Source organism: Atractosteus spatula, chromosome 8 (genome assembly GCF_055471065.1).
Source record: "Atractosteus spatula isolate fAtrSpa1 chromosome 8, fAtrSpa1.hap1, whole genome shotgun sequence".
Taxonomy (NCBI): domain Eukaryota; kingdom Metazoa; phylum Chordata; class Actinopteri; order Semionotiformes; family Lepisosteidae; genus Atractosteus; species Atractosteus spatula.
In genome coordinates this window covers 5,787,038-6,062,520 of record NC_142713.1, presented here as the reverse complement: position 1 = coordinate 6,062,520, position 275,483 = coordinate 5,787,038, and the positions used below count along the sequence as shown (strand labels likewise).

The 275,483-nt window shown below is 40.1% G+C and overlaps 4 protein-coding genes and 2 long non-coding RNA genes across 8 annotated transcripts; 3 read left to right on the top strand and 3 right to left on the bottom strand.

Moving 5' to 3' along the window:
* Positions 1 to 45,029: 45,029 nt before the first annotated feature.
* On the bottom strand, positions 45,030 to 48,804 carry LOC148829107 (uncharacterized). The gene is made up of 3 exons (XR_016091463.1): positions 48,714 to 48,804; positions 47,464 to 47,507; positions 45,030 to 45,155 (listed from the first exon to the last, which is right to left on the bottom strand). It is a non-coding gene; the product is annotated as an uncharacterized LOC148829107 (long non-coding RNA).
* A 605-nt stretch (positions 48,805 to 49,409) lies between these two features.
* LOC148829106 (uncharacterized) lies at positions 49,410 to 92,430 on the top strand. Its single transcript, XR_016091483.1, has 5 exons — positions 49,410 to 49,751; positions 60,750 to 60,806; positions 81,959 to 82,090; positions 89,789 to 89,866; positions 91,103 to 92,430. It is a non-coding gene; the product is annotated as an uncharacterized LOC148829106 (long non-coding RNA).
* A 17,725-nt stretch (positions 92,431 to 110,155) lies between these two features.
* Positions 110,156 to 177,192, top strand: LOC148829105 (peroxisome proliferator-activated receptor alpha-like). Of its 2 annotated transcripts, none has more exons than XM_088923416.1 (7): positions 110,156 to 110,368; positions 147,869 to 148,114; positions 151,355 to 151,512; positions 154,434 to 154,572; positions 161,663 to 161,862; positions 166,859 to 167,309; positions 169,411 to 177,192. In XM_088923416.1, the coding sequence occupies exons 2-7, from the start codon at positions 147,907 to 147,909 to the stop codon at positions 169,653 to 169,655; spliced, it is 1,401 nt and encodes a 466-aa protein (XP_088779542.1). In that variant the 5' UTR covers positions 110,156 to 110,368; positions 147,869 to 147,906; the 3' UTR covers positions 169,656 to 177,192. The 2 variants fall into 2 exon arrangements, with proteins under 2 accessions (XP_088779542.1, XP_088779543.1); XM_088923417.1 differs by lacking the exon at positions 110,156 to 110,368 and adding an exon at positions 133,110 to 133,136.
* A 1,877-nt stretch (positions 177,193 to 179,069) lies between these two features.
* Positions 179,070 to 185,533, bottom strand: klhl42 (kelch-like family, member 42). The gene is made up of 3 exons (XM_088923757.1): positions 184,411 to 185,533; positions 183,568 to 183,761; positions 179,070 to 180,978 (listed from the first exon to the last, which is right to left on the bottom strand). The coding sequence occupies exons 1-3, from the start codon at positions 185,199 to 185,201 to the stop codon at positions 180,530 to 180,532; spliced, it is 1,434 nt and encodes a 477-aa protein (XP_088779883.1). The 5' UTR covers positions 185,202 to 185,533; the 3' UTR covers positions 179,070 to 180,529.
* Positions 185,534 to 187,906: 2,373 nt separating this feature from the next.
* cwf19l1 (CWF19 like cell cycle control factor 1) lies at positions 187,907 to 213,343 on the top strand. Its single transcript, XM_088923457.1, has 14 exons — positions 187,907 to 188,049; positions 189,577 to 189,661; positions 192,158 to 192,242; positions 193,615 to 193,716; positions 194,757 to 194,971; positions 196,081 to 196,196; positions 196,875 to 196,959; positions 197,805 to 197,954; positions 200,233 to 200,353; positions 200,842 to 200,921; positions 205,318 to 205,527; positions 207,126 to 207,245; positions 209,974 to 210,071; positions 211,738 to 213,343. Exons 1-14 carry the CDS (start codon positions 188,027 to 188,029, stop codon positions 211,880 to 211,882), a joined length of 1,635 nt encoding a protein of 544 aa, XP_088779583.1. The 5' UTR covers positions 187,907 to 188,026; the 3' UTR covers positions 211,883 to 213,343.
* An 18,589-nt stretch (positions 213,344 to 231,932) lies between these two features.
* On the bottom strand, positions 231,933 to 273,129 carry cd9b (CD9 molecule b). 2 transcript variants are annotated; one of them, XM_088922646.1, is made up of 8 exons: positions 272,863 to 273,129; positions 245,952 to 246,054; positions 239,803 to 239,900; positions 237,992 to 238,066; positions 237,122 to 237,223; positions 234,662 to 234,751; positions 233,888 to 233,971; positions 231,933 to 232,304 (listed from the first exon to the last, which is right to left on the bottom strand). In XM_088922646.1, exons 1-8 carry the CDS (start codon positions 272,926 to 272,928, stop codon positions 232,239 to 232,241), a joined length of 684 nt encoding a protein of 227 aa, XP_088778772.1. In that variant the 5' UTR covers positions 272,929 to 273,129; the 3' UTR covers positions 231,933 to 232,238. The 2 variants fall into 2 exon arrangements, with proteins under 2 accessions (XP_088778772.1, XP_088778773.1); XM_088922647.1 differs by lacking the exon at positions 272,863 to 273,129 and adding an exon at positions 255,129 to 255,335.
* Positions 273,130 to 275,483: the final 2,354 nt, after the last annotated feature.

Below are 275,483 nucleotides of genomic sequence, written 5' to 3'. Positions count from 1 at the left end.
TATCATAAAGACAAAATGCACACTTTCTCTCAATATACAGTACAAATGTTCCAATGTTCCAGCAGTCTGTGCTTTGATTTAGATAACAAAGAGAAGACTCTGTCATTTGGTAGGTTATGGCACTATTAATAATAGGATCTATCCATCCATGCATACATTTTTTACTGCTTTGTCCAATACAGGGAGTCAGTCCCAGCAAGCAATGACCACATAGGCAGGGTACACCTTGGGTGGGACACCAGTCCATCACAGGACACACACAGACACAAACACACAAACACTCACACCAGGGTTCATTTTCCAGTTAACTTACCAGCCTGTCTTTGGATTGTGGGAGGAAAATGGAGCACCTGGAAGAAAACCCTTACAAACACAAAGAGAACATGCAAATCCACACAGACGGCACCCCGAGGAATTCAATCAAGGCAGCAACGCTAACCGCTGTGCCTTGTTGGCACCAGTTATAGTATCCTCCTGTACAGTATAATGTTTCCACCTCATTCAGGTTACGCAACTTGCGCTTGTGAACTGCTGTCTTCGGTTCATACTAGAAATCTTCTTTCGGATTGAAGTTTAGCGACTGATGCTCGAGAACTTTGTTTTCACGCACCCTTAACCATTTGGCGGAAGATTTGGTGGTGGTCTGTTATGTGACCAAACATGAGCCATGGAACCAGGTTTTTGGAAGAAAAATGGTTATATGCTTTGGAGTCCATCCTTTCATCAGTTACTTGTGTTCATTACAAGGGGCATCAGGACGGGAAGATCCTTTTTTTCCCCTGACGAGACATTTGTGTAAAACATTTGTGTGCTTCCTTCCTGCTAGGGCGACAGCCACCTCATTAGTCTTGAAATTCTGGTTGATAGACATCTCAGTCAAATCTTGGATGCTTTATGGATTATTACAGCTTTGGCTAAAATGGTTGATCAATTCTAACTTTATCTGTTGACTTTCCTCTCAATGCCAGAAGGGTTCCGAGTCTAAGATTTTGAGCCCTTGTGAAACTGACCAATGTCTAAAAAATATTAGATTTGGATTGGATTTTCAGCACTTTTCTTTTGACATGTTTACGGGGTGTGAATAAATATAAGTGTTTAGTTTCAAAACGTGTACATTAGTTTTTAATCAGACATTTTTTCGATAGTTGTGACGAGCACTGATCATCTTAACCTTTCAATGTTTTTTATAACAAATGCTAAGTGCACACTGTGTTTTCTTTTTGCTAAAACCATTTACATCGTCTGAAGGGTCTGAACCATTAAGGAGCCACTAATTCAGGTTTACTAATTCAGATTTAAAAAGGTTGGGGGAAAAATTGCAGTGCGATTCTCAAATATGTGGAGATAGCTGAATGAAGCCTTTTCTATTCTTTCAGAAAGTGGCACAGACTTTCATAATATAAATTACTGCTTTCACAGTGTTATCAGTCACGCACATACTGTATGATGTGATAAACTAAAATGTATTCAGAGAGTGGAATATTTATATAATTAATGTCTCAAAAGTTTACACAATTTAGGAAAACAATATTATGCAGCAATGTTCCACAATGTATTCATGTAAGGAAATTTCATATGTGAGATCTTATTTAGTGCTGTGTACCATATCCTAGAAGACTATCATGAAGATACGCTTTATTTCTAATACAGTATCAAATTTCTGTTATAATATTAAGATATTATGATATAATATATTTTATATAATACAATATTATAATATTTCCACTCCACATATATTATTGTCTACCTGATTTTTAGGAGAGTACAGTGCTCTAAAAGCATCTAAAGTTTTGAATATTTTTAATATTACACCAGTTAATATTTACTTTGGTATATTTTTCAATGCCGATGTGCTTTAATATCCACGCAAGAAAAATGTGGCAACATTCTTGAAGAATGTGCTGTCGTTTATTGTGCTATAAAGACTAAATTGGAGGAGTACTTATTCCTTTCTTTTAACTTCTGACCAGATCATCTCATTTATATCTGAAACTGTTCTAGCAACGGGAAGGAGAAACTTTAGAAAAAGCTGAACGGAGGTTCTGTCTGGTCTTAGTTTTGTTAAAAATTTAAGTTTCTAGGCTCGAAGTTTGAAGACATCTGTGCATAGCTCTTGCTGATCCAGATGTCTTGTTTGTGTATCTCTTTAGTGTTTTTTTAGTTTAGTTTTAGGAAATAAAATAAAATTATTTTTCATGCTTTTTGTGAAAGTGGGCATTAAATAATAGTATAATATATGGAATGCAGTTATACTGTATATATATATTTTTAAAATAAATTATCCTTACAAGGAGGGATTATTGTGAAGGGAGACAAATTTATAAATTTAATAATTAGTTAAGTGTCACAACATAATCATTCAATATTCTTGACAAAAAACTTGTATTATTATAATACACACATTTCCTTATTTTACAGAAATGTAGCAAATTTCCATTTTGAAAAAATGAGAACTTTCCTAAATGTACCTACACCTACTCCAGAAAACTCCAATGCATGTTGTTCTGTGTAAAGAACAGCAAGATGTCAAACATCAGATATCATACTGTACGTATGCAGTAAATAATTATTGGATCACTTCAAATGTATTGATATTTCATTATTTAGCAGCCATCCAATAACATTTCCATGAAATAATCACAATTTGTATGATTTCACAAAAAAAGGGAGCAGTTACATAATATTATATCATATATTGTGCTATGTTATCCGTCCATTGAATAGTATTTTCGTTAAATGTTCTGTAATATAATACAGGACAATGTCTTCTCATTTTATATTAATTCACAACTAGAAATTCCTATATCTCAGATTGTTTAATTCAAATATTTAGAATGCTCACGATCTTTTGTAGAATTGTATCTGGACACATTCTCACATACTGTATCTGGTTTACATTGGATTTTTTTTTTAGGTTTTAATCTGACACATTATGGAGTATGTAAAAGGTCCAGCGCATTTTATGAAATGGCCAGGTGTGCTTGCCTTCATACAGTTTTAAATGGGTGGCATGCGAATTGTATTATGGATATTTTCAGTTTTATTTACTTGCGCCAAAAATACACTTGTGAACTGTTCATTTATATATCCAAGTAGCTGTTGCTAACCAAATTAGCAATATAGAACTTAAATATATAAATTACACAATGGTGTTATAGTGTATGTGACCTCTTCGGAAAATAATACTGCAGGGTGAAACAGCATAGTTGGTGTAGAACTGGCAGGAAAAGAGCAAACCCGTATTTGTTTGAAACTGTAGTTATCGTCTGAAATTCTGTTATTACCTTAGGGAAGCTGACGAAGCTTTCCTGATGTCACACAAAGCACTAACAGAACTGAAAGTGAGAAAAGCAGACGTATTATAAGTTATTATTATCATTTGTACTTTCCTGAAGCACGATCAGAAAAAAAATCAGTTCGCTAATCATCCAATGTTTTCTCTCTGCCCTTTGTGTACGTCTTTAAATTGAATAAAATCCGCGGTTCCGGGAGCATTAATTATGAGCCCGATTTAGAAAACAAAAAGAATATATATTACGTTTAAGCTTTCTGAAAAATTAATGATAGCCATAAACCATCAGGTGGCACCAGAAGCAGTATCATTTATTCCGAGTGGTCAAGTAAGCAATCTTCTTTGCAAGCGCTTGATTAAAAGAGGCTCGCAGTGGCATTTCTCGAAAACAAGCACATACAAATTTACTCACATTTATCTGCTGTTCTGCAATTTGGGTGTTTTTCTAGTTTATTTATACCGCTTCTAAAACATTTTTTACTTTAATTTGTGTTTTGCTTTTTAATATTTTACAAAAATATGTTTTCATATTGCATGTTTAATGATTCATATACATTTAAAATAGTTAATATAAAATGTAACTTGATCTTGCCTCTCTATATTATATTACAGTATATTCCCATTTAGGATGTATCCTACTTTGTGCCTGTTGCTTGCTAGGATAGGCTCCGGCTCTCCCAGGACCCTGAATTGGACAAAAGCACTTGGAAAATTGATGGACATATTAATCTGTGCTTTTTGTATTGGGTTCCCTGAAAATTTTGGTAGCCAGGGCATCTTTCAGTATGTTGCTGACTTTCACTAGGAAAATAGCAACTTGGTGAATATGGATTAAGGCTTTTCTGACATATCACTGACAAATGAGCTACTACGCAAAGTAACTAAACCTACCCTGGCTGCTGCATTTGATTTATTCAAAACATTTTTTCTCCTCTTTTTTTTTGTTTTTTTGTTAGCAACACATTTCTATCTTATTTAAGTCTTTAATCATAGTTTGAAAGCTGCTTTTCAATTGTTTCCGTTCATGATGCTTTTTGCAATTGCAGGCACGGTAGTGGGTATAACTGTGCCATATGCGCAGTGCAATTAATTGGTTTTCATGTACTGTAAGTCTGGATTGTTCCTGACCAAAGATCTGCTAGTTTTGCTTTTCACATCAAGTCGGTGGTATTTGGTCTGATCTAACATCAGGATTCTTTGATCCCCGATTAGGGTGAAGAACTCTGAGTTCAAGGATCGAGCGGTGGTAATTCATGTCATGTTATTTATACTAACAATGTGAAACTTCAAGGGGACACAGAGTTAGAACCTGTGATCACAGATCTGTGGTCCAGTTATTTTAAAGGGGACTCGGTTTCACTTACGGTATTTCTTCTGTTTTGGAATTGAATGTAAGAAATGCAGTAATAGATGAGGGGATGTCAATGTCTTCTATAATGTTAAAGGAGGAAACATTAGCACCTCATTTAAATGAAAAGAATGGTGGAAATCATTATGTCTGTCTTTAACAATGTTAATCTCCTCTTTCTTTTTAATGGCTTTTGGCTCTCCCAGTTCCCAAAAAGAACTATGTTTTACTGATTTAATTCTACACTCCCAAAATAACAATGTCCATTTCAAGTTGTTATACAGTATACTGCATATGTCACTTTAAGCATTTCATTTTGGTACATTTTGATTGATTAGATAACTTCATTTAAAAAAAAATAAAATTACCTGTGTTGTCAGGCATGTACGTTGTTTCTAACTGAATGTTTGAATGTTTCGAGAGACTGTTAAAAGCAGTGAATTTTGTGACACATAGCGACATTGCATGTTAACCAAAAAATCACACTAAAATCTCTTTCCATTTAAAATGTTTCCTTTGAAATTTTGCTCTGTTTTTTTTTCTAAACCTGGGATCGACAGCTTAGCTAGGAGATAGCATTTTATACTAAGACTGTGTTTTATTTTTAGAAAAGAGGGCTCATCTGAATTGATTTGGGTGAAGTTATTTTATCCGGAGGAGTAATTCTATTCGCATTTTTGCATCTCTGATGAAGTGTCTCATTTAGTATTCTACTCCTTATTTTGTACCAGCCGTTACAACTGTAATGGTATACAATGGCTGTAGTGAAGACTCACAAACTTTGATTTAGATTTTGCTGTTATGAGACAGATCATTTCCTACCCACATGAAACAACGCAGTGCAGTCCATTTTAAACGAAGTTTTCGACTGTCTCCACACTGGTGTTGCCAGTTATTTCAGGTTAAAAATAGAGCTTTGAGAGTTGTTGCTCAGAGAAAATAAGTCTAAAACCACAGGGACACTTTTTTCAAGTAGCTGCAAATAAGAAATAGATCTCTTTATTTTCCTGTGGAAGAAAAAAAAAGAAATTGTGTAATTTCGGTATTAAAAAAGAAAGTGAGGTGTGTTTTTGGATTTCTCCAGTTTTTCGTGGATATGGACGTTGCTAAGCGCGATGGAAATCGAGGCCCTGCGTTTGTTCCGGAACAATCTGCAATAATATTTCGTTCTTCCTTAATTGCCTTGAGTGTGCAGGAAGATGTGCAAGGGTGTTAAATGTCCTTTTAATGAGTTGAAATACAGAAAATCATCCATTTTTTATTAGACAAATTGCTGGGCAATGAATCTATCTTTCAGGCGGCACAGATGAAGTTCATATGTCTCGTTGATGAGCAAATTGTTAGCTAGATGTGAAGAAAGAGCTCTGACTCATTAACTGCTCTGATAAATCTTACGCGCCAACTATAGAAAAATACTGTCCTAGCCAAGTCGGCCATGTTTTTATTTTGTTGCTTTTATACTTGTTTTTAACACTTTACCATGTAGCGTAGATGCATAGGTTCAAATCACCCTAAACCCTTTTTTTGGGTGCCGGTTGTCATTTATACAAACCTGGCAGAGCTTGTTAGCTTGTTTTTCAATTGCAGTTCTTTTGAAATATTTTTTATTTAAAATACAGTTTCGGGCTGTGGCTGTGCTGTCGAAACTCTTCAACAAAACGTGTGTATATTCTGTTTTTATAAAAATGAAATGTGTGATATACAGATTTTACATAACCTAACCGGGGACCCCTGGTCTTGTTAAATAATTTACTTATATCAAAGTATAAGTCATTTTCTCTTAAGGTACTCAAGTATACCTCAAAGTTATACAGGTGTTTAGTTCACGAGTATACTGAGAGTTACCAGAGGATATAAATAATTATGTTGCAATGTGTCTTTTGGTAGCTACCACAGCAGTATTAAAGAAATTAATGATTCCTGTGTAAGAGTAAAAATTTGGGTCTGTCATGTTACCTCAAGGCTGCTGGAGGTACAGCAGCAGTCATTTGATTTTTTTTGTATCTGTTGCACTCAAATCATTTTTCTGTTTCACTCATCTGTATTTCATCATTTAGAAATAATATATAAAAAAATAAAGACTGAGATGTGCAGAGAAATACCCATCTTAAAGAATTAATTATGGGAATATACAAACATACAAATACATACCTGGTTTTGTGCTGTTTTTCCAAGTCAAGTCTGATGCCAGGTCTCTTTTCTCTTATGTGCAACAGCTGTCATAAAATCATCATCCACTCAGTAGTTTATATTGCATATATGCTATTGCCTTCTTTACAGTGAATAGTCCTTGGGCACTTTACTAAAATGTGTTAAATATTCTTCATTTTCTGATTTTTGTGCTATTATCTTGTGTTAGGTTGTTAAAACCCGAATTTAGTTTGTGTTAATTTGTGTTAACTGTGCAATGTTCTGTTACTTTTGCGGCCTACTTATCCTGATTTAAATGCAAGCAAAAACATAATATACGATCACTGTTTTACTTTTTTTTTAATTTGTCTTAATTTGAAAGCTCATAGTATTTTTTTTTTTACATTTTAATAACAGTTTTATTTATATGTCCTTTTGTTTTTTTATTACATTCAAACGTTACACGCTACAAAGCTGATTGGTACTGTTGGGGTTTTTTTAAGTAGTAAACGTCACAGGAAGGAAAATAGTAAATGCAGCTTTTGGAAAATAGATGGGTTATGGAGATGGGTCTTTTGATACTGGGCCACTGTGATACTTTGATACAGTGTTATAACTCCTGTAGACATGCTGCTAAATGAGTCTCCTTTGACTGCATGCTTTAGATTAGATTCTGTTTCTGCAGAAGCAGATGCCTATACCCTCATCGGTATTTGTAGGTTGGTTTGGATAAAAGCATCTTATAAATAAAAAATGACTATTTTATAAATAATAAAGACTGTTTAATTTCAAGTGCTTACTTCTAGATTTTTTGCACTACTTTTCCTGAGAAAAGGTCAGTATTTTCTGTTTGACATTTTAGCTCTCGGAGGGGAAAGGTCACTTTTCAAGTTCGGTTACCAGATGGTTACTATCAAAAAATGCAGAGGTCTGAAATTTCCGATTTTGTAGGGTGGGTGAATATGACCGAAGCCCTTTAGAAAGGAGTTTTAAAAAGGGGTGCTTTTTCAGATTGGAAGCCCAAGAAAATGTCAACACTTGAGCTCTCGTCTTATTTTGGAGGATGCATTCATAGTCTTCATCAGCTATGCTAGAATGTTTCAGTGAGCTTCGGTGACTAAGCACTGGCAGAACTGGGAAATAATACAAATGTAAAAGAAAAATCTAATGATTCTCAGTATCCTGTGAGAAGCTAGAGTCTAACTGACAAGCAACGGGCAAAAGACAGGATACACCCTGGGCAGGCCACTACTCCATCACAGCGCCCACAGACAGACACAGAGAAACATGCTCACACCAGGACCAATTAACCTATCAGAATGGCAAACGTTGGGAGAACGTGCAAACTCCACACAGAAAGCACCCCAGTTTCAAAGTCATTCTGGAATTGAACCCAGGGCCTCAGTGTTGTGAGGCAGCAGTGCTAACTACTGCTCGACTGTGCCAGCCTAATCTCCAAAGCAGTCATTCATTTTGGCTTCAGGACACACCGTACAGTACAGTATGTGAGGAGCAATTATGTAAAACTGAGAACCTGTTACAGCGCCCTTAGTCAAAGATCTTTGACATCTATGATACAGCATGTGCAACAGCACTCCAGTTCTGGTTTAGTAGATATCAGTGGAAATGAGTTCCTCATGTGACTAAGCAGGTGTTCTCCAGATGTTGCAGTGTGGACCACGTGACACTTTTCAGATTTCGTCTTCCATTCAGAGTAATGAGAAACCAAGTCAAAGACCTCTGGGCATTCCTGGTTAGGGTTTCGGAAGCAAGGATTGCAGAAATCTGAACAAAATGGATTAACTGGAATCTGGATAAAGAAAAAGCCTTTTGCAACTTGGGTCTGTACTCTGTCCTCATGTTAAGTCTTGGTGTAATATGTGTTTTCCCTCTCCTCTCATTCTCGAAAGAAAGTGCTTCTTTCCAAAAATGTGGGATGCTGTATAGACTCATGAAAAATGTACCAATTACACACAACGTGTAAAAAAAATGCATCTGAATAACCTGACTGCAACAGCCCTTTTTTCAGTATTGAAGACAGAATCATAGCAACCAGACACACAGGTTGACAGGATATTATAAGTTATCTACAGTATAACCAGCATTCAAAAAGTTAATGTTATAGCCTATAACACTGGAGCAGTAATCTTCTCTTGGTGAAATCTACACTTGAATGTGCTTGAAGATTCTTAACCATCACTTAAGTTGTTTCAGTATGTCCAAATACTGTTTCAGTATGAAGGGATGACAGCCATTTTGCAGTATAAATGTGATAGATATACAGTGAGTCACCCATACATAGAATATGAGAGGTATGTTTATGACATTGAGTTTGAATATCATTGTCTTTCGCCAGCTAGGTAAATAATATTCATGTGGCAAAGGAAAATTCTTTACAGCATTATGGAGTTCAGGTGACTCCATTATTAACATGTTTTTACATGTGTGTATTGATTGGCAAGCCTCCAGTGTTCCCATCCCACATTTAAGCAGTTGTTTTTATTAAAGGAAGTCACAATACATTGTATAGTTCTAGTAATATACTCCAATGGAATTAGGCCTAGAGGAAGGAAGGACATTTTTCAGAGAAGGAAGTTTTGATATTGTATGCCATGTCATAGATGATATCTTGATGCTCCTGGAGAAGAAATTTGAAGGGAGCATGAAGACAGGCCTACAGCTGAACAGACACGTAAATTTGGCGCGTTAAGAAAACAGGGTAACCTGGATAACAGAATGCGTGTTTCCAGGATTGTATTTCACTGGGTAGTCACACTGAAATTTGGTCACGCTAATCTCTTTTGCAGGTGCGCGACACAGCCCAGAAAGGCAATAGCTACTTACGCGGTCCAAAATGCTCTTTAAAAACAGCATTTACTGTACGTTTCACCTCAGCCTGTATTTAAACCATTATATATATTTACATATGCTGGTGGTAGGGGATTTACTATTTCCTTTAACAGCTGAACATAAACACTGCAGAAGTAATTACATATCTTTTCAGGAGTCAAAAACGTTTAAATAGGTTTAGTGTTTGGATACAAAAGACAGTGATTGCCACCCTATTCTAATTTAGGATATCATTTTGTCAGAGTAATAGCCTATGAAGATCACACAGGTCGCCACATGGTTGCAGTCTTTAAGAATCGCAGAGGCAGAAGATGGAGCCAAAGAACACCCCTGCAGCAGACTTGTATATTTTTTACAAATAAATTAAATTGTTGCACTTTCATTCACAAAAGTCTTAAAAACCTAGAATTTGGCTGTCTCTAATCTTATCTAATTGCATCTCCGACATAAAAACACGCATGACTCAAAAATTCCTTCAACTAAACTGTGACAACACTGAGGTCATGCTCTTTGGCACCCCCATGAAGTTTGTAAAGCCAGTGCTGTAACTCTATCTGTGGATGGCACTGTGCTTGAACTTCAGTCTGAATTGAAAAACGTGGGGGTGATATTTGATTCAGGCTTGACATTCGACCCACACGTGCAACATATTGTCAAAACATCTTTCGTTCACTTCAGAAACATCGCTAGATTACATCCTATGTTATCGCTAATTGTGCCTAGAAAGCTGATCAACACATTTTTTCTTCTCCCGCATTGACTACTGTAACGATCTGCTTGCTGAGGTTTCTAAATCCACATTGAACAAACTCCAGTATGCCCAAAATTTGGCCGCCAGAATTCTGACCAGGTCTAGCGCAAGTTATCGCATTACTCCTAGCCTGGAGTCCTTGCACTGGCTTCCTGTCAAGTTTCGTGTCAACTTCAAAATCCTCTTGCTCACTTATAAGGCTCGGCATGGCTTGACGCCTCAATACCCGTCTGAGCTACTATCATCCTACTTCCCACCTCGCAACCTTTGCTCTTCTAATTCTGGTCTCCTGTCTGTCCCCCAAGCCCGTCTACACTCTATGGGTGACAGGGCCTTCTCCTGTTATGCCCCAAAGCTCTGAAAGTCTATCCCTAAGGAAATCAAAGAGTCACCTTCTCTAAACTCTTTCAAATCCAGACTCAAACCCTTCTTCTTTAGAAGAGCCTTTACTTAACTGGTTCTGTTCTTTACCCCTCTGCTCCTACTGTACTTAGTACCCCTATCTACTGTCTCCTCTCATTGTGCATATCTTGTATATTTTTTTACTGTTGTTGTCGTTCTGTAAAGCGCTTTGAGAAGCCAGTGCTATATAAAAAAAAGTAAGATGATGAGAAGGTTTTTTCCATTGAGCAGTAATATCCATGCTTTTCAGCAATGCTTTATTAATCAACCTGGATTCTGTGTTTGTGTTCTACACCAGTGATTTTCTACCTGATGATCCTCCAGTGTATGTCATAAGAATTGATACCCATTCTAGCTTAGATTTACTGGATGGTCCTAAGCTAAAAATAATCTTGCCAAAGAGCTCAAAGGGACTTGATAGTGATGGGACTGGGCTTGGTTTTCACTGCAGAGCTTGCTGAACTAAAGAAACTCACTTGTTATTGACAAACGGCAGTGAAAACAAAGTAGTTTCACCTCGATATGTTGATGGAAATGGATCAGGCACAGGCACTGCCTCCTGTACTAACACTGGGTTCCCAGAGTATGGAGATAATCCAAGTTGTTTTCTTTAAATTGAGTTTCTTTACAGTTCCAAACAATGCAGTAATCATCCATCCATTCATTTTCTAACTGTTTCATCTAGTTCAGGGTCACGGGGGAGCTGGAGCCTATCCCAGCAAGCAATAGGTGTACACTCTTAACAGGACACCAGTCCATCACAGGGCACACACAGACACAGGAGACACTCTCACAACAGGGCCGGTTTTCCCAGAAGTCAATTCACCCCCCAGCATGTTTGTGGATTGTGGCAGGAAACTGGAGCACCTGGAGGAAACCCACACAAACACAGGGAGACATACAAACTCCACACAGACGGCACTCCAGATCCTGGAGTGGACCCAGGGCCCTGCACTACAAGACAGCAGTGCTAATCACTGTGCCCTGTACAGGTATAATACAGTATAATTTATGAGGCTAGTAAAACACTGAGATTAAAATATATTCAAATATTTTGTCTAGGCGTTAAAGCACAAAGTAAGCTGTGGGCAGTAGCTTTGTTGCACTTTGATGGATGTAGTACAGGAGGTCCAGTGTGGATCCAAAAAAAAGATGTTCACTTTGCTGCACTGTATTTATTCTTAAAGTGAACTCCCATTTCTTTTTCTCCCATTCGTCCATCTACTCCCATTTATTCTTTTATTTTTCAAAGTGCTCCCCTTTCTGTTTTTCCAGTTAAGAGAAGTATGGAGATATCGCTGTTGCGCCCTTAAAATAACATATCAGACATGCTGCTCATTCCCCCCCCAGCCCGAACATTTGAGACCTCTTCCTCCAGACCACCAAATGATGTAATCCAACTGCCCCTGTACTAGGATTCCACTAGGGGGCACCCCCCTCCCCTAGTTTTTTTTGTTTTATTTTTTTATTGCAGATTGTACACTGATTGTCTACAACATTCCATCCAAGCCCACACCCGGGCTCTAGAAATGCAGATTCTTTTTGATTGTTTTAAAGGAGATTGATTGTCTTTTTGTGTTCCCCAGAAGGGGACACCAACAATTTTTAACCTGAGCTCTGATGCCTCTGTGAGAGGTGTGAGGCCCGTGCTCGTGGGTCTTCTTTGAAAGGGTCACGCGTGGGAGCCATCCTTCATGTCGTGCTATGAGCTTCACAGTGCCCAAAGGGAAAGTTAGCATTGGCTGAAGCAGTGGCACAGTGCTCACAGGTACAGTACAGAGAGAGTGCCGGAAAGGGACAGCAAGGCAAAGGACTAATTTTGTAGTTTTGTACTACCAATATGTGGTTTTTCCATAAACTTTAGTTTACAGATAATTGTTTTAAGAAAGCATATCATCAGTAATGGGCACGAGGCAGGGTACACCCTGGACAGGACACCAGTCCATCACAGGACACACACAGACACACTCACAGCAGGATTACTTTTCCCAGAAGCCAATTGCCCTACCAGCATGTCTTTGGACTAGTGGAGGAAAAGGGAGCAGCCATAGGAAACTAGAAAGAACGTGCAAACTTCATACAAATAGCACCCCAGGAATTGAACCCAAGGTCCTGTTGCTGAGAGGCAGCAGAGCTAACCACTGCTCCACTGTGCTGCATATTAATAAATGGTTAGAAAAATATATGGACTCAAAATATACAAGGCTGTGAAATAGAGTATAATATAACTAGTACACTATTAAATATTAAGTTATTTAAAATAAAGTGTTACACCAGTGTTTGCAAACAGTAACTAAAATAATTTGAGCAAGGCATTTTGTATTTTTGACTTGAAACCTTAACTATGTATATTGATATCCTGAAATCCCCAAATAAGAGTATATATTTAGACATTCATATCTCTTCTTCCTGGTCACCTTGTGGGTTACTTGTTCCCAAATAGGAAGGCAGTGATGACACATCGTTATTTATAATGCTTCCAATTTCTGTTTTTGATGTAATAGTGCTGATTCTCATTAAACAGTCACGGAAGATGGTTATGTGTCCAGAATAAGGAAGACATTTGTTGCACAGGCTGTGGACTATTTTTGGGGTTTCGCATAAACTATCAAATATCAAAAGGAAAAATAATAATAATGTGAATGTTCAGCTCCCACAATGCTATAATTGTTAACTTACCTGATTAAAGGGAGATGATAAGTTCATTGGCTTGACGAGCTATAGAGTCAGAGGATTCACGAGAATAGCGGAAGAACTGAATTCAGAATTTCCATTTGCAGGGGAAAACATATTAATGAACAAGGCATGGCTGTCAGTAGTAATCAAAATAAAGATTTCTGAATAATTTATTGACAAATCTATATATATGTTACTCTGGTGTTAGCTGACTTAAGCATACCCGACCAGAGAGGCATACGTTGAGCTGTGCCAAGACTTGACCCAGTGACAGGGCGCAACATGTTTTCCAAACAAGTTCCTTAGGTGAGTCACTCAGGAAGCCTGACTTTTTCAGTGTTTTATGCATTATGTAGAAAACGGCATCGCTTTTTAAATAAAGATAAAAAGCCTGGGCAGTTGATACTGTCCCTTGACAGGAAATGATAAACAGTCACACAGATCTCTCTAAACCCCCCACCTGTCGTGTTTTGGTCTCAGATAAAGATTCAAGGACACATCGTGATCATCAATGCTCACTCTCTTACCCCTGTGATGTACAGTAAACTTTTTTTTATTCACAAAGTACAGAAAAACTCTTTGGACTTCAACAAATGAGCAGAGTGCTGATGTTCATGTTGTTCAAGTTCAAGTCATGCTGTACAAATGGTTACAGCACTGAAATGTGACGGGTGCTGTCGTTCCATTAGCTACTAGATTTCCTTGAATGTGAAACATTTGCAAAAACAGCCAAATAGCTAGATATGGGTCTGTATTTAAGGTAGTGACAATAGTTCGTTACACGTTCGTTGGTTTTAATTACAAAATGTTATGGAGACTCACAGATGCACCAAAAAACGCTGTCTACTTGTTTTGTATCTTAAATTCCCAGACACATTTGTTACATTTATCAAGTCTGTGGGGTTTGTCCTGAGCTATCGTGTGTACACTTAAAGGAGTAACAGTCTGATGGTCTTCTTAAATGTAGGGCTGTCAGGCAGTCCTTCAGTAGAGTTTATTTCTGTGTTTGACTCTGGGGCTGTGTTGGAATTAATTGGGTCTCCAGCTGGTTGTGAGAATGACGAAGAGTTCCATCTTGTGTCGAGTGGGCATCGTAACAGTTAACACAGGGAGCAAAACCAGGCCTTTGCTGAGGATGCTGGGTAGTTTGGCTGCCAGACAAATTGCCTGCTAACTTACAGAGAGGATCTGAGAAACTCGGGACCGTTGAAAATAAAATCCGAAAATGGAAAAGAGAAACTCGAGGAGGGAGTGAGGAAAGGGCCGAAAAAAAAGACATCAAAGCCAAATAAAACACAAATGAAGTTTAGCTGTCTAAAAAAATGATAAAATTAAATCAAGTGAACAATCTATCCTAGAAATAAAAGCTCACAATCAACAAATGCTGTTGTATTTGGAGTGAAAAAAGCACATTAGTTTAAGTAATTTAATGTAGATTTGCTATTGATTGGTTTGTATAATTATGATAGAAGTTAATAACACTACAGAACAATGGCAAAAATTATTATAAACAACTTAATTTTTGTTTCTGTCTGAAATAGCTCTCCAATGCCATAACAAGTTTATACATCTGCAAATACCTAACTTTTTATTTGCTCATTATTATTAAATGTTGACAACCAGAGTTAGAAGTTTTTGGTCCCTTTTATTTAGATTTTTATCTTTTACGTTTTCCTTTTTTCAATCTTGTTTCAAATTCCTTTTATTGCTCATTTGGTCGGTGTACGGGGCTCCCTCGTTGGGATTTTAAAAGAACTTTCATCAAGCTAGAGAAATGTTTGCTCCCCGTTTTTCCAATTGTAAAGTCGTCAAACCTTAAAGTGGCTGAAGTGCTGATATTTTTTTTTTCTCTGGAACATAGTTTTGTGGAAAAAAACCCAACAACTTTGAAATCCATCCTGTCGGTCTTGTGAAGTAGTAAAAAGGCCTGACTGAGACAAACTGGGCCTAAATATTTGTAGTAAAAGAGGCCATAGATAATGTGGTGAGTCCACATTAAAAAGGGGATTGAATTAAAATGGTTAAACGAGGCCGGCTGTTGCTATGAGTTTGGGTAAGGAGCTACGTTATCATGCGAGCGGCAAAGGAGCTAGAGGAGTTAACTCCGTGCTGATGCAAAAAGGAGAAAAAAAAATACCTCAATGTTTCAGTTTTGGAGCCTACTCAGAGAAAAGGCCACCTAAAAAAGTATCCATAGTTTCAAATGTTCATTTGTTTTTACTTTTCAGCATGACATTCACCTCTGCTTGGTCCTTGGCTGTCAATTGTACCTGAAAGAAAGTAGCACTGAAATGCTATAGTTTCTTGCCGCAGTAAACTGATCAATCTGAAGTCTAATGGGAGGTTTCATTTCTGCAAGGTGTGCTTTATATCTCTGGAAAAAAAAATAATCCAGGCCCCACTTTAAGAAGTTACTTTGTTCGTTATCGTGCATGAATTATACTGTGAATTGTTTTCATGCTTCGAGCAGAATGTTGACATGAATGCTCATTTCTCATATGTAATCATTCTCATATATCATTACTTATGTATAGGTTTAAATAAATGTTGGCAAGAACTAAATATGAAGTTCTACATGGAGGTCTTAGGGATAATGTGCAATGTTAATAAACGCAGCAGTGTGACCACTTGATAGTACTTTAGTATTTTTCTGGTTAGTTAATTTTTTCTAGAATTTTTTATTCCTAGAATTTTGCCCTTACATTTTTTTTTTGCAGCACTCAGATTTTTAGAAATTATTCTGAAGGGACCGTAATCATTCCTGATTATATTTTGAAAATGAAAGGATGCGTTTTCTTTTTTTGTTGATGATGAGAACGTTTTGTTGTAGACATTGTGTTAAGTTGTGTGATTTAAGATCTGCTACAAATGCCTCTTTCATTTTTAGCAGAAGGTCTGCAAATGTTTTTGAGCAACTGTGGTTTTATCGTGCTTTACTTTTTAATTCATTTTCTTATTTATCACATGATTCATGGATTAGAATATTGAAAAAGGATTTCAATTTTCAATTTTTCACTCCATGTTTTTTGGGGTGCTGTGCAGTACAAATCGGTAGAAGTAGTAAAATCAATTACAGTAGGTGCACAGCCTTTCTACTTCAAAATAATTTAGTTTTTATTAGCACTTCACAAGTGGAAGTGATGAGTGTGTTCCTATTCGGTGTTCCTACAGTACTTTCACCAAGTTAGAACTCACTAAATCTCATTTGTTAAAAAAATAAAGCTGAAAATGACGTTTACATTTTTACGTGTGCATAGACATCATTTAGACATGCCGAGAGGCATTAAAAATACAATAAATTAATATTGAAGCCTTTAATGCCTTTGGTATAATTTGATATGTGTCTCTCAATCTCTGTTTTTTTATATCTACGATATGTAGAGTACGATTATTGTGTGATTATGCTGATGTCAGTGGTTCGTTTTGTTACCAAACAATTATCCGTTACCATTTTACCATCCAGTTTTACCAGAAATAATCAATTTTTACTTAATAATTTATCCTTAACTTTCAGTTTAAATGAATATATACAGTAAGCATATATATATATGAGGTTACAATGCTGAATTAACAAAATTAATAGTAATGGGAAATAAAAGATGGCTGAAGCTGGGACAAGTACTAAGCAGTTATGCATACTTTCACAGATACCAGCGAAACTGCAGTGTGGTTCATCTAGTGTGTCTTGTTTGATCTTGACAGTATATTTTAAACACATTTTACGAGCAGGGCTTCTCCTTCATTTTGATTTAATGAGATTAAGATGCATCTTCTTCATCTTCAGCATTAAGATGCAGACTGATCCAGACGTGAAGTTGTGTCCCTGTATTTGCTCAACTGTTGCAAAAGCATCCTGCGTCATTTCTGCAGATTAGACAGGATCTAAGTATAACACTTTACAGCTGTCGGCACATTTCGACACCTTTGAATTTCTATTGCGATTTAACTAATATTTACATTGGAGATTCAATTAATTTTTGACATCCACATCAGCGTCATTAAAAACACAACAAATGTTATTGATTGTGGTATTGATTTACTAGCTTTTTGAATGCTTCTCAGTATATGCAATGTGGACATGCATACAGGTAAATGTCAAATGCAGTTTTGTTTTTTAGGATTTCATTTATATTGGGGAATGTTCTAGTTTTTAACATAACAGAGATCTGCAAGTTTTTGCATTGTTAAGGAGTTTCTAATGATAATATACAGTAGATTACAACGTTGTAAATGTGATGGCACTTCAATGTGGATATGGTGGTGATATTTTTTTTACTGTTTTTGTTCAGTGTTTTATGAAGGGTTTTGTACTTGGACATGAAAAGTTCTTGCTTTCAAGATTTAAGATTTTTTTCATTTATTCTCTCGTATTTTTTTTATCAACCCCTTCATGTATAAGAGCTCCAATTGTTGAATAAAGGTAAATCAGCTAGGAAAAAAAAGTGAATATTTTCTTGCCTCTTTTGAGAGGGTAGCGCTACTATACAATTTTGCTCACACTATTTACGCACATGCACAAATCATCTCCTGAAATATTTTAAAGTTTCTCTTACTCGTGCTAATTATTTCTTTTAGGAACGAATTATATTCTCAATTGTATTTAAAGGAGTTGCTGTATAAGGGCACTTCCACGATCGCCACATTTCACTACAGAATCATTTTAGCATTTATTGCCGCATTGTGACTACTACAGGTAACATGTGCAAGCAGTCTCTTACTACAGTGCAATGTTTTTCATTCTGTCCCAAAAGCTTTCATGGATATAAAAACAATCCTCATTAAAATGCTGTTCAGCATTCAAGAACACTACAGATTATCTGTGGTTAACAGGTAGAATGCCGTGGAATAGAATGACTTGAGAGACTTTTTTCTGCTTTCCCCGGTTTCAACTCCAGTTTGCATTGGCAGAGAAAAGACGTGGCTGGAGTATCTTCCCGTAGAAGCGCCTGAAGGTTAAAATAATATTTTTAAAGGCGGCCTGCACTAAAACCCGCGCACACCAAAAACAGGATCCATCACTGGGCCTGTAAAGTGAAAGGACTTCACTCTTCCCTACAAAAATGCGGGGGGGGAGCTGCCTGTGAAGAAGTCTGGTTTTCAGATACAGCATGGAGATGGCGGCGGTGATGGGGTGCAATTGGGCTGAAGGAGGAGAATGCCGTGAAAGTTATGGGGAAATGGAGAGAATGCAGCCGATTAGACGTGTTTAATTAAAGCCACAGAGAAGAATAAATAAAAGTTGATTGTGACTCTCCTGCGAGACTGGTAGAGCACTAGTCTCACCCCTCTGTTGCCTCTCAGACATTGTGCCATTGAAGCCCAGACTGTATATTCACCGAGCTTTGGGCAGTAGAGTATTGTTGGCGGGGGCTAATTTGAATACCCTTTAGTATTTTGTGTGAGCAAGTCACCGCTATTTGCATTTGTTCCAGTCACAAAGGTTTGCAGGTCAATTGAGGCAGGCTGGAAAAATCCAACATACCAAGGAACTTTTTTTTTTCCCCCCTCTATGGTTGTCAGGGACCTCATTGTGTACAACCCCGCTATTTTCCCCCCCCCGTCTCTCCTCTCTCTCTCTCTCTCTCTCTCTGTGTCTCCCGGTCTTGAATATATGGCGGCACAGGCTGAAATACCTTTGTTTGTGTCTCTGCGTGCCAGCTGGGGTTAAGATGGTCTGTGTGCCAACTTTTCATTATAGGCCCCGCTTAGAGTGGACTGCCAGGCAGTCTGTGGGGAAGCAAAAGCTTGCATAGAATAGCAAACCGGGGCACGACTTAGAACTAACATGGGTAATCATTTTAATTATCAGACCCACTTTGTGCTTTTTTTATTGCTGCGTGTGTACCTGAACTGTCCCATCTATCTGTCGGTGCGTTTCACCGAGTTTAGACTCGCGCTCTTTCACACACAGGTTCCGAACACAGGCGGGTGTCGTTTACGAGATAGGTTGCTGTAGGAGAATCATCTCGGGGATTCTTTTTTATTTTCTTGAACCCCCCCTCAAGACGCATGTTTCAGATTTTGCAGCATGTGTCCCAATGGCACGACAAGTCAGATTAAAACGTAGCCCTTTGTATTTCAGCAGAAGTGCAATCGGGATCGTTTGGGGATCAACTTGCTCGCCGTACTATTTTTTTTTTCAGCTCGTGCCTTTTCAGAAAATAATCTGTTTTTAAAAGGTTTTTTTTTTCCCTAACAATAGTAACAATGTGACACTACATTTGTTTTTCCAGCAAAAGTGATACTGCATTCAGAGAGAGCAATAAAAATAATAGATTTGGGGTAAGAGAGAGAGAAGCTGCAGATTTATGTTGACTGATTCGTCGTGGGTTTAAATGATGAAGGAATGTTTGTGCTTAAAAGCCAATTAAAAGTTTTCAGCCCCATTTATTTTGCTGCATTTCAGCTGGTAAATTGCACTGTGATTGAGCAGTATCATATTTTTCCATTTCCTTTGTTTAGATATTGTTTGCTAATGTTATCTTGTGCTCGAAAGCAGCCCTTACAGTTCTGTGGAGGTCAGAGTTGGTAATAGTGCAGTGAGAGTTTTTGTTTGCTTTTACAGATTTTTAACTCTATTGACTCTTTGAAGTCAAGTCACTTTTAAGAGAATTGCTCATCTTTCATGTCACACCACCCAAGCTTATAACTCATGGCATCCCGTATAACTTGTATTTATGTGGTAATAGCACTGTAGTGTGAAAATGTTTTTGTAAATATGCCTTTGTAGCTTATTTTATGTAGATTGTTGTTTGTTGTTTCCATGTGTTCACATTTTTTATACTGTAGCTCTGCGAGCAACTTAAACAACAGTGAAAGTTCAAGCCTGTTTGTTTTTCACCAGGGACTGATACTGAAATTTGTCCTTACATGACCTAAAGTGAAATCAGTGTATGTCAGAGGAGAAGGGAGCGCATTGAGCAGTCTCGTGATACAGGCAATCAAATCTGAGTACAATATACTGTAGGAATGGTGAAACATCGTTGTAAAGCTTTGCTTTGGATGTTTATTTTTCCTTATTTGTTGCAATCTATTATTAGAAAAAATAAGGCAGTTGCTTTTTTAGAAAATGAACAAAGGCATATATAACAACACAGCATTTTCTGAAATATTATTAATTATATAGTGCCTTTGTCCAGGACTAATGAGTTTTTTTTTGTGGTTCTAACAATGTCTGTCTGCCAGTGCATCTGTACAAATAGATGAGGTATAGAATTAGACAGCAGTGGAAACTATGAACCTGCATGAACATGGGAGACACATTAAAATAACCGTAAAGACGGGAAGATTTATTAGTTGTTGAACATGTCCGTAAACAAAAATGTAGACCAATGGTGAAGGGTGATTTTGAAGGAGAAAAAAAAATAAAACAGGATCATGGCTGCTGAAGCACTAGGGCTTCAGTGGATTTAGGCTATGGAATGAAATCTCTGTTCAACCAACGAAACAACCAATAACTCATAAGGTAGGATTTTTCAAAAGCTACAAGAGAGATTCTGTAAATGTCCTGGACATCATTGCGGGATGATTCAATTATTTTTTTTTTCTAAAGGAGGGATAATTCTACATATCTACTGTAAGGTAAGGTGCCGAGCGGGCCTACTTTCAATAATCAGGGTAGTGTAAATATTTGCATGTTTAAAAGCGGCAATTAATAGAAAAATACTAAAGCTTTCTGCTGAGAATTAATTATACCGAGTGGTATTTTTGTTTTACAAATTTAAGCTTCACGAGCATAGACAGCAGTTCGGCACCAGCATGTTAGCCAACAGAAGTTCTGCAGTTGCAAATCACCCGACTTCAGTTCTCTTGGGGGAAAAAAATGCTACGGACATGTGCTGCCTCGAAACTGCTTTCTCAGTTTCAGTGCCCTCAAAGTTTCTTGCGTACTGTAGAATATTAAATAAGCACATAATGGGATAGATATCAACAGGGCAGCCAAAGCAGCAAAAATATATTTGCGTGATATGAACTAATGCCAGACACTTAATGTTAATTAAGTCTTAATTTGTGAATACCTCTGTCCATGCGTGCTGTTAGAATGTGCAATGCTTGATAAAAATTGTAATTGAATTTATTTTTATTTTGGTCTTTTTGTGTTATATTAACAATTATATCAATTTTACCTGAAAAAAAACATTACTGACCTACCCCTTATTTTGCATTTCAATTATTTGCGTATTTCAATAATTACACAATGCCATTCATAGCATCCTGAATAATTGGCTCATTTACATTTTATAAGACAGGCCCAGAGTTGGAGAGCTTAGCTTTAAGACTTCATTTTAAGCCTAAGACACATATTGCTCACCCTTAATTTTAATTACACACGCTGATGAAATCGCCGCTGTTGAATTTTCAAATGGCAAAAAAAAACACTCCGATATCTCCCCTGCAGTGACAGCTCTGGATCTAGCTAAACAATAAATCACGTATTGTGAGATATATTGTGTCCTCACACACCCTTCACAAACCTGAAAAAAGGGTAGGAGCTACTGATAGCTGAAGCTCCTAAATAAATAATTATCCAAAATTAAGCCTTTCAAGCCCATTCAGAAGGAAAACATTTAGTGCCCACTTGCACAGCTGTAGAAATCTCAGATACTGGGTAGGATGTGTTTTACAGTAGGTCTTATACATAGTATACTGTAAAAGTAGCACTCTTACAATGAAAGCATTCATTCATTTCATTGTATACCAGTCAAGTATGATTAAGTTCCAAAGGTGACTCATAAAGCCAAAAGCAGATCCACACACACTCTAACAGGTTAGGCGCATTGATCATGGTGAGGTCTCTTCAATACTCTCACTTTGTTTCCTTGTTCTGACATCTTTGGGTCTCAAAGTTTTGGGCTCTGTTCCAGATATGCTTTCTCCATTTTGTTTCTTCAAGGCCCATAATCTCCTAGAAATTGATATTTGTGTTATTTTTCTTCATGTTTACTTTGACCATATCTTTATCTGTCATCCCTTTTGGTGCGATTGCCTTAGCTAAGTTAGAGAGCATAGAGTCTCTGTTGTCATCCAGGCAACACGACCAACTAAAATAGCTTGCTGTCAAAGCATGGACTGCAGCTTTATCTGTGTCCTGGAGTTTGACGATTGAAATCAGAATGGTTTTAGTTTTGGGACAGGAGTTGTTAGAGGGTGAATAATTTATCAGCAGCAGCATGAGTAAGTTGCATTTCAAGTGCGGGCTTGCCTGTTGTGAAATAAAACCTGGCACTCACAAATATTGAAAATGGAGTTTTGGTGATGTCACACCTTTATTTGACTTTTGTAATGACTTCAAAGTGCTCTGTAGTGGATCCATTAGCGAGGATTACTGCACGTATATCGCCGAGAAGCAGGCAAAGAATGCCGACAAATGTTGGAGGCCATCCATATTTCAGCTGGACCTTCCAGAGTACCTCATGATTGTCAGACTCGAAACGTCAAATCAGAAGTCAGAACCGCCATGCCCTAAAAAGCTACTCCTTTTGAGAGTTTGAATCCCCACTTGGCTTTTGGATGTAATTCTTCAGCCAGGGTAATTAGACCATTCTGGGAAAGTTTTATGGGTTTGCACATGTGAAAACATAGAATCCCTATTTAATTTCCACAGGTACAGTAGATATGTCCCCTTTCTTGAAGATTGCCACAATCATGGCATCCAGCTGCTGAGTATGAAGAACCTTTCCAAATCATTTTTTTGGGGGGATGGTGTTTTTGGGAGACTTGACAATCTATTCTGGATTGAATAGATCTTCAAAATGCTCCTTTTCAACAAGTGTTGACTACCTTACTATAAATCATTCCGTGCATAACTAAAGAAACCACAAGAATCATCTGTGTCTTCAAGATGATGAATTTAATTTACCTTAACTGTTCTCCACTATAAATTTTTCTTGTCACAAGATCCACCCATGCTTGTTGGTGGGCCGGCTTCCTTTGCTTGAAGTTTGGGCTATTCTGCCCTGATCAGCAAACCTTGTGCCTATGATTCGGTAAATTGATTGAAACACCTTGACATTTCAAACTGAATCTGGTGTATCCTGAGCTGAGATCCAAGTGTCTTTTTTTATTGGCATCGCTGATGTGTTGATGCCTCCCCAGATGGTATAAAGACTTTTAATCTGGTCTTGTGTGAAAGTTTATGAGCCTTTTCTCACTCACAAATTCAAGAAGCTGATTGTGGGAGACAGAATGATAAACCTATCTGAACAGATAAGATTGCGATTGGACCATCAAGCCTGAGCTGTTGTTATTTATCAAGTGTTGTAGACCTGTTTTGAGCATGGATGTTTTGTGTCTGTTTTTCTAGCTAAAGGGTGATGACAAGGTGATGCTCTGATTGCTGGTGAGAAGGAAGCCAACGGAGTTCACAATTCCAGCACCTTCCTTTATTTAACATACAGTAACTCACCTGGCTGACTCAGAGACCAGCAGCCAGGCTGTAAGGACAAGGGTAGACAGAATCTTCACTCTCTTCCACAAGGACTGAGCCAGTGAAGAATGGTGAGGATGGGGTTGAGGAAGGGGTGTAAAAAATCTGTGCAAAGGGGTTCTCAGCAATTGAGAGATTTATAGGCAGGTGAGCGGAAGTGGGCAAGATTCAAATTTGATCTTCTGAACTCTTTTTTTTTTAAAAAACAATTTTTGCATTTATCTTATGTTGTTTCAAAACTATACATCTCGTCATAAAACGTATATACTATAACATTTTTGCTGTTATGGACATTTCATCCCACAATTAACCATATACAGTAAGTAGAAAATATTAGTTAACGTACATATCTGTATATATATTGTAAAGTTGTATACTTTTGTTCCTGATTCTGGCAAAAAAAAAAGATATTAGTTGGTCATGTACTGTATGTGAGGCTGCTAGCTTTGTGAAAATAGTGCTTCTTTAAAAATATATTCTTCCTAAGCTGTACTGTACTCTGCAGAAGGAAGCTTTTAACTCTTTCTTCTGGGGAGGGGGGTTGCAACTGCAGTGTACAATGACATTTGAATTGTGTAGTTGCAAAAGAAAAACAAAATGCAGTAAGTAATTGTTTACTTTATTTTGAAATTCCCTACAGAAATGGTGCCTTCTTAAAAAAAAGGCATTGGGCAAGAGAGTGGTCTTCCGTTTTTTCTCATTTTTCTTGTGAGCTCAACAATTGTGTGAGTTATTAATACATTTAGGTATGCAATTCTAGTTTTTGTAAATGTGTATTTTTTCTAAATGTGAAAATGTTCAATTTTAAATTTTTTTTTTATCCTCCATCTTTTTGACAAGTACAGGCTGTCAAGTTACATTAAGCTTACTTCAAAGCTGCCTAGATCACAAACGTGATTTTTTGCTATTGCACATTAGCGGTGATTGTTTTATGCTGGACAGTCAAATATCAAGAACTGGGTTGTTCCCTATTGTGTTTCCAAAAAGGCAGTCTCAATACATGTGGCCCTGCAGTGCAGTGATGGTCATGCGTTGGGAGAAATTCTTGAAAGTGGACCACAAAGACTTTGACAATATAAAGAACTTACTGTTTGATAGCTCTTTCAGTCTAGGTGCATGTTAGCAAATGGAATGCCAAGACATCAGCTTAGTCAATACTGCGATCTTAAAGCTCTACCCTCTATGATAATGAATGCCTCATTTATTAGGATAGAAAGAATGCAATTTGCATTTGTTCTAATGTTTGGTTTCAGCAATCCAAACCACAGAAAAGGGCATTGTTAACAATTAAAATCTTACAGAAAAAAACAGGTGCCTGTTTATCATACGTAGGCTTTGTACTATTTGAACTAGGGCCTGTTTTTGTACTGTACAAGACACAGTAATAAAACACTGGTATTTGAATCTGAAGGCCTTGGACTAATTTGCTTATTTTAAACTGTAGCTATCAAGAACATGTGGGTGCTTAGCAATTAAAAATATCTATCATCTTTTAAATATAACCGCTTAGCTGCAAATATTTTTTTTAAATGTATTTCAGGCATTTGATATACTCTCTGCTTTCCGACGTTCAGACAAAGGTTAAACTGTGAATTTCACTGTGAATAAATTGTTTTTTTTAGGCAAATCCACAACTGCACAAAATGCAAAGCTAATTCATTTACAATCAACACTATAAATGAGATGATTCCCACTTTGTCAGACCGTGAAGAAAACACTTGCTGCTGTCAGGTCATCTCAAACAAAACATTCACCGACAACTTGAAACGACAAATTTGTGTTATTATACAGTCTATGCAGCAAAAATAAGAATGTCCCAAAGTGAAAATCCTAATCATAACATATTGCGTATATTTAGAAAATGTGACTTACCATCAACCCACCCCAAAAAAAATACAAGTTTTTTTTTAGCATTTCTGCAAACATGCACATACAAAAAACGATAGTACTGTACATAGCTGGTTTATAAAATCATCTCAGCACAGAGTTGTAATTCGTTTCATTGATGTCAGCCGTGGATGTGCTTTAGTTTCAGAGATCAGGCAGATCTACAGCTTCTAGAGACTATCTTTGGTGGAAAGAAAATGTATTCTGCAAAAAATAATGCTGGCAATAGCATCAGAACAAATCGTAAACTATAGAGAGGGCTAATCGTAGATTAATCTTGGGGAGAGTAGTATGTTCTTATAAAGCTTTGAATGCAAAGGAAGGTAAAAATGGTCATCCTGTTTCTGTTGGGAGTTCTTCAGCAATCTAATACGTGCATTTTTGTATTTTTTGAGCACCTGATAATGGCTTTTGATTTTCTAGAATTGAATTTCAGACATTCCAGAAATTGAAGTGCGTGTATACTGTGTGGAAGATGAAGGTGTAGGGGAATCTCGCCACGAGAGTAATCACAATGCACGGGCCTAACGGCATCAGCCGTGGAAAAAAAAAGGAAGTTTGTGAAGCGTGTGCTCGGAAATCCAGTGGCTTTTAGATTTAGCTTTATCGTGGTGAGGGTTTCAGCCAGGCTGCCACTGGGAGTGGGAATACACTCGGCTCTGCTGATATGATGCACCAGCCTGCAACGCTGACAACTGTACTGTTCAAGAACACACTGTACGGGCAGCTAGATAGAGATGAACCAAAATGTGTGCTAATTCCAGCCGGGGGCATAAGGCCTCCTGTGAAAATTTTAATTGCAGCAGAGTTTGATTGGTGAAAAAAAAAATTACCGAACAGAACTAGAAGTGCAGTTATTGACGAAATCCCAATAATTTCATGCGAATGCATGTCACTGTTTTGCCAATCAATGCCAGCTGTTTGAAGGAGGAGCAAACATTTCTTTTTTTCTCGTTTTGGGCGGACAAAGAGAGCTATGTACAAGCAGGCTATCGGGCACGTTTTTAAAGAGGCCCCGATATTTATTCCCCCCCCCCTCACAATTCCCCACCTGGGTTTTGGACCGAGTTAAGAATGGAAATCCGACCAGAAATCTGCAGCTTCTGTAACCAGCACCGACCTGATGGTATTCTCTGAGAAGGGCTTCTCGGGCCGTAGACAGAGGGCATGGGATCTGTGTCTCTCGTGTGTGAAATTCTGCGCACGAAGGAGCCTCCTTATCTAGACACGGCCAAAATAAAGGAGCCTTTTGTTACAGGCGGTGTGTGCACATGACTGTTCTCATTTCAACCAACCCCCCCCCCCCCCCCACCAGACATTGTTTTCCAATGGACGAAACCATTTTAAACAAGAAAACAAAAAGCAAAGCAGACCTAGCATATTCTACCTTTTATCTGGGACTGCATTACGGCAGTCATAATGTGGCTGCATGGTCATATTTTCTCTCTCTCTCTGTTTGTCCTTGACAGATCCGAGACTTGCCAGGCAAGGCTGGCATCCGGCCAGTGTCTCGCTCGATAAGAAAAGGGCAAGGGCATAGACGGAATCGCTAACAAAATACCACTCATTCAGCTCCGCGATCCTAGACTTCTGCACACACACACACACGCGCGCGCGCGAAAAAATCTACTCTCCTGTGGAAGAACTCCTCCCTGCCCTTCAGCCATTGGTGCTGTGGAAGGAAAGAAGAAAGGTAATGGTTTGTCCTCACTACATGGTAGAAAAAAAAAACAACAAAATAAAAACGGGCACCTCCAGTGTGCTGATTTAGGTTTTTTTTTAAAAACATTTTTCCTCCACAGTAACTGAAACAGCAACCCTGGAAGGAGAAAAAGATTTCTTACGTGATAAATGACAGAGAGGCAGAGTTCTCCTGTTTATTTTTAAATTGGTGGCAGGATGCCAGGTTGGCACTGTGTCTTAGTTGACAGATATTGTGTGAGGGGCTGGGGGTAGACAGAGGCGTGGTGGGAGTCTGTCAGGCACAAGGGCTTTATTCTGCTGTCCTCAGCTTTTCCTATAAAAGGCAGAGGCTTCTCAGGGGGAATTCAAACCAAATGCCAATTTTTTTTTTGGGAAAATGCAAAAACACAAAAAGCCCCAAATGGATACATATATGCAAACGCATAATGAAGTTTAGAGTAGAAAATTGTTTGTTTTTTTTCCTAGAAGGACTGAGAACACCGCTTATGTTTTTCCCCCCCCCAACCTTTTTATTTTGAAGAGGACGTTGGTTTGGTCATTGTTTGGTGGGTCTTACAGAGAAGTGTCAAATAAAGCGACTGAAAACATTTAGCTGGTAATGTATCCAGGGAATTCAGTGCTGTACGCGACTAACACAATTTGTGACCCAAACTACTCGATATGATCTGGTGTTTCGTGAATGTGCACGTGGTCAGATTTGCTTTTCTTTTCTTGCTGTCATCTGAGGAAAAGCTTTATGAGGTCTGCGTGTCGAGCGATGTAGTTTTCTCCCAGTGATGTGCATGTTGGTCTTGTGTGACAGAGGGAGTTTAGACTTTACATCTTCAAACCCGTTGTGTTTGTGGTGTCCAGGTCTTCTTTGACATTGGAATAAATATACTGGGCTTTATTTACTCATGAGCCAGACGTACTGTTGCTCCTTGTTACTTTTCACTCAGTCAGTGTTTTAAAACTCTCACTTTTGATGATTTAACTTGTTTCAACCTTAGATTTCCACCTGCTTATGGTACTGTTCCTTTAGCATATACAGTATAATTGGGTATGTTTAACAGAGTGTATGTAGATCTTAACAAAACCATTCCTTTTTTCTCTGTTAGGGAACAATGCTAAAAGTCTGGACTGATGCAAAAATAGTGGTTTTACTTCTTTTTGTGTCCTGGTAGGCCCTCTGGAAATCCTACGTATAGGTAGAGTGACTAGGCAAATTAGCCTTGAAATTTTCTCATTTTTTAATATTGCCGTTAATTCTACTGTATATCTAGACACCCAACAGGTAATGTGCAGAATTATATATATATGTTTTATTTTTATTTTCTTTATTTAATTATAATTTTCTGTTTTTCTTCATTATTTTTAGTTCATATTACCGGTAAGGTTAGAATTATATTTCCGAGTATAAAAATTGTATGTTGGTTCTTCATTTATGGAGTGTTTGTCGTTTTTTGTGCCATTCTTTTTGTATGCACAAAGAAATAATGCTGCCAAGTGCCCCCATCAAGTTGATAAACCAATATAAGGGTCTTGTAAAGTTAAAATTACTGTCAAATTACTCCCCTTTGCAATATGCAGCTAAATAAGGATGTAGCTTCTTGTATTAAACTGAAAAACATTCACATTCCTCAGTCTTGTTCAACTTCTGTGGAAAAACACAGACAACATTGTACAGTATATTGGGATGGATATTAACCTGCTGTCTTGCTACATTTAACTCCATGTTCCTCATAAGCAGTGTTTGAGTATTTAGTTTCAAGTCTCTAAGAGGTCACTTTTAATACAGTTTCCTAATTCTATATATTTTGCTACAGCTATTATCCAAAGCAACTTAGATTTGCACCCGTTAGACTGTTATTTTACTGGAGCAATCTTCAGTCAAGTATTTTGCTCAAACGTTCAACAGCAGTATTTCAAATGCCTTTTTTGGGATTCACAACCTTACCTTTAGGAGTCCAAAGTCCTAAAAATCATTCTATACTCCGTGTCTAAATTCTGCCTTTTTAACAAATTGTGAATCTGTGTTGCATTGAGTTCTGTGACTTCCGGGAAATAATTTAGTAAGAAAGATGTGCATTCCTCTTCTCCTGTTCCTGCAAGATGCATAATGATGCTTATTCCCCAAAGAGATATAAGAACACGTCTCTAGCTGTAACATTCCACCATCTATGATAGGGTGAACTTTTTTACCTGTCATTTTCATCAAATAATTTAACTTGGATTTCTGCCTTAGAAAAAAAAAATTCAACCATCTTAGTCTTTAGCCATGTCCATTAATACCTTTTTATTTTTTCTCGGTTGTTGTTGACCTCCTTGCTTTTGAAGCAGTGTTGCAGATTAAGCCTAGGTTCTGTATGTACTTCACTTTGTTGTTAGTCCAGGCTTTTTGTGTGTCTTTCAAAGATATTGCCTTATTGTATTTGTTTAAAGATGGTTTACTAGTTTTCCTGAATAGGGAAAGGCAGTTGTCAGACAATTCTATATTTTTGTGCGTTCTTCATAATTAAGTGGTGCTACTACTGTATAAGCTTAGCCTTTTGTATGAGACTTGATGTTTTTTTTCTGAGTTTTGTAAAATGCGTTCTCTTTAATCTAATCCATTTTGAATGTATATGGCTTGCTGTTCACACCATCTTCTTGGCTTGGTATAAACCAAAATAGTGATCATTTGTCACTATTAATTTGACACTAAAACAGATAATTAATGGTTTGTGTCAAAGAGTACCTATCCATTTCATAACCATGATTGAAGAGGAAAGTTACTTCATTGTTTAAATACTGTTTATGCATGTTGAAGACTTCTTCAGTGTAGTTAGATATCTTTTTGCTGGTGTACTTTAATTTACGAAGATGAGTAAGTGTCTAAAACTTTTAATAGTTTAGGCAGGATGACTTTTTTTTGTTGTTGTAAGATGAATGGAACACTTTTACACTCTTGAGGTAGTTTCGTTTGATTTAGAAAAGTAGCCAAGTAAAGGATTTCCATGTGAATTAATGGGTCTGTATTCTTTTGGGATGGAGCTCCAGACTGCTCTTGGTCATTTCTTCCGTCGCCTTCTGTAATATGTCTGATCGTTGCAGCTTAAACAATTGTTTCCTGCCTCCATCTTCTGTTTTTCCACCTCCCAGTCAAGCCTGAATTAGAGTCTAGCAGATACAGTAGGTGGAGAGCTGATTTCAAAATGGCTGCCACATTTCACTCCAGAGGTACATACCTTCCTTTGTGACTGTTGTTTCAACATGGCCTTCATCCTGAGCTAGTATCCCTTGTTGAGCTGACATTTGTTATTTTTTAGTGACAGTAAGGGTGTAGCTAAGGTACTGTAGATATAAGGGACGGCCACCATCAATTTTAAGGTCATGTCGTTGAGTGGTGAAGCTCATTTGCAGTTAACCGGAACACATTTATTGCTCTATTAAGAGACAATAATGTGACTCCAGATTTGCATGTAAAATACAAAGTAGCAACTGTATGCATTTAGTCATAGAAAACTTGTGTGGCTTGATCCAAAGAAGCTTCATTAGTACACTTTTTGTTTCCTATCTGTTAAGTCACAGTAATTTAGACAGGGCTGAGCAGAGCACCGACTAACAGAAAAGCTTTTTTTTCTTCAAAGAGCAGTTTCTGCTGTACCTATTGGGTAACCTGTGTGTAGCTCTGCACGTCAGTCTGGCTTGTTGACGTCAGAGACTTGTGATCTGAGCTTGTTATTAAACGTGTGTGGAAGTTTATAAAATATCGGGGCCTCGGTTTTGCGTTTTCTGGAGAATTGAAGCTGACAATTTTTCTCCATGCTGAAGGGGCAACTAGCTCTTGCACCAAACAGGTGGGGGCAGTGCTTTAAAAAAAATTGCCATCGCCTTGGGAAGTCAGATCCTTTCCTGGAGGTTTGTGACTTCAGGACAGCCATTGAAAATCTTGTTTGGTGTACAGTAATATCCTGATGTCATTGTAAGAGGTTGTGGTGTGGAATTCCTGACTTTCCACGTAGATTCCAGATTCCAGGAAAACCTTCGTACTGGTGCTGTAAATTCATGTATTAGCCGCTTATGAAAGGTAGAAGTTTTCCGGGTTGTGTTCTGTTACTACACTGGCGCCTGTCTCCGTGACTACGGGGATCTGAACCCAACTCCTTTTTGGTCGGCTACGGGCAACTCCCGGTTCAACTGCTGTTCACGCAAAACCCTTCTCCTCTTTGGCCTTCGAAGTTCTTGTTTGAATATTTCCACCAACTTCCAACAAGTTCTCCTCCCATAATGGCTCCACCCACATGAAAGGATATGAATAGAGTACAAATAAACTGCTTAGAAGTGACCCTTGTTAGTGAATAATTGCTTGGCTATCGATGTCAGACAGTCATTTATACATATTTCTTTAACAGCTTCTTCTTTAATGAAAGTTTTTGTTATGAAGTTGTAAATTAGGATTTGCACTCCATAATTAATCAAATAAAATCGATACTACCTGAATTTCAAATTATACAGTACATACATTCAAAAACTTCAATAATAATAAATATCCTTGGGCAGAATGACGGTGCAGTGGTTAGCATTGCTGCTGTTCCATTTTGGATGAGCAGAGTTGTGCTCCAGTTTGGTTTCCTCCCACAGTTCAAAGACAAGTTCACTGGTGATTTTTGAAAGCTGGAGGTAAGATTTGTTTTGAACCTATGTTCCTGGAAGTATTTGGGCATCCATGACAGTGGTTTAGCTCATTGAGCTACAGTATCTTGGTTATTTGGTATGTTAGTTGGCGTCAGGGAAAACTGGCCCTGGTGTGAGTGTGTGTGTGTCTCTGTCTATGATGGACTAGCGTCCTGTCCAGGGTGTATCCTGCCTCGCACCTGTTGCTTGCCTGGATGGGCACTGACTCCCCCATGCCATTGTACTTGATAAAGGTGTTAAAAAATGAATGTATGGAATTAGTTCCTTCCCAGTACTGGGCAGTCTTAACGTTGCTGAACTTCTGAGGTCTGACAAGCTGGTACAAGAATTACGATTATTAGTAATATAGTAGTAACAATAACCGTGTGATAAGCGTATCTGTGGCGTTTCTCAAGAATGTTATTCATTTTGTTTAATATAAATTAATAGAGATCATCCAAATCCAGGCATAAAAATGTGTTTATCAGGGATGTGGTGGTTGACTCTCCCAAACACTGCCCCTTGCTGTTTGGTGGCCATAATTGAAAATATGTAAATTAGGCAACAACAACAATAACTGCTGTTAAACATTTTTGCTCAAACCACTGATTGTCTTCTTTCTAGCAAGAACACTGAGTTGACAAGTGTCGCTGATGATTTGCCCCTCGAACCTGCGTAAAAGTGAGATTTGCACATGGCTACATTTCAAGGAGTAATTTGTTCCTCTATATGTAATAAGCGATAATTACCAGATAGCTTTTCTGTTACTCTTCTGCATTAAATGATTGGGTGTCCATCACTGAAGTGGAGGACTTTCAGCAGTATAGGAGTTCACATGTTTTCATAAGTGTAAGTGTCAGAATAATGTTAGAAAAGGTGTTAAATCACATGAGCTGGAACTGGATATTAACAAAGGTAATTTATTCTAAAACAGATTTCAATACTTGATGGGAGAAATCTTAAACCTTAAATAGAAATGGCAAAACCTAACATGTACAGTAAGCACTTCTCTGGGCTGTAAGTGCCTTTTAATTTCAGTAAACTCATACATTTAAATGTTCTGCAGGTTCCAAATTACCATTGCTATTTATAAAGGCTTTATAATTCCAAGGTAACAAACATGACTCAATCATGAACAAACCAAGAATAAACTGTGGTACTGTCAAGTTTTTCTTTGGGTTGCATGATTTCTAGAAAAACATTATTATATTTTGTGTTGAATGTTCTTGAGTATGGGCCCTAGTATATATCCTCTTTGGATGATACCACTGTCTTGGTGAATTTTTCCTGGGCTTTATGTTTATAACATGGTCATCTGAAATGGGATTAAAAATACATCAGATTTTTAAATCTCCAGCTAAAGCTGTTTCACAGTTTTTTTTTTGTCATTTGACATGCCTGTAAACTTACCTTTGACCGATCGTGTTCTCCACTTAAAGACACTTAAACCCTGCTAATTAGGAAACAACACAGGCTGTCTTTCACTTCACTTAACAGTTGCTGAGTGTGCTGTCTCATCAGTCCCTCAGACAGACTCTATATGAGACACTGATCACTAATCTCAATCTCTGTTTAACTTGCAGTTCAGTCCTGTGTTTGTGACATGTACTGTATGTGGGTACACATTTATGAGATGAGATGTTTTTCAAATATTCTTTTTGCCAGAATAGAGATGTATTATTGTGTGCAGCAATCACAAGTATATATTTAAATAATTATGGTAAATAATGATAAATAAACCTTCAGATGAGAGGGAACTGATGTAAAATAAACATTAAAAAAGTGGAAGTAGTCAACCACTAAGAAAATGATCTGGGGTAAAAACAAATGAACCATTTGCAGGGGACTGAATTTCACTCACTGTATGTAGCAATTCTGAAATTACCTGTTAACACAGCGAAATTTAGTCCCGTGTGATACTCTTTAACTTTGCCTCCAGTGGATTTTTTTTTGTTTTATTCCTTCGCTTTTATTTTTGGTACTAGTTGAGAAACAAATCTAATTACAAATATTAATATAGCCAGAGGTAACTGTCTTCTTCCAGTGTTCACATTAAACTACAGAGAACATTAAACTTTGTGTTGCGTTATGAGCGGTTTTAAAAGTTGCATAATTTTTAAAGCAGATGAGGAGGGCGAGAATTGGACTGCCCCAAACCAAACAGTGTGTTCAGAGAGGTGACCGCTTAAATAAATGTCTACACAGTGTTGAAGTGGACTACAATTTTCTATATGTAAGCGTGTGCACAAAAAGAAAAAACATTTTGAGAACGCTGTGAAGTTGTGATTGTATTTATGTGTTTTCATGTATTTGGTATTTTATTAAAAATTACAATAAGAATCAATATCTTACAAATGGTAAGCAGCAATGTCTCATTAAACACTTTCAGTTAGGATGCTTTTAACCTAATGCCTAATAGTGTAGGTCTTGTGGTTGCATAATTTTGTCTTAAGTAAATTAACAGCCATTGGAGTTGTATTTTGGGAAGCAATCCTATAATTAGGTGAGATCAAGCAGGACAGTTGACCTGGGTCTCTGCCTTATGGGGAGTCCCATTACAGTTCCCTAATATCAGAGACATACAAAACTCTACAAAGATGTGCTGTACAAAGAGTTGGTGGAGAAGCTGGGATAGGGCCACAATGAGCATTTGTAGGCAGACAACGAGAAAAAAGCAGGTCATCAGGGCCCAGAATGATCCCTTCGGACGTGAGACTCGCTGTAAGAAATGCGAGATTTTTCCATTTAAAATTTGTATAGATAAGTGAAAATCATTACCTTGTAAAGGAACACATTTAGATCTGCAAATGGATGTTTTCCACAGTACAGCTGTTTGAAACCCATCTCGTTTTTGAGAGCATGCTAGAGCATTGAGCTACACATTGGTCCTACAGTACATTGGACACAGACAAGGAAACGTAGCCAGGCCTATATTGTAATTTTCTGGTTCTGGAGCAGACAGAGTGGAGTACAATACATTGATCACAGTTGAGCTTGATGTGGGATTTATTATTTGATATGAAAAAGTATTTCAGTAAGAATATAGTTTCAGTTGGGTGGCACAGTGGTCAGCATTGCTACCTTGCAGCGCTGGGGCTCTGGGTTCAGTTCCTGGGGTGCTGTCTGTGTGGAGTTTGTATGTTCTCTTTGTGCACATGTGGGTATTCACAGGGTGCTCCAGTTTTCTCCCAAGTCCAAAGACATACTGGTAGGTTAAGGGATTCTGGGAAGATTGGCCCTGGCCTGAGTGTGTGCATGTCTGTGAGTGTTTCCTGCACTGGACTGGTGTCCCATCCACAGTGTACCCCACCTTACCTATTATTGGCCAGGATACGCTCTGGCTCCCTTGCGACCCTGAATTGGATGAAGTGGTTAGAAAATGGATAAAGGGACAGTTTCAGATTTTGTTGGTTAAATGAAACTCGAGTTTCAGCCAAAATCTGTTGTGCAGGAAAGAGGAGAAAAGTAGAGACAAGGGATAAAAATGCTTCTATCCCACCATGGCACAAAGAAGACGTGCTTCTGAAAAGCGGCTCTGTATCCAAACCTAAGCTTTGCTGTCCTTTTGACTGCACCCCTTATCGTCCTTACAGTATTGAGAGTTTAAAGTTACTGAAGAGCGGGTTCCGATCAGCATTGTCATATGAGCACCCGAGTGATCTGGTAGAGATTTTGGTTGAACACAAAATCTGTCTGAAGTTGGAACACTCTGACATCTGACATTCGATGCCTGAATGAACACGTCATGTTGGGGATTTGATTATTTCTCATGTTTTGCACGTACATTGCCTTTTAGATGATATGTAGCATCTAAAGCAGTGGCAGTCATTTTACTTGGTAGGAGTGGGTGGACAGTTGGGCACAGCTTAGTTTCTACCCAAGTCACCAGAAAGGTTAATAACGGCTCTGGTGCCCAGAGCTGAGGAGGAGCTCAAAATGGCGACGCACAGACAGTGGGCAGACATCTTAGATCCCTCACTGAATGACCTGTAAACAATAAAATAACACAATGTATGTTATAGATTCCTCATTGCCTATCAGTTCCTAAAAAAAAGGAACTAAAAGCCCCCTGAGAGACATTACTGTGGATTTGTTAAAGCAACTGAACGTCTCTTTTGGTACTGAGAGAAAAGCTTGTCGATCTTCAGAGGAGCTGACGGGGCTGTCAGATGCAGGAGATCAACGAGGAATAACGTTAGCCGGGTTAAAGTTGTGTGTCCTCGCTTTATTTTCAGGAAAAAAATGGACTATCAGTCCAGATTTCATCTTGGTGAAATGAAGCTGGTCCACAGCTCTAAACCTGCTGAAGCAAGCGGTAGATTTGCTGATAATAATAGAAGCAAAAGATAAAAGAGAAAAGGCAGAATGCTGGTATTGCGGAGATGCAGTTTTTCCTAGGATATCACTCTTTTTTTTTTGTAGAAAAAGGACTTACTATGTCCTGGTTTAGATGCCACGCTGAACCGTATAATAAGTTTGCTTCAAAAAGTGCCAGGAGAAATATAATGGGGTAGTTAGTCACAGTTTGTATTCGGCTTGGGTCCAAAACGAAGACTGTGGAGCTGACATTGGATAGGCTCACTTTTTTTGTGCAGCCTGCTTGGCAGTTACTGTTATCCAGCAGAATCCCAGGGAGTAAAAAAATAAGCCAGGTGAGTTTTACATCTGAATTTCTGTCTAATTCTCTGAAAAATAAATGTCTCAGCAAATTCCTGCAAGGCCCACGACCCCATCTCTTTACAGCATCAAAGAAATATAATCATTTAATACATTTATCATGATAGATTTTTTTCCAGGCCTGCTTATGGACGGTTCATTGATATCTGTAGTGTGTTTTTGTGTTGTGAACCTTATAATGTTAGTACAGTATGGAAAAGGGTAAATTTTTTAATTGTTTTTTTTTTTATGGACCCCTTCACATTAACTGCTGTTAAAATGTGTCCTGTGAGGGAAAGGCACATTATAGTTTTTCTTTGGGGCAACGTTCGATAATTGGTGGTGCTGTATTGGACTATATTTCAAACGTTAGTCACATTTGAAAAGGACTTAATCTAAACACAGAACCAACAGTAAACAACATTCGACACAATCCTTTTAAAAACTCAAACAGATACACTTCTTATTTGTTCCCGACTTATTTTTCTTAGTAATGGATTTTTTCAATGTTAGGTAAGGGAATGTATTTGTAGGTTTATATTAACAGTTCAATAAGTGTACAGTATATGTACTCTTTATATATATATAAAATGGCATACAGAAAATGTAATTTTTAACCTTGATTATATATTTTTTAATGCAGAAAAGCCTTGGGACTAAAAATGAATGAACTGAGAATTGACCATGGTTTTCATATTAGTGTGCATCTGTTTTCTAGTCTTCTGAGCTACTCCTTCTTTTAATGTGTGTATCTGTAGCAGGAATAAAGAAAGGTTGCATTACTAAAGCTCCTCTTTTTTTAAAGCTTTTTTAAAAACCAATGCTTTCATACTCCCAGTTACAGTTTTGTAAAAAATCACCCCTTGACTGGTAACACATAAATAGAAATAAGCTGTGACAATAAAAGGCAGGGACTTTAATATATTTTTTTTCCAAAAGAAAAAGAAGTTATTCAAAACAGTAGCCACAAAAAAGAAAAACAAAACTCACACCATTTCTATAAACATGTTAATTAACATGTTTTCATTGAAATACCTGCATTTAGAAGTGATGTCTATTATTTGAAAATGTAAAAATAGAGATAAAAATAAAAGAGAAATATTGATAAATATAAAAATAAAAGAGAAATAGAAATATTGCTGCTTTTTTTTCATTGCATTTCATAACTTGGTGTGCTAATAGAAGTGAACAGTAGGTTTTTCCACATTAAAACTGTCCAGACAAATTGGTTGTAGAACATTAATAATCACCATAAATGCTGCAGGTTTAACTTTTCAAATTAATAATATTTCTTTACATTTCTCTACAAAATCCTTACTTCTTTTGTGAGGTGTAATTTTTAAAGAAAGACTGGGCCACATTAAAACTGGAATCATAAAATGCAATGCTTTCATTTTTTCGATTTAAAAAGGCAATAAGTCACAAAGTATTGCGACCATTAGAGAAGAAATGTAAGAAATCTTACTTTAAATCTTACTTTATGGAATATTACTTAAAACTGTTGTCATGTTGTTCTAGTTATTATTGCTGAAAATAAATGCTGTAATTGCTATTCATGATTTATTAAAAAAGAAATGTTCTTTTACATTCTGAAAAAAAACTGTAGCAAGAGTTGATTTTCAGCTTTGAAAACAATTTAAATTGGACTGTTTTTTCTGTATTCTGTCAAGCACAAAAAGTGGACAAGTTTCTGTTTTTTTGTACAAGTGGGTTTTACAGATATGTATTATAAATTTGTATTTAACAAAACGCGTTAATCGGAAAGTTCATTTGGAAGAAAGCTTAGATAAACCCAGACGTTCCCTGTCAATTTATATCACCTGGTTAGCAAGTATTAAAACTACATTTTTGTTTTAGTCAAACTTCTTCTGAATTAATCTGTTGGAATCCGTTTATACCGATAAATATTTAGAAGAAAATATCTGACGTAATTTTAGTCTGGAGTGGAGTGAAAGATGTATATTTTTTTTTAATTGAGGGGCTACATTTTAAATGGGTGTGTCAGCCCACCTTGCTGGCAATAGAAAAGGTATTTTTACACTTTTTTTTCATATTTCAAAATAAGTAATGCACCAGCAGTCTTTTTAGGGAAACCTCTTCTGTGTTTGAGCTCGCTTGGGTAATAACCACAGTCTGACCAAGTAAAGGTGAGCTGACATCGAAGTCCTTGTTTTTGTGGTCTTACAGACAAGGAGCATTTCTTGGTGAATGTCTACTGAAGATGTTTTGGAGGGAAAAGTGAATATTGAAAATGGTGTGATTTGTATTTAGTGTAAAGCCAGTGAAAACATAAATAAAAAGGTTTTATTTTGCAAGATTTTTAGCTTCTAATGTTGTTATAGTTTTTTAGGGAAAAAAAAGTGAAAACCTTTTTTTTTTACCACATAAGGATTTTTACATAGCATATACTGTATACGCCCCACTTACTGAGGTACCTTTGGAATGATATCAATATAACAGAATTGTGTTCCTTGTAGGCAGTTTTGAAAATTGTTAAAATTGCTCGGCTAATGACTTTTTTATTATTCTTACTTTTAGTATCAATATCGCATATACCGCCCATGAATTAAATTCTTTCATCATACATGAATTACACTACATATTTCAACAGTTTCAAATACCTAAAGTACATTCTGAGTGAAAATTTAATTATCACCATCTTTATTACATTGACCTCATTTTACATTTTGGTTTAAACCTCAACTCAAGTAAATCCTTCAGTCCGTTCTCAAAATTGCGTTGTGTACAGAGCACACATACTTGTGTGTACTTGTAAGATAAAGCTGATTAACATGTAGAAATTAAACCAAATAAGTCTCACTGAATTTCTTAATTTCTGCCAATTTACTATCAGGACTTAATGCTTAATTTAATACTTACCTTATTTATAATACCCTTTATAAATTATTTTTTAAACGATTTTGAAAGAAAATATTTTAGTTTGCAAATGGATCTTAGCTTAAATAAAATTGGTATTTAAATCCACAGGAAGAGGCTGTTCTGTATCATGATATAATAATCCCGAATTGTTGAATCCTACAGTTCAACACCGTGAAACAAGATTTGCCGTGTGTTGTGTTGTTTGCTTTGAGGAAAATCTTCCCAGCCTAAGTAGTGTTGATTTTTTTTAACATTCTTTTTTAACCACTCCACACACTGTGTGACTTGTGTACTTACTTATTGTGAGCTAGATAAATAATTCAATCACAATGTTGTAGAATCATTGTGGAACAAGATATCTCACTTCTGTTTCATCAGTATTTTTTTGTGGTGTTATTTGCTTACAGAAATAACAGCCTTTGTCTCTTGTCTCCACGGTTGTGTGTTTGTGAAAGTGCCGTAAATTATATCAGAATTGGTAAGAAGGATTTTAGGACTTTTTCTCCGGTGACACAGGACACAAGGTGGTGTTACTGTAGTCTGGTTGTGACATGCTCACAGAATTTTAAATGTATCTTTATAATACAATATTTTTGAGGGGCGTATGTGAAAATAATAATTTGAAGTTTTTGGTATTAGGAATAGTAATCAGTATAATATTACTGTTTGAAGTGTGAAAAAGACACATAATAGAACTGGACAATAACATTTTATTTTTACTTTGAATTAGGAAAAGGATCTTTGAAATTTAACACTGTTCTATGAGGGTCCATGTATTAAAAAAGCAGTACGATTTTAATATGATAAAATATTATAATCTTGTCCAAGGTGTAATCTGGGTTCTGAAATTTCAGTATTAGAATAGTTCTTCTGGGCAGAAGATTTACAATTTGGGTTGCATTTGCAAGTTATTTATTTTACTTTTATTACTTGGTTGTTGTGTAATGTTCAGTAACTTTTTTTTCTGCGTTCAAAGTTGCTCTTTTCCTCCAGTTAAAGCTTTTAAAGGAACTGGAACTTAAGGAAAACAATTTTATAACACTTCTCTACTGCTTTGGGATTTTTTTAGTTTAGTTCATTTTACTCTTTTGCCTTTTTTTGCCTTACGGAGAGTGTGCAAAAATGCCAGCGCAATATTGTTTTTTTCGTCTGATGTTGCCGAATCATGAAATTGTAATTTTCATTATGTATTATAGTTTTATAGCTGGTAAAGAAATACATGGTGTTGTGAAATAAATTCTGAAAATACTTAATGTTGCATCATTATTTTTATAGCCAAAATCCATTTTTAATTAACATTTTTTTTTTGGAAGCTACCCTTTTTAAATATTGCTGTTTTAAAACTTTTTTTGTTTTGTTTTACACCAGTCCAAATAAGACTACTAATACGAAATCCTTAAAATTCGTAAGGGCATGAGCTAATCTGTTTAGATATTGTTCCAATCTTCTCTTTTTTACCTTCCCAAAATGTGAAAAAACAGAAATTTAGCACTTTGCGTCTTCAAAGGCACGGTGAGGTTGTATCATACCTTAGAAGTTGACACATTTAATATAGTACTGTATATATCAGTTGTAAAATAATTTGATTTGTTTTAGGGGGTTAGAATATTGACAGGATTTATTTAATGTTCCTAGAATGTACATATTCTTTCAATCTGGGTGTTAGTTAATTATTCTGTGTGTTTTTATGTCATTCATATGTCATTTGCAATGTCTTTTTAATAGACTGGTGCAAATTAAGTGCACTCTACATACTGAGCACAAAATGAAATGATGGCATCTATAAGTAAAATTGGACAACTTGCAACTATTTTAGAATGATTTTTGTACATAATGTATATGCTAGTGAATGTCTCCTGCTCGTCTGTATTTGACGTCTGCTTCAGTCTCTTGTACCGAAAAGTGCCTGAAATACAGCTTAAGCAGAAAGTCTTACTGCATGCATATTTGCCGTCCTATATTTTAAATTTAATATGTGGATGATGCCATATTCAGTTGCAAAGATAGTAGTTTGCCTGGGGAGGACATCCAAGCAGAATTCTACAATGCAGATAGAGTTCAAACTTCAATTGATTGAATTTTGCAGAGAATGTGCAGAGGTATAACCTTATGTACACCACTAAATATAAATGTAAAATCTAAATATAAAATTACAGTATGTGCAACACAAAACATAAAATATAAATATAGGAAAAATGTGTTTAACCAGATGGTTGTAATTATACCCAATATCTGTTTTTCAAAAAACATTAATTAACATTAAACATTCACATCAATTTTCTACCCAATAATGTTCTCGATGGGCTATATATTTGTTGACTTCTGTAAAAAAGAAAGTGCATAAATACTTAACAATATTACACTTGTTACTTTATTTTTGGCAGTGCTGAAAAGTAAAAGGCGAATGCATTGCTTGTATCTGTACAGGGCTTTTTGATTTTGACTTTGACAATTCGGTGTTCAATTCAGTATGTACTTTACTTTGCAGTACTTGTTAAAAAATAAAGCCTGGGTTTCGGTGCTTATTGAAAGTGCGCCTTCCAGAAATATTAAAAGAGCAAACAAATATTCACATTGGTAAATTTGCTCTCCAATAAACTGATTCTGATAATTCGACTTGATATCTGCAAAATCATCAGAAGTAAAAAAAAACAAAAACATTTATTTTTAAAATGATAAGCTATTTATAATGTAAAGAAAGCAAAATCTTTTTTTGGTTCCCTGAAGTTGTGTGCAGTGCCACGTTCTTTAATGATTCTTTAATAATCAGTGACAATCTTAAAGGCTGCAGGTCTGACTAGTCCTCCATTTTGTGATTTGAACTCATGTACACCCCCATTTTATATGATAGAAAGGTAGAGTCATCAAAATGCCGGGGCCAAAAAAAAAAGAAGCTGCTCGCTTTTCCTTTTGCATTTTATATTTGTTTACAATTTACATTGTCAAATGTAAATAATTGTGATTTTGCATTTAATTGGCAGTCATTATATAAATATGCATTTTGGAAAAAGTGGGGCATAATTATTTCTATAGTTCTATTAGTGATTAGGTTAGTTTGGATGTCATTATCCTCGTTATAGCATTTTATAGGTGAGCCAGTTATAGGATGAAAAAGTAGGGGGGGGCAATGCTGTATTTTAGCTCTAATTCTTCAGTGTCATCTGCAAATGCCTGTTGGGGTAATTGTGATTCCGTTAGTGTGCTCATTTGTTTGAAGAATTTGAGGCGTTTATTGAGTTTCTCAGGCACGAACACTAATATTTGCCACAGCAATTGTTTGTTGATTTCTCCGCACTCGATTTACAGGTAACCCGTACACAAACAAGGGGTTTCAAATATCTTTCTTTGCCTTTAGAGAATGTTGTCTTTCCCGAATATGGAGGTCTGTTTGGGCTCTGTCCCTGAAGAAACAGCACATTGGGCTAACATGCCATATCCTGCATGCTGAATCTGTGACGCCATTAATTGTGCTAAAAATGAACAACAAACCTCTAAAAACAAAATCTATTGCATTTTACTGTTTGTGGCTGTGTGCTCCTCTCCTCAAAAACTGCTTTAAATTGACTGCAGATGTGGCATATTAAAGTCGTCAGTAAAATTAAACAATCAATAATTTGACTATTTGACAATTTTCCAGGATGTGCTGTTACAGCGGTTTGATTTTATGTGCGCAACAAATCAAAAACTACAGAAGCAATGGGGGTGTTCTAATAAATTTGCACTCTACTGTGTTTTTCAGTCTAGGTATATATATATATTAAAAAAAACTGCCCTTCGTAAGCATGTGTCCAAACTGCATATTTTCCTCATTCTATTTAAGTTAATAAAAGGGTCTTAAGCTGCTGAGTAGCCTAATACTTGGTGGAGTGACGTCTAGGAGCAGTAAAGAGGTCACAGATGTTAATAAGGAGTGATGTACGACACTCTGAGTGACATCCCTAGGGGGATAACCTTTAATCCGTATTAGTTAATGTATTAATAATCTCTACCTACTCAAAGCAAACAGTGCAGTGTCTTTCAATGGGGTCAGCTTACTCCCTGTGTAACACTTTTGACCTAGGGTCATGGCCTTTGTTCCCTTCTCAATGGGGAGTGCCCTCAGAGGTCCCAGATGAAATAGAGAAGTTGTTCAGACACGTGCGTCTCGGAGAAGACCACCGCACACCCCCTGTGGCAGGGGGTCCTTAACTTGGAAACAGGAAAAAAAAAGCCCTCTTTTCATTTTCTGCTCTTCCTAAGTAGCAGGGGTTGTTGTTTTTTTTTTCTCGCCCTCCGAGGCTAGCTGACACATTGCCTTCCTACGGCTTTTAAGATCAGCTCCGTGACCTTGGAAATATCTCGGCTTTCAGGAGCCTGAGTCTGTAAGCTGGTGGGAGGCAGGTCTTCACCTGGTAAGGCTCAGAGCTTTGTTTGGGGCTCGCGCTACGCTAACGAAGGCCTCTTTGAACGTCGCTCCTGTTATCTTTGTTTTTAAATTTATGTAACGTCATCATTTGGATGTAAAGCTACGTATTAAACACTGCCACCCTTTTTTAAAAGCTGATTTCAATATCAGCCAGCCAAACAGTATTGATAGTCAGAAGACCATTTTAACTGCCTGAGAATCTGAATCGGAACTCCCTTCTGTTGTTTGAAGGAGCTTAAAAATGGTTAAGTAGTTCCCTTGTTTGAAAAAAATAAACCTCTTTTCCCCTACAACTGTCCTGCTTCCTTTGAATTATCATCTTAACGTGGATCACATTCTCGGCTGCATTTCCACCTCATCTAAAAAGTATAACTGAGTATCCATTAGGTGCTGCAATCCAGGCAAAGTTCTTCTCGGAAAATGAACATCAAATTAATTTGTAAATTATTCATTGTTCCTATTTATCTCTCTGTTTTTACTGTTATGGGGGAGCTGCCGTTAGTTTAAAGCAAAAGATTATAGCCATTAATGCAAAAAAAGCTCTCACTGCATTTTTTAAACGTCTGCAGTCGAAAAGGGCTTTTGTTGTTGGCATTCAGCCTGTGCTTCTTGTGGATGAATCTCTTAGTTTTGGTTCACACTGATTTGACCTCTAAAATGGACTCGTTCGTTCTTCTTCTCAGTCAAAAACATTTATAATTTAAAGTTTTTTTTTCATTTATATCATAGCGTGTGTGTGGAAAAGAAATTGCCTTCCTGGAAGGTGTGCAATTTAGATACGATTTATATTTGTTTCATTTCTTCACCATTTTTTTTGTTTTGTTTTGAACTTTTTATTAATTTGATTGATTAAAAAAAATGTATCTTAATCGGAACAAAAATATTTCACCATGAAAACACAATGGTTGTTGATTGCTTTTATTTTGTAGAATTCCAATAAATGCGTTATAATCTCTATCTTGGTTACTAAAACTGGATTCAGGTTTTGCTATATATGCTTAGATTATATTTACAGAACAAAATAGAATTTAAACAGGGAAATAAACCTTAAACTTTAATTAGCAGCCATTCTCATTTTCTTGGTTTTCAACTTCTTAGAAGAAGATTATATTTCTGAGAAAAAAAAAATCGGGCACAAATTATTCTTCCTGGTACTTTTTCGGACATCACTGTAAAATGATTTTGAGAAATAGCTATGCACAACATACTGTGCTGTTTCATAATAAAGACATGTCTTCATAAGCAAAAGATACAGTGAGTAACACACTTAATAAGAAAGATTTAATAAGCTGCTCTTATAAAATATCGAGGATTTGGCTCAATGAGAACTTTTGAAGAGTATAAAGTTTTTTTCAGCATTTATCGAAATATAATAAAACGCAGCTGTATTTTTGCCTTTCCTTGTTTGCCAGTGCTTAATAATAAATCAGGAAATTATGTTTTGAATAAAATGCTAAAAATACATAATTATTTATGAAATGATTTGGGATATCCGTATTTTACAAATGCAAGGTTTACATGTGAGGCATTAAGAAAATTCATGGCATTCCATTTTGTCTAGGTAGGACACATAATCTACCAGAGAAAGCAGAATACGTGCTTATTACTGTAAATGAATCCACAAACACAGCACAGAAAGCATTTGTGAGAACTTAGCTTAATGGTGTACAGTATGTCTGTAAACCGACAAAGAGGTTTGTTTTCCTACCTCTTTATGATACTTCACATTTAGAAAAGAAATATTTAAATAATAGAATTCCACCATATGAAATGTGATTAATATGCATGCTATCCAGTTTGTCAGATAGATCGAAGCAGCCATTTTGTCTCAGCTATTTACCAAGATGTCTATTTGTTAATGCAGATTGAAGAAGCGCATTTTAAAATGTGTTTGATAATTTGATACATCTGTACAACTTGTTAGCAGTGACAGCAATTCTAGTAATCTATATAGACAGTCTACATGTAGGTGTTCTGATATATTTAAATATTGATACACATATCCGTATGAATAGATGTATTTGTGCTGTATGTGTGCGCATACAAAGCTTAAACTTCTAAAATCTTTCTGCTTGTTTTTGGTTTACTTATATGTAGTGCGTTCAAAGTTTTGTTTTTAGTTCATATTCTAATTTCCCAGTAAGACAGGCGCACAAAAATGTATTGTCCGAGGGATCTGACTTTGTTTCGGAGCTGCCTACTTCCCTAAAAAGCAAAATGTATTTTTTTTTCTAAAAGTACCACTTGTGTTATTTGGCTAAACAAGTTTCAGAGCCCTTGACTGTTTTTGCTGCACAGTACTTGTCTTTCTGTTCCACGTACGTATTTTATCCTACTTTTCTTTAATCTTTTTTTTACCTAAATGTAAATGTGCACCGCAGCAGTATAGTTAAGTATTCTAGCTCGTGTTTACAGGATATATTACACAGAGCTTCAACTTCACTGCCCTGCAGCAGTGTTAAAGACATTAGTTTTAACAATGCAAAAAAGCTTAACGTGAATAACACTCTTAAATTTGTAGATAATCCGCGCAGAGGCACGCAGAGTTATCTGAACTCAGAGATGAGGCAATATAGAAGCACAGACTGTTGAGAGTTGGCAATGAACCCAGAAGCTCGAGTGTATCCTTAAATGAACTTTCTTAAATGTACAGAGGAACAGGCTTGCCAGGCAATAGATCAGAGTTAGAGATTATACAGTATGCAGCTGAGGAACTTTCTGGAGTTAAGAAAAAATCCTGCCGTGTCTCTCAAAAGGCCACTTGTGAAAATGTACCTGTGCAAATGCATGTATATTTTTCTGATGCATCTAAACCTGTTTAAACACATACGTATTTCTGTATGTATATATGTTTTTGATTACATCAGTGGATTTTTCAATTGGTTAGAAAACATGGCGAGATGTGACGTCGAATCATTCTGCCTAGGAAGGGCTTCCAGTAGAAGCCAAAGCAAGCTCACCAATAAATTCTGTTGCTAAGAGAGATTGTTATATAAAAAAAAGGATGTTTTCGGTTTCTGTCTCTTTTATTCTTTTTTTCTTTTCTTTTTTCTTGCGTCGGCTGTGGAGGGGAGGCTTTTGGCTTTTGCGAAACGCAAGAGGTCCTCGAGGGAGTTCTTAAATTTAATTTGGCGTCCGGATTGATTCGTTTTAAGTGACAACGCAAGGCTAACCGGCTCAATGGCAGACACGCAGGATGAATCCAAGGTAGCCTGGAGAACAGTCTTAGCAGGGAGCAGACCAGCATGCACAGGGTGGATTTTGTACTCCGTTCATGCAAGCACTGCAGATATAATATGCGTGCAAGGTCTTGAGTGAGCAGCAGCCATATTAAGATGATCTGCACGAACACTTTAATGACACACGATTCCTTTCTAGAAACAGAGACAAAGAAAAGTTTAGAAGGAAAGAGCTTCCCCACCTGGTGTTTTGCATGCTGTCCTCCATCGTCCTGTGCTGCTCTCACTGTGCACAGCGTTTACAACAGAACAGAAGTGAATGAAATAAGCTTGTCAGCATAGTCCACACACAGCAGATAGATTAAAGAAAAATACTTTTGTTTTGTTTTATTCCTTGCTGCTTCGGGCAGGCAAAAAAAAAAAAAGTTTGTACTGCTTAGCCTAGCCTACCGGTTTTTGGAACCAGAGCCAAAAGAGGCAGGAAACTGTTTTACAATAGCGTTACAGTAGTCTGCCACAAATGGAAAAAGCCAAATGTTGGTCGCAGAGAAGCGAGACAGGGAGAGAGAGAGAGAGGGAGAGGGAGAGGGGGGTAAAAACAGTGAAAATATGTACCAGTAGAGACAATTGAGCAACTCTTTGCTGTACTGCACGACAGCTTGCATTCTTGGGCATAGAATGTGTGAACACGGGGAAAAATAAGACCTGGAACTGCTTTTGGTAACCAGTACCGTGACTTTTGGCATGAGTCCTTGAGGGTAAAGGGTGTGTGCATGGGGCAGAGGGGAGTTAAGGGGGTTGGGGGTGAGTGGAGGCAGACAAGCTTGTAAGCATTGCGAGATTATTTGACCCCAAACTTTTCAGACAGCTTTTAATGTTTGCAATCCAAACTCTCGACTTTGGCCAGGTGGATCCTAGGTGTCCTTTGTACTGTCCTTCCTCGCCGTCTTTTGCCTCCTGCCTGGTTGTGCTGCGTCTCTCGCCCGCGCTGGCTGAGCGGCTGGATTTTTTTTTTTTTGTGTGTGTGTGCATTCTCAATCAAATTGCAATCATGGCAGCTGTTTTTCTTCCAGCACAGCAGTTGAGCTGTCTCGCCCAAATGCTTATCAGCTTTTGACTCTTTGCCAGCAGAGCTGTGAGGGCCAAAGCAGTTTTAACTCGTGAGAGCTGCTGGTTGGGGGCTGCTTGTTCTCCTGCGACAACGCGAAAAAACAAAAAAGGCAGTTCTTTCTTGCAGGTTTTTCCATTCCCCCCCCATACTCCCCATTTGAGGTGCTAAATGACAATTTTGTGTTGTGTTCTCCCCTTGTCTCAGAGGGTACAGTTCCCATACAGTATAGGTTGAATGAATGAGTTAACAGACTGTGAGGATTGGGGGAAAACATTTTAAAAACTCCCTTTCCCCCCCCCCCCCTTTTGTTCCTTCTCCCATTTTGCTAATGAACTCCTGAAATACACAAGCCGTAGCAGCAGGAATCTGAAGAGTGCTTACTTGAGAATTCCTTCAGTCGGTTTCTGGTTTTTTTTTCTTCTTGCCCTTCTCCTTCCTCCTGCTACCTAGGTATGGAGTAACAGCATGGCGCGAGTACCAGCACTGAGTCTGCGCCACCCAGGGGGAGTGGTATACTCCATTTCTCCCACCTCCCTGCTCACCCCCCTCCCCTCTCTCTCTCTCTCTCTCTCAAGTGCAAGCACAATTCCTTGCTGTGTGGATGTGTGTGATGAAAAAGCCACTCGCTCACACACTCTGCCATGCCTCCTGTTTCATCATCAGCTGAGCTCCTCTCCCGAACACACACTCTCCTCCTCTCCTCTCTCTCTCAACAGTCAGCCCCAGCCGCTCGAAAGAGGGAGATTGGAGCTCTGCGGGGAAAAAAAAAAGGACAAAAAAAAAGTGGCTCTGCTATTTCTACTGCAAGGGCCACCCCTTTAGACAGCCTGTGCCAGAGAAGGAGTTTTTCTTTTTTTACTACTAAATGGATTTTAACCCTCTGCCTCCAACGAGCTGCACACCAGCGCGAAACAGCCTTGCAACAAGTTGGTTTTTGTTGTTTCGGATTTTTGTTGATCCCGATCTTTTTTTTTTCCGCCTTTTTCCTCTCTTCTGGTGGGGCTGTCGTTGGCCTTTTCTAGACGTTTTCCGAAAGCGGCGCAACTTTTTTTCCAGGGTGGGGGTGTGTGTGTGTTTGGGGGTGGCGGCGGCGGCGGCGGTGGTGGGGCGCACTCATCTGGAGATTTTTGGTCTTTTTTTGGGGGGGGGGAGGGGGCATATTCCCGCTTTTTTTTCTTCTGCGCATCGTGTCGTCGCCGGGATGGACTTTTCTACCTCGAACCGTTTGCCGCCCGCCACCAACCACCCACCCCCCACCCCACATGGCCCACCGCCCCTCCGCCCCTGCCACACGCCCTCGCCGTTCGCAACCTTTCATGGGTATCGACCATGGCAACGCGGTTTTTCTGCCCGGGAAAAAAAAATGGCTGTGTTTTCTGAGCGTGCTGCACATCTGCGGGTAAAGACGGCGTGCCATTTGTAAGTGCCAGTGGGTCTATTGCAAGTATCGCGCCCCTCTCTCTCTCTCTCTTTCTCCCTCTCTTTTTTCTGTGTGTGCGTCTCTCTCCTGCTCTCTCTAGTTCGTTGGCTCTTTCTCCTGACAAGGGGAGTGCGAGGGCTGTGCTGTGGTGGAGCTCTTTCTGGGACAGGTGCCAACTTCAAACAAAAGACATAAAAAAGGCAATGAGTGAAAAATGCGTCGATTGAATTTTAAGGGGGGGGGGGAGAGAGAGAGGGAGAGGGAGAGAGAGGGGCGGTGGGGGGGGGGGAAATGTTGCCCAGAGAAGTGCAAAAAAAAAGTGACGTGCAGTGATCGTGCATGTTCAGCAGGCCTGCTTCTGGAGTTTGGGATTTTTTTTTTTAGTTGCAGAATTATTTCAGAGAAGAATGAAAGAGCGGCCTGAATAGTTTCTGCTCTTCTGTAGTGAAGGTATTTGAGTTGGGAAGGGCGAGGGGGGTGGAAGGCGGGAGAGGGAGGCGGGGGGGGGGGGTTCCTTTTTCAGACTATTGAATAATTCATAGGCCCAGCACTGAGGCCGGACTGGAAAGTGTTATTAGCATGCATCAGACATGCTGTTTGTCTGTTTGCTAACATTCTTCATTCAAAGACTTGTTAACTACCAGACGGGCTTAACACGCGCCTTCCAGCCACCCTCACGGCCCCCTATTGTTGTGAGCCCTGCCAAACCAGGGGCTGGGATGGCAGGGGTGCGTGCGGCTGGGGCTGGTTGCTAGGTAGGGATTGCCTTGCGATTCTTAGGCCTGCCTCCACCACTGTATAACAGGGCTAGCCGACTGCCTTCTTCTCCTCTTCAGCAGCAGAGCTTCGGATCCTGAAAAGTGTGAGGGGGTCGGTGGTGGTGGTGGTGGTGGGGGGTGGGCGCAAAAAAAAACAGCCTTTTTTTTTAGATCGTCTCTCAGTCCAGCACCCGCATGCCTGGAGGCCGCCTCTGTCAGATTCAGGTGAGCGACGCGTTCGGGGGGCATTTTTCTCCTTGGGGCTCATTTGGCGTGTGCGTTCTTTTAATTTTATTCCGGCCGTTCGCAGGATGCCTTCCGAGCGCCGCCGCCGCTCCTCTCCGGGGGCTGGACCTGTGCTGGAAACGTTTAAAAAAAAAAAAGAGAGAGAAAAGTTTTATTTGTCAGTTGGAGGGCATGAAAAGAAAACGTGTGTGTCCCCCCCCCTGCGATCTAGGGTTCCTGGATGCGACAGCATGACGACAAATTGTTTCCTTCTTGCTTTAGTGTTAAGCTGTCTTTGATTTTGCTCAAGTTATTTTTCGCCTGTTTAATAGCCACTAAACTTTGCCTTTATGATTTAGGGGGATATTGGCGATGCCGAACTCCCTTCGTGGCTTTTATTTGCCTTGGGAAGTTTTAGGGACAGTGCCAGTCTGTTTTTCTGCAATATTGTGGTGTCTTGTTTGAATGCTACTTTTTTTGTTGTTTTTGGTTGGCTGTGCAAGAGCCACAAATTAAGTGACTGATCACTTAAGAATTTATTTCATAACGGCAGTCTACGTTAAAAAAAAACTAGCTGAATGCAGATGTTAGAGCAAATGAATGCTGGAATTAATAATTTCATCAAGGCACAATGTACGTTAGCCAATTTTCAATTAAACTAGGTTATCAATAAAACTCCATAAAACTAGGTTATCATTTGTGAAGATAGTCTCAGGCTGTGTATGTACTTGCATGCACGTATTTATATGAACGTTTGAGTGCAGATCTGAAAACATAGATGCCGTATTATCGTTTACAGAAAGGAGAAAAATGCCTCATTACCGAGAGAAAAACGCTCTCCGTTTCTTTTAGAAATGTTTTGTTTCAGAGATTTTTTTATATTATCTTACGATCGATTCCCAGGTTTTTGTTCTCAATTTCGTGTGCATTTTTTTATATATATTAAGCACTGGAAAAAAAATGAACATTGGAACTGAATTTGCTAACAGCCTAACAGCAGTGTGCTAATGTGAGCATGTTCCCTTTGACTGGTGTCAGGTCCCGAAACTGCTGTCTGCTAAACCAAAAATTGTGCGAAAAAAACTGATTTGCTTTCTGTTTTCATTTCACAACAGGGTTCACACATAAAACCTTTAAATGCAACAATACCGTTTTACCAAACAAACCTGCAGAAAATGCTTTTGCTAATGCTCACAAAAAAAATAGCTAGTATTATGTTGTGCAACAAAAAAATCCATCATACAGCGTTACAATGTTAAGAAAAAAATAAATTAGCAGAACTATAACACATCACCTGGTACTAGACAAACTGACTGAAATGTTGTTAAAAAATTAATATTGATTTCATCGTCATAAGAAATGATGACACTTAATTATGGACGTGAAATTTCTTAAATGTTCACAGATTTTATTCTACAGTTTTAACAATTTTCAGTCTATCTATATTTGATCAATTCCCTGATCTCTTTTCTCCTATATTCCGATGGTGCAGTGTGTAATTGCTTTTATGTTGTCTTGCAACACAATGAGGCTAAATTTTTTCAAAGGGGTTGAATTCCAGGCTTTGCACTGTTACGTTAACATGAAAAGATTTCCAATGTAGAATATTTTTCGACAGCACCGGAGTTCTGTGGGATTTTTTTTCCCCCACAAATCGAAATAGAGCTACATGGCTTGCACAAAGAAATATCCTGCCGTAATTGTATCAGGTGTCACGCACGTGAGTGTTTTAATTTTTGAATGATATTTTTTGCCCTCACCACAAAGTACCGCATTCAGTTTGTTTGTTTTTTTTTGACTGGCCTTTTTTATCTGCAATCCATATTTTGTTTCTGTTTCTTCTGTTTCGCCATGGCGAAAAGACCAACGCCCCCCAAATGCAAACGTAAGCTGAACTTTTCCAGATAGAATTTTTTTTCATGCTTTTTCCTAGTGGGCGGCGTGTGCGCCTTTCGGGGGGGGGGGGGGGGGGGTACCATGTATATTTCTAATCGCTTTCATTTCGCAAAGTAGGGTCGAACGTTCGAATCGGTGCGTGGAAAAGCAGTTGCGCCTTGGATGATTCCTGGACTGGCATGATGCTTATTGTGCACGGGACTCGAAATAAGGTACAATAGCATGGGAGGTGACAGAAGAGGAAATGTGGGTGTGCATGTGCAAGCACTGGAAGCACAAATTGGAAGGACAGATTGGCAGAAGTTAGCGTTGCTTAAACCCCCAACCCCTCCTCTGTGGTGGGTGTGTTATCCGTAGAGGAGACGAAGGCAGTCGGGACCGAGCAGGCTCTGGTGGAGATTCAGCCGTCTCCCTCGCCAAGGCTGAGGATGTCTCCAGAGCCGTCACACTCTCCTTCCACGTGACTCCCGCTCGTACGATCCCTTGGAGGCCCCGCCCATCCCCGCTCCCACCCGACTCGCTCACCGCCGCCGCCACACACACACCACACCCGTACGTTGTCATGTGCGGGCACATTGGACTTGGGGTTCAGCCCTTCTTCCACTCGCCTGCCAAGGGTGCAGGTGCCCCCTACCGATCCCCGGCTGCCGCTGGTGAGCTCCGTTCCCTCGTGCGGCCTGAAAACCTGCGACTTCTCTCGGTCACGAGGCTCATCCGCCGCCAATCGCCTTAAAAACGTGGCAAGGCCCTCCTGAAAATATCAGGTCGTCACCAGAGGCGTTTGCTTCTAAATATTCAAAAACTAAATTCGTACAGGAGACGTCCTGACTTAGCTCATGGTTTTAAGGGAACTTTCCTGTTTTCTTGGCGGTGTCGATGCATATCATGATGCAGCTGCCGTTGCCGTTCGCTGTCATCACAGCGTAGTAATGGATAGATGAGCTCTCCTGCTTCTTTCATGAGTCCAAGGGGCTTTGTTCCCATTCATATCTGCAAATGTGGATATTTAGAAAATTGCAAAAAACCTTTCTCGACGCCTGCAGTTTTCCAGTACCTTTAAAACTCCGGTGTTGAATATTTGTATTTGCGAGTATTAAAATGCCCAAAAATAAATTTGACAGCCAGTAAATATTAACTGTAGATTGTCCCTTTTCCTCCTTATATTTTAAAACTTTAAAACATGGAGGTTTTGACTCGGGAGTTAATGTTTCACATTGCATGTTTTGGAGTTGCAGAGGCACTTTCTGGCTCAAGGTACTATTCTTATTTCTAGGGCCTGTCTGTATTTTTTAACTGATAATATTGGGAATTGAACCATTTTGCACTGACGCTTACAAATACACAAACTGAGTGTATTTATTCAGTTTTTCCTTCCTTCTCTTGCTTCAGAGTGCAATGGTATATTGAAAGACAGGAGCCCAAACTAAAATTACAGAGTGCACTTATTTGTCTTTTCACATTTATTTATTTCATTGTAAGGTATTTGACCCTTTTCAGTGTAATGGTATTTTGGGAGGGTATAGTTAGAGGCACTATGTGTTAAACTTAATTTTTTCCTTTTCGTCTGAAACGTGGGGAACCACAGTAAAAGGCCAGACTGAAAAATATCCCTACGCAATAGAGAGGAGCTGAATGAAGTACTGAAACAAAAGACTTGGCTGCCGTTGAATTTGTGGGAAAATCTATTAGCATTTGTTTGTTTTATAAGTCTTTAAGGCAGGACTGCCTTACAAGCCAGTGGCTCACTAGACTATAATTTTTCATTTATATTTTAAAGTCATTAAACTGCAGGTTTGTTTTCATATACAGTGTTTATCACTTCTCAAAAGTAGAAATGCAGTTCTGTTTATGTATTTTTTTTTCTTGCCTTTGGGAGCATCACCACCTTGCTGAATTTTGTGAAATGCAGCAAAACAGGGTGAAATTGGTCCAACCCAAAATCATTATTTTTTAATTTTCTGCACCAGATTTTTCCTAAATTCTGGTATATTCTGGTAAATTCTGGATTTTTATAAATTCTGTATATAAAAATGTGTCATATTAGATGTGAATAGATTGAGAAAATTCAAAATTTGCTCCACTCTGTGGTTACGGGTATATTGTAGGACTTTAAAAAAAAAAAGGTTTTAAAAATAAATGTATTGTCCAGTGCTTTTCACTGGGTTGTGACTGTATTTCAGAAACAAAGTTTAAAAAAGGTGCCATGAGAGGGAAATATGCTCTTTGTCCCCTCTTTCTAAAGAGGTGATAATGTTCTGAATTATTCTTACATTTTAAAAATAAGTCTAGATCTTGAATTTTGCATTTATGTCCACAGTGCAGATTTATACATTGTTTATACAAATTGTGTAAAGAATTTATCTTAGCAAGACAACTGTATGTATAATATATATTGACTACCTTTAGCCAAAAGATTTTTTAATAAAAAAACAGATACATGCAGTTCAGATTTTGTAATGTCTTTAGTGAGATGTACTTAGTATGCAGTGTGATGTCGTATCAGTCACAGACCTTAAATTAAGTTATGCATTTTTGAAGGAAGAAGCATTTTTCTTTGGATAGAAGTGAAACAGATTCTTAAGTTTAAAATATAGTGTGGAGGGCACCTGAAATATACGTATGACTGTTGCATTCTAGATTGTAGTAAGCAAATAAAAGGAGGACAGATGTTTTTTTAACCATTGGCAAACAATGGCATTGATCAGTCGTCACAGACTCAAAATGTAATTTGTTACCTTTTCTGTGAAATGTAGATGACTTTCTTCGTAACTTTCCTGGAAAGTATAGCAAGAAACTTTTTTTTTCTGTTTTCATATATACTGTACGAGTGTGTGTCTGTGTGAATGGTTTAACTTGTCACACACTGAGCTGAAACATTACAATGGAGCTCTGCTTTAACATGAAAAATAGATCTTTCTGGCATGTTATTATTTTTAATTCTTTAAACAGGGCTTAAAAACATTTTTCTAAAGAAATATTTCCTTTTTATTTGATCAGACTCAGGACAGGAACAGGGCTTTTAAAAGTGTTATCATTGTTAACAGTTATAGCAAGATACTGAACGAAATACATCAGTAGAAATATTGTACAGTATATTTAGTGCCCGGTATTAAGGCAGTAAACACAAATACTTAAAGAGGCCAGGAAGGAAAACAATGTATCTGCATTGCAGTTTCAGTTGAAGTCAGATTACCATTTGTGGACTAAATGATAAGTCAACAGTTTTTGTCATGGAAAGGATTATACATGAATTCAGACGGTTACTGTATCTCTCTATTACATTCAATTACCCCCTTTCTGTGGTTAACCCACCATTAGTATTTTTTAAATTCTGTATTGCTTTTAATAAAAAAAATATTTGTCTTTTAAATAATAGTACTTATCTGACTTTTGATATATTAATGACAATAGACAATATTTGTATATGAATAAATGTGATGAATTGGGCAATGTTTTACACAATATGATCTAATATATTGGCATCCCAAATTAGTTGCTAATTTATTGAGTTTATTGAAACCCTAGTATACTGTTGAATAGTTGTTTTTTTCCTGAGGTTTGATTTTTCAAAAATAAATGGTCATATAGCTTATATCCTTAACCTCCATGATTTTAATTTCTTTTAATCGGGAGTTGTTCCCTAAAGTAAAGTGCTTTAGACTTGGTTTAGTAATACAGAGAATTATGTTGTGCCTTTAGGTTTATATTAATTTAAGATTTAAGGCAATTTGTAAGAGTTCCAGGATTCATCTGGACTTTTCATTTTGGCTTTGGTGCAGTTGCTAATTAATAGAATTTTAATAAAATGTGGTAAACACCTTTATTTTCCCCCCAATTTTTATTTGTGCTGTTCCTGCATGTTGTAGCAGTGCATGTATAGAAATTCGTTTCATGTTAAGTGATCATGTCCGTGCTCAAATATTGTGTCCTGCCTGTGGGTTTTGTCCAATTAAACAGGCCTGATGCAAGACAAGTCTGTCTTCTTTAACATCAAGGAGGGATTTAAAATGGTTTCGTAACTACATTACCCAGAATCTTAGCATTTTTAAATGTGACTTTGTGGCATTCGTAATATTTCATGAGTGTTTGATGGTTTCAATACCTATGTAAAGTATGTATTGCAAACAGGGTGAACTCAACTGGGTTTCCTAGCATAAGGCCCTGTAGTTGTATTCTGTAGCTACAATTCTGTGGAAATGTTTCAAAGGTTATTTTAAAACGAAACAAGTCAATCAGTAGTTCAAACAACTGGTGAACAGCAGGTGAGGTTTTTTTTCAGACTGCGATCTGTCATTTAGAATGATCACACAGAAATTACAAGCAACATCTGAACACTCTCAGTTCCATTTAAATATATATATTTAAAAAAAATGTTGGTTTGAAAGTACTGAACAAGGAACCAATCGAACATGGCTTTTATTATTTTACCATACAATCTTAAAATATTTTTGTAATCAGGAGGTAAGAAGAATCTGGTCATTTGCTTTGGTAAAAGACTAATACTGTACTACTGTAACAGTCATCAGAATAACATTGTTATTTAAAAATAAACTTTTTTTTAATTTCAAGTTTTAAATAGTTAAGAGCCACTCACAACAGAATTACTATTAAACAGTATTACATTTTTTAAGCATGTTAAAGTTTTGCTTAAACAAAAGTCTCGATGTTTATTGTTAGCAGTAGCTGTCGTGCTGCTTCTACAAGGCAGCAATTTGATGAAGTGACCTCTGTTAACTAGCTTTCAGCTTTAAATGAGAGATAAACAAATGGAAATATTTAACAGTTGATAACTGTAACTGATACCCGTTTACATTTTCACTTAACACTGCGATGGTAACATGCCTTACGTTTTTGATTATTTATTTCCTATATAAACTGGAATTTGTCTATACCGACCAGCACTAAAAATGCCAGACTAGACTGATCATGGCTGATTGCTTTTCATCTCAGCATAGCAAATAGCATGGACCACAGGAGCTCTTGAGGCTATTTCTAATGCAGATTTTGATAGTATTTGCACAGCCCAGGGTCCGGCCTCTGTCTGGAGTCTTTTTACACTGGTCCGGGATTAGTTCTGTACAGCCCCGCCGCGCACCGAAATGAGCCCGGAGCCTCCATTTCAACGAAAGGACAGCTTTGCAACCAGTTGATTCGTCACACGGAACAAAATCAGCATTTTGTTTGTTTGCTGTATTTGCAGACACAGTTGAACAGTGGAAGACTTTGTGCTGGGATCTTTAACAACCGCTTCCTATGTGATGAACAGTCCAAGTGTTTTCACCTGGTCTTCCATTTTAAGTCCATCAATTTTCTCCTGCTTCTGGCCTGAGGCCTTGCTCTGTTGCAGTACTGTTATTTAACTTTCTCGTGCCTAGTACAGTTGGGGTGTATTTTTATTAAATTACAAGGGAATTTGCTAATGGGCGAATATACTGGAAAAGGAATTTGAGGGATAGAATAAAGGTTGTGAACAAACTGGCCTCTTAAGTTTTGCTTGGTAGTAAAATGGCTGGTCGCTTCTCATTTCCAAATGTTTGAGGACCTGCGCCGGCTCCTTTTCTAAATAGCCCTGGCCATGGTATTTGATGGGTGAGGTTTTTGCCATTTGTCACAGTAAAATAAAAATGACATTTCTTTATATTTGAACAGTGCAAGGGAGAACAATGTCTGACTTGAAGATTTGTCAGTGTCGAGATAAGTAGTCCATCTGCTTCTACTGTGCACAACAAGGCATGTGAAATGACTTAAAACTCCATATCCTTAGATAAAATACCGCGGTGTAAGAAGTTTTATAATTCTATCACTGTGCATTAGTTACATAAGGGGTGATCAACAGTAGAACAAATCACTAGCCAATTTTATCTGATTGTTGCTTCGAAAAAGGCAGTGTATCAGTTTATTCCAGAATCAGCTGTATTCTACAAATAAGACGCCTATTACAACAAGCACAAACAATTCTGTTTATACTGCATAACAGTTTCTAAAGCCATACAATGACGGAAACACACATATATTTCTAGATGCACAGCATTATGGCTTTGAGAAGCATAAGAGTGTCGGTGTAGGATAGGAGCACCCTATGTTTGTATAGCACAGGTGTTAATGACCAATTAACATCTGTCAGCTCTTGAATTTGTACGTTCTACTCAAACAGTATGTAGTGTCATGAATCACCACAAGCAGCCAAATATGCATTCAGTGTATTGTCTGAAAGAGTGTGAAATAAGACCAAAAATCCATATTGGGTTAGAAGGAATCTTTGAAGTACTGTGTAATAGTTAAGAACATAATTTTATGAACATGAGGTGGCCATTTAGTCCAATAAGCTGGCTTTGTTTTTAGTAGCTAAATGATCGGAAGATCTCATTCTTGCCATTTATAAAACAGATGCGATGGTTTTGGCCTCAGGCAACATGGTGGCACAGTGGTTGGCAGTACTGCCCCTCAGATCCCTGGGACCCGGGGTTCAATTCCTGGGGTGGTATTTGTGTGGAGTTTGCATGCTCTTCCCTGGTTAGTGCTCCAGTATCCTCCCACAGTCCAAGACATGCTTTTGTGTTAAGTAGCTTCTGAGAAAACGGTGTGAGTGTGTGTTTGTGTCTGTGTGCGCCCTGTGATGGACTGGCGTCTCATCCAGGGTGTACCCTGACTTGTGCCCGTTGCTTGCCGGCTCCCTCATGACCCTGAATGGGACAAAGCAGTTCGAAAATGGATGGGTGCTATTGGTTTCGACAACGTGGCCGAGTAGCTTCAGTTAACGAAAAACCCAGAGGTTCGAATTACATTTCTCCTTTTGGGCAGACCAAAAAAGAAACAAAAATACGATTTCGAATTTAAGCTGTGGCAAGGTTTGTTTGTTTTTTCCACTATCGTTCAATGGGTTTCTCCCAAAAGACAGTTAATTGACACCATGAACGGATGTAAATATAGCCATGGCACTTGTGAAGTGCAGGGCTGCTAGTACATAATAAAATTGACTAAATTACATGATTTTACTCACACAGTAATTCTAACAGATGTATTCTAATTCTAGGCAGCCATTAAGTCAAAGTGAAATCTCTGTTCTTACTCCTAACCCTCCTGGTTTAAAACCTTTACACAGAAAAGGCTGGTATACGCAGTTCTGACTGTGGACAGAGATCGAACAAAGCAGTGTATCAATAGATCAGCCTAATGCCTCAGCTTTGCATAGAATTAAAAATGACTTCCACTCACAGGGCAAAAACGTGTTACAATGTAATGTTCTTGTACTGAGAAGTATATTTCTGAGGGCACTGGTTGTGTTTTCAGTTCAGAAGTACACTGGATGCCATACTCAAGATACCATACTGTTAACCAGTACATTTTTTAAAGGAGTGCCGGAGTTTCAATTCTTAAGTGACTCACAGGACCCTTGAGCCTGTGTACTGTACATGAAGCAAGATGTCTTCTGGAAAAAGACGTTCCAGATTGCTCATAAATATTATATGTCTATCAGTTGTATCTATCAGTTGTAGTTAATATATATTCTGTAGTGTCATTGTGGTCTGAGAGGGCACCATAATTTGGGTTCGCAAAATACCTGCAGGACTCTAGACAGGTTTGCGAGACTACGAAAAACAACGATGAAGAAAGATGAGCACAATTGGTTGACCTAAGATAGCTGACCTTTCTGTCCACCAAGGACTGACAGAATAGCCCAAAAATGAAACGTCAGCTTAAAATACATCAACATCGTGATGCCAAACAAACAGACCTTCAGAGAAATTGGTGTTCTTAGTTTAAACCTTTCCAACATTTTCCATCCTGGCACAGTGTGATTTTTGTTCCAACACTTTGTGGACCGAACGACAAAATAACAATTGCGGACCGTAATTGAAACCAAAGGTGAACAATGTAATGTGATTGTGCAGATTTTGTCCGTGCATTATAATCATTTTGCTAAAAAAAATATATATTTTTTGTGACTTTTGTGATGACTCATGTGATTTTTCATGCCTTTTATATGTTTAAGATTCATAATTTGCACAGTTCAGAACTGCTGTCTTATTGTGCCAGTGTATATATATACACACACACTCCAGGTGTTAAATTTGCCTTTTTGCAAATAAATACATTTGCCTTTTTGTTGTTTTTCAGGTGGATTTACAATTATTCCTAAAGGAATCTCTTGTGCTGCACTGGACGTTGATGAAGGTACAGAACAATTCTCCTTTCATCTCTTGATATTTGACAAGTGAGCAGTTAGGTTCAGAGGCTAAACGTTTTTTGAGCCGGGCCCAAGTATGAAAGTATGTTGCAGTGTTAGGAAGTCTGCACTCGAGAGGCGGTGAATGAGCGTTCTAAATTTTCTTGTAAAGTGCAATAAGAAATACAGAAAATGTTAAAAGTCCTGTAACTCATTAATTTCTGTTCCCAATTCAGTCTTAAATTGGGTTGAGTGTCTGACTCTGGTGAATCCTTTGTTACTGTAAAAACCTTACAAAACAACTGTCCTCCTGCCAGTCAATGTGTAGGATGTCAACTGCTGTTAAACAGGTTCATTTTGATTTTTCAGATCCTTTCTTTATAAGGGATTATTCACAGCCTTTGCAGTTCTTTTCATTTAAAAAATATCCCAGGGCTGTTTTATATTGTGTTTTTTTAAAATTGATGTTTATCTTTTTTTTCATTTGATCACATCGGCATCAACACTGCAACTTTTGAAGCTTTTTGTACAGGATTTTTTTCCTTTTTAAAGTAATTGTTTTCGTGTTAAGATGGTAGCCCTTCCACTACACTAATTCATTCACTCTGTTGACTCTTTGCATTCTGAATGTTGATTAACAGATTTTCATTAAGCCGTTTTAAAAAATGAACGCTCTTTTTTTCCTTGGTTTGAGTCATGAGTTTTTGCTGCAAACGAAAGCACATGAAGTTGTACGTGTGTTGCCAACCCTTCCCACTATCCTTTGTACAAGCACTTGCAGTTTTTGTACTGCACGGTTGTGTGCTGTGGCCCCCTCAGAACTTTCACCGTTTTTTGTGAATTATCTCTCAGACTCTGACACAACACAGCCTCTTTGACAATTTGGATCCTTTTTATTAATATACATTTTTAAATATTTAAATTGTATTTAAATTAGTACTGTTTATGGTAATTAATCCATTCTTTAGTATGTGCTCTGTCCTAACTTTCCTTTACTATTATTAATATATGTACTATCTTGGGTCTCCTATCGCTAGTTATTATGTATGCGAAAACAATTTTGTTTCCATTAATTTTCACCTGAAAAATGACTTGTGAGGAACATTTGTAAAAGGAGGAGTTGGTATACTTTTTTTTGGTCTAGGCCTTCCTCATTGTTGTTTATTTTATTGCAAGCACTCCTGACCATAACTATCTACGAGCAACGTTCTTTCTGACCTTTCAACTCTGTATTCCTTTGTTTCTTGAGTTGTATGGGTGGCGCAGAAGACAAACCCCCACACAGACTGCAGGCTCGCCTGTCGCATGGCTTTGCTTTAATACAAATAAAGGGCCTTTGTTTTGGCAGAAACAAACCATCCATCCATCCATTTTCTAACAGCTTTATCCAATTAGGGGTCGTGGAAGAGCCATGCTGATCCCACCAGGCAACAGGCACTAGGCAGGATACACCCTGGATGGGATGCCAGTCCATCACAGGGCACAAACAGTCACAGACGCAAACACCAGGGCCAGTTTTTCCCAGAAAACTAATTAACCTACCAGTAGGTTTTTGGACTGTGGGAGGAAACCGGAGCATCCATGTAAACCCATGCAAACACTGGGAGAACATGCAAACTCCACACAGACATCACCCCAGGTCTGGAATGGAACCCAGGGCTCCTGTGCTGAGAGGCAGCAATGCTCACCATACCGCCCTCCCAAAAGAGAAAATTATCATCTATAAAAAATAACCATTAATGAAGGAACAAGAAGTGCCCAAGATAAAATATTTCAGTTTCCAAAAGGCTTTAAATTATATTTGTAGAACTGATTTGTTTCATGATCCCAGAGGCTGGCTTTAAAAGTATTTTCTTCCTCCAAAAAAAAAGGGTGCAGATAGAAGCAGACAATTAGATTGGTTTCCCTTATATGCAGTATATACTCAGTATATAATATTTGTTAGTGTTTTCATTTTTGTTACAGTATGTGCAATGACAGTGATATAAACTTTTTTATTTAGTTTTTCTGATCACACTTATATGAAGAAATACTTGATTTCCAACTTATCAGAATGATAAAGGTAATTAATTTTTTTGTTGTTGTTATTTTCATTATATGTGACAAACCCGAAGACCAAAGTCTGAAGTTGTCTTAGATGGTGAAACAGATTTGAAATAGTATTTGAAACACAAAATCCAGGTCTTGGGTACTTTAGCACTTTAAAATGTTTTATAATTATACAACATTGAGTTGCATTTAGAGTTGCATTTACATGTTTAAAAAACATGTCCCATATTGAAATAGCATTACTACTCAGAAAACATAAATCCTTAAAAGTACTACATTACACAAAAATGTGGTTAAACACACAATTTCTGCACAATGGTGAGTGATTAAAAGTAGGATTAAGCGCAACTATTTTTTATTATTGGTTATTTTATATATTGAAATATTGAAATTTTTTAACATTGCTGAAATTCGTGTGTGTTTATTTTTGGACAAAGATTTGTAGATTGATGAGCTGATTCTACCTAATTGTAGATTAACTGAAAATATCCTCATATCCACAGATTTGTAAAGAACAGGGCTGGAAAAACTTTGAATGAAAAAAATAGCGAGAAATATTAGAAAAAATGTTTTGGGTCTTAAGATATGCATACAGGTATTTTTTTTCAAACTTTACAGACCTGTTTTAAATAATTTTATAGTATTATTAAAAGCGATCATTTCATACTCTATTTCTGCTAATGTTTGGCTTCCATTGCCAGACACAAAAAGAGTAATATATCTTTGTGGGGCATACAATTTTTTTGTAGTGTTATTGTATATTTTTACGGAGATCAAATATGTATTAATAATACTAGTGGTTAGAAATTGAAATGTTGTTGTGCAAATAAACAATGAAACCTAAACTTGGGAAATCCATTTTCATCCTACATGTAACCCGAAAAACAGTGGCCACTGTGGTCGTTTGGTTTTACTGCTACTTTAGGTTCGTTTATTCCATTCAGGATTTGGTCAAAGTCGAGATAAACCAAACCATGTGCACAATATCCCAGAAGAAACCTGACAGAGCCACATGTGGAATCAATAACTCAGAAGCTGCTGATCACTGTGATTTTAAGAACGTCTCACTTGTAAACGTTTTGGGGATTATCAGCTGTGTCATCTTTCGCTTTTGAGGTATTTTCGTTCATTAAAATACTTGAATAGCAGCAGAGGGATCTGCTTTTATGGAGCTGAAAAGCATGTGCAGGTTAGACGTGGAATTTTGGAGTTTTTTATGTCCCTGTTCCTCCCAAGACTGCTATAGCTATTCTTTTTTTTTCCCCCTTACAATCAGTGTGTTAAAGCAGGGCTTTTAAGGTGTGATGAATTGTAGAAATCTGAAGTGAAACCAAGATAAACTGATTTTATATTTAAAACCGTTCCTCAGCGTACAGGACTGTCCTAATCCCAACCCCTCTCCCTCCTCATCAGAACTACAGAGGCTTATTTTGAACTTTTCAGCCCGAACAGAATGTACAGTAAGAGTGTGCTGGTGTACTTCCGTGTGTGAAGTGATTGAGGATGGCAAGAGATTGAGTTTTTTCCTTTTTGGGAGCTGAGGAAAGTAATAGAAACTGCCTTTCCAACGATGTATTTATTTTTTTTAAGTTTAATGCAAGCCAAGCTTAAAATAATGAGCAAAACTATCAGGGCGATCGCCGTGCAGCAGCTGTGACAGGCAAGATTGTGTTGGTTAACATTTATTGTCTTTTCCACCCGGAGAAGAGAGACTCAGCTTCGCTTGTCCATAATATTGGATAATTGGCCACCAGATTCACTAAATTCAAACAGCATTTTACATTTGGGGTTCCATAACAGTGAGTAGGTACAGTAGGTCATGTATGACCTGTGAGGAATCGCAGTGAAAGACAGAAGAAGCTTTAATAGGAAAGATTCTGTTCTACTGAAAGTATTGGATTTTTTGTCTTTAATTATATAGTGTTTGCTCTGTTTTTTCTTGCTAGTATTTTCCTAACGAAGAACCACACTGAATAAATATGTCTGTCAGCATGACCCTTGGAATGTTCCTAGTTTACCACTGTCCATTTTTTTAAGTCTTCTAGGTGAGACCCGTTAAATTACACGGGGAGACGTTGGGCGCTGGTCAGATTGTGAATGCCCAAAGTGGGATTTGACCGTGCCACAGAGGGGGTACTTGGAGTGCCCTTGCGTCTTTTAAAGGTTACAAGTCGTTAGGACGTCGACACCACACTGTCATATCTGTTGCTGTAGGAGGTCATTGGTTTGGAATGCCTGGTCTAGAGGGAATGGCGCCATCTACTGGTCTACTAATATAACATCCAGTAGCAGTCTGATTTTCTTCTCTCTTTCATTTCAGCACTGTCAATACTAGGGGTACTGAGCAGCTGAGAGCATCAGACTTCAGGGTGGGGTAGTTTACTAGAAGTTTGGCAGGGTGATATCAAGTTGAAGACTTTCCTTTGCTATTTGAACAGTGTGCACAGCCGGCACACAGCTTTATTGAGTATTCAGCAGACAGTTGCATTTACTCTAATGTAGTTTTTATAGGAGTTCCAACAGTGTAGCATCAAACAAATTACTTTATCTGCTGAAAAAGACATCTGCGATCCACTAATTTATATATGATTTATATTCCCAGACTCTATACTAGATAAAATCAAGGGCTCCTGTTGGAATTGGCACAAGAGCAGATAGTGTTACTTTGCAATCTAAAGGAACACCTTTATTAAAAAAAACAAACCCTTCCCTTCAGTTAACACATTTTTAGACAAATTGAATTTTTAACCATCTCACGGAACACAGTCTGACCAAATAAACACAACTTGCTTGGAACAGACTCCTGTTTAGTCTGGAACCACACATTGCACATACAGAATCTGGCTGGGTTAAAACCCAATGGTTCTGCCTTTTCCTAGGACACACAACAGCGTGCTCATGCATATTTTATGGACAAAGCCATAAGTCTGCAGTCCACCCATGTTATGTTAAAAGAAACAGTTTTCAGGTATATCACAGTCCAAACAGTAACTATGTACTACAGAAAAAGTGCTGACAGAAGCTTAAGTAAATCACATTACCCAGTATATCCCCTTATCTTCCAAAATAGGTTACTGTATACTGCAGGGTATCGTCAGTTGGTTTTTGTTCGTGATACTCTTGTGAAGTATAGAATTAGGTAAATGTTTTGGAGGAGTAAGAATATAAACTCACTTTACAGACTGGTATTTGCACCCACAAGAAATAAATGTATCATCCCTGTGTAGTGAAACACAAAAGCAGCGATAGCCTTTATATCCAAGTTGTCCTTATCACCACCTACCCTGAGCTGATGTGCATCTTTATTATCTGAGTGTTATTCTTTAGAAGACCCTTAATAAAACAACTTAGAAGTACAGATATGATGATCACGGTATGTGACTGTGTTTTGGTGGTAGTTTCTTTTTCAATATGCTGGAAATGAGCATGTATGAGCCAGAAAAATTATTTAAAACAAAAAAACAATATATTGTTTAAACCTGTTTCAACAAACAAACCCTTAATGAGTTTACTTGCAGTGCAGCGTGATTTGGATAGTCTCCATGCTTTGAGTGATGCTTTTTTTTAATTCACCTTTCCATATGAAAGACAATATTTCATTGTTCATTGATGGTTACTATCATACAACAAGTTTTGATGTGTTGCAATGGGGACTTTTCAATGCAGCAACCCTGAAAACCCATATAAAAGAGTATTCGTGGCTAAAGGAAAACTGGGCGTTTATATCCCATGTGTTGCTTCACTGTATACGCAATATAAAAATATTATTTAATACCCCTTGATAATGACACAACATACCCTGAGTTGTAGAGAAGTGATAAGTATTGCTATGCTCCATGTGAGTGCAGTTCCTTCAGAGTTTTGAGGATAGAGATGGAACTAAGGTTGAGAACAAAATTTTCTCGCTGTCCCCCTTTTTTCTCATCTTAATTTAGTCAGTTTTGGGGAGGTAACTTTGGTGAGGGAGACGCATATCCGTGGACCTTTGAACTTCAGATGTCCAAAGGCACCTGAGAACAAATCCATATGCAAGCCAGCGGTTGTATACGTTAGATGAACTTATGACTCAGACTTATGGCAGGGTGGTGGAGCGGTGAACATTGCTACTGTACCTCGCAACTCTGGGGCCCTGGGGTGCTGTCTGTGTGGAGTTTGCATGTTCTCATCATGTTGGTGTGGGTTTCCTCCAGGTGCTCTATTTCCTCCCACAGTCCAAAGACATGCTGGTAGGTAAACTGGCTTCTGTAAAACTGGCCCTGGTGTGAGTGTGTATGTGTCTGTCAGTGTGTGTCCTGTAATGGACTGGTGTCCTGTCCAGGGTGTATTCTGCCTTACGCACAATGCTCTTCTGGTCCACTGTGACCCTGGATTGGAGAAGCAGTCATGTGTATTTCAATACATTAGTAGGAATGTTGCACTACTTGAGTTACAGTACAGTATGTGTTTTTTTTTTCCTGTGCTAAAGCAATGTTTTAGCCTGTGGTTGTGCATGACCACCTTATAATCTCTCCCCCCTGCCCACCGTCCTCTTGAATTAACTGGGAACGTGTCAGTGTCATAAATGAAAATAGTTCAACTGTGACATTTCAGCTGATACCCTAACACCATCCTCAAATAAAGAAAGGTTCTTTAGCGAAAGACAAAACTTTAAGTGACCTTTTTGACACCCGATCAGTTCTGTCACCTGGGAATCGGTTTGGATTGCTTTGAACATAGAGCCCAGAACATACGAGCAGAGAGAGGTGGGAATTCTTTTGTTGTATTAAAGACAGGTGAAAGTGCAATTGTATGGCAGAAATATGTTGTCCAGCTTTATAAAACTTTGAGTTGTGTGGCCTCCACTAGCCAAGAATTCTCCTTAGCCTTTGTGACTAAATGAGCCCATGGATACTTTGGCCAGAACTACAGTACCTTTGTTTTAGTGACACTCCTTTTTAGACTATATTATTGCTTTATACTTAAAGATTTTGGATTAGCCGTACAGTAAATGCCAGCAGCAGTTTTTAAGCTGTGTTTATGAGTAGTGTATCATAGCTCTTCCTTATGCAACGTTTGGACTTTTCGTCACCCACTGTATCTGCTAACCTGTTTTGTGACACAACTTCATAGAGAGAGGCATCTGTACTCGGATAAGAAACCAGAAAAGTAAGTGATTACATGATTGCCTAAATGAATTGCAATAATAGCATTGTTCATAATAATCCTACTTGACAATTTGACTCTTTCTGTTTGTAGGTGCCTTTTTATTGTTGTTATTATTAGGAATGATCTCATTCAGTGTAGAGAAGTGGTTCATTCGTATTTTTCCACGGCAAAATACAGTATACTGCTTTTAACAAACAGGAGAATAAGATGATGTGATGCTGGGGAGGAATCAAGCTGTTTTTTTAAATATAGGAAAAATCAGATTTTCTGTGTACTGTTTACTACTGTAGGGATATCCCAAATAATTTCTTTAAGCATTTTCTGTTCCAGTTCCGGTTCGTACTGTAGTGTCACTAGAGAAAACAGCCCCTAAATTGTCATGAGATATCCCTTTATGTCTGAACTGAGGATGCTTCAGTCCTTTATGTTCAAACCATAAAAAGACAGTAGCATGTCTACCGCAGAGCTACAGAACCTTGTGTTGTGGATAGTTCAGCACAGTGGGTTTCTCATTTAGAAATATGATTTTCTGTCACTTACAAAACAGAGCTATAGTATATAGTATATAGCTATAGCTATATATGCTGATTGTTAAAAAAAATAAAAAGGTACAAGTGTACCAAGCCTTGAATTACAACTCACGGTCTCTGTGAAATAATGTGTAATCCACCTGCCCAGAGACCAGTTTAGTGTTCTTTATTTAATCTTTTTATCCTCAACTAAAATGTCTGCTAGAGCACATAGCTGCCTAATGCTAGCACATGAACATTAAGAGAAGACGCTCTGTCAAGTAATCACACCATGAGTTGCCTGGTTGTCTTCTATTCATCTACGTCCTAATCTCTGAATCTACTGTAATTCAGGGGTGCGGGGGAGCCAGAGCCTATCCCATCATGCAATGGGCACAAGGTGTACACCCTGGATGGGATGCCAGTCTATCGAAGGGCAGACACACAGACACAGATGTGCGCACACTCACACCAGGGCCAGTTTTTCCCAGAAGGCGATTAACCTACCCGCATGTCTTTGGACTGTGAGAGGAAACCGGAGCACCCGGAGGAAACTCACTCAACCATGGTGAGAACATGCAAACTCCACATAGACAGTACTCCAGGTCCAGCATTGAACCCAGGACCCCAGTGCCACAAGAGGGCAACACTAACCGCTCTGCTACTGTGCCACCCCTTTTGGTATTCGGTATTAACGAACAAAATTGTGACATAGGCACACACTACACATTGTACAGTGCAGTGCAGAATGGGATTATTTTCTCGTTAAGTTGCATTTTTAAATGTTTTCCCAGTGTGGAGATTCATGTAAATCTGCTTTGACGCTTCGGCCTTGGTGAATTGTGAGAGGACGCCCAGAGTTTCCAAAATCAAGTTCAGGGTGACATAAGGAAACAGTACCTTGTTTAGCACGATGTTTTTTTTTTAGTTTCATTGACATCTAGGGAGAAAATTACTATTTAAAAATGGATTTTGATAAGAAATTCAAACTCTAGTTTACTGCCCTTTAAATTTGTACGTGTAAAATCTTTGAGTGATTTGTTTTGTATGTGACGTTGTATTTGTTTATTATATAGTTGGTGTAGATAACCTACATACAAAAGTAAGACAAATCAGTGCTGTGTCAATTGTCAGAATGACTGAAGTAAAAGTGATTTTTTTTTTAATATCATAGACTTCTTGTTATCCTCCTTGCACTTTCTATATGCATCGGGCATCACAGAAAATAATTAAATGTTCTGCTCAGGAACATTTCTCAGAATTAAGCGTGAAGGCAGAATAATTTTTTTCACTGAAGCTGCAGAAAACTGCTGGAGTACTATGGACGCAGGAGTGTTAAAGCTTTCCAGCCTGAACAAATAAAAAGTTAGGCAAGATCTGGTCAGTGCTTAGACTAGAAACTTTTAGCAGGCAGTGTTTCCCAATTCTGGACCTGAGGTAATCCTATGTCTCGTGGTTTTTGTTGCAGTTGAGCTGTTGATTAGTTAAACATATTGAACTCTTAATTGAGCCAACTGTTTGATTTTTTTTTTACTGTTTACTCAGGTTTTAGTTTCAGAAATCATTTCCATGATGTGTATCATTTCCACAAAATATAGCAAATGGATCTCAATTTGAACTTGGCTTAAGACCGTCTCTTTCTCTCCACTTTTTTAAAACAACTAATTTGGCACTCAGTTAGTGATTGGTGATGATTAAGCTCTCACATAAGCTGTGTGTGGCTTAGACCCATTGTTTAAATTCCACCTAGTAAAAATAAACCCAGATAAGGCCAATTCTGGAACTTAGCATCTGGATCCGGGTAAATGCTGATTTCTAAGCTTCTCTTTACTTTTCGAGGGCTGAAACTGATTTGCAAAAGTAAACCGTTAAATTAAAGATTCAGTAAGCTCAATTAATCAAGAGGTTAGTTGGAGCAAGAACTAGAAAGCACAGCGGTATCCCAGGACCCCAGGATCCCTGATTGTTGTGTCAGTGGTGTGTATTGTCACTCTTTCCCCCCCTGGGTCCAGAATTTCCACACCTATGCGCTGGTGTTGTGACCACAGGACACGGCTCTAGGAGGTGCATTCCTTTGGATGATCCTTTAAACTGAAGTCCACACTATCTGGTCGTTACAGATCCCGTAACCCTTTTTTGGACGTAAGTGTAAGGTGGTTAACTTCTACTCTGGGCAATGTCCAATCACGGATATCTTATTAAAGTTTTCCCTTTAATTCTGCTGGTGAAGAAATGTCACATCACACAGTGTAGAACGGATCCCCTCCTATTAGCAAAACACTTTAAGATCCATCCGAATGAACAGCCATCCATCTTGATCCAGTTCAAGGTCTCAGGGGAGCCAGAGCCTATCCTAAGAAGCACACAGGTACAAAGGAACAAGTAAAGGTTTATTCCATGCTGAACACAGACGAGAAGAAACACAAAATTTCAGCCATGGAGCCTTCTTCGGGTGTGTCAAGGCAGGGTACACCCTGGACAGGACACCAGTCCATCATGGAGCACACACAAAGGCAGACAGACACAGACATGCACGCACACACACCGGGGCCAGTTTTCCTAGAAGCCAGCCAGCCAACTTGTAGTCTTTGGACTGTGGGAGGAAACAGGAGCACCCAGAGGAAACTCAAACAAACTTAGGGAGAACATGCAAACTCCACACAGACAGCACCCCAGGAATTGAACCCAGGGAGCACGCTCAGTGGTGCAGCCATGCTAACCACTGTGATACCATGCCACCTTTAAGAAGAACAGCACTATATAAATGCAAACAGTTATTAAAAAGTGTTGGAAATCATGATCACAGGTCCGGAAACTAGAGCGTCATCAAGTTCACGTTTAAAAAAGGTACAAAAAATTGTAATACTCTACCTGATTAGAAACCCACAGCCTGGTTTTGTCTACAAGTTCCATTCTTGATGTTTCTCAAAAGTGGTACTTGTGAACTGCAGCTGTCTGTTTTAATATCTATGTGTAAACAGTTGCACGCTTGAAAGATCGGCGTGAAAGTGATCTCCTGTTTAAATAAGATATCAAAATGAAATTTTTCTAACTTGAATCTGTTTCATTTTAGTGTTACATTGGCTCAACCAATTACTTTTTAAATTTTAATTCTGACTTTGTTTTTATAGTGATAAAACAAATATAGCGATAATACTGTCCTGTACATGCCTGCTTGCTCAAGTTACATAAACTAATTTGGATAACTAAGTGACAGACTATAAATGTAACTGTCGTGTAGCATTATTCCCAAGTACGTTGTTCATTCTGTAAGTCTGTCATCGGTTGTTCTGTTGTATAGAATCCCTTTCATGGTGAGCACTATCGCAAAAAAGTGCCCCACAATTACATTCAGTGTTTGAGCTTTTTCTCACGGCTCAACCCAAATTAGTTTTTGTTGACAGGGAAGTCTCGTGTGAATGCCTGAGGCTATTTGCATACAACACCCTAAGCTTCAGACCTGAGCATTTATGAAATTCATCTTCCTTAAACTATTATATGGAGAGGTTAGGGAGGTATAGCTCTGTTCCTCTATGGACACCTTATGTAGTTTAATTGGTGGAATGCAGGATGGTACCAGTATCTCATGCAAAACAGGCTGAACTATTATACTGTGGGTTTCCACAGGAACCAATGTAGTGTCTCCATGTTTCATTATGTACTTTCATGCAGTGTATTTCAGAGTGCCCCTGCTATTAGCTACCTACCGATTGACTTCGTTAAGCAAACCTTGTTATGCTGGACGTTTGACTGTGTATCGTGATACAGTATATTTGCACTTATCTTAATTTCACCTTTATATCAAATTATCAAATCAGTACATTTTGTGGGTTTTTTTTGTTTTAACAAGGTTTGATCTTGCTCAAGAACATTTAATTCCTTTAATGGTAGAATGTTATATTAAATTGTTGAATGTAACAATCTTATCTTTGAAGTTTGTAGGTTCACTTATGTTTAGGCAGCCAAAGTTCTGCTGTTTTGCTCGTTTTTTTTACCATCTGCAGGAATAAACAGAAATATACCTTTACCTCTATCATCATCATCCAATAAGAACACCACTGTCATTTATGTGTTTTTTTTTCTTGATGGGAGAGAGTTTTTAGAGTGATACACATACAGTATAGTTAAAGAGTTGGTTCTATTTGCTTAAAATGAGAGCAGCACCAGGTATAAAGGAGAACAGTCTCATTTTTTGCAGTTGAAACAATGACGGAAGACCGATTGTAGGGATTTATGTAGGAAAGATGGCAGATCATCCATTTCAGGAGAAATGTTGAGAAACATGGGAATAGTTTTGATCAGGGAGGATGATATGAACTATATTATCTTAGATTCATGTTGCGTTAAATGCGTTGTATATGGTGTCAAGTCTTTTATCTGCCTCCAGAGCAAATTTCCTATCTGGGATAATAAAGGAATTAAGGAGGTAAGAGAGGTCTGAGGAGCAGAGAGGCAGAAACAACGAGAAAGGTGCAAGAGTCTATCACTGTCTGAGACTAATATAATACTTCCACAACTCAATTATTATTGCCAAAAAAGACATAGTTTCACAATGAAGAAGCAGAACATTTAGAAACTTTGTGTTTCTTTTCTTCTCTTTTCGTCATGCAATAAACCTTTTCTTGTTCCTTTGCAGCCTATGCATGCTGACGCAGCTCCCTACTTAAAATAGTTTCACAATGATTGTTGTAAAATGCTCAGATATAGTTACAGCGCATGTAAGTGTCTCATATGGAGTATGTATATATATTGAAGATACATAAACGTATTCATATCTGTTTATTAGAATATTTAAGCACTACAGTGGACAAATGCCTTGTAAGTGTAATGAAATAACTTTCGAAATAACTTGAAACATAACATTATTTTATAGGGCAAGATCTGCACAGGCTGTGATTGGGCTGGCTAAAATGAGAGGGTTACATGGATTTAATGGATGGGTAAAATGTAATGAAGCCTGAGTGCATTTGCAAATGACAGTCCTTCTGAAAAAGCTCAAAAACCTACTGCAAAACTTTCTGTAACTGTGGCTTGTTATGTATTTAGTATATTAGTGTTAGTGTTAGCACTAGAGAAGCAGCAGTAAGTGTCAAGTCCAGCAGAGCGCACTGCCTGTGGAGTCCTGCAAAAAAAATATTTACCAGAAAAGGGGAAAAATACTTAGTCAGGGTTACCTCCACTGAGGGTGATTAGTAACACTTGACAACCTCATTGTGTATTCCATCCATCTGCTTTCCAACACCTCCATCCAATTCAGGGTCACAGGGGGAGCCAGAATCTATCCCAGCAAGCAACAGGAACAAGGCAGGGTACACCCTGGGCGGGACATCAGTCCATCGCAGGGCACAGACATAGAAGCAAATTAACCTACCAGCATGTCTTTGGAGTGTAGGAAAAAAAAAACCTGGAGCACCCAGAGGAAACCCCACGTGAACCCTGGGAGAACATGCAAACTCCAGCAATGGAATTGAATCCAGGGTCCCCAATGCTGTGAGATAGCAGTGCTAACTTCTGCACCACCCTGCTGTGCTCACTGTGTATGCTGTGGAAATATTTTTACATAGACCGTAGCAAAAGAACTGAAAAATAGAAGATGTAAAGCAAGGTGAAACTAAAAAAAAAAAACTCAAACTATTTGTACAAGGCTGAAAATATGTCAGCCTGCTGTTTAGCTGCTTTTGATAAAAAGCAGAGTGATACTCAAGGCCATGGCTTTTACTACTATTTTTTATGTAAACGTTTATTTAACCAAACAAGTCAATTGGAAGCAAATTCTCATTTACATTAACAGACTGGCTGAGAGGCTACTTACAGCAGCAAGATGGTAGGACAGAACAATTAACAGAAAAGCTTGTAAGCTTCAGTTTAAATTACAAAAGCAAAACAAGCTCTCATTAAATAATGAAACCTGCCTGTGTCTTTCCAAATATTCAATATATTCATGTACTGTACACACGGGTTTATATACTGCTCACGAGAGTACATAAAGAAAAAGTTAAACATTCCATCTGTAAAGTACAGCAGCTTAAATTAAATGCAGACATGCTTGAATTTATGAAGGCCATGATACAGGTAGCTTGCCTTTGAAAATCGTCAAGATGCCCCAAAATTATGAACTGTCCTATAACAGTAATATTATTTGTAATATTATTTTGAAAGCAATTATGGGCTTTATGACTGTTTATTGTTGCTGCTGTAGTTCGGACCTTTAGGTTAGAAAGTCATAATAATAAAAAGACAAGACCGGAAAGCAATTTAACAAGTTAAAAAATGTTTAAAACAAATTCGTTTGGGGTTTTTTTTTATCACAACTTAAGTGCCTTCCAATAAAGACAAGTACAGCACCAGGTAAACAAACCATGTTTAAAATGGATTTTTCATTCTTTTTTATCCATTATTTACATTTTATGCAATTCCTTGGCCTTGTTGATCATTGGGCAAATTGACGTTACATATGGGTCACTGTATGGAAAGGTTCATAAAATGGGGTTTACTCTTTGTCAGCCAGGGCTGTGAGATAGAGTTAGATAAGACATTATTGATTGAAATTGAGGTGTTACAGCAGCCCAGCCCAAGACCAGCAAAAACAGACATCAGAATAGACGAAAAAATTAAAATAAGTACAGCAATACAGAATAAAATAAATAAGAGTTAGGTGTGTGCAAAATATGCTAATAGTCACTGTAAAACAATAAAATATGTGTAAAATGCACATAGGCATATACAGATTGAAAGTACCACAGTATAACACAGTATATTAATGCAGTGTCAAAAAAGTACAGTAGTGCAGCATGCTGTCCATAGACAAGCAGATGAAGGGCGAGCAGTCCTAGCCTAGGGCAGCGTTATACACCCTGACAGCCGCTGGGAGGAAGGACCTGCGGAAACGTTCCCTTGAACATTGTAGCTGGAGTAGTCTGTGTCCAAAAGAGCTCCGCTGCCCAATAACAGTCCGATGAAGCGGATGAGAGGCGTTGTTCATGATGGCTATGAGCTTGGTCAGCATTCTCCTCTCCGCCACCACCTGCAGAGGGTCAAGGCTCAGCCCCAACACAGAGCCAGCCTTCTTGAGGAGTTTATTGAGTCATTTATTTATTGAGCAACTGTGAATTGGTTTAAATCAATTTAAATAAATGATTCGTTTCGATAAATTATCAATCCCTAAATTAATATTTGGGATTTAAAATGGTGCTACTCTGAGTTTCAGCCATTACATTTCAAGATTTGCTACATGAAGGATTAAAGAAGTTAAATCCTCTGGATCTCTGTAATCACGTTTGTGTGTGAGAAACCCCTTTTCAAAATATAACCCCCGGCAGGTGTCCCCCCCTTTTTTTTAAACTGACACACGGATTCGTTGTGGAGTAATTCTGTAATTCTAACCTTGTAAATAGAAACACTTTTGAAAACCGCACTGTAGGCCAACGGGTTCATCCAGCTTTTTCCAGTCTTCATGCAAAAGGGTGTGACAGATTACAAATAAATTCAATCACAGAATTGCTGTCAATGAGAATAAAGCAGCTTGGTCATGTTGGTTTCACACATTAAGTGAAGAGTTTACTAGCTTGCATTGAAACCCCAGTTTAGCTTGGTGTTTTCATTATTTTTCCTCGAAGGCTAAGGTACGGCGTCTTATGGGCCTTTTTCAACTAAGATCATAGTAGCTGAAAAAAGGAGGTTATTGTGGACATTTAAAAATAATACTCACGCTCCCTCATGGGTTCTAACATAGGAGAGTGAGCAAATGTAGAAGAAATGTAACTTTAACCTGAGGACACAAGTAGAAATTGCAATGAAACGCATCTGGGAGTAAAAAATATATCTTTTTTTACACAGAGGCATGCGTTTGGAACTAACCTCTCTGCGGTGGTGTTAAGAGTTTTTTTTTTTCATGTGAAGGCTGTAGTTTCTTGGATCACAAGGTACAAACATTCAGACAAGGTGGGTCGTAACCTTTCTTATATATTTTTTAAAGTTTTTAGGCAAATGCTTAGTTCTGCTAACCAATTAAAGGCCTTTATTGAATGCAATCCAAATCACCCCTCTGGCTCTGCAGGCTTCATTTTGATAAATGCTGTTCTTAACCAGAGGAAAACTCTTCACAACTCAGCGCATTAACAAATATGGCCTTTTATACTGTATACAGTCAGCTTGTTGACTAAAAATGGATCCTCCCATTGTAGTGTTAATTACATTGATCGGTACATGTTTGGCAGTAAAGTTTTTGATAACTTATTAGGTGTAGTCCAGGGTAACACATGGTCTGTCCTAGGTGACTCCCTTACCAGATTCAAGGGAGGTGGGTGAGGTGTCCCACTGAAGAATCTGGTAACTGTGTTGGCATGGTTATTGTCAAATAAACCATTAAACACCTTTATCGGCAGTGTTTGGGTGTAGGCAGTGCTTTGCAAAACCAGTTTAGTCTGCAGGTGGGCATGTACAGTAAGTGAAAAATAGAGGCCTTACTGGACACTGACCACAAGAAATGCCACTGTTATTCCTTTATCCCCTGCAAGTGAATAGATGTATAGATGCCGTGCCCAGTCACAGAGAGCAAGAGGCACATTACCCTTGTGACGATCCCATAGCAAAGCAATTCCTTCTGTATTTTTTGTGTTTGTTTATGTTCACTCTTTCGGACTGGGCACACAGGTTGTGTGGCGATGCACTGCGTCCGAAACATAGCTCGGTGTGTGGAGAGGAGTGGCAGGTAGCACAGTCTAGCTTAACTCGAAAGGGGTTGAGTTTTCACTTCATGAAGATTTCCCTTTTTCAGTACTTTCCAGACAATCTACTCAAACCTTTTGTAGTGAGCACCTCTGTTGCACCCTCCACACAGATAAGGACCCCAAAAATAGGATCCAGGGACCCATATCTCCAAAGCAATCATGCCGTCCCTAAGCCTAAACCTATACTGTATATGTTATGGTTAAAATCTGAAACCAGGGATGTCAAAAAGGCCAAACTGAACAAGGGATTTCACATATTTGCGTGAATATTTGAGGATGTGGCATCTCTCGCTGCTGGAAAAATAGATCTGGTTGGCTGTTCTGATTGCAGCTAAAACGATGCTGGTGGTGTTGTGTCCTCATGCCCAATGTTGGTATCATAGGGTCCTGAATTGTCTTCGTATCATTTATATAGAACTTTCAACTGTTATCATCCAGGGCTCCAGGAGACAAGACAATGGCAGCTTGGAATGTTGCTGTTGACACAGTTAAAACCTCATTGCAATGGGTTTCTATAGTAACTGTCTGCCTTACTGAAGTATTTTTTAGTCGAAACTCATAGGGAGTTGGAGGTGGTGATGGAAGGGAGGGTTTTCTTTTTTTTCTTGCAAAATTTAAAGTAAAAATGTGTTCATGAAACCTACTTAGCTTTGGAACCGACTCGGAAACACTTTAAATGCATTGATGATTTTCAAACAAATAAAGCTTTCCGATGTAAACAGGATTCCTTGCTGCACAGTGTTGCGAAGCTGACTCGAAACAGACTGTCTTTTTCAGAAATATGTTACTTGACCCTTTATTTGGAAAGCAGTGGTACCTGTCGCAGTCTACTTAAAATCTAGAACCTAATCTAGCTGATATTTATCGAACACTAGTGCCTTTGCATTTCACTGCAGTACATTTAAGTGGAAATCTTGTACATTACATAGTTGGGAAGAAACAGAAGGAAAATGGAAAATGCCTGTGTTCGTAAGCCTTGAAATGCCGGATTCATTGGGAATTAGGGACAGCGGATGAATTTATGGATGGAAAATCTTTAGAGTCACCATTTTGAAGATTTATATAACTTCTTGTCTTTCCATGTTGGCCCGCAAGACATGAGGGAGTTTATAGCCTGGTTTTCTCTGAAGTTATTAGGTAGATTCATAGCAGTTGACAGATTTGGCAGAGGTACCTACCTTCAGGCATGACTATAGCAACATTAACCCCAACTCTCCCTGCTTTGACTTCATTTCACAAGTTCTGTGCCTGTCATTAAGATGAAAAGTACTGTATCACCACTGTTTTTCCTTTCAGCCACTATTTCTTTCTGTTTGTATGATATCATTCTTTATCTTATCAATGAATGTTGATTTTCTGATACTACCTACATACTGTAAAAAAAAATAAAGATTTGAAACTCAGGGTTCTTAGCACAGATCCCTTGCAGAGAAAAACGTATTTTTTCGCCGTTTGCATTCTTTCTCGTCTCCCTCTGGTTCTTAACGTCAATCAAACATTGATGGAAATGTCCGTAATTGTTGTAATTGTTGCAGGAGCTTGTGAATGGAATTAAGTTTCATAAAGCAATGTGTTGCCGCTGAGCAAAACTCCTTAATTTGACAGCTGCCATGTTTAGCAGAGAAGACACTGCAGTGATTCGCAGTGTAGCTCTCTGATCTAAACCCTTATGAGTGATTTCTATTTCTGCGACCAGTAATCAAGAAGGCGTTTGGTGACCATGTGCTGGGATTGCGCTGTAAACCAATGTACAGTAATTATTCATGTAATCATGTAATGCGGACTTACTTCTTGCTTCAGATTACTTTCGATTGCGTTCTTTTGCTTAACAGTTGAGAGATTTAACGTTTCTTAATTAAAGATGGCCAAAAGAGAGTTGTGATTTACAACGCTAAGTCTCTATACTGATAAGAGAATCATTAGCACCAAATATTAGGGTGCATAACTTGGAATTTGTACACTTTTAGCTGTTCTCTTTTTGCAATTTTGGGACAGCAGTGTCCAATCGCTTTGTTTTTACAGAGAGCGTGTGCTCTGTGTTGCAAACTCTGAACATTCCACATGATCATTAAGGTCTGCTCTTTGGTCAAGACCAAGCAAGTTACTGCCATGTCTGAGTGTTTTCTCTTTTCTGCTGGCTGTCCTGATGTATGTGTGTTGCAGCAGCACGTTGTAGATGGTGGGATTTTGTCGGAGGGGCGGCACGCTGGCGCTGTGGCTAGCATTGTTGACTCAGTCCTGGGGCCCTGGGTTCAGTTCCTGACCAAGGGTGCTGTCTGTGTGGAGTTTGCATATTCTCGCCAGGTTCTCACGAGTTTCCTCCAGGTGCTCCGGTTTCCTCCTGCAGCCCAAAGACGTACTGGTAGGTTAATTGGCTTCTCTGCAGATTTTGTCTGTCTGCCCTGTGATACACTGGCGTCTCATCCTTGCTCCCATTGTCTGCTGGGATAGGCTCTGGCTCCTCCGTGACCCTAAATTGGATGAAGCGGTTAGAAAATGGATGGTTGGTGGTAACTTGACCGTTAAAGCCGTTCTTATAAAGCTACAGGAAAAGGGTGATTTTTTATGTCTTTTATTTCCCTCAAGTGTGCTGCTTCCTTGTTCATACGTTTTACTCAGGAGCTGCCATGTAATTTCAGACTCATGCAGGCCAACCAGCCTCCCGCAGCCCGACTTCTTTCTGGGCTTATCTTTTATTCGTTGAAGGCGATGTCGTTTCGGGTCTCTCAGAACCTTCTCTTCTTTCCTCGAAAGTGCGCGTTTCACACGTGCGTAGCATGACTGCGCAAATACGGGCACTCCTTTAAGTAAGTCAGTGGGGGTGTCATCACCCTCCGCTCACCCACGGGTTCCCCGGTTCGGTGCTCCCAGACACAAACCGACAGGCTGTAGTGACAGGGTCCCCCTCCTTCTGAAATGTCCCCTGCTCTGCTCCCGCTTCCTGCTCTCCGACGGGAGGCTCACAAAATGGCTACCACCTTCCTTCCCTCAGCTCCCTGCGTCCATTTTGTGTGTCTCTGTCGGAGCTGTCAGGTAGGAGAATAAGAACAGGGTGGGTTAAGCCGACAGGGGTGAGGAGGGGAGGCTGAGCGAGACGGTTGTTGCGGCGGAGGGGGGGGGACAGTGGGACAGAATCTGGCTTTTCTTATTTAGAGGCTTAATTGTTGCCGACTGACTGCATACAAACAAGCAGCTTTGCAGCGCCTGGACCGTTCCCAAGATCCTTTGCTCAAAGCGCTGACCTTGGGTGGACGCCATAAACTGTTCTTTTCCATTGGCGCAAAATGAGCTGGCAGGGCTGCAGCTGCACAGACAACCCCCCACACCCACCCTCGTATGCCCAACCCCCCCCCAGAAACAGAACCTGCTTACAGTGCAGAAGAATCAGAACTTCCTTCGACAGGCAACAGCCCCACGGTTTTGGAATACAGCACATGCCAAACATTTGATTGCGAGGCATATGGTACATAGACCAGTGACCCACCCTCTCTCGTCTTCCGAGCTGGAAGTAGTGCGTGGAGCAGACTTGTGTTACCATCAGGGCCCTGCAGAAAATTGTCAGCCCTCCGGTATCTTGCTGTGGTCATGCCATTCTCACTTTCAAAGATACTGATCCTTTTCGACTTGCACTGTGGACATAAAGTAAAAAAAGCTTAAAGTGTGAGACTAAATTCTTCTCTAAATTCGAAATTCGTCTAATTCATTTGAGAGATTTGTGTTCTTTTGTTAGCCTTTGTAAAAAAAAAAAGCTGGGACGCTTTCTTTATCATGATCATCTTTAGTGAAGTGGAGGAGTTATAGATCGTGCCATTGTATCTATCCATTGTCTCTATGGACCCATAAGCATTTTTTGTGTACCTATCCACATCTACCAAGAGGTGGGAGAAATAAAAACTGTATGAAAGACTACATGGATTTTCTTTTATTTAAAAAAAAGGTGTTTTGAAATAACAGAGACCAGGTCTGGCATCTCGAATGTCTGTTTGCTTACAGTTACGCAGAACAGATGGGAAAACTACATGACCACATGGCACACACACCTACACACACATATTGAATACAGGCACCCAAAGGCCTTCACTTGAACACACAGAGAAGTTATGCAAAGTCTCCATAATCAACAGCAAATGTGTGCACAGGTAGATGAAATAGACAACTGTATTTGCTTTATAATAATGTGATGTTTGTTTATCCTCTTTTTCAAAATGTAATAGCCCAAAATCTTTAGGTCTTTTTCTAGCTGCTAGTTTTGTGACAATCCTCACCAAGCACGCTAAAAACAGTACTGTGGAGATGACTGAGAACTCAGCTTCATACGTAAACACAGGGTCAAGTTAAGATGTGCATAACAGTGTTGTCAAACCATGTTTTGTAGCTTTAATAAGATCTAAAACTGTCTTGTCTGTATGAGAGTGATACAGTTGTATGTTTCAGTCACTGTTCTGGAACATGTGAGATTAAATGTGTACCAGATCCTTAAGGCTCTATTTAGTCAAATTATCGCCATCTTTTTTAAGGCCGCAAAAGTACAAATGCAGACATCAAAACAGAGGGTGAGTTGGACTTGAGGAGTAACAGAAAGCCTTTAGTATACTTTAAATTGGAAATGGAAAGAGCAATGAAAAAAACTTAGAAAGTGTCCCTGCTCCGTTGTGGACCATCAGAAATAATGAAGAAACATCCATCCCAGTTCAGAAATTAACAATATTCTTTTCCTTATTATTTCAGGGGCTTCACCAGCTATGAATGGTTCCAGGATGATGATGTTGAGGTGGAAGATGAACCTGTTGAGTGGTGTTGCTCTTCAGCCAGGCCTTTCTGTCCCATATTCCCAAGAGAGGCCTCCATTAGCCCAGCCTGGTGAGTATAAGATCACTTTATACCATATACACCATATACAGTTTCTTGCATTAGGAATTTGTCTTTTCACATACCCCACCTTGCTCTCCATGAGACACACAGACAGGGAGAGAGAAGCTTGGGGTCAGAGCGCAGGGTCACCCATTTATATGGCGCCCCTGGAGCAGCTGGGGTTAAGGGTCTTGCTCAGGGGCCCAACAGAGTAGGATTCCTCTTCCGGCCGCGGGATTTGAACCGGCAAACTTCCAGCCACAGGCGCAGATCCTTAGCCACAGAGCCACCACTCCGCCCATGAACATGAACATGAACATCACTGTCCATTCCATATAAACTTGGCCCTGAAACAGCAGGTACAAAGAATTCACTCTGGAACCTTTGAGCAGCTTCGCTGACTATGAAAGATTTGAGATCAGTTTGACCATCTACAATAAGCCCCTCCAGACTCCGACTCAATCTATGTCTGCAATATGCACTTTTTGCATGGTCTACCATGTTTTTTTTTCTTTCACTACTTCATATTTTTTGTTCCTGTTGTTATTATTTATGATGTTGTAATGTACTGTTTACATTGTGTGGTGGTGTCTGTTGTGCTGTCCCGAGAGAATTTTACCATCACATGTTGTGCTACCAGGGACTGGAGTCCATAAATGATGATTAGCAGGTGCTCTTCTCATTTGGAATGTTTTTGACCGTCTGTATTGTCAGCTGAGAGAAGGATAAAATGATTCTGCGATCCAGGTTTATTTAAACCGGTTTTGTGTGCAGTACTTTGTAATGACAATAGACAATTTAAAATTGATTTAATTTTTTAACGGTAGCCCTTGCTGCTTTCCACCATGATTGACAGTTAAAAAAGGTGCATTCGTACAATATACATATAATATATTCATGGTGTAGTCCTAATTATTGCATACATTTATCTTATTTATCATTGAAGCATTAATAGGAATTTATAGGACTCAAAGGAACCATTTATTTTTTATGCCTCATATTTTTTTTTACTTTGTTGGTGTTTGCAAAATGTCTTTTCCTTTCACAAGTGCAAACTATGTGCTTAAAACATCATACTAATACAGTGACCTCCAGATTTGTTCATACCCCAGATGAAATAGGAACAGAAGCTTCATACTGTATAACAGGAAGCTTTACAGGTTGGGTAATGTGTCTTGCTTAAAAACAAAAGTCTCATAATAGTACCAGACAGTCAGCTTTATTCAAACTTCTAAGCGTTCCTGTTCAGAAAATCCATCAAAAACAAATTTACAGTAACTTTTTGGAAGTGCAGTGGAAGCTTCCAGAACTATAGAGAAGCCTCCACAGGTTTCCTGTTTTCCTGGGATATAGTAAGTAGGATATAAGGAGGGTGACGCACAGTAGATCTTCTGTAGTAGTATGCATCATCATGGTGAAGGTCAGAGAGCTCTCCAAAGACTGCAGTGGTTGTTGTTGATCCACCAGGGAGCTGGAGCCTATCTCAGCCAGCAATGAGCACAAGGCAGGACACACCCTGGACAAGACGCCAGGCCATCACAGGACACGCACAGAGACACTGACAGGCACACACTCACAGCAGGATCATGTTTGCCAGAATCCAGTTAACCTACCAGTATGTTTTTGGACTTCGGGAGCCAACCAAACCACCTTGAGGGAATACACATGAACATGGGGAGAACATACAAACTCCACACAGACAGCACCCCAGACATTGAACCCAGGGCACCAGCTCTGCAAGGCAGCAATGCTGACCACTGCGCCACCTTTACTCTGTGTAATTCTTTTTCAATTACAAATGTATATATTTTTATTTTTGTAAGAAAGACACATTATCCAACCTGTAAATCTTTCTGTGATGATTTTGTTTCCCATTTCAGTGGGGGGTGGGGTGGGGCAGGGAAATATCTGTTGGGCCTTTCGACATTTATTAGTTCAAATTCCACATTCTCTCCAGTGAATATCACAGTTATGGTGCTGTTACAGTTCTGTTATGATGTTGTCTCCAGTTCCTGGCAAGGTATTCTGTGGAGGGCTGACAGCCACATGTTGTAGCAGTGAAGAAATGTGTGTCGAATGTGCCCAAAACCAGCTTCCAGAGGTTTCCTTTTCACATGTAGAGGCGAAAGCAAATCAAGAGGAAGGAGATTGTATTAGACTGTGGGCTGACCTCCTGTCTTCTGCCTGAAACAGTAGGTCAAGATGCTCGGTCAAGATGAAACTGTACTATTAAGCGGCGATAACCAATGTGTCCATTATCTGCTTTTACTTAAGTTTACCATTCCACTTCATGGACACGAAATTGCATGTGCCACAGATAGGAAATTTCAGACACAGTTCATTTCTTTTTCATTCCTGAACCTGCTGGGTGCAATAGTAATTTTCCAAGCCAGTGGGTTTCCTAGGTATAGTATATAAGGACTATTGCATTTAAATACTAATAGTAATAAGGAGTCAAGCATTTGCATCCCTAATGCCTTCAAAGGTAAATTAATTTCACACTGATATGTGTGCAGACGCACTCTGTCATTCTTGTGCCAAGCCTTGAGTGTTCAGACACTCAACTTCAGAAAGTGCAGTCAGTCCTCCATTATAACAATGAACTTGTAAGGTGCTGTTGCAGGCCCACTGTGTGTCGTGCATGTGTGTAATAAAGAACTGGAGTCACTCTTTACTTCTCATCTCTTTAATAGTACAGTAAGTTGGATTCAGCAGGCACTGCGTACAAAGACTATGATTGCTGAAAATGTTCCCTTCTGTAATGCCAGCCCATCCTGAAAAAGACAATGAAAAACAAATTAGCCACTGTACTATTTCTAAATGAGAATATCTGCACCTGTTTGGCACCAGATTGGTCATGTCAAAATCGCACACTATATTAATTAAAAAGTGCCGTTGCTGGTTTTCTTTGTCTATGAGGACCTTTGGTTTATTTTCCAATGAAAAGGTCTGTGTGTGTGATGGTTCACCTAAACTCAGTCGTTTTATTCTAAGTTCTAAGACCTTACAGTCCCTGTATACGAAATGTATTGTGCAGTTCTTTTCAACACTCAGATACAGTGCAGTGATCTTCTTTTAGATGGAGGATGTTCTGTTTCTCTTAATAACACCACTGAAACTCCACACCAGTGCTTAGCTATCCTTTTAGTGATCCTTCTAGTTAGCAGGATTCCAACCAGCGATCTCATTGCTGCAAGGCGTGTTATACGTAGATAAACATATTAGTTCATATTTATCTTTATTCAGCAGGTAGGATAAAGTAATACTTATTAACAAAGCACTGGTCATCTTTTCCACAGCCAACTTATGAGGTGGACAGGAGACTTTCACGCAGCGGTGTGTAAGTCAATATCTATTCTCTGTTTTATGAAATAGGTGCAAGACATTCATTGGATTATTTGTAGAATTGAGATAAGGGAGGAAAATAAGAGAAAATAGTCTACAAAACGGTCCACTTCTTGCGAGTTCAGGGAATCATTACGTTTCTCTGGCATGTCTGTATTTTTTGCTTCCAGTGTCAAAGAAACATGGTGAATGAATTTACTGGGTTTTTGATGTTCGCATGAAAATGTCTAGACTATGGAACAAAGCTTCTGTGCTGAGTAGTCTTACCCCTCACTGCAAGCCTTTCTCTGAATATCTCAGGGTAGTTGTTGCACAGTACGTCTACATATAGTTTTAGTTAAACTATATGAAACAATGTGCACTCTTAATGTAACATACTGTAGATGTAGTTCAGGCGGGGAGCTGCGTCAGCATGCGTAGGCTGCAAAGGAACAAGTAATAGGTTTATTCCATGCTGAAAAGAGAAGAAAGAAAACAGAACGTTTCGGCCGTGGAGCCTTCTTCAGGTGTGAAGATAGTGTGAAGGTGTGAAGCTCACCTGAAGAAGGCTCCACGGCCGAAACGTTGTTTTCTTTCTTCTCTTTCCAGCAAGGAATAAACCTATTACTTGTTCTGCTGGGGTGGCAAATATTAAGGATTCAAAAGTTGAACAGGCCTTCAGCCAGAATTGAAAACCTCTGCTGCCGAAATCGATGAACAGGATTACTGAACGAATTGCAAAGAATAGTCAAGGAAGAATGCTCTGGGTGTACGGGAATTATTTGACGATGTTTGCTTGGTTCTCACTCGGAGACTCCGGGATTTCGGTCACCTTTGGTAATATTGTATGTCAGCTAGTAATGGATCTTCCTGGGAGCATTTGCGAGTAGACAGGAAGCACAGTGAGAAGTCTCTCGCTCTCAGGGCCTGCCCATCTGACCGGCAAAGCTCTCTGCCATCTTGTTCTGACTTTATTGCTCAAGTGCTCTCGCGTCCTAATAAGAGTTTCGGCCCACTCTGGGTTCCTATCCCCTTCATGCTTTGAAAAGTCCTCTATCTTTTCGTTTTGGGTGAAACTGAAGTAAGATTTTAATATTTTTGCCTTTTGGGGGGGGGGGAATGAATTGATCACACTATCAGGCATGCGGTGAAACTCCTGCAATTTTTCATTTTAATATTGCTCGGGATTATTTTTTATTGATGGAAAGCTCGACACAAACATGTCACAAATGTAAACCCAATGGATTAAATGTGGCTGGTGCTATTTTTCTAAAGCTGGATTAATTGTTCTCACACTATATATTCCATAATATATTATTTAGTACGGGTCAATGTTTCGGCATTAAAGCCTTCATTAGGATATGCACACTATAATTTACAGTATGCACTCTAATAGTGTTTACTGTAGAATGTGTCTAGTTGATTATGTTATGATATTGTTTTTTTTCTCTGTACAGCATCTTCTTAACATTTTGGTAATCTTTTCTTTCACAGTATTTTTCTGCCACACATTGTACCTGTTGACTTCTTGTAGCAAGCTGAAATATGAAAAACCTTCTAGCTACTGTACGTCATACTAACTGAATGAGACTGTCATAAGTTAGAATCCCTTCTGACTCCAATGTAGTATCTTTGTCAGTGCAGGGTGAGGATGCTATACTGATTATTCTGAATTGCATAAATATGCATCATTAACGTCATGACTTGCCACCTATTTAAAAACAAGTTTAAAAACACAGTTTTTACTCACATGTTTGTTTCTGTGAGCTGCCTCATACACTCTGTCTGATTCTGTTTCATCCACTAAATGAAGAGAAACGCAGTTCTATGTCAATGGTCTACTGAAATTTGAGCCACATTGTTTTAAACTCACAGTTAAACTTTGTGGAAACAACATGGAAGGGCATTTAAAACCAAGAACAGAAGGCATCTCTTTACCCCAAGGGTGGTGGGAGGGTGGAACAAGCTGCCCAGCCATGTTGTTGAATCCAATACCCAGGCTTCTCTCAAGACAGAGCTGGATAAGATCCTCCAGTCAGGACAGAAGCCTCTTCTTTACACAGAGGGTAATGGGAGTGTGGAACAAGCTGCCCAACCGTGTTGTTGAAGCTGATGAGCTGTCTCCTTTCAAGAAACAGTCGGATGAGATCCTCACACCAGCTATTAACTATCAAATAGGCCAGATGGGCTGAATGGGCTCACTGTAGGTTCTTAACTCAGAGAGATCTAAATTTTGTAACACCTTAAGTAACCTTTCACCTGCATGGGTGTGCAGAGAGGAACAAATTATGTCAATGACATAATGAGGATCATCTTACAACAAGCCAATTAGATTTTATTGCTAAATGCAAAAGGTTTAGCTACTGCAACATTTCTCTTTGGCTGCTCATGTATAGTTTACTGTCAATAGCTGGGATCCCGTTTTTGAAAATTCTGAATTAAATATGAATTAAAGGTTGTCGAACAACAAGCGTTCTTCTCAGCACAGTCTAAGCTGAGCTAATTGCAGTCCAAGTTGTAATAGCAAAAACACTAATGGAGGCTTTGAGTAAATTATTGATGTTCCTAACATACGTGTACTGTAACTCTTCATTGTGTCCAAGATAAAGAGGGCTATTGCACAGCGATGTACAGTACATTAAACAAGGAATGTTTTAGTTGTCGGTACAGTGCTCTCACTAAATCAACTGTGCATTTTGTGTATGTCCAAAACTTTTTTTAGAGCCATTGCAGTTTTCCTCTTAATAATTGATGCGTTGGCGCCTGTTCCCTGTGAGGCTTAAGGCACAGAAGGGACAAAGGTACTGCTGTCTCAGCCTCATTAAGTAAAACAACGCACTAAGGAAAACAGCTGGTTAAATGGATAAGGAAGCAAATTTAGCAGTCCCCACATAACCCTCCCCGTCCTCTAAAAAGAAAATTAAAAACAAAAGTGACATGGTATTAAGTCAGATCGATGTGAATTAAAGATTGCTTAACCGCAAGTCTGGCTTCATCTCACCCAAAGTAAGCTGAACTAATGATAAGTTGTTCTAATGATAAAAAGAAGAACAGACTCATGGAGGCTTTTAGTGAATTGTTAATAATCCTAACATACATCATTGTAAATTCTTATTGCGGCTGAGATTTTTTTAAGATTGCAGACTGAATGCAGAACTTGTTTCGAGATGCATGGTAGGCTATGTTTATCTCAAAGGAAGCTGAAGGGAAATTAATTTGGGAGTGCGGAATGGCATGTTGATCACATCGCCAAAGGAGGGTCCTTTTCTGAGCCCCAGACAGCACAGAGGCAGATCAGTTCAGAGGTTAAAATGAGGTCGCCCCGTCTGACTTTGACCAAAATATCCACAGACCTTGTTACCGGGCGGTGTGAAGAACAGGACCTTGTTAGCACTGGCCGAGATATAAATAGATGCTCATGCCTGTCCGTTAACCCAGCTGAGAAGCTCTGCTTCCCTTTTTAAACGGTGTGCGTGTCTGTCTAGAATTCCTGCTGCACGTCTGCAGGACGGCGCGGTACGCTGGCTGGTGTTGGTGATGTGTGAAGGAAGAGTTAAATATAGGAGACCCCAGCTGAAGCACGCAGTGCACTGGTGCAAATTACATGACGGAAAGCATATCGGAACCCCTTCTCTCCGTGTCTCACAGGACGCGTTTCTGTGGCCAGCAGCCACTTTTAAAACAGAGTGAGTTAACAGGAACTGGGGAGCGTAAGACAAGCTGCGGATGGAGTCAAGCCCAAAATCTGATCCAGCCACTTCTCCAAGGACGAGTGTCGGCTTCGGCCACTGGCCGCTGCAGACGCCTTGTGCCATTTTACACCTAAAAAAAAATGCAAAATTGTACACCTTACAGCTTTTTGCGAGCATGTTAAAAAAAAAAGAAGCGTGTAGATCCTAAACGCGCCTCATCTTAAATTGAGCTGGAATCTTACAAACGCTGAAAGAATTTTAAACCGTCAGGTTCCCTGACGTGATCCAGTTTTTCCAGGTCTGCCCATAACAGTTCTAATATTGTCATACATGTACGTGCATGATGCACATTGGTTTATAGCTTAGATGTGGTACAAAATGTATGAGGTTTAGAGCAGCACTTCAGTTTCTGAGCATTATTGTTGTTGTTTTAATGGGAGTCAAGAATGTCTCAGGGGTTGTAAAGTGGTCTGTTCTCGGAATTTCTGACACCATCTGTTCGGTTTAGTCATTTACAGAAGCTGCTAATAAGCCATTGAATACTGTATCCAATTTTCAAAATAATACATATTACTGCCGGTTGATGTGTAACATTGTCATTATGGGAATGTTTTTAGCAGGCTACTTTTTAGCAGATTGGGAGTCTATGAAAGACTGACCAAACACTCTCTTTTTGACTTTGTTTTTAAAGAGTTGTGAGGATGAGGGCTTGGACTGTAGCTTTCCAAGGATTGCCATGACAACAGCCAGGAGCTTTTGCAGTAATAAGGTAGGAACACCTTTCAATGACAGCGCATGTCGAAATGAACTCAAAGACATAATGCTTCCATAAAGGAGAAAGAAGATCTCTATGAAGTATCATTAATTATATATACATCCAAAATCTCCTGTTAACAGTCTCACCCAAGATGTCTCCCTCCTGCCAACCTATTACTAATAAGGAAACCTTTTCGCAAACTACAGTTGCTTGCAAAAGAATCTCCCCACCTGGTCTCCTTTTATTAAATTACTATTGAGTGTTTAGTCAGAACGTGAGTGCTCAAAGGGGACATTTTTGTGGGAGAAAGCAGTTCGATGTTGCCAAAAACTGCCAAGAAAAATCAAACAAGAACATGGGGCTCTTGTTCCTCAAGGAAATTGAAATCGCCTTTCAAGAGGGGGGAAAAAGAGATAATGTAGATAATGTGGCCTTTTTTTTGTGGACATTTTAATGTGACGTTGTCGTTCCTTAAATTGCTCTATTAAAAGCAACTTCAGCCCATATTGGGAGGTCCCTTGTCGGCTTCTCTTTCTGCTGTAGCTACGAATGCTTCTTTCAGTCAGGCAGCTGGAATCGCATGTTTTCTTATTAATCACACTTACCACAATTGTCTTGCTCACCTTTATAAGGAACTGACAAATCTTGTGGTCTACCACACTCAGGCCTGTTCCCAGGAGCAACTCACGGCCCAAACCACAGCCCCTTGCCTGTCACCCCTTTAAAAAAACCACAAGTGTGCCAGATTTATTGTAGTACTGTCAGCAGATACTGCTGGCCAGCCCAGAGCTTGTCAGTTAAGCATAGGTCTTAGCAAAGGCTGTGAGGTATCAGCTTTTAACAGAGATTTCTCTTTCCCTCACCGCGTTGCCTGCATGATAAATAGATTCATAATATATTGCATACAGCTTGCAGCTGTTGGTATATAAAGCTATTAATTATACAGTGTTTTTATTACAAAACCAAGGTGGAAAATATTGTAACAATTTTTTTTCCAAATTAATGTGAGGCTGTTGAGTTGGGTTTCTTTCTGGAGAAGTACAAAAAAAGTGTTTAATCAGTTCGCTTGAATGCCATATTTGAAGCAGCTGTGTCATAGTTTTTATATTTGTCTTGCAGTGGAAGTGAAGCTTGCTGCTGTAAAGTCAGTTCTTATTTTCGAGATATAAAATGAATAGCGCCAAAAAGAGTTTTGCCAGAACAGTCAACAGCGCATTTTTATGTTTGTTTGTTTTGTTTATATTTCAGGTCACCATCTACACGACTTGACTGAACATGCTCAGGTTTGTTTTTTTTTTCGAGTCAGGTCGTTTGCTCCAGGAATGGCTCTTCAAAACGTTCCTGTCCTGGATTTTTCGATCCCGCTAGACCGCAGCTCGGTTCAAAACGTCTGCTCCCGAGGAGGTATTGCCAAGCTGTGGCGTGTTTTTGTTTCTTAATCGCTCCAAATACCATTTCACCGTTGTTGAGCCACCAGAAACTTTTTATCTGTCAGTTGTACCTGCCTCACAGGTACAACAAATAGTCAGAATCGCTGTTAGTTAAATAAAGTTGCATTGCAGTAAATCCCCCCAAAAAAAATAGGTGCATCATTATATGGGGATAAATTTTACAAGCTCCTGTCAGGAGGAAATAATGCTTCTGTCAGCATGCTGGGAGATAACTTAATTTCTTGGCGACATCCACCTATGAGAGCTTTAAGCAATGATCCCATTAATAATGTAAAAAGAGAATCAAGCACTCCATTGAGTACTAACAATAGATCTGCCTTCTGCCTTACACCCAATCTCCTGCTAGAACTAGATCTGATAAATGTTTCAGCAGATGCGGACTCAAACAGTAAGTCTGGGTGTTCTTGACTTGTCGGGTGCGATAGGGTTACAGTGAGAGTGGAAGAGCAGGGGTTACAAACAGTGCTCGTCTTTGCCTGGACCTGCGCGAAAGGCCGAGCTGCCTGTCCTTGTGGAAGTTAGTCGGCGTTAAAAATAAATTTAAAAAACACTTTTGGAGCACTCAGACGGGGCCCCGCGCTTGGAATGGAATGGTTCGTTTTTATCCTTTATTTACTACACGAGTTCATTAAGAACTGATTCTCAGTTAGGAATGTTAACCTGGGTAGCGCCTGTACAGCGACACATTTACTGGATACATCTCCATGAAGTTCCTTGCTCAGACATACTGTACACCGGCAGTGGTCTAACTGGGATTCAATCCCAGAATCCTGTGGTCTGAATCCCAGAATCCCAGAGTCCAGCACCCTGGACCACTACTCCACACTGCTGGCCAAGTCATCACATTTTGCAGTGAACGATGAATGAGCGTGATAGTTTTTTTTTTCAATTTAAAAGTTAAAAAGCCTGCTTGTTAATTAAAGCATTGTCTTTTCTCCTTTACCATGCTCGATATCTACAAAGACATTTGCAGTAATTGCACAGAATCCTGTATACAGAAGCTAATGTGCTAACCCTTTACAAAAGTTAATGTGCTAATGGAAATTAAAATGGGATTTTTTTTTCACGACCAAAATGTTCTTCTGTGTCAACAGCACAAAATAAAAATGTCTTGATTTCTTGCCAGTGGCTTAGTTAAAAACCTGAATCATTTTCCAGTGTTAATGCTTCCCTGTAATCGTTATTGGACTTGAGAAGCACATATTCGAAGGTGCTCATCACTTTACCGCATTTCAAATCTTCGGTAAAAAGCATTAAAAAAAGACCGTCTGATTTCCCGGGCTCTTAGAAGCAAACATAAAAAAGGACATACTGTAAGAAACGTTTCAAAAACAAAGCTTCACTCAGCCCATCTAGATCATTTCGTTGCACGTAGCCTATTAATCCTGGGATCTGATCCAGGTATTTCTTAAAGGAAGCCTGGTTATCAGCTCTTAACAACATGGCAGAGTTACTGGTCCGAAACTCCTATAACTCGAAGTGTAAAACGAAAAAAAGTTTTAAGCTCGCTCTCTCTCCCTAAGTTTTCCTCTCATGTCCTCTGCTTTGTGTTTTGCTGTTGAAACTTGTTGAGGCACTCGTCTTCAGTTGAGAAACTGCATGCAGTGACATATGTAGTCACTGGACTTGGTGTAAGACAGCAGACAGTGCTCACAGAGCGGACTAGTTACACCTGCTTGCTTTGGCTCTCCAGGGGTTCAGTTCTCATTCTGGCTAAGCTGTTTCAGATTTGAATGAATATTGGACTTCTGGATTTTTGCAACTGTTTTCAATTTTTTCCAATAAGCACACTTTAGGAAGGCAAGGTAGCGCAGTGGTCAGCATTGTTTCTTCTCAGCACTGGGGCCCTGGGTTCAATTCCCGGAGTCCTGTCTGTGAGGAGTTTGCATGTTCTGCTCGTGTTCTTGTGGGTTTCCTCTTGGTGCTCTGGTTTCCTCCTGCAGTCCAAAGACATACTAGTAGGCTAAGTGTATTCTCGGAAAATTAATCCTGGTGTGTGTGTGCGCGCGTGCGCGCGCGCGTCTACCCTGTGATGGACTGGCGTCCTGTCCAGGGTGTACCCTGCCTTGCACCCATTGCTTGCTGGGACAGACTCCGGCTCCCACAAAGACCCTCTATTGGATAAAGCGGTTAGATCATGGATGGATTTTTGCAATTAATTATAAATCTCTTAAGCTTCAAAGAACAAACAAAATTCTTAATTATTAAATTGCTATTTCATTAAAATGCAACTATTTATTATTGTCCTAATCGACTTTTCTTTTGGTGCATTTGTGAAAAATGTGGATGACACAGCTGAAAAGCAACATTAACAATTTGGTTCACTAGACAATTACAGATATGACAGATAATTCCATTGATACATTGAAAAGTTCCCAAATTAAGGACATATCATTGCATTAAGAAATTAGGAAAACACATGGAGTGTAACCTGCATAAATTGATTTCCAGGATCAGTTTGGTCACAATTTTACTGGTTTAGGTCCAAGGTCTGAAAATGAAAATTTTAAGGTTCAGTCAAGGATTTTAGTAGAAAACTCAAAAGACACTATGGTCCCAAGAACCAGAGTTAGGAAGCCCTGGCCTTAAAAAATAATGACGAGATTGATGTCCTCAACATGGGTTTTAGCTTGTTTTGTGTGTCACATTTGGTTACTCTTTTTTTTGCTTGGTTCTTTAGACTTGTCGTTTGTAAGTGCAGAGTGTCCTGAAGCTCCTGTGTTGTGGACAGCTTATCCAGGATGTGCCGAGGAGCGGGGCCAGTTATCTGGAAACCAGTGCTCTCCTGTTTCCAGATACCTCCGAGCTTGCGGATGACGGCCGACTTTGGCGAAGCGCTGGAATAATAAAAGACTTTCTCGCTTTCGCGGCCTGCAAGTATTTAGTTCTTTTCGTGTAAGTGCGCAGATGAGACTCATTAAGAGCAGGAGTGAAACGCCACACATGTGGCCAAAGAGCTCAAGGTGCGTGGGTATTGTCTTGTGTAATGCAGCTCTGTGGGGGCCGCTTGTGTCCCCTTCGGTGAGTTTGTTGCCGGCGCGTTTTGCCTGTCGGTCATTTTCCACAGGGGGGCCCCACACTTGGATCAACGTCCCCTCCATCACAAGCAAATGGGCGGCCCCTTTCGTGGAGAGAGAGAGGAAAAAAAAAGCTTTCAAAGGGAGAAGCCCCCACCCACCTCACCCCTTTTTAAAAAATTCCGAAAGAAACAGCTGATGTACAAATGGAAAACAGATCCCGCGAATGTAGCCTTTCGTGTCAGAGAAGCTGCTGCTGTTTTCCCACAGGACCCTCAGCTGAAGGAAAACAAAAAAAACTTGGGTCAGCATTTCCTTTTACAAAGCATTGGAAGAGTATGCTTCCTTGAAGTCTAAAAGTATAAAAGCGGAACGTTATCTTATGGTACACTTATAGAACAGGTTAGAAGTAGATAAAAATTAGAAATCAGAAAATGGATGGATGGATAACAACAGATTCACAATTAAGGAATCGCTCTCGAAAAGCTGTCTGGAAGGAATTACACTATGTACTGTAGTTCAGTTAGATGCTCTTACAGAATAATGAACGCAAAATATATAATTAACTTCTCAAAGTCCCTTGGAAATATGACTACATTTATTTAAGAAACAATTATATAGTTATAATAAAATAGTAAAAAGTTGAGAAAAGTGTCGTAATTTTCTGTTTCTTTCCAATGCTTAATTAAAGATTAAATAAACACAACAAAAGCAAGCAACAACAATAATAAAAAGTTTGCATATATTTAATGTCCATCGATGTTTATACTTGAAAAGGCTTGTGCAGAACTTTAAAGTAGTGCATATTCTAAGAACACGCATTAAAACATGAGATCTACTGGTGCATTACAGATATTTTATATCGTGTCTCGAAAGGCAAGGATTTTTAGCAAACTGTTTAGCAAATGTAACATTTGAAAGTCAACAGACTTATGAAGTGTCCTGTTATAATCCAGTCCCTTTGCTGTATTTTAACTTCTGCTGCTTTGGCATACTCAAAATATCAGTTCCTCTGGAAATAAATCTTTTGACTCCATTGTACTGTATGTACTGTAAATGACAGTTTAAATTGGGCTGACTTTCCCAATTAAATTCCCTTCATGTGGAGTTTCAATATAATAACATTGTGATTAGATTTTGTATTTGGACCAACTGAATACAGCACACATGCTGTCATTGTCATACAGTATTTCCAGGGATGTTAAGTGTGGATTTGTGATGTACAGGTATCTTATACAATTAAACTTCCTTTTTTTCTGGTTTCCTGTTATCATGATGTTGGGCTTCGTGGCAAACATCTCACTTTAGAGATTAAGTTGTTGCCAGCACATTACTACTGAAGTCTTTATTTCCTAATCACAATCTATGTACTTCACATTATTAGGTTAAATGGTACGATGTTGTCCATTGCATCTTTTTTTATATGGTAACTGAAATGTTTGATAATTATAATAGTGCCTGTTTTGTTTCTCTGTTGCAGGTGCAGGTGAAAATTTAACTGTCCAGAGAACCTGGCAGAAAAACAAGCTTCGCCTTAATGTGGTTTCTGCTCCATACTTAATTTTGAGTTGAAGAGACTTGTAACATTTTTTTTACCATTACAAATGTAAAGAAAGAGTCTGTGTTTCTTCTCTGGTAGGCGAAAAAAAAACAGGCTACTGGATTTTTGGGGGGTCTTTTCCCCTGCTGTCTTGCTTCGTATTCAACTCTGTGGTGACCGTCGTGTCTTCCTGTCAGGAAGTGGGGATTGAAGTTCAAGCCTGATCTGACTGCTGATCAGAAAAAGACTGTCCTTTGGGGTGAGGTAGTAGGTTGTATAGTTTTGGGGTTACACCCTTCCTGTCAGATAACTATACAATCTACTGTCTTTCCTGAAGTGGCTGTAATTTCAGCGCTGGAAGAAGATACCCTCTAAGTGGACCTCTTGGTGTCATGAAATAATAAATGTTATGACCATGCGAGCAGTGTTGATACCTTGTTGTGAGAAGGTCAAGGCTCATCTTGTTTTATAGCCCATGTCTATGTTAACCACTCGTGCTGAGATCGGTTTGTCTTCGTAATATTTTTTTTGTTTTCTCTACTGTATCAAGATGTAGAAGATCCAACTGCAATATCAGTGGAAGGACACTAGTCTGTCTCGTTGCATCATTTTCCACCTGATTGCACAGTCCTGTCTGACCCTTGATCTGTCTGATGTTCTCACAGGCTGAGGTAGTAGGTTGTGTGGTTTCAGGGTAGTGATTTTGCCCCTTCAGGAGATAACTATACAACCTACTGCCTTCCCTGAAGGGCAGCAATACAGCACTGGAGACAAGAATGTATTGACCTCAGTTCTTCAGTTTTCAGCTCTCCCAGAAAACAGAACCTTCCAAAAACATGCCTAACTTTTTTGTGTACACCAGAGCATCATTGAGGTTGGTAAAGGTTTTTTTTTTATACATTCAGATTAGAATCGTCTAATTTAAGAAAGACCAGTAGAGAAGTCATAAAGTGATGTTAATAAGAGCTTCATTATTCTTTGATTTAGAGAGTAAGAGAATTCAGTTTATACTTGGTTAATGTTGCTGTCTAGTCCACAGCATTGCTCGTCGTCTAGAGCTGCTTTTTTGCTTACTTGTATATTGCAGGACGTAAATACAGTATATAATAAACAGAACTGCTGCTCAATGGTTTTTGTTTCATTTTTTTTCCATTTCTTCTTTACTTTGTTACTCTCATTTCATTTTTTTTCCCATTTGACACATCACTTGACAGTACTGCTGTAAAAATAAAGGAGTTTCACAACTTAAAGCAGCACACAGAGAATAGGATTTTTAACATAGAATATAGGAAATCTGCACAGTAAAACCATATTTTGCCAAGTGCATATTAAATATGTCATAGAATTACAACCCTTCCAAGATAATGTAGAAGTAACCTTTGTAAAATCATTAAATAGTAAAAAAAAGTAACGCCTTTAGGCAGTGGTATTTGCTATAGGCCAGACATTTTTGTGGTACAGTCAAAACTAATATATTAACTTAAATAAGAATATAAAATGTTACCAAACACCTTATGGTAAATGCAAACTTATTACTAACAGTTTTTGTTGTTCTTAAATATTGTTTGTGTTGAACTTAAATAAAAGCAGCTACTTTTATCTGCCTTAACTATTGCCCAAACACACGTTTTGCAGGATAATTCAGTGTTTCATTGTTGTTATATTTAGCATTTGTGCTTTCAGAAATGGTAAATATTTGTATGTTCGAAGGAGGAAACTAGTTTAAATCTTCATTTGAAGAAGAACACCATTATCTCTATTTCAAGACATTCACGCAATCTCTTTACACCAGATTGTGCTCTTAAAAATAAAGAGCAGGATTCTCTGATTTATGTGCCAGTAGCTACAGTTTGTGAAAATACTGCTACTTCACTTTTACTGAAATACGCCTATCGTGGGGGGAAAAAAAGCTTTGGGAAAGAAAGGTTTTAATGTTGGATACGCATGGATAAGAGGGAAACTCAAGGCTGTCAACTGTTCTAAATATTTGCGAAAATATACAACTAAATGTACTTTAATGGAGATCTATATTAAAAGGAATATTCTACTTAAATGCTGATCATTGCCTCTAAAATCAAGAGAACACATATAGAAGATGGCAGTGACTTTAAAGTTTGGTTTTATCGCTGTAACACTGGCTGCTTTTTATTGTACAGCTTTATTTTTATGCATTTTGCCTAATGCTCTGGTACTGTGCCTGCGTGGACTCAGTTGTTCGGAGACCAGGGATTCATTTTTCAAGTTCGTAGAACGGTGGCAACAGTCATTTTCTTCAGCTCCGGTGGACTTTCTAGTCATCTTTCCAGAACGAGTTGTTGTTGGAACGTCAGATTGCTTGCTTGCTTGGCAGCTTCTGTTCCAGGCCAAGACAACAGCAGGGGAGCCACAGAGAGTGTGTAAACAGTAAGACAACGCTGCAAATAAGAACTTAAATTGCAAGAAGCGACAGATCCTATATAAGAAACAGAAAAGAGGCAAGGAGGCCTCTCTATCCCTCCTGCTCATTTGGGTGCTAGTAGCTTATTAATGAGAAGGCCTGACCGGACCGCTTCTCGAAGGGTCCTATCAAATCTGTCGTGCTGTAGGGTGAAGAGAAAGAGCCTGGCGATTTAAATTTATTACTAGTGTTATACTGGAAGGCTCTTGCAGAACCATATCATAATCCCTGTCCTCAGCTGTGTTGTCTAAAATCAAGAGAACAAGTCTAGTAGATGGTAATGACTTTAAAGATCATTATCGTCATCTCATTTCCCAAAAGCACACAGGATAGGATCAGCTTCTCCAGATCTAAATTGGCGGATCCATTATGACCATTATTATCTATGTATAATACAACCAAATGTGTATGTGTGGCTCAATAGCTGTCTCATTTCTAGGCAATCTGAGGTTTCCTTCCAGAGGCACTAGTTACTTTTATTAACCTTTATTTTATATAGTGGCTTTCATTGTACATCATCTCAATATGCTACTGTATATAAAAAAATAAATCAAAGACAGATATACACAAATTAAGCAGATCCGAAAGCGAGTTTAAGATGGGGAACTGAGCGCTGGCTGACTGGAGAGATCTGGTACGGGCTGGAACATAAACCAAAGGCTCCTAGTCGTCCCATATTGTAAACTGGAAGACCAGAATCTTTCCAGAATCTGGAGAGCGCAAAAAACACCATGCAGGTTTATATGGGGTCAACAGTTTGCGGACTTGGGCAGGAGCCAAAGGTTGCAAGCCCTTCAAGGTGAGCTGCAATCTTATAAATCTTATTCTGAGATCCACAGAGAGCCAGGGCAAGAAAGCTACTGTAGGAGATACTGTCCATGCTTATGCGTATTGGCTAAAAAGCTAGTTCTCTTGGGTTCCAAGCATGCTGCAACTTGTTGGGACTGTTTGGGTGCACCTGCAATTATTGTACTTAATTACAAGCCCTATAATAACTTTTCTCCATCCGAATGGAATGGATGTGTATGGACACGCTCCATGTTATATGGATGAAAAGAAGACACCTTCACAACACTGCAAACTCAAGTTTCAGACGTACAGAAATCACCCCTCAGTACTTGGACTGATTCAAGGACAATAAATGGCCAAAGTAAGGATGACATATTGCCAACAAAATATACTGTACATAACATTGTACTTAACAGCAAGCATTACCTTGAAGATGATCGTTCTAGACAGACCTATATGCTTATATTGAAATTATTCAACTCTGAGCTCCACCATACTAACAACTAACATATATCAAGGATCTAAAGAGAAAAACACTAATGTGAACATGTAAAAGAATAAATATATCTAAAAAAGAATATAGACACAAGAAACGCCACTGTTGAGCAGAATAGATGTGATTGAGCATATCTTCTGTTGATGGCAGTGATGGGTTGGTCCCCATGTTATGTTGGAATGGCACAGTGGTGCAGTGGTTGGCATTGCTGATGTGTAGGTCAGAGGCCCTGGGGTCAGTTCCTGGGGTGCTATCCATGTGGAGTTTTTAATGTTCTCCATGTATTGAAAAAACATAATAGAAGGAAAATTGGCCTTGTGTGTTTGTGCCCTGCAATGGACTGACGTGCTGTCCAGGTTGGATCCCGCCTTGTGCCCATTGTTCGCTGGGATAGACTCCAGTTCCCCCACACCTTGAGCTGGAAGAAGCAGTTAGAAATTGGATGGATGTTTCCGTTGGAAAGAAAAGATGGATGTCAACATTGTTCTCTCGAAGTCGTGCTTTTGTGAATCTACTGTCTTAGTGCCCACTCTTGCATTGTCCTGCGGGAGTGTCAGAACACCTCCAGAACTTCTGGAGGGGGGCTTGCAGAAATAGAAAACTGAAATTCAACTCTGTGTCACCTGAGCAGTAACCAATCTCTGAAACCCCGACATAAAGAGAGAAAAGGACTGTGATACATTAGTCCCTGTTTTTGTTTCATTGTACCCTTTAAAAATCCCATGAATGCTAAAATACTAAATCTAATGCAGCTGGAGAATAACTGTCGTGAGAATGGAAAATGCTCAGCTCTCTATGGGAAACCAGTTGTGAAACTCCTGAATCCTAAACATTTCCATGTGTCCCTGTAGTCTTTGGTGATCTCCAGCAAAGACTCGTTTTCTAAAAGCCATGGAGCAATTATTAATTTGCAGGGGTGTCCTGCCAGAGGGTAGAGGTTGCACTGTTGGCTGTGCAGGTAGTCTGTAGTTTAAATAAATCGTGCACATCACTTTAACAACCAGTAGGCAGTGTTCACATTGCATCTACGGTGCTGGAGAGCTGAGAAAGTGAATTCAGAAAACTAGCCTCTCAGGCTCCTGTTTGGAAATTTATGGACAAAGTATCACACAGGCCATTGTGTTTCAATGGTATAAAGAAGAATGTCTTCAATAATAATAATTGCTTACACTTATATAGCTCTTTTTCTGGACACTCCACTCAAAGTGCTTTACAGGTAATGGGGACTCCCCTCCACCACCACCAATGTGCAGCATCCACCTGGATGATGCGACGGCAGCCATAGTGCTCCAGAACGTTCACCACACATCAGCTATTAGTGGGGAGGAGAACATAGTGATGTAGCCAATTTATAGATGGGGAATAGCAAGACCATATTTCATCTGGCTTCCCCAAAGTGGATTTTATGTCAATTCCATGTGTTACAGATGGAATATGGTAGACCTCTGTATTCAAAAGCATTAAAGTCTTCAAATGTACATTCTCTGAGTCGAAGTTCTCAACATCAGGCTGTCCTGCACTGTGAAGGGAGTTGTCAATATGAAAATGACAAGATCTTGTAGTTATGACATATTTGCAGATTCCCCAGAATGAGTGGAAAAGGGGAAATGGCTCACCGCAACACATCCTTGAGGGCCATCATAAAATTACTCCAAAAAATGGGATAACAAATGGGATATGGAAAATGCCATGTGGTTTGAAGTGGTAAACTGGGACGTTCATTGTCAAACAGGTTTGGGAAGCAGCTGCAGTATAGACATTCTTCGGTGCATAACGTGTTTACTGAAATCAATATCAGGTAATCCTGGATTAGTGGCAATTAGAATTTGTGAAACCATAACTTAATTCAGTAGGCACAGTAATTTCTCAAGTAGAGGTGGAGTGTGTTTACCTGTGACAAGGTAAGTAGTTCCTCGAGGATATCATGGTTTATTTTAATGGTCATAAATTTCATAGACAGCAAGAAGGTAATTCAGGCTGTTATATGCAATGACCCGAACTACCTGAATTTAAAAATCTCACAGCTGCACTCTGTGCAATCTGTGACGCTGTGGGCAGGTCAGGGTGACGAGAAAACTTGAGGAGAGTCCTACAATTTCAAAGGAAAGCGGTAAGCCAATGGGTAAAATTGGACGCCCCAGTTCATTTCATTTCAAAATTCATTTCAGCCCATTAATGACATCCCTGCGATCTGATTCTCGGTCTCTAATTCTGGGTGTTCAAAGATTTTTAACTTATCTAATTAACTGCAGGACTCAATCCTAAAGTCTTTGTGTATTAGGTCAGAAGTTGGCTCCTTTGAACAAAATTCTAGGTGGCATTCTGAGGGGGGTTTTGTTTCTTCTACCCCAAGCAAAATAAATCACACAAACTCCCATACTTGCTTTAAGTGCTCTTGTAGGAAATTAGTGCAGGATAGTAAAGTACTAAACTGAGGGGTCTGACAGTCACTTAATTCTGATGGGCTGAATGGCCTGTTCTTGCCTTTTATTGGTTTTAAATTTGCAGGCCATGGTTCTGCAACATGGTGAACTGAGACTACATACTACTCTATTAATGGAATATTCCTGCATCGGCTTTTTGGGCAGATTTAGCCCCTGAAATATGTCACACTTCCTCTTCCCTGTGCATCAGAGCTACCCGGCTGAACAGGGCATTATGCTCATCTATTCCAACTCCGCTTCCTTCACCCCAACATCATCTCTGCAGCTGCCTCCCTGGCTCATTTCTTACAGATGAGGGGGGGGTTGTGACAGAGCTGATCTCTGATCAGTGCTGTCGTTTCTACAGCCAGGTGAGTTAAAGCCAAAGTAGTAAGCCTGCTGCTGCCCCCTTATGTTTTTCAGCTCATTTCCATCATTATTAGAATCTGCCCCATGAACTGAAATTTTAGTTCTGCCCGCTCCAGATGAGATTCGCTCTGGACTTCCCCAACCTGAAACCCGCTACAGCTTGCAAGTGTCTTTACCGTTAATAACAAAGAATTAAACGCTGGGTGAACGTGGCTTCAGTGAAGTCCAGAGTCGGTTGAGTTATAGCTCAACGGCCATTAATCAACATCAACCATTTTGCAGAGAAGCAAGCCACTCGCTGACAAGAATAACTTTTGGGTGTTTGAACTCGCTAGAAATCACTTACAAATTGGGGGTTATGAATAATTATGTTGACTAAACTGCTTGGTCAAATCCTGATTTTCACAATTTTCGTAACCCCCCATTTGTAACAATATACTTAAAAGTCACACAAACAAAAAAACTATTTTAAGTGTTTTGTTTTTACATAATTTACATGTTTTTTTTAGAAATCAGTATAAAGTTTTTCAAGCTCTTGCCCACAAGGAAAAAAATATCTGCATGCAAATGCAGTTCTGTTATAGACATAACTTTGGAAACTTTTTTCCCAAAAACTAGGTAACACTGAATAAATATTCATCCTGATGTAGCTGTGACTATGCACAATGGTCCATGAAGAAACCAATAGTTTTGAAAACAAAACACACACAGAATTCTGAATTGGAAAATGATAAAAAGAAAGTCTGTTCTCATGACAAATAAACTCAGTTTTCTTCATTTGAATCGCTCTGTTAACACGTCAGTCACATTACTAGACCATCCTTCCCAGCAGTCTCTCTGTTAATCTTCTGTGCATTTTTATCTCAGTCAAAACAAGATTGGAGCGCCATCTTTTGTTCACTTTGGCATACAGCAGAATTGCTAATCTTTTGAACAACATGAGACCTCAATTATGGCACTAATTTGAGAATGTCTGTTTTTAGATAAATGGTGTGTAACAAATATTTGGTGAAGATAAAAGGTTTAAAACACACGGGCAAAAGCGAGATGCTATAATAGAGTCTATAATTCTTATTTATTGAAAGATATCCATTAAAGCTGAGGCTGCTGTAATACAAAACAAAAAAATGGGACATAGCTGTTCTACAAAAAACGCATGATTGCTAAAGAAAGCTTGCTTGCTCGACCAATACAACCCAACTGCAGTGCCCAGCCTTCAAATACCAAATTACGCCTATTGCCACACATTGTAGAACTTGAATTTAATAACTTTTTACCAGTTAACTAAATTACATCAGTCACTCCTGGTGTGACTATTTAAAAGTAATTAGAGGTCCTACAGCGGCCCCTCGTGGGAGTTAGGCTATACTGCAAGTCAGATTTCAAACGTGAAAAACAGAACTAACCTCAAATATGTAAAAAAAATCAGTTTTTTTGTGTGTATTTTGAAACCATATCCTCACACGTTTTGACCATCCTTCAACACAAACACCTTCAGTTACTGAGTAACAGGTATTCAAGTTTGATTACTTATTTGGTCAACTCTAATCTGGCATCTTCCTTCACTGAGAAAAACGTCTTCTCTGATGACCTGATGGTCATCTCATCTGCCTGACGAGCCCTGCAGCAAGGGTATTGTCTGGAAATGTTGCTATATTTATTCATCTCTTCAAATTAAATAGAAAGTAAGATAGTAAGAAAAACAAGCAACTACCGTCACATACAGGTAGCCTTCATCACAATTAGCAATACACAAGATTGTTTAAATAAATTTCCCCTGTACTCCACTACCTTTATAGCAAACTGAGTTTTTTCTGGAATTATCTCTTGTGCTCTTACAACTGGAGGCTGAAGCTGTCATTCCTGTTCTGCTGTTTATCACTAATAACCCACACAGACCCTTCCAGTTCTTCCAGTAGTTTTGTTTGATCATTTTACTTGTGGTTTGTATATTCTTCTGTTTATATAATGTAATGTCCTTGCTGTTTATCATAATTCAGAACTTATTTACAATTTACTGATGTACAGTAAAAAGCAAGTAGTTTATCAATCATTACAGTTGACAATAATTAGTGATAGAAGTGAACAAGAGAATAATGTAATAATTACCCAGGCACACAGATAAAGAAAATTAAAATCACATAATTTATTCTGCTGTTTTATTATATTGCCTTACAATATGAAAATCTGTATGCTAAACATTTTCACTTTTTGTGAAATAAAGTTTTGATTGTTGTTAGAGACAATAATTATAATTTCTCTGATTACTGGGATTCCATTTCTAATTTATCTTTGCATATATATATATATTTAATGCAAACCCCTTAAATGAACATATTTTATCCTTATAAACTAAAATAAAATGTATACACTTAAGCTTGATTGTAGATTGAGACCCTAAATATTCAGGTAGAATTATACTGTAGGTCTTACCGTAACAAAGTTGTATATAAACTTTATTCACCTGGAATCATCATATTCTTGTATTGGTTAATGATTTTATTACAAGTGAAACATGGGACTATTGCTTTTTTGGGAAACACAAATACATTTTTCAGGAATGCAAAGAACTGTAAAGAATGCCACAATTTTACAAATGAGCATCCACAAAATGCCCCTCATCTTCAAGAATTACTTGGAAGTAACAGTTCAAGAAGTTATGTACGTTCTGTAAATCCACTATGTTGCAGAGTCTGTGAACAGTCAATGAATTTATATTAGCAACTTACGTGTAATTCTAACCTGCTGAACACTATTTTTGTTGTAACTTAAATACATTGCTAATTTAATCACAGCACAATCAAATTCTTATTCGCCTGCCTTTGGTACAACACACAGTCCCACACAAAACACATTTTACCTTGTGCTTCTTTGCTAAATTTAAATGGGGGAATTCACTCCCTGACAGCCATTGAGCTGCTGTAAGACTAAAGGTGTCAGTGGTAAGCAGAGCATTACATGGCCTTAAACAGGTTAAGCTTTAAGGAAATCTAATAGAATATTTATTCCTTATATTTATCCATTCTTATTAACAAGAGATGCCTATTCCTGGTAAGAGTCACAACAACAATTGGGAACAGACCAGGAAGCAGGACTACACCCTGAATGAGATGGAAGTCCAAATACTTTTTGTCCCACACTTCTCTAGCAGAATATTCAAGAATCGTATGTTTTGGAAAAATGACCTGTGCCCTCCAACGTAATGTTTTTTTTTTCAGCTTATAAATCACTCACATCAACAGCCAAATGTCATTTCAGTTTCTCTGAAAAAACAACAACACTATTACTATTTATTCGGATTATTGCTTGTTAATTTAATGATCTTTTTGAATGATGTTAAATGACGGATATACACTACCGTTTGCATAAAGGACCAGTGGAGGAGATGAGCTTGTTTTCCCCATGCAATGCATGAGATAACAAAACGAATTCTTCGGGTTTTAAAGGTTTTGTTTATAAAGCTCTGACTCTTGCATTTGATTTGGCTTTAGGTTGTTAAGTGGGTATCTACTTACTCGCAGCTCTCAGTGGCTACACAGTCCTATCCCACCTTCTGTTCTCCGTTTAGAACAATCCGTTTGTCACGAACCGCACGAAGGCATACAGGCGCTCCCGCATTTCCACGAGCTCTACTCCCCCTAAACACCCACTCACCAATTACATCCTCACTACTTAAACCCTCACACGTCTCCTTTTTCCTCCCTGACCTTATTACTTTTGCTTCCCCAGAGATTACTACTCTCCCTGCAATCGACTCTTCGCTCACGTCCTCGACTACGACTTCGCCTCCCGTTTCAGCACTTTGCCACCTCGGAACCTTCCTGGCTTTTGACCTCCTAGCTTTCGTCCAAAACGACGACTTCGTCCCTCGATTTGGCACCGAACCACAAGAGACTACCAGTATAGCCACGCACAGGGTCCTACCTTCCGTCGCCCGGTGCTACGTGACCCCATTTGTTGATGCACACGTGAATCTGCTGAACCCTTTAACTGTCCATTAATTGACAGCAGCCAGCCAGCGAGTGCATTGAGGCATGTTTACTGAGGAGTTTGCAATCAGGAACTTTGGTTTTAACCCGCCTGGTTGAGATCCAGCCCCCTGGTCACAGGACAGGAGGCTGGGGACCCCCATGCAGAGCAAGAATGTCAAGAAGGGGCCACTGTAAAGGTGGAGATGGGGTGGAGATGACTATGAGAACAAAAAGCTCACTATGGTATTTACTGTATACTGGGGTTTGTTCAGGATGTGACATCATGAACCATTCTTCATCATTAGACACATGATGCTTGCATTCAGGAATTAGTATGTGCTTAATATAGTGTGTGTGTGTGTGTATAGGGGGGAAAAAACAGGAAACTGGATGTAATAAAGGGAATATGGGGAGTTTCCTTTTGTGTGTTATCATGGTTTTGCAATATTCTGACTGCATTGTGAGGCATGAGTCACAGCTATTTGAATGCAAATAAAACAAAAGGTACATTACAGAGATCTTTTAATGATAGTTCAGGGGTCTATCCCAGTGAGCAACAGGCACAAGGCAGGGTACACCCTGGACAGTAATAAACAGAAGCTGCTACCAGAAAACAAGAGTAATAGTTATTTTTTAGGCCATTTCAGTAAATATCATTATATGCTCTTGTTTGCTCATTGATTAAAACAAGGACAAGTTTTTGACTCAGAAAGCAAAATTAGTGTTAGCAAATTTAATCCTCAAAATTATTGGCATGTGTTTTTCTTATTCCCAACACAGCTAGACAGATTCCAAAGCTTTTAATGTATTGATTGAAAACAATTGGTTTTTTTTTTCAGAGGACATTTCTTCCTCATGTTTCCTGACATGCACTGTCTGCGTGCAGTTTGCATGTTCTCCCTGTGTTTGTGTGGGTCTCCTCTGGGTGCTTTCCTTCTACAATCCAAAGACATACTGGCAGGTTAATTCGCTTCTGGGAAAATTGGTCCTGGTTTGAGTTGCGTGCGTGTCCTGTGGTGGACTGGCGATCTGTAAGAACTCTGCCTCGGCCCATTGCATGCTGGGATAGACTCCAGCTCCCCCGCAACTCATTACTGGATAAAGAGGTTAAAAAAATGGATGGGTCTACGTTATGTGAAAGGAATATTACCTTAAAAACCCTGCTTTACCACTGTAAACTTGGCATCTCGGCATCATCTGAAATCTGAAATAACTAATGGTGCTGTCACAGCCCTGACATTGTGAAAGTATACTTTGTTTTTTTAATGTTGGAACAGAATGTTTAGTAGTTAGGCTTGTCCTTGAAAAGTGTTTACTGTTCAATGCACTCTGAAGGTTAAAACGTGTGCCTTTGGTGAGGTCACTTCCTCTAAATCCCAGACTTATTTCAGGACTTGCAGTTGAGAGTCTGTCCTGATTCAACAGTCAAAACTGACTTAGCATGCTGCAGTACTCACCTGTTCTTTAACCATCTGTCAGACATTGTTATAAGGGCAAGATTGTCACAAATGCTGTTCATATAACATCAAATATTTAATGTCATGTTATTTACTCGTTTGCAGTTTTACCTGGCTGCTTTTGGTGTTGTTTGTCTGATGTCTGCTCCAAGCACAGGAGAGTTTAATGGCCACCCAGAGCACAACTGGCAAATTCCAACTTGTAATTATTGTCATTTTTCTGAGAACAAACAGTAATACCATAACGTCAAAAGTCTTATGATTACATTCCTGTAATTCTACTAAAGGACTCTGCAGATTCACGATGACATTTTACCCAACTTTACCATTGATTACACAATTCATGATTTTTTTTTTGCCGTTGGACTGTTACCATCAGCACATCAGTGCTGCTGCTCAATAAGAAAGCCAAATGGAGTCGTCACATCAGTTCTTTTCATAACAGACCTCTGTTGAACGGTAAATCTGCTGGTATCCAGAAGAAGAATCGTGTAATACTTTGCAAATTCAAAAAAATGGGCAGCGACCTCATTTGAAATTTGAACAGAACTTGGAGAGGTGCTCTTTTATTCGTATAAAAGTTTCTGGTTAAATGCTGTAGGACGTAAAAAGGTAATTGTGGTGATTATTGTAATGGAAAATTGAAGGGACGCCATGGCAAGTTAAACTTTTGTTTCAGAGATTTTTATAATTCTGAACGCTACTGTTTTTTTAATTATAACAGTTGTAGAAGGATCAGCCTGCCTGTTTTTTTTTTATTCCATTAATGGACGGGAATAAACTGAAGGACATTGCAGACTGTGCGGTTTTTTTTGCTTTTCATTTTCGGAACCGTTTAGGAAACAAAGGTAAAAACCAAAACGACACGGTTACGTTCCCTGAAAAGAGAGTGGATAACTCTCCCCTGGATAACTCACGACAGACAGTCCCACTACACGGCAGATTAAAAAACAACGATTTGGGGTTTTCCGAACGCCCCCCCCCCCCAAAGAAAAATTAATCTACTCATGGTTCATGGTTTACTAGTTGTGGGTGGGCTGTTTTCTGTTTTAAATACATCTATGAAGCTTGCTACAGATTCTAAGCTTCTTTTCCATCTTAACTTTAATGTTCATTCTGTAGAAACTGTGTAGAACATGAGATTATTTGGTTTATTTGCATACATGGTTATACTTTAGGTATTGGTGTAATAATAATAATTGTTTACACTTATATAGCGCTTTTCTGGACACTCCACTCAAAGCGCTTTACAGGTAATGGGGACTCCCCTCCACCACCACCAATGTGCAGCCCCACCTGGATGATGCGATGGCAGCCATAGTGCACCAGTACACTCACCACACATCAGCTATCAGTGGGGAGGAGAGCAGAGTAATGAAGCCAATTCATAGATGGGGATTATTAGGAGGCCATGATTGGTAAGGGCCATTGGGAAATTTGGCCAGGACGCCGGGGTTACAGAGTAGGGGGTTACGCCCTACTCTTTTGGAGAAACGCCCTGGGATTTTTTAATGAGAGTCAGGACCTCAGTTTTACGTCTCATCCGAAGGACGGCACCTGTTTACAGTATAGTGTCCCCTTCACTATACTGGGGCATTAGGACCCACATGGACCACAGGGTGAGCACCTGTGCTCTGGCCCCACTAACACCTCTTCCAGCAGCAACCTTAGTTTTTCCCAGGTCTTCCATCCAGGTACTGACCAGGCTCACACCTGCTTAGCTTTAGTGGGTTGCCAGTTGTGAGTTGCAGGGTGATATGGCTACTGGTGTACTGAGAAGGGCTCTGTTAATTTTTTACCAAACCGTTTGCAGTCAACCATACTGTTTATGTTTAATTAGCTATATCCATTTAGGCAGGTATCCAGATTTTTTTTAATCAATTTAATTCATAAGGAAGCGTCTGATGCCGAACATCAGACAGGTTACGATACAGTAATCTGTTTTTGTTTTCCTAAATTAATGCACTCTTTTGTAAGTAGATGAAACATGCATGTAAAAAAAAAACAGAAAAATTACTATGTACTTCATTATTATTACATTTTTTTTTGGGGGGGGGGGGTGAACTTCGTTAAGTGATTTAAAAAAACGACAGTACAACGTGCACGCCTCTTCAAGCCCAGGGTCTGCCACCGTGCTGTTTTCAGGCCAGTGGCAGCAATGCCCGTTTGTAACCAGCAGTAGGAGCAACAAGGCAAGCTGTTTGAATTTCGGTGTCTGTGGGGCGGCGCAGCTCCGCCGGCCAGCCGAGCAATGCGATTCGCCGAGGCCATAGGTGTGTCGGGAGGTGTGTGGGCATGGTGGCTTAGCACATGTCAGTCATGTCGTCATTTCCTGCGGTAGACGGGGGGAAGGCAATGCTGTCTGGCTGCGCCTACTGTGGGATTTTGACAGTGGCCGTGCTTTGGGAAAGAGGCAGGCCAGTACGTGCCTGAAAAGCCCGGTTTGTTTCTTTTTTTTTCTCTTTCGCTTTGCTGTTTGGCGGATCGGAGCTCTGACACCTTTCGTCCCTCCGCGGCGGTTGGCGAGGCAAATGGCGGCTTCTGCAAGGGCACCTGACGATAAGGTGAAACGATTTCGTTTTTCTTTTTGTAGGCAAAAAAAAGTTCAAGGGACTTCTTGCCAACACAACGTCCCCCCTCACTCGGCGTGCAGTAACTCAGCTGCCCGTCGTTGAAATTGCACGTTGTTGCAAAGTCTTGTTTTTGGAAGTTTTGTGCTTCTCATGAGAGACTCGGCTTTTCTTTTCACAACTCCCGTGTGCCATTGATTAGTCTCCTAAATTGACCCCATGCATAGTTGTGATATTATATGTGCAAAGTTGAAAATCACACAACACCCGTATACCATGTCTAAACCCTCGCAGATGTCATTATGTTTCTGGATAGAGCATGCGTGCGCATATGACGAATAGCACCGAGCTGCAGGCAACTACACAGGTTGTTTTCCGTCCTTTACATGCTAGTTATGTATCTATGCATGCGGATCTAATAACCTATACGCTGTTCGAGAACTAATAACTTCCTTTGTGCTTTTTTTAGCTGCGCTTTCAGTTGCGGGTGATGCGATGAACATTACTGACAAGCTGATAGAGAAGAATGCAGTTCAAGTCCTCTGTGTTTACTTCAAGAACAGGGTTTATTCTGTAGCTATTTCGTGACAATTATACCGTGTAGGCAGAAGACTGATCATGACCTGTGTTCAGAAACGTGTATTTAGCAGGGCAGTTGTGTACCAATTGTTTCTACAAGACGCGAGTTAAACAGGAGTTTAATCAGTTTAGTAGCCTGGTATTGAACTTGGACTCTACGTAGAGCAAAGGTAGGGTTGGAAACGGGAAACAGGAGGTATAAAAAGTCATTTTAAGAATATTCTAATGTCATGATAAAATAATTAAATGTTTTGAACCCCTATGTTCATATATATTTGACGAGTCTTTTAAACGTAAACTTTTCATTTCAGTTTTGGAAAGTTCTGCTATCAACACGATACCCGTGCGCGTACGCGGTAAATAGCGAAATTGATTAATTGGTGCAATTCAACGTTTTAATAAACGCCGTTTAAAATTGAGAGGCCGGTCCTCTCGGAGAGCGATGGAGGGTTGGTTGTTAACCGGTCACTGCTGGTGTCTTAATTCGCCGCCGAATTAAAATAAACGAAATCAACATTTCATCGATATAGCGGATTAGGGACAGCTGTCATGGGATTTTACAAGCTTTCGCAATGCCTCCTTAAGCCCAAAACGCAATTTTGGCTGCCTCGCAGGCCACTGTTGCGCACAATGGAGTTGTCCTGAGCAAAGAGAAGTCCTTCCCCTTAACTGCATAGTCTCCGAGTAAAATGTCACTCGGACAAGTCAGGACTATGTTCTCAAAATCAGAGTCGGTATCCAGCCAGTGTGTCATAATCAATTAACGGGAGCGTATCTCGAACTGAAAAGTGGAAAGGGTGCTTTGCAACGCTTAATCTCGCTTACTTTTAAAATTGGTGGGGTTACAGTAGCTGGGACATATAACAGCGCTCGCTTTTCTGTCCTATGATTAAAAAAAAACATGCAGCCCTAATAAAGTAATTTGGTAACCACCACCACCAGCAGCTAAATGTCTGGCTACAGTGTTTTCCTGGGACTAGCAAACGTTTAAGACGATGTCGGCTGTGAAATTGCCTCACTGTGTCGAGGCTCTGATTTATTTTAATGTCGTGTCTCTGTTATTTTTTTTTTAATCTGCGCGGAGAGACGTTTTTATCGAGACTGCGGTAATTCATCGGGCGGGTGAAGGTTATTTCATGAAACACGTTTGTTTCCATGTTATATATTGCTGGTTGTGTGCGTGGTTTCAGTTTTACGATTATCGCCTTCTTTTTGGAGAGCTTGTTTTTCACTTCATTTTCGTTCCGTTGAATTTCTAAGCGCTACACGTGAATGCCCTTGTGGAGGAAGGGATATTTGAGGAATATTTTCATGATAGATGAGGCAGTGCGCCAACTGTTGTTTTATGACAAAGTCCAATTCATAATGATGTAAAAGTAACAGTTTGTGAACAATCTTACTAGTGTCTTTTTGCAGGCTTTCTGTACATGGTGGGTACAGCGATTGTGCTCCCTTTGTGAACAGTTTCATTTGAGGCCCGTTTCACCCTTGAAACATGCACAAAGTTTTGTCTTGGTGAAATCTTAACATGACGTGAGCTCACAAGAAATACATTTTGATACCCATGCTTCACAGTCCATAAGTGAAACAAAATATAATTCTATACGTAAATATTTAAGCAGGTAGCCAAACTGACGAAAAAACTTAAGTAATACAATAATATTTACCTTCACACATATATTCCGAGTATGCTGAATTTTATTCCCACTTGCTGTGTTTTATACAGCCAGTAAAGTTTGAGAAATTCTAAATCTATAAATTGAGAAAGTTGTGTCACATTGAATACCCATTTAAATAGAGTTGTCTTGCTAAAAATACAGATCAAAGTCAAAATACTGGATTAAGCAGTTGAAGAAAATTGTATGCCAATAAAGACTTATTTAAATTAACTGAGTAGTGGCTGTCTATTATTATTATTATTATTATTATTATTATTATTATCAGATGCACATATCCCATAGAATGCACGATGTATCAAATTATATATGAAGTGCATATAAAATATCAAAAACAGTATGAAAAGTTAATATCAATGCATCATTGAAAACAAAGCAGTGAGGTTTAGTGGACGTGCAATGCTTGTACAGTGCAAAACAGGGAAAACTAATGTCCTCTGCATGGAAAACGGCAAGGAGGAGACATTGATTACAGTAAAGAAGGAGCCTCTTTGAGCAGGAGGGCAGAGCAGCGAGCATCAGCCTGTGGTGAAACGTTTCATGATTGCATGAAAGGGATCACATGTGCTGTCGAAAACGGATTTCTCTTGAGGAGGAGCCTGCATGGGGTTAGGGGCTGAGTGGTTCTGATTGTTCTTGTGGTTCTGAGGCCCCAGGAGGAGGATAGACAGAGTAAGCCTGGGGGAAGAGGAGAGGATAGAGGGCGGGCGTGGAGACAGAATGAGCCAGAGTGGTTAAGATGGCGATGGGCAAGAACGGATGTTGTCAAATTGATTTTTTTAGCTCTAGGGAGCCATTTGGAGGGACAGGAGTTAAGATAAGAGATGACTTTATTAGCCATATACAATTTCTTGCATTAGGAATTTGTCTTTTTGGCGCCCCTGGAGCAGTTGGGGTTAAGGGCCTTGCTCAGGGCCCCAACGGAGTAGGATTCCTCTGCCGGCCGTGGGATATGAACCGGCAGCCTTTCAGTCACAAGGGCAGATCCTTAGCCACAGTGCCACCACTCCGCCCAGTTATTGTGTGGCATGAGAGACGCGAGGTATAGAAAAGACCAGGTGAGCCGTAGAGTTCTGAATGAGCTGAAGAGGGCAAAGAAATCACTCGTCTCCTGAACCAGAGCAATTCACTCCCAATGGGTCTCCTGCCCAGAGCTGTTTCTTCCTCTTCATCTCAACCAGGGTCTACAAGCTGTGCAGACAAGTTAGCGAAGAAGGGGAAAAAGTAACGGGAATGTGATGGGAATAGGACAGAGGAGGGAGTCAAGAATGAATTTCTTGGCGGAGGGGGAAGAGAAAAGTGGATTCAGGAGGGATAAAGATGGAGTGGTCGGCAGAAAGGTAAGAAGAATGAGGGCAGGTTGAGAAAGATTCATTTTGAGGTGATGGTAGTGTGGTCAGTTTCTCCAAGCTCGGATCGGAGAGAGAGAAGTTTTAATATAGGAGGAGACGGACATCAGAAGGAGGAAAGGAGCAGAGAATCAGAGCATCGTTTGCAAAAAGTTGGAATGAAAAACCCTGTTAGGAGATCAGAGGTACTAGGAGGCAGGTGTAAGGAGAGAACTGCAGGGGACCCAGCACTGTGCCTTGAGGAACGCCAGTAGAGAGTGAGTGCACCACAGGGAGTCAGCTGCTCTGGAATCGACAAGGTAGGGGAACTAGGTGTGAGCAGCACCAGAGATTCCCAGGCCAGCAAGATGGAAGAGTGCTCGGATCCGTCCATCAAAGGTGGCAGAGGTCGAGGAGGATTAAGACAGGTGAGAGGGAGGCAGAACGATAAATGAACTTTATTTTTATGGAGCTCCTTTAAAGGTGGCTTCTCAAAGCATTTTACACAACAAAAGAAAAAAACAAGGTGAGGGGAGAGAGTAGATGGGGGTGGGGGGTGGGGTATGGAATACAGGAGGAAAGCAAAGAGACCCCTAGAACCGATTAAATAAAAGCCCTTCTAAAAAAGAAGGGTTTGAGTCTGGATTTAATGAGGCTCGTGGTAGGTGACTCTCTGATATCCTTGGGGATAGAGTTCCAGAGCTTAGGGGCATAGCAAAAGAACGTCCTGTCACCCATAGAGTGTAGACAGGCTTGGGGGGGGCACAGACAGGAGACCAGAATTTTTTGAGGAAAGGACAATGCCAACTGAGAGAAGTGCACTTTCAGTGGTGCTGAAGTGTGTTGAATAAAAGCCAGCCGATAGCTGAGAGACCTAGGTGGAGAATTGGCAGTGCACCTGTTTGCACCATTGATTTTTCAATGGGGTGGTACATAGTCAAAATGCGTGAAGCTTACATTGTGTAGCTTTTGTAATACTTAAACCCTTATCGCATCCACATTTCGTTAATGAGACACATCTGTGGTTCACAGCATGTTCTTGTGACATCAAGTGTGGTTTTAAGTGTTAAGCTAATGGTATTGTACAAAGTGCAGTATTGATCTTGCATTGCCAGTACTGCTTAGGTGGAGCAATGGGATTGTTACTTGTTTGTTTCTTGGGTGTCTGCTCTGTGACTGATTACCCACACCTCTTTGACATTTCATTAGTCCTACTGTATCTCTCCTTTGGCAGCAGTCTATAACTCCTTCCTGTTGCTATTGTTCTAGGTATGTTTCACTTATGGAAATTACAGGTCATTACATTTTGCTGTAAAAATGCGGATGGGTACTGTGTAGAACTAGCAGGCTTTGTCAGTCTAAGTTAATCGTCCTTCGTTTTACCTAGAGCAATTACTTACAGAAGTCATTTTTAAGTAAAAATATATTAATTTTCATTTCCTGTGATTTAGTCATTTTGATTCATACATATCAGTAAGGGGTTGGCATGGTGGTGCAGTTGTTAGCACTGCTGCCTCAGCACTGGGGTTCAGTTCCTGGGGTGCTATATGCATGGTGTTTATGTGTTCTGTCTGCGTTTGTGTGGGTTTCCTCCCACAGTGTGCTCTCTCCCACAGTCCCAAGACATGTTAGCGGGTTAATTGGCTTCTGGGAAAATTGGCTTTGGTGTGAATGGGTATGTCTGTGTGTTGCCCTGCAGTGGACTGGTGCCCCATCCAGGGTGTATCCTGCCTTGTGCCCATTGCTTGCTGGGATAGGCTCTGGCTCCCCCACAACCCTGTACTGGATAAAGCGGTTAGAAAATGAATGGATGGAGATATTTCTAAGATCTGATATAAGATACACCTTCCATTTACAGATTGTAACATTGATTTTGAAGTTTTCTTAAGTGATTTGGGGATAAAATACCAATTGAAAATTGCCTGCCTTTTTAAATACTGTACATTATATATACTTTTACAATAAAGCGTCTTAGACTATATGTAAAGTGGCTATTAAAGCAATTTTTGTTTGGTGATTATTTTTCCCAATATTGAAACAATGAATTGAACAAGCGAACCTCATAGCATGGGTTCTTTTTAATGTTACAGTATTTAACGATGTTCTTATGGTCATATAAGACCATACATTGTGATCATGTATTTATGACCACAATATACTGTATGTCCTAATTATTTAAGTACTTTGGACTGAGGAGAGCCCTGGTAGCTTTCTTAACGAGCAGATTGCTAGGCTCAGAGAATTATTTTCTGATCCCAGTGTTTTAAATGTAAAAATTAAAGAGTGAAAAACTCTTCTGCATGTTTCAATCTCTCTGTATACATACAGTATAAACCATAGCTTTAATGATTTATATCTTTTGCTCCAGGTCTGTTGTTTTTCAGCCTCTATTTGTGCTCTCAGTCACTACTGTCTGCACTGACTTATAAATAATAGTTTTTCATCAACAGAGGATACCCCAGCAGTGTTATTGACAGGGCCCTTGCCCGAGCCAAAAACACCCCTCGGACCATCAACTCAATCAGGAACTCCCGCCGTAACAACCGCATTCCTTTGGTGCTTTACTACCACCCCAACACACTTCCTATCCCCAGGATTATTAACGACAACATTTCCATCCTACAGGATGATCCCTCCATTGGGGCCCTCTTTTCTGACCGCCCCATCATCTCATATCGCTGACCACTTAATCTGCATAACCTTCTTGTTCACAGCTCACTTGACCGCCCTCAGCAACCATCCACACCAGGCACTTTCCCCTGCAACAGAGCTCGCTGTATCACCTGCAAGCACACATCTAACACCACACTCATTCAAGGGCCCTCAGGACAATTCCGGATCACCCAGATGGCATCTTGTACCTCCAGCAACCTTATTTCCTGTATCTCTTGCAGTAAATGCCCAGCCATCTACATTGGAGAAGCAGGAAGGAGACTCGGAGACCGCTTCAGAGAACATGTTAGGGCTGTGAAGATTAAAGATCTCTCCAAGCCCATTGTTTCTCATTTGTACCTCTGACGGCCATGACCACTCTAATCTCTCCGTCTGTGTGCTCAAAGACGGTTTTCCTAACTCATACATCAGAAAGACTACCGAAACCAAACTTATCCTGCAGCTAGGATCACACCTTCCCCGTTCTCTTAACGACAAACTACTTTTCTTCTAAATTTTCTCTATTCATTGTAGGTTTCATTTCACACCTCCCTACACCTATCCTGACTCCTGATTTCACACCTCTTGATTGGCCTCTCTTTCTGTCCCCTGCTCCCGCCTCTCACTCCTCTTCTCTCCCAGCTTTTGTTCTCTCGCTACATTACCTTTGCTTACTGCCTTGTCTTTCTCACACCTGAAGAAGGCTCCATGGCTGAAACGTTGTGTTTTCTTTCTTCTTTTTTTCAGCCTGGAATAAACCTATTACTTGTTCATTTGCACCCAAAAATTAAGCCTATTGAAAGGTTTATACAGTGTTTTAGTCGCAATAAATTTGTCTAAACCCACCTGACTGAGGGCCAGCCCCCTAGTCACAGGACGAGGAGTCTGGGACCCCCATGCAGAGTGAGCAGTGACCAAGGGGCAGCTGTCATTTACTTACACTGTCTTTCTCACACCTGAAGAAGGCTCCACGGCCGAAACGTTGTGTTTTCTTTCTTCTTTTTCTCAGTATGGAATAAACCTCTTACTTGTTCCTTTGCAGCCTACGCATGCTGACGCAGCTCCCCAGCTGAACTTATAAATAATAGCTTTGATTGACCTTATCTATTTCATTGAGGGTTTTATGAAGTCCCTCTTTACATATCTTTATTTTAGGGATTTAGTTGTCTTCACCTGTCATCACAAGATACCTGCTTAGTTCTGGGATTGGACTAGTTGATCTTGTTTGTTCTGTCCTTTCTCCATGACACAAATGTCTTTTTTTTTTGTAAGTGAAGTGACTGGAACCGAGTAATTTTAATTACGAAGTCAGCACTGACTACAAAATTTCAGTAACCTGCCTGTCGATTTATAAAGTTTACATTTCACACAGCTGCGTTCTGTTTTGAGTCATTTAGTCCCTTCTCTGTGCTGTCTAGACGCTGTTGCCTTGTAACTCAGTGGAATGTGAAGGCCTTGTAACATCGGGTGACTTATTGTGCTAATGAAGACATCTGGAATTATCTTCAGGTTTAAAATGTATTATTTAAAGGGGACATACAGTAGCCCTTGTTGTATAGGACTGTTACACAATTCAGAGTTTTTTAGGGGAGAACTTGCTGTTTCTTGAGTGTTTTGCTTTGTGATCTTTTTTTCTTTAGGTGCACTTCAGCATTTTAAAAAACGTTTAGCACCTCAGTTCAAGTTTATTGTCATTATACTCATATACAGGTATATGGTATAACGAAATGCTATTTAGCTAGCTCTCAGACGATAAGTAGTACAAAAAAACAACAATGCAATTGTATAATAAAAGAAAGACGGAGACAACAGGCAGTGCACAAAACAACAAAAGGTAACAGGTAATGTGCAAAACAACATCAGATGTGCAAAAACATACATCAACAGAATGAAATAAAGGATAGAAAATTATGGGGAGTGAGCTTTTTGACATGTGAGGTAGAGGTAGTTTTCAATGTGTGTGTGAGTTTTTGGTAAGAAAGAAGGCACTGTGAGGTTCAGATCGTAGGTGAGAGAGGCTGGGAGTTCACTAGTTTGATAGTGCGGGGGTAAAAACTGTCTCCGAGTCTGGCAGTCCGGGCCCGAAAGCTCTGGTACCGTTTTCCAGATGGTAGAGGGTCAAACAGTCTGTAGCTGGGGTGTGTGGGGTCTTTGATGATGCTTAGAGCTTTCCTCAAGCACTGTCTGTCATAGCCATGTTTCAGTAAAAATAAAAGCTCAGCATTCTATCATTTTTCGTTGTGTGGAGAGTCTCAGTCTGAGGTCATCGAGTTTGTTGTCGAGGGATCGGACATTGGCGAGTAAAATGGTTGGTAAAGGATGTTTGTTCCATTTGGTCTTTAGTCTTGTTTGTAGCCCAGCTTGCTTATCACGTTTCCCTTTTTGTTCACATTGTTTGTGACGCTTCCTGGCTTGGTTACCTTGTTCAGGTGATACCATGGTTTCCAGGCCTTGTCGGAGAATTCCTTGCGAGCTGATGCAGTCCAGATCTTCCAGACTAAGTGATAGTCCTGCGGCTCTTGTTCCGATGTCTAAAAGTGTTTGTGGATCATGTACGTGAACATTGGGGAGAGGGAAACTGAAGACTAAGAACAATAACAGAAGAAAAAAAAGCAGTGATAAAAAGATCTGTTTAAGAGAGCTCGCTGGGCTGCTCAGCCATCTAGACTTATAATTTATACTGTACATATGAGGTTTAAATCATGCTTTCACTTTGTAGTTACATTTGTAGGTGAATTTGAAACCTCAGAGTGGGACTATTCTTATGTTAAGCAGCACGAAGGGAGGCAGTTTTTAGTGAAACAGGATTTTCAGGTTTAGAAATAATGTGTCTTCACTGGAGCTCAGATTGCTCCTTGTCTCCAAATTTCTTGTGTGGCGTCTACAAGGGCTGAAACAGGCACATTACTTGAATATCTCCCTGCAGATCGGTAATCAGCTTTTAACATTAAAACAACCTTTGCTTGCCTTTTTTAAAACTATTCCAGTAATTAACCTTGAAGATCACTGGAAAATGGCCTGTAACTGTGGCTTTTGAAGTGTAATTGCTCTTATCTGAATTTTTAAGACCACACAAAGGTATACTATAAATTAGTTGTTAAAATATGATGTTGTAAATAACAGCTCAGGTGCAGTTTTCAGCTTCATATTCTTATTTATGTTGAAAAACAGAAGTAGTAGTACCTACAAATTTTAAACATATTACCACATAGTGTTTTTTTTCTGGTTAATGCGTTTACCTTTTCCAACTGCTTTTGGGCATTGACTCCTATATGTTGTGCAAAACTTCCCTTCTTGGCTTAGAAAAACAGTCCTCGTCCTTTTGCTACTGAACTTTGGACACTTGCATAACATTTTAGTTACAAATTCCACAGAAGTTCAGATCAGCAAAAAGGAATACCCCATTATTCAGATTGCTGTCCCCTGGCTAGGGTCCAATATATTATAACATTTGGAAACTCATATGGCATCAAGACATACTTTGATGAACACACTTCAGCACTGGACAAGAATAATATACTTTGAGACACATCACCTAGATCTCAAAGCAACTCTCCTGCCCATTGTGTGTTGCTGGAGTGCTGCAGGTATACATCCAATAATCTCTGTGTGTAATCGAAAGCTTGCCGTTGATTATCCTGTTGTTCACCGAATGTATTGTGCTTTTTAAAATGAGTGTCTCATTAATGTATCTCAACAAAACAGCATAACAAGTTCTACTTGACATTTTTTAAACCAAAGTTGTTTTCAGGTTTGGAAATGTTCTGAAATTGAAGGTACAGCTTAAAGTTCAGCAATGGTGTTATCAAACATTTAAAGGAATGCTGTCCGCAGAGTGGCACTGGTACTTATGTGTGCGCTGGTATGCTAGCACGGTATGCCAGGTGAAAAAAAACAGTGCAGTCTCCTTAAACAAAAGAACACCACTCCTCTCAATTGCTTGTCCGTTTCCAACAGCTTAACTGAAGCAGCACTACGGTAAATGAGAAAGTAAAGGGTACACATAATTCAAGCCGTAGTTACTGGAACATCCGCTGTGCTTCCTGGATGAGAAGGGTCATGTGATTCTTCTCACCTCAGACATAGTGAGATGTTGCTTTTGTTTTGTCTCCCGGTAGAAAAAGTAGTTCTGTTGCAATAAAAAATGCTATTAAAACAATAAGCTGCCTGCTGTTCGTTCTTTCACTTACAGTACTTGAATCGCTGTTAAGTCATTTGCCATCTTCGTAACTAGATAAATGGTTGATTGGAAAAGTATTGTTTAAGAGAATAACCCAGAGTGCGATGAATTACGACCCCTTATTGATGAAAGCATAGGTAACTAAAGATAGTTAATGAACGTTGACCTTGTTTGTACTGAGAAGGTCTGTAGTTCAGATAAATGAATGAATGAAGCCGATGGCTTTCATCCAAGATGACTTGCGTTCGTAATAGTCAATAAACAATGTAACGCTTTAGAAATGCAAATAAAATAATTTGAACGCAAATGCTGAAACCTATCCAGTGTAAATGAACCAGCCCTAAGGTGTACTGTTATTACTGGAGGGGTTTTCCAGACGTGTCAGAGTGATGCTTATATGCAGGATGGTGGCCGTGTGTCCTGTCTTTTTTTTTTAAATCAGGTCATGTACAGACACTTGCCCTTGTTTTTCCTGTGCGGTCGGCTCATAACACGACGTATTGTGGCAGATCATCGGTTCTCAAGCAAAGCACTCTTCTGGTTATTTTTTACTGACAGGTGTGGAGTACTGTAAAGACGCCCTCCCCAGACAAAAAAAAATGACGCTGCATGTATAAGCAATTTGTATATCGGGTTCAAGCAGCATTAAATCCTGTATATGACCGAAGAAAGCGCTGTTAAATAAAATTAGTTTTTCGATGCTTGCAGAAGTTTGAAAAGGAGGAAGAGCTGGCGGCAGCGCAGCGCAGTTCCCGGTCTGTGTGACTTTTTTCCGATCATGTGGAATTACTTCATTCCTCCATCTTTTTTTTCCCCTTGCGCTAGAAATAACGTTGGGATTTTTGCCGTTTTCGAATTGCCTTCCCAGATTCAGGCTGCTCAGAACCTTTCTCGTCATACAGATGCGGGGGATGAGAGACTGTCGACTTTTTTTTCCCCCCTCCTCTTCAGAAATGTGTAGGCTGTGCTTCGCTGGGAGGTTAGGGCCATTGACGTGCTGTCGCGGTGCCGAAACAGCAACAGATACTTACTGAGCCTTTGCTATTCGTATAGAGAGAACCGCTACTTTCTTAAACTCTTCCCCTTTTCTTGCACCTGTATCAAATCTTTCACGTTTGAGTCTTTCTTTAATTTTCACTGATCTACCAACTGCCAATTATGAACAGCCATAGACTTTCAGTGGTTTAAGTACTGTACCTGTGTACAGTACAGTATGTGGTCAATACTCGTTATACACTGGCTTTTCCAAAGGTTAGCTTTTTTGCATTCTGCTCACGTGTCTTAAGTGTAGTTTGGTGTTAGATCATCTTTCCTTCAAATCACCTCGATTGTTTTGATGATGTCCCTCGATTTTATTTCAGTGTGCTCAAAGAATATTCGAATATTCTGGCTGTTTCCTTGGCCTTCTAGAAAATAGTCCTTCCTAAATGTCCTCCTTTTCTTTTTTCACATAAGTGTGTCGATCCTGTGCATGTACTGTAGTATGAGTTATACATGATTTTCTTTTGAAAAGTGACTGCAAAGGGAAATGTGAATCCACAGTGTACACTGCTGATCAATTACGCATTTATCTACTCTATTTTTTTTCTGTATAAAGAACGAAAAAACAACAGTATAAAAAAGCACATCAATTTCTACTGAATTATTTGCCATTTTGTGTTAAGCAGGTGGTCCTGTACAAATACTGTAACTGAGCTTTCTAGATGTTAAAGAGGAATAAGTGTGATCCATGACATGTGATAGGCAAATCTGGTGGATCAGCTGCTACAAAACTTTGTATTGGCTGCTCATGCACAGAGCCTTACAAAAGTACCACACACCAGCTCCCAGTGTGGAGGAGAGCAGAATGATGAAGCCAGTTCAGAGATGGGGATTATTAGGAGGCCATGAGTGGTAAAGTCCAGGGGGAAAATTTGGACAGGATACTGGGGTAACACCCCGACTCTTTTCGAGAAACACCCTGGGATTTTTAACGACCACAGAGAATCAATACCTCGGTTTTACGTCTCATCCGTAGGACGGCGCCTTTTTTATGGTATATTGTCCCCAGCACTATACTGGGGCCTTAGGACCCACACAGGTTGAGCGCCCCCTACTGGTTCCACTAACACCTTTTCCACCAGCAACCTTTTTTTCCCAGGGTCATATAGCTGCTGGCTAATAGCTTTTGCTTTAACACAACAATATGTGTGTATCTGTGACATGTAGTGCAGACCTGATTTCTTGCACTGGCCTGTATTCCACTGGTTCTTCCCTGAGCAGAACTCCCAGTGTTGAATCACATAATTCAAGCACTAATGCTTTAACTGTACACAATATATTGTACCAGCCTGTTCTAGGAAAGTATAGTCGTCTTGCTTAACTGAACAATACCCTAGGTAACCCCAGGCATCTTGATGTAATCATTCCCTGGAAGCCAGCCTCCTCCAGACCCAAAATAAACCTACAAAAGCTACCCATGGGACTCCCAATTCAACTCTCATCATGACCACCTTTTCATATTATGTGGGATCTTCATTTTCCCAACTGAATGACTGCCAGTTGTGAGTTCCAAGGCGATGTGTCTCAGATGGGCTTCGTTGTTTGTACAGCATTAATATCCTGGCTCCTGTACAAGTTCCCCCTGTATGGGTGAGTGGCAGTAAAGTAGCCCTTACTGAAAATGGTTTATTTTAAACATCCTTTGAAATCGGCTGAAGTCGTGGGGCAGAAGGAACGTCGTGTTCCAGATAGAAAGCGTTCTGCTTTGTGCAAGATCAACACTGGACATATCCTGGAACAGCCCGGGGAAAGTCCTGACTTTGTAAATGCATGCCGAGACTTTGACGATTGCAATTCATCCATTATCCCCAAATAACCTGTCAAAGCTAGCGATTTGGCCAGAAAGAATGGACCAAATGATTCTATCCCACTGTGCAAAGCTGGGATTAACCAATCTAAAAATAGTGACGGCAATACTATAATTGCTGCCAGAAATGCTTTCACCAAGCATTGGGGGCTGGCTACTTATGCAATCAGTAAATTGCACTTTGTATATCTTATTTGCATGTTTTGCTGACATTAACCCTCCATCACATACAGCAAGGTACATCTTAATTATTACAGTTTAGAATAAAAACATCTAATCTGAAAAACATATACATGGCTTCTAATTCATTCAAATCTCTTGTGTTATTGTTGTAGGTATGTATGATCTTATTTACAGGTAGTGAATACTTTTTGCAAGCTATTTTGTTAGAATACCTTGTACTTGCATTGTCATGATCAGGTTTTTGAAGATTCCAGTGATTGTGATTCAAAGATTGCGAAACAACAAATGCGGTTTCTTATTAGATCAACTAAGCTGCACTAATCACAAAGTAAAAACGCACTAAGGGAAGCTTTGAGTAAATTGTTGAAGCTCATATCTTACGTATATTGCAGCTCTTTGGCTCTAAGATGTGTGGCACTATTGAATAGCAGCAGTACATTCAGCAAAATGAATGTTTCGATTGTGTGTACAGTGCTCACTATAAATCATTTGTGGGATGTGTTTTTTATAGAGAGCATGGAGTTTTCTAATTAATCTAATTAGTCTCTTTATGGTTTCTCTTGTACATTTTTGTTTGCCAATGACTACATTCCCCAACAGGTTCTGTTTATTTTGTCAGTGGTTAGACTAGTTTTGAAAATGTTAAGCAATCCAATTTCAGATGATCTTACTGTATGATAGCTGTTGTTGTAGAGGTGGTTTAAACATTTGATCGGGAGAACTATATCGGTATGCGATAGAAGACGATACGTCAAATATCATGAACGTTAACTGTTTTCAGTGCGTTTTGTGGTTTTATAACTTCTTATTAGAATTCTTTGTATTTAATTTGAGCTCTCTTTACGGCAAGTCAGTTTAAGTCATCTTAACAATAGTCAAACCTCTCAGCTGAGAACTTTATAACACTGCCTTTTGAAAGCCTTAAGCTGAAAAGTTGTCTTTGAAAGACCAGGGGAGCTTGGAAAATTGGGCTGCAAATGCTAAAACTGGGAAATGCTCATGCTTGTGAAATGGGGGCGTACTGCCGGTGCTGCTTTTTCGTTCACAGCTTAAGACATACATTTATTTGCTTCTCCTGAAATTTCCCTCCAGGGAGAAGCCAAGTGCAAGCTCTGTCCATTTTGGCAGAAACCAGCAACAGCTGTCTTGTGTGGGTGTGCGCATGTCTGTGTTCTTGTGAGCTGGGTTGAAAAAATGCTGTTTGTGTAATTTTTATAATTAGAGGCCTTGTTTCAGGCAGTTCTGATGTTCTTGCAAGTAGGACAGAACTGGAATTCTCACCACAGCCTATGCCTGGATATTGACCATAAGGCTGCTAATAATTTATACTGTCGATTTTAATACTAAAATACTAATGAATAAAGAACTGAATTCTGAAACCTCTAAAATGTTAAGCTATTGAGCAGAAACAGGATTTGATTAAAATAGTTCCTAACTCATCACTGTGTCAATATTTCCAGAAGAGGCCATTGGGTCAGTTAAGCTAAATGTTCACCTGAATGTATTTGATATTTTTTCAAACTTTTCTGTTTTTCTTTACTCTGAGATCCTGGCACAAATCTTGCAGTCGATCCTTTGTTGTTCTGTTGGATCCCAATCGATCCTTCTTTTATATCCTGTCCAGGCACTGGAACTTAGTGACAATTTTATGAGAAACATGATCCTATACCAATTGTAAATACTTAAGATCATGATAAGGAAGCAGAGTATTTTAGGAAATGTCAGGAATCTAAGAATCCAAAACCCATTTTTTTTCTCACAAAGATGTTTTTGCTTTACGGTTTCCTTGCTTAAATAATCTAAATACAGTATATTGTAAGACTTTGTGTTTACCTGCATAACTGTATATCATCTTTTATTCAGACCTTCATGAATATCTGATTACATTTTTACGTTTTAGATAGATGAGAATATAGACCGACCTATGGGGGTTTACAGTCTTTTCTTTAGCATCATTGGCAGTAGTGTGAATTAATTGCTTGGGCCATTTGAAAGGCATTTGTTCGACGGGTTTAAACCCAAAGTGGAGATGATGCTGTTGGAATTTGCTCCGATTGCTCCAAGAAATAGATATCAAATCTCAAAAGAAATACGTGAGAGCAGATTGGTAAATTAATAAAGATACCTACAAGACATTGACCGAATTCTGTGAATACTCTAGGATCTTTTAGGATCCTTTGCAGGCTCTTAGATGCTCTTGTAGGATCATGCAGGGTCTTGTGCGGTGCGGTGGCTTTGTGGCTAAGAATCTGCACCTGTGGCTGGAAGGTTGCCGGTTCAAATCCCGCGGCTGGCAGAGGAATCCTACTCCATTGGGCCCCTGAGCAAGGCCCTTCACCCCAACTGGTCCAGGGGTACCGTATAAATGGCTGTATAAATGACCCTGTGCTCTGACCCCCAGCTTCTCTCCCTGTCTGTGTGTCTCATGGAGAGCCAATTGGGGTATGCAAAAAGGACAAATTTCTAATGCAAGAAATTGTATATGGCCAATAAAGTGATCTTATCTTATCTTCTGCAGTATTCTTTGAAAATATTCTGCCTGGGGATTTAGAAGGAGGGCGGCACAGTGGCGCGATGGTCAGCATAACTGCTGAGGCTGAAGCCCTGGGTTTAATTCCTGGGGTGCTTTCTGTGTGGAGTTTGCATGTTCTTACTCAGTTTGCACAGGTTTCCTCTGGGAGCTCTGGTTACCTTGCGCAATGCAAAGACCAGCTGGTGGGTTAATTTGCTTCTGGGAAAATTGACCCTGGTGTACGTCTTTGTCTGTGTCTGTGTGTGCCCTATGATGGCCTGGCATCCTGTCCAGGGTGTATCCTGCCTTGCGCCAATTGCTTGCCGGTTTAGTCTTCGAGTCTTCTGCAAACCTTAATTGGATAAAGCAATTAGAGTATGCATAGATGGATTGATGAGATCCTTGAATATCTATTGGTAACCAAACAATAAGGGCAAATAGCCACCTCCTGTTTTGTAACCTTTCTTATGATCATGTTCTGTATAGCAATTGTGGAACATTATGCCTTTTGTGATCACTATAAATCTTTCACACGTTCATTATTCGGTTAGTAAGGCAGTGCTGGCAGTGTTCTGACTGGTTTAGGGTAGTGTTTGACAGAACAAGGAGTATTAAAACTGGAAGAAAAATAAATTAGTTAAAAATGAAAAACAAAAAGTATGTGAAGCCCAAATTTGCTACTGTGCTCATTGAAGAGCACAATGTAGACATATAATTCACAACTATGAGTTGAAATAGTGTACATTACAAATATTTGTAAGTAATGAATCTGAGGGAACTAATCTCACATGCTGGCTGTCTTTAGTTACAGTTTGCCAATCAATGCATGGGAGCTGGATATGTTACCCAAGAGTTCACTCCATGACTAAGAGTTTGGAAAGAACAGATTTTCTTCCAGAAATTATCTAAGTAAATATATATATGTGTATGTATTCAGGCTAATTTGGAAATGTAGTTGCTGCTTTTGCCAAGTTTGAGCAAAGGATAGATATTGAAACCTCCATCGTATCTGCTGATTAGGCAGGACTGTAGCTGCTTTTTTTTTTAAAGTACCAGACAACTCATGCGTTCCACGAAGAAAATATCTTTTATAGAGTTCTGGATGGTGCTGTTCTAAAAACTGCCTATGAAATCTAGGGTTGTAAGAACTTGGATGCTTTTTTCTTTGGCCTTTAATCTAGTTTTCTGATGGTTAATTATCTCCATATGATTTAAGTGTTAAATTCAGTAAATGGAAGGTCTCCTACATTAGACCTTAGTAATACATGTATCTCCATCCATCCGTCCATTTTCTGACCGTTTTAACCAACATGGGGTCGTGGGGGAGCTGGAGCCTATCCTACCAAGCAGCGGGCACAAGGCTGGATACACCCCGGGTGGTATGCCAGTCCATCACAGGGCACATACACACAGCAGGGCCAATTTCCCCAGAATTAACCTACCAGCATGTGTTTGGACTGTGGGAGGAAACTGGAGCACCTGGAAGAATGCTATGCAAACATGGTGAGAACGTGCAAACTCCACCCAGACAGCCCCCCCATGCCTCATTTCACCTTCACATTTTACACAGAAATGAATTTTCATTAATTATAGAAATAAATGTTAAAGAAAACCTTTTTAGGTTTTATTCATACTTCTCATACTTAGATTTGGATTAATTTTGCCTTGTTTATTTTGTCCACATCAAGCTGTAGAGGTAATGGCCAGTTAATAAACACTTATTTATAAAGATAATGCAAAGTTAACCATGATTTAGTGCATTTCTTCTCCTATAGGTGTGGATGATGAGTGGTCTCTGGCATGTAATTACTTACAGTGCAATCTGTGTAATTGTCATCACTATCATTTTTTTCTGAGCTTTTGTCCTTATGATCAATTAATTAGATTCATCAGGCTCCACATTTGTTAATATCTTTTCATTTGTTCTTCATTTGTTCATATTTAGATAAATAAATGGAATTGTAGTGCTACCAGTACTGGATATCATAAATAATTGTAGATTTTTCTAAATCATGTTCAGATTTATTCACACCGGATTATTTCTTCAGAAATGCTGGAAATTGTGAATCTCTTTTGTCTGTGGTATGATTTAGACTGAAAGGAAAAGTTTATGATCGAAATAATGTCATCTCTTCTCTCGGGTATCGAGGAGGTGGGTCTGTTTTGGATCCTCATATCCCAGAGGCCTTGTAAGAACGGAGCAGTAGAATGATTGATTGAAGGATATTACATTGAATTACTTGGTTCTGTCTTCCAAAAAGCTAGTACTTGGTAAAACACTGGACGTTCCAGAAAATTAATGATATGAAGCACATACCCAACTCCACTGCTAAATCTCAATGGAATATAAAATCAGTGTTCTAGATTGGTATTCACAATATCCAGAAGTCTTTCCAATTGAATGTCAGTGGTGTGAACTATACAAATGAGCTGACAAGTACAAGCTGTATAACAGAAAGGATCTGGAGAAACTCTGTATGGAGGACGGCTCAGAAAAGCCTGAATCTATTAAATGTTAACGGAAAGTGACTTCCTTAGGCTGTCAAAGTCAACTAAAGGTAAATGAAATACAGATTGCTGGAGTGTAAATAATTTTGTTTTTATTTAACAAAAATCAGTTTAGGCAGATTTGTTTTTGCAACGTGCAGTACTGATAATTGCGGCTGGTCATCAGTTATGTTGTTTCAAGCGCATGAAACAATTTGGAGCCACTTGGAGGTCTAGTTTCATATAAACCCATCAGTTTTTAGTTATTATAAGAGATGCGTATTTTGGGATGTGGTGTTCTTCTAAATGATCAAATGTGGTTTTCTAAACGATTAAAATAATAATCACAACATCTGCATTTGTTCTTGAATTTCATGAAAATCTCTGAGTGGTGCTTCAGTTTCAGTCGGGTATAATTACTGTTCCCTCTGGCCAACTGTTTCTTTAAACAGCTTCTGTAAAGGCTTCTGGGAAGCAGGTTAGAAGGGGGAGTAAATTTGTGTCACCTGAAGTTCTGAAGCCTGTATGCGTCGCCCTTCATTGCTGAAGAATCGCAAGTCTGAATTCCACACTCTTCTCAAAATGTGTTCAGTAATTCAGCACTTGAATTATACTGGAACAGTGTATCAGGTGAAAACCTAACGTTAGCGATGATCTTAAAGAAATGAGATCTTACCCTTTTTTGCTGTGCAGTTTGATGCAATTTCTCTTTTTATAGTATATGGTGTGTGTACTGCATAGCATGTAAAAAGTTGGATAACGCTTATTTGTCAAGGAGAAATAACTATTCTATTCCGGTTTTATCATTATTGTTCAGCTTAAGATGGAGCATTTTTTTTTGTCGTTTTAATGGATTTCTAAACAAGAAAGATGAAAGAGAGCCTTGATGCTGTTGATATTAAGCAGCCATCTAATCTGGTATAATGATAAGTGGATGAGGCCATTCTCTACTTTTATTTTATAAACCTTTTGTAGGGGGATTGGTGCATTGTCCTAGCACGGTACGATGCTGAATGAGATGTATAATCGAAGAGGCAGAGTGTGCAGGGTGCAGGATGTGAGTTTTTGCATTCCAGCTGTTTTAAAAAGATTTTAATCTAAAGGAACATTTAGTGGACTTCACCCTGGAATAACTCAGGCACGGTGGTCACTATCACCAGACTGATTTGAGCACACTCAATGCGAGGTAGAGAACTTTTGAATCTCAGTCTTTGCTCAACATTTTTGTCTAGCACACAAAATTTGCTTCAGACTAAATTGTCATGAGTCCATTTAAACTTTTGGGGGAAAAGCCAGTGTCTTTCTTGACAGATTTGTGAGTGCTTCTTGTGAAAATTTTACAAATGTGCTTCTAGGAACTACAGAGAACGGCCACTATTATTTCTGTTCAATTAAGAGTTTTGTTCCCATTCGCTGAGCAAAATCCTTTCCTTTTTTTCCCCAAAGCCTATCAGAATTCTTTTTTTATTACACAGTTGCAGAAATGGCACTTTATTTCTCCTAGTGACAGGAGATCCTGACTAACTGCCACTGAAAGGTACCCTAAGATTTCCGAAATACAAAAACGTTTTGTAAAGAACATCTCTCTCCTTAATTTTTTTGCACTTTTCGTTCACATAGTTTAAAGTTGCACTGAACTGAACAGCCCCCAGTTCCTGACTGGGGGTGGTGAAAGATTCTGATGGTTTGTGCAGAAGAGTCTGTCTGGATCGAGCTGTGAGTTGCGACTGGCTTCTTGCATCTCAGATCATCTGCGTTTTAACAACAGTCCGAGAGGTAGCACACGCGGGCAGAAGCAGTTCTTCAGAAATGGCCTATTAGCACGGCCAGTCACCCCTGGCCCTGGAGGCCTGCTGTGACTAATTAATGGCCTTTTTTAATTACTTGTTCCTCTGTTTCCTGTAAAACCTGGAGTACTGCAACCCTCTAGGACCAGGAGTGAATGAATATAAGACCTACAGTACAGCATCCAGCTCTACAACTCTGTGTTTCCTCTCCTTTTTCAGCTTTACATTATGTGAAGTGCTGTATGGGAAGAAATTATCCTTATCATTTCTAAACAGTCAAATTGATTTTTGTGCCAAAATGTGAAAGAAATGGTTAAAAACCCATAATCTTCCAGCACTCCATGTTTAGTGATTGTTCCAATGGTTTTGATTATATGCTGGTTGGTTGTAAAACGATGGTTCTTTTAAGGTCAAGATTTAAAAAAAAATGTATAGGCTCGCTCGGCTCATGACAAACTGAAGACTCTTCATGTTCAGGCGACACAGGAAGAAGCCTGGAAAAAAAACAAACAAAAATTCCACTTCAGTTTCCGCTGTAGTGGAGAGACTCTTCCGTCAGGTTAAAAATATCCTGAGGCACATCGGGACTTGCCCGAATGATGCATTTCAACTTCGTACCAAACTGAAGTCATAGTTCTTCTTTCTCTACACGTACAGATGAGAGGAGATGGCAACAGGGTGGTTAGCACTTATCAGGTGCTCGGATTTCCTTCCACCTTCCAGAGACAGGCTGGCTACTGTAGGTTCATTGTCACCTCTGAATTGTGACTGTGTGCGCATGTCCTTCAGTAGACTGGTGTCCAGTCCAGGACGTGGCTAAATCTTATGTCCTGTTCTTCATGGGCAGACTCTGGGATGCTGAGACATTTTTGAAAGATCTGTATCACCTTGCATTTCCACACAGAAATCATGTGTATACTGTATAGCAGAGTTTAAAGTCAGCAGCCATATCGCCCTGCACCTTACAACTGGCAACCCACCGAAGCTCAGCAGGTCAGTACCTGGATGGGAGACCTTCTGGGGAAAACCTAAGGTTGCTGCTGGAAGAGGTGTTAGTGGGGCCAGCAGGGGGCGCTCACCCTATGGTCCATGTGGGTCCTAATGCCCCAGTATAGTGACGGGGACACTATATTGTAAAAAGACGCCGTGCATCAGATGAGATGTAAAACTGAGGTCCTGACCTGGGGGGGACACACTATTGGACCACATCCTCAATTAATATTGGCTGTCTGGAGTTTTTGGTCAGGTGTGTTGCCAACCTATTCATACTGTATGTCTCTCTCGCACTGTGTTTCTCTTCCCCTGAAAATGTGCTGTGTTGTACCTCGTAGTTTAGAATCTTTTTCCTTCCCTTTCTTTTTGCTCTAGTGGTCTGGCCCCCCAAATAACACGTCCATTGACGCAAGTCTCTAGTAGGCGGCAAAGTGGCCCAATGGTCAGCATTGCTGCCTCAGAACCCTGGGGTCCCGAGTTCAATTCCTGGGGTGCTGTCTGTGTGGAGTTTGTATGTTCTTCCTGTGTTAACGTTTAAGGTAGGTTGATTGGCTTCTGTAAAAAACAAATAAATCTTTGACCTGGTGTGACTGTGTGCATATTTGTGTCCAGGGTGTATCCTGCCATGTGCCCATTGCTTTCTGGGATAGACTCCATTGCAAGCCTGTACTGCATATAGAAAATAGATGGATGGAAGTCTCTATTAGCAAAACTTACACGAACAGATTCATCATAGGTGCTGCTAATTAATTGCACTCCTTGAGGTTCACAGAACGCACTGACTTCACTGCAGGCTTCTTGCAGAATTTCACCAGGGACACTCTTGTTAACACCCCTGCTCTTTCAAATCGTACCATGGGATCTTTAATGACCAAGTAGGCAGGGCAACAGTTTTTAACATCTCCTACAAAAGACAGTCCCTCCTACAGCACAGTGTCCCTTGTCACCATATTGAGGCAGTGGTTTGGAAATTCTGGTATGGATGAACAGAGCGCCACCTACTGGTCCACCAGCACCACTTACAGCAGCCACCTGTCATCTCCTACCCCAGTACTCACCAGGCCCAGCCATGCTTAGCTTCCTGAGATCTGATCAGCTCTCACTAGGTGATGATAAGCCTTGCTTTCAAACTGTTGCGAGTACTGTCGGCCTTCAAATGTGAGAAAAAAAAGTAAAATAAACTTTTTTTTTTCTGAGCCTGCCTTTCTGTGGGTATGCATAGAAAAAAAAAACTCTTCAAGAAGGGCTGCTGTCTGCTTTTGTATACACTCCTCCCCTTCGTGAGCCCACCACTCCACATTTAGCACATGGCAAATACGAAACAGCAGCAGTGTATCTGTTTCTGGTGTAGACTTGTCAGTACTGTATTACACATCATTTATAGGACTGACATGTTAAGCTGTAGCTTGTGTGGAGTGGAGAATGTTGCCCAATTGGTTGAAACGTTTTTCCATTTCAGAAGAACACAGATGACTGAGAATCTTGATCTTGCAAGAAGAAATAAAAGCTATCCAAGAAGGTGCATATACCCAGAAAGGTAACACTGTAGTTGACTGTTAAAGACAATGAATTTATACTCCACTAATCCTATTCATAAAGCTGGGCACCCTATCGCCTTATCTCTTTCAAAGCTCCTAGACTAATACGAAGTTTGTACTTTGGTCAGTTACCACAGTAATTAAGCCTATCAGTGGCCTGTGTATCAGTGCAGGATGATAAGATCCACTCTGTGTTTGCACAGTGGGAATGTAAATTTAACTGTACAGAGGAAAACCTAAAAACAACAAACAGGCTGAATGATTTCCTAATTTGTGTTGGGTGGCATGAGCCTGGAACTTATGCAACATCTGCAGTCAAGGCCTGTTGTGCAATATAATGGCTTTTCCATTATTAAAACTCTTGTCATCTGGTCCTATGGTATTTGTTTATTTAATCATTATGGGCTATGACGATTATTATGGAATATATGCATTTTCAAATCGTGATTAAAGTTAAACGTTTGCCGCTATGTCAGGTGTTCATCATTCTGATCTTACAACTGTGTGCGATTGTGAATCTGTTTAAGTACAGGTTTGTAAGGAGCCCAGTTTTAAAGTTGCAGAAAACACATTTTGATTTTTAGTGCATAACTGAAACTGTTTTTTTTTTCTTCTGAGGTTAGGGATTTGATGAGAACAGTTATTCACCCAACTAACGTAAGGATTAAACCATCAAAATATTCAATACACACAGCTAGGGTTTTTGTGTAAATAACAGCTATAATAGTTTTTTTTTTCCATTTGCATTATCATGGTTTGACGGGGCAGTAGGGTTTGGCTTGAGGTTAAGGTCATGACTTGGTGGACGCAAACCTTATCTCGATAACTGCAGCTGGACGAATAGACTTTGTAATATATTGAATTTGAATTTGTTTTTTAATGGAGGAGAGGTTAAAGTACTGGCAATAGTTAAGGTATAGTTATTTTCAAAACTGATTACATCTGGAAAACTACTGTTCACAGCACTAATATGCTACTGTGCTTTTTATAATTCTTATAGAGTATTATTAATATAATCTAGTTTATTTAGGTATTCTTCTTTTGAAGAGCACCAAAAAAGAATGGAACATTGAAGATAGTAAAAGAGTATCTTGATTAAAAGGGTTTAAAAAATAAATGCTGCTGTTTACTTTTTTTATGGTGGGAGATGGGTAGAATCTTAAACTGGCCCAGAAGGTAGTTTTCCCTGGAAGGTAATTGTGGGCAAGTTGCCTAATTCATTTACTATGGAGTGTGCAGTTTGCCAGAAGTTTCTAAGACACTGCCTTCAACACTGCTAATTTGGCAATCGTCTCTTCAGAATAGTCCAAGCAGGACTTTTGAGATATCGAATCCTCAGCCTGAGAAAGGAATTACTTAAATCCTCACACAGGGCAAAATCGACATGATGTTTTTAACCCATGGATTCTTAGTTTTAAATGAATGAGTTGATTGTTGGCACTTGATTATCTCTATTTGCATGTAGTGTACCTTTTTCGTTTGGAAGATTTTACCTTTGAATCGGAAGCCTGACATATCTTCTGTGTCTGTCAATACAGGCACAGAATCTGGGGAAACTATGTTAACACCAAAATTCAAGGAAGTGATGCACAAGGAAGAAATGCACGTAATTGCTGTGGTGTCTGACCAAAGTACAAATTCTGTATTATTCACAGAGCTTTGAAAGAGCTAAGGGAATGGTAAACCCTGTGCTGTAAATTTGATTATTCAGTTTTGTAGTTATTTCCTACAGTATGTATAGTTGTAAAATACCTATTTTAGAAAAAAAATGCACTGTTATGCTTTAACCATTGGACAGTGGCAAATTCATATATATTTATTTCACAACACTTCAAAAGTTTGTGAACTCTATGAACAGGGAGGCAGGAAGAGAGAACATTATTGCTTATTCTTCTTCACTGATATTTGTATCGGTAATTTTTCTATTGGCTTTCCTGAACAAACAATGGTCTCCCCTCTTAAATTGACAGGTCTGTAGTCTGTTATCTGTAGTGTTTTCTCCTTTTAGCAGTATCGCTCTACAACGGGAAAGAGTGCCGGTGTCATCTGTTGATGCTTTAAACTTTGTGTGAAAGTTTCATGTTTCACTTCCAAAATATGAGCAGTGCTTCAAGTGTGTACATTAGCTTAGCATTGGTCACTCAATTCATATGCTCCCTAGCAATGTCTTTTGTACCTACCTCTTCGGGGTTACCTGTTGGGTCTTTGTGTCTTGGCTCGCAGTGCTACTTCCCGTGCTCATATGAGCAGTATTTGGTGGGTCAGAGGAGTCTATCAGTGGCTCATTCCTGATTGGAGGTGTGGTATGTTCTTTGCTGATGTCAGGTGAGAAGTCACAGCCCTGACTGTTTGGTCAGGATCCAAGACTGCCCTGCCTCACCTTACCCAGCCCGGCCCTGGTTCCCCGAGCTACATCCTGCATTTATAATCAGTCCCCTGGCGGACACTTTTACCCAAAGCTTTTTACAATTGCAGCCGGTTAAAATGAGTGAATATAACAGCAATGTAAACCACAGAATAAAACCACAGGAAAAACCTGAGCACAGCATAAAGTGCTGGGTTGACGCATGGTGGTAAGGAGCCGCAGTGCTGCCTTAACAGACAGGAAGTTGTGACATAAGAGCACAGATACTAAGCGAGAATTAGTCATGGGCTTTTGGGGTAAGGTACGAATACATCCCGAACCGCTGCGTTTTCTGTGTGTTCTGAAAGATGGCAAGCTGAGTTCTCAGTTCGGATGATAGCAGATGGGTTGCTATAGTACAAAAACTTACTGTAATATTGGCATTGCCACTTTAAGATTTTTTTTAAGATCACTTTATTAGCCATATACAATTTCTTGCATTAGGAAATTGTCTTTTCACAGACCCCACCTTGCTCTCCATGAGAGACACAGACAGGGAGAGAAGCTTGGGGTCACAGCGCCATTTATACGGCACCCCTGGAGCAGTTGGGGGTTAAGGGCCTTGCTCAGGGGCCCAACGGAGTAGGACTCCTCTGCCGGCCATGGGATTTGAACCAGCAGCCCCCCCCAACCACAGGTGCATGAATTTTTGATTCATTTAATTCATTATTGTTTGGGATTCCAGATGCCTTTCTGCATGCTGCAATCACCCATATTCTTTCATGTCTTAAGAGACAGATCAGAGGCAATAGATATGTGCTTTCTTATTTTGTTTTCTCAGCTGAAGGATGGGATTTTAAAGAAGGGAGTGAGCCACACTGATTAGTTCTGCCCCTACCTGAATGCTATCGGAGTACCCGAGGTGCATGAGTCAGTGTTATAAATTGATAACTCTTGTGTAAAAAAAAAAACAGAAGATGTCACCAATAAGTATTGCTGTTTCATCAGGGCAATGCAGTGACTCTGTGACTCACGATCTGCGCCTGTGGCTGGTAGGTTGCTGGTTTGTATCCCGTGGCCGGCAGAGGAATCCTGCTCCGTTGGGCTCCTTAACCCCTACTGCTCCAGGGGTGCCGTATAAATGGCTGACCCTGCGCTCTGACCACCAGCTTCTCTTCATGTCTGTGTCTCTCATGGAGAGCAAGCTGGGGTCTGCGAAAAGACAAGTTCCTCATGCAAGAAATTGTATATGGCTAATAAAGTGATCTTAAAAAAAAATCTTAAAGTGGCAATGCCAATATTACAGTAAGATACTGCAACTCCAAGACTGCACATTTTTTCCTACAGAACTGTTCAAGCCCAGTCACATTGCAAGGGCAACATAGATGGACAGAAACCTTCAACCTGTTAAAAAGGTGTGAAAATTACATTTATTAGGTTTTCTGCTTGTTGTATTTGTTGGAATGCTTTGCTGTTTATATGGGAGGTACAGGTTATCCCAGTGTGCAGTAAATGAGCGTCTTGGTGTTAGCATTACAGTAGAAATTACAATTTAATTGAGTGTTGTGACCAGTCCCACTTTCAGTTTTGCTCTGCTTCATTCCTTTTTTAAAACAAAGACTGTCTGAGCACGTAAAGAAAGATAAAGTTGGAGATCACACAGCAAAGATGAACATTTAAAAAAAAAAACGTCGGGATTTTGAATCCTCATGGACTCATCGCCTGTTCCACTGTAAATCTAATAGGTCTCTTATTCCAAACCACAGGATGCTGTGCGTGTTGATTGAAGAAAAGGACAAAAAAGTACGATCTAAAATTAAAAAAAATTACACAAGAACATACAGGCTCATACAGATAGAATGTAGGGCAGTCACCTAAAGACCTTTGTAAAAAGGTGAGTTTTGAGTTTAGATTTGAAGAGAGTCAGAGAATTGGTCCCTCGAAGAGTTTGAGGAAGGGTATTCCGTGATAAAGGAGCAACAACAGACAAAACGTCCCAGATTTAGTCCTCGGTACACTGAGCAAACGACCGACCTCAACTGGGGGCCTAGGAGAGGGAGTGTACAGTGAAGTTCTTACTCAGACACTCTTCAGACACATTCTATTTTTGTTTTTATGTCCATTAAACTTGAAAAACGTGAACCAAACGCGATTTCCACTTGAACAGACCCCTGTCTCCTGTGTATTCAACAAACAACAAGGATAAAACATGACACTTTGGTTATTCCATTACACACATATATATAATATTTAATAATAGTTTTTACCCAAAATGAATGAAGACCGAACAATGTAGTACTGTAAATAATCATTAAATTTAATATTCCTAAGGGGTGGACTGTTAGCACAACTTAACAAGACAATAAATGAGAAGGTTAGCATTCATTATTGGCTTAAGACTGACAGTTATTAAAACCAAGAATAAAAAGGTTCCTAGTTAAAAACATTTGTCTGTAAATGATAGTAACATTTAAAATAATTGACCAGGATATGTACATGCTAATGAAATATGAATTGAAAAATCTAATTTTTGTGGGAGTTGGAATTTTGTGCAAACAAAATTTAAGTAAGATTTCTAAATAATTCACATTTAATTCTCAGAGGAGAACTGGCAAGTCCCAACTACAAGCACAAGGAGTGAAACCATTCCATGATTTACAGGGAGACCTTTTCGTTAATTAGTATGTGTATTTGGATTTATCCAAAGCCCAATAGGGAGTTAAAAAACTATGTTGCTCTAAAAAGAGCTAGATATGAAACTGCATCATCCATCTTCAAAGTGCATCTTCCAGCTCAGGGTCTCAGGGGAGCTGGTGTCTATCCCATCAAGCAACATGTACGTGGCAGGGTACACCGTGGATGGGACGTCAGTCCATCACTGGCATACACAAACACAGGCACACACACACACGGGCCAGTTTTCCCACAAGCCAATCAACCTATCAGAATGTTTTTTGGACTATGGGAAGAAACTGGAGCATCTGGAGGAGGCATCTGGGGGGGAGAACATGCAAACTCCACACAGAGAGCACCCAAGGTCTGGAATTGATCCCAGGATCCCAGTGCTGCAAGGCAGCAATGCTTACCACTGTGTCAGGGTGCCATCCCTACATCATACCCGAGAGAGGAAAACGTGGGGATAAAAGGAGCAGGATGGTAGTTAACACTACGCTGCTTGATATAGGAAGAGTAATTTAACAGTGCAGTACAAGCTCATTGCTTAAATCTCATTGTCAGGTATGGCTGTTGGCTTGAACTGAGAGTTCATGGCGTCCTCACAGTGCACTGTCAGTGACCTTGTAGAGTTAAACGTTGTTAGTTTTTCATGTTCAGTGGACACCTGCTTTGTTACATATGGCATGTAGGACAGAATGACCTCTCAGACGTAGACTTTGCTTGTTTGAATGAACCGAATCGTCTTTCTCTGCGCTTTGTAGGTGGCTGTAGCTCGGAAGAGCAGATCTCAAGCCTTTGAACCTTTGCTGTGGGACTTATCTGCTTCTGTTTAAAGGACACAGTTTAAATACAGGGATACTGGTGGGGAAACCGTTTGCTGTTGGTTTTATCTGTTTTTCTATGAGGGTCAAGGCTCATGACTGACTTAAAAACACTGTCTGATCTTCTGCCCTTACACAAAATATATTATGGTCGTTTTTTTTTCCCCGAAAATAAAATCTTTCATACTGTACCATTTTTGAAGGGCTTTTGAAATGAAGTTCCATTTTGGCAGTTAACTTGTAGTGCTTCACTAAGGAATTCTTCACCGTGTGAGAATTCAGTTCTGTATTTCTGGAGAGTGCTGGTGTAAAACTGCTACTGAAAATATGCCGAAATGCATTTGCCAAAAAGGTTTTTGAACATGAATTTGTAAATTAAGCACAAGAAGACTAATTCTTATAGATCATCAAGCCGGCTTAATGAATCGAATACTAAGAAATAAGCTTAAATTATAAAAAGAATTTGGCATTCTTGTGCTCCTACAATAAAATATTATTTTGCCTAATGAAGTGACTTGGTACGCTGTTCGTTCTAAAAATATTTTGAAACTCAATAAGGAAAGCAGAGACCTTCCCCTCCCAAAGTGAATTACTGGTGGGTTCTCTCACGCAAAGCAGGTCCTAAAGGCACACTGTTAATCTGCATACTGATGAGTTTCTGCCTCGTCTCCAAAAGCTACTGTGGGTGCTTTGTCTGTCAGAGCCTTATCTCATAAAGCTTCATCTGTCCACAACTGTGTGATAGCCACACTGGTCAGGCACTGGTTTGTCCAGGAACTCTTGGTCAAAGAGTTCATAGTTAGTGACCTTGGAAATTCTGCTGTTACTGCGGACAGGGAGAAATTGTGAAAGAAGGCACAGAGGAGAAAACAAAGCGGTTCTGAAAAATAGCGGTGGCTCATCAGCTTTTCCAGTAAGGCCTCGCTTTAAAATTGACGCAGCGGTTTTGCTTGGTAAAAATCTTTATTTGCCACTTTTCTGAAGGGCATTGGAAAACCTATAACAGTGTAATGGCTTGGCAATATACTGTAGATATAAAATGAGAAATATCTGTGTTTACGGTAAATATATATATATACACACACACAGTGGACTAATGTTCCACTTTCGAAAATTAGTTTTTGGGATTTACAAGAAGTGCAGCTGCTTTTGAAATGGAACTAGCTGGTTTGAAAGTTGCTCTACAAATCTGTTCAGAACTGATAGCTCTTACTTCAACTAATGACGGACTCCAAATGACACTGGGTGACCGTTTAACCTTAAACCTCCTTAGTTTTGATCATATGGATTTCGGATATTGCTTACGGCATCGTTCGTACTGTTATGGCAACAAGTATTGGAGAAGATCTGATCTTCCATTTTTAGTTTTCACCAGAGGTGCTGACAGGGACAGCTGGAGAGCTAAACAAGAAGAAATATTGTCTTAGGGTGTGTGATAGACCAGGGAGTGACAGTAAGATGTATGATACTGGAATAGATCTACCCTTCATTTTCTAAATTGCATTGTAGGAAATGTACAGTACAAGGTTGCAGGGAAGCAATGGATATAAGGCAGGGTACACCCCGGACAGGACGCCAGACGACAGGACTCACACCGGTGTGAATTTTCCCAAAAGCCAGTGAACTTATCAGTATATTTTTGGAGTGTGGGAATAAGGGGAGAACATGCAAACTTCATTAATTAGTTAATTAATTGCACTTATATAGCGCTTTTCTGGACACTCCACTCAAAGTGCTTTACAGGTAATGGGGACTCCTCTCCACCACCACCAATGTGCAGCCCCACCTGGATGATGCGACGGCAGCCGTACTGCGCCAGAAAGCTCACCACACATCAGCTCTCAGTGGGGAGGAGAACAGAGTAATGAAACCAGTTCATAGATGGGGATTATTTGGAGGCCATGATTGGTAAGGGCCAATGGGAAATTTGGCCAGGACGCCGGGGTTACATCCCTACTCTTTTGGAGAAACGCCCTGGGATTTTTAATGACTACAGAGAGTCAGGACCTCGGTTTTACGTCTCATTCAAAGGACCGCGCCTGTTTACAGTATAGTGTCCCCGTCACTATACTGGGGCATTAGGACCCACATGGACCGCAGGGTGAGCGCCCCCTGCTGGCCCCACTAACACCTCTTCCAGCAGCAACCTCAGCTTTCCCAGGAGTCTCCCCTCCAGGTACTGACCAGGCTCACACCTGCTGAGCTTCAGTGGGGGTTGCCAGTTGTGGGTTACAGAGTGATATGGCTGCTGGCCATAAGATGGCACCCCTGGGAACCCAGGGCCTTTGTGCTTCAAGGCAGAAATCCCAACCACTGTGCCATCATGCCGCCCAGTTATTCCACCTTTTGTTGAAAAACGATATACAGTTGTAGTTTTTAGTGATGCTTTATTACTTGTGATTAGCTCTTTTTAAATAAAACTTTTTTAGCGCTGGGCTCCAATTGTGCCGATTTCTGTGGCAAGATGAAAGAACTGTTTGTACACTTGGGTGTTACGTCTCAATGGAATTCTCGGTCTTCTAAATTAATCTTCAGTATAAAACTATCCAGCAGTTTTCTATTTGACCATGAAGCTGGCGTTTTTCAAAATAATTAACCATTCACGTCAAATTAAGCAGGTGATGTTTTACGTGAAGTAACTTTCTGAATCCTAGAATTTGGTACTGAAATCCGAATACATCCCCAAGAAACAACATACCCGTAATTGAAGAAAGTACTTTTTTTAAATCGATTTAATATGCTGCAAGAGATTTGCAGCACTAGAAATAGTGATCTGTGAGTGTTGCCTCTCCTTCACTGCAGGGAAGCCCTGCTAGGCATTTTCCCCAGGGGTCTGGTGTTCTTTGTAAAACTTCATCTTGGCTATACTGATAGTAGGCCTTTCTCTGCTGCAGTTAAGGTGGAGGAGCAGAAGTTCTATTGTATGGTTGACAGAATCGCTGAAAAACAAAAAAAAACTTACATTTACTCTGCATCCAATGTCCCGAGTTGGTTTCACGACTCCCAAAGCTAAAATCTGCTTCTGTATCAGGGCAGCTATTGTATATCTGATGTCCTCATCCTTGTGCTTCGTGTTAGCCAAGTTTCAAGCTCGTAGCATTATTTTCTCCTGCTGTATTTGTGCCTTCTCACAGAAATGTACACCCTGAGCGTTTTGCCTTTTGCCTTTATTGTCTGAACGAGCATCGGAGACACTGTGGTGCAGTTACTGTTGTCTGTCAGTGCGACGACGTTTGGGGAAAATCCTTCATTGGATTAGCGTTTCCCTCTTGTTTCTGGTTTTTGTTTTTTAACCAAGTGAGAGAGTTGAGAGCAAGTTTGCATTTCCAAAACCCATCTGGAGGCGCATTAAGCCAAGCAATCTGAGTGAAAATCCTCTGCCGTCTGCCGGGATTTGAATCCAAGATTCTCCCATTCCAGCCACTAGTCCACGATGGCACCAATTTCATAGCTCTTTGATATACTTCTGAAGATGGAATACTAAAGTTTGTATTGTGGCTACACCGGTATAGATGCTTGCCCCAGGGCAGGCTGAGCTCTGTGATCGCGGGTTCGAGCCTGGATCAGTTCAGTTCAGTTTATTGTCATATGCACAAGTGCAATGAAATGTGTTTTCATGTGATCATGTGACTGGGAAACAGCAAATTGTGCCACAAAGGGCAGGGAGAAATCGATCGGGGTTTTCTTGGCTCACTGTGATGCATTGATCCAAGCAGCCCTCATGGAGCGTATGGTACTATTGCTGAGAAAGGCACCCCTCTCTCGGATTGGTGCAGAACCTACAGTATGCCTAAAGGGGAGCAAGTCGGAGAAGTGAGCTTGTGTTTACTCTTCAGAATTCCCCTGCGTACTGTATTTCACAAGTGTCCGAAGCCCAGTATGTAGATAGTACAGATTTTGAGGTCACACATTACATTATCATCTCAAGCCACAAGCCACATCGCTACGCATGGTGAGATTGCACACAGATAATTATGGTAGTCGATTTTGTGTTTTCTGCCAGTACAGTTAATTCTAGTTTAATTATGATAGTGCTTTGGCTGTTTGTCCATGTGATCTTCAAACATGAGCAATTACAGTGGTATGCAACACTTGGTGCATCCCTGGTCAAATTTCCTGTTTCATAGAATCTCTAAGTGTAAAGACGTTAACACAGCCTCTGCAGGGCACAAACTTGCACATGACACATTTCTGCATATTGTAATGCACAATTACTAATTTGTGGAATTTAACAGACTGAAAAATAAATGAAACCATGAACGTGGATGTGCAAAAGTTACGTCAGCACTTAGTAACACCTCCTTTAGCAGAAATCAAAGCCTCCAAACATTTCTTGCAGCCAGCTAAGAGTCTTTCTGTTCTTGCTTTAGGAATGTTTTCCCACTCTTCCTTGCAGAACTCTTAACACTTAGAAAAGGTCTTCTTGCGTGCACTGCGTGTTTGAGATCTCCCCACAGAAATTTGGCCACAACCATCAAACCAATGATAAATGTGCATTAAAATGTGCAGAAATATGTCATGTTTAAGTTTGTACCCTGCAGAAGTTGTTAAATTCTTTTCACTTAGAGATTTTATGAAACATGCAATTTGACCGAGGGTGCCCAAACCTTTGCATACCACTGTAACGCATTAGCCAAGAGCTCTTGTGTAATGCACTTATTTCCACAAGCAGTCACCTCCAGTACTACTATTCTCTATCACCTATTATACCATTCAGCAAACAGCACCCCATCTGATCTCATCCTCTGTATTACTGAGTGCTGTTGGCCTTATGCGTACTGTATTTTTAAGTGTAACAGAGTTCTTAAAGAATGCATTCTTTTTTATGTACTGTCTGACATAACTGGACTTTTTGGCTGATAATTGACCACAGGATTAGTTAAATGTCCGTAACTCTCACCTGGTGGCAGACCTCTGTGTTTCATCACAAGGGGTCTGGTCTCTTCTGTATATGGGTTAGGGTGAGATGATGAGAAAGGTTACAAATGAAAGGAGGCCATTTAGTTCATCTAAGCCAATTTGCTAGTTAGTAGTTAGCTGATCCAAGATTCTTTTCTGTTGGTTTCTTAAAACATGCCATATTATCAGCTTCCACAACAACATGGAGGGGTAGCTTGTTCCACACTTTCACAACCCTTTGAGTAAAGAAGCGCCTCTTCTTCATAGTTTAAGATGCAGTTGTGTCTTCTGGTTCGTGTTTCACTGTTCGTTCAGAGGAAACCCACTGGGATGGCCTTTGAGGATGTTGAATTCTTGTTTCAGGCTCCCTCCTCTTCTTCTCTGTTTAACATCAAAAAAGTTATTTTTCTTCAACGTGTCTATGTGGGAAATTCTCTGTGTCACCAGCATGTTTCTGGCTGCTTCTCTCTCAGAGCAGCAGTATGTTGTCTATAATAAGGTGAACAAAACTTGACACAATAAAATAAATGAGTCCTTAACTAGTGTGGTGTACAGTTTTAGCTTAACATGATATGACAACAGCCAGAGTGTGCCAGTGCTCTCACCACACACCAGCTGTCAGTAGGGAGGACAGCAGAGTGATAAAGCCAGTTCAGAGATGAGGATTATCAGGAGGCCATGATTGGTTAAGGCCAGGGGGAAATTTGGCCAGGACACTAAGGTTAACACACCTCTCGAGAAACTAAATGACCAGAAAGAGTCAGGACCTCAGTTTTTCGTCTCATCTGAAAGACAGTATAGTGTCCCCATCACTATACTGGGGCATTAGGACCCACACAGAGTGCAGGATGAGCACCCCCAATTGGTCCTGCTAACACCTCTTCCAGCAGCAACCTTAGTTTTCCCAGGAGTCTCTCATCCAGGTACTGGCCAGGCTCACACCTGCTGAGCTTCAGTGGGGCTGCCAGCTAGGATCTGCAGGGTGATACAGCTGCTGGCAAATTCCAGGTGAAGGTCACACCCAGGACTCCGCCTATGCAGGGTTCAGATTATATCTTGTACCTACATCATTGTGATGGTGTCATGCATATTTTACAGTATGTGACTGATGTGCTGCCTTATGTGACTGGTGTTACAGTGCCCCTGGGCTCCCAGTTGCTCATGCTTAGCGACAACTGCTGGTGGTGCTGGTGGGACTCACTGCAGCCATCTTATGCATCTGGGTGGAGACATAGATCTCAGATAAGAGCCGGTAGCATTAATTCACTGGAATTTTTCCGAAGTAAGGAGGTGTGGTTGATTTACGTTTTACTTTTTTCCTTTGTCTTAAGAACATATTTAGTTAGCTCCCTTTTCACACCTGCCCTTCCTTTACGTGTTCACTTTGTGTGTGTGTTTTTTTTTTATTTTGGCAAACAAGTTGCAGTTTATAAAAGTGCAGATTCTAAAAGCGTCGTTGGTTTTGGTCCACGCTTTGGAAAAAAGTATGAATTACACACATTTTCTTTCGGCTGGCCGTCTCCCTTAGCTGCTGTGCCACGTTTTGAAGGTTTTGTAAGGGCAATAAACGCGCAGACGCGTTTGTGTTCTGTCCCGGTCTTTTTCAGTTTATTTTGGGTTCCGTGAGGCTGTGTTTGAAAGCAAGGCAGATCTCCAAGTTGCAAATGTCGCAAGTAGAGATCTAAATTACAACCTCCCTTCGTACACCGGGAGGACAGCCAGCAACAATAGCCACAGTGCAACACACAGTACCATCTCCTGGGGAAGTTTCACCTGGCTGTGTCCCATAAAATAAAGCAGCTCTTAGTCTCTCTATGGCACAGTTACAACAGAAAGATAGAGGCAATAATGAATGTAGTATCATTATTTTTATACACACTGTCCCTTGTCCTTCAGTTTTGAGCTGTTTTTTTTTGCCTGGGTCATAGGAAGGCCAAATAATTTTAGTTCTGTTAGATTGCAGGACATAAGGTTAACAATGAATTGTAAGAAATTCATGCAAGGTGAAATTAACCCTTTGAGACAGTCTTGAGACGTGTAAGTACTAGGTTCATTAACATTGTGATTTATATAAAAGGATATAATAGCAGACTGAAACCACTGCTATGACAATTTGCCCAAAATGTGTAACACCAGAATGAGTCTTTTGTACTGTTAAAGTTTCAATTCTGAAAGGCGTTGAATTTACTGTAATCTCTTTTTATGAAATACATTCTGTGATGCATTTGGTGCATAGCAAAAAAATGTCGGTCTAAATCTGTGACCTCTCTAGAAGGTACAGTAAGGTCTCACATTTAAAAAAAAATAACTTCTGAAATAATTGCACAGTCACAAAGGATGAAGAGTGGCAAATGAAATATTTGCACAAAGCCTAAGTGTACTGTATTATATATATATATGCTGTATATACATATGTATGTTTACTAACAATCTCACAAGCCTAAAGCCTTAGGACTAAAATTCTATTAGTTTAACAAAATAGTTGATCAAATGACATTTTTTATTTATATGGATAAACATTTGAGCAGTTCATTGCATTTAGCTTTCCATGGTGACTGTTTAATAAAATGTGTATGGTGCACAATTATTCTAGGGTAGCTATATTTATCTGCTTTGCCTGCAAATTGCTGGAATGTGTAGCACAACACGTTAGTTTGATTACGTAAAGTAATTAAGACCTTGATGTTTGGCCCCAGGCGTGCTGCCATGAAGTCTTGTTAGTTGTGAGGCTGAAATATCATATTTCTCATTACAAGCTTGTGCATTGTCCCTTGGCTTAATGCAGTGTTTTCGTTTATGAGCTACAGGAGAAACAAGGGTTTTGGGAGACGGTAGCTGGTCACAGTGCAGGGCAGCAGTGCGGAGTGGTAATTAGCACTTTAGATACTGTATGTAACTGGAAGTCAAGTTACCATGATTGGCAAAATAGAATAACCTGCACATTTCCTTTCCTTGTTATTGTGAAGCCCGGGTAGTGGAAAGACAACCTAGTGCAATATTATTGATTGCTACAAGCCGATAGCTGTTTAGTCTGTGAGTACTGTACATGCCTGTTTAGGGGATTTTTTCTGCCATTTGTATCAGATCTGATCTGTGTGTTTTTCCTGTCGAGAAATATTTTCCTACACCTTCATGTCTTGATAACTGCTGAGAGTGGGTTTAAAAGAGGTAGAGAAAAGCAAACAGGGAACATTGAAGAATTTAGAGGAGTGTCTTACTCTGACAAAGTTAAAAGGACCAAACTGTTGTACTCTTGAGCAGTGAGGACTACAAGGTGACCTGATTCAAGCATACAAAACCTTCAAAGAGGTTTTGGCCCAGATCAGCACAGTGGGCTTCTTCAGAATCAACAGAGAAACACGAGCCAGACGGAGGCACATCTTTATGCAAAGGGTTGCAGGCAAACAGCACGAGATTTAAATATCTTGACGTTTGCACACACACTTGGCTTATTGACCATGGCACGTTCCTCTGGCCTTCTGCCAGCACGTACCACTGGCCTTTTAAACCACGGACCACTAGACTTCTACCTTACTGCAGTCCCTGTCCTCAACAGCTAACTCCAATGCCTCTGAACTCAATACACATCTGCACTATGGTCTTCCGTGTTTTTTTCCCCACTACTACATTTTTATTGTTCTCCACAACATATTTCTTGTTCTAGTTTTTATAATTTATTATGTTGTAACGTACTGTCTACATTGTGTGGAGTTGTCTGTTGTACTGTGTACTGTACGTCCCGAGAGATCAACGCGAATAAGAATTCCAATGTGCAGTACATGTACATATGACAATAAACTGTGCTTCTGCTGTTTCTGTCAACAGGAAGTCTGATTTGCTTCATAGGAAGTCGTCACTTAGCTACATAAGTTGTGTTCCTGCGAAGATGCAAAGATATATCCATGAAACCGGCTAGGCTCTGGCTCTGGAAGAGCACAGTGGGGTGCCTGTGCAAAGCAACGAAGTTGACGTTGGTGCTGTCTCTCCACAGGCCGATGCCTGATCCCACGGGAGGCCTGGTCCGCCGTCATGGTAGACATGCAGAGCCAATACAGCCCCCCCTCCCCCCTGGGCGAGCCGGTCCTGGGCAGTCCTCTGTGCAGCGACTTCATGCAGGGTGTGGAGGACCTCCAGGACATCTCGCAGTCCATCGAGGACGACGCCCTGAGCTCCTTCGACGTGCCGGAATGCCAGTCCTCAGGAAACGGCTCGGGGTCTGAGAGCTCCACCGTTCTAGGTACTGTACAAAGTCGACACCATCTCCTCTTTTTCTCAAATACTTTTTTTCCCTTTTAATTCACATACAGCATCAGTTATGTATCCAAGACGAAAGCTCATTATCAAAAGTCCTTAAGATGCGTTTGTCTTCAGTTAAGTTGATGGCGTTTGTTATTTTATCATATTTACTGTCTTGTGTAGTTATTTTTATGTTCCAGTCTCTTTGCTCGAGAGCCCTTAACCGAGTGGGTAAACGAGACCCTAGTTCCATCGTATCACTGGATAATTGCTGAAGCGTCATTCATTTGTGTAGGCAAGCATGTTCGGATTTTATCGCTTTGTGATTACCAACATGCTCACACATTATAAATAAAATGGAAGTATTTATGGGGCATTTAAACCTGCCATGCTCCTTTGGCTTCTAGTCGCTTAATGGCAGTCCCATAAAGTTGTTTCTAAAAGGATCTTGCAGAGATGGCTTCAAAATTATAATGAGGACATTCGCCCCCCCTTGTGAGACAGGCTTGCAATTTTAAATCAACACGTCTTTCCTGTCACAGGATCAGTGTCAGGAAGGTCCACTCATTACCTTTTCAGACTAGGAGACTTTTTCAGGGAGTGATGAAAGATCATGTCTGCTGGGTGGAATTCATTTGCAGTCCTAGAAACAGGCAGCAAGATAGTCATGATCAATGTGGAATCCAATTAAGGCCATAGAATGCTCCATGGGGAAAAACAATTTCAGTCCTATCCATGCACACTTTGAGCACATAAAGACCAGCTCAAAATATTGCCACTGGAAAAGGTTGTAGAAATGCTGCTTATCACATCTGCCAAACTATTTCATGGTTCAAGCCTTGCATGATCTTAAAGTTTCAATGTGCTAAATAGGATGTAGAAAGTTTTCTTTCCTTTTCTGAAGGTTCATTTCCAAGGTTCATCTCGTGAAGCGTCAAAGACAATGACTCATGACAATCACCGGGTTATTTTTGGTGACCAAGTCATTCCAACCCTCTGAATTCCCCACTTAGGAAAAGTGGGAATTGAGGATCTGGCGTTTCTGACAGCTGAGTTTTATTTTTGTTCGTGTCTAATCCAGGAATACTCAAGGCTCCCACGTGTCCTGGAAAAACTGCAAAATCGCTAACATCTTATCCAGACCGGACAAAGTCATGGAAAATGAAGCATAAATGTCCTGAAAAAGTCTTAACCAATGATGACAAACGTATACTTACATATTTCCTGCACCGTACAGTGGGTCCCTTGGTGGTGAGACAGCAGTTAAAGACTTTTGATTTAGTCAGAACATGTCAGAAACTGTAAAATACTATATAGAAAAGGAAGAATGTGTTGTAACTGCAGCACGTTATGGAGAAATCTTCTCGTTATCTTGGAAAAGTCAAAACATCATTGCGTGACCCTGATTCCAGAAAATTAACAAGTCTTGCTAGTTTCTGGGATTTTATTCTTCTTCTTTCTGACAGAGCAGGGAAAAAAATGTTACAATGCATGGAATAAGTGTGAAACGCAGAATGCGATTGGTAAAGGAGTTTGATCTCTTTTGAAAATCCTTGAAGGAGTCACATATAGTTAAGTATGAGCAAAGAAGGTGGAACTTTGAAATTTCACTTTTTTCTCTTTATTGGGAGTCTGTTTTTAATTGTAGTGAAACCACTTTTGTGCTTTGTGCTGTTGAATTTGTCCAGCTAGTACATTTAAACAGTCTTTAACTAATGTGATATACAGTATAAAGCTAGCTCACTTTTAAACTTGATTTTACTCCATTACAATGCCAGGATAAATCCACCTTTTAATAATGAGAGAAATCTTTGGAGTTTTTCATATCTATTGCACATAGAAAATATTGTTTTAAAATGCCATTGAAAAACGGGTGTTTTGGCACCCTTTCCTCGTAATGATTGGCCTTTGAACACAGGAAAGCTTATTAATGACGGTAGAACATTTGACCCATCTAGATAATTTTTTTGTTGCTAAGTTAGGATTGCATGGCTGGGTTGATTATGGAAGACAAGATCACCGCCCACATAATATTTAACTTCTCTTCTGAGAATATCCATCTATCCATTTTCTAAATGCTTCTTCAATTCCACTGGAGTCTGTCTTGGCAAGCAGTGGGCCCAAGGCAGGGTACACCTTAGATGGGACGCCAGTCCATCACAGGGCACACACTGATGCAACCACGCACACACTAACACCGGGGCCAGTTTTTGCCAGAAGACATATAGCCTACCAGCATGTCTTTGGACTGTGAGAGCACCCAGAGGAGACCCACAAAAACATGGGGAGAACATGCAAACTCCACCCAGATAGCACTCCAGTTCTGGAATCAAGCGCAGGACCGCAGCTCTGCAGGGCAGCAGTGTTAACCACTGTGCCACGGTGCTCCCCTATGAGAATATCATTGAACAATATGACATTTTCATTTCTTCTGCTGTGTCAAAGCTTGAAGTAGACAAAATATGATCAGCGGTGTGGTGTGAGACACCGGAGATAAACAGCTCTTGGGTCTCAGTTTGACTGGATTCTGGACTGGGGCATAATTGCTATCCCTGAATTGACTGTATGCATCTCCGTGCGTGTATATGTATGCCCTGCAATGCAGTGGCATCCAATCCAGGTTGTAGTTCTGCACTTTGTGGCTCCACAATAAGCTCCACATTGCTTTGATCCTTACATTTGTGGAGCACTTGTATTTGTCTCTCTCTTTTTTTTTACCCCCAATTTGATCAATCCTGCTTTATCGCTTATTCATATGAAGGAGGAAAGTCTGTACCTTCTCCCCTACATGTCCTCTGTCAGAACAACTTGCCATTTGTGACACTGTGCCTCCCTCCATAGTATCGACAGGAGAGCTGACATTCAGTGGGAGAATGATGAGAATTTTCCTGAAAGCTTTGAGGGTCGATAGTGGCCCAGCCAGTCATTAGCCTCTCATAATGGTTACCCTTGGATAATAACGTTTGTGGATGACCAAATGAAGAAATCCAGACTTTTTCATTTTTAATCTGGGCTAACAGGTCTCAGTTTGTACTCTGGGGTTAAATCGGAAAAGTGTGCAATTACCGCTTCTGCGCAGTAAGGCGTGCTGTACGAATCTCTCCTGAAAATGAGGTTCTTGATGGCCCGGCTGGGAATTGGAGCCATCTTTGGAGGTCGACTGACCAATGGCGGTGGTGTTGTTGTCTGGCTCGAGACAAAAAGCGATGGGCGGCCAAAGTTTCTCACCGTTGCCTTTCAGATGTGCTGACACCCGTCTCCAGCCCCTCCTCGGGGGTTTTCGGGGCTGTGGCGGGCCAGGACGAGCTCTCCTCCTCTGCCCTCAACCTGGAGTGCCGGGTGTGTGGAGATCGGGCCTCTGGATATCATTACGGAGTTCATGCCTGCGAAGGCTGCAAGGTGAGTGAGGGCACCCGTGTGCACAACTACACTGAACACTCTGTACCCTGAATGTGTGCAATAGCAGTACCAGCATTTCTGTTCTATATTTCTGCACAGTGTGAATATTTCTACTTCAGTGTGTGGACTTTATTACTGTTTACCTCTTACCTGCTCTCGTACAATTTTGTATTTCTTTTATACTGTTGTATGCTCATAATACAGCCACACTTTGAGGTAGCCTCTGAGAATTAATTAATAACATAAAATACGAAAAACAAAGGATCATTTGTTAGGCAGTCTGGTAGACCTTGTTCTATCTTATTTGGTACAGTACCTGTTGGAAGTATAAATCTTTAACTTCAAACTGGAGAGACCACTCCATTATTTTGCTTTCTGTTAAAGATGAGTGCTACTGTACCTCTTTTCTTAAAGAGCAGATTAAATAAATTAGGTATGAACCTGGTTTGTCTTTCAGAAGGTTAAGCTGCACCTATGTCACCCAAAGACATTGTTTTCTCCTGCATAGTGACAGCAACAGGGCATCCCTATGACTTAAATTAGTAAGACTGCACCTTCATGATAACCAAAATGCTGCATACATACATACAGGGGTGATCTGTCCTGTTTTGAAAAGTCTAGGAGATGGATTTTCTCAACAACTGGTGACCTATCCCCTGCTGTTTTTAAGACAAAACACTGCGGTCTGTCCCTATGGAGCAAGAAAATTGCTTTTGATGATCATGCCGGTGACCTGGGGTTGGTCTTGCCCGGTTTCACGAGCTCTGTGGTCACGCTAACTGCAGCGAGCACATGGACTCATTCACAAAGGCTCTGCTGCCACCACTCTGACCGGTCAGGCAGCCCAGAGCCAATAGCTACTCGCTGTGAATGAGCTCCCCTCTGGAATCTGTGTGTCCTTATTTCAACTCTGTGCTTCACACCGAGACCAGACCTGTAAATCAGCTTTGAGCCGCTGTTGTAAGCACATAGCAACAATAAGACAGCTTTACTTGCACTAATCCGTTTCGTAATAATGGAAACATTTCTGGATGATAATGCTGGATATGTTCTGAAGCAATCTTTATTTCATCCCCCCCCCCCATCTATAGCTGGCATAGGTTGACTGTTGCTATTTTAGTTGTTTTAAGCCATGCCTTTAAAAAGTAATAATATAAAGAGCTGAAAATTGAGACCTAAAATAAAATTTTAGCTTTGCAAGCAATTTGGGTGAATTACAATGGCGACTTACAATGGTGTTAACACAGACTGACAGTAAATCCACTACAAAGCTACTGTATAATACACAGCATTCATTTTTATAATTTCTACAATAGCCAAACGTCTTGCAACAGATATTCTGCTGACAAAAGTCAAATGTCTGGAGCAGTGATCCTTACATCTGTTGGGGTTTTCCTTGTACTTTCATGACTTTGTGAGTTCAGTTCTTGACTTGTTTAGAGATTGTCTCTCGTTCCAACCTGCAAGGAAAGCAGCAGGATATACACATGGATATTTATAAAAACCTGGAATAATTGGAATTGTAAACCCATTTTTTTAAATATCCTAAACCTGGCAGACAGCAAAAACTTGGCCTGGTCTAAATGTTAGGCCTCATTTGAAGTTTAAAATTGACCTTGTTTTTATTTTTTAATTTAAAGACTTAAGGTTTTTTTAACATTAATAGTAAAGTATTTTAGAGTGCTTTTAATGATCAAATAACATAACAAAATGTGCCCTACAATTAAAATTAAATTAACTACAAAACAGCAACTTTTTTTCTTATTCAACTGGCCTGATTAATGGCACACTTAAATCAGAATCTTTGATCGAAATCTTAACCTTAATAGTGACTATTTTGTTTTGAAAATAAGTAAGGAATCCTTCACTTTTAGTGAGCTCAAAGCATCAGTTTCAGGTGTGTGTGAAGGATTAAATAACATCAATTGGTAAAAGATTTTGGGATCATTCCTATTTTCCTGCGCAAAATTAGAAAAATAAGCACATTTTGTTTTTTTTACAGCTTCATTGTATTTCATTAAGAGCTAGTTCTGAATTTCATAGTCAATTACAGCTGGAATGGCCCCTCCAGATGTAGCACATAATACTTTGGTAATAGAGGTGTCAGCTGGCAATAGAAATGTGAAGCCAATTTTACTTTAGCCAGCAGCAATAGAGTGCAGTCACTCTGCAACTCACAACTGGCAACCCACTGAAGCTAAGCCTGGTCAGTACCTGGATGGGAGACATCCTGGGAAAAACTAACGTTGCTGTTGGAAGAGGTATTAGTGGGGCCAGCAGGGGGTGCTCACCCTGGGGTTTGTGTGGGTCCTAATGCTCCAGTATAGTGATGGGGACACTATACTGTAAACAGGCGCCGTCCTTTGGATGAGATGTAAAACTGAGGGCATTTAATGTGGGCATTAAAAATCCCAGGGTGTTTCTCTAAAAGAGTAGGGGTGTAACCCCGGCGTCCTGGCCAAATTTCCCATTTCCCAAATTTCCCATTGGCCCTTACCAATCATGGCCTCCTAATAATCCCCATCTATGAATTGGCTTCATTGCTCTGCTCTCCTCCCCACTGAGAGCTGGTGAGTGTTCTGGCGCACTATGGCTGCCGTCGCATCATCCAGGTGGGGCTGCACATTGGTGGTGGTGGAGGGGCGTCCCCATTACCTGTACAGCACTTTGAGTGGAGTGTCCAGAAAAGCTACAGTATATAGGTGTGAGCAATTATTATAATTATTACTTTGTAGTAAGACGATTATACTGTGAGATCCCGTACAATAATCAGAATTGTGTATTCAGTATGTCATTATTCTGCCTGGGTTGAGACTGAAACCTGTGATTGAAGGAACTTAAATTGCCCCCAAGCACACGGTTTTTTCTTTTTTTGGTATGAGATTTGATTTTTTTTTTACCATCGTTTTGGTTTTTTTCAGGGCTTCTTCCGAAGGACGATCCGTCTGAAACTGGAATACGACAAATGTGAACGGAACTGTAAAATCCAGAAGAAGAACCGCAACAAGTGCCAATACTGCCGATTCCAGAAGTGCCTGTTGGTGGGAATGTCTCACAACGGTAAGACGGGATGCACGTTCTGGGATCGCGGTCGCTGGGGATCGGGAAGACACCGGGGACGTAGACGTTCAAGGGGAACAGCTGTCCCAGTTTCTCTGTCTGGTTATTAAATCTCCAGTTAAAAAAATCAATTAATTGACAGCATCGCAAAAATGTACAAATTCCTAACTAAACACAAAATCGTGAAGTTGTGGAAGTAGCGTATGGTCTCCAGTTTGTCGCAAACCCCTGGTCTCGCCACAGTCGAGAGGGAGAGTTTGCGAGAATTGTGATGTGAAGCTGCCCTTCCTGCTCACTAGTCCCTGTACTGACTGATGTACTGTGATGGATGAGTGAGTAAGTACAAGTTGTGCAGCAGACATTTCACCGCAGGAATGTTCCAACATGGTCTGCATGCAGAGTTAGCAAGTAAGTAGTATTTGCCGACAAAACCGCCTCAAAATTGAGAGCAATACTTCTATTGGATTAAAAGAGATGTATTCACAAACCTGCTTCTTTACAATATAATAAGGCCGCTTCACATCACTAGAAGTTTTGTTGCCTCACTCTGAATCGCAGAATATGGCGCTGTGCATACCTGGAAATTTCGTATTTTTTGGGATGTAAATTGGAGGTTTTACAAGTTACTGTGTAGATTTTACTTTTATTGTGGTCTGAAATGCTGATGCTTTCTAACCCCGAACTATTGAAATAGCATTGCAGTTCCCCTTTAAGGTGCAGTGTGGAACACGTCAATCAGAAAGGAAAGTATTTAGTATGAGCCCAGGTTTTGATTTTGTATTGCACTTGTTTCACCTCTGTGTGTCTCAGAACGGGCACTGAGTGTCTTCACTAAACTCTTCCTTCTCTAAACTCCTTCAAATCCAGACTCAAAACCCTCTTCTTTAGAAGAGCCTTTACTTAACTGGTTCCATTCTTCACCCCTCTGCTTTTCTTAGTACCACCATCCACGGTCTCCTCTGTATATTGTAATTGTGTTTTATCTTGTGTATTCTTTTTATTTATTGATGTTGTCATTCTGTAAAGCACTTTGAGAAGCCATCTTTAAAAGCGCTATATAAAATAAAGTTTATTATTATTATTATTCTTCACATTGCTTAAACTGGCACTTGCAGAACTTGGTACCACAAAAGGACATCCCACCTTTGATTTCTCACAAAGTATGCAAATTGCGTGGCCTTTTAGAATAGCAAGTCTGTCACTTCTTTGTTTTTTGCATGTTGAGTGCTGGGAGCAGGGTAGCACAATGGTTAGCAGTCCTGGGTGCGCTGTTTGGAAAGGTGATATAGGAGAGTGAGGTCCCTGGAGATTTGTTGTTGAAACAGTCACTGAAATACCTAGGGTCTTAGGCCGGTGGCCATGTGATGTGCTGTATTTATCATGTGCTGTATTTATATAGCAGGAGCGCCCGCTGTGAGGTCACAGGGAGAAGGCTCCGGCGTTTTTCAATCAGGTGACAAGAGCACAGGCGCGAAGGTCATCTTACAAACGGCAGGCGAACTCAAAGACCCCTCTCCCGGGCTCTTTTTCCTCACTCTCCGTGTTTATGAGCACTGCGGCAGCAGCTCCTGCAGCACTGTCCAACCGATACGGCTTTCAAAAAGCAATAGTACGCCTTGAATGAAGATGTCGTTCAAATGCTCTGGCGTCTTGTGCAAATTATGAAAGTGAAGCGTCGACGTCGGGAGGTTTGCAGGCTTGGGGTTCACACGCCCTCTGCTGGCAGAATCAAATATTCTAGATGAGAGACTTATCATTCCACATTCTTACAAATATTCAGTCCTTCTCATTTTCTTATTCATATTGAATTTCATATTCTTTTTTAATTTACTTTATCCGTTTTTTTGCTGTTGTTTTAACCATTTAAAAATATTCACTCCATTTCAATTAAGTGCGCTGTGAAGTCTGAAAGAGGGGAAGTCTATGACAGGAAGCCAAACCAGAAGGGTTTGTAATAAATGTTTCGCACAATGTGATGTTTTCATGCACTACATTCGAACTTTTCCCAATATATTATTTGCTTTCTCCTTCTGTTTGTGAGGTGTCAAAACTTGACACCAGAAGCTTATCAGTAGTGCTTATGTTCTCCACTTTTGTCTCTGTAGCACTTTAGAGGTTGCTGCAATCGTAAATTAAAGTGAGCACGAATTTTGTAGTCCTTAGAAAAGAACTGTGTGGGTTGTCCAGGGTGCTGCGGTCAGACACAATGATTACACAGCAGAGCTTCAGCACCATCTCATAAAATCAGGAAGTAAGGCAGACCTAATGAATTTCCTTGTGAAGATGCTCAAAATTTTCAGCCACTTGAAATTAAGCATTTATCTTAAAAGAAAGGTGCACAAGGTGTCAAGGAAATTTAGATCACCAGCCTTGTAGACACCCCTCACAAAATCAAAGATCAGAGCTGTCATTTTATGGTATACCCTAGACTGAAATACATTATCTGACTCTTTCTCTCTTGATGCAGTTGTGTTATTTAAACAGAACTGATTATTTGTTGTTTTGATTGCACTGCCTTTCTGTTTCACACCAGATTTCTGTATGCCCAGAAACCTGGGTAAACTATGCTGGTAAAATGGCAAGAAAACAGCTGTTTAAAAAGAGCAAAGCAATTGCTCTCATCTGAAGTATTCATGAGACCTCGGTGAACCAGAAAACTGAGCATGTTGGGGGGGCCCTTTTGTGTAATTGTGTGATTGTACAAGAGTGTTTAAATCGCTCTAAAAAGGAAAGTAGAGTTTAAAAATTAACACCAGTGGTACATTCCCCTTAAAGCACATTCATATTCTATTGCATGGACTCTGGACATTTTGCCATATGGTTGTTTTAGCATACAGGACAACAGAACGCAGAAGAGTCTTTACCTATTCATGCTTGAACTCTCATAAATATCCTAACAGAATTACTTATATAAATACCTACAAATTCATTAAATGGCATAAATGACGTTGCCTTTAAAGACTGCCAAAAAGGCCAGTGAAATTGTGAAGCAGTTTGCAAAGCTGAAAATATTTAAGTGTAAGCACCGAAAAAGAGTCGAGACTGAATACTTCTCTTTCATTCGGGTTTTAGTTTAGTTCTTTTTTGTGTCTCGATATGGAGCCTGTAGTGAAAGGAGTGAGAGCTTTTAAAAGCTGAAACACTTATTATCAAGCAGAATTATCGAAACTGTAAAATGAATAATTTCAGTTTCAGCCTTTCCGATGCTGACCGCCATACACACAATCGGAAAACAAATATCCCAAACAAGGAGTTAGTAAACATATCTGATAAGTTCTGTCTCAGCTCAATGTAAAGCAGTCAAATGAAAAGAGACCAATAGGTTCTTCTTATCCAAAGGCTCCTAGTTAAAGCCCTGTGATATAGTGTGTGTATTGTGTCTAACAGCTTTATTTAAACCCTTATTTTTCCGTCTCATTTACAGGATGGGCAAAAGGATGCAGTAATATTTAGTAATAGTATTAAATAAATTAGCATACACCTTTCTGATGAGTAGCTATTAAGACTCAGATTATGGGAGAAGAAATATCAACAGGATCAATAACCAAACAGTTCTCTGCACCAGAGTGCCATGCTGCTCATGCTGATTTATAACACTCGTGTTCCTGAAATCAAAATGACAGGTGCCTAACCCAAATTAGAGCAATAATTCCATGCTGTGACTCCCCTGTCATAACATTACAACGGGACGAGCTGTGCCCTGTCGATCATAACGCACCGCAGTACTCTTTCCTCCCTTGTATTTTTCAAAGATTGGTTCAGCATGAGTGAATGCACAGGGAAAAAAATATAATAATAAGAAGAAACTTTATTTTATATAGCGCCTTTAAAGGTGGCTTCTCAAAGCACTTTACAGAATGACAACAACAATAAATAAGAAGAATGCACACGATAAAGCACAATTACGATATATAGAGGAGACCGTGGATGGTGGTACTAAGAAAAGCAGAGGGGTGAAGAATGGAACCAGTTAAGTAAAGACTCTTCTAAAGAAGGTTTTGAGTCTGGATTTGAAGGAGTTTAGAGAAGGTGACTCTCTGATATCCTCGGGGAGAGAGTTCCAGAGCTTCCAGAGCAAAGATTCCCTTCCTGCCCGTTCCGCTCCGCAAAAACCGAATGCCTGGCCCCCTGTGCGTCATGTGACCTTTAATACCCCATGGGTCTGAACTTTGCCCCCACTTTTGTTTTTTTTTTGTACTTTCAAAATTGCCAATTGTTGTGAAGTAATGGCTACCGCTGTCAGTAATCCGTTGTGTAACCAAATTCTCATTTTCTCCGATCACCTGGCCTGGAGGCTCTTGCTACTTTTCAGAAGAAAACAAAGCACCAAAAGAAAAGAAAAAAAAACTCGATAACATCGCGCCTTCGAGCGACAGGCAGGAGTTCAACAGCGCGGCTGAAATGCCCTCAGATAGAAAGGAGGATGGTTCCAACTTGCTCTGCTGATTGTTCCAGTTTCACTGGCTGCAGCAAAACTGAAATGACCCCCCACCTGGGGTGCTAATTTAACTTTGATGAATGCAACGTGAGGCGGCACAGTGCAGCAGGGGTCAGCATTGCTTCCTTGCAGCGCTGGGGGCCCCGGGTTCAATTCCAGACCTGGGGTGCTGTCTGTGCGGAGTCTGCATGTTCTTCCCTAGTTCGTGTGGGTTTCCTCCGGGCGCTCCAGTTTCCTCCCACAGTCCAAAGACAAACTGAGAAGTTAAATGGGTTCTGGGAAAATTGACCTGGGTGTGAGTGTGTGTGTCTGCCCTGTGATGGACTGGCAGCCTGTCCAAAGTCTATCCCTGCCTTGTGCCCGTTGTTTGCTGGAATAGGCTCTGGCTCCCCATACTGTATCCCTGTACTGGATTAAGTGGTTAGAAAACAGATGGACGGTGATCTTTAAAAATGCAGAATTTGTCTCTATTCAGACGGATATAGGGCAGTAACTCCCTTCAGACTGGAAGCGATTTGTTTCGTGAGTTTTAGTCCAACAGAGTAGACTTTTTGTTTCTGTAGCAATTGTTTTTGTTTTTCTATTAGTGGACTTTATTATTATGAGAGATTATATCCAATGGTTCAATCTAACGGTGGGTGTGATGATTGCATACTAATGTGTTTTGTGTTAGAGCTCTATTTGAAGGGATAAATAATGATAAATGATGGCGTTTATTGAATCCAATATGTAAACTGTGCTCCAAGTGAAAAGGAACATTGTGTGAAACCTCTTTCTTCAACATGTCCTTTAACTGTGCCCTGGCGTCCATTGTGTAGATAAGAGAAGCCCAAGGATAAACTGACTGACCTTTTCTATTTTTAGTTCATCTTAATTCATTAAGTGAGGAATCCCCACTGAACTTGTCTAAAACCAGTCTGAGGCTGATTTTAAAATGTCACTGTTCTGTGTTTATGCTAGCCTATCTTAATCAACATCACAACACTGGAGTATTTTACTGTATATTTGCACGTCTTGACTGATCAGGTTGTTCTGCCACATTTCGACTGCATACACCTTGGGGCCATGAAAGCCCAGAATAATAACTACTCATTGTTTCTACTATGAGTTTAAGAAGGCAGAGAACCGCCTGCAGGCTCTGTCGGGACATTGTTTTTTACAGAAGAAACGGTTTTAATTTTTGTTTTATGAAGGAGCGCCAAGGATACTAAGAAAAATAAAATTGGGAAAATCAAGCAGCCCCCAACTATAAGATACTGTACCTATTTAAAATCTGATTATTTACCACAGTGATGGAAGAGCAAGTTACCCAGATGAACATGCAGTTAGGATATTTCTGTCAGTGTTTTTTGTCAATTGGTTTTGCAAAAAAGCAAGCAGAACACCTGTTGTTTTCTGTGCTAGTACTGAGAAGATGACTTTGTTAATAAAGACAGATTTGAAAATCTGATTGTTCACCCTTCCATGTTCTAACTGAATCCTATCCGGGGCAGCAGAGGAGTAACAGGCGTAAGGCAGGGTACACCCTGGATGGGATGCCATTCCATCACAGCGCACACACACAAACTCACACCAGGGCCAATTTTCTCAGAAGACAATTCACCTACCAGTTGGTGTTTGGACTGCGGGGGAGTAACTGGAGCACCTGGAGGAAACCCACGCAAACATGGGGAGAACATGCAAACTCCACACAGACAGCACCCCCAGATCTGGAATTGAACCCAGGGCCACAGACCTGCGACGCAGCAATGCTAAACACTGTTTTTATGGTGCTGCCAGAAAATGTGATTATTTTCACAGTCAGACTAGACTGCTTGGTACATACCAAGTTTTCCCATAACCTTTTGTTAAGAAATTTGACAAATTTGTTTACATAAAGCACGAATAGTATTGTAGGTTTCCTCTGACCTGTTCAGTGCTGAGAAGTTTATTTTTCTTATTATTCTTGTGGCTTAATGGGTATCCATAAGTAATGAATGAACCCAAGGATCTTATCCAGCCATTTCATGAAAAAAATCTTAGGACGTAGTTCAATAACATGGCTGGGGTAGTGTGTTCCACATTCCCGCCTCTCTTGTGGTAAAGAAACGCCACCTTTACTCAGTTTTAAATGCACTTCCACAAAGTTTCCGCTTGAGTCCTCTGGCTTGTGTGTCGCTATTCATTCTGCCGGGCTTGCCAAGCTCGTTGAGAACTTTGGATACTCCTCTTCCCTAAAAAAGGTCTCAGTTCTTTCAGCAATATCTTCAGGATTTTAGCAAAAGCAGTTTGCGTAAAATCTGAAATGTATCTGTGTGCTCTTTTCTGGAGCGATTACAGAGCAATAATCTCTTTTCCGTAATGTGGTGACTAGAATTGTACAACGTATTCTAAATGAGGCCTTACTAGTGTAATACACCAGTTATACGGTCTGTATATACCTGGTAATACCATTGTACCACCCTGGCTGTCTCACTGTGTGTAAGAAATTGCTTATGATCATTGGATGCATCCGAGCACTGGGTGTCACCAGTGAGTGCTGCTCTAAAGCCTTAGACACCAAAGAGGTAACCAACATCGGCCGCGTTCTTTTTCATTCCCATCTGGAGAAAGGCCCGTTGCCCAGGGCAACTCCGGTCTGAGTCCGTTGTTCCGTTGTTGTGTTCCCTGCAGCCATCCGGTTTGGGAGGATGCCGCAGTCCGAGAAGATGAAGCTCAAGGCGGAGATTCTGACGGGGGAGCGGGAGACGGAGAACGCCCAGCTGGCCGACCAGAAGACCCTCGCCAAGCAGATCTACGAGGCCTACCTGAAGAACTTCAACATGAACAAGTCGAAGGCGAGAGTCATTCTGACTGGCAAGGCCAGTACGCCGGTAAGAGGCCGCAGCAGTAGTTTTGAAATTGTATTGCCGTGGGGCATTAGGACCCACAAAGACCGTAGGGTGAGCACCCCCTACTGGCCCCACTAAACCTCTTCAGGCAGACACTTTAGTTCTTCCCAGGAGGTCTCCCATCTAGGTACTGACCAGGTTCACACCTGCTGAGCTTCAGTGGAGCTGCCAGCTGTGAGTTACAGGGTGACAAGGCTGGTGGCTATATCAAAAAGTGAGCTGTTACTTTTGGCTTACAAACATAGAAGAACTCTATCTCAGATAGCAGTTGTTCTTAAAACAAAAGCAACCGTGAAAGCAGAAACAAAAGAACTAAATTATGTAATGTATATCATAGAAGCATGTAGGTACTCAAATCACAAAAAAATCAGGTCAAAGATGTTAATCTGAAAGATGAATTCCGGATCTTGTTCTAACATACTAGGTGAATATCTGTCTCTACCTTCCTGGTTCTGTGCATCATTCTGACAGCCAGAAGGATAGATTTCAGTACCACAATGTCAGTGCTTTATATGATCATGTGGCATTTGCTTGTCTTGATGATACCATAAAACTTGGCTTTACCAGGATGGAAAGGAAGAACCACATCAACCTCTCCACCAAATGCAACTGAGAAACTTTTAACAGTGTCACAGTAAAGTTAATTTTAAGCATACAGACATTAAAGACTATGCAACACTGTGCAACAGCCAGTGTTAATAGAAACTGAGTGTATTCTCAAGTAAGTCTTTTAATGGGGTGGTTAGCCCAATATTTAGTCAGCAGCCATATCACTCTGCAACTCACAACTGGCAACCCACTGAAGCTAAGCAGGTGTTGCTTAGCTGGTCAGCACCTGGATGGGAGACCTTTTGGGAAAAACTAAGGTTGCCGCTGTGTGCTGTGTTAGTGGAGACAGCAGGGAGTGCTCACCCTGCGGTCCATGTGGGTCCTAATGCCCCAGTATAGTGACGGGGACTCTATACTGTAAACAGGTGCCGTCCTTCAGATGAGGCGTAAAACCGAGGTCCTGACTCTCTGTGGTCATTAAAAATCCCAGGGCTCTTCTCGAAAAGAGTAGGGGTGTAATCCCAGCGTCCTGGCCAAATTTCCCATTGGCCCTTACCAATCATGGCCTCCTAATAATCCCCATCTATGAAATGGCTTCATTATTCTGCTCTCCTCCCCACTGATAGGTGATGTGTGGTGAGCGTTCTGGCGCACTATGGCTGCCGTCGCATCATCCAGGTGGATGCTCCACATTGGTGGTGGTGGAGGGGAGTCCCTATTACCTGTAAAGCTCTTTGAGTGGAGTGTCCAGAAAAGCACTATATAAGTGTAAGCAATTATTATTATTATTTATAGTCTTCCACATGTGATACCATTATTGGAAGTGAAAGTCAGTGTTGGTGTTTGATGGCTTCACCACTCAGTTCACTTTGCTGTAGTTTCCACTGTCACCTGCACAGTTCTTACAGTTTTGGTCCATGAGGATAAGTGGTTTAATTCCACATTGGTTGAAAAGGTGGTTTTGCTCAAAAAAGGGAAAGTGTTTTTAATTAATATGATCGTGTCTACAATCTATGATGGGGAACAGTAAATCTGAGAAGCTGTTAATGAGGATTCAGTGCTTCAAATCTTTCCACTTCTGTTGGAAAATGAAAGCAAACTATTAATGGTTTTCTCGTGCTCCTCTTTTCAAATTTTTATCTGAGTTGTGGTCTGTGACACTGGTTCAGGAATAGACCAAACTGTGGAAAACATGTAACAATCCTAGAAGCACTTGTTTATTTTAGAACTGCCCTTCTCAGATCAGACTCAAAGCAAGCCCTCTCTGTGGTTGGTGTTTGAAAGGGGAGAAAGTCACATTTTGTGGAACATTGCCAAATGTGCTCGACATTGAAATAATTATTAACACAAACAGGACATAGACTTACAACTTACTCCAGCTGCGTACATTTGCTCATTTTTCGCTCAGTGAGTGATTTAAATGCTGTTATAATCAACGTGTCAGACTGACTGCGGATAAGAAGCAGTCTGAAGGAGGCCAGGCCATTCCTTTTACTAGACCGCTGCTGATTAAAGAGGAGAGAGAAATGAGAAAATCCCATTATGGGGGCTCCTTAATGTGTTAATTTTTGCTTGATTGTGCTTGAAGAAATGCTCAAATACAAGAACTGTATATGCTGACTAATGACACCATTTCTTTCTGTGCATTTTTGTACTTGTATTGAATTCATCCATTCCAGTTGTGCTGGTCTAAGGTGTTTAATTCAGATAAAATAGCAGTAAGAGCACTGTGTTTTGAACTGTCAGTTTCTTGTGTGAAATGAGATGCCTTTGGACTGTGGGAGGAGACTGGAGCACCCGGAGGAAACCCACACAAACCCAGGGAGAACATGCAAACTCCTCACAGACAGCACCCCATGTCTGGAACAGAACCCCAGACCTGCGAGGCAGCAATGCTGACTGTGCCACCGTTGCTAGTCTGACTTGAAAAAGATATCCAACTGGTAAAAAGCAGTTGAGTTCCACCATGAGACAACTTACAGTAGCTCCCTGAAGTCTGCAAAAGTGATCATGCCCTCTCTTTTCCATAGGTTCAACACCTTTCAGGACAGTTATATATACGTATTTCATTCAGTATAATTTTAGAACATGATACCATTATACATGCCCCATTCTGCCATGTACAGTACATTTCATGAGCCTCAAGTTTAAAAAATAAATCAAAGCAAAGGGAAAAAAATAAAAAATATTACAGAACATTCAGACATTATACAACAACAAAAACCAGCACCCCAAAAATTAATGTGCATTTTTAGTATGTTTTATTGTAAAGTTTAGGCTTTCTTGGGACAAATGTGGTTTTCTTCAGCCTGAAATTAGTTCCCCACTTTAAAAGGGTCCTAAAAGTGTGATTCATCCCATGTCCCAAAAATTCCAAGCCATTTTAAACTCGGTAGAAATAATTCATTCACATGTATTTTGGTTTTCTAGCTAGTTTTCAATGTAAAAAAAACAGAGAAGACTGCATATTCCCAGAAAGGAAGAGGAAGATCCTCAGAACAAACAGTGAGAGAACAGTATTTCACCCACAGTGTTTGTGTGAGTTTCCTAAGGGTGCTCCAGTCTCCTCCCACAGTCCAAAGACATACTGGTGGGTTAATTGGTTAATTGAAAACTGGCCCTGGTGTGAGTGTGTGCTCTGTGATGGACTGATGTTTCAGCCAGGGTGTACCCTGGACTCTGGAAAATAGTACATGCAGAACAGAAATAAAATTACTTTGACTTGTTGCATAGTCTAGCAGAGATGAAAAATGTTTGAGCTTTCAAATAGATGTAGAAAGCAACATGAAACTGATCAATGTTTGAGCTGATTCACTTAGTGTAGCGTGAGATTTCCTTTTGTCCAAATAATCACCAGGAAAATAAGTATTCCCAAATTATTTGTCTGTATTAATAGACAAAGGTTTTCCCATGGTTAAAACAATCACCTTTCTTAACAGTCAATCACTTTTGACTATTGTGTGTGTTTATAGTCTGAACACTGTTTTCTTGTCATCAGGTTTTTCTCCTCAGCTTTGTTATTCCTGGTATAGCAGTAAGCTGTTGTTTGATTGTTTCTTTTAAAATCCTTTAGTTTTGTTAATTTATTTTATCACACACAATCTGTATGACTTGAGACTGTAATAGACGTTCTTGGTTTAGGAAATAAAGATGCTGTTTATATTGGGAATTTAAATAGCACCATCTGCTGGATAGAGATGTACTTGCAGCCATTTACATCGCAAATGTTGACAGCTTTTATTTCCTTACTTCTATATACTAATATATAAAACACCAACATACCAAACAATATTAAAAATGAAAGCTAAAATTGTGGATGTCTGGGTTACCTCACTTTACTAAGAAGACCCTTTTACATGTTACAAATTTTACAAATCCTAATCCACTGTCGACTGTAAAAGTTTGTGAAATGTGAACATTTTGAAAATGAAGAATGAGAAAAATACAGCAATGACAAGTGTGCTGTTTGTTGGTTGGTTAAGGCACTGAGTAGGACCTACAAATCTAAAAACAGTTTATTCTTAATATATAGCATTGTATTTTCTGCTTCTGAAGCTGGTAAAGCAACATCATTTTTTTTCTGAAAAAGCAAGTATTCATTACGAGCACAAGACACACAGTAAGTATTTTATCATAAGTCATATGATATCATAATATTGTATTATTAGTATTGTCACATGCATAGTCATAGGATTAATATTGTCAGATGTTGTGAGTAATTTTTTAATCATATGTTTAATCACATGTATTTAAAATGCTTAATATTTTCTGTTGATTTAAGAAAATAATACATAAATAAATGCTGTAAGGTTTAATATAGATAAACCGAGAAAGGCCAGACTGACAGTTGACAAACACATTCCTGTTTGCTAAAATCCAGGCCTCATTTTGTAGGCTGACAAAATTGATCTGAAATTAAGGTGATGGCGTTCAATTCCTGGGTGCTGTCTGTGTGGAGTTTGCATGTTGTTTGCGGCAGTTTCCTCCGGCTGCTCTGGTTTCCTCCCAAAGACATGCTGGTTGGTCAACAGGCTTTTGGGAAAATTTACCTTAGGTGTGAGTGTGTGTGTCCCTAAAAGGGGAGTAAATAGTTTACAAGACAGTACTGGATTAGCAATTGGTACTGATTTACTGTAGTGAATATTCTAAAGGTATATTTCACCCAGGTTTTTACAATGGAAGAAATCAGTATCTGCCTCTAGTTGTGAGTGTGTGTGTCTGTGTTTGTATCTGTTTGCCCTGTGATGGACTGGCGTCCTGTCCAGGGTATACCCTGCCTTGTGCCTGTTTCTTGCTGGGATAGGCTCCGGCTCCCCCACGACCCTGAATTCGAAGAAGCCGTTAGAAAATGGATAGATGGATGATGGGTGATCTGTCCTCTTGATCCCTGTGTTTCTTTCATTCTTGACCCTTTTCCCAAAACTGGCAGCCCTTCGTGATTCACGACATGGACACCCTCCGGCTGGCGGAGAAGACTCTGGTGGCCAAGATGGTGGGCAACAACGGCATCCAGAACAAGGAGGTGGAGGTGCGCATCTTCCACTGCTGCCAGTGCACCTCCGTGGAGACCGTGACGGAGCTCACTGAGTTTGCCAAGTCCGTGCCCGGGTTCGTGGGCCTGGACCTCAACGACCAGGTCACCCTGCTCAAGTACGGGGTCTATGAGGCCATGTTCGCCATGCTGGCCTCCAGCATGAACAAGGACGGCCTGCTGGTTGCCTATGGCAACGGCTTCATCACGCGCGAGTTCCTGAAGAGCCTGCGCAAGCCCTTCAGCGACATGATGGAGCCCAAGTTCGAGTTCGCCATGAAGTTCAACGCACTGGAGCTGGACGACAGCGACCTAGCGCTCTTTGTTGCTGCTATTATCTGCTGTGGAGGTAAAAGACCTACTGTAATCGGCTTAACAAACAAAAAAATAACTTTTATCTTTGCTTATGACATTCACTTTTATTTTCTAGGCTCACGGGCAACAAGGTGACTAAGTGGTTAGCTTTCGTGTAGCTCAGTGGTAGCAGTCCTGGGGACCTGGGCTCAGTTCCAGAACCTGGGGTACTATCTGTGTGAGTTTGTATGCTCTCTCTGGGTTTGTGTAGGTTTTGTCTGGAAAAAGTTTCCTATCACAGTCCAAAGACATACTGGTAGGTTAATTGGCTTCAGGGGAAATCGGTCCTGGTGTGGGTCTGTGTTTGTGTCTGTGTGTGCCCTGCGATGGACTGGCGTCCTGTCCAGGGTGTACCCTGCCTTGTACACATTGCTTGCTGGGATTGGCTCTGGCTCTCCCGCAGCCCTTTACTGAAAAAAGCCATTTGAAAATGGATGGATGGATTCTAGTTAAAGCTTTTTAAAGCTACTGTATGAACACACATGGGGAAGAATGCTGTGCAGATTAATTTATTCAAGATTTACCTCTGTAAATTGAGCAAAGCTTTTTTCCACATCAACCTAAGGTATGAAAAAAAAGTCCGATTTTGGTCGTCCTGACAAGTGAAATTGTCATCCAACATCTTTATGTTCATAGAGCTGCTTCTACAACTGTAACGCTTCTTGTACAGTGTAGAAGAAATACCATTCAGAATCTCCTTGAAGGAAGAAATCATAATGGACTCAACATCTAGCTGCTATGAGCTCAGAATGGATGTTGCCATAATTATTTACTGAATAACTTTAATAGCAATTACATTTGAATCACACTCAATTTTCATACAACGACTTTGACTACAAGGGTATATTCTTACTTTGATACTTTTTGTTCAGATAAGCTATATCAGTGAAATGATCTGTGGAAAGTCAAAGTTTAAGTAGCAAAAAGTAATTTGTTTTCCGTCTGTACCTCTTCTGCTGACATTCCTGTTAAAGAATTTAAAGAATTGCTTGCAAACTCTCTACATGGTAAGATGCAGCTTTTCTAATCATATCCTTAGTGTCTGCATGTTCCTTGCTTTACAGACCTTGTCTTTTTTAGGATATTTATCATTTTGCAGTCCTTGAGCTCATATTCTGAAATTGACATTTTAATGTGTACACAATGCATTGAAAAGCTGTATTATACAGTAGTATTACTGTTAAATTGTCTTACTATTAAGACTGTTTCATAAATAGCAACATGGAGTTATTTAGAGAACACGAAGCTTTCTTCATGTATAAGTGATAAATGTTTCTGATAACGCACTGGTTTGTAGTGTATTAGGTGAAGAACTGCAAAAAACACTCACTTTTTTTAAATGAAAACTTTTCTATTAACCTCCAGAGTTAATATTTTCATCTCATTGCAAAAAACAACATTAATATTAGTCCCTTTGCAGTCGCCAGTAATCTAAATTGGTTCCCACTCTTTGGCAACTTAGAGCTCTTCATCCACAGTTAGATTGTTACAGTATGTGGGCCAAAAACTGCAGCATCCCACTTCAATGTGCACTCTTCCCCCTGCTGTGAAGAGATGGAAGTAGCAATTGCTTGAAACATCAATGATCCCACATGTTAAGATGTCCCACTGTTAAGGTCCTGGTGATTGTTCATTAGGAAAAAATTCTATTTTTGTTTTTTCCATCCAATTTCTAACCGCTTCACTTAATTCAGGGTCACAGGGGAGCCAGAGCCTATCCCAGCAAGCAACGGGCACAAGGCAGGTTACACCTTGGACGGGACGCCAGTCCATCATAGGGCACACACAGACACACACACACACCAGGGCCAGTTTCCCCAGAAGCCAGTTAACCTACCAGTATGTCTTTGGACTGTAGGAGGAAACCTAAGCACCTGGAGGAAACCCATGTGAACACAGGGGAACATGCAAACTCCACACAGACAGCCCCCCAGGTCTAGAATTGAGCCCAGGGAGCCCAGGGCCCCCAGCGCTGCGAGGCAGCAATGCTAACCATTGCACCATCTTCTGTTTTTTTTTTTTAACTTTATTCTGTCCAAAATAAACTGTCCTCAGCCGGTTCTACTTTTTTTAAAACCACGGCTCCGTGTTTTTAGACCGGCCTGGCCTGGTGAACGTGGGCCACATCGAGAAGATGCAGGAGAGGATCGTGCAGGTGCTCCGCCTCCACCTGCAGTCCAACCACCCCGACGACGCCTTCCTTTTCCCCAAGCTGCTGCAGAAGCTGGCCGACCTCCGGCAGCTGGTGACCGAGCACGCCCAGCTCGTCCAGGAGATCAAGAAGACCGAGGACACCTCGCTGCACCCGCTGCTGCAGGAGATCTACAGGGACATGTACTGACCCCCAACCCACCCCCCCCCCCCGCGCCAGAACTCGAACCCGACCCCCCCGTCCTCCAACCAAACGTCCGGCAGCAATAAAGAACACAAACCGCGACGAGCTCTGTGCAGCCACGTCGTTTTTCTGCACTGGCTCTTTCTCGAACCTGGTAAAAACTATTAAAATGCCCTCGTTTCATTTCATTTTAAGCCCTCCTTTTTAAAGAGTAAATGCCCCACCTTCGTTGCAGTCTGCGTTTAGAGAATAGCAATTCTTCGCTGGGTTTTTTTTCTTTAACGTTTCCCAACTCCGGCTTAAAAGCTTCCCCCCTGCCTCGTTTCGGAGCACGCTGCGTGTGGTGTAGGGCACAATACTGTTAAAACGAGCTGTCAAAATGTAGGCACAATTGCCAGAAAAGTCAGGACATTTTTTTTTTCTAGTTGACCCCTTCGAACCTCTTCCAAATGGGCGTATGAACGTATTTTTAAACTTAATTATCAGTTTTAACTGCGCATCACGCAGAGCTTCCTTTTAGCATCTAGCAGCTCTTTCTCACACTTTGAAGTCATTCTCTTGTCATTGTTGTCATTCTCTCTGAAAGGCTGTTGGGGTAACATTACGAGCTTCCCTCCGTTTTCCATCTCAGTTTCTGTAGTGTAGCTGCGATTCTGCTCTTCCATTGCCGTTCATTACGTTTTACTTTATTTCTGTTGGTTACAATAGTATAGCAATGTGCCATTTTGTGGCTAGGCTGCATGTATTACAGTGTGGCTTCATTTTAATTTGTCCGTTTTTACTACAGAATATCGGCCGCTTGAGGCTTCTCGTTTTAAAAATATGCTGCACACACTACCGAATCTTTGGTACTTGAAACATCTGATTTTTTTATGGGAAAGACAAAAAAAACATGTATACTGACAAAATACAAGAGTGGAAAAACAAAGGTTGCTCAAAACCTAATGTAACGTACTGTAGAGCTTTCTGCAACAGAAACAAATCCTGAATTTTTTATGGTACAAGAAAATCCTGCCTGTGAGCATTCACAAGCAAAATCGAGTAAAGGTCCTAACCTTCTCCTTAGCATTCTATGCCTTTTTCTTGAAGTTCCAGGCTAGAAATATTTTCTAAGTGCTTTGCGTTTGTGTATACCACACAAGATGAGTCCACTGCTTTTATTATTCCACTATTTTCTTTAGTGTGTACTATAATGCAGTGGGACGTTTTTTTTGTAGAAAGTGCTTTTTGTGGGCTGCTCTTTTTAAGCTGGCCCACATTTTAACGTCAGGAATGTCTACCACATGGAGCACAGTTCTGTCTGTATCTGTCATTTCATCATAACTACACAGGGTTGGACAGGTCTGCTTTAATTCTAGCTATTCATTCTGCTAGAATCTGAAAACGGCTTGCGCTACGGAAACCTTATGTTTGTGCAGCAAGGCAAAAGGCAAAAAAAATACTCCACATGTGCATCAGAGTAACAGAGTTCTTAAGCTCTTACAGGACGTACTCTCTCTGCGCATTTCAGATGTGCAAAATAGAAGGCCAGATTTTTTTGTAGGAATTTCTTTCGTACGAAGCCTAGAATGTTCAAACTATTCATTATATGTCATTTACACAGCAGTCACTGTTCATAAATATTGTGGAAAAGTTTGAAATTCACAAAGCAGACAATCAGTTTATTTAGGGGAGTATCCACTGGTGGATCTTAAAGAGCGACTCCCCTGCTGCCTACTTCAGCTTTCAGTGTTAGGTGTCATTTCCTGACGCTGCCAGTCTTGACTCTACTGTTTCCTTAGCGATCGCTTTGCTCGCCTGTACGTTTCGGAAAAACTTCTCGAGAAGCTTGAACCTGCTCCTCTGCGTCTGATAGACGCATCCTTAGTGCAGCGATGTTTTGCCTAGAATTAGAGATTTCTTCTGTCAAAAAAGAATGAGTCAAAGTACGGTAACGCAGAACGTTATTTCAAGGTTAAAACTTGCATTGAACAGAATTCCCATTATTTGTGAAATTATCACCATCGTCTCTATTGACGTGCAATTCTCAATTCTAATATAATCTGGCTGGCAGCTCACATCTTTGGAAAGACTGAGAAAATGTAAGAAATCATTTAGCTAGTTCTCCACGTTCATAGATAAGACTAAACTGATTGTGTATACTACAGCATATGCGGCTTTTATACAGAGCTTAGAAGTCTCATGATAGTCACTAAACTGCTATTCAAAATGATATAAGCCTTTAAAAACACAATTTGGCTTCCACTTGAACTACATGAGATGTACGCAGATTTCTTAAATGCAAGGAACCTCTGGCACACAACTCACTGTCAAATTGAATGGTTTCTGTTGGCTGCTGGATTGAAGTTTTTAATTAATCCGAGACCTAAACGGATAACTCACCTCACAACAGGGGCCAAAGACAAACATTTTCACACCACAGGAGAACTTCTGCTATGCCGTTAAAGCAGGTACAGTCCAAAGTAATTGCTGACTTGCATATGGCTTTGGTTAAAAAAAAGGTTCATATTTGTTTTTAAGACAAGGAGTTATTTTATTGATTGAATTATTTATTGTCAAGGCGTTCTGTGAAAAGAAGGGTCCTAAATTCAGTTGCCAATTTATTTTTCTGTTGTAATGTGTGTTGACGCACTGCTTATTATGGAGTGCAGGTTCTGTTTCTCTCATGGCTACTGGCTACACTTGGTTTACCGATTTAAAAATTCAAAATGAAATGAGTTAGGTGGGCGAGTGGTAGAAAAAGACAGAAAATGTCTCACCATCCTCCCCGAGAGCTAAATGTAGTTTGATTTATGAACTGTTCTCCCTGAAAAAGTGAAAATTTAGTTTAGTGGGCAGTAAATGAAGGTTTTCTTCTTTATGTTCTCAGCAGTCTAAATCTCTATGCTACGTGAATTAAGAATGGAGAGGAAATTTAGAATAGTGAGGGAAGAGGCTGTGATCTATTACAGTACTCATGTTAGCATAATGCTCTCATGTTTCTGTGACAAAAACATGTTTCTAAAGTAATATATTTTTTAACTTTGACAACTTTTTCTACATAGAGAATACTTTTGAAACATTAGTGCTGTTAGTTTTTTATATAATTTCTTTCCGTGTATAAATGTAAGCAATCTGTTGGCGTCCTCTTACCTTGATTTCCCTGCTTTTATACTTGTCATCATTGTTGGGTAATTACTTTGAACATCAAGGTTTAATTGAATAAAATGTATGTACAATAATAATAGGGTTATCCCATCTATAAATGCTAAGCTGTGACACACTGGATCTCATATGCTAGTGTTTAAAATAAATATCTCGCCATTTGATACCTCAGTTAATTAAAAATTAAATAATTTTGGTAAAGCACAAGGGTGTACGATTTGAGTTTTGTTTGAAATGTGAATCTCAAGGGCTAATAATAGTTGAATCTGTATTTTTGTCTTAACATAGGCAACGTGAGATTTTTTTTTTTAAAAAGGCTGTAGAGCCTGTCATCAAAAGCCAGCAGAGAATTTCACCCAAGAACACGTGTTTCTGGTAAATCTGCTTCAGGAATTGCACTGTCAGTTTAAGGATCCTGTGAAATAAGGTATCCGAGCTGGTTTTCTGTAGATTTTTTTTCTCATTATTAGTGTGGAATATAAAATAGCATTCAGTGTCTTCCCTTAATGCTGACTGCAACTGTAAATAGTCCACTATTTCCGTTCGACCTGTGTCTCTCTGCTTCGCCGTCCTTTTGCGCAATTTTAAAGCTAATGTTAGCGCTCTCCGAGGTGCTTTTTTCAGAAAGCTTCTCCCAACATCTCTGTGTCTCCTGTACATTTACAGTACAGGTGTCTTGGTTGCACGGTCCTAACCTGTTGTCAAAAAAATCTCTCTGCGAGTTTCGGGCTGTGCCAAAAATGCATTGCCCGTCCGAGATTTTTCGCATTTTAAAGTTGGTTTTCAGTCAGTAGCGAATACATCGTTGAATGGAGTGGCTTTTACGCTTTGTATTCCTATTTCTAACAAACGTGCTTTACAATAATAACACGGAAGTGTCTCTTTTTTATTTCTTCTTTGTGTCATTATGAATTAGACATTTTAACGAATGCTTATAACCTGGAGCTGAAGAGCGTTACTCGTAACATTGCTTTAAAAGCTCACGACCTGGCGCACCCAGGGGAATTAATGGTTAACTCATTACTTTGCTGCTTACATGAGCAGATACGATGTGGAAGTACCTTGCTCTAGTTGCTACTGTGGGTCCCAAGACATGTGTCAGCTGTTTTCATTGCAGGGTTCTTGTGGAAAATAAAGATTGCCCCCCTCCCACCGATAATTGTGCTCGTCACGTGACGTATTGTTCACTGACGACTCTCTGAACATGACAGCATTTTGAAGCTGTGCTTGTATAATTTAGCACCTGTTCTCCTTAACAGTTTTTTTTCTTGCTTTCATCTTCCTCCAAGCGATTTAAATATGTTAGGTAGTACTTATGCAGTTTGGAGAAATTCTCGGTTATGATGTACACTACATACTATTTCTACAAACAGGCTGTGAGTAAGTCAGATCATATTTTTATACTGAAGCAAAAAAAAAGATTTTTATAAACAAAATAAGCTCTGAAAGTGCAATGTACATAGAATACTGATTTAAACAATGTCCTTATTGTAGCAATGAGTTGTTTTCGTTTGGGACATTCCTGTGGTGACCCCCAAGCTAAGTAACGACAGGTGATGAAGGCCAATTTGTCCATTGTAGATAGATACAGAACGTGTTCCCCAGACACTACTAAACTTCTGAAAATGGACAAATGGATATCAAACAATCTGTTGAAGATTCATCAGTTTAACAACCCACATTACAATTAATTCTTTGTCCCGGACATCCAAGTTTCTTACTTCAAGTTCATTACCTGCAAAAATTTAGGAAAACCCAATTCTTTTGGTTTTCTATGCTAAGAAAAATGAATGGCTGTGGATGCATGTGAGATCTTGCTGGTTCTCTCTATGTAAATCGTAATTTTCTTTTCAAACTTGTCTCTTAGAATGGTTCGTGATATTACACGTTTCCAAATTAACAGTGTTTCATTGTCGGTTTAGTTCAAGTTGTAATTAGGGGAAGTTTGTTTTGCAGCAGAGCCCACTAAACGTAAACAAACACTCAGAACTTTGAACAGTATGTGACAGTTTTTGAGGAAATTATTTTACCTCATGTGAGAATGTGATTACAGGGGACAAGCGACTTCCCAAGTCTATTTTTTACATATAAACGTATATTTATGTATATGTGTTTTGCATACATACATATTTTTACTCTGAAAATCAGTTTCCTCTGACTCGCCATTACTCATAGGATAGATTCTGCCCTTCCATCACCTTTCCTTGCCTTGATATGCTCCTGCAAGTTCAATTATACAGCACAAATCCTGCACACATACTGTACAACACAGATTCTGTGCTCCTAAGACCCACTTCCTAGCAAGCATCTCTTCTGAGAGTACAGGGTAGTCTTCATTGAACGCTGCGGTGATCTCATGTGAACGGTCAGGTAGCGGAAGGGAATATGATGTTTGCAGTTTTTCTGTTAATATTTAGTGTACGTAATTGCTCATCATCTCACTGTCCTTATATTTAACCATGTGTCCTGGCATGCACACTGTATGTTCTGCTACAGTCTAGCCCAGGGGTTTTCAACTTTTCTGACATGTGCCCCCCGTTTGTCTAAGTTTGAACTTGCGGCCCCCCAACCCAAAACCCATTAAGAAAACAATGCGAACACTCTTGTCACACAATATAACTGACATTATGTATACATACATGCATTTCAGCGCCTTTCATTAATTTAATTCATTAACAGTTTCATGCTCACCGCTGTTGTTAACTAGAGTAAGCCACCGGTCCATTTATAACTTTACAATCGTGGTATAAGGCGAAGTCTCGATTCTGCCGTAGCCTTCGCCGACGAGAATAGACTGCAGGTAGCCTGCTCAGCCAGGGACGTGAGCCAGATTGCAACACCCCTCTCTAGTGGATGAATAATGAATTGGCGTTAACGACTGAAACATGCTCGCTGCAGTCGTTTCATTCTTTTTCATTTTACTTGTGTGTTTGCGCCGAAATGTCTCGTAATCTCCCCCCCGACAGGTGCTTGCGCCCCACAGGTTGAAAACCCCTGATCTAGCCAATAACTTCTGTGCAGTGGAGCTCTGGTATTTCTGACTGCTTGTTTATATTCCTTTGAGTGTTGAAGGCTTTTAAAAGAGCAAACTATAGGCCAAGGAGCAAGAGTATATCTCCAATTATCTGTCTGCCTGCCTGCCTAACGTACCTAAAGTATGTTGTTGTTTTCTGTGCAGCTCCAGTGAGAACTTTTGTGTTATCTAGACCTTTTCCATAGTAAGCAGAATTAATGTTTTGGTGTCATACCAACAATGCACTGCTTTCAACATGCCAGGATACTGTTCCAAATCCTTTGTTTAGGTCTGAGTTCTAAGTGCTTCAGACCACATTCTGTATGTAATGCAAGAGATTGCATTCAATCCGTGCCTTCTGGTTGTTCCGTGCACATTCATAGAGCTCTACACAGACACACATTTTTGCTTATGTTCTGTTCAAGTGTATCTGCTGAAAGCAACACATGAAAGCTATTTTTAGGCCTAACTCTTACTATATTTCAGTTGCAGAGCAAGTTGTTAGATGACACAATCTAGTGTTATCTCGTCTGAACCTTCTGTTAATTTAAATATTGTTCGCAAGACAAAAACACTTCATTTTAAGGAGCATATATTTCTCGGCAGGAGTACGGGACCTAAATGGACAGGTTATGCAGTTATGCCCAGTGATATTGGATGTTCCCTCAGACAGTGGCCGAACAATTTGTCAGTCCTTTCTGGTGATGGCTTCTGTGCTGCCCAGCTCAGTAGTGAAGCCAGAAGTTCCACAATTGCAAAGAGTTTAATACAACTCTTTCGAAATTTTAAAGAGGTATAGTACGTATGCTTTTCTTAGCCTCTGTTTGATTTGAACGTTTCTATACGATTTTTATGCATAACATTTTTAAAATTTTATTGTAATCGATAAGGGATTTTAAAGATGTATCAGGGAAATTGTCTTCCTTGTTTTATATTAGCTCAGGACACACGTGCTACTGTTGGCGATAAGTTAATTTTCCTGTTAAATTTATAGCAGTTTTCCACTGTGGCACACCTCAAGAGTGCTTAGTGCTATGTATTGAATATTTGCACTTTATTTAATAAATGAAATGTTTTAATTCCTTCTGTACTGAAACATGACAAATGTGTTCTATAGAGCTACAGTAATAGGAATGATCCCAAATTTCTTTGGTTTGTTTTTTTCCAGTTTTGGGAACTCATGTGGTGGTTTTTGTAGCTAGCACTTAACACAAGGGACTGGATGACACAGTCTGTCAAAGATGGTGTTGTTTAACTGTAATTGTGGGTTTCTAATACTGTAAATGTTTGATGAATGTATCTTTAGCCAATTAAACAATATATAATTTGACATTAATGGATTTTAAAAAAATTACAAAAATAAAATGAAAAAAGTGTCTCGTCTCATCCTGTACCTCCTTGCTGTTTCTCATTGTCTGTGGAGGATGCAACGAACACACCGATGAAAATGAACATTCAGTTTGAATACCTGTAGATCTTCAATGACGCAAACATTTATAATGAGCTTTAGTTCATGAACTCTGAATTAACCTGAAATTTATTTGCTGCTTTTACAGGATTAGCAAATCCTTCTTTCATCTGCAAACTTTATTAGTTACTAATTATTTCAGGGTCTAGATCATTGATATAAATTAGGAAAATCATTTAGTCCTAGTACTGATCCTTGTGGTACACCACTAATTCTGTTGCCCAAGGTGGAACATTTATCTGTAATCTGTTTCCCATTTAATAATTATTTTTTAATCCAAACATGTTGTCCTGAATGACCACATCTCTAATTTCAGACTTAATCTTTATGAGGAAATCTTGAAAGCTTTCTACAAAATATAAATACATCATGGTGTGTGTATTTGTTAATGTTGCTGCTAGATAGACATGGACAAATGTGATTAAAAAAATATGAATTTCTCTTTGTTTTCACAAATGAAAGAGGCCTAGAAATAAGTCCTAGCTCTTATGAAGTGTTTCTGACAGTATTTATGTTCCAGGCTCTGACACCTGGTCAGTCTAGTGTGCAGTGGTCAGTAATGACCACTAGCCAGTATCACAAAAAAAACAACTATCCTATAATTATTGACTTTAGAGGACAGAATTGTTATTCCCTTCATGATCAGAATAGTAAAATAAAAAAAAACCCACCAAATTACAGGTTGGGCTGTGAGCTGCAAGAACAGTATGAACAGAAATAGCATATTTTCTGTACTTTCATATGTTTGCTGTCCAATCCTTCCCCATTCCTGCAGCATGATGTTGTTCGCTTGAGGTTGTATTAGAGGAGTGGTGTGTGGATTCAACAGCAAATATAACTGAAACGTTGGTATTATCCTCACCAAGGGAGGTAATGGAAATCTACGTTGCTCTTTCCACAATCCTGCAACTGAAAAAACAGTATATTGGTTCAAACTGGGGGCGTCTATTTTGGACAATCGTTTTAGAAGATTATGTTGATGTATTTATAATGAAGATCTGCTTATAAACTCTGTAAGTCTATTGCAGTCTAAGCGCATAAGTAGAGAGTTGTACATTCTTCATTCTACCATGTAAGCATTGTGAGTCAAAGGAAGTTGATAAAACATGAAGCAGAGTATAAAATGTTAACATAGCTTGAATCATCAAACATTATCCCCCTCAAAAACAAGTGATAAAGGATCTAGTCTCTTGTTTATGTTCTCCGATAAATCAGCCTGACTTTAGGTCACATTAGCAGAGAAGGAAGTGAACAGCACTGTATTCCAATAATACTGCTCCAATGCAATGTTTAGTATTTACAGCCCTAACTACATTTCAGCAACACGTTTGGAGTATTTTCAGCAGGGGGGTATAGCAAATAAGGTATGGAAAACCATGGTATGACTACTTGTTCCCATCCCTGTTCCTGGAGAAAGTGTCTGCTGCTTTTCATTGGCTCTGAACTTGTTCAGCTGTTGTTGTTGGTAGTCTACCTCCTTTGCTTCTGAAAATGCAATGTCTCCCCCGACTCTCACTTTTACTTATTCTCCTGTGATCAGACTGCTCCCCCTTCCAATCCCTGTGAGTACTGCAGTCTGTATGTCATAAAATCCAAGACTTGGGTAACTTTTCTCCTTTTTTTTAAACAGTGGCCATGAAGAACAAAATTGTTCTGTGAACACAAATGCATGGTCTGCAACACACTATTTACAGTCTGTAATTTATTCAGAAGATGCTTTCCCAAATAACTCCAAAATAGTTGTCTTTACAACACACTTTCACATAAAATAAACATTTTGCACTTTGTCCCATTGTTAACAGTACAATTATATTTATCTCCTTTTACCCAAGTAGTGAGTCTGTAATATGCACACTCTGGACTGACTAGATCTGAGAAGTAGTGACTCTTTATTAGTAGTAATTAGTAATTTGTCACTACATCGAGTGTTGCATGTCACATCACTAACAGTACAATTGAGTTCCTTATCTGTTATCTGGATTTAAGTAGCTAAGATGAGTAATGTGCAAAGACTGGCAACATGCATACGTAACTTGTAGTGCAAGGTTTATTCCTGAGTTTGAGGAAAGTAACTAAAAAACGTAAAAATCTTACATTTGTATCGTCGGTTCTTGTGTGCTCAATTATGAAATGATGCATTTTAATTTATAGGAAGGCATGTATTTTATTGAAGTGCTCTCTGTACAGACTTAATAGCATACAGTAATTGTGCTTTGTTGCACTGCAATTCTCTTCCTTGAACACATAATTATACATTATAAGACTGTTAATCATTAATGGGGGCCAGTATGTAAACTGTTTTATGTCTTATACACACAGAAAATGAAGCAAAAATCTTTGCAGTTTTTTAGTGTTTTTTTTAAGTAAGGTATGTTTGTTGACATTTGTCACGGGAAAAACAAAATTTCTACAACTATACATAAGTTTGTTTTCCAGGAGGCTTACAAAGGAGTTATTTGGGCTTGATGGGCCAAATAACCTCTTCTCCTTTGTAATTGTTCTTACTATTTAAAAATGACAGATCTGGACAGTAAACGGAAATATCAAGTCAGTTCCACATAAAAACAAAAAGTGTTTTACAGTATATTGCAACTGACATTGCAGTTGCTTGTGATTAGTCGATAATCTTAAGAGGGCATGTAGTATATGGATGTATGCATTGGTATGAGTAAATAATTTAGAACTGAAAAAACAATACACACGTCTTAAAATAATTAGAAACATTATCTCAATTCATTACCACAGCCCTATACCAGTCGTGATTCAATTCTGCGACAGTTCTAATTACTGCCCAGCTGAGATCTGATATACAAAGACCCAAATTAAATAAAGAAAAAACAACTTAGATGTAACTTATAATGAACGTACTTATTCGAAGGAAGAGTACACATCTTGTTCACGGCACTGTCTATCGCTTTGAACACAATAAAGGCACAATTCAGTGACAATGCATGGAAAGGGAGTTATAAGCGCTTATTCTTTTGGATATATCCTTTTGGTCAGGGGAGGGGCGCTAGCGCTGTAGTTGCGGTGGCCAAGAAATGGGATGAAGTCAACTGGAATGTTATAGCAATGCACCGCTGCAGGAATGGAGGAAAACTGGAGGCTAAAATGATTAACCGCATGCTCGAACCCACAGGAGTCCTCAGCAAACCTTTCACCACATCGACTCACGAACGGAGAACCTCTTCAGCACAGCTCCAGTTAAAGAGCCACAGGGAATATATATATAAATGGATTCTTGGAGTGAGCACGCTACATGATGACGTTAGGCAGGTACAGGGAACACAGCAGCATGTTTTGGCCGAAGGCTGGAAACCTTCGGAAGGGCTGCCACATATCGGAAAAGATGTTGTACTTGAGGAAGACCCTGTGCTCCTGGCTGGTGGGTAGGGCGACGTCCCTGCTCATGATGAAGATGCCGTCGTTATGCAGTGTGCACGTCAGGTTGAGCCCAGATTTGGAAGTGTTCTCCTTCACACGCCGCCACTCCCCCGTGCCGACGTCGTAGGCCTGCACCATGAGGACGTCCTCCGACTGGCCGGCCTTCTTGAGCGGCTCCATGTCGTGGATGTAGCCCCCGACGAGGTAGATGGTGTCCTCCAGTGACAGCATCTGCTGCTTCCTGACGTGCACCTGGCAGGTCTCCAAGGAGGACCAGGCGTCGGAGCTGGGACAGTAGCGCAGGATGCTCATGTTCCTGTCTGGAAGGGGACAGGGAGCGATGGTTGAGGGCTCTGGGCTCAGACTGCCGGAATCTTTCGATAAGCTGAGTCAAAACCGTCATTACTGTAAAACATTTCCATGGATACCAAAAAAAAGGATCTTTGCCATGCTCTTAATTGGAGTCTTTCACCTTTAGTCTTGATCTAACCCTAGGTCAGCTGGTACTTGGTCCTGACTCTCTGTTGTCATTAAAAATCCCAGGGCGTTTCTCGTAAAGAGTAGGGGTGTAACCCCGGCCTCCTGGCCAAAAATTTCCCATTGGCCCTCACCAATCATGGCCTCCTAATTATCCCCGTCTATGAATTGGCTTCATTACTCTGCTCTCCTCCCCACTGAGAGCTGATGTGTGGTGAGCGTTCTGGCGCACTATGGCTGCCGTCGCATCATCCAGGTGGGGCTACACACTGGTGGTGGTGGAGGGGAGTCCCCATTACCTGTAAAGCGCTTTGAGTGGAGTGTCCAGAAAAGCGCTATATAAGTGTAAGCAATTATTATTATTATTATTATTATTACTTAATATATCTAAGCCATAAGTCACTTAACTAAGCTAATAATTAAACTTATTTAATTGTTTTCGGCTCCAGCAAGGTTAGTGGATAATTCCCTGGTATGGATTGGAACAGGTTTGAGAACTGAAAAAAATATATATATAAAGACCTAATTATACAAACTCTTACCTTAACTAAAGGTTTAAATAAGTAACTGAAATCACAGCTGGAACAAACACCAGCAGAAAGGCAGGACTGATGAAGTACATAAAACTGCTTTAGATCCAACTGAATAGCAGTCAATGCAAAGAGGGAGGTGTACCTTTACAGTTAAATCAATGCCTGGCTATCACTGCGTTAACGGTAGCCATATCACCCTGAAACTCACAATTGGCAGCCCCACTGAAGCTCAGCAGGTGTGAGCCTGGTCAATACCTGGATGGGAGACCTCCTGGGAAAAACTAAGGTTGTTGCTGGAAGAGGTATTAGAGGGGTGAGTAGGGGTGCTCAGTCTGCAGACTGGGTGGGTCCTAATGCCCCATTATAGTGACAAGGACACTTTATTGTAAAAAAAGGTGCCGTCCTTCGGATGAGAAACAAAATTGAGGTCCTGACTCTCTGTGGTCATTAAAAAATCCCACGGTGTTTCTTGAAAAGACTACGGATTTCATGGATTTTTTCCAGGTGTCCTGGAAATATTTCCCCTGGCCTTTGCCAGTCATGGCCTCCTAATAAATCCCATCTATGAACTGGCTTCATCACTCTGCTCTCCTCCCCACTGAGAGCTGGTGTGTGGTGAGCATTCTGGCGCACTATGGCTGCTGTCGCATCATCCAGGTGGGGCTACACACTGGTGGTGGTGTTAGAGGATAGTCCCCATTAACTGAAAAGCGCTTTGAGTGGAGTATCCAGAAAAGTGCCACATAAGGGTAAGGAATTATTATTATATTGCATTTACCGTATGAAGAAATAACTTTTATTTTTACTTCACTGGAGTATTTTTCATCCACAAATATAATGTTCTGGATGAACTGCATGTCACATGGTGCGTTCAGCCACATTTCAGTGTCTGATAGGGCATAATCTCAAATTGAATCATGTTCAGGGCCTCTCGCCTTCAGTTTCTGGGCTTACAAATGCCTTACAAATGCTTTAATCAGATGTATCCATCACCCATCCACCCATTATCCAGAGCCCTTCCCAGAAGCACCTGGGCAGGGCAGGACTTCACCCTAACAGGATGCACAAAGCACAATTGCATGTGCCAATTGGCACAAAGACACGGCTGGTGGTAGCCAGCACATCTTGGGAAGGTATGAGGACACTGTGAAAACCCCACAAGAACACAGATAAACAAAATGCCAAGTGCTGTGATACAGCAGTGCAGATGGATACACCACTGTAAGGTTAACCTTTCAACTATTTTGTTTTCTTTGTCTGTAGCAGTTACTCTATTTAAGGCTTCAATTAAATCGAAACTTCAACCCTCCAGGGCAGCACGGTGGCGCAGTGGTTAGATGCACTGCCACGCAAGGCTAGGGCCCCGGGTTCAATTCTGTTTTCGTGTGGCTTTCCTCTGCGTGTTCTGGCTTCCTCCCACAGTCCAAAAACATACAAGCAGGTTAACCGGCTCCTGGGAAAAACTGGCCCTGCTGTGAGACTCTGTGCTATGTGGTTGTGTATGCCCTGTGATGGACTGGCGCCCTGTCCAGATTGTACCCTGCCTTATCAAATTTAAGCTTATTTGTCAATCCAGCCATACACAAGTATACAGAGGAGCGAGAGATCATTCTCTAGGTCTACGGTGCCAATACAGGCAAGACAATGCTATAGACAATGTAGACACAGACATTTCTGACAGGGAGTGGGGTACATAAAGTCCAATGTGCATAGTGCAATTTGCTTGACAGGATTGTGCAAAGAATTAATCAGACAGTATAGAGGAGCCTGAGCTACTCAGGAGCCTAATGCCCATTACTTGCCAAAATAGACTCTTTCTTGCGCTGTGGTTAGAGCCTGATACAACCATTCCCGTTTTTTTTTGCGTGATTTCAATAAGCAGGTTCTTCAATTACTGACCTCTGGCAGTGTAGCCGCCCATGACGTATATCATTCCCTTGCATTCACAGGCCGAGAATTCTGCCAAGGGATCGGGCAGAGAGGCTACAAAACTCCACCAGTCCAACTCGGGATTGTAGCACTCCACCGTGCCTACAGACTGCCCGCCTACCGCGTACAGCTTCCCGCTCACAGCGAGCAGCTTAAAATTGGACCTGTGGGAGAAAAATAGCAACGTTATGTACCGCAGCTCTGCACACGGCAACAGCACCGAGAGCACATTCTAAAATGCGATATACGGATTCCGTTTCCTCATCCCTCGCATTTTTATTATATAAAAAAACAGCATCTCGAATGATGCTTGTTACAACAACTATAACAATAACAACAAACACAGAGTAGCTCAGTTTAAACATTAACCTGCATTCTGATAAATATCAGTTACATTTCTAGTGTATAGCTCAGCCTCCTTGGGTTTGGAAAGGCGCTTTGTAAATGAAATCATTAATTAAAACTAATTTATGATTTGCATGAGCTGTTTTCCTAACTTGAGGCCTGTGAATGTGAGCATTCCCTTTTTGTCTAGTAGAGTACGGGATTTTTACAGCAGAAACAGAAGTTTTCGGCAGCATTAGTTTGGAAGGGCGTTTCTTAACTCATGGCAGCAGTTTCAAAGATCTTGAGTAGCATCATGGACTCCATGACGTTACGTCGGGTAAGCAAGCTTAGTAATTGTGCTAATTGGGTCTGTGAAACCAGTCCAAGGAGTCATATTGAAATACCGTGTAATGTAATTGAGTATCACTGTAATTGATATTACAGTCCAAAATAACGGCAGTGTCAGTTGAAGTAACTTTTAGTAACCTTTTTTGGTTCAGCGATGCGACTTGGGTCCATTCATTTCGACAGGGATTGTAACAGTGTGCAGCAGATATGTCGTGGCTGGTCATTCTGTACCCCCCGACGACGAACAGGTAGTTATCCAAAACAGCGGACCCATAACCTCTCACGTTGACCATGTCGGGAGGCAGACTGCTGGCCAGCGGCATCCATCGCTGGTCCGCCTCGCTGTAGCGGAGCATGGACCAGGGTTCGTCCTGGTGAGCGGCGTCCAGGCAGGTCCCCACGAAGTCGCCCACGGCAATTAAAGTCGCCGTCCCTCTCATGCGCAGTTCTCGCACCTGGTCCCTAAACGCGGCAGGTAACTGCCTGAACTCTTGCCTCCGCAGCATCGGGTGATAATAGCAGCTCATAAATCGGAGGCAGGCAGCCCTGAGGTCGTGGGTCCCGTAGACGTCGGAAAGGTTGTACAGCTCCACGCAGTTTTCCAGCCTTATTTCGGAGAGCAGCAGTTTTAGGATGGAGGTCACCTGCAGGAAGGAGGCCGCCTCGATCAAGTCCTCCAGCGTTTCGTTCTCGATCTGCACTTTAGAGGTGTTAATGAACTCAATGACCAACTCCAGCCCCTGGCGGCTCAGTCCCTGCAGCCGCACGGAGTCCTCTCCGGCTTCTCTCATCCCGGAGCTGTAAAGCGCCTGGAAATAGTCGCTCTTCTCTATCAGCTTACTTTTGCTAACTTTGTAAGTCTTATCCTCAGTTACAATTGCAATTATTTGTTCGGATGACATTTTTGCCTTTTCCTGGTTTGTTCCCATTTAAATTGCTATTATTATGTCGGGTCATGTCCTAGGGTAGCCTTAAAGCGAGGGACAGTGTTTTCCAAAATTGGAGCTGCCCATTGCTTACATTGGGCCATAAATCCGCCTGTAACCCCTTACTTAGAAATAGCACGCCTATATAAGGTAATGTTCAGTCCCATACTGTACATCCATTGATTGTTAATACAGAAATTGTTGGAGCACATAGATTGTCGCAGACTTTCTTCTTACTAAAACGTGTTTTATTACAGCTATATAAATAAATTGCACGGCTTCAAGGAGTTTCAGAAAGTCATATCAACGCATGAACTTTGCACGAATATTTTACTAGCCTATGTTCTAAGTAATGCGAACGCGAACAGCTAAGAGCTGTTTCCTGTTTGATCCGGCAGCTGCGTCACTTCCCTTTCCGGTATTGTACCAAACCACAACACAGCACAATGCTGCCTGTATTTGTCTGCCCATGTGCAGAATTGTTCTGGATTGATTTGCAAAACTTTATCTTTAAGCATTTAAATGTGATTGTTATATTTAAGGATTTTGATATTATGTTATAATTCGCGAGATGTCATATGGTAAAGGAATATTTATTTATAATTGTAATATATAGTCGCATCTTCTACTGCATCTTAAACACTTATGTTTCTTTTTGGTAATTTTATCTTATATCTTTGTTACTGTTTTCGTTGTTTTAACTTTTTTTTTACCTTTTCTTGTAAAGCGTTTTGAGAAGATGCTTTTAAAGGCGTTACATTCTGTTCTTGTTAAAACAAAATGGTCTAACGTTACTGCCTCCTTCTGCTTATATGTTGGAAATGCAATAAAACGTAAACGCAGTTGTAAAAAATACAACTAGTGTATGTAAAAAAAGAAACTTATTTTATTCTGTGGTATAACTACCTCTGGCAGAATAGTTTTCTGTTCACTTATCTTTGTTTTTGATTACCTTTTATCCTTCGTTTGTAGTTTTTGATATACAAATATACAGTTTAAAAAAACACGAACACAACACGAGCATCTGGAGTAAACATCAGCAAGGAACAACGTAATTCACATCTATGGTGATGTGTTGACACAGTTTAAAAGCATTTCCCATCACATGTTATGTTTTCTAAAGTGATTATAAGTTACAGGGGGAAACTACCAAACCTAATAATTCAAATTATAGAGTGAAGATAATATTTTGCATATTTGGAGTATTTTACTAGCACTTTACAACGAAGCATTATCATTATATATATTACACGTTCAATAACAGCGATTTCTAACTTTTATTAAAAAAAACAGTGCAAAGGTTTTATTACTTTAATTTAGTGATTTTAAACCTTTGGTCAAATGCAATCTACTTTTGTTACAACTTAAAATATGCTATTGTTTTCTGTGTCAGTACAAGACAATTCTATGTGTTAAAGGGTGTGTAGCTGTGCCTTTGTACAGTTTAGTAGTTAAAACAGTTAATCAGAAGCTGAACTAAACTTGTTAAAAAACTGCAGAAAAGGAACAGACAACACTGTCATCCCTCAAACATCTGTGTATTTTCAAACCATCTCACATAGAACTCTGTAGCTAAGTCATTTTTGATTTCTGCAATGATCTGTACTTTTCTCGTAAAATTAATTCCTTCAGGACTAACCCTGGTGGAAAGGAAAATAAAAACTAATACATGAAGAATAGAGTTTTACAGCTTTGCTTTTGTTTAAAAAGTACCCTCAGCAATGGTCTTTTGAGATCATAGACACAGGGCTGTGTCACTCCTGCCCACAGAACAGCTCTTAAACTATATACAAGTAACTAACATAACAATAGACAATATGTGGTAAATGACATGATACATATTGTCACACATTATATATTTCTTTACCGAGGAATGCAAGAGACTCTTGTGAAATAAAGATTTCTGATGAGTCCCCTTTCTGTCGGGAAATGGGTAGATTAAATGTAGATTATAGTGACTCTCAGAATATGATCTGTGATGTTAATGAAGAATATTGGATATCTGAGATTTTTATTTCATTTTTAAAATACCCGTATATATATAAGAACTCGAAGATGCTGTTTCAGTGCAGTTTCAAACATTTGGTGTTAATAGACATGCCAGAGCTTAATATACACATATTAAGAAATATATATATATATTTGTGTATCGTAGGGTTGCGTTATAACGTACAGATTTTTAATTACTGTAAAATGTAGTCTATCGCATTATTTAAAAAATGTAAAACAAGAAAAATCTAACTTATTGTACTTATACATGGTTTGGTTTACTGGGATTAACGCAAAAGAGCACTGTACATTTTCCGTAGATGCCAGATTCAAGAAGTTTTCTTCTTTAGATATGCATACGTTAGATATAGAAAAACATATCTAAAACTAGCCATGAAAAAGGCAGGAATTTGATCTCTGCAATTTCTTCTCACTCGTTACGGTAATTACTGAGACCATTAATATTGTCCCAAATACATTGCCGTACTGCAACCTTTTATATCTTCCGGAGAGAAACGTTACTTTTAATTTTTTTTTTAACTAGATCAATAAAGGATTTAAACGGAAACAGTACTTTCAACTTGATAATGACAAATTATGTCGAATTAAGTGTAAGTATGGAGGTATAAATACGTATGTTTTTTTTACTGGCAGAAAGAATTATTAAACAACTTCCTGCGTTGTGTCTGGGGGGGACTTATTAACCGACGGACAGAAAAAGAGACACTTTCAGATTTAAAACAGCCCCGGTTTTCTGGAAAGAAGGCGAACTTTCTTATATTTATGTATACAGTTTTATTAATATTATTTTTACTTCAATAATTTTAATACAGGACATCATGGGAGACAGACCTTTGCGAGTGTAAGACTGTTTATGTTTGCTGCAACGTTAAATTTGGAAAAAAAACACAATACCGTTAGCAAACTGTAAACCAATGTTTTATATTATATAGCAACGTGCCTGTATACTTTACTATAAAGACGCTTTTATTATGTTTGTCTCCATATATCCCTGGAAGTTAACTGCCGATCTATCTCAACTATCTATTAATGTCTTGTAAAATGCAAACAAAATTATTGAACACTAAATACGTACATGCGGTATTTGAAGCTATGTGGCAGAACAGCTGTGCGAATTGCATCTTTTTAAACAGCGAGGGACAGCCTGTTTTAAATCTTTAAAGCTCATCTCTCTGAAAGGATTTCATATCCGCGACAACCACCGCACTGTTATATAAAACAGCAAACGGATTGTGCTAAGTCTTACCGAGTAGCGTCTTAAAGTTATCTGGTCTTTTACCTCCTTCACTTGCATTAAAAACTCGCCTACGAAACGTAGCACAAAGTACTGCTTGCGCTGTTTTTGATATCGTGAGATAAATTGTGTTTTTTTTTTATTGTGGTTCGACTGCCAAAAAGTCTAAGCGCTTATCTAAACTATTAGACCGCGAATGACAATAAAAAACAGCGCTACAGTTGTCGCATTGGACTCTATTCTGATATATATTTACGAAAAGAATTGTAACTTTTAACACTGCAAATTGTAATAACGTTTAACTTTCTAAAATGACTCTAAACGTGCCAGACTAGGTTTCGTGTTAATTTCATTGCATAATGCCATCGGATAGTTAATGAATAATGTGAAGTTATTAACCGATTTAGTTAAATGAGGGGCAAACATTCAGTGTGGAAGCTGTTTATCACGGAAAGGTTAATTATTGCTGATTAAAATATCAGAATGTTTATGTCTTATAATTGGTTTTGGCTACACACAATTTACTGGCATTTCCTCCATAGTTGTCTACAGTATTTTTATGTAGTGGTCTAAAGATTGACTAGCCTTCATTGAATGGCTGGTGAATTAATGTCTCTGCTATTGATTGCCACTTTCTGATGATGCATGAGTTAGGTCTTCCTCAACAATAACGTTTTAATTGTTGTGAAATGCACAGAAATGAAGTCAAGTACCTTTTGCATGCAAAAGCCAATATTTCTCATTTTTTCTTAAGAAAGTTTGCTTACAGATTGCTTGCAGAGGAAATTTGTCAGGGTCCTGTTCATTCAGTTTGGAAACTTAAAAAAACATGTGTAACTACCTCTGTCTGTATGCGTCATGACATCTTAAAAGATGTTTAGTACTGTTTAGGCCTCATTATTGTTAATTCTCATGCCCACGATGAGGATGTGATTTTTAGACTTACAATAGGCTGTTTAAATTGATGTCACAAACCTGTATTTGCTTGAGCTCACTTGGCTCATGTCAGTTCAGCAAAATTGGTCTTGTTTAAACTGAAATAACTGTTTGAATCTGGTTATGAATTCTGCATGTGTGAGAAGTGAGTGTGAGACTCATTGAATTCATAATGTTGTAATGTGTTTTTATTTACAGTCTGGTGTGTGGAGATGTCGAGGGAAAGATCAATACCTTGTTCAACCGGGTGAAGGCAATCCAGAAAAAAAGTGGGGAATTCGACGTATGTATTGCAGGAGTACACTCATAACTTTTCACCCGCACATCCATCTAGGGCCAATTCTGAGATACCAGGTCAACTGCATAGTTTTTGGATTGTGGGAGAAAACCAGAATCTCTGGAGAAGGTGCAAACTGTACCCTCCTATCCAGTCGCTGATCTAATTGTTTCAGGATCAAGCCCAGAACTAGTTTGTGCCCATTTGGTTGCTATCAGCTAAATGGTGTGAGAATTCTATCCTGGTTTTCTATGAAAAATGTCAAGGAGACTCCCATAGTCCTTTCATTCATAAAAAAGGTTTGTATTTCAAACCGTTCAACATTAGTTTCCACTGTTAGAATAGGGCATTTCTTTAATCATGAAAGTGCCTCTTTTTTTTTTTTGCTTCAGCACATTGGTTTAATAATGAAAATGATGTTTGCATAAACGCATAAATCTTTTTCATAGGTAGCTGCTTCAAGATGAGTGTTTCCCATTTACATTTGTGTTAATGTTTCTGCTACCTACATGTAACACTCCACACATTACTTATTCGAGAATCTAGAACATTGATATAAATAAATATTCCACTAATTTTACTTCCGTAATTTTACTGTTCATCCTTTGTTAGCTCCAATTCTGAATCTGAATAAGTGCTTTAACTGAATGCCTGTAATTAGAGATTTAAACTCTTAAGGTGACCTTCATCAAAAGGCTTTTGAAAAAAGCTGTTGCATGTTTGACTGAACTCTCTTCAGTCAATCAAGACCTTCATTGTTGTAAATCCATTTTGACTGTCGCTTGAAATCCCATTGCAATACAGAATATCATCTCGTTCTAATTATGTTTTGATGTTAATTAGTTCTAATTAACATTTCAGTAACATTGCCTATAACAGATGTTAGACTTATTGGTTTATAAATATTGATTTGGCTTAATTCAACCTTATTGTGCTACATCAGCAGTTTTCCAGTTAGCGAACTGTAGCCCAGTCTTAAGTGACAACTGGAAGTGTTGCATTCATGGCCTATGAAAAGCCTCTGTTGTTTAATTAAGTGGTAGTATAATATTACGTTCTGTAAATTAGTTTGTGTTAAGTGCTTCTCGTAGTTCTTGTAACGCTACTGCCTCTCTTGAGGTTTGCTGTTTAATGTAGATCTTTTTAACCTCAGTCATGTAAGTTTCTTCTTTATCAACATAGCTGGGAGGGGGGCTGAATTAGAGAAGAGATGGGACTGTAGAAACAATTAGATCAGCGACTGGATAGGAGGGCACTCTGAAAGCATGAAGGAAGGTGCAGAGTCTGAGACGCATGAAGTGGGAGAACCCAAGGAGAGATTACGTTTGCGTCAGATTGTGAAACATGACAGAAACATGAATAGAAACAATACCCAGCAGCCATATCACCCTGCAACTCACAACTGGCAGCCCACTGAAGCTCAGCAGGTGTGAGCCTGGTCAGTACCTGGATGGGAGACCTCCTGGGAAAAACTAAGGTTGCTGCTGGAAGAGGTGTTAGTGGGGCCAGCAGGGGGCTCTCAACCTGCAGTACATGTGGGTCCTAATGTCCCAGTATAGTGACAGGGACACTATACCGTTAACAGGCGCTGTCCTTCGGATGAGACGTAAAACCAAGGTCCTGACTCTCTGTGGTCATTAAAAATCCCAGAGCGTTTCTCGAAAAGAGTAGGGGTGTAACCCCGGTGTCCTGGCCAAATTTCCCATTGGCCTTTACCAATCCTGGCCTCCTAATAATCCCCATCTATGAATTGGCTTCATCACTCTGCTCTCCTCCCCACTGATAGCTGGTGTGTGGTGAGTGTTCTGGCGCACTATGGCTGCTGTCGCATCATCCAGGTGGGGCTGCACATTGGTGGTGGTGGAGGGGAGTCCCCATTACCCGTAAAGCGCTTTAAGTGGAGTGTCCAGAAAAGCGCTATATAAGTGTAAGCAGTTATTATGTCTTATAAACTGGGGTGTGTAGGTAAAGGCTAAAAAACAGCCAGTGCAAGGAAAGCACAGTACTTCCGATTAGTGAAAGCTTGTGATATTTCAGAGGTGCCTGCTGAGATAGCAGCTGGCGTTCCTTCCTTTCTTCAGATTGGGGTCATTTGATGGGAAATCAGAAAGTCCTGCTTTTGAGAAAATCAATAGGGGCCATGATTTATTTATTTCAGTGGCTTACCATGCTGTGAAATATATGTTCAAGTAGGTAGCTGCGTCGGCATGCGTAGGCTGCAAAGGAACCGGTAATGCGTTTATTCCATGCTGAAAGGAAACACAACGTTTCCTTTATACCTGAAGAAGGCTCCACAGCGGAAACGTTTCCTTTATTTTCCTTTCAGCATGGAATAAACCCGTTACCTGTTCCTATATATATATATGGCTGGACTGAGCATTAAGTTTGTCACGTGTTTCTTCAGGCTTGCAACGACAGCTTTGTTTGTAATCGGGAGCTGTGATTTATGGGTGTGTGTGAGGAACAAATGAATAGCCTTGTTTTCTTTTTTTTTTTATAAAGTTGCTGTTCTGCGTGGGGAACTTCTTTGGTTCCTCACCTGAAAATGAGGCTGAATGGGAACAATACAAATCTGGAGCCATGAAAGGTAATGACATATTCTAGGCTGTTATCTGCATGAAATAATAATAATAATAATAATAATAATAATAATAATAATAATAATAATGAAGCAGCACACAGGGATATATTGTTATTTGGATGTTTAAATTTCCTGTTTGTAGTTTCTGTTCCTGTTTCCCCTTTATAGTTCTGACACAAAAGTAGGTTCCCTGCTATTTTGTAAAGAGTGTCTCTATAAGTCTATAAATAGCCGTATATGTATGTATTCAGACTAACTGTTTTTAGTTTTCCTCAGTGGTTCTCATAGATTGTCTGGGAGTTTTTCCGAGACAAATGTAAACATTTTCTCTGCGGGAGAAATAGTGATTACAGTCTTCGCTTGGAATACTATTCTCTTCAAAATTTGATGTATTTTGACAGATATTGTTGGTCAGAAGCTCAGATTCATATGAACATTTTTCAATAATTTAAAATAATGTCATGCTTTTAATTCAAATTGGGGATCAGTCTTGAGAGTGTTTTCTCCCAATGGAAAAATGGGTCTGCTAGACAGATGAGGCTCTGTTGTGGACATTTGTGACCAGCAGAGGTCTCTCTTATACTCACATTCTCCCGATTTTTGGCAACTTTATCCAGCACAGGGATCCAGGAAAGCCTGAGCCTATCCCAGCAAACAATGGGTGCACACCCTGGGGCGGGGTACACCCTGGTGCCAGTCCATCGCAGGACACACACGCACGGACACACACCAGGGCCAGTCCATCACAAGACACACACAGGACACGCACACACCAGGGCCAGTCCATCACAAGACACACACAGGACACACACACACCAGGGCCAGTCCATCATAGGACACACACAGGACACACACACACACACACACACACACACACACACACACACAGGGCCAGTCCATCATAGGACACACACAGGACACACACACACACACCAGGGCCAGTCCATCATAGGACACACACAGACACGCACACTCTCACACCAGGGCCAGTCCATCACAGGACACACACACTCACAATAGGGCCAGTCCATCACAGGACACACACACACTCACACCAGGGCTAATTCTCTTAGAAACCAATTCACCCACCGGCATGTTTTTAGGCTGTGGGAGGAAACCCTTGCTAACAAGGGGAGAGCATGCTGATAGCACCCCAAGAATTGAGTCCAGGGTCTCATCGCTGCGAAGCACCGATGCTAACCACTGTGCCACCCTTTTTCAATCACATTTACATGAGTATCTAAACTGGTACTGTTTCTACAGTGTCTTTATAGACCAAGCATGTATGTGTGCATAAGTGAGTGATATGCCAAGTTATCAATGAGTCTGAAATCAATTCTAACTATAGAAGTGTTTAAAATGTGTCCTTATGTTTCAGCGCCTATACATACATATATACTGGGAGCTGCCAACCAGGAAACAGTAAAGTATTTCCTCAGTGCAGATGGGTGTGAACTGGCTGAAAACATTACTTACTTGGGTATGTGCCTTTGCATAGATAAAAGCATTAAAAACTAATCCAGAATTTTCGTTTAAGAGGGATAGTTAAAAATATTGGTGTTGAAGCTCATAGCATGTGCAAATAGGGTCCGAATAGGGTTCTGTAAAACTGTGAGGATACTTCAAATACCTTTTTTTTATGGGCCGTCTTATAGAATCCATAGTGTTTCATTTCAGAGAAGGAAAAAACTATATATAGTTTTTTTATTATTGAGATTTCTGCTGGTCTCTTGCTAAATGAAGTCACATAGTTTGCCATTTGGCATCACATTGTGTTCATTTCACTTTTTAACTGTCTTATAACGAAGATATTGACACAGGGCCAATTATCTAGTTAACCAGCTTTCCATTATCAATTTACTGGTTTAAAACTCCCTATAAAACCTTCATTGCAAAACTGTAAAAAAAAAGCAGCTTTTTTTACAGTTGTTCTTTTAAAAAAAGTAATTCCCCAGTGAAGCATTTCTGTTGTACCCTTGAGCAAGGAACCTCACTCAGATTGATCCAGTAAAAAGCCCCACTGTCTGAATGGGTGCAAATGTAAGTTACTTTGGATAAAAGAAAAAGCCAAATAATAGTAGTAATAAAGTATATATTAATAAAATATCAAAGATTAATATCTGCTCTCATAATTTGCAAATCAGTCAAATGCTTCACTTGTTTACATTTGTTTAAATTCATTTCCAGTTCTTTAATATGGAAAATGTCTCTTCTCTTTTTATGAATTTCCTGCAGTACCTCTGTACTGTCCTTTTTCGGTTTTATGATTTAAAACTGGCCTATCCTATGTACAATACACTATTTTCTATTGATTGTTGTTTTCGTTTGTCTCTTTTGTCTCCTGTGCAAGCCTCTTTCAAGCAGCTCATCATTGCAAAAGAATGTGTCCTCATAAGGCTTGTCTATTTAAATTAGAATTGTGATAGAGGAGGGTACATAGAAAATAGGAAAACTGCAGAAGACCCATTTCTGTTCTGGCAGTCCTGTACATTTCAACCTTGTGTTCTTGTTTGATCTCAGGACGTAGAGGAGTTTTCACTGGGGCATCAGGGCTCCAGATTGCCTATGTCAGTGGCACAGAGGCACAGCATGAGCCGGCTCCCGCATACTGCTTCGCCCCTAAAGACATTGCCGCTCTGGTAACTCCTCTAGTGTCCAGCTCAAAGTTCAAAGGTGTGGACATCCTGCTGACGTCGCAGTGGCCCCGCGGAGTTTGGCAGTATGGGAACAGTCCGGTAAAGAGTTAAAGTTATCAGTGGTCTCGATTCCAGTTCCTGGAGTGTTTATCAGTAGTCTAAACCTCAGTTCCTGAACTGTTATCAGTGGTCTCAAACTCAGTTCCTGGAGGGCCTTGTATGTTGTTGTTGTTTTGTTAAAGCTGTGCAGACAATAGGTCAGTTGTTTTGTAAATTATTTATTGGATCAAGTGGTTAGAAAATGGGTGGGTAGATTTTCTAAATTAAACTTGTATCGGATTTTTCTTAAGGCATTTTCCAGTCGAAAGACATTTGCGTGTCATAGACATGACATTCGTGTAATCAGAGGTACAGTTACCTTTCTCTTCAGAGCCAAGTTAAAATTATTAGAATTATACAGCTCATAAAAATAATTAGATAAAGAATCTGAGTACTGCCAGTACCTGGTTGGGGGAAAAACAAGAGGACAGTAGGATTTCAGGAAGTGAGTACAACACACCTGATGTTTATTCTTTTACTCTAGACGTGGGCTCTAAATATTCCTTTTATATTCTTAAAGACAAATTCAATACATTTAGGAATTGGAAAAAAGTTTTTCTAGAGCCTTATTACACTGTCTCGCCACCCTGCCAGGCACTAACTGGATGCCTTTTTGAACACTCGTGGACATCTTAGCCCTTGCAAAGCCCTGGTCATTTTTGCTTATTTCTATTGCTTATCTATAAATGTGCACACAATGGGGTTTCATAAAAAAAGTGGTAACATTTCTGAAAGTTTCTCTGTTTAGTACAAACAACAACAAGCAAATTCAGAGGCCTGAATGACTCTCACGCAGCACTTCTAAGAACTTTCTCAGTAAATGATATATGGATATCTAAAGCCTACACATTTAGATATCTACAGTTTTAGTTTAACACCAGCAGTACTGTGACACTGCTAGGTCTCAGTGGGTCCAGTCCTGTTTCTGTTGATTTAACAGATATTTCACTACTTATGTAGCAGCCCCAGATTCTCTTGCCCTGCCTCTTTTCAGCATTGTGAACATGGAAAGAAGATTCATGCTTAAAACTATTATTTGTCTAGAGTTATTTGAAGAAGTGTTTTAATCAGCGTTTTTCCTCTTTTTAAAATTCTGTGTTTAATAACAGGACATTTGCACAAAATCTTGTGGAACAGCCTCAATTGCAAATCTTGCTGAGAAGCTAAAGCCAAGATACCATTTTGCGGGCTTAGAGGGAACTTATTATGAAAGGCTGCCGTACAGGTAAAGTACATTACTTTTTTTTTAACCTGTACTTGAAATAGGCAGTGGGCCCTCAAAGTGCATTTCCCTTGTGTAGTCGGTCTGCACAAAAAAGTGGAAATGGAGCTGCCGATTGCTGCTTCGTTATTCAGATTTTCTTTGATGGGCGATAGTTTGGTTCTTTTTTTCTCATCCATGTATATTACGATTATTGTGGTCCAGCAACTCATATAAGTATAATCCTTTAACTGTGGAAATGCCCATCCAAATAGAGGTCTTTATATTGTTACAAATTTGGGGTGGGGGAGCAGGCAATGAAATAATTCAAATATTATACCTACTGAGCTGAAGGTATAATTTGAGGCACTTTGAGTTGCTTATATTCTCTGGCAAAGTTCTAGCGATATCAGTCAGAGGCAGACTTTTATTAACAATCACACACCTGACACAAAATATACAACGTTAACCTGTGTTCTACAAGCCCAGAATGCTAGGCTTGTATTCTGAAATCCTATAAAATGTCTTGAGAGGCCAACATGGAGAACTACCCTACAAGATGCAAGGCTAGTATGAATAAAAATAAGGACTATGCGAACCAAATCGTTTTATGGCACCAATATAATGGAAAACTTACTTTAATGACCCATTATGGGATGTTATGAATTCCTCACTCTGCCTTCTGACTTGTTTCCACTGCAGAAACCACATGGTGCTCCAGGAGAGTGCTCAGCACGTCAGCCGGTTCATAGCGCTGGCCAGCGTCAACAATGCCAGCAAAAAGAAGGTAAAGCCGTGATCATGCCACTGAAACGATAACTTAATCATCGATTCTTACACCTGTCTTCTGTTTCTTTCAATTCAATTCATGGGGGAGCTGAAGACTATCCCAGCAAGTACCTGGCACAAGGCAGGGTACACCTTGGATGGGATGCCAGTCCATTGCAGGGTGCACGCACACACACACACACACAATCACACCAGGGCACATTTTCCCAGGAGCTAATTAACCTCCCAGCATGTGTTTGGACTGCAGTAGGAAACCCATGTGAGCATTGGGAAAACAAACTCCCCACAAATAGTTCCCCAGGAATTGAATCCAGGACTGTAGAGCTGCGGGGTACTCAATAAAGAAATCGTTTTTTGCAGGTTTTCAGGTTACTGCTATATCATCACTAATCCCTAAATTAAAAAGAAGTTATCTTGTTAATCCTCCCAGTGATCTAGACTGTATGGAAATCTATTTAAATGTGATTTTGTAGTATATAAGGTCCTTTAGGACTTGTACACATGGTTTTCGAACACTGCTTGTGGAAATTGGCTTATCTGAAGATTACGTTCACCTTTTAATTTGGCTTTCTGTTTTGTCAGAAATTGCTGAATTTGGTACTTTTTGCGTTTTTTTTTCTTATGAGCATTTCCCTTGATGTCTGTTTAAAGTTTGGGTACAATCACCGGTCTGTGTTTCCTTTTAAACCTCCGTTTTGGAGACAAAAATGTGTGGAATCAGCCCACAGTTTATGATTGTACATATCACTGTTTTTCATTAAATGCCTAAATGAGCGAAATCTTTTCTGCATTTCTTTGAAGATCTTTGTTTGTGTGATGCATTTTGTTTTTGTAATCCCACAGTATTTGTATGCCTTCAGTATTGTCCCAATGAAAACCATGGATCCAGCTGAACTGGTGAAACAGCCACAAGATGTCACTGAAAACCCGTACAGGAAAACTGGGAAAGAGGCCAAGAAGGAGAAAGCAGCACCTGCTGCAGCTGTGGATGAAGTACGTGTCCCCCCCCCCCCTGTGTGCTCCTGATAATCGGCATCTGCAGACTCATGTGTCAGATATAAACAGATGTTTGATCAATCCATCTTCTAGCTGCTGTATCCAGTTCAGGGTCATGGGGGGAGACGGAGCCTATCCCAGCAAGCAACGGGCATAAGGCAGGGTAGCCCCTGGATGGGATGCCAGTCCATTGCAGGGCACACAGACACACTCATATCAGTTTTCCCAGAAGCCAATTAACCCACCAGAATGTCTTTGGACTGTGGGAGGAACTTGGAGCACAGGGAGGAAACCCACGCAAACAAGGAAAACATGTCAACTCCACACAGACGGCACCCCTGGTCTGGAATTGAACCCAGGACCCCAGCCGTGCGAGGCAGCAATACTGACCAGTACTCCACCATGCCTCCCCTTAGTGTACATCTAGGTGACATATATGTGGTCCCCATCAGGGAACCATGTATTAAATGGATTTTTGGAACAGGGAGCTGGATCAGGAGCTTTCTCCGTTCTCTCCACACATCGGCCCGGTATTGCAACGGTGCACTACCCCCCAAAAATATGGGTTTGCACACAGTGTTATATATAATAATGGAAACAGAAGAACAAGTGGAAATGGCGCACTCGATTTAATAGAAAGCTCACATGAATGTTCTTAAATCTGAAATTGCAAATTAGACATTAGATTTTGTGTAAAAATATTTTTATTCAGTACAATATTAGACTGACTTACTACAGGTAGTCGGTCAGTTTTTTTCAGGAGGCCCATCAGAAAATGCCAGCATCACCTCATGGCTTTCATATGTATGTGAGGAGGTTAATTATGTGGTGAATGCTATGACTCCTAGGGAGGAAATGCCACAGGACAAGAGCAGATAAAGCAAAGTTTTAGCTCGTGGAAGCTTAGCTTAGCGTCCAGTTTTAACCCAGTGCTTTGTGCAGAGCTGAGGGGGCTTTGTGAAACCAGGGTTTCACCAAACACTTTAAAGGTGCTCTGGTTTCCTCCCACATTCCAAAGACATACCGGTAGGTCAGGTGGCTTCTGGGAATATTGTCCGGGACAGGCTCCGGCTCTAATTCTTGAACTGCAAGACACGCTTAGAAATCAGTAGGATGGGGAAAAACTTAACCATGCCACTGATGTTAACAGAAGACTTAACGTCTTCTTAAAGTTTGGCTGCTGTAAGGTAACCACTGTGTGGTCTTGCATTGTCCTGCAGGAAGCTCAAGCAGACTGTACCAGGGTATGCAGAAAGATGGTCCTGTATTGATGTGGTGACCCTTCCCCTGCATTTCTGGTTTCTCTGCACTAGTCTTCTAATTAATGAAGCAAAATATTTCATTCTCCAGGCAAATTCTCACATTTCCTCTCAGGCTTCCTTCAATTACAGTAAAGGAACAAGTAATAGGTTTATTCCATGCTGAAAAAAAGAAGAAAGAGAACACAACGTTTCGGCCGTGGAGCCTTCTTCAGGTGTGCAACCTGAAGAAGGCTCCACGGCCGAAACGTTGTGTTCTCTTTCTTCTTTTTTTCAGCATGGAATAAACCTATTACTTGTTCCTTTGCAGCCTACGCATGCTGACGCAGCTACCCACCTTCAATTACAGTATGTTGATAGCAACCAGGTCATCTTCATTTCTCAACTACAGCATGATTGTGTCTTAACTCTGACATTGTGTGACTGTCATTTTGAATGGCTAGACAGATGACTAATTGTCTGATTTAGGAAATTGAATCTATTATTCCAAACACTGAGCACCTGTCATTTTTGTGAAATTGCAACTTGATCTTTTTGCATTTTGTTGTCCCGAAGAAAACTAGTAATCAACAGACTTGCCTGTTCAGTGTTTAAAATATGCTAAAAATAATATATTACAGCATATGTGCCTAAATGAGGAATTCATGTAAAAGTTTATTTTCAGTTTGCATCAGTACGAGAAGACGTCAATAATATTTTGGTACTGGCCACATCCTGTAAAACAAACGGCTACAAACCGTGAGCAGGGCACCCTAACCCCTTTTTTTTTGCTTGTGCCTGGTTGTAAGTTTCAGTGTAATTCAAACAACTGAGTATCATAAAGGAGTACTCCTTTGTAAGCAGTGAAGCGTTATTTACATGCAGTTGATTAGGTGGGTTAGTGGGACTGAAGTGATGTAAATAGTGAGAGAAACAAGATGCAGCCAACAACCTTGTCGTGGTCTGCTTTGGAAAAGGGACAAATTATAAACCTCCTCCTGTTGTGGCATTAAGTGCTGGTCCTGGTTGCCCTATAGGAGGAGCCGGTCGTCCAGTTTTTCTTCGATTTGGGCAAGAAGCAACACCAGGGGTCACAGGGAAGGAAAAGGCCCTCAGAAGAAACGAGACCCTCCCAGCACAAACAGCCCAGGAAACCCCGTGAGTATTCGGCTTGTGTTCCTGAAAGCAGCTTTGAAGTGAATTCCTGTCCACACAGCAGCACGATGACAGGCGTGGTCCCCCCCCCTCTTCTATTTCTATGCATCAAAGCTTGGCTTAAAAGCAGCTTTCAGCACTGTGTTTGGCACATTTTTTACCGAACATGTTGTGTGGTGGGGGGAAAAAAACGACAGGAAACAACTTGCATCTGTGAAATGCACAATCGTACAATGTTTTAAACTAAGCCCCAGAGAATTACACGTTCAATAAAAAAGCCTAACCCCGTCCTGAAATGTGGAAGCTTTTGTAATGTCTTTCAGATGATGGCAAATGTGTAAAAACATTAAATAAAGCCCACTCGTGCTAAATTGCTGATTGTCAGTAGAAGTAGCCCTCTGCAGTTTCTGAACATGAGATGCACTGTGTAAACTTGTGCAAGTTTATAATGTGCTTTATAATCTTTGTTAAATCTTTCCTGGTCGTTGCAGCACAACCCACAGGACCGTGCTGGTTCTGCCTCGCAAGCCCTGAAGTGGAGAAACATTTGGTTGTCAGCATAGGAACCCATGTAAGTCAGATGCTTTGTATTGTAGACTTTTATGCAGGACAGAGATTGCTTTGAACCTGCTGTCATCCCTCCATTTTCAAACCATTTCATCTAGTTGAGGGTTTGCAGGGGAGCTGGAGCCTCTCCTGGCAAGCAACAGCTGCAAGAGGGGGTACATGCTAGACAGGATGCACCGTCCATCGCAGGACAGAGACGCACACACTCACACCAGGGTCCCAGTTACCCCAATAAGTCAGTTAACCTACCAGCGTATCTTTGGACTGAGGGAAGAAACCAGCGCACCTAGTGGAAACCCTCATGAACACAGGGAGGGCTTCCAAACTCCACACAGACAGCACCCCGGGTCCAGAATTAAGCCCAGGGCCCCAGCACTGCAAGGCAGCAATGCTAACTGCTGAGCCACTGTGCTGCTCTCTGGTTATCATTTTTATCTTGTATTCTAGATATAGGATCCCCAGTCATTTTTATAATAACTGATTTGTGGCATTTGCTAAGAGCTTTCTGAGGTTCTTTAAGACTTGTGTTCGAACAGAATCACACACGTTGGGCGGAGCAGTGGCTCTGTGGCTCAGGATCTGCGCCTGTGGCTGGAAGGTTGCCGGTTCAAATCCCCCAGCAAGCAGAGGAATCCTACTCCGTTGGGCCCCTGAGCAAGGCCCTTAACCCCAACTTCTCCAGGGGCGCTGTACAATGGCTGACCCTGCGCTCTGACCCCCAGCTTCTCTCCCTGTCTGTCTGTGTCATGGAGAACAAGCTGGCGTATGCGAAAAGACAAATTCCTAATGCAAGAAATTGTAAAGGGTTAATAAAGTGATGTTGTTATTATTATTATTATTATTACATGTTAACGAGTTGTCGGTATGACACTGGAATTCACATCTTTTCTACAGCACCGCTGAATGGGGGTTGGGCAGAGAATATATTAATGGCTGTGCATTTTTTAACACATGTTCATGAAGGGGGGAAAAAAAAAGATGGAATGATGGCGTCTGGAGTGTCTCAACCAGTGATTGGGTTCACCTGGACATTGACTGAGCTCTGTGATTAGAGGCTCAAGCCCTGGGTGGTTTATGTATGCAAGTTAATATTTCGCGTTTGTCCAAAAGAGTTGCGCAATTGCTCTGCCCATGGTCACTCCACCCCCCAGGCCTGAGCGACTGCGATGAGTCGTCTCTCATTCAGCAGTAAACAGGTGGCTGAGCGCCAATGCAGTGAACAGCCTGCGGGAGGGTCGGATTCGTAATCAGTGGAAGCCCTTCTAAGATGAGTCAGAAAGGGCTTCGAGAAGGACTTGCCAGAAAGGCTTGTTTGGGGAAGTGGATAAAAGAACGGGATTAATAATTATAGTTAGTCACGCACTAAACAATAGTTAAAATATCCACACACACAACCCTGTCCAACCATTGTCGTTTTTCTTTAGTGTTTTGTAGATGTTAATAACACATGGACCGCATAAATACAGTTCTTTTGTTTATCTATTCATTTTGGTGTTTTAGCCATTTATGCATGCAGTGGTGTACTTACTGTTTACACTAATCTAAAATGCCTGTAATTAACCTTGTTCAGTGTTGCGCAAGGTAGTGTTTTTTACTGGCATGCTTTAATGTATTGAGTTTTTTCAGGCGTGTCGTTCAAACATATTTCTCCTATTCCCAACTTTAAGATGTGTATCATTAGGAACGTAAGAAAATAAGGAAGTTGCAAAGGATAGAAAGGCATTTGACCCGTCGTGTTTATTGGGTGGCAAGGAAGTTTGCTAGAAAATCTGGATATCTCAATGAACCAATTCTTGAAGGTTCCCAGGAAACAGGCCTTAATATCATGACCTGTATAAAAAGCTCCTCTTATTCTCAGTTGTGCGCTATTGGCACTGATGAGATTGAGGTGTCCTGCTCGTTCCCAGTACAGTTTTGCTGAATCGCCCATTTAAATCTTTGATGAATCGCAGTGACGAGTTAAAATGGAATTACAGACTTTTCTGTAGCTGTGCTGGTCTCTTGGGTTGAACTGGAGCGGCAGGTTACATCCCTGTCTGCTCCGGACTGCATTCACTGCCTCTTACATGTCTCCCAGCCTCCAAACCTATGAATTCGGCAGGTCAGAAGACTTGTCAGGTGATTTAGCCCTCCTCATTCTCACTCTTAATTGCACTCACTCCCTCTTACCTTACATTTGCGCTGATGTGTTCTTGTATCTTTCAGAATTTTGAATTCTTTCTTCATGTTCTCTTATAATCTCTATTCCAAACTGAAGAGACGCAGTTCTTTTAACTTTTTAGACTTAAGGTGCTTCCTTAAGGCTTTTGAAGCATTAAGCATCTGCTTGTTCTTCTTCTTTTGAGCTCTTTGATAGCAGCAATGGGTATTCTGTGACGCAGGAAACCAAGTTCGGCACAGAGTGTTTCGTGAGGGCTAGCTTGTGTTCAGATATGGTGTTTCCATGACTTGCACAGAAGCCTGCCACTCGTTCTGGTTACCCCCTCTATGTATTTCTGTCCCAACTCCCATGAGTGTTGAAGACCCATAGTACGAAAGGGGAGAACTGATACGTGCCACCATACTGAGTACCAAACCCAGCATCCTTTTGAAGGCCAAATAGGCTGAGCTGCTGTTTGGTGCATCGGTGGATTTTTATGTTTTCTAACGTCGGCCATCAGGTCTGGGTTAGGGCAGTCCTTTTGCAGCACCTAGCCAAGCTCTTGTGATTGTACTTACACCAGCTCTGTGCCAGTCCTAACTCACCCAGTCACTCAGAACACTTCCGGTTGGCATTTATTTGGCGATTTAATCGGTGACCGGCCACCCATTTCAATTTATACTCTTACAATTTCAAGTTGGGACCAAAGTAAGATTAAAGTTGGGATGACCCTAGTTCTTGGGAAATCTGATAGCACCACATTGTCATGGAACATTGCAGGAGGCTTCAGAGTTCTCTGTTAACTTAAGCGGAGTACTTGGGAAAACTCAGCTAATGGATGGAAGAGTAAAACAACATCCCAAGGCAGAGCCTGAAATACAATAGGAACAAGCATGTTTCCTTCAGATTCCTAAGTATGTAAATAGTGTTGTCATCAGGAGTGTGGATATCTCTTGTAGACCGGGTGGGTAGGTAAAGAGCGGATCACCATCATTAAAAGGAAATAATTCCAAACCAGTGAAAGCTTATGACATTTTAGAGGCTGCTGCCAAGCAATCTGCTAACTTTCCTCCAAACCTGAAGCCCATTTAAAGGGTCATGCCTTTAGGAGGAAATAAAAGTCTAAATAAATCCTCTATCTACAAAATTAATCAAATATGCTCGAAAACACGGCGTCCTGAGTTAGAAATATCTGTAAAAACAGAGAATGTTATCGGCATGGAGTGAAATATGGTGTTTAGACTCCTGTGCATCGTTGATGGTAATACTGAGAAAATGTAGAGGAAAATTGATCGACCCTTTGTGAGTTGAACACAAATAGGTGTGTCAAGTGCGACTCGTATTGCTAAAACAAGTGGCCAAAACCAAGCATAGAACAGCTGAGAAACAGCTTAATTCTAATTGATTAGCCTCCTTCTTTGCTTCTTAAGAAGGCCCTGTGCTAGTTGCTAGAGGCTAGTTGATGTGGGGCTTGATCCATAATGTGAGAAGTGTTCCATTATTTATTGGAAGCCCTTGGAAGAAACCTGTGTGGCCATGCTGATTTAGATTGCCTAGAATGTTGCCAACTGCTTATAATGTACCTTTGCAGTTAATTTTAGCTGGATAATTCTACTGGTGCTATCAAAAGAAGAATTGAAAATAATGTTGATCTTTTTTTAATCTCTATGAAACTTTACAGAATTTAATATAAAGTGTTCCATTGCTGAGCTAGTTTGGAACACTCTGCTCTAGCAATAATCCAAAAATCTGACGTGCAAAAAACACCTACAAACTCTTCACCTTCTGCTTTCTCCCTGACAAGATATTGCACACTGTCACTAGCCTTGTCACCAGCTGATTACATACAATCAAGTAAGTTGGGCCACGCACACATGGTTATAAAATAACTTATAGCAAGTATAAGAAATAATTACTCATGTACTGGTGTTATAGCGTTCAAAGTTAATGGTGTATTCGTCACGGTTTTGTTTTTAACAATTTAAAAGTTTGCCCGATTTTCTTGGCAAAACTGTTTGAATAAGCAGAGGTTATTCATAATATTCTAAGACCCTTTATCAATCTAAATTTGAAACGGACAAAGAGCTGACCCACTTCTTTACACAAAGAGTTGAGGGAGTCGGGAACAAGCTACCAATGTCATGTTTCATTTCAAGAATCAACTGGATGAGAACCAATAGGCCCTAGATGGGCTGAAAAGCCACTTCTCATTTACAAACATGATGTTCTTTAGAGCCTTGCTCTCCTCCTGTTTCTCCAGTGCTATGTGGCTCTAGCCAAGGGTGGCCTGACTCCTGACCATGTGCTCATCCTGCCTATTGGCCACTACCAGTCAGTGGTGGACCTCTCCTCCGAGGTGGTGGAAGAGCTGGAGAAGTATAAGACTGCATTGAAGAAGTTATACAAGAGCAAGAGCTGCCGGTGCATCATGTTCGAAAGAAACTACCGCAGCCAACACCTGCAACTCCAGGTAAGACCGTTCTCCCACCCCCACCTGCAGCCCTGATTGACCGTTCTCCCACCCCCACCTGCAGCTCCGATTGACCGTTCTCCCACCACCACCTGCAGCCCTGATTGACCGTTCTCCCACCCCCACCTGCAGCCCTGATTGACTGTTCTCCCACCCCCACCTGCAGCCCTCATTGACCATTCTCCCACCCACTCCTCACCTTCGATTGACCGTTCTCCCACCCACTCCTCACCTCCGATTGACTGTTCTCCCACCCACCGTCCCAAACAGACAGCTCAAATACATGTGTTCACTTGGTGTTTCAGTGCTGCTCACGGAAGTATTTGGAACTGCATCAAGTATTTGAACTGCATCTTTTTTAACAAAACCAGGTAACTGGGACACTTCATCCAGTGCTGAATGTTGAATATTGATGATCATTTCTCAGGGTGAAAAAGTCAAGGTCCTGAATGCCTGGGTGTGGTTACTCATTTAAGAAACCAAACCATCTCTCAACAGTTACTCCAAAAAATGTGACAACCAGTCTCTGGGATCTTAAACAAAAGTATTTTTATGCTAAGATTGATGTCACCATGCAAGTAATTCCTTTCCTTTTTTATTAGCCAGTTTCCCATTCATTAACACGGTAATAGTGAGTGCAAGACTTCAGTTATTGTGGCTGCTGTTTCCTAATGGCTGATCCTGACAGGTGGCAGATCAGTCTGACACGCCACATAGATTGCTCTGAGCCTGGGAGTGTCGGCGTGGAGCTCCGTGGAGCACCCTGTCCTCCACTGTCCTCTCAGCTCACACAGGATCTCACGATCTCATTAGTTTAAGTCTGATCAGATGGCTAACTGCCTGCTGTGATGAGCTCTGTGCTCTGAGGGACCTGTGTTCCCTGTGATGACGTGCAGTCACAGCATAATGCATATCCATGAACATGTTCAATTCTAAATAAACTTCATTAAATGTATAATGCTTTATACCTTGAGGTTTTTTATAAATAATGACTGGTTGAGGGAGATGGAGACTGTTTTATTGAAGACCATATTCATCACGTTGTACCAATGCATCTGTCTAGGTATTTCTTATAATTTAAATTGTAATACAAAGCTCATGATGAATTGAAGTTATGTTATTTGAATAGGACTCCTTTAGAAGATTGGTTAAGAAACATAAAAGGTGGCTTTGATTAGCAAGGAGAGTTCGATATTGGCCATTTTTGGTGTAGATGCAGTATTACAAATCCTGATGGCTGTAGTTCCATTGAATCGATAGTGGAAACTGATCCGTTCTGATAAATGTTTCACTGTTCAAACTGTGCTTACCATGAGGCCCTAGAGGTGTTGTCTTCACACTGAAGTGGCATTGATTGAAAAATGTCAAATATGCAACATGCCTGGGTTACTGCAGACTGCTTTAAATGGTTGTTTGTCCATATTGCAGTCTTCTTCTTTGTTTTTGGAGCACGAGCACCTCAGGCGCCGATGTTTTCAGAAACCGTACAGAACTCGATCCGTGGTCAGCAGATGCACTCTTGTGTCGGCATGCGTCACCTTTTTCTTCTGATGACCACGACTGTGTCTTTGCACTGTGCGGCCCCTTCCTGTCTGCAGGTCGTGCCAGTGCCCATGCAGAACTGTGCCACGGAGGACATCAAGGAAGCTTTCATTCTCCAGGCCCAGGAGCAGCAGATGGAGCTGCTAGAAATCCCCCAGCACACCGACCTCAAACAGGTGCGGCAGCCTTCCATCTTGCTCCTTTGCAAGAGGCATTTCTGAAGCGTATAATCTTTAGTCCAGACTAGTCATGGTGACAGTAGTAAATTACTCTCAAATATGTAGGCCTTTAGGGTGGCACAGTGGGGCAGTGGTTCGATTTCATAAGTGTTCTAGTTCCAAGTAGTTAAAGGGGAGCTGCAGTGCTGGTTTCTCATACCAGTTATTATTGCGATTAACACATTAATTGACCCTAGAGAAAAACAATGCAAATTTGGAATTAAGCTCAAAATCATGGACTTTGTGGAAATAGTGTAAGTCGCCATGTTGTCACAAACTTGCATGTGAGTTCCCACAAATTGTGATGTGAACTAGCCCTTCCTGCTCACTAGTTTCTGTAATGACTAATGTAATGTGATGGACGAGTGAGCAAGTACAGGGTGTGCAGCAGACATTTCACTACAGAAATGTTCCAACATGATCTGCATGCAGAGTTAACAAGTAAGTAGTATTTATGGGCAAAACCGTCTGGAAATCGAGAGCAATATTTCTATTGGATTAAAAGAGATGTATCACAAGCCTGCAATTTACTGTGCCAAAGGACTGGTTCACGTCATGGGAAATTTTGTTGCCTCATTCTGAATCGCAGAACATGGCACTGTGCAGAACTGGGAATTTTGGCTATTTTGTGATGTTAATTGGAGGTTTTACAAGTTGCTGTGTACGTTTTACTTTTATTGCGGTTTGAAATGCACTCACTAATGCTGATTCTTTCTAACCCTAGAATATGAAATTAGTATTGCAGTTCCCCTTTAAAAGTTCAAGAGCCGTAAGATAAACATTAGAATAAGACGGTCTCCGTGGGCATGTAGCTGCTCGGAAACCTTTGATTCATCCTTTTGTTTCACTTCCTCTCCTTAGCTAAGCTTTCTTAGCGGGGGAAAAAAGGCTGTAAAAGAAAGGAAGTCAGAAGAGAAACAAGGTTGTCTGGAATGTGATGGTATTGCTGTTCCGATCTCACAGATGTTCCTTTTGATTTAAGTCTGGAGAAAAACTTGACCACAGAGGGGCACAGTGGTAACCATTGCTGCCTTGTAGTGCTGGTACCCTGGATTCAGTTTTGGACATGGGGTGCTGTCTGTATGGAGTTTGTATGTTCTCTCCTCGTTCACATGGGTTTCCTCCATGCGCTCTGGTTTTCTCCCACAGTTCAAAGACTTACTGGTAGGTTAAGTAGGTTAATTACCTTCTGGGAAAATTGACCTTCATGAGAGTATGCGTGTCTGTGTCTGTGTGTGCCCTGTGATGGACTGGTGTCCGATCTAGGGTATATCCTGCCTTGCATCTGTTGCTTGCTGGGATAGGCTCTGGCTCCCCAGAAGCAGTTGGAAAATGGATGGATATGTAGCCATTGAGAAACTGACCTATAGAAAGGAGTATTTAGTCTCTAGCCATTAAAATAAGTCTGTGGAAAATGCTTTGTAAAAAAAAATTGAAATTAATTTTATAATATGATTAGCTGTAAAATTGAACATAGATCCTATAGATATAGATGGATTTTTTTTACTTTTTATTATGTTCCAATATGGAATAATAATGTATTTAATTGGGATTTTTTGCCACTGATCCATACCAAACACTCTGTAATGTCAAAGAGAAAACCAAGTTCTACAGATCCTCCAAAATTATAAATATTAAACAGAAAATGAGTGCTCGCTTAAGTGTTTCACCCCCTTGTGTCAATATTTGGTAGAGGCACCTTAGTAGACATTACAGCCATGAGTCCTGTGTGATAAGTCTCTATCAGCTTTGTGCATCTGGACACCATAATCTTTGCTGCATTCTTCTTTGCAAAATTGCACAACCTCCCTCAGGTTGGATGGGGGATCGTTGGCAACCAGCAATTTTCAACTCCCCTCAAAAAATCCCAATCCAATACATTATGATTCCATATTGTCAGTGAAATATGAAAGTTTCCAATGGGGTGAATACTTCTGTTAGCTAGTGGGCGGAGCAGTGGCTCTGTGGCTAAGGATCTGTGCCTGTGGCTGGAAGGTTGCCGGTTTGTATCCCGCGGCCGGCAGAGGAATCCTTCTCCGTTGGGCCCCTGAGCGAGGCCCTTAACCCCCAACTGCTCCGCTGTATAAATGGCTGACCCTGCGCTATGACCCCAAACTTCTCTCCCTGTCTGTGTGTCTCATTAGAGCAAGCTGGGGTATGTGAAAAGACGAATTCCGAATGCAAGAAATTGTATATGGCTAATAAAGTGATCTTATCTTAGTGTATATTGTTAAAACCCTATGCTCTAATATTTCCTTACTTCACTGTCTTCTAAAGAAATTGAATACGTTCATCAAAAAGTGATTTACAATTGCACAGTACGATAATACTTCATTACGCCGACTGCATTTTGAATAGTGTATCAATGTTTTCTGAACACAGTCTTTAATTTTTGGTAATTTCAGTTATTATTATGGGAGAATTTCCAGTACATTTCCTGAGGGTAATGCATTATCAGATTCAACTGTTGAAAGGGTAACATCGTTGTGTACTATCTAAATCTGACCTCAGTGATAGTTCAGATTGCAACGAAAGAAATGCAGACTTGATACTCTTCTGAGTTTTATTGGAGATGTATTTTCCTGTTCTGTTTGTAAATTTGTTTGTAAAAGACAGTGCTTCCGAGTGAGACTCTGAATAAATGTGTCAGTGTGAGTAATCCTCTTACCCTCTCTTGTTCCTGTAGATTGCCCAACCTGGTACACCGTATTTCTATGTTGAATTAGACACTGGAGAAAAGCTCTTCCACAGAATAAAGAAGAACTTTCCTCTGCAGTTCGGAAGGTGGGTACAGCATGCCCGAGACTTGTATCTGTGATTTTTTTTGGACATAAAATAAGATAATTATTGCCTGTGTTATAAAATCGATAGGATACAGTAAAGTCTGCATACCACAAAACTATCCAACGTAACCATGGCAATTGGGAGGCGTTGAATTAAGTGCTTAGTTGCATCCATATTGGGTGTGAATTACATAATTTCTCAGAAAAGTACCCCAGATACCTATAACACTGCCAATAGTCAGACCTTTGTTACCTTGGGACCAGGAAACCGTTCTGGTTTTTCTCAAAGAATGTCGTAATTGTCAGTAAAATGTAACATTTTTAGCAGTCCTTTCACATTTCAGCTCATTACTGTAATCTCACACTGGGTAATGAAGAAGTGAAGGCAAAAGCGTTTCGAGCCACTTGTCTTTTAGCACATCACAAGCACCCCAGCTTGTATCAGCACTGAGTGGAGAAGAGGCCTGTCCCTTGCCAACAGCAACACATTTCAGCGAGCACCACAGAGGCTGCAGTTTTGCTGCCTTTGCCCGGCTCCAAGAGAGACCTAGCTGAGTACAGCCCAGTCGCAGTCAGCTAGTAACATCGCCCAGGTTCGAACACTTGACTGTTGGATCATAGAGATCAGCCTTCATCCAGGTTGGCGCTTTTAATGGTGGAGCCAATTTAGGAGGCCAGTTCTTTTCTAATACACAATGGCAAAATCGCAAAAAAATATACGCATTGGTGATGAATCTGTGTCAACATTATTGTGGCTGCTGTTCCCCAATGACTGATCCTGACAGGTGGCACGCCACATAGATTGCTCTGAGCCTGGGAGTGTTGGCGTGGAGCTCCGTGGAGCACCCTGTCCTCCACCGTCCTCTCAGCTCACACAGGATCTCGCGATCTCATTAGCTTAAGTCTGATCAGATGGCTCACTGCCTGCTGTGATGAGCTCTGTGCTCTGAGGGACCTGTGCTCCCTGTGATGACGAGCAGTCACAGCATAATGCATATCCATGAACATGTTCAATTCTAAATAAACTTCATTAAATGTATAATGCTTTATACCTTGAGGTTTTTTATAAATAATGACTGGTTGAGGGTGATGGAACTGTTTTATTGAAGACCATATTCATCACGTTGTACCAATGCACCTGTCTGATCAAACGGCTCGCTCTGTGCTTGGAGGGACCTGTGTTCCCTGTGATGACGAGCAGTCATCGCTCTCATCCACCTGGCTGGTCGAATTTAATACAATGAGTTTAGGTTCTGGTGAACCGGAGTCTTTTGAAATCTAAAGGACATATTAAAGTTTGTACCTTGAGTTGACACATACAGTATGTCTAGATAGCGTAGCTCTAGCTGTCCCTTGGCCACCTCTGGAGGATTTTCATCTTCAGGATGTTTCATTGTTGGCTGATTACCAAATAAAAGACCTAAGCCAGTGTAGACCTGCCCTAAAAATGGTCAAAAGATGGGAAAATCAACAACAAGCACCCTAGACGCTGCAGGGCTGTTGTGTTTGCCCAGCACCAAGAGAGACCTACGAAAGAGGTCTTTTGTAACGAGAGAGTACAAAAATGCTCCGAGGTGGATATTTCCACGACTTCCAGCAGCATAATAAAATGCATCTTGTTGAGTGCTTCCTGCTCATTTCTCAGTGTTGCATGCTTGTGTTGGCAGGGAGGTCCTGGCCAGCGAAGCCGTCTTGAATATGCCTTCGCGAGCTGACTGGAAAGAGTGCAAGTACACCAGAGAGGAGGAGGAGGCGCTCGCTGTGAAGTTCAGGGAGAGCTTCGAGCCCTTTGACTTCTCCCTGCTGGACTGAACCCAGCTCCTGAGTGGTGGACACTGCAGAGCGTCTCTGGGGTTGATCAGAGCTCACCTTAAAGACTTCCCAAACCCTCCATCTGTTGAGAAAGCAGAGGACAATGGGGATTTGTATTTTTTTTATATATTTCACTCTGTTTTGCTGATCAGTGTCCTTTGTCGACTGGTGGTGAAACCTTGTTTTATGTATTGCGGTGATAATTTGATAATTAAAAAACTGCCGATTTTTAGGTGGGGGAAAAAAACAACCGGGGATCCCACTGTTTAAAAGTGGAAATTTTGTGTGTACATCAGCATTTAATTATCTTCTTTATTGTTGTTTTTAACAATATGCAAACCTGGCTGTTCTTTTGTTTTATTACACATTTTATTCAAATACTTATCCACATGTTGGGGGGGTAATGTTGAAAACCCAGTATACCATTTAATGGTTAGGAAAACAATTCCTGCTTGAAAACCGAGCTACTTTTTTTTTATTCTGGAGTTTTTACAATAGGTCTTATGAAATGAAACAGATGTTTGTTTTTTACTGTAGAAAAAATGGAGAATTTCTTGTAGTGAATGTATTTTTTAATTGGCTCCAAAGGGTACTTGATTGCCTTTTTTGTGTTTATAGACTGAGTAAAAAAAACAAAACATTTTTTATTATTTCTCCTTGATGGTTAAAAAGCCAGTTCTGGGGCTTTTTGTCAGCCTTCTTTATGGTATAACACAAGCAGGACTCCCTAATATCCTGAGAACAAATAGTCACAGATTGTACATAGCATAATTTGACAGCTTGTCATCTTTCAAGAAACAGCTGGGGGAAATTCTTCCATCTCTTAGCTACTACCAATCAAACAAACTACATGGACCAATGTTAATGATAGGGGTTTTTTAATAGCATAAATGAAACACTTGGGCAAGTGGCACATCAAAGGAGCTTCAAAACAGCTTTTCCAAATAAATAGAGGCTGGTAACTTGTGGTAAGCCTGACACTTAAGGCCTATTGCACTACTTGAGCCTCTTTGTCTCCTAGCAGGAATAAGTGTTCTGGAGCGAAATCACAGTCGGTCTCTGCAGCACCACAGCAAGTGGTGAAATCAAATACAGGAAATGAAAAGTCAGTACTCCTTCTTACTCCTTATAATATAAACATTTCTCTTCCCACAGCTGGTTAAAAATACATCTGCTCTTGTATTGTGAACTAACCTATGGTAGAAGGGTACAGTGTTTGTTGGTGTTCAGTTTAAATCACATACTGCCTGTGCATTCATAGAATAGGTATTTCCTGTTTCTATGTACTCAGATGCAGCTTTAGCAGTGACACATGTGTTTGGTTGTTTGGTGCAGGAAGCCCAGCCCAGAGGGGAAACAAGAAATGCTAAAAAGGAATTTCTTTACGCTGTTGGTAGGATCCCCTTTGTGATCTTGCAACCTTACTAGCCCGTCCCATTTAAAATAAATGCTGTGCTATCATTCTTGTCTTGTGTATCTGGTTAAAGTTCACCCAGAAAGGCACGCATATCTGCTCCAAAATGGTAAAAAGAGTGGTTACCGTGTTTTCATAACCCCCGTCCCAAAGATTTACCAAAATATCAAGAGCAGCATACTGAGAAGTGTCAGATAAACAACGCTAGACTTCTGGCGTCCATGCTTAAGGTATAAAACTGAAAAGTGCAAAGAGTGTCGGTCCACCATATGTTGTCTGCCTTAGCTTGAGGTTTCTGTAGCCGTTAGATAATTATAGTTTTATGTAGTAGGTAAGGATTGTGATTACAGAATAATCCTTGGAATTATAACCTACTTAGGGGGCGGAGCAGTGGCTCTGTGGCTAAGGATCTGTGCCTGTGGCTGGAAGGTTGCCGGTTTGTATCCCGCAGCCGGCAGAGGAATCCTACTCTGTTAGGCCCCTGAGCAAGGCCCTTAACCCCAACTGCTCCAGGGGCGCCGTATAAATGGCTGACCCTGCGCTCTGACCTCCAGCTTTTTACGTTTTTCAGGGTGATGACAAAGACATATTAATAATAATTGCTTACACTTATATAGCGCTTTTCTGGACACTCCATTCAAAGCGCTTTACAGGTAATGGGGACTCCCCTCCACCACCACCAATGTGCAGCATCCACCTGGATGATGCGACGGCAGCCATAGTGCGCCAGAACACTCACCACACGCCAGTCATCAGTGGGGAGGAGAGCAGAGTGATGAAGCCAATTCATAGAGGGGGATTATTAGGAGGCCATGATTGGTAAGGGCCAATGGGAAATTTGGCCAGGACGCCGGGATTTCTACACTTCTGCACAAGAAAGTAGGTATATTATGATAATAAATAACTTGTAGGTGTTCCAAGCAAGCAACTTGTTAGTTCAATCAAGGGAGCTCATCTGGAATGAAAACTAGCAGGTGTGGGTGCATCCAAGATCAGGACTAGAATCTTCAGTTTTAACCAGGGCGGAGCAGTGCCACTGTAGCTAAGGATCTGTGCCTGGGGCTGAATCCTACTCTGTTGGGCCCCTGAGCAAGGCCCTTAACCCCCAACTGCTCCAGGGGCGCCGTATAAATGGCTGAACCTGCGCTCTGACCCCTGGCTTCTCTCCCTGTCTGTGTGTCTCATGGAGAGCAATCTGGGGTATGCGAAAAGACAAATTCCTAATGCAAGCAATTGTATATTGGCAATAAAGTGATCTTAATCTCTTAATCTTATATAGTGCTTTTCTGGGCTATATAAGAGTAAGAGCTTTACAGGTAATGGGGAATCCCACCTGGACAATGATACTGCAGCCATAATGCACACACTAATCTCACCCCACATCAGCTCTCAGTGGGGAGAACAAAGTAATGACACCAGTTCAGAGATGGGGATTATTAGGAGGCTACGATTGGTAAAGGCCAGGAGGAAGTTTGGCCAGGACATCATGATTAACACCTACTCTTTTCGAGAAATGGCCTGGGATTTTTAATTACCATAGAGAGTTGGGACCTCGATTTTACGTCTCATCTGAAGGACGGCACCATTTTACAGTATAGAGTCCCCATCACTATACTGGGGCATTAGGACCCACACAAACAGCAGGGTGAGCGCCCCCTACTGGCCCCACTAACACCTCTTCCAGCAGCAACCTTAGTTTTTCCCAGGACATCTCCCATCCAGGTACTGGCCAGGCTCACACCTGCTGAGCTTCAGGGGGCTGCCAGGGGTGAGGTGCAGAAATGGTTGAAATTTCTCTGTGGATCTATATTTCTTTACTAAGCCCAACACCTAGCAACATCCTTGCAGATCTTCATTACTTCTTTCCAACTTCTCAAACATGAATTGGATTTAGGACTGATGGCTGACATGAAAGCACAGGAGCTGCATAAACGCTCCTGTGCTACTTAAACTTTCGACAGCTCAGGATGCCACTCATGCACTCTCCCTTCTTGAACTGTAGGAGCTTAGATGCAGCTCCCTTGCCCTCAGCACCTGGCTGCTTGTGCTGCTACTTCTCCTGAGTAATAGCCAATTAAGCACAGGGCCAATCAGATGAGCTCTCTTCTGCCTGTGGAATTCCATGCCACATGAATCCTATCAGCCAGTCAAGGCAGGTGTGTCCAATTTACTCCTGTGCAGGAAGAGACTAAACCTTAGTTTGTTCCATTAATCTTCAGTACAGCATTGTATTAGAAGAACACCAGATCCTAACTTGGTAAGCAGCAGGATTAAACCCAGAGATGCCTTGGATGGGATAGCAGTTCATTGCAGGTGACTAGCAACATTTTAATGTTATTTTTAAATGAAGACTCATTTGTCCCCCATTAATTTAAAAATGGTAACATGAGTTCTTTGCAGCAGAGGTCTTTTCTCTATATTTATTGATCTCCAATCTGTACTTCTGCCTTCCTGATGTAGTTCTTGAGCATAACATTAAGAAGTTTGTGAAGAGAAAGCAACCATAAGACACACCCTTCCGAAGAGGACTTAAAAATGAAACAATTTAAGTTGATGCTGATATTCCCTTGATACAACTTGAAAAAGGATGGGATGTTTAAGGTGCAGCTATAAACACTGGTGTGTGATTTCCAGTCTGTACTCCATAAACCCTAATGCTATTTTATAAGAATTGCAAGGTTTCTAGGCAACCAAAACCCTCCTTTGTACACCTGAGATATTCTTTGTGTGTTTTATGTCATGTTCAACCTTTGTTGGAGCTGAATTTAATTGCCATTTGGTGTCACTCAAGCTACATCTCAAAAGGTGTATTCACAAAAAAAAAAGTGCAGGGGCATATTTTAGGACATTTTAAAAGGAATGTTTGACATTCTTACATGGCTTACTTTGCTTTGATATCCTTTTACAAAGCTTTTATCGCACTGCCACATCTCTTTCAGCCTTATCTTGATTTCACTGTGCTCTGTGAACTTCTACTCAATTTTGCTTTGGTTTATCAGTTTATAACCTTGAAAAGTTAGTAGAATATTATATTTTACAACATATTTTTGCTTTTGTTCAGCTATACACAGCATGGTTTAAGAAACCTAGTTGCTGTGCATAACAGATTTTAATCATAGAGTGAAATCTGTGCTCAATACTGATTGCAATTGTTTGCTGTACCCCTATGTAACTCTATATAGTGGTTTATAAGGTTACCACTCACTATTTGGTGCCTTACACTTCAATAAAAAATGTGCAGCACCATGTGCACGCAGAATGATTTGCCAGTTATTCACATCCACATTAATGAGAACCATTAATGGGATCTTGAAAACCAGGTATTTCATTTCTTAAAGGTTGAGGTAGGAGCACGGCATCTTATTTAAATCGCAGTGCAGTGCAGTGCGGTGGCTCTGTGGCTAAGGATCCGCGCCTGTGGCTGGAAGGTTGCCGGTTTGTATCCCGCAACTGGCAGAGGAATCCTACTCCGTTGGGCCCCTGAACAAGGCCCTTCACCCCAGCTGCTCCAGGGCAAAAAATCAAATCTTATCAAATCACTTGTTAATATTTGTCTCCAAGGCTGACCAAGCCAGTAAGTCATGCAATATATTAAACCTGAATGCTAAAAGATTGTATGGATAAGTGTTTAAAAATGATCGCTCTGGGCTTTACCTTCTAGTTCCTTTCAATGTGCAGATAATGGAGGTCTCGAGGTGGGCTGAACTTCTCATTTGTAATAAGTCTCGTAAAGAATTGTTTACCAGAGCACAGAAGCTTCTTTAAAACTGTACTTCCAAGTATTGTAATGCATATCTACAGTACAATTAGCCCTACCTCATGTTACATGGAAACGTATGGAACAAATAACATGGGATATAACTAAAGAGTAAAAAGGGGAAAAGAGAAAATTAAATACTGAGTCACTTTGAAGTGATATGAGTCACTTCAAAGACCAGCCTGTGCTGAAATCCTCCGAATTCGTTTCCTGTTTTCGAACTGTCGTCTCTGTCCTTAGAGTAACTATGGTTTCCATGTTATCAGCTTTGCTTGGAAGGGAATTCCTCACCAAAGAGGAAATGTTTACGAAGTCTATCCCTTTTGCTTAAAACCTTCCTGAGCCTTATTCCGGAAAAATCATCTGTAGTATTCCCTGGGAGGTGGGAACACGTAAGCGAAACGAGTAAAGTACTGGCCCATTGTGTGTTCTCAATGTGGCAGCCTTTAACTAGCAGTATGCTTACACATTGGCCTTCAAATCTCACCTCCCAACGGCTCAAAAGAACAGTTAACATTGTCGGCCTTTAAGACCTCAGTTTAAGGAAGTATTCTTACCTCTGCTGAGAACCAAGGTGTGTGCGTGTGCGTGTGCGTGTGCGTGTGCGTGTGCGTGTGCGTGTGCGTGTGCGTGTGCGTGTGCGTGCGCTGATTCTAGATCTTCGGCCCAGAGGCAGACCGAGCTGTTCAAAATATTATTGAAATATTTCCAGTACTGGACAAATTCAATTCACCGATGAGCACAGACAACCTCTGGAAAATGTGAATGTTGAGCTTTGCCTTCCCTTGCAAAGGCACACCCATTGCATACAACTGTGAGGGTTAAAGGGGGAATTGCAGTCCCAATTTCTCAGACCGGTTGTTAAATCTCGGTAACAGAATAAATTGATTGACGTTCTAGAAAATAATTAACACATTTCTAGTTAAGCAAACAATTGTGAACTCTGTGAAAGTACTGTAAGTTGCCATGTTGTCTCAAAAACTCACATTTGAGTTCCCACGGATAGTGATGTGATGCGGCTCACTATTCGCTCATACATTGCATTACATGTGTCATCGCTGTGACTAAATACTGGTTGTGCAGTACACATTTCACTGCAGAAATGTTCCAATGTGATCTGCAGGCCGAGTTAATAAGTAGTATTTGTCAGCAAAATGTCTTGAAATCGATAGCCTTTCTAACCCCAAAATATGAAATTAGTATTGCAGTTCCCCTTTAATTATTAAATCTTTTGACGGGTCTCCAGGAACCTTTTTTTATTATAGGCAGGATAACATTCGAGTTTTAGAGCGTCTAATAAGTGAGTATACAGGTATTAGACTGGAAAACATTTAGCTGTCAATAGCTGAAAGATAATAAATCTTAACTCCTCTCATTTTGGCATGAGGGCTTCGGTTAAACAAGGTGTCAACTATGTACCATTAATGGTATTGCCCATTGCAAGTGGAAAAAATCCTCCAAAATATATTAAAAAGCATAGATATAAAGCATAAGAGCTGTAACGGTAAGCGTCTCAGTCCATCTTGTTGATTAGTGAGTTTATTGATTCAGGAATGATTCAAAGAGAGGAACTTGCAGATGAACACAGAGCAGGAGATCAGATGGCACCATTTTGCACTAGATGTAACTAAATATTTGCTGGGCTTCTCATTGTTCTCTGATTTTACAAAAGAAGTCAAGCATGTTAATTATAATTGAGTATTTGTCTGGTTTGTGTATTTAATGTATTAAGAGACCTTACTTAGCTTGATGACTTAAACTCATCTGCTGAGAATTTCTGATTATTTTTTTTAGGGCTTTTTCTCTGAGATCTTCATCAAAACACTCCTTTCAAAGACCTGCTATACGTATGCTGTTTTTTTCACATCCAAATCAACTTCTGACCACAAAATACATTTTTAAATTACACACGTTTTGTCTTTTGTGCTGCTTTTTAACTTCTCGTTCCCTTTCTCCCAAATTCAGATCCCGAATAAAGAGGGTTAGTGCCGTAGAGAAGGGACCACAAGACCTCAAAGAGCAGAACTGCCGAAACCTACGACTGTATCGGGGAGGGTTGTACCCTCGAATGTCAAAGAAACAATACGGAGAAACGGTTTGAGGGAAGTGGGTCCCAGGTGGTGAAAGGAAATAAATTTCGCCAATCCATCCTAACAGTGCTACCCAGCAATGCATCGCCAAATGGATTCAGCCCATTCCAGGACCTTGAGTCATCAGTGGAACCTCAAGACCAGGACACCTCCATCTCTGTCTGTAATGGTCTGGACTACAACATTGCTAAGAATCCAAAATGCGAAGTATTAGTTGTTGGAGGCTCCATTCTCTGGAGCAGTGCTGTCATTTTTCTCTCTGGAGCTGTAGAAGGTCAACAGGCCGAGGTGTGCCCAAATCTACACGTGACATGGGGGATGAACAGCCCATTTAACATCCCTAACAAACTCGAGCACTGTGGCCAGACACTCGCCAAGAGGAATCCATCCGGCACCAGGCATGTGAGCAGCTACAAAGTTTAATCTGATGGCACAAAGCACGAATGACGACATGGTCTGCAGAAGGTGGCTGCAGCCCTTGCCATGATCAAGACCATCTGCACAGACACGATGCATTACATCCGGACAAGAGGACTACCAATCATCCAGGCATGAGGATCCACAAAGAAGTCCAGGGGGAGAAGCCAAGGAAAAGGAAAGTACTCGGAGAGTGACGACATCGGGGGAAGAAAAACGAAACGAAGGCAAAGGTAATTAAAGACTTCTATCTAAATGCTAAAGTAGAATGGGATAGGATGGGTATAGGATCTATGGATAATGGATGACAATGCAAAGTATTAATAGACCTGAACTAGGGGATCACCTGCTGGAAGTAACATTCTTGGAAATAGTTGGCTTGTATTATAAAAAGCTAGCTCTTGCTAACCAAGTAATTTTTTGAGCTAGAAACAGCAGTGATGGACGAACACAGAGCACGTGATAGGGTGTATTTAGTTTTGCAGGAGGCCTTAGACCTGTGGAGAACAGATACTGTAAGGGCTGAAAGTTTGAATTAGGGTGGGTTATTACCCCTTTGTCTTTGCAGAACTTGCTCAAGTTCTCTCAGATTGGTTGGGGGTGGTTGATTTGAATAGGGGAACAACAATTTGTATCTTTCCATGTGTTTTTTTTTTTTGCAAGCTTCAGGTCAAGACTTTGATTTTGCCACTCAAGGGCATTGCTTCTGTTTTTGTTGAGCCACTGTACTGTAGCTTAGGTCTTGTGCTTTTGGTCATTGTCCTGCCCTTGCTTGATCCATTTTTCCCTCGGTGTGGACACCTCTCTGTTGATGGGGGGGGGGGAAAGTGGACTCATAATGTATTGATATCACCAGCATGCTTCACAGCAGGGATAGTGTTGTCTGGATAATGCACTGTGCTGGGTTGGTGTCAGATGTAACACTAAGTGCAGTATCACTTAGTTTCTTCAATGGAAACTTCACTGATGGGTATTTTTTCAGTACTTGCAGACCAGCTTTGTGGAGTCATTGGGATATTGTTGACTCACGTTTCTGCCCATCTAAGCTGTTGACCACGTTCAAAGTCACTATAAACGTTATTGTGGCATCCCTAACCAAGTCTCTTCCTTGCCTGGCTGTGCGGTTTGGTGGTACACCCTGATCTAAACTGTGTGTCGCTGGTATGAGACACCTTGTCTTTCTAAATGATTGATTTAACTGTGCTCAAAGGCATATTCAGTCACCTTGATTTTTACTCCTTTCTACTGATCTGTGCCTTTTGTGTAACTTTATATGCTCGATTTGTGTAGAAAACGTGGCCTTCATGGTTGGGTTTTTGCTTGTAATGCCAGACTAAGGGATCAGAGAGAGAGGCAAATTTATTCTGGAAGCATGAGAACCACCCACTATAATTGCACATGTACAGAGGCCGTTTAGCTATGTTCGTTCAGGTTATACTTATATATAGTGACTTGTATACTTATACAAGTCATGTGTTAGCAAAAGCTGCAAAGAAAAAAATGACATTTAACTTCTTTCATTCATAAGTGTTAACATTTGTGTGCATCTTTTATAATTCAACACAATGAGACAATATCGAAGAGAATTATACTTTCACATGATAATGTATAGTCGCAGTTCTTATAATTAGTGTCCAAACCTGACATTTTCCATTTTCTTCCAAAGCGTAACTCTGATCTATTCACACATTTATCATGACAATTGAAAAACCTTGATGTTGACAATCCAATGAAATGAAAAGATGAGTCTTTATAATATCTTCAGGCAGAAGCAATTCAAGACAAAAGTCTTTCATTTTACTGTAAATGAATCACCGCTGTTGCAGTCTCGCACAAGGTTGTTGCATTAATCCTGTGAAAGAGAAACCCAAAGAGCAAATTAAAGCAAATTAAGCTTTTGCTGGAAAGAAAACTTAAAAATATTTGTTGTATTGTAACAGCCCATAGATTGTAATGATTGTTTTCACTGTTTTTATTAGAAGTCGCTAAAGTTGACTTGTTTTTGAAGTCAACTGTATCGGTAGGCTACAGAGGGTCATTAGAGCACAATTACTGATTGTTCCAGTGATAGTTTCTAAACTTGAATTACAGCCCATTGACTTGGCACCATTCGGTTTGGAATCAAATGATTAACTCTTTAAATAAATATCAGGCTGTGGATTAAAGTTTTACCAGTTGCAGTTAATAAATTAAGAGATCTAACTTATAAAACACTTCCAACAATCATTCAAGACAAGGGTAATAGCCATTGATAAGAAAATTCCTGAAGCAAGCAATGCGTCGATCATAAATCTCTAAAATTTACTTCTCTTACTGTACATGCAAGGTTGTGGGAATAGATAAGACTTTATTGATCCTGAAGGGAAGTTGATGTGTTACAGCAGCCCAAGACAAGCCAAAAAAAAACAGACATCAGAATAGATAAAAATTAGAATATGTGCAGTAATACAAAATAAATATAAAACAAATACATAGGTGTGTGCAAAATTTGATCCTAGTCACTGTAAGAACAATAAAATATGTGCATAGGTATATACAGATTGAGTGTCCAAAAAGTACAATGGAGCAACATGCTGTCCATAGACGAGCAGATGAAGGGCGAGCAGGCCTAGCCTAGGGCAGTGTTATACACCCTGACAGCCGTCAGGAGGAAAGACCTTCGGAAATGTTCCCTTGAACACCGTAGCTGGAGCAGTCTGTGTCTGAAAGTGCTCTGCTGCCCAGTAACAGTCCCATGAAGCGGATGAGAGACGTTGTTCATGATGGCTGTGAGCTTGGTCAGCATTCTCCTCTCCACCACCACTTCCAGGGGGTCAAGGCTCAGCCCCAACACAAAGCCAGCCTAATAACTAATATCTAAGAATCCTAGAGTATCGCTTGTACAGCAGTAGAATAACATGAACTTGGGAACGTTAGGTCTAAATTTACATTTCATTGTATCCATTCCATTTTTGCACTGTTGTTTTAAATTTCCTGCTTTTTTACAAAGCTGGGTGAATGCCTGCCTTTTTCAAAGTCAAAAAACAAAACTAAGTTCTCTCATCATTAATTCCCTCAGTAACTTTTCTCAAATGATATTAAACGATGGGTTTTGTGAACAATAAACAGTTTTTATTAAAAACAAAAGATAGGCTTTACTACATAAATCGGAGAGGCAAAAAAATGGGTAAAAATGTAAGCACCTCCTCTTGGCATCATGCTGTACCAAAGACCAGAATCTGACCATGAGAGTAACATAATGCGTAATAAGTCACAGAAAAGAATCAATGTGATAGGACATACAGATGATTTATGAGGTATTAATGTTTTGTGCTATATATAAAACTTGTCACTGTGGAAACTGATCAAAGGAAAATAAATAAAGTTCTTCCCACATTCCTGTGGCAGCTTTGCAACTTTTGCGGCATGAAATTAAGATATAAAGGATCCATTTATTCATAAGTGTTAAGTGTGCATGGGGAAATAATGTAAAACTAGATGGCCTGTTGGCACAGTAGTTAGCATTGCTGCCTGGCTGTGCCAGTGCCCTGGTTCAACTCTCGATCCGAGATGTTATCTGTGTTGAACCTGCATGTTCTTTCTCATGGTTCCTGTGGGTTTCTTCCCGGTTCTCTGACTTCCTCCCGCCAATACAAACTTGCGCTTGTAGGTCAATTGGCTTTTGGGAAAATTGGCCCTGGTGTACGTGTGTCTGCGATGGACTGGCGTACCCTGCCTTGCACCCATTACACGCTGGGACAGGCTCCGGCTTCCCTGTGACCCTGAATTGGAAGAACTGGTTAGAAAACTGATGAACGGATAATATTATACCCTGTTAATAAGTCACTGTGTCCTGCCGACGCTTCCTGGGATAGGCTCTGGGCCACTGTGACCCAGAGTTGGATAAGCGGTTATTGAAGGCGATGAGGTTGTTTGCTCTCAAGACACCCTTATCCAGGGCAACTGCCCCCATATACAATTATAAAATGTAAAAACAAAAATGACAAATTGATTATTAATGCTTGCTAGCCTGATAGAATTCACTTGTATTTAACTAAGGTGTTGCCTGTGGTAGGCTGGGCACTTGTTATGACTTTCACAGCAGTGCTTTGCCTTGTGTTTCAAAAATACTTTACAGACGGTGACTGAACCTCTAGTCTGGATCTCCTAAAGGTCTCTAATGTGTCTGTTCACTGGAAAATGGTGAAAGGCTTCCTTTCCTTTCTTAATAATGTACAGCTTCAGCAATTCTAATTCTCATATGTTAATTAAGAATTACAGTAGTCTTATCTCTCGCTGGCACTGTCAACCGAGACTGAGCCCTGTGTGAAACCCTGAAGCTCCAGGCCGACTCCACAAGACTGCTGTGCTGGCTTGTGTGTACGTCTTTCATGTCTGTAAATAGCCCACATGCACAGATGGACAGGCACAGTTATCCCTTAATGTCAGGGTGTCTCCTTCTAAGGGATGCAGGATATAGTAAATTGCTGGTTTCTGCCATAAATGTTGCTATACAAATAAAGTAGGGTACTGTCTCTTATATTAAAGTGTTCATACATGTAAAATATCCAAGGTTTGTAATTAACAGCATGTGAAAAGCAAATATAACTGTTTCTAATGGCTGTTATCACTCTGTATTATCCCAGACCTTGCTGAGTCCAGATGACGCAAAATATCTATATATTTAAATGGCAAATGTACTGGTTTTAGAGCTTGGAGTGCATGGCTTCACTGGGAATTGTACCTTATTTGTGTTACATGACAGCTGTCATGAGTTATTTTGACTTTTTTTTAAATTCATTTTCTTCATTGCCAATGATACAATTTTTGCTCCATTCTTTACTTCATCCCTGTTTGTTTGCAGCCAAATGAAAAGCACTTTGAAATTATCTTCTATCTGTCACTCAGACACAGGATCATGGCTTGTGAACTGTTTCATAGGACCATATATTGTAAATGCATATACCGTAGCATGTATAAGAAGCCAGAGAAATAACAGATTCAAAAGATGTTAGCTTAACAATTATTCAGGTTTTCATATTGTCTGCTTCACTTCATAGTAGGATTTTAAAGTAATATTTCAACAGTCCTTGAAAGTCGGTGTTTATCATGTTCTCATTTTGTTTCTCAAGGTCTAAAGGGGCCTCTCCTATCTCAAAGACTTTACAAGGTTATGATGAAAGCTTCACTGCTCATCCTGTTATTGTTAACAAACAAAAGGTTTACAGCATTTTCTCACACTAAGCTTTTCAATGCGTTAGGGCAGTTAAACTGTTTACCACAACAAATAATGACATAAAATATGAGAAATGACCTCTCCAGGCTTCCCTTTCTCTGCTTTGCCCTGTTTCCAGTAAATGGGCTTTGTTGTGAGTCCTCCAGCAGAGCTCATTTAGGGGGATACAATCTTTTTGTTTTTATTAATTATTAATATCAAAGCCTTTCTGATGATCTAATCGCAGAAGGAATGGTTTTGGATTTTTAATCAGGCAAAAGGTTTATCTGGTGCCAGGCTCTTGTAGGGTGTGTTACGCAGCCTGTGAAGGGACCTTTCTGCACCAGAGTCTAAACTGCCTTCCTGTCTCTCCCAGAATCCCTTGGAACTGCGGTTTGTTGCACATATCCAGCGGTGACCCGGAAATATCGCATATGTGCACAGTATTTACCCTGCCACCACTGGATTAGACCCTAGTGCTGAGCTTCACAGTGGGAGAGTATAAAAGAGAAAATGTTTTAAAAATACCCATGCTGGGGTTATTCCATGCCTTGTATATTCTTGTGAATGCTGAACAAATATTTTATATATGTTGTTATACTCTGTTAGTTCAAGTATTAAAACCACTTAATGATTTAATTAATTGGGCCCTGCTTAGCTATTGAACAGTTGGGATATTTCCACATACTGGAAATGTAAATTTTCACGAATGGCGTGTAATTAACTATTTCAAGGCTGAAAGTAGTTGAACATCCATAATTGGATACGTATTTGTGCGGTTACTGTTAATTTCCATTAAGTTACCAAAAGCCTGACTAGAATGAAAGCTAGCACACAAAGGTGCATTTCGAGACTGGTATTAATAACGAAAATGTACGCAGGAAATTAACAGAGGTATTCCAATTCCCAAGTCTTCTTATGTAGATTTGAGCTCATCTGTGCGTCTGCGTTCGTGATGGTCAATACAAGTTACCTTGAGGCTCCAGCTCAAAAAAACTCCAAGAAATTAGATGAGAGGAGGCCTTTTGGCCCAAAAAACATTCCTTGGGCTCGGCAGGTTTTATAAGCTTACACCCACACTAATTAACTTGTTGTAATAAGAACCTGCTACCCAGCTTGTTAATACATTGGAAATCAGGTCATGGTCTCGGTGTGATGATTGTCACCGGCCTCCCTGTTCTTAATTGTTTTGTGTGGAGGGGGAGAGCATTGAACTTCCTTTCCTCTTCCTGTGAAGCTGTTCCTTAGCACACATTAAAAGGAAGAAGCCAAGTAAATAAGCAGTTAAAAGCCTTGCTTCACTTCTTCGAAAGCTACTTAAATTAGCAAAACTTCAATCCAGTCCGGTGTTCATTAAACTGGGACGTGTGATGAGTCTTTGTAAAAGCTGAAGCAATTCTACATGATTTCTGCAGACCTGTTATTCCCATTTTAGTGCAACAATTTTGACTATTTACAGCAGCTCCAGGTACACAACCATGTTGAGGAAAGTCTAACACTTCATCATGAAATACTAAATCCAGCCTGAAGTAGTGAATGACTGTTGGTTTTGACAAGACCACAATTCGACAGAAGCTGGTGACACTATTTTAATTTATTGTTTTTATCGGTATATTAATTGTATTTCTTCCTATATGAACTATATGTTGGGGAATGTATCTCAGGTTAAGTCCGTTAGTCCCTAAGTAATTGTTATAAGCTGCATGATGTACTAACATAACCTTGGAAATATATTGGGTCCTACTACATTGTATTTGGACAGCTACAGTAAATGTGAAATAGTAAATCTTTCTTGTCCCTGAATTAAAAGAATACATTTCATTCTTAGGCATTCTTAGCTCCCTACATTAAGTTTATACTCTTATCGTTCTGATCAATTGTATTGACGTTATGCTTATGAGGAGAAATTCCTCTTTACAAGTTTTGACTATACTGTACATTGCACCTTTCTAGCTTCTAATTCTGATGTACACTAGATTGGGTGCTGCCTCTATTCTACAACTTTATGCATTGGGTGTGAACTCAAGTTTGCCCCCCAGGGGGAGCAATAGGCCCTCATTGCAGAAAAGAGTCTCAAGTATAGAAATAAAGAGCCTAGAAGCTTGAGTTAAGAGAGCAGACCCTGGAAGAACTGAAGACAGCCCTCATTAAAATGTCTGCTAGCACCTAAATTCCTTTCTTTTTCCTTAATTTGATTCCCGGGCTGTTTTTGAAAGATAATCCGTAGTCTCTATACTAGTAGAGGAATGCTAGTAAAAATTAATTCTTCACATCTAAGTAGAGAGATGAGACTTTTTTTTTTCGATGGGATGCCAAAATCCACGAGTGTGGTGAAGAGCTTGGCCTGCTGTGGATCTTTGCAGACGAGAGTGTTTCATATGCTTCCCTTACCTACTGAGTTTAGAAATTCTTACAGCAATCTATTCTAATCCATTGGGTGATGAAATGCAATGTCTACATTTCATCCATCCATCTTCTTGCCAATGGCTTCTTTGAGGTCAGTGTCCCAGGGGTGTTGGAGCCTATCCCAGCAAGGCAGGGTACACCCTGGATGGGACACCAGTCCATCACAGGGCAGACGCACACACGCACACGCACGCACGCACCAGGGAAAATTTTCCCAGAAGTAATTTCAAACTGTACCAACCTCTCTTGGGACTGTGGGAGGAATCCAGAGCACCTGGAGGAAATGTGAACGGGGAGAGAACATGCAAGCTCCACACAGACAGCACCCCAGCTCCAGAATTGAATCCAGGGCTTCAGCAGTGTGAGGCAGCCCTGCCACCCCACAAGTGCCTCCCTGCTGCCACCACAACACGGACAACAAGCCCAAAGGTAAAAACTTCCAAGTTAGAAATGGGGGGGCCCCCATTGAGAGACAGCCCCCCAACCCCCTTCTTGACACTGAGGCGCACAAATTCTACTACAATTCCCTTACAATGGGCACAAACATCATGACAAAACACAAATTCCTCAAAAGAGTATCATAAATGATAATGAACGAATCAGAATCTTTTGAACTGGAACTGCATCAACCAGATGCGCATGACATGTAAACAAAAAAATAAAATATAATGAAATGCATAAGAACAGTTACCAACATGGATTGAAAAAAAATGGGATTAGCTTCAAGACCATGGTAGGGCAGCCTGTTCCATGCTTCCACCACTCTTTGGGTAAAGCAGTGCCTGCTGTTCTTGGTTTACAATACACTATCATTAACATTCCACTGGTCTACCCTGGTTCCTGATTCACTGCTCATGCGGGAGAGGCACAGTGAGTTGACTGTTGATGCATTTGAGGATTGAGTGTACTGATATCAGGTCCCCTCATAAACTACTCTGTACAAAACTAAAAAAGCTGTTTTTTTCATCCTGTCTGTGTAGATGATTTCCTTATCCCCCAGAATGTACCTGGCCTGATTCCAGATGGACTATTAAAAATTCATATGCAATAGGGACAGGTGTCACGTTCAGTAGAATACATGCATATTCAGAGAGATGGGTATAGAAGTTGTGAATTCATGGAGGACTGTTAATGCATGCTGTTTATACAGAAACCCAACAACTGAGACCCCTCTGAGGTCCGTGTTAATGAAGATATACAGCTTGCACTCGTACAAAGGAAAAAAGATGAGACATCTATATCTGATCTTACCGTCATGTGCACGCATAATAAAAAATCCCCAAAATAAAATACTAAGTTTCTTTGAAAGAATTAAAAAAATATATTTTCAAGGCACCCCTTTAATAATAGTGATATTTTCATCATGAGTTCCACCTGCTTTGCAGGCTTTTCAGCTTCCCTGTGTGAGTGTGCGGTATCTTTGTTTACTCAGGTCAAAGTCCAGTTTCCAGATAAACTGTGGAATAGTTAACATTCTCTGTTATCTCAGCAACCCATAATCTCTCCACTCCTTAACAGAGTGTGACCTGACAAATTAGGTCCCTCTAAATTTCCAAGTGTGAGTGCTACCGAATAGCCTAGTTCTATACTTCTATACCTCTATAATTTTTCTAGTAATCGCCTTTATTCTAGACTGAAGAGGTTAAGTTCCTGTATAGTAATCCATATGGCATAGTCATTTGCGTCCTTGGAGACTAGAAATCAGTTTTGTTCCTCCTCTTTGCCCTCTTTCTAAGGCTATAATATTTGTCTGTGGTATGGCGACCAAAACTGTACACGGTAGGCTAACTGAGCTTTTGCTTGAACGCAACTTCCCTGAATTTGCACACTTTTTGCTATTTATATTGAGGCACTTTTTTTTTTGCTTTTCTATAACATAAAACATCCAGATCTCTTTCATGTACAGAAATTGTAATCTGATGTGGTTGGGGGTTCTGTAATGCACACAGTCGGTCTCCTGGACAGCAGTTTGCTTTTTTGTTTGGTAGCTTTCTGTAATGTATTTTTTGAGATTTGTAAAACAGTAGTAGCATACAATTATGAAAAGCTGAAATGGTGATCTTCTTGGTTTGGGATAGCATGTGGAAATGCTTTTTTTAAAAACTTTTTTCATTCTGGATCTTTGTTTGGGCTTGTTGGAAAGGCCACTGGTTTTTGCAGGGAGAAAACTAGAAGCTGGCAAACCTGTCTGGATGTTTTTTTTTCTTTGCCCCTTAAGTAAACATGACCTGAGTCACACTGATTTTGCTTTGCACTTTGAGTTTGTTTTACTTCGGTTTTGGAGACAAGAACTTTGGCAACTGAGTTCGCATTTCACTATTACAGTAAAAAAAAAAAAGTTAGTGTTTTTTTTCCCCAACACCAGAACATTTGTTCATATCGGAGACTGCACTGTTTAATGTTTTGTTTTTTTCCTCCGGTTTTCGGATCTGGCATTTGAAGTTAACCAAGCACAGTTTGAATTTGAATAGGTGCTTTTACAGTAGCTGACACATTTACTGCTTCTGCTAATTGTGAATCTCATGAAAGACTAATTCACTTGGCACAATGAAGAAAGTAGTTTGGTGTGATTCTCAGCACTTGAGTATGAATGATTTCCTTGTGTGTGTATTTTGTCCAAATAAGGCAATACGCACATTGCACTAAAAAGCCTTGCTTCTCTTCCTGCAAAATTTGCAAATAGAAAAAATAAATGCTGCTGTAAAAGGTTTACATTTGCATGGGAGTGAAACAATATGCAAATATTTTGGAGGGAATATTTGCTCCTGCTACCGAGTTCGAATAACACTCTAATAATTTTATTTAGAGTAACACTGTATTGTAACGCAACGGGGGCTCAGGCGGGCGCCCTTGCCGCATCAGGTCGGCCCCGCACCGTCCGGGGCTCGAACCCGGGACTCCCGCGTTGCTCTGCAAGGACCCAGCCCGGTGAGCCAAAGAGAGATCTCTCTACAGCCCAGTAGCTGTAGTCCTGCTATCACAGGGAAGGGCGGTGACGTCACCTGCTCTGGTACGCCGGCTCTTACACAGTGCCTGTCGGCCGTAAGTGTTACAGTACATATGCCTGCACTCTACAATAACAGTTATGATGTATATTTGATCCATCCATCTTCTGTTTCACACCCTGGACCAGATGACGCTCCATCGCAGATGAATGGTTTTAGTAAATCTTAATCATGGATATAAAGAAGGAAGAGCAAAAGCACCCTTTGTTAACCAGTTGTGGATCAATGTGCATGCATTACCACTGCCTTTTTTTTTGCCTGTTGAAAGAATTATGCTCAGTTATACAAGACCTTTGATTCTCTCTGAAAGTGACACTGTGCCAGGTCAAGTAAAGAAAGGGCTGTAATTGCAGCTAATCAGCCACTAGAGGCAGCTAAACAAACTAATCTCTGTAAATGGTTTCACAGCTGGTGATCATGAGATTTGATTAGTGGTTAAGGCACCTTCACCACTTTCTCAGATGGGGTTAATTCAGACTTTATGAATGCATGCACAGAGCTAGTAGGGGCTGTTTATAACTTTTTAAACAAGCAGACTACGACTATAGGTTTCCTTAGAGCAGGTTCAACAACTTTGTTTTCTGGTGCCATGACTTTGGAAATCAGTTTTTCTAGAATATAAGTCTGCCGCTTGCATGCATTGCAGAGTAACTGCATTTATCTGCGGACCGCCATACAGTATATGAGAGATGTTTTCCCAAACTCTGCCTCGTCAATTAACCATGGAAGAACATGAGAGATACAACACATCAGGAGGCCACTTGTCACTTTTTGCTCACCTTGCTCGTTCGGTAACTAAACTTTTCTTAGAAGTACCTGTAATATGGACCACAAAAACCAGACTGTTCCATTTAGACTTATGGATAATCCCAACTCTTTGTGGAAAGAAGCATTTCCTAATCCCAATTCTAAATATCAGCCCCTTTTAGTTTCTATTTGTGACCAAGCATCCAGTACTATGGTTTTTGCTCCACAGTGTGAAATGGCCTATGTTACAAAATCAGGCCATGGAATTAATGCCTTGCAAAAGGTGTAAAATACTCAATGTACCTTATTCATTGTGTTCTCCATTGCAATATTTCTTTTGACCTTCTTTGAAACCTCCTTGTCTCTTTTTGAATGATTCATGTTCTAACCTGAACTGATTTATTTCACTATTTGGGCACCTTGTTTGCTTCTGGGTTGGCTCTTTTCTGTGCTTCAAGCACGGCAGCATTGTTAACATCCATTTCCTGCAGATCCGCATATCTATCCCGTCTCGTTCTCCTTCTGCCCTGCCTCTTTCCTCCACAGTCGGTTTTCCTGAAGTCGTAGACCTTCGTTTCGTAATTGACAAAGTATGTGGCGACTTTTACAGGTTCTGGATAGTCTTGTGTGGATGATACCTTCTGTGCAGGTGCCATCTTGCACAAAATACCCTTTAAAATGACTAGCAAGGAAGAAATAGTTGAGATTTAAGGACATCTGGTATCCTCAAATCTTCCAATTAAAACACCAGGTTTCAGAATAGGAGAAAACGATCGTGCATGGACTGGAACTGCAAACATAAAATTCATATTCTGAAGGATTACTGTTTACTAACTTAAAAATAATTCCACTTGTGGATGGTTTAGGAATATGCAACTGGAAGGCGGGTCTAAATGGTTGGGCCTTGGATTACAGAATTATTTCGGATCACTTCCGACAAATTGACTTATAACCCAGAAGTGATGCACAAATGACAAAAGCACCCTCATACCATTCCTTCGTTAAAAAAAAAGAGGGAAATCAAATTAGTAAATTTTATTTGGCATTGTAAAAGCTCAACATTTGTTTGTATTTAACAAAACTGAAACAAAAAAGTTATTTATAGATCACATTAGCAAAATCACATTAACTCCAACTAAAACCTTATAAAAGTCAAGGAAGTAGCTAAACTACAAGAAATGGAATACGAAAAATAGGACTCATAAAAAAATGACAGCACTTACAGAGTTTTAAATGGTTTATAAAATTAGATTAGACAATATTTTCAAAGCTGTAATATTGAAATAGACAAATGAACTATTAACAATAAGGCAGGTGTCCACCTCTTTAGACAACATCTCTGGTATTGCGGATGGCACAGCAAAGAACCATGCTGAAGATCATGCCAAAAATCTAGAAAGAGGAGAAATTGTGGGATTAAAAGGACTTGCAGAGTGATAAATGTCCATAGGAACTTTACGATGTGAACGAAGTGAGTTCATATTAAAAATCCTAAAAAAAAAAATCTGAAAAGTCTTTGTCCACACACACTGGGCCAAACCTGCAATGGTTACAGTCAATTATCTCTGAACACTGCAAATTCCATGCTGCTATGGGGGAAATGGCACATGTCTTGCTGACCCCACTCTTCAGGCACCAGGATAACAATTACCATTTCAGTAAAAGTTGAAAGTACCCAGGATTAATGGCTGAGCATTGACGAGGTAGGCTGGGCAATTTTACACTGCCATTCTGAGAGTTACAGTTGGATAGTCACACGACTACTGTTTGAATGGGCGATATCTCGGTCCTAGTCTAGCTATATTCATGTGTCTGCAGTTATGTTTCAGCTGGGCTATTAACACTCCCGTTCTACCTGGTGCCTGGAACTGATAAAAAAACGTCTAAAGCAACAAGGATTCACTGGTTTAAAAAATACTGGATAAATTGCATTATTTCTAGCAACTTTGGCAAATGGGATAGTAATTTAAGTATTGTCTCCTCAGCTTGCCGATTCAGAATTTTCTCCCTTATTTCTGATTGAACGGCTTCTTGACAGGTGATCAATTGACGATGAACAGAGACTGGCGAGAAAGACCCCCATCAGACCCCCCCCCCCCTCCCCCCCAGAGTCAGCGTTTTACCTTCTCCAACTCCAGTTTGCTAGATTTCAGGTCATGAGGGCGTGAAACGCGCTACATTACCACGGGGCTAGTACCAATTCTAAGTTGCATTCGCCTTCTTAAGAGCGGGAAGCGAATTTTAAAAATAAAGCCGCAAAACAGAAAACTGAAACAGTATCGGCCCATGATTAAGTACTGGGCTGAAGCAAAACCAGAAGACCTTGGTTAAGAAGGTTACCCAGGACTTGAACTGAGAATCACTGTCATAGGACATGTCTGAAACTCTGGCCTGGGTGCATAAACAAAGCCTTAACTAGAAAGCAGGTCAGTTACTGGCAGCAAACGGCACTGGCGATTAAGGGACAAGTTGAAACAAAAACCTACCAACTCGGAGGGAGTTCAGAAACCATTGATGTATGCTATAGGGCGTCCCCTGTGCATTTTCTAGATAAGACTGGTGGAAGCTCCTGAATTCTTTTGACTGCTACAGTTATTGTAGATACTTCTATCTCTATAGCAGCACAAGTGAGAACTTAACTTTAGTTTGTGGATGCTGACCTTGTTATTTTTCTATTCCATAGTGTTGGACAGGGTTCTGTTATTGAAATACTACATTTCAGCCTGAGGGATTTTTTTGCCCTTGTGTATTAAAATGAATTGCCGCCCTTTTTTTATTTATTTTTTTTATTTAAGGTTTCGCTGAAATCATGCCTTTAAAAGCTGCTGACTCTGTGGCACTTTTGTTCAGTGCAAACCCCTGAACTGTGTCGGTTTTAATGCAAAGTCCAACCCCCCCTTTTCTGATGTCCCACCCGATGAAGGATTTTTTCTCGTGCTTTCTTGTAGACCATGAAACAACCACAAAGTGCTTACCATCACAATAGCAATACCAATTCCAACTCCAGCGATGATGTGCAGTTTTGACTCAAACACTTCATGAATGGCTTGTGGACAGGCCTGCAACAGTCAATCAAAATGGTGCACGTTGCTTTAACAAGTTTTGCTTATGGTTGTTCTGCATTGTATAGGTTAGTCTTTATTGTTCTGTTGTAAGTGACCTACAGTATTTAACTAGTGGTACAAGCACTCATCAAAGTGCTTTACAGGTAATGACGACTCCCCTCCACCACAACCACCAGTGTGCAGCCCCACCTGGATGATGCAATGGCAGCCATAGTGTGCCAGAACGCTCACCACACAGTGGCTATCAGTGGGGAGGAGAGCAGATACTGTAGATGAAGCCAATTCAAACACGGGGATTATTAGGAGGCCATGATTGGTAATGGCCAGGGGGAAATTTGGCCAGAATGCCAAGGTAACACCCCTACTCTTTTCAAGAAACGAGTCAAGACCTCGGTTTTATGTCCCATCCAAAGGATGATGCCTTTTTTACAGCATAGTGTCCCCATCACTACACTGGAGCATTGGAGCCTACACAGACTGCAGGGTGAGCGCCCCCTACTGGTCCCATTAACATAATCTTCCAGCAGGAATCTTAGCTTTCTTAGGAGGTCTCCCATCCAGGTACTGGCCAGGCTTACATCTGCTGGGCTTCAGTGGGCTGCCAGTTGCGAGTTGCTACTGGCTAACTTAGAATTGATGACTTAGAAAACAGGTTTTTGAAATACATCTGGATTAGGCACTTACCTTCAAAGACAGTACAGTCAAGCCTTCTTTGGAAGGACAGGTATCTTTCACGATTGGTTCCAAAGCGCCACCCATCCCACAGCAGTCCAGCTGTATAACGAGAGCCATTTTACACTTCAAACATCTAGACTTTCAGTCAGGCTGAAGCAAAAGGTGTCGAGCTGGACAGTATAAGTTTAAAAAGCTTTGATTACGCACATCTCCTCACTGTCCAACAATGCATAAAAATGAGAAGTCAGAATTTGTGGAAAACCAAAACTAAATACTAACGCAGTCACCCCAGGAACAATAGGCATCCCCATTCCTGGTTGAGGTAAGCACCAAGCCTGTGCAACCTAACTAATATCTCAAGATTAGGAACACCTATTATTTTTAATTAGTGACAAATTAGGTGAGCTCCTGTCCTTGATTTACAAATCATCTGTAAATGACTCCAGTTAACAGACCTCCCTGTAGCTGATCACAGACCTGTTTGCCTATAAAACCTACTGCATCGGGGCCCTGCAGAAATGACTAATGCATCGTACACTTCACAGCACCGATCTTAAATCAGAACGGAAAAAAAACAAAACAGGGAAGGTCCATCAACAGCCGAGCACAGTGCACGGTAGCAACAGATCAGTCGGGCACAGAGTAACACATTTACATGTTAACAAAAACATATCTGCAGGTAGTGAATCAAGTGACAGGCAGAGCCACATAATACAAATCCACACTTCAAATGGTTTGGAAACACTGCAAACACCCAGTCCTGACAGTAGGATGTTACTGCCCAGCATTGACTGTCTCAATCTTCATTTTGGCATAGGCATAGAAGGTGAAGGTGCTCACACCTGAAGAAGGCTCCACGGCCGAAACGTTGTTTTCTTTCTTCTCTTATCAGCATGGAATAAACCTATTACTTGTTCCTTTAACACTTATATACAACTGGAACACTCTGTAATGGACTCTGGGGCCAAATGCACAAAACAGTCAACCAAGACTGGTCATAAATTTACCTTTGGGCTGCTGTTCACAAGAGAATATGACCAACAATCCAATTTAGAAATTAACACCCTGGAGAGGTTTGAAGGCTAATAATACACAATTGAAACAAATGAAATTATAATCTAAACATAGCTAATGTTATACAGGTTTTGCAATTATCATTTTAAAGATCAGTTTGACTTGTAAAGCAATTAGTCTACCTAGAAGTATAAAATCACCCATGAACATCCGTAAACAATGCTAAATACTTGTAATATGACACAATAAACAAGCACCAGGTTTCACCTGTATTCCTCTATTGGGTCCTCTTTGCTAGTTGTATTCATAGCAGGTTCAGATAACCAAATAAAACCATCTGATTTGTGAAGACTAGGTTTTTCAGCTCTTTTCCCCAGACATTTCATTACACTGCTAGCATTGTGTTTTTTCAGCTGTAACTCCGGTTTGACCAGCAATTGAGAAAGAGGCAACAAAACGCTAGGTGGGGTGAAGCTCCTCTGTGGCAATGTAAACAAGCAGGCTTGTGAATCCAGCTCTTTTAATCCAATAAAAATATTGCTTTCGATTTCCAGACAGTTTTGCTGACGAATACTACTTGTTAACTCTGCATGCAGATCACATTGGAACATTTCTGTGGTGAGATGTCTGCTGCACAACTTGCACATCACAGTACATTATTCACTACAGAGACTAGTGAGCAGGAAGGGCCACTTCACGTCACAATTTGTGAGATCTCAAATGCAAGTTTGCGACAATTTTACACAATTCACGATTTTGTGCTTAATTAAAAAATTGTAAATTCATCCATGAATTTATTTTGTTACCAAGATTTAGTTAACCGCCTGAGAAAATGGGACTGCAGTTCCTCTTTAATGCAATAAACGCTGTGATAGACTGGACAACATACAGGCCTGTACTCTCCCCTCAGTCGAGCTTTGATTCCTGAAAATCTCTTCAACCTACATCTACGTACACAATATGTAATTATTTAAATATAAATCTCAGTTGAACTTCAAAAAATGCCACAATCAATAAAATATCCCTACACCCATAAAACATACTTTCAATAACAAGTTAGACAAAACTGTCAGTTTGATAGCTGTGAGTCACACAAGAATACAAACACCTGTTAAAGATAAGATAACCCAAGGAATATATTTTTGTAAAGTAAAATGCCTGGTTATTGGCTGGACTTCTGATGACTTATCTTTCTAAATACAGGCACCTGTCAAATTACCAACACTTACTTTTAAAACTACCGTAAATTGTTTAAATGGTCTAGTCCACCAAACTGCAGAAACCAATGCATTACACTGCAAAACTTGCTCTTGTGAGCTAAATGGCATATAGCAATGCAAAACATTAGGAAAAAAATGATTAAGCCTTCCAGAAAATCAAAAACTAGTGGCTATAATCACCTTTAGGATGACATTTAGCATGTTAATGTGATCTGTGGAAGAAAGCAGAACTTACACCAAAGTGAAATGCTCGGAGTGTTTCCTTCAGTGCCTCCTGTTTGGTTTTCACGTAATTGTTGTAGGTCTCTTTGTAGAAATCCTCTATGTCTGTCACAACCTATGCACAGAGGGAGAGAAAGAAGTGCCGTGATATTGCAATGCTATTAATAGAAGGAACATGAGATATTGGCTTACCATCCACAGACGTGCCATTTCAAACACGAGGGGTCTCAAAGACCATGCGTGCAACCTGTCTCCAAAATACAAGTTCACTCCCCAGATCCCTTCTGTAAGGCTGATTACAGTTTTTTTTCAGTTTCATTGCTGATTAAGTGATTCAAGGCAGACGCACAGAGGAGATAAATATGACCCGTCCCCCAAAACTGTGCTTCAGGTCACCTGCGTGTTTTCATAGAGAGAGAGGGGTATCAGGTGGACAAAACAGACATGCGTTCTGCTGCAGGACAACAAGAGAAAAGCCTGGCTACATTCAAGCCAGCCTGACGATGCTTGGGGGAGATATGCAGTCCCACTTAAGAAATTAGTCAAGACCAAGATGCACCACCAATCTCCGGATTAGCAAAACAGACCTCTCCGCTAATAACAGGCCTTTGCTTTCTGAAGCACTAGATTGAAATGTCAGAGGTTTATGGATAACCCTTGAAGGGCCACCTTGCCCATAATTATTGATCAAAATAAACTAGGTTAAATGAGATCTTTTACTTTGATTATTTGAAATGACATTAATTGAATCCAGTAGGTGAAAGTAATACATTTTGTTAATGTGCATAAAGTGTTGGAAATTGAGGTTGATGTCACATCAGTGTATCTTGCTGGTCAATCACAATCCATGTTTGAAAGCAAATGCAGGGAGTGGATATCTTACCTTATCCTTGTTTGACAAGCCCCAGATGCCAGCAGCAATTTCCACTGCAAATATGACCAGCAGGAAAAAGAAGAACTGCAAGAAAGGGATGAGGGGGGAATTATTAGGAAGTGTTCAATCTAAAAAAGCCTGCAGAGTTTCTTCAAGGGGAAGTGAAACTCCTCAAGAAGCACTCGTGGCCTGTGTGAGGCTGGCGTCTGTCCTCACTGCACCAGAGACAGGAGCTGGGAGACCCGTACTGGACACGTAGGGGCGGAGCGGTGGCACTTTGGCTAAGGATCTGCGCCTGTGGTTGCCGGTTAAAATCTTGCGGCCGGCAGAGGAATCCTACTCCCTTGGGCCCCTGAGCAAGGCCCTTCACATAAATGGCTGACCCTGCGCTCTGACCCCCAGCTTCTCCCCCCCCCCCCCCCATCCGTGTGCCTGTGTGTCTCATGGAGAGCAAGCTGGAGTATGCAAAAAAAAAATTCCTAATACAAGAAATTGTATATGGCCAATAAAGTGATCTTTGCTTATCTTAGAAACAGAAGTTCTAGTCAACAAAAAATCAAGCCCTTGTAGAGAAAGCTAGTTCCAAGGCTAGCACATAAAGGGAAGGGCTTTGGGCAGCATGATGATGCAGCGGTCAGCATTGCTGCCTTGCCGTGCTGGGGCCCTAGGTTCAATTCCAGCCCTGGAATGCTGTCTGTGTGGAGTTTGCATGTCCTTCCTGCGTTTGCTTGGTTTTCCTCCAGGTCCTCTGGCCCGGATGTGTGTTTGTGCGAGTCCCTCTGCCCTTTAATGGACTAGCGTCCTGTCCAGGGTGTATCCCGCCTTGTGCCCATTGGCTGGTACCCCTGCTGCAGCAGGTGATTCGCCAACTCAAGCGCGGTTGCGTTACACTGTCTGTTTGATCATGTAGAAGGAGGAATAGCAGTAAAAGATTGTTACTGCCTTATTGAGCCTTTTTCAGATTCAGGAACAGGGATTACCAGCCTGTGTTACAGATCATATGCGCGTGATGAAAGACAAAATCCCTGCGCAGCATTTGCAAGTGTCGCAGAATAACAGTAAATGGCTTTTACCACCATTGAAAAGAGGTCGATTGAAGTTCGATTCTATTGTTATGTGAAGCGTCCCAATAACTGATGTTTTTTTCTCGTTAAATAAACCTGTGCAAGTTTGGTCAGCAGAGTGTTTTTAATTACTGATGGGAAGGTAGGTTAAAAAAAAAGTTGTAAGTAGTTCTAAAACTGTAGAGATTTGCTTATAGCAACATATATTACCAGCCGGCTATTTTACTTCAACAGTTTTGGTCAAGTACCTTACCCTAGGGTAAAATAGCAATTTCATGGGGTTTCAACGCACAATCCTGACCACTGCTCCACACTGCTGAGGAATTGTAGACGGGCACCTCACAATACCTTTAGCATCAAGTAAGGCTCTAGAAGTGTTTCACAGTGTAAGGTGGAATTAAAATGAAGAGTAAGAACAGTTCAAAAAGGGACTGGAGAGTTTTCCCAGCTGGATGTCCCTTGTAACTGTGAGACTGTGAAATTGTTCAGGAAAACTAGAATCCAACCTATACAGAATTAAATGAGGTAAAACAGTGTTGCCCCCCCTTTTTTGCAGTGGTATATTAAGGGAGTATGAGTGATCCAAGTTTGGTGTTTGTTTCACTTTCGGTTCACTCATTTAAAAAACAAAGTGTTCCTGTGTGAAAATAGATATGTTATTTGAAATGTCACTTCCTGAGCTTTTGAAAGAGCCAAGCTAAATCCTGTGACAGGACCTTTTATATCAAATGGGGCGCGTATAAAAGCGATACTGACCAGGCCGAGCATACAGGGGGATTCTTGAATTGCACCACAGCACCCCAGAAAGCCCACGATCATCATGAGAGCACCAGCTCCGATCAGGATGTAGACCCCTGGGTAGAAACAAACAAAGGAGAAGTTAGCCAGAGATGATCAAGACTCCTTTTGCAGGTCTGCGTTATTTAAGAACTCCATCTTCCCTGACTCCCCTCTTAAACTGAAGAGTTTCTCATCTTGTCTTTTTTTTCTGCAGCATTGAGCTCCTTTACTAGAGCCTGTGACTAAAATAATCAAAGTGATGATGTCCTGACAATGCACAACCTGGAAAAAAATGCTGCTATAGATGGCATGATGATGAATTGGGTTATGCCCTCACTGTTGACAAGAAATCTGTGGCACTCAGGGTTCAGAGTGTTGCTTTTGGAAACCTCCTTAAGCTTTCCATCAGAAAAGAAAACTAAATGTTTCTGGTCTCTGAAGGTATCAGTTGTCTATTTGAACTCACTGTTGAGCCATCCCAGTTCTTAGTTTCTCACCTTCCTCTCCGTCTGTATTCATACAGTGTCCTTTTACTTTCTTTTCTTTAATGGATCGGAGGTGAAGTAATATCTGACGCACAGCTCTAGTAACACGTATTGCCCCCCCAAACAATATGGACTCCAAGAAGTCTTTACACCTCAACACGTATTGATTAAAGAAAGCTCCTGCAATTAATTTGGATAGGTATAAAGAAATGTTGGTTTCTCAAGTATATTATAGCACAAGAAGTCAGTTTCAGCATAATCAGTTTAATGCCTGTGGTGGCAACTTACCATTTTTGTAATAAACCTGTTTATATCACTATTGTATTTGATATGCATGCTTAAGAAGTAATAATGTGTATTACAGTGGTTATTACTTCCGGTATATTAAAAAAGTACAGGTTGATGCCTTTCAATAAAGGAAATGACACTAAGCTTTCCTAGCACAGCAAGGCAGCGATGCTAATCTCTATCTAGACCACATCTGGGGTGCAAATGTGGTCATGTAGCAGTTTCAGTTAAACCAGAGCCAAAACATCATACATTATTCATTTCACAGCATATTCCCCGGAAATAAGAATGTTGCTTAAGTGTATACAGGGGGGATCACAGCTACAGTATTATTGTACTTGCATTCTGGAACTACAGCAAAGAATCCTAGCTGAGGTATAGGAACACACCTTACAGTGCATAAGATTTAGCTAAAAACCTTAGACCAGTAGTTCACAAACTGCTTGGACCAAGTACCACCACTGATTAAAAGAAAGAATCCAAGTACCACCTCCAAGTCATCTTCTCATAGGAACCCCAGAAAATCTCAATGACCAACACATGCACGCGCACACACACAATAAAAATAGCACTGAGCACTTAGTTAAATTGGATCAAGATGCCTTGTAGCCGTTTTCTTACGCTTGCCAATACTAGCAGTGCCGTCTGTGTCAGGTTCAGCAGCAGAGCTAGTGTCGGTGGCTGATGTATAATCCTCCCCGTTCTCAAGAGGTGTGCGTGATCTATCGGAGCTGGTGTCGGTACTCTTGGCGTCTATTCCTTTTAGCCATGACATAATACTTGATTTTTGCGAGGTATTCATTTTCAATCATTTGTTCCGTTGGTGAATGTGGCACTAAGCTGCATCTCTGCAAGCTCGAGAGGAGTATAAAAACTCAAGTATTCGCCTGCAATGTATCGGCGTACACAGGCTGCGTATTTGACAAACTAATTTTATTAAAATAGAAAGCCCCGTCTCATGCTTTCTGAAACTAATTAAGTAAATTACTGGTGAAAAATGTACATAATTTTACATTATTTTATTTTTTATTCCCAATTTTTTGGTGCACACAACAAATTTCCAGGGTCATCTGGCATACCATCTGGGGGTGCTCCTCATACCACTGGTGTACCACAGTTTGAGAACCACTGACTTTGAGACCAAAGACAAGCAGCTTTCAATCCACATACCAAGAGCAGAGAGAATAAGAGCAGTTCTAGGAAGTTATGAAGTACTTTAAAGTAGAAAAAACAGAAGCTGGTCTTAAGTAATGGTGTAACAATCACACTGTTACTCACCCACCTCCTGAAACCAAACTTTTAAAACATCATACATTCTTCATTTCGGGACTAGGCTGCGAAATGAGTAATGTTGCTTAAGAGTATACAGGGGGGTCACAGCTATTATTTTACTTGCATTCTGGAAATACAGCAAAGAATCCTAGCTGAGGTACAGGTGCATAAGATTTAGCTAAAAAAATAATCTCCAGAGTTAATGAACTGGCAACATGCAGAGGCCTGTGTAAAATGCCAGATGCTGGGAGCTACTTTTAATATGAATTTTATAAGTAAAGGAAGAGCTATTGCAGATTAGTAGGGAAACAGTTGATGACAAACAGCAATTATGTTAAAGGGGAAGTGCAGTCCTAATTTCTCCATTATTAAATCTTGGTAACAAAATAATTTAATTGACGGTGTCCTAAACTTTCGGTGTTCCGAATGAAGCACAAATTTCGAAATTTGTGAAAGTACTGCAAGTCTTCATGTTGTCACAAAGCCCCGGTCTCATCACGGGTGAGAGCGAGTTTCCCCAAATTGTGACGTGAGGCGGCCCTTCCTGCTCACTAGTCCCTGTACTGACCGATGGACGAGCGAATAAGTACAGGTTGTGCAGTAGATGTTTCACCGCAGCGTGATCTGCATGCAGAGTAAACAAGTCGTATTTGTCAATAAAACCATCTCCAAGTTGAGAGAGATTTCTACTGGATTAAGGTAGAAATTCACAAGCCTGCTTGTTTACAGTGTCATAGGGCTGCTTCCCCTCACCAGATGTTTTGTGGTCTCATTCTGAATCACAGAATATGGTGCTGTGCAGGCCTGAAAATGTCTTTTTCACACCCTACTGTGTGCATTTCATTTTCTTTGCGCTTATCACTCATCAGTGCAGATTCTTTCTAACGCTGAAATAACTAAAAATAGAACTGCAGTTCCCCCTTAACTCCTGTATTAAACTGCTTATTTCCATTTCACACATTTCACTTCAATTTCCTCTTCAGTTTGGACCTGGTTCAGCAGCCTAGTTACCCCAACAAACCAGTTTGATGAGAAACTAATTAAATTAATAATAATAATTGCTTAGACTTATATAGCGCTTTTCTGGACACTCCACTCAAAGCGCTTTACAGGTAATGGGGACTCCTCTCCACCACCACCAATGTGCAGCATCCACCTGGATGATGCGACGGCAGCCATAGTGCGCCAGAACACTCACCACACACCAGCTATCAGTGGGGAGGAGAGCAGAGTAATGAAGCCAATTCATAGATGGGGATAATCAGGAGGCCGAAATTGGTAAGGGCCAATGGGAAATTTGGCCAGGACGCTGGGGTTACACCCCTACTCTTTTCGAGAAACGCCCTGGGATTTTTAATGACCACAGAGAGTCAGGACCTCGGTTTTACGTCTAATCCGAAGGACGGCGCCTGTTTACAGTATAGTGTCCCCATCACTATACTGGGCGTTAGGACCCACATGGACCAGAGGGTGAGCGCCCCCTGCTGGCCCCACTAACACCTCTTCCAGCAGCAACCTTAGTTTTTCCCAGGAGGTCTCCCATCCAGGTACTAACCAGGCTTACACCTGCTTAGCTTCAGTGGGCTGCCAGGGTGAAATGGCTGCTTTAGTTTAATGGGAATGTTATTCTACCAGCCCAGATTTATTTAAAGGCTGATTTCCTTTAGCAACCTAGATTAACAGGGGCAAACAAATATGTACAGTGTCCTAGCAGCCTGCCGAGAGGTGGGTGATGAAGCATTGTGGTGTTTTACCACACCTCTCTTTACTGTGGTTAAGGGGACACTCCTGTATTTAGAATATGCGTTGTGTCCAATGACGAGAGCTACTGCAGTACTGAACGTGATCAAGCAGGATGTACACATGACCCTGTTAGAAATGAGAGAGCCCATTTCTAGCCCCATTTGATAGTAGTTAACCGATCCAAGGATCACACCCAGGTATTTCTTGAAGCCAGGATACTGGTTTTAACAAGCCTGGGCGGCTTGTTCCACTCTCCCACCACCCTTTGTGTAAAGAAAGGCCTCCTGTCCTGGCCGGAGAATCTCTTCCTGATGTGTCTCGAGAAAAGCCAGGGTATCGGCTTAAACATGGCAGGGACTTTGTTCCATCCTCCTACAACTCTTTGGGTAAAAAAGCTTGGATTTAAACACACTTTGATGTAGTTTCAACTTGTGCCCCCAGTCAAATGTTTTGATTTTTTTATTGTGAAGCAGTCTGCTGTTTTTTTTGAGGACTTTGAATCCTAATATCAGATCCCCTAATTGTTCTCTGTTCAAGATGATGGGAGGTTAAATCCCTTCGTGTTTTTTCTTTCTTTTGCTGTGAGTAAAGTCAACCATGTGAAGCGTAAAAAAAAAATTGTAAGACTCACTCAGCAAGTTAAACTGCTTGTTTATGCCATTGTGGAGTATTCAACACAGTCTCGTCAAGTCACCCATGTGATAAGTTTCACAGGAGATGGAAAATTAGCCATCATCACATTACAAGCCAACCCTTGTCAATGTGCCAAAACTCAATTACAAAGCACATGTAAGTGTGTGTGTGTATGTATATATATACACACACACAGTATAATAAATCTCTGCTATGAAGTGTGGCTTATTTTTACAAGTATTTGCATACCTACTTAACTGAAGTGTTACATTTAAAATCTTAATATAATGGGGCAACATACGACATTCTTGAGTTGGAAGAATCCACATCAAGTGCCTGCTGTATGAAATTATGTATTTTGGAAGTGTTACATTTATCCTTTCTTAGAGGCACTAGTTTTGCAAACCTGCAGCTTGCGCCAGACTGGAGACCTAGAAATCCTTTTCGATTTAGTACCAGGTTTGAGCTATTCTGATTTCTTCACCTGAACTACTTAGGCTTGGGAATTTAATCTACCTTCTATAATGAGCACGTCGTGGAACCTTGATTTAGGTTAATTGTGTGCCAAATACATTCACTTGTTTAGAATGTCTTTGTTCCTACTATGAGTACATTCCAGAGTCTGTGAAACAGCGGTCTCCACCCACAGCCTCCCTCAGGGTTGGGATGTTTTCCAGAATGCTTCATAGTGCAAGTGTACTTAAAATTGAAGTGTTTCTTTTACTTCTCCGTCTGAGCTACTGTGTAGTGAGGCTGCATCCACATACTGCATCACCCGGGTGGATAGGGTCACTATTTGCCAGTGACCCTCTCTTCCCCATAAGCTTTTTAAGGGCTTGTTGAGCAACTAAATTTATCTTCCAAAGCAACTAGGCAGACGGTAATCGGAATGAATTTCTTAGTCTTAATGGGATGAGAGCAGCATTCTTATTTTAAGACATTAAGAAAGGTTGCAAATGAGACCATCTAGCCTGTTTGGTATTGAGTAATTGATCCAGTCCATTTTCTTTTAACAAAACCAGTGTATCAGCTTCAACATGGGCGGATAGCTTGTTCCATACTCCCACAACTCTATAGGTAAAGAAATGTCTCCTTTTCCCTTCTATCTAATTTCCACTTGTGCACTTTTTCTAAGTATATGCAGCAGAAGACAGAATTATCCATCCTTCCATTTTCTAACCGCTTCATCCAATTTAGGGTCGCTGGGAAGCCAATCCTATTATCTCAGCAAGGCAGGTACACCCTGGACTGGATATTAGTCTGTCACCAGGCACACACTTATACCAGGCGCCAATTAATTGACTAGTATGCCTTTGGACTTGGGGGAGGAAAGTGGAGCATGAGGAGAACATGCAAACTCCACACAGAAAGCACCCTAGGATCATGATGAACACCGGGCTACAGTGCTGCAAGGTAACAATTCTAACCACTGTGACGCCATGCCACTCTGATAAAGAAATAGATTGTTTTTAATATTAAAGATCACAAGTTTTTTTAAAAAAATGTATTTTGTAGTCCGATGGTGACCTATTATGTGTTATCATTTATTCATGCCCAACTGTAGCACAAACCGTAAACAGTACAGAGGTGACTACCTGACATCCAGATTACAGTGAGGAATGTTTTTTAAATAAAGCTCTGGTGAGGTGTGTAGCACAACCCATTCCACTGACAGGCCAGGCCAGTCAGACATGCAGCTCTCACCTGTGAAGAATGTCGACGGGTTGGAATCGACCTCAAAGATGCCTTTGGTTCTGGAGTCAAAGCGCAGCCATAGTCCGATTGCCAGCACAGCTGTTCCTGCAAGCTGAAGAGAAAACACGATCAGTCCATTTTAGAGGATGTGATACAGGAAGGCGGAGGACTGAGGGGCTCACTGCCCATGACATGTTGCCTCAAACTGGAAAAGAAAGCCAATAAAAAAAAAGTTTGCCTCTGTTAAGAGTGCAACTACTGTAGTTTCAAGCCCCTTGTGCATTAGAATCTGAAGAGCTACATTTCCTGTAAACAGAGAAGGCTTTGAAAATGATATGGACTTTTAAACTATTTTTCTGCACAACTTGGGTATCTCAAATTTACTACAGTGGTCTTTACGACCATGACTTCCTGTGCCTGGCTTCCTCGTAAAAGGCTCTGGTTATGTTTTGGTTTCAACAGTGCCTCTATAAAACGCAGAACTCCAGAGGCAAGAAACCAAGGAAGCAACAAATTAGTCACTCTAGACCATTGAAGTCTGTTTTCCAAACTTCCATATTTTTGTAAATCTGTTTCAAATCGCAAAACTGGGTTGCATGGAATATTAAGAATAAATTGTTATCTTTGGGGGGGGGGGGGGAAGGAGAAATTACTAGAAGCTTGTGCATGTTGGTTTGTCTGAGTTTTTGAGGTCCGGTTCATCCTAGATTTCTAGATGTAAAGCAAAGAGTACTGTTTTAAATAAGAACCCAGGCTATGATCTGTCTGCTACAATTAATATATTGAGGATTTTTTTGTGCTGCAGAAACTAGCCACAGACTACTATAGGAATGCAACTTTAATTAATGACTAAATGTCTTAGAGAACTTCTGTGTATGCAGTGCTCTTTCCATTAATCTTTCAAGACCTCCCCCAAAGGTTGATATAACACTTCATGGTTGTTGCAAATAAGCGGGGACTGTACAGCCTGTCTAAACTGATAGTTTTTGACATTTGGGCCAATACAACGCATCTTCCAAAACACTTGTAGTATAAAGTTAAATCGGTTTGATAAGATTTTAAATTTCTTTTTAAAAAAATGGATATTTATCATGGGGGCACAGTGGTTAGCATGTGCAGCGCTGGGGTGTTGAGCTCAATTCTGGACCTAGGGTACTGTCTGTGTGGAGTCTGCATGTTCTCCCATGTTCAAGTGGGTTTCCTCCAGGTGCTACAGTTAACTCCCACATCCCAAAGACATGCTGGTAGGTTAGCTAGCCCTGATGTGATTGTGTATGTTTGTGTGTGGTTTCCTAGCAATGGACTGGTGTCCCCAGGGTGTATCCTGCCTTGCGCTTGTTGCTTGCTGGGATAGACTCCAGCTCCCCCATGACTCTGAAATGGATGGATGTTTATCATGCTATCAAGTAGGAAACATCACTACAGAGAACCAAAAAAAAATGCATGAGCCCTCTTTTCAATGTCTAAAAATAAAAAAAACAGCATTGTTGGTCAGAACAGTTGACTGAAGGCTAATTATAGTTCTCAGAAAAGTTTCTCCATTTAGGAAATTACCAGAAAATGAGCGCTTTAGGCAAAAACAGGATTCGGGATATTTACGGTGCAGTACTTGAACATTCACAGCAAGCATTTTTTTTTACATTCCCAGCTTATCTTCAACAGAAATATTTAATGAAAATCTGAAAGGTGTTCTGCAAAGTGCAAGCTATTTGTTCAAGGTTACAAGACTAACATTGTTTGTAACCCCTCAGAGTGTTGCTGTTGCAAAACATATTAGGAAAGGGCCTTATCACTGAAGGCTATTCTGCAGAAAATTCTTATCATTCCACTTGATGACAAAAAAACCCTCTGCGTTAACAATGCTGACCTTCTGAACTAGGCACACTGACGCATTGCAGTTCTCCAGCTGCATTCATGCCTTGTTAAAGAATGGTGAAATGCATCACCCAGTCCTATTGCAACAACACTTAATCCTTTACTTTTAGATAATACCAGTTATGAGTAAGTGACTAATCTGCTAAATACACAGTGTACTACTGCGATTACAATCCGATCTCCTGGAAAATAGACACTCTCCCCATGTACACTTCACTGAGAGTTATTATATATAGTGACTGGGAAGCTGTAGAATATAAATTAACAGAAGTCTCACAGAAACCAACAGGAACACATACAACAGTACAATGAAAGTAAATGTCAAGAATCCCTTTCAGGCTGATTACAAGTTACCACAAATACCTGGTTTTTAAAAAGAATAATAATCCATAAGAAAGGTCATGATAATAAAATCAGATACCCAACTAATTAGTGCACTTTTAAATTGCTTCAACACACAAAATAAAGTTGTTACAAAAGGTTAAAGGAGTCAGCTTCATCTTTAACCTCTGAACAAGGTTCAGAGAGAAAAAATCAAAAACTTTCTGTAATTCAACCAGTGTTTCAGTTGTATAAATAGGGAACAAAAAGCCATAGGCACAGGGTTCATCAGTCCCTTTTTCCAACACCTCAGAGCCTTTCATAATCCGGTTGTTGCCTTTAACCTTACTGAAAGCAAAAAAGACCCTTTTTAAGTTTTCTCAACTTATAAATTCAAAACTACAGTATAAAGTGGGACAAGGTCACTCAGCTGAGTACCAGCTAGAGCAAGATTCTACAAAAACCAATTCTAGAAAGCCACGGCTCCACAGGTTTTATAGAAAGCTTTAAAAAAAATGGAGCAGAAATGTTGAAAACAACTCCTACGACTTAACCAATTGGTGATGCAACTAAGGTAGCGAAGACCAGCACAGTGTGTGGCAGCACAGCTCGGTGTGGGTTTGAAACGCCTTCATTATGAAAGGAACTCCTGAGAGCCAAGCAGAGAGACACACCAGGATTCGTTTCTAAGCGTTTTCACACCCTGGATAAGATGTGGGCTAGACGATGGATAAGATTTCTTTAAATTCCTTCAACAATACTTGTTCTAATCCAGTATTCCGAGAGGCACATTGGATGTAGCATACTGGTTACAAAACCAGCATTTACATGCCAATAATTTTAACACGGTTGCATTATGCTTCCTCCTACAGTGGAAGTCACACAAATGCACTGCAGGAAAAGAAAAAAGTAAAAAACAAATAGGAATGATCAAATCTAAAATGAATGCTGTTTTTTTGTATTGCTGCTAATCTCTGTTGTCTGCGCAGTAAAACAACTGCAAACAAAAAAAAAAAATAGCATTGCAGCAAGACATTAGAGACACTGGCAAGGAATGTCAAAGTGAACGAGGTAGTCTAAAGCTAACGAGTTTGGGGTGTATGTGCAGCCTTGGACTTAAAAATGATGTAATTGTACAGCTTCAAGTTTGATAGGTGAGAGCTGGTCATCTTCCTACAGTACATCTCAATGCTGCTGTTCAATTTTTTTAAAAGTCCTTTGTTGCCTTAAATGTCATTTAAGGAAATATATTTGGAATCGTTAGCACACAGGTTCAGCTGTCAAACATTCCTAAGCCTCAAAAAAGATGCAACATTTTCTAGATTTCCATAACGGCTGTACTGTTAGTTCTCTTAAACATAAAGGAACAAAGTGAACTGAATTGTACAAGAGAGTAGCTCTGCAGACCCCTGAAGTAGAAACACCTGTTTATGGAGAGTTTAACAGTGCCCTCTGTAACAGGAAAGGAAAAATGTTATTGGGCACATGAGTGGCTGCTACTAAACTACATATTAGCTTCACAAAATAACCCCACCAGATGTTTTTCTGCCAGTATATATGCTTCATCTCTATGGTCAACAGATGAGCTGAGAACGTGCCTCCACAAAACCCATTTCACCAGCACTTAAAGGGGAACTGCATTGCGATTTTTTTTATATTTTGGACTTAGAACAAAATTGGCATTCATGAGTGCATGAAAGTAAAATGCACAACGTAAACCAGCAGGCTTGTAATGCATCCCTTTTAGTCAATTAGAAATCTTGCTTTCAATTTCGAGACTGTTTTGCCGACACATACTACTTATTTGTTAACTCTGCACGCAGAACACGTTGGAACATTTCTGCAGTGAAATGTCTGCTGCACAACCTGTACTTACTCACTCCTCCATCACGGTACATTAGTAAGTACAGTGACTAGAGAGCAGGAAGGGCCTCTTCACATTGCAATTCATGCAAACTCTCACTCTCGCCCGTGGTGAGACCAGAGGTTTCTGCCAACTTGCAAACATACAGTACTTTCACAAAGTTCACATTTTTGTGCTCAATTTGGAATTTGAACAATTTTGCCATACCCTCATCAATTCATTTAGTTTGTTGCTGAGATTTAATAACCAGCCTGAGAAATTGGAACTGCAGTTCCCTTTTAACTTCATAGGCCTTGGTCATGCAGGTGAACTCAACTCAATTTGAACAGAAAAAATACAGTTCAAAATAGTTAAAATATACTAATTGAGCCATTTATGCTCTTAGGGTTTTACAAGTTTATCTACTGTTATCTAACCATTACAAATATCCTCTACTTCATGCTTTATAACGTCTACCGTGTCCCGTGTCTGACACCTTCCCACACTATATGTGGGAGCACATCTGTAGCTTTAGTCACTGTACCAATGAGAAATCGAAAGTATTTTTGCACAGTTTACCTAACTCTGCTATACTGAGAAAGGTTAGGGTGAAGACATTTTGTTCTTACCTGTTGAATATGGTTGCTCATGGCTAAAAGGCTACATTTAGGTTTGACCAATGAGCTTCTAAAGCTAGCTGGTCTCTCACTGCTTTTTATTAGCATTCCCTAAGTTTTTTTCAAGTCATTTAATTACTAATCTCCAACTGGGAGCTCAGAGGTAACAAAAAGCCAGGGTTTAGAAACCCGTCTCGTTTTCATTCTGAACTCTTAATTAGGTGAGTGGATCCATTCAATCAGCAGAACCAGTTGATCCAGGTCTGTGGGAGGAAAGCATGTAAAAACATCTTTCCGAGATGTTTCATTGAAAACGGAAGATGATGAAATCAAGTGTTAACCCAGGCGGAACAGTCACGGGTCTGACCATCAAATAGAAAGACTTTCCTTTTCTGTTAGAATCTGGAATGAGCAGCCAAGATGACCTGGAATTTTTCAGAAAGGATGAAGGATGAAAAAGGATGATTTTTCACTCAGAGCTGTAGGGTTCTTCAGGTTGGCAACTGTACATTTACCCTTTTACTAAACGAATCTGTTTTATGATGTGCATGGACTAAAAGGGACTTCTGCTATTCAATGTTATCAATTTCTAGACTGTTTCTAGTCAGATGCAGAATTTTACACAGGGCACTTTTATAGGCCTGACAGAGAAGTCAATCAATGGCTTCTGAATGTGGCTCAATTTGAACCCTTCTCAATGTGGTGCTAGTGGTAGATATAGAAAGTGACACAGGAAGTAATGAAACAGGAAAAAAAAAATCAAACAGAAGGACTATCAATCACCAGACAAATAGGCAGGAAAGTTATTTTTCTTACTGCGAAAGTCACTTCATAATCTCCCAGCATTACAACATAGAAAATGTAGGCAATTTATGTTACTGAAATTACACTTCTCAAGTAAATAATTATTTGAGTTTTTTTAACAACACTGTATTACAAAGTGGATTAATGACCAACTCCATTATCATTTTAGGAAAATCTACCTGCACAAACTGCACACTTTCTTTCAGTTTGGGGGCTACTTGGAGAGTATTCCATATTTAAAATCTGAAATTTAATGTTTCATGTTGAATAAAATCACATTTATGAGTTGAAAGCTATTTTTGTTTTTGAAAGGACTAATGGTCACAAATGAGAGAAGGTCATTTCACCCATGAAGCTTGTCAACTTGCGAGTACTGTAGTTATTTGATAAGGGCCAATATACCGTTGTCTCGAATGAAGCCAGGTCACAGTTTTAACTGAACCAGTTCAGTAAAGCCTCTATAATAGTGTATCACTACACTATACAGTTTTAACACGTGTATCACTCACGTTTCAACACTTGGACCTTAAACATGGTATTTTTAATCACTTCTCCACATTGTGCCGACGAAAGCATAGATTTATAGGCCTCAATTCTTTCGTAGGCAGCCTCATCCCTTTTCCTACATTTTTGTTGTCAACTGATTCCTTAACTCGTACAGTGAATGCTTTCTGAAACTGGACCTCACCTGTCTGTAAAATACTTCTAGTTATAAAGTCTTAAAAAAAGAGGAGGAAGCACCATAGCCAGATACAAGATTTGAATAAGCCGAAGAAATGAAATTCTAGCACCGATTTGCAAAGGTCCGTTTTTCATGACGTTTTTGGAGTATAGTACATTACAATAAGCAATGGGGGGGGAGAGCTACAACCACACACCCTGGCATTGAGTTGCTGGCTGAGTCATATGAGCCCTTTCCAATGTCTGGATTCCTAAGAAACTAAAGATAAGAACTAGGCCTGCTTCACCTGACAAACTCACTGCCATTACTTATTCTCCCCACTTAATAGAAATATTTTGTGCACCAGGTTAGGAAAGTAAATCCGACATTTTTCAAAGGAAGTCTAGAAAGTCCACTACAACTATTTCTAGGCTACAGTACATTAACTTTTCACACCTAACTAGAGACTCTCCTGGGTTTTTTTTCCTTTATACTGTATATTCAGACCTTGGAATTTGAAGGTACAGTATCGCATTAATTCTTTCCCTCACTCTTCATTAAGAGGGATCTGGTTTTTCAGACACTTCCTAATAAACGATATAAAATTAGTTTATTTTCATGAACTATACAAATAGAAAATCCACTTCCATTTTTATAGATACTAATGAAAACGATGATACTGGGTTTTTTTGTACAGTATGTACTGATAGAATCAGAGCCAAGACTAGCCACTTGCACATTTTCCTCTTAGACTGAATTTGCTCTCAAAGACCTCTGCGTAAATGTAATTTCAAATTAATCTGTTAAGAAAAACCACAATATTCACAATTCAAACCACTCAGTTGCAAATGGTTACCCACGCATCTGTCCCTTAACAAAATGCCTGCCATTTCCATTAAAATACATGTATGGGCTTAAGCCATAGGCCCTTGAAATTCATTGTTTTTCATTTTTACAGTGAATGACGTATTGCTGAAGTTTGAAAAAAGGGTAGATCATATCCTATTTTTAGTTTAAAAATACGAAGTGCACGGTTAAGCTTGAGAAAAAAATAATTCCTATTATTTCTGCACTGACGTATACATCACTCAATTCTAGTTTAATGTTGCAGTTTTGGGATACAAACTGGGGGAAAAAAAAACTGACACCTACTGTAGACAATGGCTACAAATTACTAGGTCTTCTGTGTACCTTAATATTGCCCATGTCCTTAGGAGGCCAGAGTTGAAAACATTTTATTGTTTTATTGCTTTTTTTAAAGAATATTCCACTTGAGACTCTCAGAAGAACAGGCAAGATTTCTAATCGGCCCTCCTGTTATGCAAGATAAATAACAGCCAGCATTTGATCAGATATGTGCAAACAAGGGACTTGCACCTGAGTTTGCTGGAATACTTTAAAAGGAACAAGTAAAGGGTCATTACTTGTGTGTGTTCACACCTGAAGAAGGCTTCACAGCCAAAATGTTGTTGCTTTTCTTCTCTTTTCAACATGGAATAAACCTTTACTTGTTCCTTTGCAGCCAACGCATTCTGATGTAGATTATTACTAGAACTACTTTAATACACACACAATGTTGTTGTTACCTGTTCAGAACAAAAAGGTCCACAACACAAACTGGTCCAAAGCAAATGGTGTTTGGCCCATTCACTCCAAATGTCAGAGGAATATTTCTAGCAGTGATGCAAATAGAGTTTCAGGACACACCAAGATGGTCTTGGTTCTTTTGTTCTCCTTCAAAACTTGTTTAGCCAGTTACAATCCAACTGCAGCGAGTCCAGGGAAAATGTAAACCTGTGTAAACCAATAAAGTGACTGTCTTTTTCCTAAACCTAAACTTTCCACTTGATTATACTGGAACACTTAAAAATAGAACTAAGTTATCCTTCATTAACTAAATAACTTTAAAACTAAAGCTAACTATAAAAAAACCCCAGAAATAATTGCCACATTATGTAGAGTATTTCAGAAGACTTGTTGGTGTTTTATGGATTTTATAATCTGACCTAAAATTGTATCTCTCTCTCTTCACTCCATAATAACCTTCGTGCTACATTGCCTTATTATTTAAGGACTTTGGAACCTGCATGAAAGCTTTTTAAAATGGCTTTTAATTTTCCTATTTTTTCTAACAGTCCACAACAGAGAGAATCATGTTTCACATTCACTCTCACTGTCCTAGTCTTCATCTAAGCAGCAAAAGTATATTAAGACTTTGCCTTGTAGTTCCTTCTATCTCACAATGAGTATTGATTCATTGAAAAGTCAGTCTACCAAAACTACCAAACGATTTGCCCCAGTAAAACCAGCCTAAATGATCAGAACAATTTAAATTATCATAAATTGACACAACGATTATATACAGAAGTATCCCGTGAAGATAATCCAAAATGCTATTACAATTTGTAACAGCTTGCTTTTGAACCAAAAATAACAGTTCTCAATGAACGTCTGTCTTCTTAGGCAAGACTAGAAAACACTGAATACTTTAGAATAATTACGCACCCTGACCACTATTATGTGATGTGCTCAGCACTCAGCAGGTTTCACTGTTTCACAGCAGGTACTGTACTAGGATAATTGTGAAAGACAATCCTCACATTCAACTCTTCAGGTACCCTCCCTAATCCTTCAGTAGGAAAATAACCTCCATTTGACATTAGAAAGATTTTACTGCAAAGCTTGATTGATAGCAATCAGTAACTAACCAACTTGAAAAGTAACATGACAAAATAGTTTGCCTATATACATAACAAAAAGGTCCTCAGAAAACTATTGCACGGTGCAATGTTTTTTTTCCCATTACACTAGTTTGAAGTAATTTCTGTTTATTCCATTTTGCAGTTCTTCATCTCTGCCAACAAGCTTTAACATTTCGCTTTAGGAAAACCACCTCTGTGCTAAATATTTGGAGGCGTACTTGGACCAAAAAGGTCTGCCTCTAAGAAACCTACTGTAAATCCTACTCTTGAGGGGAGAAAAAAGAGTCTTCAGAGAATTACCCCCACAGGCTTAGCTCTTACAGTCACAAAACACACCCGGAATCCAAGAAACCAAAAACTTACCCAGAACAAAAAATTAAAGGCAAACATCAGGTATTTAACGCATTGCATGCCCCCTTTCATGACTGCTTTTTTTGGGTGAAGAGAGATTTTAAAGAAAAAGCGGTATCTCCACAGATCTTAGTGCTTCAGAAGGCTGACCCCCTCGCTGAAGGACAAGGTGCGCTTTTGTGGAAAAGCTGAAGTTAGCCGAGGCCACTCCCTAATCTGTCTCACCTGTTCTTTTGTGAAACTCCCAGGCAGGGGGAGGGGAATTATTTGCAAGTGGCTGCGGAACAGAAAAGCAAAAACTCCAGTGAGTTTAGAGGTCTGATGAAACTGAATGGGAGTCAACATTACCATGAAAAGAGATTTACTCGAAACCTTAATGTCTACAAAAAAAACTGAACGGAATCGTGTAGCTACTGGTCTTGTGTATGTATGTAATCACACAACCCTTTAAATCCCCTTAGGGCTCACACATGGGAAAGCTGCCCTTTCAGCTTGTGTAATCAGGAAAAATCAGAGTTACGCTACCACTGCAATCAGCTAGTGAGAGATAGGAACACAAAAGACTTCCTGTGGGGAAAAAAAAACAGCATTCATTTTCTCACATTCAAGTACATAAAGTCAAACGATCAATCTCTGTGAGCTACTCCAAATGTTTTATTGTCCGATTATGAAAAGAAACTGTATTGCACTGTGGTATCCTCCTTATTTTCTCTTGCAACTATTTTAGCATCCCATATACTAAATGGATTTGTGGTGCTCAATTCAGTCAACAATAAATTGAAAATCCATGGAAATTCTTCAGATATGAGCTGTAGAATTAACATAATTCTTAGGGAACATTTTGACGATGCTTAATATTATACATTCTCAATATCATTTGCAACACCAGTATATTGGCATGCATTAAAGTGGGTCTCAATACTTATTTGTTGCATGTATGCTGCCTCTCAGTTTTGTACATATAAATGTCTTCCTCTCTTTACTCATTTGTAGCCTATTCTGCTCTCTCCCTACCTTCTCCACATAGCTGATTAGTCCAAAAAGTTTTTCCTTTTTAACATTCTATAGTTCCATTAACCCATACTTGTAATTAGTATCAGTATTCTGCATTTTCACTTGAGCGCCATCTGTTTAACAGAAAAAACAAAATAAGTCAGGCCATTGTAATTAATCCATGCCTTTTGCACCTGTTTTACCTAAAGGTAATCAGAGGACAGATGTCTGACTACTATAATGGCACAAGGATCTTGCAACTAAGACCCGTTCCCCACTGTGAACAAAGTGCTTTGAGTCCACAGTAATGGTCAGCTTCCAGAAAGTTTGCCCACTTTGAAATTCATAGTATAATAATGGTTTATTATTTATAATGTAAGCCGAAAAAAAACACAGAAAACACAGAAAACACAACTTACATGTGTGTTGTGTGGTTACACAAACTAAAACCTTCCTTGGCCTGACCTTGGTTAGGCTGGTAATTAAATAACTCCATCTCCACCTGCTAAAAGCTCCACTGATATCTGTTCACTCAGCATTCCTGCATCACAAAGATACAGAGTTGTGGTTTGTTTCTATGCTATTACACATCCTGTTTCTTCATTTACTCGAACCTCCTAGTGTGTACTTGCTGGAATGAGTTTTTGTAGAAGAATCATAAAGAGCTATAATGGACATGGATACAATAAGTAATGATCTGGTACTGAACATACCCGTGAATAATGTTGTCATTGATACTGAGGGCCAGTCTGCAACTGTGAGCCTGTGTACAGTATAGTGTGGTCGGTCACTTTGCAATGCGGTCCAAAGCAATAGCTTTGTTTCTGTAAACATTATTTTGAAATAAATGCACCACAGCCTCAGAATCCGCTAATAAGACTGTAACAGCTTGAACCGTGAATGTGGCTGGAAAACATTTTCGCTTCAGTAGTTCAAATACAGTACGTTTTAACCCGAGTGTCATTCAGTGCGGGACAGTGTTTCCTCAAAGACTTTCTCTGTTTCCCAGGTTCTGTATTAGGTCACGACAGTGAATCTGAGCAGTACCCTACAAGCATTTAATTCTCCATATCCATACACCCATTCTCTAACCTTACTGTCCAGAGGGCTGGCGGGGAGCTGGCAAGTAATGGGCATAATAAACTGTGCACCCACAGAGACACACACACTCTCACCAGGGCCAGTGTTCCCAGAAGCCAATCTGCCTACCAACCTGCCTTTGGACTGTGGGAGGGAACTGGAGCACATAAACATACAGATAGCACCCCAGCAACTGAACCCAGGACCCCAGTGCTGTGAGGGTGCAATACTAACTACGGCGCCACCATGCCACCCCATTTCTCCATATTAATGATTGAATTTGTTTCACTTTTTATTGTAAAGGAGAAGCACTCTTGCATTGCGTACAGTATGTGTCGTTTCTAAAGCTATAACTCCAGTAGTCACCAAGAACTCGTCTTCTCCGCAGTGTCAAGTTACCGTGCAGGCCTGCTACTTCTGCCCACTGCTTATTTGTGTGCAATACAAATTAGTTGTATACAGTATACGATATTTGTATACCGTCACCAGCAGTACCTGCTTGCTTTACAGGATAAACATTTCAATGCTCTACTGTAGTGTACATGGTTACAATGGAGTCTGCAGCTGATTCAGAATCTTCTGCTTCTAAATACAGTAGGTGAGTTCAGCACTTGAAAATGAACTGCTGAGAGCCATCGCAGGATAGGTATTGTATATGCCCAGCATACTTGCGCACTGAATTTAAAAAATGAAAAAATGTCATGTTCTATACTCGGTTTACTCAGAAAGTCCCTCTGTCTGCTAAGTTCAGTGCTGTGTTTATTGAATACTAGAATAATGTTACATGTTTGCAACAAAGGAACAGTGTCAGTTCTTACATATATGTATGGCTGTAGTAAGGACTGTGGAAGCAATCCGTCTTTTCATTTTCTAAAAATTCCATCTTTAAGTATGCAGCGCTTTGCAAACATATCCACCCTATTTTCAATGATGTCCCATTGTGTTGAATTACAAATGATTTGTAAATGACGGCAGGATATGTCTCATCAAGACGTGAATGCTCAACCCAAACACTTTCAAGGGTGAAAGAAATGAAATGTCACCTTGTCAGGAAATCACATTTGATTATTAATTAGAAGAAATGTGACCGCACAATGCCTTCCAAAAGTATGAATACCCTTGTGCTGATGTTTCGTTTTGATGAATTATGAATGATGTATGTCATTTTTGACAATGCATGGGTGAAAGGAGTTAAATTATCAGCAAAACCTACACAGAAAAATCAGAAGCTAAAATATGTTGATTGAATACGTATTCACCTCCTTTGCAAAGGAAAACCTAAATTAGTCCAGTTGCAAAAGATAAATCGCACAATTGTTTGACTGTCCACGGTGTGCAATAAGTGACTCGCATGATTTCAGAATATTTGTCCCTGTGGTCCAAGGTCCTTCAGTCAGGTAATGAATTTTAAACAAGTTTTAAGCACAGCACAAGCTTGAATACACTGTGTGTATTTCTTCTATTTTGTAGATGCGCTCGCATAGAAAACCATTTACACCTAATTGTATTCTTAACATTCACAGGGGCTATCCATTCCAGGGTGACATTCTTGTGACTCACAAAGGCATAGTACTACTGCTCTGCACACAGTTCTTCGATGAGCACTGTGAATTCTGCAAGTTGGAAATCTGGAAAAATAAAAATCCAAAGGGAATCCCAACAATTCACCTATGAATATAAATGTGAGGACATTTCTGCTCCAACAAGATCAAAATCACAACTATGAGTCTAAATTTCTGTTCCTACCCTAATTGCAATTTACAAAACGTTAGCAGATGCTTGCTTGTTTTTCTCAATGTGTGCACCAGCAATAAAGATAGCCGTGGCATAATCCACAAGACTAAAAAAAACTGACCATTCTGTGGTCCATGACTAGGTAGTATCTGAACACTTTTAACAATAACTGAATTTAGAAATCCTTAGCAAACTACTCAAGTATGTTTTTACTGTTCGTCTGTCGGTGTCTGATAGCTCTTCATAAATAAGGCAGGTGGCGCTTACACCAAATTGTGTGGATTTTTAGAATTCTGCTGCTTTGAAAATGTAAGTCAAATGGTGGTGGCTGACAAAAATTCAATTTTCTCTTGAAGCAGGAACACTTCCATAAAATGCAGAGTGAAGACGAGTTCAATATTCTTTTTTTTTTTTGGCTTCCCAGCAAAGTGGCCTAACTAATTTGAGCAGATTTTGGGCATGGCAGTAGGTTATTTTACATGAATAACCTATCCAACTGCAATTATTATACAACGTTTTAACAAGACCTTTGACAGAAAACAACTTCAGAAATGATTTAATTCAGAAAACCCGTTACTCTATCAAGCAGATAAAATCCACCCCTGTTGGCTAAACAGGAGCTTCAACGTTCAAGAAAGATATACACTCATGAAAAATATAGATAACAACAAAGTACTCCCTCACGGCTCTAAACTAGTCAACATAACTGGCTAGCCGAGACCAGGAAAAGAACTGTATATGACACCTGTTTCCTGCAAAGGAGGCAGTAATAAAATAGCAATAGACAGTGAAACACCCTCTGGAAAATTTCTAGATTAAAACCTTCTGAAACCAACTAAACCGTTTTTTTGTTGTTTTCTGTTTCTGATTTCATGCCGAACAATACATGACACAGGGAATGACCAATGCAGACTCAAAACCCCCAAAAGAGTCTTTTTTGTTCTTTTTGTAAAAAAAAAAATGGATATATTCGTGCAAAAAATCCTAAACTGTTATATATTGTAATGAATGTTTACATTTAAAATGGGATTTTACAGTACATACAATTAAAGGTTTTTATACTAGGTGGCATTATAGCATGGTAGTTGCTACTGTAACCTCACGCCTCCAGAACTCCGGGTTTGACTCCAGCGTCAAGTGTCTGTCTGTATAAGAAAAGATAAGAAGTTATTGTCCCCTGAGGGAATTTTTTATGGACACCGAGCACTCCTGTACATTTAAAAAGAATGCAAACAACAAAAAAAAAGAACAGACAAACATTGCACATTATTCCATTTTAAAAAATAAGAAACGCATTGCACATCACTCTATTGCACATGTACAGTATAACACAAAACATGTAACATTTATAACACGTCACAAAACATATTGCACTCAAGTGGGTTGTAAGAGTCAAAATTGTGTTCATCCTTGACATTTGCATTGACAGCTTTAATGGGTAGTGGAACAAAGGGATGTTTGTATCTGTTTGACTTACATTTGGGAACCCTTAAACGTTTGCCAGAAGGAAGAAGTTGATATTCAGAAATGAGGACGTGGGAAGGATCTGATAGAATTTTCCCTGCCTGTTTGATTATGGATTTTTCCAAGAAAGGCTGCAGGGAGGGGTGCCGTTTCACTCCCGTGACCTACAAAGCTGTCTGGATGAGGCAGCTAATTTGCGATTTTAAATGAACTGATAGATTACCAAACCACACTGAAATACCATATCTGATAATGCTCTCGATTACAGCACGGTAAAAGAGTAGCATTACTTCCTGTCGAACCCCAAACACTCTTAGTCTTCGCAGGAAATATAAGCGCTGCTGAACTTTGGAGCAAACACTCCCGACACGAGTAGTCCAGCACAGGTTACTGTCTATGTGTACACCTAAGTACTTATTTGAATCAACCTGAGAGATAAATTTGTTGTGGATTACTACCTGTGAGTGATCACCAACTGCTCTGGGATGGAAAACTATTTCTGTTGTTTTTTTTCAACATTCCGAATTAGGCTATTGTTGTCGCACCCTTGCACAAACCTTTGGATTTCTAACATGTATATGAGCTGCTACCTCTATGCATTAAGCCAGGCACAGCTGTATCATCTGAGAATTTGAAAATGAAGTTGCTTTGACTACTGCTTGTACAATCATTTGTATAAAGTGTGAACAGAACTGGAGAGCTCACACAGCCCTGAGAGGCACCTGTGTTAATAGATCGCGACTCGGAAAGAGTTTTGGAGTCTGCATGCTTTCTCTGTGCTCACGTGCTTTTTTTCCTTGGCACTCACACTTGCGGGCAAAGCTGGCTCAGTGTGGCGACTGTCCCTGTAATGAAGTGGTGTTGCATCCAGGGAGAGAGCAGTTATGTGCTGTTAGTCCCACCCTGTGCACGATGCTTCCTGGATTGGCTCCAGTTTGCCGAGACCCTGATCAGCATAAGTGGTTTTTGCGATAATGGATGGATGGCTTTTAAATGGATTGTGTTCTGCAGTTGACTAAAGAACATCAGGAATCCCATTTAATAGCACAGGGTCAATGTCATTTTCAAAAATGCTTGCAGTTAGTTATTAAACCTGCACTTTTGTCCAACGTGGACTGAATGCAATAGAGAGTGAGCCATACTGTATATCACATAACATTCCATAATATTAAAGTATACACAGTACATTTCACTAGATAGTAGTCATCAGAACAACTGCTGTACAGCCACTTACAGTAGGGCCTTTCAGTTAATTAGAGAGCTGTTACTTAACAAAGGAACACCCTAATGTCATTATAAAGGGGGCTTTATTTTATCCACTGTACTAGATAAGAAGAGTAGACAGCAGTAAAGACCACCTGGCAGATGCACTGTCTTGCAGCAACTCAATTAATGATTTAACGAAACTTAATATATTTTTAATGTCTGTCTGTCAGTGGCTATGATCTCTCTTCAGAAATAAGGCAGGTGGTGCTTACACCCAATTGTGTAAATTTTTAGAACTCTGCTGCTTTGGAAATATAAGTCAAATGTTGGTGGTTGACAAAAACTAAGTTTTATTTAGAAGCAGGACCATTAAAATTCAGAGTGAAGACGTGTTCAATTTTCTTGTTTCTTTTTGGCTTCCCAGCAAACGGAACTAGCTAATTTGAAAGTCTTTCATGAGTAACTACGAAAATATGTACGATCTTGGGCAGCTACCACAGTCAACTCTGAACTCAACATCAAATAAACCCTAATCCCCTTTAAACGGTGAGGCAAAAAGATACTGTTCTGAATCGAGAATAACACCCTACATTAACAATTTGTCAGTAGTTCATGAAACTCTCCTAACGCGGAGCCCAGTTAAATCAGTTGTTGTATTGCTAATGTCATTATAAATTATAGCTATTGCTTTAATATACAGTATACTGTGTTTGTAATATGTGTGCCTTGCAAAAGTATTCAGCTCCTGCAAAGTCTCTACAGTTTCTCTTTTTTCCAGTTTTTTTAAATCGAACTTTGATTAAAACGGAACAGAATCTGCATGAGCTTTTTCAAGCGAAAGGATTAAGCAAAAATGATGGCAGTATGGAGATCAATTTAATGTTTAACTTCATTTAAAAGATTCTCAACTCTTACTCAGCCCAGGCAACCCTGAATAAGTTCAGGTGCAAAAGAAAAAATGAACAGGTCGCAAAAGAGGTGTAATGGCCTCTCTCTGGGTGTAATCAAAACGGTTTAACTTCACAGTAAATTAATCTCTCTGCATGTTACCCCAGATAGTAAATATTCCCAAAATTAATCAACCAAGACCAAGGGGAAGACCAAGGAGCTCTTAAAACCAATCAGGGATAAAGAGGTAAAGAGCATAATAAGTACAATAACTTTCCCTTTGAATCAACAGTTTACAAGTGGAATTATATTACACCACTGAATGCTACTGAGATTCGGCTTAACTGAGTAGCCTGGCAGGAAGAAAACTGGTAAACAATGTTGCTGTGAAGTCAAAAGTGATTTAAAAAAGTTTCCAAAGTTTTGCAGTACATTCGAGATGGGAATTTCTGTTTGTGTATCAAATCCCGGTCCCTCTGCTGGGGCCTTTATTTCTGAGTGGTAATGCTGTTAATGCAAAAGACATGTTTCATCCCATATGAGATACCCTATAGACATGTGGCAGAAGGTGATATTATGGGGTCAAAAAATCGGTCTAAATGAGAAGTATTTCATCGGTTGCAAGGCCAGAAGAGCACATTACCTAACCTGGACCATCTCAGCTGTCTCGCCTGGTGGATGCTATCGGCATGCTTCTTATAAGCAGGGACTGAGGGATAAGTAGTGCAGTGTCCAAGTGAATCCTAGAGGAAAACCCACTGGAGTTGCCCGGAGTGCAGTCCAGGACAAGGACCTGAAACGCACGGGCGGAGACGCACTGAAGTGGTCGGATCAGAGCGGACTTGAGTCCAATAGCAAAGCTTGATGATCCCGCAAGCCTAAACAAACTTGTCAGGACCTGAACAAATTTACCAGGACAGTGAGACAAACTGGATGAGGATGGTACAGACCTGTATAAAAAAAAATGCTGAGAGCAGTTAATTGCTAAATTGGGGAGGCAAATACTTAAGCAACCAGAGAATTTCACTTTATCTCATTTGCAGATTTTGTTATCCTTCAGCCTCCTTCACATAGTGTTCAGCTTAAAATATTCATCAGTTCTATCTATCCATTTTCTAACCACTCTATCCAGTAGTGGACTGTGGGGGCGCTGGAGCCTGTCCTGGCATGCAATGGGCTCAAGGCAGGATACACCCTGGACAGGATGCCAGTTCATCACAGGGCACACGGGCACAAACACAGACTCGCACACTCACACCAGGGCTTGTTTTCCTTTAAGCCAATTAACCTACCAGATTCTCTTTGGACTCTGGGTAGAAACTGGAGCACCAGGAGGACATCCATGTGAACCCAGGGGGAACATACAAACTCCCCACAGACAGCACCTAAGGAAATGAACCCAGGGCCCCAGCACTGCAAGACAGCAATGCTATACACTGTACCACTGTGCCATAAAATCTATTCTTTGGAAAACAAAATTCCGTTGAATTCATTCAATACTTCATTCGGAAGTAAAAAGTGGTAAAATAGAAAAAAAAAAGTATAGGAAAATTTTAAATTCAAATTTTTTACAGTTTCTATTTGTTGAAAAAACTAAAATGCTGTTGTTAATCACCGAACAGAATTAATAGCTCTCCACCTAAGCCAATCATTCCAAAATCAATCTAAATATCAATCATTCATGCCAATCAAACTAAAATGTATCCAGCGAATCAACAGATCAATATTATTAAAACTGTTGTATACTGTAGGAGTCTAAGGCAGGGAGTCAAGACTCTGATCCCGAAAGGCTTAGTATCTGCTGTTGTTTGTCTATCAGAGTTATTAGTTAACTATCTGATTATCTACATAACTGTAATATTACCAATCTGGCTAGTTTCCAATCAAACCTAATTTCTAATCTGGCTTTTATAGATAACTGTACTTTAAGTGATTTTTTGAGTGATTAAAATTAAAATATCTTAAGGAAAATCCTACCCACCTCCAACTCTTAATTGGTTAACTGACCACTAAGGTGGGAAACAAAAGCCAGAATAAACTGTGTTTTACAGGGTCTTAGTCCAGGGACAGAGTATGGTACCCCTGGACTAAGAGGAGGACAAATTGGTTCCCAGGACCACTAGCCCAGAAGACTGGGGAAAAATTAACGTTACAAATTATCAATTTAATTACAGAAATACATTGTCCCAGTGATGCTGAAGGCCTGTCCACAATTCACAGCTCTTAGATACAGCATAAGTAATGCAGAATTATTCTGGAGAGATACTGATATATGGGTCTTTATACAACATTAAATATTCATCCAATATTGATTTTTAGTTAATGTAACGGCGTTCTCTTGAAATGTCCAAATTGGGAAAGCAGAAGAAAAGTGTGTGGCTATACTACACTTCTCTAAAAGTGCTATACCTGCTGACTGACATGATATTGAAAATCTGCACTCTATACATGGATGTTTACAAAAACCAGACACTTGTGCCGCCTCCTTTTAAAACCCAGCTCATTAAAGTTCAGTTTTAAGTAAAGAAAAGCCGTGCCCTACTCCCACTTACAGAGGAATGTCATGCAGTGACTGTTTGGCAGCCTCATTGTCAGTAGGGAGAAACCTGTACAGGCTCGCTGATGTGATTAATGCAGAAAAAAGAATAAACTGAAGCAAATAGGGATATTATTTGTGCAGGTGATTCAGTTCTCGATAGAAAGAGATTACTGCATAGCTGTTTGGAAGTAAAGTAAAATTACAACCTTGACCTCTGTAATCCCTCAGGTATTCCCCTGTACTGTATGTCTCTTTGACACACCGGGATTTTCCATTACTCCCAGGAAAAAAAAAAACTCCACCAACAGATCCCAGCAAGAACTAAAACACATCTGTTACAAACACATCTGTTAGATCCGTCAACAAGCAGCATAATCCCATAATGCACCAGGAGAGCCGTCCGAACTTTTGTTTCTATCCTGAATTGAAGACGCTTCTCAATTATTTCTACATTATCGCGCCTGCTGATGCCTTTACCCCCTTGTCACCTTCAATTCTGTCGCTAAAAGAAAACTCACGTCTTCAGGAATGGTGTGCCTACTTTGTGCTGTATTATTAAAACATGGAATTTGTTTACTATTATTCTACTCTGATGTAACTATTTTTTTGCGGAATTTTTAGGTGGCTCTGTAGTCTTACTACATTTACTAACCAGGATTTAATAGCTACCGTGCAACAAATATAACCATGTCAATATTTTAAAATATTTCCTTTAATAATGGCATCTTTGAGCTTCGGTTGAATCTTTATGTAATCTCAAGTTTTTTACATCATTTTATTCCGAACAAAGCCCAAGCGCTGAAAGCTACTGATGATCGTCACTTTCTGTATGTGTCAATTCCTGGTTTATTTGTATTTTCCATTTCACAGGGTGTATTTCTGTGGACTGGAAAACACTGTAATCCAAAAACCTTGTGGGAGTTATGGGAAGGCTCTGAGTCATGAGGCTTTGGGAGAGAAATTAATTTACTTGTGAACAAACAAGGAGAGGAATGGACTGAAGTATGTAAAACACTGGTGATTTTACTTAGTTGTTCATATTTTTAAAAGAATACCCACAAGTCTTGCCAGATGAAAGGCACTGGGTCCTCACCCAGAACATGGAAGCAGGTGACGATTGCGTTGAACAGAATGGAAAAAAAAAAACCCCAATGTGAGCAGAATAAATTAAAAATCACATGACCGATACTGAACTGGGCACCTGTGGCTGTTGACTCACTGTCACATGGCTGATGACTCAATATCACCATTAAGAAAATACGTGGAAGTGATAATGCTGTAAGTTCACAGAATGCTGTAGAAAAATAGAATTTGCGCTAAATATGAAAACCTAATGTTAAAAGTCTGTCTCGGATAGTTCCGGGTGGCTGGAGACAATCTCTTGTTGAAGAAATCTGGTTTGGTTTCTGAGCTTTTATTTTAGGACTTCTGTCTATGGTAGTTATTTTGTCTAAGGCTCGTATTAAATCTAAGCTTCTACTCACCCACCCATCACCAAAGACTAGCTTAGCACTTTGATGTGGAATTCCTTTTCGAAGTAGAAGAAACCTCTAGTAACCAGAAAGCTGTCCCCCTGTACAATGTGTATAATTTGCATGTGGGTCAAAATTGTCATTTAAACCTGGCCCACATCAGGATAAATTTAACGTGACGCATTTAGAATTTGTGATGCTGAGTGGGCAACTGCAGTCGTTGTGACATTTTAGAAATGTTTATAGGCTTTCTGGTTAACCCACGGTTTTTACAGCCTTTCTAAGAAGTATACAGTAAACGTGAGGCACTGCTCTTTAGGTTGAGCCCCTGCCACAGGATAGTGTCATTGTGAAAATAGTCCATAGAAAATTAGTGAAAACAGTCTCTGCCTTAGGTCTTGGAATGCCCAAATCCTTTAATTTTTCTCAATCAATGGTTAAAGATTGGTAAATTGCACAAGAGAGGTTGGCCGGTCGCAATACTAAAAGATCCTCTTGCTCAACGTGAAAAGTTCAAAGCTTTTGCATGTCAAAGAGGACAGTAGTTTCAGACAACTTCTTGACCGAAACCACATTCCTCTGAAGGTAATAGGGAATTACCTGACCGACTGGGCTGGCGACGTTTAAGACCACGAAGGCGATATTTTGATGTCAGTTGTCAAACCCTCTACTATACACAGACCCAGAGCGGAGAGGTTTACTGGGAAATGATGCTTTTGCACTTCAGTTTTGTTTGGGCCATTTTGCTTGGTTTATAGTTGAGTAACAAAATGACTCTAAAATTTCATCCAGTTGTTTTTAGAGAGTCCACAGATTAGGCTTCAAGCACCTGGCTGGGAAGCCTGTTCCATACTCCCACTACTCTTTGCTCAGTGCTGATTCTAACTGTCCTTTGTGAAGCCTTTCTAAAGCTCTAAAAAAATTTTTCTAGTATGGCAAGTTACTTTAGATTAACGTGCCTGCATTACTTTCCACCCCTTTTGCTATAAACAAGAATTACTGCCTGGCTTTTTCACTACTTCTCCATATTCTCTTGGCACAGTCATGGGGGAATTTACATAAACACTCAGTTCCCCTCATGCTTAGATTTCTGCAGTTGTGAATCCCCTTTCAATATACTGTATATGGCATACGTTGCTACTACACGGATTGATCACTTTTCATTTCCATCTATCCATTTTCTACAATTCAGGGTTGCAGGGGAGCCAGAGATTATCCTGGCAAGTAACAGGCGCAAAGCAGGATACACCCTGGGTGGGACACCAGTTGATCACAGGGCACATACACAAATACACCAGGGCCAATTTTCTCAGAAGCCAATTAACCTCCCAGCATGCCTTTTGACTGTGGGAGCAAACCGGAGCACCTGGGGAAAACACACCTAAATGTGGGGAAAACATGCAAACTCCACACAGACAGAACTTCAGGTGCAGTGCTTCAAGGCACAGATGCTAATCACCGTGCCACCAGACAACCCCATGCTGCCTCTGTCAAAATTAAGTAGAATTTTCCAAACATACGCCCAATCCATCATTTGTCTATTTGCTGCATTGTCAGTTTGCAACTTGTATCATCTTGAGAACTAGTTTGAAAACAGTATTTGAACCTAAATAGAAAGTGAAAATAATATATAGTAGATCAGGAAGAGCAACATGCCTAAAACGGATGCCTGTGGCACATAATTACTTGCATACTCCCAGGTAGAGTTTCAGTTTTCCTTAGTGGAGAAAACTAAGCTTCTTGTGTACACATGTGATCATAGCCTTTGACATCAGCCTCTGACTGCAGAAAGCTATTTCAGTCACTTCCCGTTACACTTGTCCACAAGAGCACTTTCCTGTATTCTTGCGATGCTCTCAGTTTGAGACTTTTAGGAAGGACCATCATCTCTTAAATGGTCACTGTTTTGGAAGCAGTCTTGGTGTAGCTCAATTGTTTCCATAACTTACTTGGATACCGGTAAAGACGAGCTTAGTCTGTAGTTTTCAGATTTGCTTTTGTCCCTTTAATGACATAGAATCATATCTGCCTTTCACAAATCTTGGCACATTGGGTGGGTGGCACAGTGGTTTGCTATTGCTGCCTCACGGTGCTGGGGCACTGAATTCAGTTCTGGACCAGGGATTCTGTCTGTGTGGAGTTTGTATGTTCTCCCCATGTTCATGTGATTTTTCGCCTGATGCTCCGATTTCTTCAAAAGACATGCTGGTGGGTTAATTGGCTTCTGGGAGAATTGCCCCTGGTGTGAGTGTGCGTGTGTCTCTGTTTTTGTGTGCCCTGTGATGGACTGGCGTCCTACCCTTTCTTGCGGAGATAGGCGCCCCTTTGACCCCGTATTCGCAAAAAAGGATGGATGGAAATCTGTGGGTACATCTTCCATCTTTAGTGAACTGAAATCACCTAGTTAGACATCATAAATAACAAGTAAAGGTTTATTCCATGCTGAAAAAAGAAGGAAAGAAACAGTGTTTCAGCTGTAGAGCCTTCTTCAGGTGAAGAAGGAGGCTCCACAACTGAAACACTGTGTTTCTTTTCATCATGGAATAAACCTTTACTTGTTCCTTTGCAGGCTACTCATGCTGACACAGCTCCCTGCTTGATCTACTGTCATAAAGTAAATAACATCCCTCACTCACTCAAGTGTGAGAGGTGTGAATAAAATTTGATCCCCTTCACTCACACCTATCGTCAGGTACCAGTGATCTTCGTTTGAACTCCTACTTCCTGTAGAGCCTGTGCCTCTTGCCAGGCTAAATTCTGATCTACTCAGGCCTTTGGCCTTGCCTTCCATATCACAGGAAGAGGACTTCCAAAATCCCTTCAAGGTGAGGTTTTTAGGTTTGGTACACGAGCAGTTTTGATTTTGTATTTCTCTGCGGTATTACCCCCTAATAACAGGGTCAACAGAGTTACATCATCTTTAGTCACCTTAAAACACGCCAGTTTTCTTTTCCTCCCTAGCAACGAAGGTGCGTTCAGGAGTTAGATTCCAAAATGAGCCTGGCAAACATTTGCCCTCCTCATTACCTCAAACAACAGTTTAGGAAAGTAGCAACAGCTGCGCCACCACTCCCTTTCACATTCTGCAGGTTTGAATCAGCCTTAAACTGACTGAAGCACTCATGACTCGCAACACAATTTCACATTTCTTCACCTTTAAGTCTTCTGTAAGACTCATCTAGCCCTCACCTGGATCTTTACAACGCTAAGCAGGACACACCTTTTAGTATTTCGATCCTCTGCCCACATGCTTTACTTTTCCATCTCGCAAAGCACGCTGGAGTGCTGCTTCGTAATCGGCCGACTTCAAACGGTACGTGCAGAACCTTTTGCGTGCTCATTTGTACACTCTTTAACAACACTGTTTGTGCTCTATGTAGCCCAGCTGAGAGCATCTGATCTGGAGATTTCATGATTGGCCCAGCAAACACCCAACTTCCTTTGATGAGTAACTGTACGTTGCTTCATTTCAACACCAGCTTCTTTAGAAGAAGGCTAATCAGCCACGATTGCAAGGACAAAACTTAAGTAATGGAGCCCATGACACCATATAATGCAACACTGACACCAGTCCTGAATGGCACTAAAAAGACACCAAAAAAGGAAGTGAACTCAACTCGCACAACAACCTTGACCTTTTTCCCCACTGTATGTGCACTGTGAGTTCCAACACTAAGCAAACCGCCGATGGGAGATTCCCGCATCTTGTGCTTTGATTCATAAGTCTTTTTACGCAAAATTGGATTTACAAAACTGAGGATTGAGCAACCAGCAGATGGTTCCTTCTACAGCACGAGGCATATTTTTGACTTATTCCATCTTATAAATCGGAAGGAAACCATCCCATCCATTTTCTCACCCACGTTGTCCGTTAGAAGGCTGCAGGGGGGGCCTGAGCCTAGCCCTACAGCAAAGCGCACAAGCTGGGGTGGTTGGGATGCCTGTCCATCGCAAGACACACCCAGACATACCAGGGCCAGTTTTCCCAGAAGCCGATGAATCCACCAGCATGTCTTTGGACTGTGGGAGGAAACCGGAGCACCCGGAGGAAAACCCACAAGAACATAGGGAGAACATGCAAACTCCACGCAGAAGGGTCACCCAGGTGCAAAAAATCGATTGAACCTAGCCCCCCAGCGCTGAAAGACAACAATGCTAACCACTGTGCCACCATGCCACCCACCTATAACTTCGATTCAGCATAACTATCTGAAACTAACAGCTGCCACTTTTACAGTTCTATACTGTTGCATTCCCTGTTTTCTCTGCTGAAATACTCTTCTCTGTCTCTTTACAATTCTCATGTCTTTTTTTTTTCCTTAGCTAAGCATACTTTCCATCTTGACTCCTGGGCCCTGGGCCCTGGGGTCTACAGAAAAGTCCTCTTTTAACTTAGTGGGCCCAAAAATCCAGGTGAAATCTCATAGGAATATATGGGAATATACAGGAAATATGGGATGGTAAAAACCAAAAAGCACCATTCCTGGTTAGTTGGCAAGATCATCTTTTTTTTTTGTAATGTTCTGTTACATAGTTTACTTTAATTGTTATTTTAATTGAGTAATTTAATTGTTTGGTTGATTAGATTTTAATAGTGTTTTCTTCACTCTTTACTTGGTTGTGGTCACGGTGTATTATCTGCAAAAGAAACCTTGCAAATAGAACTGCTCTGTCTGTGTTTTTACTTTTTGTTCCACTAGAGCTGTCCAAACAATTCTCAGTAGGTGACCAAACAATGATGTAAACAAGTAAGGAAAAAAAAGTTTTTTTTATTTCTTGCAAGAACCCAACAGTGCAAATTCCAGATGTCTATCTGAAGGATGTTTTGAAACCAAGTATCTTGAAGCTCGAAACCTTTCTAGACTTTCAATATCTGAAAACACTTTAAAAAGCAAAACAAAGCTGAATTACATACATAATTGTGGTAAAGTGCTTAGTCTCTCCAAGTAATAAACAGCTCTACAGTAATAAACTGGATCAGGGTTACTAATGATCATTCATGTCTTGGATGCTATTAATAGACCTCATTTTTAATGCAATTTAGGTTGTAACAAAAAAAAAACAGCAGTATTGTGTCTGGTTTTCTTTGTAATAAATCATACAGAGAAGCCAGTTTCGAAACTTGAAAGATCTCAATGCAAACAGTACCACATCGTTTTTTCTTATCTTTTGCACTCTGAGTAATTGGTCTATGAAAGGTCATGTCACGGGTCTTAACAGGAGCAGGAGTAATGTGTAGACTGAAGATTTTGTTGTTGACTGTTGGAAGTTGATAAATTACCATTTTGGCAGCTCTGGTTAATTCAAACTAAAAAAAAACGAACAAACGATGGTGTTGTTGATGATTAAACACGTTTTTTTTTACTATTACAATATGCTTAAATATTGGACAGAGAAAAAAGGAATTTAGACGTTTGCCTTTGATCACTGTCAAACCACACATTTAACTCCTTAACTACAGATTTATGTCTGTCTACAGGAAACACCCAACAGTAATGAAGGCCTTGTAATCTTAATTTGTTCAAGGGATTAGCAATTTCTATTTATAGTCCCACAGATTAAAAGCAATCGTGTGGCAGGCGTCTGGACTTGTTCCTTTATTATCTGATAAACAGTGTATTGTAAAAGCAATCAATGGGAGACGGGATTTCGCCTTATAAATAAGCCTAATTACTGTACGAAATAAAGGGCATATGATGGCTACGGAGATATGCTAATCCAACACCTTCGAATTAATGAAAATACGCTTTACAGAACTTCACCATCTCCCCATCTCTTCGTCCTGCTCCGATGTACAGTATCTATCTGAAAATCGACGGTAAAAATTCACACTGCATGGACACTGCACACGATCACTATTCTGTGCCAAACAGAGGAATTGAAAAAACGACAGCGTCGCACATGACTGATCAAAATGACAGGAAGGCGACAAGCTCCTAATCCCAGATAACGGAGCAGCCTGATTTACTGTAAGTATATTCACTTCAACAAAAGAACTGCGTCCGTTCAAAAACGATCTCCAGGAAAATGACGATTTAAAGATGAGCGTTTCAGTAGCGTATATTTTATGCGTCCCCAGTAAAGTATTTAAAAGTTACGCCTCTTCACTTACAGACACACAAAATAATACAGCGCTATATCAAAATAAGCACAGACGCTTTCCTAAATCCGGTGTGAATCGTTTTTGCGACTTTCAGATCTCACTTCTTGTATGCGGTTGCTGTTTCTCCTCTAAACACAGAAAGAGCCATGTGTGCCAGCAGCGAATTTATCGTCCCCAGTCCATCAGATCTACAGGATGATGACCTGAGCGGACGGTCCGAAAAACTTAACTGCATTCCATCCAAAGATCAGCAAACAGGCAACTTACCCAGAAAATGAAATTGAAGACAAACAACAAATATTTGATGCATTTAGCTCCGCCCGTCACTGGCATTTTTAAGGATGTTTCCACCGGTAACTTTCACATAAAGAGCAGGACGCACACAGTTCGCCGAGCGTTTGTTTCGAGCGCAGAAAACTTCTTTGCGGTTTTGCTTTTTCTAGTCTGTTGCTCGCTCACGCTGCGTGCTCCAGGCAGCTGAATTTCGACTCAGACCAATGAGCTGTCGATGCGAGTTTTTTTTTTTGCCTCCCACGTTTTATATCCTCTCCTTTTTATTGCATTTCTCTCGAAATAAACAAAACAAAGAACAAAAAGAAGGAGTTAGAAGTTCTTTTATTTTTCTGTTCTGCCCACTGTGTTTTCTCTGTGACGAACGGTTCTCCAGTGTGTCTTGACAGTGTTGAAGGACTACACCTGTTCAGCCTGAGCTTTTCCTAAACTCATAACCCCATTTCCGCTCTTGTAAGAATAATTTAATAATGTCTCCTGTATATTTATCTTTCCGCAAAACTGGGGATGACAAGGCATAGTTGTAAAATTTGTACAGTATGCGGCTCGATTGTCATTTACTAAATCAAAGATGGACTTTACGGTATTTTAATATTACTCCACGGTTAATCTGTCCGAAAAGAAATTACGACCAGGGGAAATCCATGTAAAGATACAATTGAAAGAACTACGTTTTCTGTCAAGAGCTTTTTAGGGGTCACTAAGAGGGATTTCACAGATCGGTGCTGTGGCTGTTTAGCTGAAAATTGTTAATGGCTGGTGAGGTGCTGCCTTACTGCTGAAGCAAAGAATAAGGGGAGATTTTTTAGAGTGATTTGTACTCCATGTGATGAAATTGGTCTTGAATTGTCCCTTCCAAGATGGCCTTTACTTAGAAGAATTAAAGTGATACAATAATAATGTTTCTCTTCCTTTTCCCAATACATGATAATACTGTATACTGTACCTAAACTTTTCTTTAAGGCAGGGTTCTCAAATTCAGGTTCTGGTGGACTTGTCTTCTAGGTTTTGTTCCAATCTGATCGGTACAATTAAACAATTAACCCGTTTTGTTTTCTCAATTATATATAGGGATGGAAAAAAGAAACAACATTTTCTGGAATGAGAATACTATAGTTATAGCTTATGTACTTTCACAAAAAGTTGTCAATTTCTTTTAAGCCCTCTGACCAGCAATACAGCTTGTGCAGTGAGGCATTGCAAATTGCCCATCACACGAAAGCTCGTTAGGTGCACTTTTACCCACCGAGGTCCAGGTGGAACAATGCCTGATCAGGTCACCTTTAAAAAGGCCTTAATTCAAAGCTTAGCTCACTGCAAGAAAAGGGCCACTTAGCCAGTTTTCTGTGCATTCCATAATGCCTCGAATGTCACCAGAAGCAAGGGAGAGGGCCATTGGCATGCTGCAGGCAGGCATGTCATGTGCCAGCGTTGCCAAACACTATGGAGTAAGCCGCTCCACTGTGTCCCAACAGCAGAGAAGGTCTCAGCAGACCGGCAGGACAGATGACAGTCCAAGATCCGGTCACCCTCGAGTGACCACACCAGAGCAGGACCGACAAATCAGACTGGTCCATCTGAGAGATCGTTTCAGATCTGCCACTCGTACTGCTGCTGAAACTGCCGGCAGACACAATGCCCACATCATTGACAGGACAGTGAGGATCCATGCTCCTGGTCTTGGAGCAAGGCGACCTGTCAGAGGCCCTCTGCTTACACCTCCTGGACATCGCACCTGACTGGCTTGGGCCAGACAGAGGCTGCGATGGACTCGTCAGCGGTGGCTTCAGGTCCTCTTCATGGATGAGTCACTCTTCAGCCTGTTCCACGCAGACAGGAGGGCCAGAGTGTGGAGGAGGAGGTGGTGCATTTCTTTTTTCCATCAGTATATATTAGATTTTCCAGTTGGTTACACAAGACATTCAATTCACAAGACAAAGAATATACCCCTCATTGGATTATGGTATTGTTGGGTGATGATCTTAGGAAGGAGAATGAAGGGATGTGTTTACCAATAACCTATGAACCACACAACACTATACTTTACAAATATTTGTATAGTATATACAAAAATATGGCTAGCAGCCATATCACCCCGTAAATCACAACTGATAACCCACTAAAGCTAAGGAGGTGTGTGCCTTGTCAGTACCTAGATGGGAGACCCCCTGGGAAAAACTAAGTTTGCTGCTGGAAGAGGGGCTAATAAGGGGCTCTCACCCTGCGGTCTGTGTTTGTCTTAATGCCCCAGTGTAGTGACGGGGACACAGTATTCTGCAGAAAGTCACCATACTTCGGATGAGATGTAAAACCAAGGTCCTGGCTCTCTGTGATTATTAAAAATCCCAGGGCGTTTTTAGAAAAGAGTAGGGGTGTTACCCCGGCGTCCTGACCAAATTTCCCATTGGCATTTACCAATAACGGCCTCCTAATAACCCCCATCTCTGAACTGGCTTCATCAATCTGCTCTCCTCCCCACTGAGAGCTGGTGTGTGGGGTGAGGACTGGAGCATCATCCAGGTGGGGCTGCACACTGGTGGTGGTAGTGGGATTCCCCATTACCTGTAAAGCTCTTAGTGTCCAGAAAAGCACTAAGT

Coding starts and splice junctions, on each gene's coding strand:
- LOC148829105 (XM_088923416.1), top strand. CDS start 147,907: ATGGTAGACATGCAGAGCCAATACAGCCCCCCCTCCCCCCTGGGCGAG. Junction 151,513..154,433: donor ATGCCTGCGAAGGCTGCAAG/GTGAGTGAGGGC, acceptor GGTTTTTTTCAG/GGCTTCTTCCGAAGGACGAT. Junction 154,573..161,662: donor GGTGGGAATGTCTCACAACG/GTAAGACGGGAT, acceptor TGTTCCCTGCAG/CCATCCGGTTTGGGAGGATG.
- klhl42 (XM_088923757.1), bottom strand. CDS start 185,201: ATGGGAACAAACCAGGAAAAGGCAAAAATGTCATCCGAACAAATAATT. Junction 183,762..184,410: donor GCATCGCTGAACCAAAAAAG/GTTACTAAAAGT, acceptor TTTCTCCCACAG/GTCCAATTTTAAGCTGCTCG. Junction 180,979..183,567: donor GGGCGGCTACACTGCCAGAG/GTCAGTAATTGA, acceptor GTCCCCTTCCAG/ACAGGAACATGAGCATCCTG.
- cwf19l1 (XM_088923457.1), top strand. CDS start 188,027: ATGGGAGACAGACCTTTGCGAGT. Junction 196,960..197,804: donor ACAATGCCAGCAAAAAGAAG/GTAAAGCCGTGA, acceptor GTAATCCCACAG/TATTTGTATGCCTTCAGTAT. Junction 200,922..205,317: donor TTGTCAGCATAGGAACCCAT/GTAAGTCAGATG, acceptor CTGTTTCTCCAG/TGCTATGTGGCTCTAGCCAA.
- cd9b (XM_088922646.1), bottom strand. CDS start 272,928: ATGCCAGTGACGGGCGGAGCTAAATGCATCAAATATTTGTTGTTTGTC. Junction 239,901..245,951: donor CCCGTCGACATTCTTCACAG/GTGAGAGCTGCA, acceptor GTTTCTACCCAG/GGGTCTACATCCTGATCGGA. Junction 233,972..234,661: donor TGACTGTACTGTCTTTGAAG/GTAAGTGCCTAA, acceptor TGACTGTTGCAG/GCCTGTCCACAAGCCATTCA.